At 46.6% G+C, this 281,690-nt stretch overlaps 1 protein-coding gene across 1 annotated transcript; it reads left to right on the top strand.

Moving 5' to 3' along the window:
* Positions 1 to 42,203: 42,203 nt before the first annotated feature.
* GYPC (glycophorin C (Gerbich blood group)) lies at positions 42,204 to 186,647 on the top strand. Its single transcript, XM_063933979.1, has 4 exons — positions 42,204 to 42,261; positions 43,340 to 43,461; positions 180,914 to 180,958; positions 184,318 to 186,647. The coding sequence occupies exons 2-4, from the start codon at positions 43,425 to 43,427 to the stop codon at positions 184,512 to 184,514; spliced, it is 279 nt and encodes a 92-aa protein (XP_063790049.1). The 5' UTR covers positions 42,204 to 42,261; positions 43,340 to 43,424; the 3' UTR covers positions 184,515 to 186,647.
* Positions 186,648 to 281,690: the final 95,043 nt, after the last annotated feature.

The raw sequence follows: 281,690 nt of genomic DNA, 5'->3' as shown, positions 1-281,690 counted from the left end.
TTGGGTGACTGCTGCGTATGGGTGACAGTGGGTGACTGCTGCGTATGGGTGACAGTGGGTGACTGCTGTGTATGGGTGACTGCAGTGCATGCGTGACAGTGGGTGAGTGTTTGTGACAGCTGTGTATGGGTGACATTGGGTGACTGCTGTGTATGGGTGACATTGGGTGACTGCAGTGTACGGGTGACAGTTGGTGACTGCAGTGTATGGGTGACTGCAGTGTATGGGTGACAGTGGGTGACTGCTGTGTATGGGTGACTGCAGTGTATGGGTGACTGCAGTGTATGGGTGACAATGGGTGACTGCAGTGTATGGGTGACAGTGGGTGACTGCAGTGTATGGGTGACTGCAGTGTATGGGTGACAGTGGGTGACTGCTGTGTATGGGTGACAGTGGGTGACTGCAGTGATGGGTGACAGTGGGTGACTGCTGTGTATGGGTGACTGCAGTGTATGGGTGACAATGGGTGACTGCAGTGTATGGGTGACAGTGGGTGACTGCCAGTGTATGGGTGACAGTGGGTGACTGCTGTGTATGGGTGACAGTGGGTGACTGCAGTGTATGGGTGACAGTGGGTGACTGCAGTGTAATGGGTGACTGCAGTGTAATGGGTGACTGCAGTGTATGGGTGACAGTGGGTGACTGCTGTGTATGGGTGACAGTGGGTGACTGTTGTGTATGGGTGACAGTGGGTGACTGTTGTGTATGGGTGACAGTGGGTGACTGCAGTGTATGCGTGACAGTGGGTGAGTGTTTGTGACAGTGGGTGACTGCTGTGTATGGGTGATAGTGGTTGACTGCTGTGTGCGAGTGTGTGTGACAGTGGGTGACAGCTGTGTATGGGTGACAGTCGGTGACTGCTGTGTATGGGTGACTGCAGTATATGGGTGACATTGGGTGACTGCAGTGTATGGGTGACAGTGGGTGACTGCAGTGTATGGGTGACAGTGGGTGACTGCTGTGTATGGGTGACTGCAGTGTATGGGTGACATTGGGTGACTGCAGTGTATGGGTGACAGTGGGTGACTGCTGTGTATGGGGTGACTGCAGTGTATGGGTGACAGTGGGTGACTGCAGTGTATGGGTGACAGTGGGTGACTTCTGTGTATGGGTGACTGCAGTGTATGAGTGGACAGTGGGTGACTGCTGTGTGTGGGTGACATTGGGTGACTTCAGTGTATGGGTGACAGTGGGGTGACATTGGTTGACATGGGCAGCAGATGTCATCTGCAGGGGTTATGTGCCCAGCTCTAGATCACTTGTGGTACAGTAGCTGCGGCTGGTGTGACGGCTGCTCAGTGGCTAGGAGAAGCTCTGCTCCACCCGTCAAGATCAGCCACTGCAGCAACAGCCGGAGGAGGGACAGGGAACTGCCGGCAGGGAGTGCGCAGGGAGGATGTACCGTGTCCCAATGTTAATGTGTTCTAAGAAGCAGGAAGTGTCTGACTCTCCTCAGAAGGCAATGGGGGCGGGCGCCCACACAGGAACAATTCATTGAAGCGCACGGCATGTCAGCACTGGGGGCGGGACTCGAAGAGACCAATAGACTGCAAGTGGTGAGGTTAGTGATGGACGGACCCTCGCCGCGGCCGCCCCCAGGCTAGCAACAATTATTCTTTACAAAAAATGGATTTAACTGGAGCATGCCGCCCTCTAGTGGCCGGCGCCCATAGGCAGCTGTCTAAAGCTGCCTAATGGTGGCGCCGGCCCCTGCACAGCCGGGGGTCACTTTTATATAGTGCCCTGCGGCCCGTGGCATCAAAAATCCAACTAGTCACTCCTGGCCGGGGTACCCTGGGGGAGTGGGGACCCCTTCAATCAAGGGGTCCCCCCCCCCAGCCACCCAAGGCCAGGGGTGACTGCTGTGTATGGGTGACATTGGGTGACTGCAGTGCATGCGTGACAGTGGGTGAGTGTTTGTGACAGCTGTGTATGGGTGACAGTGGGTGACTGCTGTGTATGGGTGACATTGGGTGACTGCAGTGTATGGGTGACAGTGGGTGACTGCTGTGTATGGGTGACAGTAGGTGACTGCAGTGTATGGGTGACAGTGGGTGACTGCTGTGTATGGGGTGACTGCAGTGTATGGGTGACATTGGGTGATTGCAGTGTATGGGTGACAGTGGGTGACTGCTGTGTATGGGCAACAGTGGGTGACATGCTGTGTATGGGCAACAGTGGGTGACTGCTGTGTATGGGCAACAGTGGGTGACTGCAGTGTATGAGTGACAGTGGGTGACTGCAGTGTATGAGTGACATTGGGTGACTTCAGTGTATGGGTGACAGTGGGTGACTGCTGCGTATGGGTGACAGTGGGTGACTGCTGCGTATGGGTGACAGTGGGTGACTGCTGTGTATGGGTGACTGCAGTGCATGCGTGACAGTGGGTGAGTGTTTGTGACAGCTGTGTATGGGTGACATTGGGTGACTGCTGTGTATGGGTGACATTGGGTGACTGCAGTGTACGGGTGACAGTTGGTGACTGCAGTGTATGGGTGACTGCAGTGTATGGGTGACAGTGGGTGACTGCTGTGTATGGGTGACTGCAGTGTATGGGTGACTGCAGTGTATGGTGACAATGGGTGACTGCAGTGTATGGGTGACAGTGGGTGACTGCAGTGTATGGGTGACTGCAGTGTATGGGTGACAGTGGGTGACTGCTGTGTATGGGTGACAGTGGGTGACTGCAGTGTAATGGGTGACAGTGGGTGACTGCTGTGTATGGGTGACTGCAGTGTATGGGTGACAATGGGTGACTGCAGTGTATGGGTGACAGTGGGTGACTGCAGTGTATGGGTGACAGTGGGTGACTGCTGTGTATGGGTGACAGTGGGTGACTGCAGTGTATGGGTGACAGTGGGTGACTGCAGTGTAATGGGTGACTGCAGTGTATGGGTGACTGCAGTGTATGGGTGACAGTGGTGACTGCTGTGTATGGGTGACAGTGGGTGACTGTTGTGTATGGGTGACAGTGGGTGACTGTTGTGTATGGGTGACAGTGGGTGACTGCAGTGTATGCGTGACAGTGGGTGAGTGTTTGTGACAGTGGGTGACTGCTGTGTATGGGTGATAGTGGTTGACTGCTGTGTGCGAGTGTGTGTGACAGTGGGTGACAGCTGTGTATGGGTGACAGCGGGAAGCAGTAACCTAACCAATGGACGGGATACCGACGGTCGCTATACCGACGCCAGCATCCCGAACAAGGACACCATCCCGGCGTGAACATACCGATGCCGAATGGGTTGCCAGTGTCACAATACTGACAACTGACAGCCAGCATCCTGGAACGTCCTGATAGCGGGAGGCACTGGCGTTAGGTTTAGGAGGTTAGGTTTAGGGTGAAGAATGGGTTTTAGGGTTAGGGGAAAGCACGGGAAGGTTAGGGTTATGGACCGGTGGGGGAGGGTTAGGGTTAGACAGTGGGGAAAGGAGGGTTAGGGTTAGGCAGCGGGGAAGGGAGGGGTAGGGTTAGGCAGTGGGGAAGGGAGGGTTAGGGTTAGGCACCACCAGTGTGTAGATATTTTTATACATTTGCACAACAGAGGGATCTGCTGATGTATGCTTCAATGCCGAACAGAAAATAATAAATAAAAGAGGAGAAAAGAAGGGTAGGGGGGGGGGGGGGGGGAGTAGTCTGAAGTCTTGCCTAGGGTGCCAATAAACCTTGCACCGGCCCTGCGGCTGTGGCATTATCTGTCCAGCTAGTGGAGCCCGGTGCTGGTTTTAAAATACGGGGGACCCCTACTCTTTTTGTCCCCCGTATTTTTGGGACCAGGACCAGGCGCAGAGCCCGATGCTGGTTGCTTAAATATGGGGGAACCCCTGTCATTTTTTTCCCCATATTTTTGCAACCAGGATCGGCTCAAAGAGCCGAGGCTGGTTATGCTTAGGAGGGGGGACCCCACGCATTTTTTTTTATTATTTTACAGTGTTTAATTAAAAAAAAAAAAAAAAAAATAAACCCCAGCACGGATCACACAGATCCGGCCGAGATTGATTGTAAAAAAAGTCGGCAGTGTTTTGCTAATCACTGACGTAAAAATATAAAAAAAAACACGAATGACATCGACATCGGAAGAAAAGAAAAACCCGAATACGACAGCTTAGTAAATTAGTCGTAATCAATTCAAAAAGTTGCAGTTTTACACTTTCGATGTCATTCGTGATTGAACTTTGACCTGAAACGGGAAAATATGAATCTTAGTAAATTTACCCCACAGTGATGATTGACACTTGGCTTTTACTGGACCATGCCTCCAATGGCCCTGCGACCATTTTCACTGTGATTTCTTGCAGCACTGCTGCTTTCAGTTCAGGACTTCGGAGGAATAAGTATTCAAATAATGTGTGTAGTGTGTGCAATGTTGGTCCCCCTGGACTAAGGAGCCTCGAGCACGGCACACACTGCACCCATTAAAGAGACGGCAGTGCCCCCCCCCCCCCCATATTGGTGCAGAGATTATCAGCCGCTAGGAAAAGGTAAAAAAGCAGCACTGAACTTCCCTTGGGACACCCAACAGCAGCTGGTAAAATGTAGAGTTGTGATGGTCCGATCATCAATGGCCCAATATATCGGCCATTGATGTTTGTGCCGAGGTTTATTTAAAAAATATTATTTTTTTAAATAAAATAAAATCGCATTGTATATGTTTTAATAAATGTTCTTAACCTAATTCAATCATTTAAAATGTCAATTTCTGAGTGTTTTTTTTATTTTAAATAAAAATAAAAATGAGCCATTTAAGTGATTAAATAGATCCCTAAAGGGGGGTACTCACGGAGCGATATTCTAAGCAATCTGACTCGATTGCTTAGAATATAAACCTGATCGCCCTTACAGCGATGCGAAGCCCCGCGCATCGCTATCGCTGCTGTTAGATTGGCCTGCCGTGCAGGCCAATCTAGCGGGTCGCTCATTTCACCCGCTGGGTGAAGTGAGCGCCCCATCTCCTCCCGCGCGCTCAGCACAGATTTGCGCTGTGCTGAGCGGGAGGAGAGATGTGTGCTGAGCGGTTCGCTCAGCACACATCTCTCCCACATCGGCCCGTCTATATGGGCCTTAAGACAGAGTATTGAAATTTCCATAGGCCTACCCACAGTTTCAAAGGAGTCTATTTTCTAAGCCTTGGATGGAGATAAAGTCCACGGAGATAAAGTACCAGCCAGTGGGCTCCTAACTGTCATTTTTCAAACCCAGCCTGTGACATGGCAGTTAGGAGGTGATTGGCTGGTACTCTATCTCCATTGACTTTATCTCCATCCAAGGCTTAGTAAATAGACCCTAGTAAATAGAAAGTGCAGTACTTTCCCAAGACGTAAATTGTTTTGTGATAAGAGTCGTTGTTACTGTATGTGATTTTATGCAACACATACAGACATTTTATTTTTTATTGACATTTTGTACAAGGCAGCTTATACTGCATAATAAATAAAGCGTGGATCAGGCTCGAACTGGCCCACAGGGGTACAGGGGAAACCACCGGTGGGCCCCACTGCCTGGGTCCCACCTCCTGCTTTAAGGATCAGGTTCTAGACTGTGCACTTGAATTATACATTATACATATGTTACCTTATACTGGACTATGGTGTATTTTGTACAGTGCATTGCTGTTATTAATCTGGTACATTATCATGCATGCAGCAGATTAATTTACTGTACATATTTATGAGGGGCCCAAAAGTTGCACTCTCTAATGGTTAGTCAAACCAATGAGGTGGCAGGCCACACACCCTCTGCAGACTGGCCACACCCCTAACATGAGCCCCTACCACTGCATTTCACCAGTGGGCCCTACATGCCCCAGTCCGACACTGGCGTGGATCCTAGTAGACAACAGCAGGGCTGGGTAACAAGGGGTGAGTGACTCGTGCCACCATAGAGGGTGTAAAGCTGAATGAGCCAAGCTGTCACTGTCCCGGTACCTGTCTCTTTCTCGGGCAGTGTCTGGAAGGGCATCCTGTTGCCTGGAGAGCCACGAGGGGTGTCCTTAGTACGTCCTTAGGACACATCTTATGACCAGCTTCCTGTTCATAGTCTCCTTTTCTGTGATCTCATTACATCACATGTTCTAGCGGCTGGGAGCAGCAGGTGTCGACTGAAGCTGGTACAGTTTCTTGCTCTTAAACTCATTGCTGTTTTCATCCAGGGGACTTTGTGAAACCCTATAGTAAATATTCCCCATGTCTATATTCCCTCCATTATTAATTTTGCTAAATATTGTTGAATTATATATAATATATTCACTCTTTCACGGCTATACCCAGATATTTTAGTGTTCTCATGGTTCTGTCCGCACCAATAACATCCCCTTTCTCTTATTGGTACTCTACACCGTCTCTACCACCACCCAGCCTACAATTCTGTTTGACCTCTGCAGTTGTTTACAGCTAACTGTGCTTCTCTTTTTTTTACTTTGTCTTCAGTTGGCTTCTGCCAAGTCATCTTCACTGTTAATGATGCACTGAACAAGGAGCAGGAAGCTGGGTAGCATGGTCTTCAGCTATCCCGCAGCCTTGTTAACTGCGGGTTCTGCATACTGAGGGGGTCATTCAGATCTGATCGCTGGGCTGCGTTTTTTGCTGCCCTGTGATCAGATAGTCGCTGCCTACAGGGGGAGTGTATTTTAGCTGTGCAGGTGTGTGTTTGCATGTGTAGCAGAGCTGCACAAGCTAATTTTGTGCAGTCTCTGAGCAGCCCAGGACTTACTCTTCCACTGCGATCACATCAGGCTGTTCGGGACTGGATTTGACGTCAGACACCCTCCGTGAAAGCGCTTGAGCCTGCCTGCGTTTTTCCGGACACTACCTGAAAACGGTCAGTTGCCACCCACAAACGGTCTCTTCCTGTCAATCTCCTTGCGAACGCCTGTGCGAATGGATCCTTCGCAGGGCGCTGATCCCCCGTTGCAGCAGTCTGTCATGCCTGCGCATTGCGGTGCATATGCAAGCGCAGTTCGGATCTGATCGCCTGCTAATGACCCCCTGAGCATGACACAGATTCCATTAACTATCCAGTTATATACTTTAAACATTGATTTTGTTTTCTAAATTACCTTATGGAAACTGCCATGCCTTATGTGAGCAGCTATTAAATACTGTAATGTTAGGGGAGGAGTTCAATATAATCACACAGGATATAACAATATATTGCTACTGATGACTCCTGAGACAATCTGCAGGTGGGGGAGCAGATGGCACATGTCCCAGGAATTTATAGATCTAATAACCAGTCGTATTCTGACAGCTGTGATTGAGGTTACAGTTAGCCTTAATATTCTGGGACTTCCAAAGCAAAGCGTATTTGCTGTGAAATTGACTCCGAGGGAAGGATAAGCAGTGGTCAATACTAAAAGATATTATTCCCAAACGCTTCCTTTTTTCTGCAGTTGAACTGAATTTTTGGTGTATTCAGAAGAGAGGTCAGGAAATTCCAGAGTAACTTGCGTCATATAAGAATGTTAAGTGTTTTTGTTCCAGGTTTCCTTTTACTTCACCAAGTTCATGTTTATATAAACAAGCTCCTTGGATGCAATGTTTAGTGATTATTTACAGACAAATCAGTGGCGTGCGGTGAGGTCAGTGGCTGGTGAGGCACTACAGCCATAATGTCCGCCGGATCCTGCCGATGACCCCTACCGCCGCCGAGCCAATGCCCACTACTGCCTCTGAGCCAATGTCTGCTGCCACCGCCAATGGCTTACAAACTTGCCTACCATCAACTGACCCAGCCCTCCGCCACTAATTTGCATCTCACTCCGATGCCGCCAATGCCCGCTGCCTGCCTGCTCATCATACTTGTGATATATTGTACATTTTTATAGAAAAATAAATAAAAATTAGTGTTTGGGAAGGGAGTGGGAGGAGGACATGAATGCAATTTTGTTGTCCAGGGCTTCCATTAACTTAATGGAGAAGGGTCTGAATGGGTTAAAAAATGTAAAAAAAAAATGTGTGAGGTCCCCCTTCCTAAGTATAACCAGCCTCGGGCTCTTTGAGCCGGTCCTGGTTGTTTAAATACTGGGGGAAAATTGGACAGGGGTTCCCCGTATTTAGACAACCAGCACCGGGCTCTTAGACCGGTCCTGGTTCCAAAAATACGGGGGACAAAAGATGTAGGGGTCCCCCGTATTTTTAAAACCACCACCGGGCTTCACTAGCCAGGGACATAATGCCACAGCCGTGGGACACATTTATGTAGGTCCCTGCGGCCGTGGCATTACCCCCCCAACTAGTCACCCCTGGCCGGGGTTCCCTGGAGGAGTGGGGACCCCTTAAATCAAGGGGTCTCCCCCCCTCCAGGCACCCAAGGGCTAGGGGTGAAGCCCGAGGCTGTCCCCAGCACCCCTGGGCGGTGGGTGCCCGGCTGATAGCCATAAGTGTGTAAAAAAAAGAATATTGTTTTTTGTTGTGGAGCTACAAGGCCCAGCAAGCCTCCCCCGCTTGCTGGTACTTGGAGAACCTCAAGTACCAGCATGTGGGGAAATAACGGGCCCGCTGGTACCTGTAGTTCTACAACAACAAAAATACCCAAATAAAAACACAACACACACACCGTGAAAGTAAAAATTTATTAAAACACACTTACACACTCACACATACTTACCTACATCCCACGCCGGTCACGTCCACTTGTCCAGTAGAATCCAATAGGTGGTTCCTGTAAAAATGAGAGAGAGATTACTTACCTACATCCCATGCCGGTCACGTCCACTTGTCCAGTAGAATCCAGTAGGGGTACCTGTAAAAATGAAAATTATACTTACAAACGAAGTAATCCACAGGAGGAGAGAGAGAGAGAGAGAGAGAGAAATGAATATTATGTACTCGCTGACGCGGGAAGACGTTAGCACAGACGGGGGAGATTGCTGCTGCCGGCTGGCCTGTAGCTTTACCCCCAGTAGCTGTGCCCCTTGTGGCTGTGCCCCCAGTTGCTGTGCCCCCTGTAGCTGTGCCCCTTGTAGTTGTGCCCCCAGTTGCTGTGCCCCTTGTAGTTGTGCCCCCAGTTGCTGCTGCCGGCTGGCAGGATGGAGCAGGCGCCCCCAATAGTTATGAGCCCAGTAGCTGTGCCCCCCAGTAGTTGTGATCCCTCTAGCTGTGCCCCCAGTAGCTTTCCCCACTGTTGCAGCGCCCCCTGTAGCAGTGCCCCGAGTAGTTGTGACTCCTGTAGTTGTGCCCCCAGTCGCTGTGCCCCTTGTAGCTGTGCCCCTTGTAGCTTTGCCCCCAGTAGCTGTGCCCCCAGTAGTTGTGCCCCTAGTAGTTGTGCCCCTAGCTGTGCCCCCTGTAGCTGTGCCCCTTGTAGCAGTGCCCTGAGTAGTTGTGCCCCCTGTAGCTGTGCCCCCTGTAGTTGTGCCCCCAGTAGCTGTGCCCACAGTCGCTGTGCCCCCTGTAGCATTGCCCCCAGTAGTTGTGCCCCTTGTGGCTGTGCCCCTTGTGGCTGTGCCCCCTGTAATTGTGCCCCTTGTAGCTGTGCCCCCAGTTGCTGTGCCCCCTGTAGCTGTGCCCCTTGTAGTTGTGCCCCCAGTTGCTGTGCCCCTTGTAGTTGTGTCCCCAGTTGCTGTGCCCCTGTAGCTGCGCCTCTTGTAATTGTGCCCCTGTAGCTGCGCCCCTTCTAGTTGTGCCCCCGTAGCTGCGCCCCTTGTAGTTGTGCCCCCGTAGCTGCGCCCCTTGTAGTTGTGCCCCCATAGCTGCGCCCCTTGTAGTTGTGCCCCCGTAGCTGCGCCCCTTGTAGTTGTGCCCCCGTAGCTGCGCCTCTGGTAGTTGTGCCCCCGTAGCTGCGCCTCTGGTAGTTGTGCCCCCGTAGCTGCACCCCTTGTAGTTGTGCCCCCGTAGCTGCGCCCCTGGTAGTTGTGCCCCCATAGCTGCGCCCCTTGTAGTTGTGCCCCCGTAGATGTGCCCCTTGTAGTTGTGCCCCCGTAGCTGCGCCCCTGGTAGTTGTTCCCCCGTATATGTGCCCCTTGTAGTTGTGCCCCCGTAGATGCGCCCCTTGTAGTTGTGCCCCTGTAGCTGCGCCTCTTGTAATTGTGCCCCTGTAGGCCCCTCTAGTTGTGCCCACGTAGCTGCGCCCCTTGTAGTTGTGCCCCCGTAGCTGCGCCCCTTGTAGTTGTGCCCCCGTATGACATCTACGGGGGCACAACTACAAGGGGCACATCTACGGGGGCACAACTACCAGGGGCGCAGCTACGGGGGCACAACTACAAGGGGCACATCTACTAGATATGCCCCTTGTAGTTGTGCCCCCGTAGCTGCGCCACTAGTAGTTGTGCCCCCGTAGCTGCGCCCCTTGTAGTTGTGCCCCCGTAGCTGCGCCCCTTGTAGTTGTGCCCCCGTAGCTGCGCCCCTGGTAGTTGTGCCCCCGTAGCTGCGCCCCTGGTAGTTGTGCCCCCGTTGCTGCGCCTCAAACACACACATATATAAAAAAAAACACAAAAAAAACAACATACTTACCGCTCTTGCAGTGCCGTCCTCCGTCTCCGGCCGCCGGCTCGTCTCTGCTGTACTATGGGAGAGAAGTCATGACTCATGACGTCTCTCCCACTGTAGCGCCGCTCAGACACTAGGGGTCAATTATGACCCCTGTTGTCAGTCAGCAGCGCCGGCTGCAGCGGGCGCCCACACAGCCCTCGGCGCCTGCTGCAGCCGGGAAGGGGGCTCGCTAGTAATTGAACAGCGGATCCAGCACTGGATCCGCTGGGCCAATCACATCTGGGGCAGTGACAGGGGCGTGCATTCGTCGGGGCTGAATGCACGCCCCTGTCATTGCGGCACCAGTATAGGTGCCGCTTCCCTGTACTTTCTCAATGGGCTTTCACAGCATATTGCAGCGCCCCGCCCCCTGCCCGCCCCCCGCTGCCCGGACTTTAATGTTAGGTGCGGGAGGCACCTCTCCCGCTGCCTCCCAGCCCAACATTTTCACGGGGGGGAGAGATTATTAAAATAATAAAAGAAGATATTTATCACAGACTCTGTTATAAATATCTTCTTTTTATTATTTTAATTATTATGACAGGGGAGGCACTGCCTCCCTGGCCTCCCCTGACTGCTCGTCCCTGAGACAAATAGTGATTATAAGAGGGTCTTATCTCTAGTAATCACACCTCCTGGAGTAACAGCATTTTAAAGTTAGACCACATCTCCAGGACGTCTGTAGCACCTGACATAGGGCCTAATTCAGACCTGATCGCTTCTCTGCGATCGGATAGTTGCCGCCCAAACAGAGTGAAAATCTGCCCTGTGCAAGTCTGCGTACACCATGCGAAAAGCTTTGCAAATGCCGGTCAGCTGCAAATCTGTTCGAAACTCACTCACCATCAAATGTTTTTTTCCAGTCTGTGCAGTCTGTGCGTAGCCCAGGACCTACTCATACAGTGCGATAGAAACAGACCGATTAGGGTCGGAGCTGATATCACACACCCTCCCTGAAAACGCTTGGGAACACCTGCGTTTTTCCGGACACTCCCTGAAACGGGCAGTTACCTCTCCCAATCGTCCGCTTCCTGTCAATCAACCTGCGTATGCATAGCGATCAAAAAAGACGCTGATTTCTTTTGCACTTTGGCCTCGTGCGTGCGCATTATGATCCGTACGCATGTGCAGTCGATCGATAATCAGCTGCCTTGCGAAATCTCACAACAGCGACCAGGTCTGAATTAGGCTCATAGGACCTAATTCAAGGTTGATTGCAAAAGGAAAATCTTCCTCTAATGGGCAAAACAGAGGTGGTCATTCCGAGTTGTTCGCTCGTTGCCGTTTTTCGCAACGGAGCAATTAGTTAGAAAATGCTCATGCGCATGGTACACAGCGCGCATGCGCTTAGTTATTTAACACAAAACTTAGTAGATTTACACAAGCTTGAGCGACGTTTTTCAACGCTCGAGTGATCGTAGTGTGATTGACAGGAAGTGGGTGTTTCTGTGTGGCAACATGGCGTTTTCAGGGAGTGTGCTAAAAAACGCAGGCGTGCTAGGTAAAAATGCAGGAGTGGCTGGGGAAACGGGGGAGTGGCTGGTCGAACGCAGGGCATGTTTGTGACGTCAAACCAGGAACTAAATAGACCGAGGTGATCACAATCTAGGAGTAGGTCTGGAGCTACTCAGAAACTGCAAGGGATTATTTAGTAACAATTCTACTACTCTTTCGTTCGCTATTCTGCTATGCTAAGATACACTCCCAGAGGGCGGCGGCCTAGCGTTTGCACTGCTGCTAAAAGCAGCTAACGAGCGAACAACTCGGAATGAGGGCCAATGTGCACTGCAGGTGGGGCAGATATATCATGTGCAGAGAGACTAAAGGACCCCATACACTAGGACGATAATGCCCAATTTCATCCGATTTCTGGCATTCGGCCCGATATATCGGATGAAATCGGGAATTTTGGAGGTGTTTCCGATCTGATACGCATTCCCGTGAGCATCGGATCGGATCCTCTAGATTGAATGTGCTGCACATTCAATCTGGTCCAACCCCGCAGGCATGGCTGGGATCGGCCAGGATCGCCCAAGATACATTGTATGCAAAAGGACAGCATACGATGTACCTTGGGCGATCCTGCCCCCCCCGGAGTCTGCCAGGGGTGATCGGCTGTGACATGTCAGACGGACATGTCGCGGTAGTGTATGGGGCCCTTAAGATTTGGGTGGGGCGTGTTCAAACTGAAATCTAAATTGCAGTGTAAAAATAGAGCAGTATTTACCCTGCACAGAAAAAAAATTACACACTCAAATCTAACTCTGAACATTTTATATCTGTCCCCCCCCACACACACACACACACACACACACACCTCCCCACAGCAGGGTCGGATTAAACCTTGGGGGCGTGCCCGGGGCACTTAAAACAGGGGGGTAGAAGAGAGGGGGTATATTAGATTGTACATCCCAACATGACCTATTCCAGGATGGACAAAATGCTCTCTACCTGAACTTCCCTCTTAATATATCATTGGCGTAACCTGTGTTGAACTATTTAAATTTATAAGAAAGGTGATTGCAATCAGGCCCGGTGCTCACCGCTCAGCAAAGGGATTCAGTGCGGGGAGGCGCCAGGAGGGAGAGGCGTTCTCCCTGCTCAGTATCCCTGTGCTGAGCAAACGTCCCCGCTGCCGCCTGCTGCACCTGTCCAGAGGCGTCGGAACACTGTGCTGCAGGCCGTAATGAGAAGAGGAGCAGAGACGCTACAATGATACGAGGAGGAGGAAGGGGGACTCGGGGAGCTCCAACTGCTTAATGTAGGATCACCTGGCCCTTTACATCTCTGTCCCCACCTGCATTGCAGCTGTCTCTCTCTCTTGTTGGCCGCACTGACTGATGGGAGGAGGGATGGACCGGAGCTCCGGGGCTGGCTGCAGCTGCAGTGAGTACTCTGAGCCTAGCAGCTTAACAGCAGAGCCAGTGAGTAGAAAGCCAGGTAGCTGCCAGGCTTAGCAAAGTATGTTTTTAAATTACATTTCTTTAAATACTATGGTACTGAAGTCTCTCTCTCTCTCTCATGTCTATTTATTTACCTCTACTGTATATCTATATCTATCTATCTATCTCTACAGTATATCTATGTCTGTTTATCTATGCCAATTCCCACCCCCTGCCGAGCGATTTGCAGTAGTTGCTATCTCTTCTGACTGTGACTAGCAAGCACTTTTTTTAAAGGGTTCTTTTATATAACTATTACTGCTATATTTATTTATTTTGTATTGTATTCATTGTTTATGTCTGCAGAATCCCATGTGTGGTTTCTATTAGAATAGACATTTTGGGAGGAGTAGATATGGAAGCAACAAGGTGGGAGGAAGCGATACACAGGCCCCAGTGTGTATGTCACCATGCCCCCCAGGCCCCAGTATGTGTCACTATGGGGGTCATTCCGACCCGTTCGCACGCAGCGCAGGGGTGTTGCGTATGTAAGCGTAATTGGTACAGGGGGCGTTACGTGTGTAAGCGTCACTGCTACATGGGGCGTTACGTGTGTAAGTATCACTACTACAGGGTGCGTTACGTGTGTAAGCGTCCTTGGTACAGGGGGCATTGTGTGTGTAAGAGTCACTGATACAGGGGGTGTTGCGTGTGTAAGCGTCACCACTATAGGGGGCGTTACGTGTGTAAGCGTCACTGGTACAGGGGGCGTTACATGTGTAAGCAGCACTACTACAGGAAGCATTACGTGTATAAGCGTCACTGCTACAGGGTGGCGTTATATGTGCTGTCCCATTGTAAAGTATAGGAGGGCGCAAATTTATAGTTTGCAGGGGGGGCGCCGAACACCCTAGCACCGGCCCTGACTGCAATCATAACTTAAGAAGAAAGTCCAGGTAGAGAGCATTTTGTCCCTCCTGGAATGGGTCATGTTGGGAGGTATGGATTGTGTATATTAAATTTAAACCAATGGTGTATACTAGATTACACTAATAGTTTAACCACTTAACTGACAAAATTGTTTTCCAAACACAACTCAGAAATTGTTGGGGTATTTTTATGAGTGAATAAGGTGAAGAACATGTATTTAAATTTATCACACATTAATTGATTTAAAAAAAATAAGTTTTTTGATATTTGCAGAAGTTTTTTTCAAACATCAGGACATCGGCGGTCACCATCAGAACATCGTGTCCATCTGAAACATTACGACCATCCTGGCTATCATTTATAAAGCCGGGTCAACCGACAGGTACACAGTGGGGGCTTTGGGGGTTAATTAATTCACACTTCCTCAGTAGCTGCTATTGTCTGCAGCCACTGGGTGGGGTGGTCCTGCCGTGCTGCCCGATCAGCAGTGATCGACAGCAGGGTAAACACTTGGGGAGGGTGTGGGAATGCAGAGGGACCTTCCAGTTCCTCTAAAAACAGCAGCAGCGGGAAGTTTCTCTTCCTACGCTGTCTACATGACTGGTCGCATCCTGTGCGACCAGGTCAGATAAAGCAATTCCTGATGTGGTGTCATCTGATGCGACCATGCCAGGCAAGTGGTTAATAATGCCTGGGAACTGTTTATAGCTCCACATAATTGAAAGGCAAATATTTTATACATTTTTCTTGTAGTGGTACAAAGACAACTTAAACAACCTTAAAATACACATAGAAAAATAAAATCTATAATTTATTTTGTCACATGCAAGAATAGCAGCAGCCTCTGTACTACTTACACACTGGGACAGGACTCAGGAGGTCTTGCTCTTGACTCTCATTAAATAACAGGTTACACAGGACCCAGACACCCAGCCGGGGAGGAGGAGAAGCTTGGATCCCTGTGTCACTTACAGCTCTCTCCAACCTTCTATCTCTCCTCTGGCTGGAAAGCTCCATAGGTAGGTAATGAAACCTGATACTCCTGTGTCTCTGCCTGCACTGCATACTGTCCTGCTCACATTCTGGCTACCTGGTTCGGCTGCTGCATAAGTGGGAAAGCTATTGACGTCAGTGTCCTCCAGCAGGGGGGCCCCTGACAAAGTGGAGCCCAGGGTACAGTATGCCCTGTGCCCTCCCCTTAATCTGGCTATGGGCTGCATTGCACATGATTTTGCCCATTAGAGGAAGAGTTTGCTTTTGCAATCAACCTTGAATTAGGCTCATAGTCATACAGCTAAGACATACATGAAAACAGTACACATAATAACAGGAATGTGGCTTTTGAACAAAGCCTATAACAAACAGAAAAAAAAAATCAGCATTTAGACATGACAGGCACAAAACAGAATTCCAGAGAGTGGATAAAGAGGCTACGTGAAGACGTTGCCCATAGCAACCAATTTGCTTCTAGCTGACAGTTATCTAGTACATTCTATAGAATGATACCTAGAATCTGATTGGTTGCTATGGGCAACTTTTCCACTTGTACTCTATAGAATGTTTGCTACATCTCCCCCATAGGATAGCGGCCCCTAAACATGTGAGCTTATTGTACACTCTAAAAGGTACTGCGTCCCAGTCCAAACTAAAATCCCTTTATCACATCTGGGATTCCTCAGGAGCTCCAGACACTTCTATCCAGCGTTCAGAGGTGGTAAACAATTGTAAGGCAACTTTGGAGTCTGTGCAGTGGTGCGGAGTTGGCCTGCACAAGCAAATGGAGGGGTGGGGGAGGGTCCAGTTGTCCTGAAATTCCCCTCCCCCACTTATCCACAGTCTGGCCAGTGGCCAATACATGCAGTATAAAGGGCAAAATGGAGCTGCTGCACATGGGCTGGTGTGTGTGTGTGTGTGTGTGTGTGTGTGTGTGTGTGTGTGTGTGTGTGTGTGTGTGTGTGTGTGTGTCTGAGGAAGTGCTCAATTGTCACACCAGAGAGAGAACCTTGAAAGTGCCTTACCATGGTCATTGTGCCTGCATATGTCTGAAGTACTGTATTACATACCGACACCCATCAAAATGCCGACACCAGAATTCTGACAAAGTCAGAAGACCAACGCCGAAATCCCGACAGTTGACATCCTGACCGTACGCATAGTGGGCAGGTTAGTGTTAGGGTGGTGGTGGTAGTAGGTTTTAGGTGCCACACGGGTGAGACAGGGGTTAGAGATTGGCTGCAGGGGGGTACGGGGTGTTAGGTGTTTTGTTCATATGTTTGTAAATTCAGTCATAAGGATACAGAGAAATGTGAGTTCACTGCTGTGCTGTTTATTCCATCACCAACTCCAGACACACTGCACACTGGACCACCCACTTCCCAGCATCACCCTGGTCCTAGGGACCATCACTGAAGATACAGGCTTACACATGTTAGTAAGGGAGTGTCTACAAATATTAAGCATTCTGATACACTAACATCACATCCTCTTTTCTTTAAAGATAAGCCCTATACGCTTCAATGCAACAATTAACAACGTCATATTAAGAACATCATCTAACACGTTTCAATGAGTCTCTCAGGTCTGCGCATTTCCCTTATGGGTCTTTCATACACAGTCTGTGTTTCATCGACCATGTTGGACCTTTCTAGAATCGTGGTTAGTTCACCATTATCAGGATATCATACATGTCAGATGAAGGGTATTCTTCAGTCGTGTTGTCTTCATTATGGTTAGGTTGAGATCTTAAATCCACCCGATTTCTTCTTACTTCCGTTCCATGCTCTGTACGTATAGTATAAGATGTTGGTGCTACTTGTGCTTGCACAATACCTTTCTGCACCCAAATATTTTTCTCGTGATCTCTTAGACGGACTTGGTCACCCGATTTTAGATCAGATAAGCTTTTTGCTCGTCTGTCATGGAACAGTTTCTGTTTCACCTGTTGACGTTCCTTACGCTGAGTTATGTGTATTAAGCAGTTCATCATGTATCGGGAGATTTGCTCTAATCCTCCTTCCCATCAGCATTTGTGCAGGAGAAAGTCCATTCTGTAAAGGTGTACTGCGGTAGATTAAAAGACTTTTGTGGAAATCTTCTTTACCTTCTTGAGCTTTTTTCATGAGACTCTTTACAGTTTTTACTGAACTTTCCACCAACCCATTTGAGCGTGGATAGTGGGGACTTGACGTAGTATGGACAAATTCCCACTCATCAGCAAATTGTCTAAATCCAGCACTGGAAAATTGAGGACCATTGTCAGTGAACACTTCCATAGGAACACCATGTCTTGCAAAGATTGACTTCATGCAATTGATTACGGCTATACTAGTAGTTGTATGTAGTGTCTTAACCTCAGGGTAGTTAGAGTAATAATCAGTCATGACAATGTACATTTTCCCATTACAATCAAACAATTCTGCGCCAAATTTCTGGTACGGTCTCTCTGGCACTGCGTGAGGACTCAGTGGCGCGACTTGTTGTTTTTTCGGTCTATACGTAAGACATAATTCACATGTAGCTGTAGTCTGTGCTATGTCTTGGTTCATTCTTGGCCAACACATAACTTCACGCGCTCTCCGCTTACATTTTTCTTCTCCTAAGTGGCCTTCATGTATCTTGCACAGCATAGTTTTTCTTAGTCGTGCAGGTATGACAAACCTATTGCCTTTGTAAATAATACCATCGACAACTGTAAGGTCACTGCGGTACATCCAATAATCATGGATAGACAGCGGGCACGCATGTTTTTCTGCTGGCCAACCTTTCAGAATGATATCTTTCAACACTTTCATTGTGTCATCTGTCTCAGTTTCTTTCCTAATCTGTTCTTGTCTTGCAAGAGACACTGGTAGAGAAGCTCCAATCAAATTAACATAGGCTTCTATCTCTTCATCCATCAGACTTTTGGAACCTTCACTTTTGTCCACAGCACGAGAAAGTGTATCAGCAATGTACATGTATTTGCCGGGACAGTACAGCAAGTGTACATCATATTTCTGTAGTCTGATAAGCATTCATTGAATTATCATGGGACAGTCATGTAATGATTTAGTCATGATAGCTACCAATGGCTTTTGGTCAGTTTCCACTGTAAATGTTTGACCATACACAAACTGATGAAATCGCTCACATGCATATGTGATCGCTAGAAGTTCTTTTTCTATCTGAGCATACCTTGTTTCAGCACTTGTCAGTGCTCTTGATGCATAGATTACTGGTTGCCATGTATCCTCATGTTCTTGTAACAGCACTGAGCCTAGGCCAAATTGCGAAGCATCTGCTGAAATTCTTATTCTTTTCGCAGGATCAAAGAATTTTAGCACTGGTTGCTCTGTAATGATCTGTTTCAAGTTTTGCCAACTTTCTTCTTGTTCATGTGACCACATCCGCTCATTATCTTTGTCCAACAACCATCTAAGAGAGGCTGTTCGTTCAGAGAGTTGAGAAATAAACTTCTCTAAGTAAGTAATCATTCCTAGGAATCTTCTGACGGCGTCTTTGTTGTTAGGACGCTCCATGTTCACTCTGGCTGATATTTTCCTTGGGTCTAGTTATACACCTTGATCCGAGATCATGTCGCCCATAAAGGTAAGTGTATTCACGCCAAATTCACATTTGTCCTTGTTTAGCTTTAGATTCACTTTCTTGACAAGTTCAATTACTTGTCTCAATCTAGAATCATGTACTTCCTTTGTAGATCCCCAGACAATAATGTCATCCATCATTGTTTCAACACCTGGAATATGTTCAAAAATCATGTGTATCTTTTTGTGATATACTTCTGGAGCAGACAATATTCCATATGGTAGTCGAAGAAATCTGTATCGACCTTCTGGTGTATTAAATGTACAAAGCTTTGAGCTGGCCTCATCTAGCTTCATTTGCCAGAATCCTGAAGATGCATCCAATTTACTGAACCATTTTGCTCCCGCAAATTGTGACATGATTTCATCTCTGGTTGGTAGTTTGAAATGTTCTCGTTTAATAGCTTTTGTTTAAATCTCTGGGGTCTAGACATATTCTGAGTTCTCCATTTTTCTTTTCAACAATTACTAAGGAGCTTACCCATTCAGTAGGCTCATCAACTTTCTGTATCACACCCAAGGCTTTCATGCGATTTAACTCTTGTTTCAGTTTTTCTCTCAGTGCAAATGGCACTTTTCTACAGGGGTGTATCACTGAAGAAACTTGCGTGTCTATATTTATTTTATGCTCTCCAGACAAACAACCTAGACCTTCAAACAAGTCTCTGTATTCTGTAAACATTGATTTGCAGTCATCTTCTACTTGTGGTGACACCATAAAAACTTTCTTTAGCAAGCTTAGTTTCTCACAGGAACTTAATCCTAGAATCGGTTGCACATTTTTATCCACAATCAGTAGAAATGTTTTAAACTGTTGTCCCTTATATTTCAGTGTCACTAAGCATGTACCTTTCACAGGAATGTCCTCCCCAGTGTACCTTGTAACTTTCACTTTGGCTGGATGAATTTTAGGTTTTCCTCTAAAAGTCTTATAGTCTTGAAACGATATTAAATTCACCAGTATCAAGCTTAAAGGGAATGACAATCTCATTCACAGTTAAAGGGACAATCCATTCTTTCTTATCTGCACTGCAAAGTTCAATGCAATCCACAAAGAATTCCTCTGTTTGTTTAACAGCATCCACATTGGTTGTTTCCCTTTTCAGTTTACAGCATTTGGCAAAGTGATTAAGTCTATCACATTTCATGCATGTTTTATCATAAGCAGGGCACATTTTAGGATTGTGAGCATTTCCACATCTACTACACATTTCCTTATTAGACTGTGGCTTAGACTGCTTCATTCTTGAGAATGGAGGTTTGCTTGGCTCTGTTGTCTGCACTACATGTACATCAGCATCAGCTTCCTTGTGTAACGTTTTGGCTTGAAATCTAGTTATTTCTGCAGATCTGCACATAGTCACTGCCTTTTCTAGTGTTAGGTCTTGCTCACTCAGCAATCTCTCTCTCTGAGTCCATTATCAGGTATTCCACAGACAATACAATCTCTAATCAGTGAATCCTTTAAATCACCAAACTCACAGGTTTTACTGAGTGATTGCAGCTCTGTAACATACTGATCAAATCCATCTACAGACTTCTGATCACATGTGAAAAACTTATATCTTTCATATGTCACATTTTTCCTTGGCACAAAGTAATCTTCAAACTTTTGCATTAAAGAAGATAGCACCATATTCTGCCCCTCATCAAACTGAAAGCTATTATAAATGTCCAGCACATCCTCTCCTATCACATGGAGGAAAATGGATGCCTTCGTTTTGTCAGCCTCTGTATCAGCTCCACATGCAGCAAGATATATATTAAACCTTTGCTTAAATCTTTTCCAGTTTTCAGACAAGTTACCAGACATCAGCATGCCGGTTGGAGGAGCCAGTTTATCCATGGTTACTCACTGTTTGAAGAGAGGAGCACACGGCAGGCTTTGCAGACACAGAGTATCACAGCCTCCCTGTGCGCTCTGCAGCAAACACCATCTAGCGCCCGTAGCCTCGACTCTGAGAGTGACAACTGGTTGTGCCAATCACAAACTCTCCCTTTCTCTAGACCAGTGGTTCTCAAACTGTGTGCCGTGGCACCCTGGAATGCCGCGGGTACTTTCAGGGGTGCCCTGGGTTCGTGATACAGGACCAATTCAAATTATTTATGGTCAATGTAATAAACAAAACCAGTGCTGGTGACTACTAATCATAAAGTATGTGGACAAACAGAAGCAAATCTTGTCTCCTACCACATAACTGAACCTAAGGATGATATATAAACACAATTTACTTCAGTTGATATTTCTTTCTAAAATTCTCAATAAGAAACTTTTGACCTAGGGATGCATTGAAAAAAACTCTGATACCCTAGGACGCCATGATTCAAAAAAGTTGGAGAACCACTGCTCTAGGCCATCAGGGACATGGCTGTTGGCTGCTACTCCTACTGGCCGTGTTACTCTACTACAGGATTTCTCTCCCCCATAGCTCCACACCCTACATCTCCTGCAGTGTCTAATGAGGGACTGGAGCACAGGAACCATTCCTCAGCAGCAAGAAATGTAAGAAGCAGCATAGCTGCTTTGGGGAGGGGTTAGGGCGTGTGTGTGTGTGGGGGGGGTGCTCTCTCTCACACACACTGCTCACACATACACACACACACACACACACACACCTGACACACACACTCTGCTCACTGACACCACACCCTGCTCACACACACACACACACACACACACACACACACACACACATACACTGCTCGCTGACAATACACCCTGGGGAAGGGGGATGAAGAAGAGGAGGAATGAGGTATATGGGCTCTACCTGGCATAACGTGTATAAGAAGCTCTACGGTGGTGTAACATGTATAAGGGGTTCTACTGTGTGGTGCACTGTGAGTAATGGACGCTAACATTGGGTGTAATGATAGTAATGGATGCTACAGTGTGGTGTAATTAGCATAACGGATGCTACAGTGGGGTGTAATGTGAGTCGTGGGTGCTATTGTGCGGTGTAATGTGAATTGGTACTACTATGTGATCACACCCTTACCCCATGAAGCCACGGACTCTATATGTTTTTGGGCGTGCACTGTCCCTAGTTTAAATATTGGGTGGGAGAGGGCACCAATTCTCTTTCTCGCACAGGGCATCAAAATGACTACTTACAGCACTGGAAATTGGTCATTGCTACTGTAGAAGTTTTGCATGATTAATTATTATTCTGAATTTATAAAGTAATACAATATTACAGTGTGCTGTACATTGAGGGGATCATGACATAAACAAATAACATACAATGATATAACAAAACATAAAGCTGGTCCAGCCCAATTGAGCTTACAATAAAGATATTTAAGGAACACTCAATACATAAGGTGGTGGAATTAGAATTGTAGCTGCTAGTGGGTAATGGGCGGCATCTATTTAGCCCCTATGCAGTTTTAATGTCCAAAATTGGACCGGCGATCACACGAAAACACATAGGGGGTCATTCCGAGTTGTTCGCTCGGTAAATTTCTTCGCATCGCAGCGATTTTCCGCTTAGTGCGCATGCGCAATGTTCGCACTGCGACTGCGCCAAGTAAATTTCCTATGCAGTTAGGAATTTTACTCACGGTTTTTTCTTCGTTCTGGTGATCGTAATGTGATTGACAGGAAGTGGGTGTTTCTGGGCGGAAACTGGCCGTTTTATGGGTGTGTGTGAAAAAACGCTACCGTTTCTGGGAAAAACGCGGGAGTGGCTGGAGAAACGGAGGAGTGTCTGGGCGAACTCTGGGTGTGTTTGTGACGTCAAACCAGGAACGACAAGCACTGAACTGATCGCAGATGCCGAGTAAGTCTCGAGTTACTCAGAAACTGCACAGAGATGTCTTATCGCAATATTGCGAATCTTTCGTTCGCAATTTTGATAAGCTAAGATTCACTCCCAGTAGGCGGCGGCTTAGCGTGTGCAAAGCTGCTAAAAGCAGCTTGCGAGCGAACAACTCGGAATGACCACCATGGGCTCCAGTGGCACATTATCTGGGATTATGCTTTGTGTGTCTGAGGCACTCGAAGCATAATCCAGTATTGGGGGTTAAGGACGCCGGCATAGGTGCAGCTAATAGGATAGCCAGCGGTGATCCTATTAGCAGCAGTAAAGTACCGCTGCTAATAGGATATGCCCCAATGTGTGCTGTTATTGTTAGACAGAAGCATTATCATCCACCAATAAGCAGTCATCGTTTACTGGCATCTCAGCTACTGACTGTGGTCATTTATAAAGTAGTTGGAATGAGAAGAGACATGATAGATGATCCGGTCACTGTGGAAATCTTAAGTTACCTCATGGCAGCAATGACTGTCAGGTACCATTTATATTAATGGACACTTTCTTTTTGTTAATGGAGTAGTCTTTAATTATTGTACTGCATCTGCACTTTTGTTTTTTTCTGCCAAACTGTTGTCAGATTTTGTGGCTGATTTAAGTCGCATCGCAAGCGCGATGCAAACGTAATTTGTGAGATGGCCCCGCTGTGCGCACATGCAGGTCCCGTCCTGCGCGTGCACAGTTAATGCGAGTGGGTTGTGGAGCGATCGCAATTACAGTGTGATCGCAGTGGGTGGGCGGTGGGTAGCATGCTGGGTGGCCTTGCCCTGTGATGGGCGGCCGCCAGCCTGCAATTGCAAAGATTGGGGCAGGGAGGGGGTGACTGTCTGCAGCCATAGGGCCCGATTCAGCATGAGATGCATCTACAATGTGTTTGCATGCTGAAAGCCTTCTGCACTGTGCAGAATCCACACTACGCGTGCGCACACAGTGAGATGTGACAGCATCTCACATATTCGAATGCTTCTGCCTGATTGACAGGCAGAGGCATTACTGGGGCAGGAGGAGGCGTCGATGCTGCATTTAGGGATGACGTTGTGGCATTGGAGGGGGGTGAGGTCCAAATAATGTAGGGGTGTCTGGACTGCTTGCGTTGCAGGCCGTGGCAGCTGTGTGATGTCCTGCGACCCAAAAGGTGGTGGCCCTTCCCCCTTGAAAATGTCATGTTTCAAGACTTTTTGTGAGACCACAATCTCCCAAAGGCTGATTTTAGCTGGTTTACATACAGTTACTGTTTGGCCATAAAAAATTAAACTCAATTTAAAATTACAAACTTATTCTTTTAAAAGTAATTAATTAATTTGATTTCAAAATGGAATCTGCAGCAAGAAATAAATGCATAAATGCAGCAGTAAGCTAATTTTTAGTAACATTATTTCCATATATTAAAGAAACTAATAGTTTCACTGTAAAGCTGTGCCATGGATCAGCAGTCGAGTTCCCACTAAATATTAAAACACCCCCCACCCAAAAAAGTTTAAACACACCCCACCCAAATCTAACTCTCTCTGCACATGTTATATTTGCCCCACCAGGGGGGTAATTCAGATCTGATCACTGCTGTACGTTTTTGCACAGCAGGCGATCAGATCAAACTGCGCATGCGTATGCACCGCAATGCGCAGGTGCGTCGGACCACTACAATGGGCATGGCCGGTCAGATATGGGATGGTGCGTACGCAAGCTGATTGACAGGAAAAGGCCGTTTGTGGGTTGCAACTGATCGTTTTCAGGGAGTGTCCGGAAAAACGCAGGCGGGCTCAAGCGTTTTCAGGGAGGATGTCTGACGTCAGCTCCGACCTCGATCAGTAGGAATCAATCGCACTGGAAGAGTAAGTTCTGGACTGTGCAGAGACTGCACAAACTGATTTTTAGCAGCTCTGCTACACATGCGATCGCACACTTGCACGGCGAAAATACACTCCCCATGTATGTGGCGACTATCTGAACGCAGGACAGATAAAAACGCAGTCCAGTGATCAGATCTGAATGACCTCCATGGTTTTGCCCATTAAAGAACAGTTTTGCTGCTGCAATCAGGTCTGAATTAGGCCATCGAAACACAAACTAAGATCAAGGCAAATCGCTGATCTGATTAATGTTGTGTTATTCATACCTCACAAGCAGGCCGTTCCTGCTTAGCCCCTATCATTCTCTGCAGAGCCAGATTAAGGTCCACTTGGGCTTGGAGCTGAAATTTATGAAGGGCCTATTGTGTGCTGCTGCAGGGGGTGTGACCAGCACAACAAGAGTGTAACTAGTGATGTGGGGGGTGTAACTAGTGTTGTGGAGGTGTGGTCTGCACAGGGTGTGTGACCTGTACATATGGTGTGACTAGCGCCTACCTTCAAAAATCTCCAATTCCCCTGCTCTTCACTTACATGAACATTGCAATGTGAGAGTCTATGAATGAACAAACCACTTGTTAATGTGACTGTAATACAGATGTAACCAGCTAGCCCAGAACTTGACATTACAAGGTCCTTCCAACGTGGCATACTCCGCTTGTTCATACCGAGCTTACACCTGCCCCCTTCTTTGCAGCTCTTTGTGTGACAGCGACTCCTCCTGACTATTATTTATTTATTACCAGTAATTTATATAGCACACACATATTCCGCAGCACTTCAGAATCAGAATGGGGCAAGTAAAGAAAGTTACACAGATAGGTATACCGTAGGGACACAAGTTAGTTACACGTACGTCTAGTCACTCAATATTCAGGAGTTCAGCTGGCGGACAGCTTGGGGAAAGAAACTTTTGAGGCTTCTGGTGGATCTGGCGGGGACAGCCCTGTAACGCCTGCCTGAAGGAAGCAAGTTAAACATGCTGTGGCTGGGGTGTAGCTGGTCTTTTACTATCTTCATTGCCCGCTTTTTAGCTCTGGACAAGTACAGGTCTGGACTGAGGGAAGGTCGGCCCCGATGATCTTCTCTGCGGTTCTGACCACCTTTTGGAGCCTGCATCTGTCCCTCGCGCTGGCGGAACTGTACCATACGAGTATCGAGGAGCACAGTACCGACTCCACAATCGCGGAGTAGAAGAGGAGCAGGAGCTTCTGTGGGATGTTGAACTTCCTTAGTTGCCTGAGGAAGAACAACCTCTGCTGCGCTTTCCCAACAGTGGCATCAGCGTTGGACCCCCATTTAAGGTCCCTGGAGATTGTGGTCCCTAGAAACTTGAAGGAGTCCACTAGCGATACTACACTGTCAGCAATCGTTAGCGGAGGTGCACTAGATGACTTCTTCCTGAAGTCCACTATCATCTCGACAGTTTTGAGGGGGTTGAGGTCAAGGTTGTTGTGGATGCACCACTGGGCCAGCCGGTCTACTTCCCATCTATAGGCCGATTCGTCCCCATCCTTGATGAGGCCAATGACGGTGGTGTCATCGGCGAATTTGATGATCCTTACTGATTGCAGCTCTGAGGTACAGTCATTTGTGTACAGGGAGAAGAGCAGGGGTGAGAGGACACAGCCCTGAGGACTGGAGCCCCTGTACTAATGGACCGCGCTTGAGAGGTGAATTCCCCCGCTTTCACCACCTGTGTCCTATCTGTCAGGAAGTCTATTATCCAGGAACAGGTAGCTTCTGGGACCCCTAGGCGAAGTAATTTGGGGTGGAGGATGCTGGGGATGATTGTATTGATGGCCGAGCTGAAATCAACAAACAGGACCCTCGCGTAGGTACCGGGAATGTCTAAGTGCTGTAGAATGTAGTGCAGGCCCAGGTTGACTGCATCCTCGACACACCGATTCGAGCGATAGGCGAACTGCAGGGGGTCCAGTTGGGGGCCAGTCACAGTTTTCAGGTGATTCAAAACCAGACGCTCGAACGTTTTCATGACCACAGACGTCAGTGCTATCGGCCTGTAGTCATTCAGGTTCGTCATAGTGGGTTTCTTGGGGACCGGGACTATAGTAGACCTTTTGAGGCAGGAAGGGACTTTCTGTAGCTCCAGCGATTTATTGAAGATCTTGGTGAATATGGGGGCGAGCTGACCTGCACATGCTCTTAGGGCAGATGGTGACACTCAGTCAGGACCCGGAGCTTTCCTGGTTTTGGTCCTTTTGAACAATGCCTCCACCTCTTCTTGGGTGACTTGCAGTGCCTGGGGTTGGCCGTCGGTGTTCGGGGCATCATAGAGGTGATTGTTTGGGTTGCAGGGGACTTCTTTTGCGAACCTGCAATAAAAGTGGTTCAGTTCATCTGCAAGGTCTTGGTGCATGGCGGTGGACTTTGATGTTTTCCTATAGTTGGTTATGGATTGCATTCCTTTCCATACAGATACGGGGTCATTGGTGGAGAGATCGTTTGTCAGCTTGTCCGAGAACCGCTTTTTTGCTAGCCTGATTCCTTTAGTTAGAGAGTTCCTAGTACGGTTGTATAGTGCTCTGTCACCGCTGCTATAGGCCTCCTCTTTGGCAGAGAATATTCAGCTATTCACATCAGTCCCTGCCCCAGTGGAGCTTACAATCACTGGAGCAGATTTATTAACCTGGAGAAGGCATAAGGAAGTGATAAACCAGTGATATGTGCAAGGTGATAAACACACCAGCCAATCAGCTCCAATATGTAAATTAACAGTTAGGATCTGACTGGCTGGTGTTTTTATCACCTTGCACATATCACTGGTTTATCACTTCCTTATGCCTTCTCCAGGTTAATACATCTGCCCCCAGAGCCGGCCCTAACCAATATGATGCCCTAGGCAAGATTTTGGCTGGTGCCCCCTAGCACCACCGCTGGTTCCGCCTCTGACCTTGTACCTCTTTCCCAGCACCTTCACCCCTCACCCATAGCAGTCCTTATTTTGGTGTTTGTACCCCATATAACAGTTTGCACATTTGGCGCACAGCCCAAAAAGGGGTGTGTTTTTGCTGGCAAGGGGAATGGCCACACAATAGTAACCCCAATTCCAATTACGCCACACAACACTGCAACTTCATTCACATTTGATCATCCGATAGTGTTCATAATTCATATTACATCCCACAGTAGTATTACTTTACCTTATAAACGTTACTACTCACAGTAGAGCCCCTTATTCACATTACATCACACTCTATTGCTCTTTATTCACATTAAACGACACAGTATTGCCCTTTCTACATGCAACACCACATAGTAGAGCACCTTATACACATAATGCCACACGTTAGTAATTCATTTATACACATAATTCCACACAGTAATGCCCCTTACCCATATGAGACACATTAGTAATGTCCTTATAAACATAATGCGCCTTACACATTATGACAACCTTTATTAATGCCCTTTTACACATAATGTCCCTTACACATAAGCCGCACATTATTAATACCCTTATAGACATAATGTCCCTTACACATATGCCGCACATTATTAATGCCCTTATACACATAATGACACGCATAATGCCTCTTACACATATGTTGCACATTATTAATGCATTTTTACATGACACACATAATGCTCCTTACACATATTTCGAACACTACTGCACAACCAACCCACTCACATGCACACAGCAATCACACTGCCACTAACGCTGTGACCTCTGCGTCTGCTTGGATACAGATGTGTCCTCATAAATATTGCCTCAATGCTAACATCTGGCACCTTTTTTTATGAAAATGCAACTTATTTGCATTGCTATGTGGCTAGGATGCACAAGCAGCTTTTACTGATTAAAATGGTATGCGGCATGCCTATATACTGTGTGAGACTGTGGCTGCATCTGCATTATGAAATGCTACACACAGAATATAGGCATGCTGCATATCATTGTAATCAGCAGAAGCCCCTAGGCATATCAAATGCCCTAGGCAATTGCCTAGTTTGCCTATGCCCGGCTCTGTCTGCCCCTATATTTCCTACCACATGTACACATTCACGCAAGGGTTACTTTTTGTTGGGAGCCAATTAACCTATGAGTATATTTTTGGATTGTGGTAGGAAACCAGAGTACCTAGAGGAAACACAGGCAAGTATGGGTAGAATATACAAACTCCACACAGTTAGTGCCATGGTGGGAATTGAACCCATGACCTCAGTGCTGTGAGGTAGTAATGCTAACCATTACACCATCCGTGCTGACTACAGCAGTGTGGCTCTCTGTGTCATTTACAATGAGCGGGGTATATATTGGAGGCACACAGGCAACAGAATAACCCCTATAAAACCCGGTGTCCTGTGTCTGCAATAGCGGTGAAACATCAGCGGGGCTATGTATGGCAATAATAGAAACAAAGACCTTGAAACATAGTAACTACCGACAGAAACAAAATAACAACATATAGAAAGAAAATAGCAAGATGGTGGTGTGCAGTCTTACAAAGGAAGATAATGGGGGTCATTCCGAGTTGATCAATCGCTAGCAGTTTTTAGCAGCCGTGCAAACGCTATGCCGCCACCCAGTGGCGTAAGTTCATCCCAGTTGCCCGGAGGCAAGATAAATATTGGTGCCCCCCCTATTTCCCCTATTAAGATAAATAAATGTATGTATGTGTGCGTATATGTGTGTGCACGCGTGTGTGGAGTGTTTTGAAAAAAAATGTATATACTGTATTTATACATTTAATTGTCTTATTTTAAATCACACAATTCTTAACAGTCATACCCAGGATTAGAACCCATGACCTGTTACACTGACAGCAGACACTTTACTGTCGGAGCTATTTGCTCCTGTACGGGAAGCCAGAGAATTCTAACTATATGAAGTTACGTGTAATTGTCAGAGAAGTATCTTTATATAGTTAAAATTCTCATATTTCTTATACAGGAGTAAACAGCTTCATCAGTAAGGTGTCTGCTTCCAGTGTAATAGGTTGTGGTTTCTAATCCTGGGTGTGACACTTGTAAAATGTGTATATTCAGTATAATAAAGAGGGTGTGATGTGTAAGGTGCAAGGACCAGTGAGGAAGTCGGCCACTGAAAAGATAGCGGCAGCTATTAATTAATTTAATTCAATGGTGTCACAGAATGGGAGGAGAGGTGCCCCCTTCAGAGCAGGAGCCTGGCGGCAGATGACTCCATTGCCTCCCAGAGTTCTGCCTCTGCCGCCACCACTGGGGAGTGTATTTTAGCTTAGCCGAAGTGTGAAATGCATGTGCAGCCGAGCTCTGCAAAAACAGTTTGTGCAGTTTCTGAGTAGCTCTGAACTTTCTCAGTGCTTGCGATTACTTCAGCCTATTTGTGTCCGGATTTGACGTCATACACCCACCCAGCGAACGCCCAGCCATGCCTGCGTTTTTTCAGACACGCCTGCGTTTTTGCAAACACTCCCTGAAAACGGTCAGTTGACACCCAGAAACGCCCCCTTCCTGTCAATCTTCTTGCGTCCGTCAGTGCGACTGAAAACTTCGCTAGAACCTGTGCACAACCACATCTCCCCATCACCCTTTGCCTATCATCCTCTTTCCATCACCCTCTGCCTCTCCCTGCCATCCTCTGCCAACAAACCCATCTGTATGAATTGGGTATGAAATCCTGGCAGTCGGAATTCTGACAATCAGAAGACTGACAGCAGAATCCCAACAGATACTGTTTTTCACCTTACCCCTAATCCTAACCCACCCCTCCGGCAGCCTAACCATAACATCTGTTTGCACCTGGGTCCACCACGTGCAAGTTCCGCCACTGTGCCAGTTTATAAAGACTACGGTAGGGATATGCTAACCTCTCCCGCTGCGGTATTAGGGTTATCTCTGCGCTCCCGGTGTTTACTCCTCGTTAGTTGTTTTCCTCCTACTGCCCGGCGCTCCCCAACGACCCCTGTAGTTTCCGCGTCACGCTGGTCGTCACTGCGGTCTGCCATAATCACCGCCGTGGCCACTGATCCCTCCGCAGCGGTTGTTCAGCGCTGCGCTCCCCGTCAGTGAGTCGCGCATGTGCAGTAGTCGCAGTAGTAGGAAGCACTGGGGAGTGCCGGGCAGCAGGAGGAAAACAACTAACGAGGAGTAAACACCGGGAGTGCAGAGATAACCCTAATACCGCAGCGGAGAGGTTAGTACATCCCGACCTAATATACGGATAAAGAACATTTGTAATAAGCAATTTGTTTATTTATTTATTTACTTATTTTTCTGCAGCGTGGTACATTGGTTTCCACAGGGAAACATCAGGGTGTAGCAATGGATCTTGATCCAGGCAAAAACAGACTAAAGCTTTAGACTGTCCCAGGATGCATTGGAGCCTCCTCTATAACCCCGCCTCCAGGCCCTGTGAGCTCAGTTTCGAGTTGGTGCCCTGCAGAGCAGGTCACTTAACAGGGGTGCTGCACTAAGCAGTCCTGAAAAAGCTTTTAATTAGAAGACTTCAAGGGCCGCAGCACTTATATGTCAGAGTGACATTCTGTGCTGCAGCTCAGTCACCTCCCCAGCGGCGTTGCATACTCCCGCTGGCTAAGTTCCAGGGCACTTGCGGCGGGGACGCTCCGGCATTGGGCACACGGTCGCAGCGCTCTCCTGGTTCGCGTGGCTGCTACGAAGGGAGGAGGTAAGAGGTTCCCCTAGGTGGGACCCATCATTACATCGCGTTCCGATCGCAGTCTAGGGAGATGGACTGCGACGCTTGCGTGGACACTGTCACCGAGCAGGGACCCCACTATATCCACCAGGGCATAGGAGTACAGGTCGGGTGTACTAATGCCCACTTTAATAAGACTCCATAGTACCAGGTGGTGAGGACCAGCATAGGGGAGGCGGCGCTTGACCTGTAGCCCCTCCCCCGGCCCAGGGCGCCATCTACTGCTGGTGTTCCTGCCCTGGAGCTGCCTCACGCTCTCCCTCACTCCCTGACTGAGACGCTGGGTGCCATCTTCTAAGCATGGCTGCGACTGGTCTCCGGGACTATAGGGCAAGGTCTCCCCTGTAAATCCGCCTGTAAATCAGCGCTGTGATTTTACAGACACTTAAGTATTCTACATGTCGATATAAAGACAGCGTTAGTTAAGAACAAGTGTACCTGTGCCAGAATACATTTTTCAAGTATTCTGATATATACATCCGGTCTCAGACCGCGCTTTGTTTTATATATATATATATATATATATATCTCCTATATAATAGCCGAAATCTGTGACTCTGTGCCTGTGTGTATAACGCTGGGCGTGACTAGCAGCTCTCATTGGGTTAGCAGCAGGTCTATCACACCCAGTCCACAGCTGATTGGGCGAGAAATGCCCTCCCACACAGGTTACAATCAATGGGAGGCTCTGCCCTTTGGCTGCTGTGTGTTCCCAGAGCAGGATTAACAATGGGGCTGATAGATCTGCAGCTCCAGCTCCACACCCCAAAATAGGCCCACTGCATCTGCAGCAACATACCCTCCAACAATTTACACATAAAAATCGGGACAAATTCAAAAAGGTGGCATGGCCACGCCCCTTTTCCTATTCTTTCAAAGGAAGTTTGGAGAGCCTAAAATCGGTACAGACCATAATGGTACAGATGGAGGGTATGCTACTGCATCTGCAGCAACTCTCTGCGCTGATGATTGGGAAAAAAATCCTTTTACTGCAGCGTCCTATGTCCTGCTGCCAGTCCGCCTGCCCCCTCCGGCATCAACAATCCCCACTCCCTAGCCGTGGCGCAGGTGGAAAAAAAGCTGCTGCGGCCACCGGCATAGATTTGTATGAAAGCGGTGCAGCGGAAGCATACATGCCTACATTGTAGCTGCTCCCTCCGGGAGGGAGCAGCCTGATCATATAGGAGGGGGCATGGAGGAGTCTGTATGGAGGCGTGGAGAAGGCGGTACAGGGTGTGGTGATGCGATTGCGTCATCGTAGCCACGCCCCCCACTTTACAATGCCCAAATTACCAGCACAAATTTTTTGTGATGGGATGCCGCTGTGACCGTGTCCTGCGGCGAGCAGTGGAGTGTTGCGGGGGTGTGCACCACGCGGGAGACTTGACCACTTTTCCCAGTGGTCCAGGAGTGCCACCCGATTTTCGGGAGCCTCCCGGATTTTCCGGAAGAGTGGGCAATTATGAGCAGTAGGCTTTCATAGCCTTCCCTGCGCCGCATACTCTCTGAGCCCCGGAGCCTCCTCTGAGCTTGATGTCACAGAAGTGCCTCCCCGCCACAGCCGCTCCCAGATCCCCAGAGGCCCTGACTCTGCAACACAGCACCTGTAATGGATAGAGTGGGTGATATCGCAGAGAGTAATATCTGGACGCTGAATCAATGTAAAAGGTAACAGTGCTGTGCAGTGCAGTGGGTGTGCAGTGTCATTGATACTGCACAGCACTCACACCTTTTACATTAATTCAGTGAGTCAGTCAGTTCTGCCAGCCAGTCACTATTGTTAGCGCCGGTGTCCCAACGCGCCGCATTACAGGGAAGTAGACGCACTCAATAAACTACAGCTCCCAGCAGCCCTTAGCACCAAAGCATTTCGGCACTAAGGGCTGCTGGGAGCTGTAGTTTATTGAGTGCATCTTCTTCCCTGTAATGAGGTGTGTTGGGACACCGGCCCTAACAATAGTGACTGGCTGCTTGGCTGCTGTTCGAGTCTCCAAGAGAGCCATTGCCAAAAGGAGGACAGCAGCTTAGCTGCTTCCAGGAGGAGAAGCAGGAGGAGCATTACACGCCCTTCCCCCACTCGCACTACCTTCGGGTCCCATCCGCAGCACCCCCATGCCCCCCTCCACCACCTGCGGTGGCTCTGGACCCCCTCCCCCACCTGCAGCACCCCTACACCCGCATCTCCCACACCCGCGGCACCACCGCACCCGCCCCTCCCCCACCCGCGGCACCCCTGCAACCGCTCCTCCCCCAAGCGTGGTGGCTTCAGACCCCCACCTGTGGCACCCAAGCACCCGCCTCTCCCCCACCTGCGGCAGCACCCCAGCTACCACCCCTCCCCCGCCCATGGTATCCCTGGACCCCTTCCCCCATCTGCGTCTCCCCGCACCCACCACTCCCCCAACCACAGCACCTACGAGGGGATTCATCAGGGCCTGCGTGTGCTGTTCACGCCGTTGCAAGGGGCTATAACCCCTTAACCATCGCATGCCCTTTGTCCGTGCAATATTTAACCACTCACAGAATTATGATTGGAGGTAATACTCCATATAATAAAAATACTGCATGCCCCAAGGGCGTGTAAGGGTTAAGGGGGCATAGCCCCTTACGACGGTGTGAACAGCACCCGTAGGGCGCGATGAATCACCTAGTATATATATATATATATATATATATACCTATATACTAGTCGAGTGCAGTTTTATTGACTTGCTAAAATAACTATGGCCCTCATTCCGAGTTGTTCGCTTGCTAGATGCTTTTAGCAGCATTGCACACGCTAAGCCGCCGCCTACTGGGAGTGTATCTTAGCTTACCAGAATTGCGAACGAAAGATTTGCATAATTGCGAATAGAAATTTCTTTGCAGTTTCTGAGTAGCTCGGGACTTACTCTGCCACTGCGATCAGTTCAGTCAGTTTCGTTCCTGGTTTGACGTCACAAACACACCCAGCGTTCGCCCAGACACTCCCCCATTTCTTCAGACTCTCCCGCGTTTTTCCCAGAAACGGCAGCATTTTTCCGCACACACCCATAAAATGGCCAGTTTCCGCCCAGAAACACCCACTTCCTGTCAATCCCACTCCGATCACCAGAAAGATGAAAAATCCTCATTATGCCGTGAGTAAAATACCTAACTTTTGTGTAAAATAACTAAGCGCATGCGCTCTGCGAACCTTGCGCATGCGCAGTAAGCGACTAATCGCAATCTAGCGAAACTCGGCAACGAGCGAACAACTCGGAATGACCCCCTATCTGCATTGTCACTGTGACTGTGTGTGCCTGTATCTGATGTGTGGATTTCACTTTCAGCGTATCCCAGCATTCACTGTATTCTGTACCCTAAGGGACTAGGTGCGTCTGGTTCACATATATAATGCGTATATATATACGTTAAGTGTATTCTACTGTGTACTCAGTCACATAATACCGGATTTAATCGCTGGTGTTGTGTACTGTGTACGCAGTCACATAGAACCGGATTTATTCGCTGGTGTTGTGTAGTGTGTGCGTTGTCACATACTAGGGGATTGATTTACAGGCCTTTAGTATGTGTCTGGCTGTATCGTACTAATATGCGCTGCTGTTACATATCTGAAAATGTCTAACAAAAAGGGCAGGAAATATGAGAACGCTCCTGCATCATGCAGCGCATGCACCAAGGATTTGCCTGAAAGGAAGTTTTTGTATGAGGGTCTGTGTACTACGTACCATACGCAGGCTTGGACTGGCCCACAGGGGTGCAGGGGAAACCACCGGTGGGCCCTACTGCCTGGTGGCCCACCTCCTGCTCTAAGGATCAGGTTCCAGACTGTGCACTTGAATTATACATTATACATATGTTACCTTATACTGGACTGTGGTGTATTTTCTACAGTGCATTGCTGTTATTAATCTGTTATTAATCTGGTACATTATAATGCATGCAGCAGCTGAATTTACTGTATATATTTATGAAGAGCCCCAGACGTTGCACTCTCTAATGGTTAGTCAAACCAATGAGGTGGTAGGCCACACCCCCTCTGCAGATTGGCCACACCCCTAAACATGGGTCCCTACCACTGCATTCCCCCGGAGGGCCCTACATGCCCCAGTCTGACACTGACCATACGTACCCAGTTAGGAGCCACCTTGGGCGGCGTTCTCATCTACAGTATGTTAATTATGCTTGTGACCTCCTGTGCCATTACAGTCACATATTGTCCCTATGGTAAATACGCCTTGGGTGGATAATTTGTCTACCCAGTTGTAGCAATTGAATCAATTCTTGGTTAGACATAAGACTGCCCCAAGTCACTCTCATGTCATGGGGTCATCTAATCAGGCTACTTCCTCCTCACAATCCACTAATCTCTCAGAAGATTCTTCTGATTATGACAGGGAGCATACTGTCCCGTCAAAAACTGACACAGCTGCTTCTGACGAGAAACTACAACACAGGTTGATGTCACTGACCTAGTGGTTGTTATTAAGCAGATCCTGCAAATATCAGATGATGATGAGGATTCCACTACGGTGTCTAAGAAACCTGATAAGTTTAAAGGTCAGAGGGTAACTAAAACATTATTGCCGCATTCTGACCATTTAGTGGACATACAACAAGAACTCTGGATTGCTCCAGGGAAGAAATTCTCACTGTCTAAAAGGATGGTAGCTCGCTATCCTCTCCCTGCAGAGTTGTTTAAAAAGTGGGAAAATTCACAGACGGTGGATTCCCATGTCACCCGTTTGGTGGTGTCATCTATTCTGCCTGTCACCACTGTCACCACACTGAAGGAACCGACAGATAAGCGTGTGGAGGGATGCCTGAAGTCTATTTTCTCCCTTACAGGTGCTGTACATAGACTCACTATAGCAGCCTCCTGGGCTGCAAAAGGTATTGAAGCATGGGTTCAGGCATTAGAGGATGAGTTGCCCCCGGATATATCTGACAATGCCAGTCTATTCCTGTCTCATATTACCATCACCGCCTATTACTACATACAGGAGGAGTCCTCTGAGGCAGGTGTATTGGATGCCAAGGCAGCAACTACGTCCATCCTGGCTCGTCGTATTCTGTGGTTGAGGTCATGGAAGGTGGACCTGGACTCCAAAAAGGGAGACATCTTATTTGGGGAGGACCTCAATAAAATTGTGGATTACTTAGCGGCTGCTAAGACTGCTTTTCTCCCTAATACTACTCCTTCGACACAGAAGGCAAAAGGTACCACTTTTCGCTCCTTTCGACCTCAAGGGAAAGCAAAAGGTCAGGCATACCCGAAACAATCTCATGCTTCCAAAACCACAAAGCCCAAGGCAAAACAATCTTTGGCAGCCCATCAGCCTGCTTCTAAACACAACAAGCCTGCCGCATGACGGGCGGGCCTCCCCCTGGGGACCCCAGGGTGGGAGGCAAACTTCTGAGATTGACCCAGGTCTAGTAAAAGACCACTTCAGATGCTTGGGTCAGAGAAGTTGTCTCTCAAGGGTACACAGTCTCTTTCAAGAGGCGTCCCCCTCACCAGTTTTGCACCACGGTTATCCCTTCGGATCCGTTAAAGGCGCTAGCTCTACAATTTGTTATGCGTTCCCTCCTGGAGACAGGAGTGGTGGTGCCGGTACCTCTATCCCAGAGAGGCAGAGGATATTACTCGACCCTGTTTCTAGTACCGAAACCCAATGGGTCTTTCCGGCCCATATACAACCCTCAAATCACTGAACAAGTTTGTGAGAGTGTCCAAGTTCCGTATGGAAACAATGCGCTCAATTGTACTGGCCATGGAACCCGGAGACTATATGGTATCCCTGGATATACAAGATGCTTACCTGCATATACCTATTGCCATATCGCATCAGCAATATCTGCGGTTTGTTATTGGCAACATCCACTATCAGTTCCAGGCTCTGCCATTTGGACTGGCCACGGCTCCTCGAATCTTCACCAAGGCTATGGCTGTGATGATGGCTCATCTCCGTCACCAGGGAGTCAGGATTCTGCCGTATCTGGATGACTTGCTGATTCTGGCAAACTTCCACGATGTACTCCTCAGTCATCTGCAACTGACGGTAAACTTCCTACAAGCCCACGGGTGGCTCATCAACTGGAAGAAGTCCTCGCTGGTCCCAGCTCAAAGCATGGTGCACCTGGGGGCACTGCTGGACACACACAGTCAACGGCTGTTTCTGTCTCCAGAGAAGGTCCTAAAGCTTCAGGACAGGATCAGATACTTCCTCTCTCGCCCAAGAATGTCGATAATCTCGGCGATGCAAGTACTAGGCCTAATGGTGTCGGCTTTTGACATGGTAGAGTACGCTCAATTTCATTCCTGCCCTCTGCAGAGGTTAATCCTTTTCAAGTGGTATGCCTACATCATCGTATCAGGTCTCACATGATCTCCTTGACTCCAGAGGTTCGCCTGTCGCTGACCTGGTGGCTACAGGACCAGCAGTTGAGCAGTAGCTGTCGCTTCTGGATCCCCAACTGGGTCCTACTGACTACGGATGCCAGTCTGAATGATTGGGACGCAGTGTTGGAGCAACACTCTTTCCAGGGTCGGTGGACCAAGGAGGAATCACTCTTTCCGATAAACATTCTGGAATTACGGGCAGTGTTCAATGATTTGTTTCTCGCCCTGCCTCTGTTACAGAACAGGCCTGTTCAAGTACAGTCAGACAACGCCACCACGGTGGCATACATAAACCAACAAGGTGGCACTCAAATCCGCATGGCAATGATGGAAGTGTCCGGTCTTCGGATCAAGGACCAGGAATCCTCAAGCAGCGCTCGTGGATACACTGGCAATTCCATGGAACTTTCGGCTGCCCTAAGTGTTCCCTCCAGTGTCTCTCCTGCACAGGGTGTTACGGAAGTTAAAACAAAAAGGAGAAATACTACTTCTAGTCGCTCCAGTGTGGCCCAGATGGCATTGGTTCTCAGACCTGCAGGGTCTTTCGATAGAGCATCCTATTCTTCTTCCTCAATGCCCAGACCTCCTCGTTCAGGGCCCTTGTGTCTACCCCAGGCATTCCCAACCACGGTCCTCAAGGCACAACAACAGTGCAGGTTTTAGTGATATCCAGGCTCCAGCACAGGTGACTTAATTAGTAGCTCAGTTATTTTGATTTAACCATCTGTGCTGCAGCCTGGATATCATTAAAACCTGCATTGTTGGTGTGCCTTGAGGACCGTGGTTGAAAATGCCTGGTCTACTGGACCTGGCCAGACTGGCTTTGACGGCATGGCTCTTAAAGCATCACTCTTGAAGGCCAAAGGATTCTCCGAGGTGGTTATCCAAACTATGCTGAAGGCCCGCAAACCGGCATCTGCGCGGATTTATTACAGTGTCTGGAATTCTTACTTCACCTGGTGTGCTGCTAAGAATTGCGACGCATACAAATTCAGATCTTCAAGACTTCTGGCTTTTCTGCAACAAGGCCTGGACTTAGGCCTTCGTCTGGCCTCCCTCAAGGTTCATATCTCTGCCTTGTCGGTGTGGTTGCAGAGAAATTTTTTGTCTATTCCTGACGTTCATAATTTCACTCAGGGTGTTTTACGGATTCAGCCTCCCTATGTCCCTCCTGTGGCTCCATGTGATCTGTCTATTGTCCTGCATACCCTGCAAGAGTCTCCATTTGAACCTCTTGAATCAGTGGACCTTAAATGGCTCACGGTCAAGGTCTTGTTCCTACTGGCTATTGCCTCTGCTAGGAGGGTGTCAGACCTAAGCTCTCTGTCCTGTCATCCACCCTTTCTGATATTTCACCGTGACCTAGCGGTTCTTAGTACTCGCCCTGGTTATTTGCCTAAGGTGGTGTCATCTTTCCACCTTAACCAAGAGATTGTAGTTTTGGCCTTTTTCTCTTCTGATTTGTCCTCCAAAGAGCGGTCTTTGGATGTGGTAAGGGCTCTCCGTATTTATATGGAGAGGACTGCCTCTCTCAGGTGGTCAGATACCCTTTTTGTACTGTATGGTTTTCACAAACGTGGCTGGCCTGCGAATAAGCAAACCTTGGCCAGATGGATTAGAATGGTGATTGCAAAAGCCTATGCGCAGGCTTGACTTCCAGCTCCTGCTGCTATCAAAGCCCATTCTACTCGGTCTGTTGGACCTTCTTAGGCGGCCCGCCAAGAGGCGCGTCCGCTGAACAATTGTGCAAGGCGGCTACGTGGTCCTCAGTGAACACGTTCATTGGGTTCTATGCCTTCCATACTTCCACCTCCCAGGATGCTTTCTTTGGACACCGGGTTCTCATACCCGCTACGGCGCGTCCCCTCCCATGAGGAACTGCTTCAGGACATCCCAAATGTTTCCCTATGGAAACCAATGTACCCCGCTGCAGAAAAGGAGATTTATGGTAGACTTACCATGGTTAAATCTCTTTCTGCGTGGTACATTGGTTCCACAGGGCGCCCACCCTGACGCATCTAGCTTCTATGGGTTTGTATGGCATTAGCCGCTAGTCCCTTCTCCTGTCGTGAGAACGTGGATCTAGTGACTAACATATGCCTTCTCTTTTACCTGGTCCTGCATTGGACTGGTTAACAAAACTGAGCTCACAGTGCCTGGAGGCAGGGTTATAGAGGAGGCCGCAATGCATCCTGGGACAGTCTAAAGCTTTAGTCTGTTGGTGCCTGGCTCAAGATCCATCTCTACACCCCAATGTTTCCCTGTGGAATGAATGTACTTCGCAGAAAGAGATTAAACCATGGTAAGTCTACCATAAATCTCCTTATTTCCAGGGCAAATAGAGAGAATCCTTGAAAAACAAGCTGCCCACGACAACCAATAAGCTTCTAGTTAACATTTACCATGTTAACTCTATAAAACCATAGCTAGAAGCTTATTGGATGCCATGTGCAACTTCTCCACCTGTCCTCTTCAGAAGGTGTATTACATATCCGATGTAGGGCCTAATTCAGATCTGATCGCAGCAACAAATTTGTTACTATGTGCACTGCAGGGGTGGGGTGTGGGGGGGTGAGGGGGCAGATGTAACATGTGCAGAGAGAGTTAGATTTGGGTGGGGTGTGTTCAAACTGAAATCTAAATTGCAGTGTAAAAATAAAGCAGCCAGTATTTACCCTGTAGAGAAACAATATAACCCACCCAAATCTAACTCTCTCTGCACATGTTATATCTGCCCCACCCGCAGTGCTCATGGTTTTGCCCATTAGCTAACAAATTTGCTGCTGCGATCAGATCTGAATTAGGCCCGTAAACACTGAGAAAGGGCTATTCTTAGCTACTTCACATAAATAGACTCCTAGGCTGTTGAGGGGGGAGCACATGTCAATGGGCACAATAAAAATAGCATCTCTTGATGAGTGAAATGCTGGGTGGTATTTAGTAATGAGAAATAAAGTCAACAAACTGAGCCTCTGACCCTTTGTAATTTATTACTGTGAAACATGGGGGAGTATACAATTAGCGCTGAAATCGCTGCAATTTACCGCAGTTGCCGTTTTTGCCATTTATGCGGTGAAAAGTCCATTTTCGCAGTATGTGTGCTCCCACGATTCGCTCTATTCATATGCACATTAGCGAAAACGGGACTGTCGCGAAAATTGGTGCCGAAAGTGAAAAATTGGTAAAAAAGTATAAAAGTTTATTATTAGTTATAATAAAAGTATTTCTGGAACTTAAATTGGGTCAAATGGCTGTTATATGCATTTTTTGTAAAAAAAAAAAACAACCAAAAAACAAAGAAAGCTATTTTTTTACAGCAAAATAAGTGCTAAAATTAAACTTGGGGTACATAAAAATGGGTACAGTATAAGTATATATTTGGGTAATTTTAGGGGACTTTTTTTTTTAAAAAAGTGGAAACAGACTGATTACTCCCATCTGCAAGTCTAAAAACACTTGTTCCACTCATTAAGCACCCCAATATTCCTGTCCCATACCTTGTACCCCAATTTCCATCATTTTGCACTTTTTCACCCAAAAAATGACGTCATTATTGACCAATTCAAAATAATTAAAAACTTCTAAGTGCCTAATTAGTCATTCAGGGGGTTGTCCCTGGTGGTTCAGAACCAAATCACAACATTTTTTTTACTGAAAATAGGGATTTTCCCCAAGTTTATCACCTGTTCAGAGTTGGTGAACTGAAATTCGCTGTAAAATTAGCGCGAAAACATTTTTTGTGGACAATTGAATAGGCGTTTGGCGAAATTACCACGAATCATGGTAATTTTGCCTCTTTTTTCCAGCGAGAACGCATTTTCGACAGTAATTGAATACACCATATAGACTACTATATCTATGTACACAGGCTAATTTTTTCTGCATTAAGCTGTAATATCCTGTACATTTAATAAAGTGAAATTATAGATAGGTGCCCCATGTGTCCCTGTTTTCATAGAACACATTCTCTTACAGTAACTGTGAATGCAATTGTTCCCAGTAATGTTCCTTGTATTCGTTATACGATCGCATACCTGGTTTATTGCATTTGGCACCTGCAAGCAAGAATATTGTGACCAAGCAAACTGAGCTGGCTTTCTAGTCTTAAAAAACAGTTGCTCTAAACATGCCCAATACATACCCCTCTCTGTAGAAGTAAGATTCTACCGTGCATTGCAGTATTTGTCATGGGCAATGAAATAGTTAAAAAGATTTGCAGCTGCCGGTAGAAGTCTGTGCAACTCTAAATGCAATCGCTCAAGTACTGTAAGTTTCCCACAATGTTAAGCTCACTCAGTGCACAACCACAGGACTCTGCAGTCTCTATCTTAATGTCACAGATTACAGTGGCCTAATTCTCAAGCTATGAAACAGCATGTGCCAGCAGGTTTTCTCTGCAGTGTAACTGGTACTTATCAGTCTATCATATAAGATACTCCATGTGATTTCAGTGGTTACATGTTTAAAAAGCATCCTCACATCCTGACAGCGAAAGCAGGACAGTAGAGACTAAAGAGCCTTGTCGGGAGCAGGTACTTTTCAGGGGGCGTGGCCTACTCTTAAGAGGCGTGGTCCCGCACACTTAGAAAAACATACAGAAAAAATAGTACTTTAAGTACCTCCCTGGCCACAGTGCAGCCGAGTGCACAGCATCATGCTGGGTTGAGGAGAAGAGCTGTAAGTGCTGCTGCCAGGTAAGGGGGGATGGAGACTTAGGTCCCCTCTGCGCTCCTCCATCATGCCTGGGCCTGGGTAAACAGTACTTGCCCCCACCCTCTCGGCACCACTGGCTGAAAAACAAAACTTCTCATTATGGGATCTATGTACTAAACTACCCCTTAGCGCAGAGAAGCAGTCGCTCCTTCATTGCCTGTTACCTGTGCAAAACAGGAATCGACTATATCGTTTTTTTTATTAAAAATAGTTCTGCTGACAAGGATGAACATAAAGTCACTCCCTCGTCGGTGACAGTACTCACACTTTAGCGCTTCCTGACGGGTTTCGAGCATGCGCAAAACCCATCCAACAACTAATACAAATGTGTCCTCACACATCTTTGCCTATAACTGCTGCATGGTGTTGTACCTGTGCATACGCATCCCGGCAAAGCATACTGTACCAGCAGCAGGCTTTTGTTACGCTATTGTTCGTGGGCGTGGGCGTGCAAATATTGTTTACAAAGACATTTTATGATTAATGTGCACAATATAAAATATACATCACAATATTAGATGGCACTACTGTTTATAAAATCAGTTCTGCCGAGCAATAACAGATATCCATGTGAGCAAAGCCGCAGGCAAACGCTACTTTATTATATTTTTGGATACTGATTATTGTTCAGCTACTAATTCCACTGGCCACCAGACTGTGTCATTTTATGCAGCATTTATGATAGCTGTGTAGCCACAGTGATGAGATATCGCCCCTAAGATTTCCAAATGCTTTAATAGACTGTAAGCTCATCGGGTACCACATTAAGTTAGTCCTTTAAGTTCTGTATAACTGCCTATTGTATCTTGTATAATTAGTATGTATTATGTTCATCTTTGTATATAATGTATTCCATCATCTCTGAGAGGTGAAATACAGTTTTGTTTTGTTGTACTCTGGAAACTCTGCAAAAGTTGTTGAGTACTTTCTTCTGCCAGAAGTGCAACCCTAAAGGCAGAGTCAGTTTAAAAACAGTTCCTGTTATCTGTACTCCCCTGCCCCTCCCCTCCCCTCCTGGTATGATCTGCAGCTCTGACACATGTGTTGTTTCTATTGCAGTTTACAGAGTGTCAGGAACCAGAGTCAGGAACCAGAGCTCTTCCTTCAAGCCCCTGTGCGACCACCCCAGAAGACTCCTGTAACAATGTCTTCAATTAACCAGAGTAGCATCAATCCTCCATGTGAGTATGGGCCAACACTGTGCTGTACATACCTCCCACTTCTTGTAACCTCTTCACTGCCAGAGACCTAGTTACAGGTTCCCTGGGGCACACAAAAGACTAACAGTCACCAATAGTGTTTCGCTTTTATATGTTATTTCTGTTGTACTGTCTTACTTAGCACTGTTTCAGGTACCTCGTGAGTTAAACCCGTTTTTTAGCCAGTATTAATGTCTACAAAATGAATACATAGAAAATTTCACTTTTTCAGTCGTGTGATAAGTTTATGTACAGGATCTGATCTTATGCGTTGTCTGGTATTCCTTTATCATGTGCCTTCAGTCCCGTATGAATCTAACTGTGCAGGCGTATCCCAAAAGACTGTAGTCCTAGTTTGCAGCTAAGTGTGGAGAACAGAATTGCAGAGGAAGTGTCACAATTTTCTAAAAATATTCTGTAATTTCACTGGGGATTAAAAGAATGACACATTGGGAATGCTGGATGGCACGATACTTAGGATTTATATCTCTGTGGAGTTACCAGGCTCGATGTGAAACACTGGACAGATGCCAGGAGAGTCACACTTCAGTGGGATTTAAGTTTTGACCTGGGGTAACTGTGTGCCATTTCTGGAGTTTGCCAGGCTGTAATCCCAGCAAGATCTTGTCTGTCATTCTTGAGGCTGAATTCATGTCTGATACTAAATGCTTAGCCAAAAAGTCTGTTATTTAGACATACTGTAGTACCCCTGGCATTGAGTTGTTTCATTTTTGACAGTAGTTTGATAACATTTGGAGCTTACTTGGAGTTTCCGTAGGCCATCAGATTGCATCCATATAGTAAACCCATATGGATAAAACTATATGTGCTGTAAAACACAAACAGAATGCCTTGGTAGTGTGTATAAGTAGTGGGTATAACTTAAGGCCTTAATCATCTTCTTGTCAAATATTGGGTGCCTGCATGGAAATGACACATTGCTATTGTATCAGTTAAATTTTCTACTTAAAGTGGATCATATTTACAGATGCCTTTTTGCCATTTTGCACTTGTGTGCCTACTGTAGGTGGTCTGTCCGCAGCATGTCTAAGTGCACTCTATGGGGTGAATCCAATTAGCTGCAATGATATCGCGGGTGCAAATCATTGCGGCAGCCCAAACTCGCTGAAAAGTGGTCGCTGACCCTTAGGATAGCGAGCAATTTTGAATGAATTCACGCAGAATCCAGGCTGCGAAGGTGCGAGAACGGGTGCCATTGCCTGCGTTTAAACGCCGCAGCACTTTGCACCCTTTGCAGCTAATTGGATTGACCTCTATATGTGTGATGGCATATCCAACCTACATTTCCAGAATGGTCAGCCAGTCATCTGAGAATGGGTCATACTGGTAATTGTAGTTCAACAACAGCATAAGATTCAGAAGAATTAGAGGAGGAAAAAGACTTTATTTGAAAATATTCAGCTGACACAGAAATCTAGACAAAATATCGACATAGTAATAAATCAGTTTAAAAGAAAATTCAATTTAGTGTGATGATTTTTATCACAGGGCAGAAAATGTTCAGCTTGGTAATAATGTCAGCGGAATATAAAAACCTGAAAAGCTAAAATGCAATCATATCACTTGGGAAAAGGAGTAACGGTGGTGAGGCATGCTACAATATTACAGGCCATGCCAGACAATATGCACTTTTAGCATGTGTGGCCCTAAAATGTCTGTGGCCTTAATTAAACTTTAAACTGCAATATTACAGTAGGTTCTATTTACACCAGGGTCAGTTTTAAGGTCACATGGGCCTTGGGATCAAAATGATCAAGGGCCTATTGTAAGAACTGGATGTGATGTGACAGAATACATACTACTGTAAATGCCGGCGGTCGGGATGCCGGCTGTCACATGACCATGGCACTTTTAGCATGTGTGGCCCTAAAATGTCTGTGGCCTTGATTAAGCCTCAAACTGCAATATTACAGTAGGTTCTATTGACAATAAATATTTTTATCACACCCTAAAGCTAACTTTAGGGGGGGTGGCGACTAGGACTAACCTCCCCATCCCCTTCCCCCGGCCCCCCAGTGCCTAACCTTCCCTCCGGGCCCTAACCCTAACCCAGGACCCTGATACTCCCCATCAGGATGTCAGCTGCCGGTGACCCTGAGTGGTGTCGGGATTCTGGCATTGGTCACATGAGGTCTGTTTTTATCTAGAGGTCTGGAGCTGCTGTTCCATCCACCCCATTGTTAATCTGGCCCTGGGATGCTCTATTTACACAGAAAATTAAACAATCGATTGCTTAGTAGGCCTGATTCGGAATTGTATGCAAACCCGATGTTTGCGTATCAATACGATGTTTGCGGTCTGTGCGTGTGTGGGACACATACTGCGCATGTGCAGAATGGGTCCTGCGTTATCGCTTAAAGTCCTCCCTTAGCAGAAGCATGATTGATATGATGCGGCAATTGGGGGTGGAGTGGGTGCAGCTATCAGGACCGCACTAGGGAACCGATTCAGACCTAATAGCTGTTGTGTGAAATTGCACAGCGGCCGATCATCGAATGACTGCACATGCATATGCACCAAAATGCGCATGCGCGTTGACAAACAGCGACAGGATGGTGCAAAAATTTCAATAGCACGGGCGTTTGCAAGATGATTGACAGGAAGAGGATGTTTTGGGGAGGTAACTGGCTGTTTTCAGGGAGTGTCAGGAAAAACGCAGGCATTCCCACTCGTTTTCAGGTCGAGTGTGTGATGTCAGCTACGGCCCCGAACAGCCTGTTTGTATCGCACTGGAGGAGTAAGTATTGAGCTACGCACAGACTGCACACACTGCACAGAATGGGAAAAACATTCGATGGAGAGTCTGATGCTAATGGTTTTGCAGCTGTCCGCTTGCAGGTGTTCAATTGCATACTTGCACATGGCGCATTTTCACTCCCCCTGGGCGGTGACTATCTGATCGCAGGACAGTGTAATTTGCAGCACAGCGATCAGGTCTGAATTAGGCCCTAGGGACGCAGACTTCCTGGACCCAGCAGCTTATGTAGACTGGCCGAGGGCAGTAACCACAATGGTCGCAATGGTAATCTGATGCTGCATCTTCGGATGCAGTACTCGGATAGCAGATGCATTCAGGAGGCATCTATTTCTAACAGATGCCTCCTGCGCATTTGAATTTTAATTGTACAGCTTCCTTGCGGCTGTACAATACCAAACACATCGGAATGAGGCCCAGTATGTTCAGTGGATCAGCTTCATTCTACTTGGTCACATATTTGTGGATGAAATTAGACAGTGATCCTATCACTGGGCTTTGCAGTATGCGGCAGGGGCACAGTGTGTGTGTCCATCTTAAATGTCAGAGCTGAGTAAAATTTTCAGAACTAATTTGCTAAATATTTCCTCTGTTTAACACTTGGATGCAATATTTTGCATATTTTGCTGGTGGAATTTGGCTATAAGTGTTCCCAGTATCGCTCCAACCACCCCACATGGCATAATGAGCTTAATGTTGTTGTACCCAGCACTAATCCTAGACTACAGTATACATTCTGCAAAATGCAGATTTACAACTACGTATAGGGCCTTATTCAGGATTGAACGCTATGGCTGCGATCGCTCACACGGCTATTTTTTGCCACCTGCGCACACGCAGCGACTGCAGTGCGCGACTATCATGATGCTATCACATCCCTGAAGGATGCGTTCGCATCATGATTGACAGACAACGGGCATCTGGGGGTGGCTACGCGGCATTGGGGGGGATGAGGTGTTGCAGGAAACGTAGGCGTGTCATGGCCATTTTTGGTGCTGGCCAATGACATCTCCTGCGATTGGAAACATGGTGCCGGACTGCCTGCATATGCAGCCATGCTGCGTAGGGAGGGGTCAACCTCTATTTGAGGTTTACTCGATGCAATCGCAATTGACTTGCGACCGCATCACTGGGCGACCCTCAGCATGTGATTTCAGTGGTTGCTTATTTTTTTAGTGGGCGCAGATTTTGCTACAATAGGAAAATCTGCAACCAACTCTGAATAACCCCCACAGTGCTTAATGGTGAAGCAAGGCAAAGGCTGAACACTATACTGCTGTAGCTTTGCACCTGTGTGAGAAAAGTTGTTCTGCATCTAACCTCGATTGCAAAAAGGTTTTCTGTTACTTTGCTTATTATCAGTGAGAAGTCCACTTTACTGTATGTCAAAGCAGTTACCGAAGGAGACTTGTCTCAGGCACTAAAATCAGATTGTAAGCTTTGTTCTTCGTAGAGGCCGCTTTGCAGGAGTGTAAAGAATAAACACATAAATATAGTATTTTTAAATTTAGGCTTTTCATTTTTAAATGATTTAATGCATATCTTGACAGAACTTATTGTAAATTGCATTATATTTGATTTCCGTTACCTACTGTACAGTGCCAGGCTTTTGCAGTGTCTTTCAACAGATGGGAATGGTAGTTTATCTGGTATGCATAGGGAAAAGAATCTCCCTCCTCTATCACAACTATAGCTCAAATGTTTTCCTAAAACATTTGTCAATTTACTTGTCTCTATTACTGCATACCCTCCAACTGTACCTTTTTAGCAGGTACAGAACCTTTTTTTTATGGTCTGTACACACCCCCTTTCTTAATTTGTACTGATTTTTATGTGTAAAATGTTGGAGGGTATGTTACTGATAGCCCTGTTATATAAGGCAATTGGCTGTTTACTGGGTTTACTGCTCCTTTGGATAAGCAGGAGAGAGAGCAATACGTTTAGCACACCCATGATATAGCGTGATTGATGCTACTGTATCCCACCAGCCTTATGTTCAGCTTCCCCCATACTCTCATGTACAGAGTCCTCGGGCTATCCTTACACACATTCTAGTATGTTATGGAGCAGCTACCATCACACTCAATTAGCTTCCCATCTGTCCTTTAATGGCCCAACAGTCAATCTTTTTGCTAATCCAAACAGGATATTCCTGCATCCTGTCTCAATCCTGTTGGGATCCTGGGCGTAGGTTTACTTACACTTAAAAAAAACCAACCACGATGCTGTGTTTAAAAACGCAAAACATTTCTGTGAGACAATCATCTGCAGAGCAGGAGGTCACCTCTTCCGTCTCTCGGTGATATTAATGCCAGTATTACCATTTCCGAGCGAGAACATGCTGTAAGCTCTTAGGTCAAGTGGGAACTGAACACAGACAGAATGATCATTTCTGTTCAGTTTATAGGCTAGGTGCGTCATCGCTTGGAGAGTGATAAAATGGAGAGAGGAAAAGCACCAGCCGGTCAGCTCCTGTCATTTTGCAAACACAGCCTGTGGCATTGCAGTTATGAGCTGATTGGTACTTTATCTCTCCATTTTATCACTCTCCAATCAATGACGCATCTATGTCTTCTCTGAGCCATGTTGTGGATTAATATTGAGTCACAGTATGAAAGGTGATGTGTATGCCACAAAGAATACACTTACAGGAACAGTGGTAGTTAATCAGTGGCATACCATCTGTTTAGGAACTAGAAGTATCAGCATGCCCTCTGCTGCAATCCATAGTGCAACAGGCATTTTGAAGTCCTACACCTGTTTGCATGTTATACTTTTTAACCCTATAGTATTTGTAAAAGGGAATGTCCATCCCTTTATTTTGTGCCTCTGCTATTAAGATAGGGATTTCTTTTAGCGTTATTTAGTATAAATAATGGCATATTACATGTTATTAATAGCATAATGAGAAACTTTTAAAAACAAAACAGTGTCCATGAGTTCATTCAGAGGGCCTGGGCCAGAGGTGGACACAGTGTTGATGCAGATGCAGTGGAGCGTTTTTTGACCACTGTGCATGTGTCACACCCATACTGCACATGCCGATTAATTAGGGATGGCAGATGCAGTGAGGATTTATTTGTAAAGTGATTGACTAGTGACATTTGGTGGAGGTAACGAGTGTGGCTACAGAAATTCAGACGTGTTTCCACCATTTTCTGGGAATGGCCTAGTCAGCCACTGCGAATTTACAAAATATTTAGGGATGTATTTACCGTAATTAGTGCACTTTTTGACCATTTTTAGGTCGAATATACATTCAACCTATTCAATGCCCGTACCGTTTATTCGACTGGTCGAAAATCTGGCACTGATGAAAACAATGTGTATGGGCAAATTTGCCGTCGATACACGTGTTTTGGGAAATTTGTGGGTGTTTTCGCCCATTTTTGGCGCAATTTTCACCCATGCCGTTTCACTTTTTTTTTAGCTGAATCGGCATGGGCGAAAATGGATTAAAAAATGGGCGAAAATGCCTCCAATTGAATACCCTGTGTCGAATTAGTGCCAGTTTTTTCGACCATTTGAAAATGGCACTTAATTGAATACCCCCCATAGAGTTCTCAAGATGGAGCAGCAAAGGAAAGTCACCAGGAGTTGTCCTTCCCAGAAGGTAAATGGTACACAGAAATAAAAATCATTGAAATACCGCACTCCACTGTTGGAATAGATGATTATTTTTTATGTGAATACTTGTTTATTGGTGGTCATTCCGAGTTGTTCGCGCGGTAATTTTATTCGCATCGCAGCGATTTTCCGCTAACTGCGCATGCGCAATGTTCGCACTGCGACTGCGCCAAGTAAATTTGCTATGCAGTTAGGTATTTTACTCACGGCATTACAAGGTTTTTTCTTCGTTCTGGTGATCGTAATGTGATTGACAGGAAGTGGGTGTTTCTGGGCGGAAACAGGCCGTTTTATGGGAGTGTTTGGAAAAACGCGGGAGTGGCTGGAGAAACGGAGGAGTGTCTGGGCGAACGCTGGGTGTGTTTGTGACGTCAAACCAGGAACGACAAGCACTGAACTGATCGCACTGGAAGAGTAAGTCTCGAGCTACTCAGAAACTGCACAGAGAAATCTTTTCGCAATATTGCGAATCTTTCGTTCGCAATTTTGATAAGCTAAGATTCACTCCCAGTAGGCGGCGGCTTAGCGTGTGCAAAGCTGCTAAAAGCAGCTTGCGAGCGAACAACTCGGAATGAGGGCCATTGTCAGTTACTACAGTTAAGGAGAAACAGGGGCAGATTTATTAAGCCTGGTGAAGTGATAAAGTGCAAGGTGATAACGCACCAGCCAGTCAGCTTCTGTCATTTTTCAAACCCAGCCTGTAACATGGAAGTTAGGAGCTGATTGTCTGGTGCTTTATCATCTTCCACTTTTATCACTTCACAAGGCTTAATAAATCTGCCCCACAGGGCCTAATTCATCATGGATCACTAATCTGAGATATTGCAGTTGTCTGTGAGTAGAAAGGCGCCACCTTGACAGAAAGAAGAAACGGCCTGTGCAAATTTGTGAATGCATCGCAGATCGATATCCATTCACAGATGCATACGCAATTTCTGGAACATCGAAGAGTCTTTGCATTCTGAGCAAATGTGAGTAGGTCTGAGGCTGCCACTAATCTGCGACTGAGATGGTCTGGAAGTGGTCTGCGCTGACGTCAGAGACCCTCCCCAAAAACGCCTGGGCAAACCTGCGTGTTTTCTGACATACCCAGAAAATGGCAGGTTTCCTCCCAGAAACGCCAGCATCCTGTCAGTCAAACAGCGGCAACATTGCGTTTAGGATCTATACTTATTTACCCGCGCATGTGCGCAATGTGAACGTACGCATGTGCAGTCGTTCGATAATCGCTCCATTTTGTGAATTCTCTAAATACAGTAGCAATCCATGCTGACTTAGGCCCACATTGCTCATAAACAATACCAATAAGCTTGTATGTGGATGAACTGCTGCCAGGTGGTGTAGTCCAGGAGGTAAGCTGGCTCCTAGAGTGCCTCTTTCCATCAAACTAGACAGGTACTAAGGTTATCCCAGAAATGGATTTATGCTCATTTTATTTTATTATTTTTCTTTGTGTTTTATATTCTTTTGTTGATACTTTTGTCTTCAGTCACCAACATTTTTAATCTATACATATACTATAACTAGCAATTTTTCTTTTGAGAAATATACTTCTAGGGACTGTTTATGAACTATGGAAAATGTTCAGAATTTTTGTCTGTTTGTTGTCTGTTCGTTCCGGCATCACACAAACTACTGGATGAATTTGGATGACATTTTCATTGTTGTATAGCTTAGTGACCTAGAAAGAAACTAAGGTATATATGACTTTGATGTGACATCAGGGAGAGGAGCAATGAAGGAAATACTAGACACTTGACACCCAGGACCAGCTGCTTCTCCCATGGGCAGCTTTAAGTGGCTTACTCACAAGTTAGTAGCCCCAAGCATCCTTTTGTTTTAAGCCCCAAAGGAAAACCTGCAAATATTGGGCCCGATAAAGACCTGAATGCTGTTGTGCAAATTCACACGGCGGGTGATTATTAATTGACTGCGCATACACATGGATTGTAGTGCGCACGCTCAAGGCCAAAATGCAAAAAAATCCTGCAACTTTTTTGATCTATAGGTGCACGCAAGTTGATTGACAGAAAGCGGACGTTTGGTGGTGGTGACTGGACGTTTTCTGGTAGTGTCTGAAAAAACGCAGGCATGCCCAAGCGTTCTCAGGGAGGGTGTGTGACGTCATCTCCAACCCCGATCAATTTGTGAAAATATTGAATCGGAGTGACATGCTGGACAATCTGTAATGCCCGACCGATCGATAATTTTGGATCAGTCGTCCACATACACGCTGCAGTTATCTGCCCGATCTGCTGTTATCGGGCGGATCGGAGAGGTAATTGTAGCGCGTATGCCCAGCATTTAATGGCACTACTGTCTTTGTAAAATTCATTCCACTAAGCAATAACAGATGTGAGCAAAGACGTGGGCAAATGCTAGTATGAAAATAAGAGCAAAGGGAGTACCAAATGAATGCAATAGGCCCAGTGGTGGCTGCAATCTTTTTATGGCAGGAGGGCCCTTGCAGCTGTCCTGTCCATGGTCCGGCCATGCGCATGCTCAATGCATCTGAAAGGGCCCATGACTAGTGCCTGCGTATGGAGCTGGATTGTGACTACTATCCACACTTATTGGCGGGGGGGGAGGAGTTGTCAATTTTATTGAAAGGGTTGGGGAGGAGGGAGATCAGCTGTCAATTCTTTTGATCAGGCCCACACAACTCAGTTGCCCTGGGGCTTCCACAAGCCTTAATTCTGCCCTGCATGCGCACAAACACCAGCTTCTACGGACTGTATTGGTTGGAGCCCTAGAAGCCAGGTAGGGATAATGAAGTCCCACTTGAATGAGAGCTGAATTTACCTAGTTGCCAGGATGAGAGAAGGAGAGCATACCGTACTTCCCACTTGTCCCGATTTTAGCAGATAGTTTCATTTTTCAGCATTGTCCCATTCGCGGGCCGCAGTGTCCTGTGTTGGGGAGGGAGTTGGGAGACCCCCTCTCACTTGCTGCTTTGCTTAGAGCATCAGTGAATAGATGCTGTGCGAACACGTCTATTCAACGTGGGAGGGGAAATGGGCAACAGGTCACAGAGCACTTGATTTACCCACAGTGACAAAAACGGGTTGTGGCTGGCGATCGTGGCATTCAGTGAGGCCACGCCCTGAGGCCACATCCGATGCACACATTAGTCCTTCTTTCCATCGGCACAATGTTGGGAGGTATGGGAGAGTGTGCAGGGCAGGGACACACGAGTATCAGGTTGCATGAGCTGTCGATGGAGCTTTATGACCAGAAGAGAGAGAGGGTGAAAGGGCTGTAAGTGACCCAAGGATCCCAGCTTCCCCCCCCCCTCTTCCCGCCCCCCTCCATACACAGCATACTAGATTGACATGTCACAGGTCCCCCTGTGTAAGTAGTACAGAGGCTGCTGCTATTCTTGCATGTAGGAGATTATGGGATCATATTCATCATAAATTCTACAAAAGTAGGTGAAAATATTCATTCATTCATCATGAAGGTAATGCAGGAGATATCATAGATATATTCTGCTAACCTTTCTCTCCCGAGCTGGCCCAGCATTCCCATACACTAGTATGAGGACCTCATTCATCAAGCTCCGATAATACAATATTTTCGGGCCTTGAGTGCGGGAATATTCGCCATCTTCAGATGGAGAATGCTCCCTCACCCCTGCTGCTTACCTATGGGAAGCAGGTCCAGCTTCCTTCATCATTGTCATTCATCTTCTGTTGGTCGTTGGGTGATTTTGCGTTGCGTGACCCCTGGTTCGCTAGTGCTAGCTGTTATGAACCACAGGTAGTGGTTCATTCCTATTTTATGTTTATAGTTCTCTTGCAGGCCAGGATTTCCCTTTGCTCTGGTTTAGAAGATTATTGTTTGTTGTCAGTGGTGAGTCTGTGTAATTGCAGCCTGTTTCCATGTGGTTGGCCTCACCTGTCTACTAATTGCATCTTGTCAGTTTGGAGTCATGCAGCAGGGCAGCTGCACGACATAATTAATTAGTCCTCTCTGTTATATGTTGGCTCAGTGCAATTCACAGACGCTGGTGATATTTCTAGGTTTCCAGTCTTCCAGAGTGCTTGAGTTCTGAGCTTGTTCCTGCCAGTTCCTGAGCTCCTGTCTAGCAGTGTCTGTCTAGCTGCTTCCTGTGTCGATTCCTGTGTCAGTCCCTGTGTCGATTCCTGTGTCTGATCCCGTGTCCTGCCGTGAAGCGTTCCTGTCCAGAAGTCCTGTGGCTTTGCCTATGCCTGGTCGAGTTTCTGGCTTCTTGGTGTCCACCGGTCTGTCGTTTGGGATTCTGCCTGTCCTCCAGTTCTGAGAGTCTGTGTCGGCAGCATTGGGGGTTCCTGTCCGTTTGCCAGTATTTGTACCGGTTCCGTGAGTAGCGGCTTTTCCGCGTCCGTCGGCCTAGGCCGCTGTATTCCTTGGTTGTATCTGTCACTGGTGTTTTGCAGAGGGTTCTGCTTATGCTGTCACCGCCGGTACACAAAAGTATTGTGTCGGCGTGTGGTCAGCATTTCCTTTGTTGTTCTTTTCCTTTGGCGGCAAGCCGCACATACATTTAGTTTTAGCCTAGTTAGTAGCCCCTGGCTTTGGTTGTTTCAGTTAGAGGGCCCCTTGTTATTACCCTGTCTCAGTTCACGCTTTGTCTCTCTTTAAGACCTGAGGGGGCATCGGAGTTGGGCAGACCTAATCCGCCCTTCAAACGCGGCTGCCATGGGCCCAAGAAACCATAGTCCTGCAAGCGTGAATTGACAACACGGGTAAAACAACGGAGGTAGGGTGCCAGGGGCTATTCCCGTTCCATTTCACCAAATCCAGTATTACGTCCTGGTGCTCTGGACTCACTTCATAACATCTCCCTTGTTCTGAGCACCAGGAACCTAACACTAGCATTGACAGGTAGTGCTGAAAAATTTGTGGAGACAGCTGATTTTCCCATCAGCTGTTTCCGCGCTGGAGCAATAATGTATTGCTCCGGCACTCGCAGCAAGTCAGAATGTTAATTGTTGGGCGCGACCCGGCACCCGATAGTTAACATGATGAATATTCCCCTATGATAGATTATTTTTCTATGTGTATTGTAAGGTTGTTTACTTTCCACTGCAAGAAAACTTTATACAATAGTTGCCTTTGAAATATGTGGCACCATAAACAGTACAGAGACATTAGTAAACCATCAGTTTAAATCTAACATACATTAAAATACACAATCTAATATACATGCTTTGTGCAGTGCAGTCCCATAGTAGGGGTGGGCAGAATAATGAGTGTAGGCAGAGCTGACAAGAGGGGCGGCCACCTGTCGTAAGTGCCCTGAGCCCCACCAAGGCTTAATCTCCCTGACTGGAGGGCACTGCTGAACATGGTACAGACTAGAAAACACCTACTCCTGGGACTACCTGTGTGGCTGTAATCAGGGCTGCCGACAGCTCTGCTGGTCAACTTCTTACTAGCAGGTTGAGCGCCGCTCAAGAGGCTCAGGGCAGGCAGGTCAGAAGAGTAGATCCGGGGTGATCCCCCTTCCACACCCGCACATCACGCAGGGAGAGAGAACTAAGTGGACAACCCAAAAGGCCCGGACCAGGTAAACAGTACCAGCTCCCCCCTCTCGGAGGCAAGTGCTATGATTAGCAGAGGATCCGGTCAGGTTACCAACGGTTGGGATCCCGAATGTCATAATTCCGACGCCAGAATCCCGTCACTTCTTGGAATGCCGGTGCCAGCATTTGAGCCCCAACCCATTAGCAGACAGTGCTTCTTCTAATTGGAAGCCAATGTCAGTGCCAGGGAACTGGGGGTGACGCATTTTACAGGGGGGACTGCACTAAAAGGGCCTGTGGGTGGCACAGGTACTGGGGAAGTAGTAACAGTCCTAGGCTAAAGTTCTAATATACAGTATATAACAGCCTAAAGTTACTAATATATCTCCTAGAGATGTGAGGTCCGGTTCTCAAGAAATCCGAAACCACCTGAATTTTGTGGATCTAAAATGAGCCAAAACCTGGTCCAGATCTCCGGAGAAGATGCGGACCGAATTGAGTCCTGGTTCAGATCTTTACACAGAAATAACATACTTTTTGCTGTTGTTATCAATTAAAAAATAAATAAATCTGGAACCAATCCAATACCAGTGAGGTGTTTTTAGCAAAACCAAACCCTCTATCAAATTAGAACCAAAGCCATAAAAAATGGGCTAGCGCACATCTCTAATATCACCAATATAGCCTGTTTTTCTAGTAAAAGGTGCTATCAGTACACAACAAACTGTTATAAATGATTTGACATCATGATGTATGGATGTGTCCTCATACAACTAGCCTCAGTATGCCATATACCACAAGATGCCTGGCATGAGGGAGCTGGCAGTTCCTGGGCAGCTCTGCTAATCTCTGTCATCTTTTTTTTGCCTGAAATGCACAAGCAGTTTATGCTGATTAAAATGATGTGCAGGATGCCTATATTCTGTATGTGACTGAGGCAGTATCTGCATACGAAATGCTACGTTACAGTGATTTCCAGAAAAACACTAACGTAGCATTATGTATGCAGATACTGTACATCCGCAGTCACATACAGAATATAAGCATGCCACATATCATTTTAATCAGGATAAGCTGCTTGTGTGTCCTATTCACATAGGATAATAATAATTATTATTATTTTATTTATATAGCGCTCTTTCTCCAACAGGACTCAAGGCGCTTTACAGACGTCAAAACAATGCACATAGGCCCTCATTCCGAGTTGTTCGCTCGCTAGCCACTTTTCGCAGCAGTGCACACGCTAAGCCGCCGCCCTCTGGGAGTGAATCTTAGCTTAGCAGAATTGCGAACAAAGCAGTTTCTGAGTAGCTCCAGACTTACTCTTCCAGTGCGATCAGTTCAGTGCTTGTCGTTCCTGGTTTGACGTCACAAACACACCCAGCGTTCGCCCAGACACTCCCCCGTTTCTCCAGCCACTCCCGCGTTTTTCCCAGAAACGGCAGCGTTTTTACACACACTCCCATAAAACGGCCAGTTTCCGCCCAGAAACACCCACTTCCTGTCAATCACATTACGATCACCAGAACGAAGAAAAAACCTCGTAATGCCGTGAGTAAAATACCAAACTTCATAGCAAATTTACTTGGCGCAGTCGCAGTACGAACATTGCGCATGCGCAATTAGCGGAAAATCGCTGCGATGCGAAGAAAATTACAGAGCGAACAACTCGGAATGACCACCAGATTGCGATCAGCTCAGTCCGTTTAGTTCCTGGTTTGATGTCACAAACACGCCCTGCATTCGGCCAGCCACTCCCCCGTTTCTCCAGACACTCCCGCGTTTTTCACTGACACGCCTGCGTTTTTTAGCACACTCCTGGAAAACGCTCAGTTACCACCCAGAAACCCAGAAGTTTTTAGTTAAATAACTAAGCGCATTCGCGCTGCGTACCATGCGCATGCGCATTTTGCAACAAATCACAGCATAGCGAAAATCATCAACGAGCGAACAACTCGGAATGACCCCCTATGTGCCTAATTCAGACTTGATCGTAGCCGCGCAAAATTTTGCACGGCTATGATCAGTTACTCAGACATGTGGGGGGACGCCCAGCACAGGGCTAGTCCGCCCCGCATTTCTGGCTCTGCCCCGCCGCACAAGTACAAAAGCATCGTACAGCAGCGAGGCTTTTGTACTTGACGAGTAGCTCCCTACCAGCGCAGCTCCTGCGCACTGGCAGGGAGCTACTCGTTGCTGTCCAGATTGCAGCGGCTGTGTGTGACATCACGCAGCCACCGCAGCCCACCCCCGCACAGTCCGGCCACGCCTGCGTTGCCCGGACTGCACCCCTAAAATGGTGGCCAAACGCCGCCAGCCAGTCCCCTCCCGCCCTGCGACCGCTTCTGCCTGTCAATCAAGCAGAGGCGATCGCAGGGCTGAGATGGCCGTCAGCTGTCTGGCACAGCAGCAATCAGGTCTGAATTAGGAATTGGAAAAAGTCACACAGAAAGACGCTCAGCGATACCAAGTCCTGCCACAGTATGGTGTGACTAGAAAGGCTGTGTAACGTTACAGCAGCAAGGATGTAGGAGGACACATCTGTATTTTGTACTTTATGCATTCTATTAACAGAGGAAGAAATAACAGGCTCAGTTTTGCTGCCAGAAACTGTGTTGAGCTGGGACCTTGTGCAGCAGCTGTTGGTGCAGTCAGATTACTCAATTCATAATTAACTTGTTTTTACAATGTTTTGTATTCCTGGAGATGCCTGCATACACTAGTCCTGTTCCCACTATTCAAATTGCCATTTGATGAAATAAAGGGACGGCCACCATTTTATGGCCGGAGCCAGCTTAGAACCTCCTTAGAATACGGGGAGGGGCTCTGTGAAATTGTGGGTGATTTATTTGTGAACTCGCCTGATAACTATACCTCTCGATTTGGCGGGACAGTCACCATTTGAGAAGAATGTCTTTCGTACTGATCCAATTTGTGGATGCCACACGCAATGGAGGGAGGTTATTCAGGTCCAGCATCTTTATTTTGCTTTAGGCAAGCAGAGGATGGGGTGGGGGGCTGTTGAGGTTGAATAGCACAAGAGTTCTCAACTTCAGTCTTCAAATACCATCAATAGCAGAGGCATTACTGGGATCAGCGACACCTGTTACGCAAAAGAGCCCCCCCCTTCTGTGTGCCAAAGGCTTGCGCAGTCAAAAAGGGGGTGTGGGCTTGTGGGAAGGGACATGGCCTAGCAGAAAGTGGCATGGTCTTGTGTACCGACCCTATTTTCACTAATCCAAGCGCGTGCCTAGCAGTAGCGGCTCTAGCCACGGGCAAGCAGGCTTTTTTCCCAGGGTGCCGCTGTCCCGAGGGCGCCGTCACCGCCGTGGCAAGAGCCGCTACTGACCCCTTCTCCCCGGCTGCAGCAGGCGCTGTGGGCTGTGTTGGCGCCCGCTGCAGCCGGCTCCAGTGACAGACACTAGAGGTCATAACTGACCTCTAGTGTCTGTGCGGCGCTGCTATGGAAGAGACGTCATGACGTCTATCCCACAGAGAGGAGCGGGCGGGCAGAGACGGAGGGCAGCGCAGCAGCGATCGGGAATCAGGAGCGGGGCTGGTAAGTATTGTGTTTTTTTTTTTTTTTGTGTTTGTAAGCGGCACTACTGGGGAACAGCTACAGGGGTCACAACTGCTAGGGGCACAACTGCTGGGAGCACAGCTACTGGGGGCACAACTACTGGGGGCAAATCTACTGGGGGCACAATTACTGGGGTCACAGCTACTAGGGACACAGCTACTGGGGTCACAACTACTGGGGGCACTACTACAGGGGGCACAGCTACTAGGGGCAAATCTACTGGGGGCACAACTACCGGGGGCACTGCTACAGGGACACAGCTAAAGGGGGCAAATCAACTGGGGGCACAGCTACTAGGGGCACAGCTACAGGGGGCACAGCTACAGGGGTCACAACTACTGGGGGCACAGCTACTGAGGTCCCAACTACTGGGGGCACTGCTACAGGGGGCACAGCTACAGGGGGGCACAGCTACAAGGGTCACAGCTACAGGGGTCACAGCTACTGGGGGCACTACTACAGGGGGCACTGCTACAAGGGGCACAGCTACTGGGGGCACAACTACTGGGGGCAAATCTACTGGGGGCACAGCTACAGGGGGGCACAAGTACAGGGGAATAACTGTGGCCAAGCCCCTTCCCTATGAAGAAGCCACGCCCCAACTCTATTTTACCTGGGGGTGTGCCACAGGAAACATTTGCCCTGGGCGCCACAAGGTCTAGAACCGGCCCTGGTGCCCAACATTCTGAACTGCCCCCAGAGCCTCATGTGCCTGCACTGCTGGCTCTTACTTTATGGCAGCAGCCAACTGCTGCATGATAATGTTACTGAGCAGCACCCTGCTCTCAGGCACTGAGGAGCAGCTGGTAATTTGGTGTCACGCTTGGAGGGTGACACCCCGGAGTGCTCTCAACCTCCATAGTGACGCCTCTGACCAACAGGTCATGTTGTGTTGATTTCCATGCCTCCTAACCATCCCAATTTCATCAGAACAGTCCCACTTTTCGGTCGCAGTTTCCCGCAGGCGGGAGAAAGATTGGGGAATATTAGATCATTGCTGCTCTGAATAGATGCTGTGTGTTGGGATCAGGGACGGACAGTGGGTCTGAAACGGCCCCAGCTATATAGCGTGCACGCACGACAAGGGGGGCACAGTCATGACTCACTTTCTGTATGTTGGACAGCCGAGTAGAAAGCCAGGAGGTGGAGCTGTTCGTCCAACCACTGTCTCTGAGAGTCGGGTAGCTGAGCAGAGTGCAGGGAGGCAGAGCTGCTAGGCCAGCCACTGGCTCTCTGCATGTGGCTGAGCAGAGCTGCTCGGGTTGGGTATGCGTGACCAACGGCCAGGAGACCGCCAGTCTCCATACCAACGCCGGAATCACGGCTTGCAGATGCACAGCGTGGGGGAGGCGAGTGGAACGAAGCCCCTTGTGGGCTCGCTGCGCTTGCCACAGGTTATATTCCCACTCTATGGGTGACGTAGACACCCAAAAGTGGGAATAGTCCCTTTTGGTCAACTGTCGGGACTGTAAGGGGAACGGGATTCCGGCATCGGTATTGTCATGTAACTTCCTCCTGAGCTGCATGGCTGGGGTGTTATGCCAGAATGGCTCATTAGGCCATCGGCCCTTCTGGCATCTGCCAGAAATGCCGGAAGGCCAGTTTGGCCCTGGTTAGGAGGTATGGATTTCTTTAATCACACAGGTGAGTTGTCTATTTTGCTAGTAATTACCTACTTCCACAATAAGAAATCTTCAAAACATGACCTGTTAAGACTTGAGGGTTGAGAACCACTGGAATAGCACCTAAGATTTTCTAAGCACACATTCTAGGGGAGTGTGCCTACTATTTTGCAGGCACACAGGTAGTGTGCTGCTGCTATGATGGGAGGGATTGATGAATGTCTTTTTTTTCCACCATAAAATCATATTCCTATTTTATTGCAACTGCACATGTGTCAATTTATTGTATATAGGGGACGATGTTAAGATTCCAACTGTCGGGATCCCGGCATGGTCAGGAGACCGCCATCGGAATCCTGACAGATGGAATTTTGTTATCTTGTGGAATGTTAGATGGACCCAATGCAGGCACAAGGGGCACATGTAAATCCCAAACAGATAAGCACCCTAGCCATAATAGAAGCCATTATACAGGGGCAAATTTAGGGGTGGGGGCACTCCTAGGCACGACAGTAATGCCCACGCGCCAAAATTTTATTTTTTCGTTGATTGGCTATAAGTTCTCATTTGATGATAGCTAATTTAATTGAATCATAAAAAAGCAACTATGACTTTATTTTTATTTTTGATTACTGTATTTATACATATTTACTAAGTAGGACAGCTTATAGGAGTAGTATGTACATTTCCTACTAATTTACACTCCATTCAAGATGGCATATGGAAACAGTGGAAATATTTAGCAGTAACTGGTAAGTTTTGGGCTGACAGTACCAACACAAGCATCCAAGTGCTGCCCCCAAACAAGTGCTGCCCCATGGCACGTGCCTCATGTGCCTAATGTGCCTGATGTGAAATTCGCCCCCTGCCCTTACGTCACCTATCCATAGTCCTGGAAACACCCGCAGTGCTTTATATAGTCCATAACGGATTGTAGGATTATTGAGAGCAGCATATTAGAATATACAGTAGATGGCATGTTATAGTGCTCCATGGTCTCCAGGAATCCAGCCGGCATCTGATGAAATCCTTTCTGTGCAGCTGTCTGTCTGGGTGATTTCTGCTGGCCTGGTTTAGCCCATCACATTGCTGTGTGCAGTTGTGGGGCCATGTGGTATCCTTGATTTACTTGGAAAGTGCTCTCTTTCTATTCTTTGAACACATTGTGCTAAATGCATAAAACATCCCAGGGGTCTTTTTTTCCATTAGTTCATAAAATTAATAGTCTAAATTCAATTAAAGCTGGCTGAGACCTGGAGGGCAACGTGCCCAGAGGTTTGAGAGAAAAGAGCAAGGAACAGACAAGACAATATAATATCTTACCCTCTGCCTGCGTATAAAAGCATTTTCCCCGCTGATTTTCAGGGTCCATTTTTCTAACCTTTTCTGTATTAACTCAGATTGCAGTGAAATGGTGTGAGACCAGGAAAAGGCGATTTACTGAATTTACAGGGAAAGCTGTATGGCATTTGCAGTTGCTCATTATTTTACGTGATATTAAGGACATTTTAGTGGAGTTATATTATTTTAAACTTCCTGAAAAAGAATAAAGACCGCTAGGCACACTGCATTGTTTATTGTTATTACTTGGGGAACTCAGCAGCTGCTTATATCCAACAAAAGGCACCCCAGCATATGAGATAATCAGCTAACACCCACAACCAGGCCTGGGATGCCCCATTTATTGCTTCTAGTCTTTCCTCATAGCTAAGATTTCTCTTACGTCCTAGAGGATGCTGGGGACTCCAAAAGGACCATGGGGTATAGACGGGATCCACAGGAGACATGGGCACACTATAAGACTTTGAATGGGTGTGAACTGGCTCCTCTCTCTATGCTCCTCCTCCAGACCTCAGTTAGATTCTGTGCCCAGAGAGACTGGACACACACTAGGGGAGCTCTCCTGAGTTTCTCTGAAAAGACTTTATGTTAGGTTTTTTATTTTCAGTGAGACCTGCTGGCTACAGGCTCCCTGCATCGTGGGACTGAGGGGAGAGAAGTCAGACCTACTTCTTCTGAGTTAAAGGCTCTGCTTCTTAGGCTACTGGACACCATTAGCTCCAGAGGGTTCGATCACTTGGTGCGCTTAGCTGCTTGTTCCCGGAGCCGCGCCGTCAACCCCCTCACAGAAGCCAGAAAAAAGAAGCCGGGTGAGTATATAGAAGAAAGAAGACTTCAGTGACGGCAGAAGACTTCAGTAACGAGGTACAGTGCAGCGGTCGCGCTGCGCGCCATGCTCCCACACACACTTCCAACAGCACTTACAGGGTGCAGGGCGCAGGGGGGGCGCCCTGGGCAGCATTTTACTGAGGCAGAATAACTGGCAAAGAGACATATTCTAAGTGCCTAGGCACTAAATATAAGCCCCCGCCAGTATAAATATTTAAAATTGAGCGGGACTACAGCGCGCCGAGGTGGGGGCGTGGCTTAGCCCTCACAGCTTACCAGCGACATTTTCTCTCTTCACAGACTTGCAGAGACGCTGGCCCGGACCTCCACTCTCCTGATCAAGTACAGGGAGCAAAACGCGGGGGGGGGGGCACAGTAATTTGGTGCTATATAACAGCGCACTCATCTGGTATACTCCCTCTGTGTTTTCTCTAACAGGCATCCCTGTGGGTCTGTCCCCTATAGCCAGTGTGAGTGTGTGTGTCGGTACGGTGTGTCGACATGTCTGAGGCTGAGTGCTCCTTCCCGGAGGAAGTTACTGGGTGCACAGAGAAGGATTTGGGAGTGACTTTGTCGGCACCGCCGACTGCTGATTGGGTGAATATGTTGAGTACATTGAATGCAAATGTGGCGTTATTGTCTAAAAGGCTGGATAAATCTGATTCTCAGACACAAACGTGGAGAAAATCCATGGAGGACGCCTTATCCCAGGTACAGGCCCCCTCAGGGTCACAAAAGCTTTCATTTACCCAAATAGCTGATACGGATACCGACACGGACTCTGACTCCAGTGTCGACTATAGTGAGGCCAGTTTACATCCAAAATTGGTTAAGAGTATTCAGTACATGATTGTGGCTATTAAAGATGTTTTACATATTTCTGAAGTGCCTGCTGTTCCTGATACAAGGGTTTGTTTGTATAAGGGAAAGAAGCCTGAGGCGACGTTTTCCCCCTCTCATGAACTGAACGCTCTTTGTGAAAAGGCTTGGGAATCGCCTGATAAAAGGTGTCAGATTCCCAAGAGAATTTTTATGGCATATCCTTTCCCCACTGACGACAGGGAAAAGTGGGAGTCATCTCCCAATGTGGACAAAGCTCTGTCACAACTGTCCAAGAAGGTGGCGCTTCCGTCTCCCGACACTGCTGCCCTCAAGGAATTGTAAGCAGGAAACGACTTTAAAGGCCATTTATGTCACTACGGGTGCACTCCTCAGATCGGCCGTGGCGTCGGCATGGGTGAGTAGTGCTATTGCTAAGTGGGCTGATAATTTGGCATCTGACCCTGGATAGGGATAACATTCTGTTGACTCTTGGTTATATCAGGGTGCAGCTGCAGCTTACCTAAAGGATGCGGCGAGGGATATTGGCCTCTTGGGATCAAGGGCCAATGCCATGGCAGTTTCGGCCAGGAGAGCGCTGTGGATTCATCAATGGAATGCTAATGCCGACTCCAAGAAAGCTATGGAAGCTCTCCCATATAAAGGTAGTGTCTTGTTTGGTGACGGCCTCGCTGACCTGGTGTCTACCGCTACACCGGGTAAGTCATCTTTTCTTCCTTATGTTCCGGCACAACAGAAAAAGGCACCCCATTATCAGATGCAGTCCTTTCGGCCTCATAAATACAAAAAAGGAAGAGTCTCATCCTTCATTGCTTCAAAAGGTAGAGGAAGGGGAAAAAGGTCGCCTGCTGTTTCAGGCTCCCAGGACCAAAAGTCCTCCCCGGCCTCTGCCAAGTCCACCGCATGACGCTGGGGCTCCCTTATGGGAGTCCATGCCGGTGGGGGCGCATCTCAGACTCTTCAGTCAGGTCTGGTTTCACTCGGGTCTAGATCCTTGGGTGTTAGACATAGTGTCCCAAGGGTACAAACTGGAGTTTCAGGAGGTGCCTCCCCCACCGATTTTTCAAATCAACCTTGCCAGTTTCTATCCCAGAAAGGGAAGTAGTGAGTGCTGAAATACAAAAGCTGTGTCAACAGAGTGTCATTGTCCCAGTACCCCCGTCCCATTGGGGAGAAGGGTTTTATTCGAGCCTCTTTGTCGTACAAAAGCCGGACGGCTCGGTTAGACCGATCCTGAACCTAAAGTCCCTCAATCTGTATTTGAAAACTTTCAAGTTCAGGATGGAATCTCTTCGAGCAATGATCTTCATTCTAGAAGGGGGTGATTTTATGGCGTCAGTCGACATAAAAGATGCCTACTTACACATCCCGATATATCCTCCACATCAAGCTTTTCTGAGATTTGCGGTGCAGGATTGTCATTACCAATTTCAGACGTTGCCGTTTGGGCTTTCCACGGCCCCGATTGTCTTCACCAAAGTGATGGCGGAAATAATGGTACTCCTTTGCAAGCAAGGTGTCACAATTATCCCGTACTTGGACGATCTCCTGATAAAGGCGAGATCGAAGGAGCAGTTGCTAAGAAACGTGGAACTCTCCCTGACGGTTCTGTGACATCATGGTTGGATTCTAAATTTGCCAAAGTCTCAGTTGATTCCGACAACTCGGCTGCCTTTCTTGGGCATGATCCTGGACACGGAACTGCAAAGAGTGTTTCTTCCAGCGGAAAAGGCTCTGGAAATCCAATGCATGGTCAAGGAGATTCTGAAACCGGCAAGAGTGTCGATTCATCAATGCACTCGAGTGCTAGGGAAGATGGTTGCGACTTACGAAGCCATTCCATTTGGCAGGTTTTATGCCGGGTTTTTCAGTGGGACCTACTGGACAAATGGGAACAAATACCAGGCCAGCGCTCAATTCCAATGATACTTCCAATTGTATAAAAAACAATTTATTGTGATAACATAAAAAACAATGAACATATACACTTAATAAAAATAGACCACACTAATTTATATCACATAAAACGGAGGTGTATTACACCTCTAGTATCTATATAAATCCATACATAAATATGAAATAGTAGAAAACCATATAAGAGAAGGTCGCTGAAATTTATATGAAGAGAATCTCAGTTTAATTGGGTTAGTCTCTTAGAGTTGTTCCATAGCTCACAGTTCAAATAGGAATAAATCCTCCAACTGATGTATTTAACATCTAAGACCATATATAAGTGTCCTGATTTAATATAAATATTTCCATGGAGTGGGTAAATATAATGATATATAACCGCACGGTTGCTGCTACTCACTGAGGCACTGTGATTGTCCTTACTGCGCAGAGTTACTTGTTGAAAGCCGCTCTATATCACCCTGTGTGAGACATCCGTCAGCGGCACGCTCAAATGGTGACCGTTTCCTTCCAATGCGGCACAGTGTTAATGCACCGGGCTGCCGTGCATAAACCCCGACTCGGATAAAACAGTGCTGAGCAAGGCGGGGTATTTGGAGGTTCCCGATGCAAGGGAAGAGTAAATGGTGCAGTCTCGTCACAAATGAGCAGATTACCGGCAACTGGTAGCAGACAGCCAATTATGGTATATATTGGTATATTTCTCCTGTGGGCACTTAATGGTCTGTGCGACCCTTTCTCTCTGTATCCTCAACGCGTTTTTCCGCACCCCAGGCGGCTTCTTTAAGAGGCAGAGTGTTCTGCTGGACAAATGATCCGGGTCTCACCTGCACATGCACCGGAAAATAAGTCTATCTTCCAGGACCAGAATTTCTCTCCTGTGGTGGCTGCAAAGTCTCACCTTCTAGAGGGACGCAGGTTCAGAATCCAGGATTGGGTCCTGCTGACCACGGATGCAAGTCTCCGAGGCTGGGGAGCAGTCACACTAGAAAGAAGTTTCCAGGGAAAATGGTCAAGCCAGGAAACTTGTCTCCACATAAACGTTCTGGAGTTAAGAGCCATTTACAACGGCGTTCTGCAACAAAACACCTTCTTCGAGGTCTACCTGTCCTGATTCAGTCGGACAACTTAACAGCGGTAGCGTACGTAACAAAGAGCAGAGCGGCGATGGCGGAGGCTACAAGAGTTCTCCGCTGGGCGGAAAAGCACGTGAGCGCTCTGTCAGCAGTCTTCCTTCCGGGCATGGACAACTGGGAAGCAGACTTCCTCAGCAGACACGATCTCCATCCAGGAGAGTGGGCTTTTCATCAAGAGGTATTTGCAGAAGTGATCAGGCGTTGGGGAATTCCTCAAATAGACATGATGGCGTCTCGCCTCAACAAGAAGCTTCCGAGGTATTGTTCCAGGTCAAGGGACCCCCAAGCCAGTGCAGTGGACGCCCTGGTAACTCCATGGATATTTCAGTCGGTATATGTGTTCCCTCCGCTTCCTCTCATTTCAAAAGTGTTGAGGATCATAAGACGAACAAGGGTTCCGGCAGTACTCGTCGTTCCAGATTGGCCACGGAGGGCCTAGTATCCGGATCTTCAGGAATTGCTCATAGAAGATCCTTGGCCGCTTCCTCTCAGGGAGGACCTGTTACGGCAGGGGCCATGCGTATTTCAAGACTTACCGCGGCTGCGTTCGACGGCGTGGAGGTTGAACGCCAAATCCTAGCTCGAAAGGGTATTCCTGGGGAAGTCATCCCCACTCTCCTTAAGGGTAGAAAGGAGGTCACGGCGATGCATTATCACCGTATTTGGAGAAAATATGTGTCGTGGTGTGAAGCCAAGAAAGCTCCTGCGGAGGATTTTCAGCTGGGTCATTTCCTCCATTTTTTGCAGGCAGGCGTGGATGCAGGCCTGAAATTGGGTTCCATCAAAGTGCAGATTTCGGCTTTATCTATTTTCTTTCAAAAAGAATTTGCCGCCCTTCCTGAAGTTCAGACTTTCGTGAAGGGAGTGCTGCATATCCATCCTCCATTTGTGCCACCCGTGGCACCGTGGGATCTTGACGTGGTGTTACAATTTCTTATGTCTCACTGGTTTGAACCTTTGCAGAAGGTTGAGTTGAAATTTCTCACTTGGAAAGTGGTCATGCTTTTAGCCTTGGCGTCCGCCAGACGGGTGTTGGAATTGGCGGCTTTGTCTCACAAGAGCCCATATTTGATTTTCCATGTGGATAGAGTGGAATTGAGGACTCGTCAACATTTTCTGCCGAAGGTGGTTTCTTTGTTTCACATAAATCAACCTATTGTGGTGCCTGTGGCTACGGATGCCGTGGTGGTGCCAAAATCTCTCGATGTCGTAAGAGCTTTAAAAATTTATGTCGCCAGAACGGCTCTGGTTAGGAAAACGGAGGCTCTCTTTGTCCTGTATGCTTCCAACAAGATTTGAAATCCTGCTTCCAAGCAGACTATTGCACGCTGGATTTGTAATACGATTCAGCACGCTCATTCTACGGCGGGATTGCCGTTGCCGAAGTCAGTTAAGGCCCATTCCACCAGGAAGGTGGGCTCATCTTGGGCGGCTGCCGAGCAGCTACGTGGTCGGGTTCAAACACTTTTGCTAAGTTCTACAAGTTTGATACCCTGGCTGATGAGGACCTCATGTTTGCTCAATCGGTGCAGCAGAGTCGTCCGCACTCTCCCGCCCGGTCTGGAGCTTTGGTATAGACCCCATGGTCCTTTTGGAGTCCCCAGCATCCTCTAGGATGTAAGAGTAAGACAAAATTGGATTTTAATACCTATCGGTAAATCCTTTTCTCCTAGTCCGTAGAGGATGCTGGGTGCCCATCCCAGTGCGGACTACTACTTGCAGTTGTATTGTTAGTTGTTGTTTTCGGTTACACGAAGGTTGTGTATCGGTTATGTTCAGCTTGTTGCTGTTTTTCGTTCAAACTGTTATCTGGTATTCCTGGTAATCCAGTTGTACGGTGTGTTTGTGGTGTAAGCCTGTATGTATCTCACCCTTAGTGTAACAAAAATCCCTTTCCTCGAAATGTCCGTCTCCCTGGGCGCAGTTCCTATAACTGAGGTCTGGAGGAGGGGCATAGAGGGAGGAGCCAGTTCACACCCATTCAAAGTCTTATAGTGTGCCCATGTGTCCTGCGGATCCCGTCTATACCCTATGGTCCTTTTGGAGTCCCCAGCATCCTCTACAGACTAGGAGAAAAGGATTTACCGGTAGGTATTAAAATCCTATTTTTCCATACTCAATAATATTTTGTTTACCCTTTTTCACAAGTTGCACTGAAAATATACTTTATCTAAATTGAGGTCTTAGCCAGCAGGAAATTATGCAATTTTTCTCGCTTTTGACAGGACAGTCATACTTTTTGGGCACTATTCCTCTATCCTACACATATGCAACTGTGCCCCTCGGGGGTAGAAAGTTTGGGGGTAGCACTCTCTCACCGGTGCAGAACAGAGCAGTAGGAGAATAGATGCAGTGAGAAGGAGAGCCTCGGGGTAGCTCAGCAGCCTGGGGAGCGCTGGGCATGCCCCAGAGTGACAGAAACGGCTATATGATGCGAGGCCGCGTTCCTTTTTTGAGCACAAACCAGTGGTTCCTCTTCCCACTTCCTGTGTGTTGGGAGGTATGATTTAAGGGTTTTGTAACAAACTCGCTGTGATTGAGAGGACTTTACCTAACCCAGTGGGCCAATTTACTATTGCTTTCATGCCGGGACATTTTCTCCAATAAGCAGATGTTCCGAACAGTGACACTTTTGCTGCTAGTAGTAGCTGTGAAAGTTTGCCCTGCCTTGTTCTATCCTGGCAGTGTTATTGCGCATGTGCAACCATAGATAAGGCATGTGCACTCTGAGGACAGCGGGGGAGAAAGATCCAAATGATCCCTCTTTGCACTACAACTCCTTTTCCTAGGGATAACCATTGATTCCAGCCGCTGATGGTTGCACTCCTTGCCTGCGCATAGGAACTTTTGCCGCTGGTTGTTTCTCCAGCACAGCCTCTTCTGCTCATGCACAGGTACTCAATAGAGGGATCCATCAATGTTAGATGATAACTTAGTTTCTAACCAACGATGGTTTCAGCTATAAAATCCTATGATGATAACAATTGATGGGAAAGGTACTAGTTTACCATTCAATGGCGGCAAACATCGGAATGCCACCATCAAATGGTAAAAACGCTAACAATAAAAAACATTGATGGTTTCAAACCATCGCGTTCCGATGTCCACTCTGAAAAGGTACCAATGGCCAGCCCTGCAAATCAGGACTTTCACGATAGAAAAGGGGGCGTAACTATTGCAGTCCCTTACTATACTACGTTGCTTCCTACTATACTATACTACACTGCCCCTACTACACCACATTATTCACATCCATTTCATCTTGGATGTCATCTCGCCATCTCAAACTCAACATTTCCAAAACAGAATTAATTATTTTCCCACCAGCTAAGGGTAGTTACCAACCTGATATTGCCATAACTGTTGACAATGCAACTATCCACCCTACCCCACAAGCTCGCTGCCTAGGTGTCATCCTTGACTCTGAACTGTCGTTTGTTCCACACATTCAATCTGTCTCTAAATCATGTTACATGCACCTTAAAAACATATCCAAAATACGCCCTTATCTTACACAAGACACTGCAAAAACTCTGATCCATGCACTCATTATCTCCCGCATTGATTATTGCAATAGTCTCCTTACTGGTCTTCCCAAACATAGGCTCTCACCACTTCAATCCATTTTAAATGCAGCTGCGAGGCTAATCTTCTTCGCCAGACGTTCTTCGTCTGCTGATCCGCTCTGTCAGTCCCTCCATTGGTTACCGGTATTCTACCGTGTCAAATATAAAATACTTTTACTTACATACAAGGCTATTACCCAAACTGCACCATCATACATCTCCTCACTCATCTCAAAATATCTCCCTACCAGACCCCTCCGCTCTGCACATGGCGGAACAATTGCATCATTGTGGCTCCGCCCCTTGCTATACAGTGCCAACAACAAACAGGCATTGTATAGTGGGGTGGCTGGGCTACGATGACGCGATTCAGCACAAATCATGTCATTGAGCCCCCTTGAACTGCCTACTTGTACTATATAAGTAGGTGGCCGCAGAGAGTGCGAGCAGCTGGATAGGGGTGTGAGCAGGTGGCTGGGAGTCCGGTAGACTTGCCACCTTTCTGGGGTGCTGGGAGCTCCAGCTGGTTTTTTTTGCCACCCCCCCCCCCCCCCCCTTCAGCCGTTACAGGAGAGCAGGCAAGAATGCTTGCCAGTAATTAAGACAATGCAGTCATGGAAGCAGAACAATGCCCTCAAATCTGAAATGTCCCACTTTTGGGGGATCTGATGAAATATTCTGACTGCCCTAAGCTAATGCACTCCTAGTGCCTTCCCACCAATGTTTACATTCAGAGTCACAACAACGGCAGCCATTTTAGGAACCTATAAACAATTCAAGGAGCAGGCAGGCATTTTAGGGACCTATATACGATACAGGGAGCATCTGAAAGACCAATATGCAATAAAGAGAGCATTACAAATGTTGATATAAATTATAAAGGACATTCCAGAGATCAATTTATAATAAATACAGCACTCCAGAGGCCACCATACAATACAGAGAGCATTCCACAGACCGCCATACAATAGAAGGAACATCTTACTGATGATCATAAAAGACACAGGGCAACCTAGTCACAAACATAAAATACAGAGACCATGGTAGTGAACAACATAGCATACCCTAATGACCCCAACATGACATTATTAGAAAACTAGTAAATCAATGAATATTCTTCCCCATACACATTACAGCAACCCCCTCCCACACATCATAGTAATACCAACCCAGCACTACTCCCCAGCCTCTTAACATTACAGCACTATTCCCACTTCACATTCAGCACTAACACTTGGTCCCTCCGCATTACAGCACTATCCTCCGCGTTGCAGTTTTACTATCCAGTCATTCTATATTACAGACTCCCTTCCCCCACTCCACATTACAGCAATATTCCCAACCATCCACATTACAGCATTAAACTATACCCCCTTCTTCATATTAAAGCCATATCATCAACCCTCTACATTCTAGTAATTAACAAATTTACAACATAACACCAATACCCTGCCAGTTCTCCACATTACAACATCCTGTATACCAAACTCACATTATAGCATTGCCATCCTCTACATTATAGCAATGCCCCCAACCCTACAGTACAACTTCATAGCCATACCGCCATCCCCTCCCCACCCTATAACACGATTCTAAACAACGCTGCACTATGCCAGTACCGCAACACTCATAAACCGTATACTACAGAAATGCCACAGCCAACACCTCCATGAACCCTGCATTACAGCAATGCCACCACTCCCAAAGCACACCAAGACTTCTACCACCAAACCAACACTACAGCAACATCAATATCACCAGGCCGTGGTGTAGCAAACTGTAAAAAACAGCGTCACGGTGCTGAATGCAGGGGGTACTGCAGCCATGCCAGCCCACACACTACAGGCTGGTGTAAAGTGCCTGCTGTGCACTGCCCAGCATAATGGATCATGTGGATGGTACTGCCATGGCCTCCTCAGACCCAGCTCTTTGGATGGGATGCATCCAAGCTCATTATATGGTCAAACCTATGAAAATGCTGTTTTCTGAGGTTTGGCCGCATTTTGCATATGCACAAGCTCCAGAATGTGATACATTCCAGAGGCTGGACCCGGTGGGTAATGCCATCTTTATATGTTGTTACCCAATAGAAGCCTACAGGCTTTTTTTTTTGTTTTGCAAAAGCTGATCCCTCCCAGTGTACCCTGCGGTGTGACACAAGCGCAGAAGGATTCCCAGGTCACAAACCACAAAGAACAGCTCTTATCCGGAAAGTTGTTATTTGTTTAAATCATCATGCATACAGCGTTATTAAAGCAAATGTAACCCCCACTCACCACCCAGGGGTAATTAATACATACGTGTCTCCACCCAAGCTATATTAGGCTTGCTTGGGTAAGCCTGATAGGTAGGCATTGTAACAGCGTCCTAAGTGTAGGCGTGTGAGATTACAATTGTACTATTTTAAACAATGGCCCTCATTCCGAGTGGATCGCTCGCTAGCTGCTTTTAGCAGCATTGCAAACGCTAGGCCGCCGCCCTCTGGGAGTGTATCTTAGCTTAGCAGAATTGCTAACGAAAGGTTAGCAGTTCTGCTATTAAATATTTCCCGTGCAGTTTCTGAGTAGCTCCAGACCTATTCCTAGATTGCGTTCACTGCAGACTGTTTGGTTCCTGGTTTGACGTCACAAACACGCCCTGCGTTCGGCCAGCCACTCCCCCGTTTCCCCAGCCACTCCTGCGTTTTCGTCTGGCACGCCTGCGTTTTTTAGCACACTCCCGGAAAACGGTCAGTTACCACCCAGAAACACCCACTTCCTGTCAATCACTCACCGATCAGCAGAGCGACTGAAAAGCATCGCTCGGCCCTGTGTAAAATTGCATAGTTTTGTGTGAAAGTACTTAGCGCGTGCGCCCTGCGGCCCATACGCATGTTCAGAACTGACGGTTTTTAGCCTGATCGCAATTCTGCTAAAAACGGCAACAAGCGAACAATACCATGACATTTACACCTGAAATCGTTAAGTATACCTGTCTTCTTTCTCTCCTTCCACAAAGAAGATTACACTGGAACGTTATTCATCAGGCAAGTACATATGTTTTAATGTAAGCTCATAGGTATAATAACATTGGCAACATTAACATTTACCTAATAGTTGCACCATATGTAGTTGTAGAACACACAGTGCAATACACAAGAGTGGTGGGGAAAAAAAATCATTAATGTAAACCCGGGTTTAAATTTGGCTCACTGTGTACTGCAGTAATGTTGGTGCACTTATGTTGGGGCCCTTTAAGAGAGATCCTAAGTTTAGTTAGCTGTGACACATTTTTAACTATTGCATTAGTTCTACAGTGAAGGATTAGTCAGCACTATATATTGTTGTTTGTGCTTGTAAGCCTAAACTGAGTTTGAAGTTATATTTCTGTTTAACAAACTGTTTAGTTGAATGTAGAAATGTTACTGTTTCACGGAGAAAATTACAATTCAGCTACTCGATATACAGTAGCTGAGTTTAATCCCCTTCAGGAAAGAGTTCAGCCCCTTTATATTTAATTCACTCCTCTGTAAAACTCAACTGTAACCACCAAATATATAATTCCTTTCCAGTTCCTGAATTTGCTTTAAATATTAGTAGCTACAGTACATTTTTTTCAAATCCAGAAAGGCAGCATATTTCTCTTCATCAGCCTCAGTTAGATCTTAGTTACGAATCTCTCATTTACTGTATGTAGTCATACATGCAGCCACTCCAATGCTCTCTACACAGTAGGTGACCCGCCGCCGAGCTGCCCGATGGCGGATACGGGCGACCTGGCGGCTGGGGGGGGGGGGGGGGGTGACGGGTGGAGTGAAGTTCCTTCACTCCCCCCGTCACCCGGCTCCATAGCCCTGCATGCTAATATGGACGAGATTGTCCATATTGGCCTGCATGCATAAGTGACCCGTCACCAACGATGAACGAGCGCGGGGCCGCACATCATTCATCGTTGGTGCCTACACACTTAAAGATATGAATGGTATCTCGTTCATTAATATCTTTCACTTATATCTTATAGTGTGTAGGACCCTTAAGTTCCTGCCACTCTTCTACTAAGTTTTGACAGGAAAGTTATTTGTTTAGTTCTGCCCGCTGCTCTTCACTCTACAATTGGTATGGAGTTAAAGCAATAAGTAGCAAGTTAGTCACAGATGGTGCATCTTATACAGAGGGATCCTATCGCCTATAGCGTCCCACGGTGGTCCCAGGCGTGCACGCCCGCAATGGAGACGCGCCCCATTCACTTTAATGGAGAGCGTCTCTGCGCGCCCTGACAGAGTTGCTCTGAATGGGAATGTCTCTGTGCACTCCTGGTGTGACTAGTTGGAGGGATCGCCTAGTCACACCGGGAGTGCTCGTTTACGATGGAGCCGCCTCAGATGAGCGTGGCTCCATCTGTATGTGAGCCGTGTAGTGTAGCTACCTCTACAATGTTTATGAACTGCCAGAGATGAAGTAAATCATATTTTGTGCAGCTACAGTATACTGTACTTTATCTTCTTGGATGAACTGTCACTTTGCTGCTATAATAGCTATAATGTATTAGTCTAAGATTTTTACTCCTTTGAAGTTACAGTGCTTGTAATATTAGCTGCAGGGTAGGGGCTGTCACTTTGCCTTGGTGATACTAAAAATGCTGCAGCGTAGGTGGGGTGAGTGTAGGATTCCACTTAATCTAGGCCAGATGGGTGTAGTATGAGTGGCCAGTGGCCGGGATCCCGGAGCCAGCATACCGGCGTCGGGATCCCGACCGCTGGCTTACCGACAGCTGGGCGAGCGCTAATGAGCCCCTTGCAGACTCGCTGTGCTCGCCACGCTGCAGGCACGGTGGTGCACCACGCTATTTATTCACCCTCCAGGGGGGTCATTGACCCCAAAGAGGGAGAATATGTGTCGGTATGCCGGTGGTTGGGATCCCGGTGCCGGTGTGCTGGTTGCCGGGATCCGGGCCGGCGGCATACTGAAGACCACCCAGGCCATACACTCGGTCAATATTGTGTACGAATACATGACTTCGACGCCTCATACACTGCATTGTGTGCAAATAGTGCATGTTTTGGGTAAGATTACGTTGCAATGCTCGGCCCCGGGTGTCGCACGGCACAACCTCAGATCATACATACAGCCCATATTATCTGTCGTAATCGTATGCACATCATACCATGTTTTATGAACATACGATGCATCATACAATTTTAAGTGGCATTTCCCTGGACTTTTTTTGGGGGGAAGGCACACAATCCATCGTTTAACGACGGGTCGTTAGCACATTGTGTGTCACTCGTGTGTCCAGGACTGCCCAGGGAGCTGCCAGGAGGTTGAAGGGAAATCGTAATACGACTCGCAACGGATGCGGAACGTCCTGATGTATGGCCAGAATTACAAACACCTCGTTGCTGCTCAGTCTACTCCTCCTGCATACACTCCTCCAACTTCTCCCTTAAACGTATAGCCACACAGAATGGAGCCTCTGCTGCTGTGGCTTCTGTGTTGTGGCTGTCAGAGTCTGTGCTTGTAATAGATAGTGCTGCCATAACTTGGGGCACAGGAAGGAACCCTCTCCACCTCCCTGTCACAGATGCGCCCTTCCATAGCTGCTGAGTGAGTTGATCAGTGCTACTACCGGCTTCTGTGAACAGCACTGAGACTCAGTGTCGCTGTCACCACCTTTACAGCCAGGAAGCCCTGCTCTGGCTTCACCTACTAAGCTAGTTCCGGCCGCCGCAATGTATACAGCTCAGCTCCAATGTTGACATAACTGAAAAATAATGCATATTTCTGCGTTATAAAAAATATCCTTTTTCAGGTAACAATGTGTGAAGAACTTATGGACCTCAAACTTCTGAGATTTATTGTTACAATGCTAAAATCCCCCGACGGCCTGGTCAGGAATATTAAACATGCTTAAAAATCCTGATTCCCTGATCCCAACCAGATCTGAAAAATTGCATTTTTAACAAACTGTCTATGATGGATGAGATGGTGTCAGAAACTTACACGTGACATAGAACCAAAAGAACCAAAAAGGGAAAAGATTTTGCAGTGCCTTATAATACCCTGTGGCAGACTGTTGGACTTAGCGATTTACTCTAAAAGTTGAAAATCTTTTGTGATCAACCAGTTAGGCACATTTGCGTGCACCTGAAAAAAGTGTTGTGCTGGGTCAAACAGTGGGCATGGCCTCACTCAAGGAGCATGGAGTACTGGCCCACCAAAATCACACATTGGCCTCCACCGGAAAACAAAGCAAAAAAACAACCCAAGCACGTTGTCCACCACGGGAACAAAAAAACAAAACGCACCCTTATTGGGCTGACAGGAACAAAATAAAATAAATTACTCCAGCCCCCCACAGAAGACTGACCCAACCTGCAGGGGGGTGGGGGGGTGGGGGGGGGGGTGCAAGCTTTACAGGGTGGTATAGAGAGTGTTATAAGGCTATAAAAATGAAATCACCACTGGGTCCACAAGTGCTAGAAATGACCAGTATACCGTATTTTGAAGTTCTCATTGGATTCTAAGGATCTAGTGCTCTTGTTCTTCTGGGAATTGTGGTTTTGCAGATATGTTAAAAAAACCTGAACACATTCCATAGTGTCATATCCAGATGATATAGGAGAACCCGTAACATACAGTAGAGATTGATCTACTAAATGAAGTGGACTAATTTTCATAAAAGGAGAGGGCCTTGCCCTGTAACGTCCAAGTCTCGCTGCTCCTGCTATCCATCTCCTATTTTCATTAGGATCTCCAGCATATAGTTTTAAAGATAGGAAAGTAATTCCAGATAGTGTAACACTGTATATATTTCAAACAAACAATAAAACTCCAATGAATAAAATAGGTTAGAGTGGACTCTCACCATAAAAGTCAAGAAAAGTAGACAAACAAGGCAACGGTACAATAAAAAAAAACAGGCATCCCAAGAGATTAGAGCATCAGGTCCAATCGTCTCCCAAAGTCTCCGCCTCACGAAGGTGAGAAAAACCTGCTACTGAAAAGAAACCTGCTACTGAAAAAAAAACTGCTGCTGAAAACATGTGAGTTATGCTTGGTAAAACATCTTGTGTTTTGTAGTTAGTTAGGAATGACTTGTGTTTAGTTTAATGCCAGACAGCAAGGTTTTTATTTTGTTGTTTTATTTTGATTTGCTGCTTTATAAAACTTGTGGCCAACTGCCTTGGACTTGTGATCTCCTGGCTCTCCGAGCCTTACGGGGGGCAGGTTGTATGACACACGAGTGCCAGAAAAGATTTAGCGATGGTTGTGAGGATGTTAAAGATGATGATGTCCCGGAAGGCCTCGCACATCAAAAATGAAAATGTGGAAAAATTGAGAAAATTGTTTGAATTGACCGTCGACTAAACATCGGCAAAGAAACTGTTAGGCAACTTTTGCATCAATATCTTTACATGACAAAAGTTGTGTTAAGATATTGTGCTAAGGTGATACCAAGGCTTCCTACTGCCAGGCAGAAAGAAAATTAAAAGGAAATTCGTAGAGACATTTTGAAAAAAAATTTAAGCGGATTTGCATTTTTTTAGAAGCAATTATTACCTATGATGAAAGATGGATCTTCCAGTACGATCCTTAGGCAAAACGCAAGTACATGAACTGGAAAATACCATTATCATCAAGAATGAAGAAAGCATGTCAAAGCAAATCTAAATTCAAAGCCATGTTAATTATTTTCTTTGATCTCAAGGGTGTTATGTTGGAAGACTCTCTACCAGAAGGCGCAACAGTGAATCAACAATACTATAAATATGTTTAAGAAATGTTGTGGAAAAGAATCAGAAGAATGAGGCCTAAGTTGTGGAAAATGGTTTCATCCTCCATCAGGATAATGCACCAGTCCACACAGCTCTTTCTGTAAAGCAGTTATTGGCCAGGAAACAGATTGCAGTGCTAAAAACATACTTCATACTTTCCAGAGCTAGTACTGTGTGACTTCTTTCTTTCACTAAAGTCAGATCTGTACTCAAGGGAACACATTTTGCATTAGTTACTGAGGTAAAGAAGAAAATGACGGACAGCTGACAGATAATGAGCTACAGCACGACTCTGACCAATGGGAAATAAGAATGCAACAGTGTGTGTATGCAGAAGGGGATTACATAGAATGGGAACCAAGTTAAAATGTACATTATATAATGAAACGTAAATTATAGCATTAGTCTCGCCATTTAATAGCCATACCTTGTGTGTTTGTGTGTGTATATATTTGTCGACAAATAGAAACTGCAGTACACTACACTGTCATGGCAAGTTATCATGTGAACACTCTCAGGGGGAAATGTACTGAAAAGAGCATAGAAGTGAGCCAGTGGAGAAGTTGCCCATGGCAACCAATCAGCTGCTCTGTATAATTTGATAGTATGCAAATTATAAATGTTAATTCAGTGCTGATTGGTTGCCATGGGCAACGTCTCCACTGGCTCACTTCTCCACTCTTTTCACTGCTTAGTACATATTCCTTACAGTTCTTGGCACAAAACCATGAACAGTAAAAACCGTTAATCCCTTCATGTGAGATAGCCAGCACACGGGTCTCATCTGATCTCAGATATCAGTGGTAACCACCCCATGGTTAGGCTTACCATCCTTATCATCCCTTTAAACTGGAACGCTCATGGATTACACAGGTTCTGTGGCTGATTAAATCCATGTTAAATACAGGCTTAAAGTTAGCCAGCCATAGAACATGTGTAATTAATTAGTGTCCCGGTTTAAAGGGATAGTATGGTAAGCCTACCCATAGTGCTGACTTGGCGTAGTGCACACATGGGGTGCAGTGACATGCGGTGGGGTGAGGCAGAGCCTTTCCTGTCATACGTACATTTGTTGCAGAGGTTTGACTGTATAAAGTATATGGAAAATACAAAGAATATGTTTGAAATATGTTCTTTGCATTATTCTAATAATTTTTATAGCCAAAACTCTGGAGTAAAAAGTCTATGGCAGGTGAGGCAGTGCTTCCCCAGGCTAACTTTTCTGTTCATCTCTGATCAAAACTCACCAAATTTCAAGGAGTTTCTACTGCTTCACCTGTGCATAATGCCCAGGTGTACGTTTTGGCTCATATATTGCATGTAAATCTGGCTCTGGTGCTAGCCAGTGCCTCTTGAGCTATTTAGCTCACCGCACGTCCCTGAAATTGGGGTGGCAGAATGACGGTCAACACACAAAATAAGGTAACTGGTCACTGAAATGCCAAGACCAGTCCTACATGGCTTCTGCCACCATTAAGTAGAATAAGAGAAACTATAGCAGCACCTCCCAAATCCCAGTGCCCTGCGCTGTAGCCTGACCACCTTATTGATTGATCAGATGCTCCTAATATAATTTATACTGAAGCTAATTATTGTGTCCTTTTTTGTATAAAGCCTAGAGAATAAGACTGTATTATACAAAATACATTTAACATGCAGAAAAGAGGAATGTCGCTGTACATTTGGTTAATACTGAAATATTAGGATAATTTAACCAGCATCAAATCATTAAAAGTTGAAAAACAGGAAAAATAAGAGACTCTGCTTTGGCTGTGAGAGGGTTAAGCTTAAAGTCTCAGCTCCTTTCTCACCTATAAAGAGCTTTTTGTCCTAATGACATGGGCCTCCTGCCATGACTTCACAGTACAGCAGATGTATTAAGGATTCACCCACATCCCTGTTATCTTCCCAGTTAGACTTTTCTTCAAGCAGCTCTGATAACTCCTGAGGAGGAGCTGAGCTGTTTATCAGCCGTGTGCAGAAGGCGTCAGGGAGGGAAGCTTAGAGAGGCTGGCCTTTGAAGTGAGCCCTGGGAATATGTTGAGTCTGGTACCAGCAACAGATAAGGGGCATGTCCGTGTTTGCAACCTTGTTACGCCCATCCTCAACACAGCCTACAGAGGAATATATTTTATCATTTACGGTGGTAGTAAATTCATTTCATTTCACTTACACAGTTAATAATCACATTATTACACAGAAATGCAGCTCAGGATGCTCATTTTTTTGTTGGTTATCCTCTTTATAAAAATTCTTGCAGGCTTTTGGCAGTGTGAATGCTTTAACACACTAGGCCACTATTTATTATTATGTTGTGCCCTTTCTCAGAATGCCTACTCCTTAATGAAAGAACCTGAGGCTGTTGGAAACTAAACACCCCAGATTGTTTCCTGGTGGCAAGAGTTGAGGATGCATGCAGGGAGGAGATGCTGGGACTGAGCAAGCAGCGGAGTTTGGGCCGAAATGGGCAAGGAGGAGCGCAGAGAACATGTGGAGGAAAGAGCAGAGGAAAGGAACAAGAAAGTTATTGACTGGTAGAGGAGGAGAAGTGGAAAGTGGCAATGAAGGCCATCGTTTGCGATGTGCAGAGATGTCATACAATCAAAATGATATATAACCCAGTGCTCAGGCTCAGCAGCCTGCTAACAAGCTAGCTGCATATCAGGATGAGGTCAATGAGGCTTGGCTGAAATCACCTTTGTGGACATTAGCTGCACGGGTACCATAGCGCTTTCTACTATGTATTTGCATACCTCCCAACATGACCCTCTCCAGGAGGGACAGAATGCTCTGCTTCTGGACTTTTCTCTTAATTTATGATTGCTGGCACCTGTGTTGAACAGGTTAATGTATAAGATAGGTGTTTCAGCACAGGTGATGGCAATCATTGAGTAAGAAGGAAGTCCAAGAGCAGAGCATTCTGTCCCTCCTGGGGAGGGTCATGTTGGGAGGTATGTATTTGCTGCAGTGTTAGGCTTCTGGCTAGACAAGGAGGCCTGAGCTGGGATGTAACAAATAATTTGCAGTAAACCTCAGACATTTTTTTCTGGGATCTTAACTGCATCTATATATACTCTCCATACCGTATGTACATCAGAAAAGGGTTTCCGATATTACAGAGTTGCTGTGGCACAGCAGTCCATAGGTTTCAGTGGGGTGCATAACTTTCTGGAGCTTGTGCCCACTGGCCATTGCCATCAATAGAGGGTGCTGGCTATAAAAGCCTATGGACTTCTTTTCCTTTCAATATACACTTGCGCATTTCCAGCTCAGGGTCAGGAACCTGGAAGACAATGCATCACCGAGACAGCTGTGTATCATGAAGCTGTCCCAGCATAAACAAGATGCTGCATACCAGTGGTAGATCCTGCTGGTAAGTATGGGAAGATGTTCGTTAATGACTGCATTACAAATGTAATTACAGTATTAATACATCTCGCCCCATATAACATCAGTAATTCAGTTTGTACTTCAGAAATATGAAGGGATACAGGGGTAATTTGGACAGAGATGAAGAGAGAGATAAAGTTCTCCACAACACACTTCAGTGATTGTTATGAAATTAAAATACTGTATTCCTTTAAAAATATTCTTTTACTGGTTTCAATACATAGGGCCCAATTCAGCATGGAACACAAAAGCAAAATCTTTCTCTAATGGGCAAAACTATGGGCCTAATTCAGACCTGATCGTAGCAGCAACTTTGTTAGCAGAAGGGAAAAACCAGGGCCCTCATTCCGAGTTGTTCGCTCGCTAGCTGCTTTTAGCAGCTTTGCACACGCTAAGCCGCCGCCTACTGGGAGTGAATCTTAGCTTTGCAGAATTGCGAACGAAAGATTTGCATAATTGCGAATAGAAATTTCTTTACAGTTTCTGAGTAGCTCGGGACTTACTCTGCAACTGCGATCAGTTCAGTCAGTTTCGTTCCTGGTTTGACGTCACAAACACACCCAGCGTTCGCCCAGACACTCCCCCGTTTCTCCAGCCACTCCCGCGTTTTTCCCAGAAACGGCAGTGTTTTTCCGCACACACCCATAAAACGGCCAGTTTCCGCCCAGAAACACCCACTTCCTGTCAATCACACTCCGATCACCAGAACGAAGAAATTTCTTCGTTAAGCCGTGAGTAAAATACCTAACTTTTTGGAAAATGTACTTGGCGCAGACGCACTGCGAACATTGCGCATGTGCAGTTTGCGACAAATCGCTCCGTTGCAAAGACCACTAACGAGCGAACAACTCGGAATGAGGGCCCATGTGCACTGCAGGTGGGGCAGATATAACGTGTAGAGAGAGTTAGATTTGGGTGGAGTGTGTTCAAACTGAAATCTAAATTGCAGTGTAATAATGAAGCAGCCAGTATTTACCCTGCACAGAAACAATATAACCCACCCAAATCTAACTCTCTCTGCACATGTTATAGCTCCCCCCCCATGTTATATCTGCCCCGCCTGCACTGCACATGGGGCCTAATTCAGACTTGGTCACAAGCAGGCGTTTTTTGCACTGTTTGTGCAGTCTCTGCACAGCCCAGGACTTACTCTTGCCGTGCGATGATCAGGCCCGGAGCTGACGTCAGAATCCCTCCCTCCAAATGGCTGGACACTCAAGCGTTTTTCTGGACACTCCCTGGAAACGGTCAGTGGCCACCCACATAAGGCCTCTTCCTGTCAATCTTCGTGCGATCGCCGGTGCGATCACTTTCTTCGTACATCCAGTCACTGTCCAGCGCTCCCTGTCGTTGGGTGGGGCGATGCGCCTGCACATTGCGGGGCATGCGCAGTTCAGACCCGATCGCTGCTGAACGAAAATGCACAGCAGCGATCGGGTCTGAATTACCCCCATGGTTTTGCTCATTAGAGAAAAATTTTGCTTTTGCGATCCATGCTGAATTAGGCACAGAGAGTCCTCTAGGAAATTGAAAGAGAAAATACACAAAATTATTTTCATAAATACTCTGTAAAATATGAGATATAAAAAAGTAACATGATTTTTTTTTTCTTCTATTTTTTCTATTTAATTTCATACAGTTGTTGCTACTGGATTTATTAACCTCATCTTTAAACATATAAATCATGTTGTTTTATTTTTTCAGTATACAGTAAGGTCTTTTAAAAAGAAGTAATTGCATAGTGAAGCATTAAATTGCAGACCGCATAAAGTGACAGCAATGGAAGTATTTAGCTGCAGATGACTATAATGATAGTTGTCGTGGTAAACGTACCTCTCCTGCACTAAGAAGACATCACTAAGGACATCACTAAGGATGTGACGCTGACCACTACTTATAGCTCTATATACAGCATCTGTGGCACAGTGGATAATAATTTGTAATTCTAACCATCGCTGGCTGAGTCATTAATTACACCACCAACAGCTTATTACCAGACTAAGGTGTCCATTCTTATATAATAATGCTGACTTTAATGTGCAGTTACTGACGTTGCTGTGCTGATCCTTACTGGAATTTTCTGGTGTAACTGGGAGCTACGTGTATTCTGTGTGAGATGCAATGTGTCCTCTATCCTCTGGCAATACAAGAAACCATAGTTTACTTTTTATCACTCAACGATATATTCAGGTATTTTGGGTTGATACAAAAATACTTTTTGTCAGATGTTTCTGGACAGTGGAAAAGGGAATGCTCAGCCCAATGTCAACTTTTGGAGTATAATCTTTCCACACGCATGTTGGGGATCATCTTCTGTATCAGTTACATCTCCTGTACATTACAGCTGTATATTTTCTACAGGAGGCACTCGATATTCCAGCTGTCGGGATCCCAGTGCTCAGCATACCGGCGCCGGAATCCAGACAGCCGGTATACAACAACTATTCTCCCTCTTGTGTCCATGACACCTCTGGAGGGAGAATAAATAGCGTGGTGCGTGTAGCATGCCACCGTGCCCGCAAGGGGCTCTTTTGCGCTAGCCCAGCTGCCGGCGTTCTGGCGGTCGAGATCCCGGCGCCGGTATGTTGGGCGCCGGGATCCCTCCGGCTGGCCAAACGTAGTACACCCATTTTCTACTATAGTCACCTTTTGCATTCTGGGGTACATTTGCTATCCTTCTTTAAGAGGTAATGTGCTATCTGCACACGTTATGTGCCTCAAATAGCGTATCCTCTGATGTATTATCCCCTCGAAGCGCTATTGTAAGCAGGGGCGGTATGTGCCCGCTGCCTTATCGGCGCCTCTGTCTGTAAGACAGAGCACCGATAAGCTTGCTTACTTATGAACGTTCGGTATGTTCGAACGCTAGTCTCTCCTACCCTGTTCCTCTTCGTCTCCCAGATCCAGCACTGCGGGTCTCCAATCAGTTATTCTTTATTTTTTTGTTGATGTTCTTTTAATAAACTTTATTGTTTTGATACAGTGGGTTCCAGCTGATAAGACAGCTCTTCACCTAACAGACCCCTGCACCGCAGCACACTAGAATCTCCAGTGTCCACTCTATCAAACCGCGCATGCGCCTGCATAACTCCTGAAAGGCAGGCTGGGAGTTATGGGACAGCGCAGGCGCGGATGTACTGTAGATGATGCAGCTGAGGATGACAGTCGTTATGGGAAGATGCATATCACCAGAGGGATGAGATACCGCACTCCCATAACGAACAAAGTGGCCTTAATAAATGCACCGGAAAAGAGGCCCCGCTTCACCACAATAATCCAGTGATGCGGGACCCTGCATATAAAGAACCTTATCAGCATTTTAATAAATCTACCCCTCTGTACCTGCATGACGTTATCCAGCCATGTGAGTACAGTCCAGGTACTGGTAGAAATGCTCACTGTGTTCCTAAGATATACCCTGTAGCAACATCATACAGCAAGAAATTCAACAAAATTCAAAAATGGGAGGGGTGCTGCTTTACTAAGGAAAGGTACTGATGTGTCTTCATACATCTAGCCTTAATACGCCATGCAGTGGGAGATGCCTGTTGTGAACTGACAGGTGCCATGCAGCATATAGTTCTGTCAGCCCTACATTGTCCATAATTCAGAATCGTCTAGTGTGTACACAGCTTTAGTCTCAACGCAAAGCAGCTAGGATACACCAGGAGACTGTACTGATTAATTTGATAAGCAGCGTATATTTGTGTGCGACTCTGTATAATGGAAGCACAATGGAACTTAGCGTGGAGAAAATCCATGGCCACTGCATGGTAGCAATATGTATGCAGATTCAGAGACTAATGGGCCCATTTATCAACAAGTTTTAGCTATTTAAAACTTGTTGCAGATGATGAATGGTGCTCCAGTCAGCTCCTGTCATGTGTTTGAAAAATGACAGGCGCCGAGGCGGATTTAGGCCTCATGGGGCCCTAAGCAAAACAATGATTTGGGCCCTCCTTCCTCAAACAATCCCCCCCGCCAGTCAGTCAGTGTATGCCAAGTCCCTTATTCATGTTACGACAAACAGTAGTGCCCCTTATTCAGGTTACAGCACACAGTAGTATCCCCTTATATACTGTACATTACACCACACAGTAGTTCCCCTTATACATAATGCTCTTAGTAGTAGTGCCCCTTACACACATAATGCCCAAGGAGTGCCCCTTACACACATAAATCCCATGGTAGTGCCCCTTATGCACATTATGCCCAGGGTAGTTGTACCGCTCACACATATAATGCCCAGGGTAATTGTGACGCTTACAGATATAATATCCATGGTAATTTTGCCTCTTGCACACATAATGAACACAGTAGTTGTGCCCCTTAGACAAACAATGCACACAGTAGTAATGCACCTTATACACCTAATACACATGGTAGTAGTGCCCCTTATGCATATACTAATGCCCACGGTAGTTGTGCCGCTTGCACACATAGGGCGGAATTCAAATGTTTCCCCGCCTGTGACCGTGCCAGCTGGCAGCTATTCAAATGTTTCTGCTGTCAGGCGCAAAATCATAATTTCAGCTTGCCAACCCCGGGGGCCTCGCCCAATCGGGACAATTGAATATCGCCCCGCAATCTTCTATCACTTTAGACGGAAGATCGGGCACGATATAACAATTGAACATCGCCTGTAGTGCCCGTGGTAGTTGTGTCGCTTACACACGTATTACCCACTGTAGTTGTGCCGCTTACATACATAATGCTCACAGTAGTTTTCCCATTACACACATAATGCCCACGGTAGTTGTGCCGCTTACATACATAATGCCCACAGTAGTTTGCCCCTTACATACAAAGCTGTAAAGCAGCATGGGTGTAGCATAGCTTAGGCAGCTTGAAGCCAGCGGTGGAAGCTTGCCTCACAGAAATGGACCATGGAGGAGAGAAAAATTGCTTAGGCCATTGCCGCCATTGGGACAGGAGGCGGGATGGAGGCTGACATCACTGGACAGTCTGGCACTGCACCGCACTACACAAACCTAGAATAAACTATAGCTCCCAACAGCCCTTGCTGCCGGAAGCTCCCAGTTGCAGGGGCTGCTGGGAGCTGTAGTTTATTTGGAGGTTGTGTAGTGCGGTAGGTGCTGGACACCTGTGCACCTTCAGATATTAAGCCCTGTTGGCAGGCCCCTGGCTGGGCCCTAAACGACCACTTTGGTCACATAACAGTAATTCCGCTACTGGTTAGGACCTGATTGGCTGTAGCACCATTTAGCATATGCAACAAGCTTTAAATAGAGGCCTATTTATCAAAAAGTTTTATGTCGCACACAGATATTCAAGTGTCATATATCAAATTAATCAGCAAAGGCTCTTGGTGCGTCCTACGATGCATTTTTGTAAAAAAAAAATGCCCGGTGCTCATGGTACCTGGTCTGCCATGAGGGACTTTTTGGCACGACTGCAGCAAAGCGGTATGAGGAAACATCCATACAGATGGAGCCACGCTAATCGTGGTTCTGTCTGTGCCTGGGTGCGGCCACCAAGGCGTGCCTATCGGCGAGAGCATCTCCATCCGGGTTGTACGCGGATGGAGAGAGGCTCCATTCACTAGAATGGGAGAGTGTCTCTGTGCACTCCGGCGGGGCTAGGTGGACGGATCACCTAGTCATGCCAGGCGTGCACGTATGCGATGGAGCCGCACTAGATAAGTGCGGCTCCATCTATATGTTAATAAATGCAGTTGCGTCTTATCTCAGACTATGGGGTCTATTTAGTAAACAAAATAAAGACTTCTCCAGCATTTTGCTTGAAAAAGCCTTTTTTTTTTTTTTTCACTAGTTAGAATAAAGAAAAGTGCAGAGAAATCACTGATTTCTCTAATAACAGTGCTGAAGCCCCCATAGCTTTTAATGGTGACTGCCCACAAACTCTTTCTAAAAGATTAGAGATAGAGGGACAGATCTCGAGCACTAGTCTGACCCAACACAAAGGATAATGAAAAAGCAGCTATGTTTTATGGCACATTTCGCTTCCCTTTTTGAATAGAGCCCTATACCATTTATGTTACACACTTCAAAAGTGAATGACAGCTGCATTTAGGAATCAGTGACATATAAATTGTATCATTACAGTATTTCAAAGGAATATTATATAACTTTTTATGCAAACTTTGTTAGAACTGGATGTTTCCATATTAGATGGGCAAAATCAGAATTAATAGCCGCTTTCAAAGACAAAAAAAAAAATCAAACTGTATGCTATGTGAAAACATTATTAAAAGTAGTACACTTGCTTTTCATAGGCAAGCACAATATTGTTCTAAAAGAATCTGTAGCACAGAAGTTCACATTGCCCGCTCCTCCACCTGCTGCCAATCACTTGTCACCCACAGCTTAGTCAGAGCCAAGAGACAAGTTATTTATCCCATAGCTATTTTTGGAGCTTTGAAAAACACCAATTTGGCATTGCTTCTCCTGGCACTTCTCTTCTAGCTTCTGTCTTCCAGCATTTTGTCACACTCTAAGTTTTTGTAATACTAATCTTCAGGACGATAACTGCTTATATATATATATATATATATATATATATATATACCCACAGTCACAGTATAATATATATATGTGTGTGTATATATATATATACCTATTATTGCTATTCTAGTGAGTCTTGAAAAAGGAGCGGACGATCCGAACCACATTGACCTGCAGACTTGCAAATATACCAGATTTTTATTGCATTATACCTTATGCCTTGTGAGTTACGTTTGTATTCCGCCATTGGAGATATATATGTATAGACCCGTCAAAGACGGCGGCATATCAATCATGTAATTCATCGGCCTTCCTCTTTATTAGGGGCCAGACGGGGGGATTCTACCTGCCGTAATGTGACAAAAGGAGCTCTACCTGTCGTATTGTGTCAGAGGGGATTCTACCTGCTGTAATGTGCGACAGAGGTTCTACCTGGTGTAATGTGTGTAAGTGGCACTACTGTTTGGCGTAATTTGAATAATGGAGACTACTGTTTAACGTAATATGAATTGGCATAATTTTGTGGTCACGTCCCTTCCCCATGAAGCCACCCCTATATTTTTGGCGCACACCTACGACGCGCACTGGCCCTATTTTTAATATTGGGGGGGGGGCGCCAATGCTGTTTCTTGCACACAGCGCTAAAATGTCTAGTTACGGCACTGCCAAATACACATGGGAGAGCTGGCTGGAGTGACACATGGGGGAACTGAAGTGTATTATGTGAATCTGGCTTTTCAATATATTTTATGTTGGATCTGGCTTTATCAATGTATTTTATACCAGGTGTGTGGCCTAGCAGGCACAAGGTCACCCCATTTTTGCAAGTGCGCCTTCGGCTCGAAGTCAGCTCTTTGATGTACCTAACAAGATTTCTTGCCTCTTTGTCTCTGACTGGTTGGCCACCCCTGTCCTATATATATATGATTTCTCCTATTCTTTAATTTATTAATTGTTCTGGGTGGAAACTATATGGACTTAGCTCAGTAACAATTACGAACACAGTTAATTGATATCAAATAGGAGACAACTGTAGGAGAGACATTTTTACATTTGAATTACATCATAATTTGTCTAACCAGTCTGAGGACATAATTGCAACAATTGTTGCTTCTAAGTTTCAATATCAGTCTGAGGACATAATCGCAACAATTGTTGCTTCTACGTTTTCAATACCACATGAATAAGCTGCTATATTCTTCTAACGGTTACAAATGAGAACAGCAACAAATATTACCACGATTAGACTGTGACCATACATAACTTGATACCTCTAAATTAAGACTATATTGTGTATAGGAGACTAGGAGATTTAACACTCTACAGTGGCTTCAATATACACTGCTCAAAAAAATAAATGGAACACTTAAACAACACAATGTAACTCCAAGTCAATCACTCTTCTGTGAAATCAAACTGTCCACTTAGGAAGCAACACTGATTGACAATCAATTTCACATGCTGTTGTGCAAATGGAATAGACAACAGGTGGAAAATATAGGCAATTAGCAAGACACCCCCAATAAAGGAGTTGTTCTGCAGGTGGTGACCACAGACCACTTCTCAGCTCCTATGCTTTCTGGCTGATGTTTTGGTCACTTTTGAAAGCTGGCAGTGCTTTCACTCTAGTGGTAGCATGAGACGGAGTCTACAACCCACACAAGTAGCTCAGGTAGTGCAGCTCATCCAGGATGGCACATCAATGCGAGCTGTGGCGAGAAGGTTTGCTGTGTCTGTCAGCGTAGTGTCCAGAGCATGGAGGCGCTACCAGGAGACAGGCCAGTACAGCAGGAGACGTGGGGGAGGCCGTAGGAGGGCAACAACCCAGCAGCAGGACCGCTACCTCCGCCTTTGTGCAAGGAGGAACAGGAGGAGCACTGCCAGAGCCCTGCAAAATGACCTCCAGCAAGCCACAAATGTGCATGTGTCTACTCAAATGATCAGAAACAGACTTCATGAGGGTGGTATGAGGGCCCGATGTCCACAGGTGGGGGTTGTGCTTACAGCCCAACACCGTGCAGGATATTTGGCATTTGCCAGAGAACACCAAGATTGGCAAATTCGCCACTGGCGCCCTGTGCTCTTCACAGATGAAAGCAGGTTCTCACTGAGCACATGTGACAGACGTGACAGAGTCTGGAGACGCCAAGGAGAACGTTCTGCTGCCTGCAACATCCTCCAGCATGACCGGTTTGGCAGTGGGTCAGTAATGGTGTGGGGTAGCATTTCTTTGGGGGCCGCACAGCCCTCCATGTGCTTGCCAGAGGTAGCCTGACTGCCATTAGGTACCAAGATGAGATCCTCAGAACCCTTGTGAGACCATATGCTGGTGTGGTTGGCCCTGGGTTCCTCCTAATGCAAGACAATGCTAGACCTCATGTGGCTGGAGTGTGTCAGCAGTTCCTGCAAGACGAAAGCATTGATGCTATGGACTGGCCCGTCCATTCCCCAGACCTGAATCCAATTGAGCACAACTGGGACATCATGTCTCGCTCCATCCACCAACGCCACGTTGCACCACAGACTGTCCAGGAGTTGGCGAATGCTTTAGTCCAGGTCTCAGGAGACCATCCACCACCTCATCAGGAGCATGCCCAGGTGTTGTAGGGAGGTCATACAGGCACGTGGAGGCCACACACACTACTGAGCCTCATTTTGACTTGTTTTAAGGTCATTACATCAAAGTTGGATCAGCCTGTAGTGTGTTTTTCCACTTTAATTTTGAGTGTGACTCCAAATCCAGACCTCCATGGATTAATAAATTCGATTTCCATTGATAATTTTTGTGTGATTTTGTTGTCAGCACATTCAACTATGTAAAGAACAAAGTATTTAATAAGAATATTTAATTCATTCAGATCTAGGATGTGTTGTTTAAGTGTTTCCTTTATTTTTTTGAGCAGTGTATTATTCTAAATTATACACCTTTGCAGGAGTTATTGTGGGGGTTATACACCTTTGCAGGAGTTATTGTGGGGGTACCGCTTTTGAATCCTATACTATCCTAATACTCCCATATTTCAGTCTTTTTCACCTGTATGCTTGTATGTGTAACATTTTAACCTCTATTTTTTGCTGTACGTTCCCTGAAAAATGGGGCTCTTTTAGAATGAATAAGCAATAAAAGCTAAGTTTTATTATAGGAATCAATTTAATCCAATTATTTTCTCTGACGTCCTAGTGGATGCTGGGACTCCGTCAGGACCATGGGGAATAGCGGCTCCGCAGTAGACAGAGCACAAAATTTAAAAGTTTGACCACTAGGTGGTGTGTACTGGCTCCTCCCCCTATGACCCTCCTCCAAGCCTCAGTTAGGTTTTTGTGCCCGTCCGAGCAGGGTGCAATCTAGGTGGCTCTCCTAAAGAGCTGCTTAGAAAAAGTGTGTTAGGTTTTTTTATTTTCAGTGAGTCCTGCTGGCAACAGGCTCACTGCAACGAGGGACTTAGGGGAGAAGAAGTGAACTCACCTGCGTGCAGGATGGATTTGCTTCTTAGGCTACTGGACACTAGCTCCAGAGGGACGATCACAGGTACAGCCTGGATGGGTCACCGGAGCCGCGCCGCCGACCCCCTTGCAGATGCCGAATAGAGAAGAGGTCCAGAAACCGGCGGCAGAAGACGTCTCGGTCTTCATGAGGTAGCGCACAGCACTGCAGCTGTGCGCCATTGCTCTCCGCACACTTCACACCAGCGGTCACTGAGGGTGCAGGGCGCTGGGGGGGGCGCCCTGGGCAGCAATGTAATATACCTATTCTGGCTAAAATATATCACATATAGCCCCTGGGGCTATATGGATGTATTTAACCCCTGCCAGGTTCCAAAAAAAACGGGAGAAGAAGCCCGCCGAAAAGGGGGCGGGGCCTATTCTCCTCAGCACACAGCGCCATTTTCCTGCCCAGCTCCGCTGCGAGGAAGGCTCCCAGGACTCTCCCCTGCACTGCACTACAGAAACAGGGTAAAAACAGAGAGGGGGGGCACTTATTGGCGATATTTATAATATTTGAGCTGCTATAAAGGGAACACACTTATTAAGGTTGTCCCTATATATATTTATAGCGCTTGGGTGTGTGCTGGCAAACTCTCCCTCTGTCTCCCCAAAGGGCTAGTGGGGTCCTGTCTTCTATCAGAGCATTCCCTGTGTGTCGGTACGTGTGTGTCGACATGTATGAGGACGATGTTGGCGTGGAGGCGGAGCAATTGCCTGTAATGGTGATGTCACCCCCTAGGGAGTCGACACCAGAATGGATGGCTTTGTTTATGGAATTACGGGATAGTGTCAGCACGCTACAAAAGTCGGTTGACGACATGAGACAGCCGGCAAACCAGTTAGTACCTGTCCAGGCGTCTCAGACACCGTCAGGGGCTGTAAAATGCCCTTTACCTCAGTCGGTCGACACAGACCCAGACACTGACACTGAATCCAGTGTCGACGGTGAAGAAACAAACGTATTTTCCAGTAGGGCCACACGTTATATGATCACGGCAATGAAGGAGGCTTTGCATATCTCTGATACTGCAAGTACCACAAAAAGGGGTATTATGTGGGGTGTGAAAAAACTACCGATAGTTTTTCCTGAATCAGAGGAACTGAATGAAGTGTGTGATGAAGCGTGGGTTACCCCAGATAGAAAACTGCTAATTTCAAAGAAGTTATTGGCATTATACCCTTTCCCGCCAGAGGTTAGGGCGCGCTGGGAAACACCTCCTAGGGTGGATAAGGCGCTCACACGCTTATCAAAGCAAGTGGCGTTACCGTCTCCTGATACGGCCGCCCTCAAGGATCCAGCTGATAGGAGGCTGGAGAATACATTAAAAAGTATATCACACATACGGGTGTTATACTGAGACCAGCAATCGCCTCAGCCTGGATGTGCAGTGCTGGCGTGGCTTGGTCGGAGTCACTGTCTGAAAATATTGATACCCTAGATAGGGACAGTATTTTACTGACTATAGAGCAGTTAAAGGATGCATTTCTTTATATGCGAGATGCACAGAGAGATATTTGCACTCTGGCATCAAGAGTAAGTGCGATGTCCATATCTGCCAGAAGAAGTTTATGGGCGCGCCAGTGGTCAGGTGATGCGGATTCCAAACGACATATGGAAGTATTGCCGTATAAGGGGGAGGAATTATTTGGGGTCGGTCTATCGGATCTGGTGGCCACGGCAACGGCCGGAAAATCCACCTTTTTACCCCAGGTCACCTCCCAGCAGAAAAAGCCGCATGCTTTTCAGCCGCAGTCCTTTCGTTCCTATAAGAACAAACGAGCAAAAGGACATTCCTATTTGCCCCGAGGCAAAGGAAAGGGTAAGAGACTGCAACAAGCAGCTCCTTCCCAGGAGCAGAAGCCCTCCCCGGCTTCTACAAAGGCGTCAGCATGACGCTGGGACCTTACAAGCAGACTCAGGGGCGGTGGGGGGTCGCCTCAAACATTTCAGCGCACAGTGGACTCACTCGCAGGTGGACCCCTGGATCCTGCAGGTAGTATCTCAGGGTTACAGGTTGGAATTCGAGAAGTCCCCTCCTCGCCGTTTCCTAAAGTCTGCTTTGCCAACGTCTCCCTCCGACAGGGCGACGGTATTGGAGGCCATTCACAAGCTGTATTCTCAGCAGGTGATAGTCAAGGTACCCCTCCTACAACAGGGACAGGGGTATTACTCCACGCTATTTGTGGTACCGAAGCCGGACGGCTCGGTAAGACCGATTCTAAATCTAAAATCTCTGAACCTGTACATACAAAAATTCAAGTTCAAGATGGAGTCACTCAGAGCAGTGATAGCGAATCTGGAAGAAGGGGATTTTATGGTGTCCTTGGACATCAAGGATGCTTACCTTCATGTTCCAATTTGTCCTTCACACCAAGGGTACCTCAGGTTCGTGGTCCAAAACTGTCATTATCAGTTTCAGACGCTGCCGTTTGGATTGTCCACGGCACCCCGGGTCTTTACCAAGGTAATGGCCGAAATGATGATCCTTCTTCGAAGAGAAGGCGTCTTAATTATCCCTTACTTGGACGATCTCCTGATAAGGGCAAGATCCAGAGAACAGCTGGAGGTCGGAGTAGCACTAACCCAAGTAGTGCTCCAACAACACGGGTGGATTCTGAATTTTCCAAAATCCCAACTGATCCCGACGACACGTCTGTTGTTCCTAGGGATGATTCTGGACACTGTTCAGAAAAAGGTATCTCTTCCGGAGGAGAAAGCCAGGGAGTTATCCGATCTAGTCAGGAACCTCCTAAAACCAGGAAAAGTATCTGTGCATCAATGCACAAGAGTCCTGGGAAAAATGGTAGCTTCTTACGAAGCGATTCCATTCGGCAGATTCCATGCACGAACTTTTCAGTGGGATCTGCTGGACAAATCGTCCGGATCGCATCTGCAGATGCATCAGCGGATAAAATTGTCCACAAGGACAAGAGTGTCTCTGCTATGGTGGTTGCAGAGTTCTCATCTGTTAGAGGGCCGCAGATTCGGCATACAGAACTGGGTCCTAGTGACCACGGATGCCAGCCTGAGAGGCTGGGGAGCGGTCACACAGGGATGAAACTTCCAGGGCGTGTGGTCAAGCCTGGAGACGTCTCTTCACATAAATATACTGGAGCTAAGAGCAATCTACAATGCTCTAAGCCTGGCAAAACCTCTGCTTCAGGGTCAGCCGGTGTTGATTCAGTCGGACAACATCACGGCAGTCGCCCACGTAAACAGACAGGGCGGCACAAGAAGCAGGAGGGCAATGGCAGAAGCTGCAAGGATTCTCCGCTGGGCAGAAAATCATGTGTTAGCACTGTCAGCTGTGTTCATCCCGGGAGTGGACAACTGGGAAGCAGACTTCCTCAGCAGACACGATCTGCACCCGGGAGAGTGGGGACTTCATCCAGAAGTCTTCCACATGATTGTGGTCCATTGGGAAAGACCAATGGTGGACATGATGGCGTCCCGCCTCAACAAAAAACTGGACAGGTATTGCGCCCGGTCAAGAGACCCTCAGGCAATAGCTGTAGACGCTCTGGTAACACCATGGGTGTACCAGTCAGTGTATGTGTTTCCTCCTCTGCCTCTCATACCAAAAGTACTGAGAATTATACGGCAAAGGGGAGTAAGAACGATACTCGTGGCTCCGGATTGGCCAAGAAGAACTTGGTACCCGGAACTTCAGGAGATGCTCACGGAAGATCCGTGGCCTCTACCTCTAAGACGGGACCTGCTTCAGCAGGGACCGTGTCTATTCCAAGACTTACCGCGGCTGCGTTTGACGGCATGGCGGTTGAACGCCGAATCCTAAGGGAAAAAGGCATTCCGGAAGAGGTCATCCCTACCCTGGTAAAAGCCAGGAAGGAGGTGACTGCACAACATTATCACCGCATTTGGAGCCCCCGGTTGTGCCCCCAGTGGCACCGTGGGATCTTAATGTAGTTTTGAATTTTATCAAATCCCATTGGTTTGAGCCACTCAAATCGGTGGATTTGAAATATCTTACATGGAAAGTAACCATGCTACTGGCCCTGGCTTCAGCCAGGAGAGTGTCCGAATTGGCGGCTTTATCGTATAAAAGCCCATATCTGATTTTCCATTCGGACAGGGCAGAACTGCGGACGCGTCCTCACTTTCTGCCTAAGGTGGTTTCAGCGTTTCACCTGAACCAGCCTATTGTGGTGCCTGCGGCTACTAGCGATTTGGAGGATTCCAAGTTGCTGGACGTTGTCAGAGCATTGAAAATATATATTTCAAGGACGGCTGGAGTCAGAAAATCTGACTCGCTGTTTATACTGTATGCACCCAACAAGCTGGGTGCTCCTGCTTCTAAGCAGACGATTGCTCGTTGGATTTGTAGCACAATTCAACTTGCACATTCTGTGGCAGGCCTGCCACAGCCTAAATCTGTCAAGGCCCATTCCACAAGGAAGGTGGGCTCATCTTGGGCGGCTGCCCGAGGGGTCTCGGCATTACAACTCTGCCGAGCAGCTACGTGGTCAGGGGAGAACACGTTTGTAAAATTCTACAAATTTGATACCCTGGCTAAGGAGGACCTGGAGTTCTCTCATTCGGTGCTGCAGAGTCATCCGCACTCTCCCGCCCGTTTGGGAGCTTTGGTATAATCCCCATGGTCCTGACGGAGTCCCAGCATCCACTAGGACGTCAGAGAAAATAAGATTTTACTTACCGATAAATCTATTTCTCGTAGTCCGTAGTGGATGCTGGGCGCCCATCCCAAGTGCGGATTGTCTGCAATACTTGTACATAGTTATTGTTACAAAAAAATCGGGTTGTTATTGTTGTGAGCCGTCTGTTCAGAGGCTCTTACGTTTGTCATACTGTTAACTGGGTTCAGATCACAAGTTGTACGGTGTGATTGGTGTGGCTGGTATGAGTCTTACCCGGGATTCAAAATCCTTCCTTATTGTGTACGCTCGTCCGGGCACAGTATCCTAACTGAGGCTTGGAGGAGGGTCATAGGGGGAGGAGCCAGTACACACCACCTAGTGGTCAAACTTTTAAATTTTGTGCCCTGTCTCCTGCGGAGCCGCTATTCCCCATGGTCCTGACGGAGTCCCAGCATCCACTACGGACTACGAGAAATAGATTTATCGGTAAGTAAAATCTTATTTTTGTGCACCCAACTAAGCAACCACTTTTCAGTTCTCCTTGTTTTTGTTTTGAATTTCAGTTGTAATAGGGCTGCACCCCCCAGACAATAAGATCTATAGAAGATATATTAATATTGGGGTCTTCTAATAAGTTGTTGTACACAACAAAAGTCATCCATCATTTTCTAAGTGTGCAGCTATATCTCTTTTCCTCTATTTAAATTATTTATGTACGCCACTGTGGTGGCGTTGTCTGACTGTACTTGAACAGGTCTGTTCTGTATTAAATGCTGGGCCAGGTTCAGAGCATTGAGAGATTTCTCCCTGGTCCACTGACCCTGAAGGAAGTGTTGCTCCAACACCGCGCCCCAACATCTCAGACTGGCATCCGTCATCAGAAGGACCCAGTTGGAGATCCAGAAGGGACGACCCCTGCTCAATCGTTGGTCCTGAAGCCACCAGCTCAGTGACAGATGGACCTCCGGAGACAAAGAGATCATTTGAGACCTGATCCGGTGAGGCAGGCCATACCATTTGGCAAGAATCAGCTTCTGCAGAGGGCGGGAATGGAATTGAGCGTACTCCACCATGTTGAAAGCCGACACCATTAGACCTAGCACTTGCATCGCCGAGTGTATCGACACTAGCGGACGAGATAGGAAATATTGAATCCTGTCCTGAAGTTTCAGGACCTTCTCCTGAGACAAGAACCGCTGGCTGTGAGTGTTAAACAACGCCCCCAGGTGCACCATGCTCTGAGCAGGGACCAGGGAAGACTTTTTCCAGTTGATGAGCCACCCGTGGGTTTGCAGAAACTGGGTAGTCAGATCCAGATGGCGTAGAAGAATTTCTGGGGAATTCGCCAGGATCAACAAGTCGTCCAGATACGGCAGGATCCTGGCCCCTCGACGGCGGAGTATAGCCGTCATTACCGCCATGACCTTGGTGAAGACTCACGGAGCTGTGGTCAAATCAAAAGGTAACACCCAAAATTGGTAATGGAGGTTGCCAACCACAAACCTCAGGTACTGCTGATGCGTCATTGTAATAGGAATGTGCAGGTAAGCATCCTGTATGTCCAGGGAGACCATATAGTCCCCAGGTTCCAAGGCCAGAACAATAGGGCGAAGAGTTTCCTTACGAAACTTGGAGACCCTCACAAATTTGTTCAAGGACTTGAGGTTGAGAATGGGCCGGGAAGACCCATTCGGTTTCGGGACTAGGAACAGCGGTGAATAGTACCCCTTGCCTCTCTGAGCCAGAGGCACCTGTACTACCACTCCTGTGTCTAGGAGGGACTGTACCACCGAATAAAGAGTTTTTGCCTTCACCTGATCCGAAGGGACGTCTGTCAGGCAAAATCGATGAGGGGGACGATTTTTGAAGGATATGGCGTAACCTCGAATGACGACTTCCCATACCCAGGAATCGGAAGTGGTCTTCAACCATTCCTGGGTATACCCTAGAAGTCGGCCCCCCACCCTGGGATCCTCCAGAGGGAGGCCCGCCCCGTCATGCGACAGACTTGTCAGTTTTGGAAGCAGGCTGATGGGCAGCCCAGGCCCGTTTGGGTTTGGGCTTGGAAGTGCGATCCTGTTTCGGGTACGCCTGACCTTTTACTTTCCCTGAAGGACAAAAGAAGCGAAAGGAAGTACTCTTAGCCTTCGGCACCGAAGGAGCAGTACTAGGCAGACATGCTGTTTTAGCCGAAGCTAAGTCAGCCACTATCTTGTTGAGGTCTTCTCCAAAAAGAATGTCTCCCTTAAAAGGGAGTACCTCCAGGGTTTTCTTAGAGTCCAGATCCACAGACCAGGACCGCAACCAGATAATCCGGTTAGCCAATATGAAGTAGTAGAAGCCTTGGCCACCAGAATAACGGAATCAGAAGCCGCCTCCTTAATGTAATGAGAAGCTGTGACAATATACGACAGACATTGTCTGGCATGATCAGAAGCGTTGACAGGCAGCTCCGCCTCCAGCTCCTGAGCCCACGCTTCAACAGCCTCTGCAGCCCATGTTGCTGCAATGGTGGGCCTATGCGCTGCACCAGTTAGGGTATAAATCACCTTTAAACAACCCTCCACATGCTTATACGTCGGTTCCTTCAGCGAGATGATGGTAGAGCTGAGGATACCACCAGCCGCGCCACTTGCGAATCCACTATTGGGGGTGTCTCCCAATTTTTACTTATCTCCGCTGCAAGGGGGTAGCGAGCCAGCAACTTCTTATGAGGCGTAAATTTCTTTCCTGGATTTTCCCAGGATTCCTGACGTATGTCAACTAGATGGTCAGAATGAGGTAAAACCTGTTTAAGCACATTTTGATGTTTAAAACTGTCCGGTTTCTTAGGGGCAACATCAGGCTCAGGTTCATCAGTAATTTGGAGAATTAGCCTGATAGCCTCCAGCAAGTCAGGGACATCCACCTTTGAGACAGACTCCCCATCAGAAGCATCAGGGTCAGAATCTGTGGGGTCAGTATATACTCCGTCCTCATCAGATGAGGTGTCTGGGACGTTGGTGGATTGTGAGGAAGTAATGGCCCACTTAGAGGACCTCTTGGTCTTAGGCGGGTGAGGGTTAGACTTCTGTGTAGTTAGTGATTGGTTCAATTGCTGTAACTGAGTGGACAGGTGATCTGCCCATGGTGGGTTAACCGCAGGGACCATAAGCGGTTGTACCGGTACAGGAGGTCCCATAGGGGGCGCAAGTCTAGTTACTACATGGAGAAAGTTGCCCAAGGTGGGTCATTATGAACCCCCGTTGCAACTGTCCCACTGGGGGGGTAGGGAACCCCCGGAACCAGAACCCTCAGCTGCTATGTTTTCCTCAAATGTGTCTGCAGCGTCACCACCACGCAATGTGGGATCAGCCCCAGCCCCGTCGCCCCTTGTATCTGACATATCTGAAAGCTCAATACAAGGCGACCTAGTACAATGTCAGCAGCACTGTACCTGACAAGAATCCTCTGTGCAGTGTATTAGCACAAACAGGGAATTCAAGAGGTACAGTATATGTGACTGAAATTCACAGAGAAAAAAACCCAAAAAGTATATCTTGTGAAACACCTACAGTATATCATAGAATAAACCTGATGCACTTAGGCCCCTCAGGTTATAGAATATAGGGATAGCAATCTGAGTGAGAGACACGAAATGGAGGTCACACAGCAGCTATATGCACACACACTTAGTCACAGTTTACAGTGCAGAAATTATGACATGCACTAAAACTGCACTGGACTAGCAATACAGAGAAATACTAAGTATAGCTATACAGTCAATAGATATAACAATGCACAGTAAAGACTGGATGTATATCACAGGGTGCTTGTACTATATTACCCTGACTAAATGCACTCTTTCTTAACTAACACCGTCAGCAGACATGTAGAATACTTAAGTGTCCTGTAAAATGCACAACGCTGACATGCAGGCGGCTTTACAGAGGAGGATTTGCCCAAACATTCCCAGAATCAGCTTAGCTTGTCCTAATGGCGCCCAAACGCTGACAGGGAGTGAGGGAGAGAGAGATATGCAGCTTCAGGGCAGGAACATTTACTCTAAATGGTGCCCTGGGGCTGGGGGATGGGCTACAGGTCAAAGCCTTATCCCCCTGCTGGACTTCACCACCTGGTACTATGGGCTTAGAATCAGGCCCGGCGCTACCCGCTCAGCGAAGGGATGCAGTGCAGGGAGGCGCTGGGACGGAGAGGCGCTCCCCCTGCTCTGCATTCCTTCCCTGCTGCGCCGTCCTGTCCCCCCTGCTGCTGCTGCTGCTCACTGTATGACAGGCACTGGCTGCGGCACCTACAGCATGAAAATCTCCCTCCCCTCCCCTCCCCTCACCTGTGTGACAGGACAGCGCTGTGCACGGGACAGAAGGGGGCGGAGCTAAGCGGCCGGAAGGGGCGGGGCTAAACGAGCCATAAGGGGCGGAGCTACACGGACCAGGCTGCTGTAGTGTAGGGAGACTTGCTTAGGTAAGTGAAGTGTGAGAGGGAAATGTGTGTGTGTGTGTTTATGTGTGCTTTAAGGATGCTACTACTACAGGGGGGGGGGGGGGCATTACGTGTAACGACGCTACTAATGGGGGCCATTGCGTGTAATGTGTAATGACGCTACTACTGGGGGGTCATTACGTATAAGGACGATACTACTACTTGGGGGCATTATGTATAGGACGCTAATATTACTGGGGGGCATTACGTATAACAAGGGGGAGGGCATTACGTATAAGGATGCTACTACTGGGGGGGGCATTATGTATAAGGACGGTACTACTACTGGGGGCGCATTACATATAAGGACGCTACTACTACTAGGGGGAATTACGTATAAGGACGCTTCTACTACTGGGGGGGCATTACGTATAAGGACGCTACTACTACTAGGAGGAATTACGTATAAGGACGCTTCTACTACTGGGGGTGCACTACGTATAAGGACGCTACTACATCTGGGGGGGGCATTACGTATATGGACACTACTACTACTAGGGCGGAATTATGCATATGGACGCTTTTACTACTGGGGGTGCACTACGTATGAGGACGCTACTACAACTCGAGGGGGCATTACGTATAAGGACGCTACTACTACTAGTGGGAATTACGTGTAAGGACGCTTCTACTGGGGGTGCACTACGTATAAGGGCGCTACTACAACTGGGGGGGGCATTACGTATAAGGACGCTACTACTACTAGGGCGGAATTATGCATATGGACGCTTCTACTACTGGGGGTGCACTACGTATAAGGACGCTACTACAACTGGAGGGGGCATTACGTATAAGGACGCTATTACTACTAGGGGGAATTACGTATAAGGACGCTTCTACTACTGGGGGTGCACTACGTATAAGGACGCTACTACAACTGTGGGGGCATTACGTATAAGGACGCTACTACTACTAGGGGGAATTACGTATAAGGACGCTTCTACTACTGGGGGTGCACTACGTATAAGGACGCTACTACAACTGGGGGGGCATTACGTATAAGGACGCTACTACTACTAGGGCGGAATTATGCATATGGACGCTTCTACTACTGGGGGTGCACTACGTATAAGGACGCTACTACAACTCGAGGGGGCATTACGTATAAGGAAGCTACTACTACTAGGAGGAATTACGTATAAGGACGCTTCTACTACTGGGGGTGCACTACGTACAAGGACGCTACTACAACTGGGGGGGCATTACGTATAAGGACGCTACTACTAGGGCGGAATTATGCATATGGACGCTTCAACTACTGGGGGTGCACTACGTATAAGGACGCTACTACAACTCGAGGGGGCATTACGTATAAGGAAGCTACTACTACTAGGAGGAATTACGTATAAGGACGCTTCTACTACTGGGGGTGCACTACGTACAAGGACGCTACTACAACTGGGGGGGCATTACGTATAAGGACGCTACTACTAGGGCGGAATTATGCATATGGACGCTTCTACTACTGGGGGTGCACTACGTATAAGGACGCTACTACAACTCGAGGGGGCATTACGTATAAGGAAGCTACTACTACTAGGAGGAATTACGTATAAGGACGCTTCTACTACTGGGGGTGCACTACGTATAAGGACGCTACTACAACTGGGGGGGCATTACGTATAAGGACGCTACTACTACTAGGGCGGAATTATGCATATGGACGCTTCTACTACTGGGGGTGCACTACGTATAAGGACGCTACTACAACTCGAGGGGGCATTACGTATAAGGAAGCTACTACTACTAGGAGGAATTACGTATAAGGACGCTTCTACTACTGGGGGTGCACTACGTACAAGGACGCTACTACAACTGGGGGGGCATTACGTATAAGGACGCTACTACTAGGGCGGAATTATGCATATGGACGCTTCTACTACTGGGGGTGCACTACGTATAAGGACGCTACTACAACTGGAGGGAGCATTATGTATAAGGACGCTACTACTACTAGGGGGAATTACGTATAAGGACGCTACTACAACTGGAGGGGGCATTACGTATAAGGACGCTACTACTACTGGGGGGAATTACGTGTAAGGACGCTTCTACTACTGGGAGTGCACTACGTATATGGACGCTACTACTACTGGGGGGGGCATTATGTATAAGGATGCTACTACTACTGGGGGGGCATTACGCATAAGGATGCTACTACTACTGGGGGTGCATTACGTATAAGGACGCTACTACAACTGGAGGGGGCATTACGTATAAGTACGCTACTACTACTAGGGGGAATTACGTATAAGGACACTTCTACTACTGGGGGTGCACTACGTATAAGGATGCTACTACTACTGGGGGGCATTATGTATAAGGATGCTACTACTACTGGGGGGGCATTATGTATAAGGATGCTACTACTACTGGGGGGGCATTATGCATAAGGATACTACTCCTACTGGGGGGGCATTATGCATAAGGATGCTACTTTTACTGGGGGGCATTATGTATAAGGATGCGACTACTACTGGGGGGCATTATGTATAAGGATGCTACTACTACTGGGGGGGCATTATGTATAAGGATGCTACTACTACTGGGGGGGCATTATGCATAAGGATACTACTCCTACTGGGGGGGCATTATGCATAAGGATGCTACTTTTACTGGGGGGCATTATGCATAAGGATGCTACTACTACTGGGGGGCATTATGCATAAGGATGCTACTACTATTGGGGGGGCATTATGCATAAGGAGGCTGCTACTACTACTGGGGGTGCACTATGTATAAGGACGCTACTACTACTGGAGGGCATTACATATAAGGATGCTAATGCTACGGGTGGGGCATTACGTATAAGATGAATAAGATTGTGCTACATTGTGGCGTAATTTTGAATGGGGGTACTATTGTGTGGCTATGCCCCTTACTTGTGAGACCACACCCCTTTTCCCGGCGCGCGCCAAAGGAATATGGGAGGGCGCAAGTTTATAGTTTGCAGGGGGGCGCCGAACACCCTAGCACCGGCCCTGCTTAGAATAAACGTTTTTTAGGAGAAGCCGACCTGTGCCCTTGCCCTGGTGGTCTAGTGGGGTCCCTGTTCTGCCAGTGTCCACGCCAGTGCGTGCGGCCCACCTCCCTCCCGCCGCACGGGATCCCGTGGAGGGGACCCACTTACCCCCTCCCTGAAGTGCGGGCATGCGATCCTGGAGAACAGCGGCGGTGTGTGTGTGACTAACAGTAAGAAACCGAAGCCTCCGCTGTGAGTACCTGGCAACCAGGGCGCGGGAGTATACAGCACCGCTGAGGGAGGTGGTGGAGCTGCAGCAGGAGATGTCTGACTGACATCTAACACAGACAGTGCCTCTGCTGCAGCCCTTGAAGTCTTCATTTTTCTTAAAAAGCTTCTTTTCAGGGCTGCAGGAGCAGCCCCCCTGTTGTATGCCTGCTTACTGCATGGCACCAACTACAAAACTGAGCTCCTGTGCACAGAGGTGGGGTTATAGAGGAGGCGGCGCTGTGCATTCTAAGAAGAAGGTCAAAGCTTTGAGCCTGTTGGTGCCTCGGATCAAGATCCTACTCTACACCCCAATGTCATTCCCTGTGGAGCCCAGTGTACCCCGCAGCAGAAATATATTATTTGCTATTGTCCTTTTATTTTTTTATTTAAACTTTTTACCAGGAGATTAGGTTGGAATTTCAAGTTAAGGGAAGAGATATGTATATATATATATATATATATATATATATATATATGTGGGTATATATATATATACATATATATATATATATGTATTTATATATATATATATATATATATATATATATATATACATGCGTATATATATATATACACACACACACACATACATGCCTAACATTCTAAATTAATTTATTGCAGATAGAGGGTAATACAGCCAGCCTTACTTTATTCTGTTTGTTTGGCTGGCTGGCAGGGAGCTGTGACCACGGACACAGACAGCAGATGAGCTCCAAGCAACAGACATCCTCCGTGCGCTTGGCGGCTCCACGCGCTGCCTGATGCTGCTGCCAGTGATCCCTCCTCCCTCCCCACAGGCTGCTGATGCTGCTGCCACAAATGTTATTGGACAGCTGAGCCGTCGCTCAGCTGTCAACTTTGGCGCCGTGCTGCCAGTGTACTATGCGGTGAGGACTGGAGCAGCACACTCGAGCGCAGCAGTGCACCGCAGATCGGATCTATAAGAGATCCGATCTGTGCAACTGTGGCGGGGGGGGGCCGGGGTTGCTGCACTATAAGCGTCGACTTGGTGTGGGAGAGGAGGGCTGATTGCGCCCCAAGTCATCCTGCGCTGTGTGCAAGGCACACAGCGCACATACCTAGTTACGGCACTGGTATTTGGCTCCCTCAGTTCTCAGTCTACGTAGTGCTGCTGCATGTCTGGCTGGAGTGCAGCGGTTTACAGATCTCTTGTGGTCACGTGACTTTGAGTGTTGGGAGCCACATTTGAATGAAGAAAGAGCCGCATGTGGCTCAAGAGCCACGCGTTGGCCACCACTGATACAGGATATATGTTATTTAGACACTGGAGAGTGGATATCCGGTTGAAATTATCAGATTGGAATTAAGTGTGTAATAGTTAGAGAATCAAAAGGACAATGGGGGGTGATTCCGAGTTGTTCGCTCGCTAGCTGCTTTTAGCAGTGTTGCACACGCTAAGCCGCCGCCCTCTGGGAGTGTATCTTAGCTTAGCAGAAGTGCGAACGAAAGATTAGCAGAATTGCGAATAGAAATTTCTTAGCAGTTTCTGAGTAGCTCCAGACTTACTCAGCCATTGCGACCAGCTCAGTCCTTTTCGTTCCTGGTTTGACGTCACAAACACACCCAGCGTTTGCCCAACCACTCCCCCGTTTCTCCAGCCACTCCTACGTTTTGCAACTCGAACGCCTGCGTTTTTCCGCACACTCCCAGAAAACGGCCAGTTTCCGCCCAGAAACACCCACTTCCTGTCAATCACACTACGATCAGCACAGCGATGAAAAAGCTTTGTTATGCCGTGAGTAAAATACCTAACTTTTGTGTAAAATAACTAAGCGCATGCGCTCTGCGAACCTTGCGCATGCGCAGTAAGCGACTAATCGCAGTATAGTGAAAATTGGCAACGAGCGAACAACTCGGAATGACCCCCAATATCTCTACCTAACACAATTCTTTATAGTATTCATAACCACACTGTAACAAACATGTGGGTAAATCCACTTGTTCATGTGGGAAATAGTGTGTGTGATTGCTGTTGGCCGGCAAGCCACAGTAATAGTATGGTGTGCTGTAACAATATTAAATCCCAAACATACTGTGATTGTAACAATCAGTGCCTTGTTACAAAAGTCCCATGTATATACACCAATACTGATACGATCACGGTCTTGTAGTGGCCACAGGATGTAGTTATTCGGGACAATACTACACACTATAACTGTTCACATTAACCATTAGTGGAATTCCACCTTGAGATGACACACTTTGAGTCCTGTAGGTCACCTTATCTGATTTTTCACTGTGACCGGGGCGGTTCTTAGAACACGTCCCAGGTATCTACCTAAGATGCAGTTTCTTATATAGCGCAGCAAATTCCATTGCGCTTTACCACCTTAATCAGGAGATCGTGGTTCCGGCCTTTGCTTCTCCTTAATTGTCTTCCAAAGAGCGGTCTTTGGATGTGGTACGGGCTCTCCGTATCTATGTGAAGAGGACAGATCCTATCTGGAAGCCTGATTCTATCTTTGTACTGTTTGGTTTTCGCAAAAGTGGCTGGCCTGCCCACAAGCAGACACTGGACAGATGGATTAGATTGGTGACTGCACATGCTTATGTACAGGCTGGTCGTCCAGCTCCTGCTACTATAAAGGCCCATTCTACTCGGTCTTTTGGACCTTCTTGGGCGGCCTGCCGTGGTGCGACCCTTGAACAATTGTGCAAGGCGGCTATGTCGTCCTCAGTGAACACATTCATAAGGTTCTATGCCTTCGATACATCCGCCTCCCAGGATGCTTCCTTTAGATATCGGGTTCTTGTGCCCGCTACACTGCATCCCCTCCCATAAGGAACTGCTTTAGGACATCCCCAATGTCATTCCCTGTGGAGCCCAGTGTACCCCGCGGCAGAAAACGAGATTTATGGTAAGAACTTACAGTTGTTAAAACTCTTTCTGCAAGGTACACTGGGCTCCACAGGGCGCCCACCCTGATGCACTTAGCTTCTTTGGGTTGGTAAGGCATTAGCCGCTGACACTTTCTCCTGTCGTGAGAATGTGGTGTATGTGGCTACTAACAGTTGTCGTCTCTTTTGCCTGCTACTGCATTGGACTGTTTAACAAAAACTGAGCTCCTGTGCACGGAGGCAGGGTTATAGAGGAGGCGGGGTTATAGAGGAGGCGGCGCTAGGCATTCTGGGAAGAAGGTCAAAGCTTTGAGCCTGTTGGTGCCTCAGATCAAGATCCTACTCTACACCCCAATATCATTCCCTGTGGAGCCCAGTGTACATGGCAGAAAGAGTTTTAACAACGGTAATTTCTTACCATAAATCTTTTTTTTTTTTTCCTAATCATGAACGTTTGTAAATTGTATAAATGACTAGTGTATACATGTTCTAGATGGTACTAGGTGAATGTAAGACAACACAATCCTTCCCCCCAATATGACCTCCATCCACCCTTCTTTATGTTCCTGGTTTTTTTTGTCTTTGCTCCACTTGACTGTTTTCATAGCATCTGCATGCTACTCTGTGTGTGCCAGGGAAATGTCAATCTGTATGAGCTTTTGTACATATGCAGTAGTGAATAAATAAACATTGCTCTACTGGAACAAGATAAGAGGAAGAGGCAGGAGATGCAGCAATCTGTTTGGTTCATGATATAACCTAGAGTAGATGAAGGCTACATATTGCTTTATGTTATGTTGCTTGTTGTTCTGCTTATACCTAGTCTAGAATATGGCTATCCAACTGACGAGTTGGTCAGGTATATATTTGCACCCCTAAGCCCTCTATGTACTCTTACACCATACCATAAATATATAATACAAGTTGTTAACTTTTTATGGTTTTACCAAGTCTAAACTTCTTGATGGTCATATGCAGAGATCTGAGTAGTATTTTTTCAGGTACCTCTTGGAAATGACAGTTATAAACCGCGGACCAGATTTGTTTCAATACGTCTGAAATTGCAGATTGCTCAATGCTCAATCGAGAGTTTCATTAGTCCATTAAAAATTGCAGGGTACTCTGTGCAGTGATATGCATACATTGATATTCATACATAAGAGAATAAGACACCGGACACAAAAACTGCATTTTCATCAGGGTTACACAGAATAAACTCACCTAATATCCCGGCGCCAGGATGCCAGCAGAAAGGCGAGCGCAACAAAGCCCCTTGTGGTCTTGCTGTGCTCGCCACACTGCGGTCTTGGAGGCTTGCTGCGCTCACCATGCTGCGGTCTCGGAGGCTTGCTGCGCTCACCACGCTGCGGTCTCGGAGGCTTGCTGCGCTCACCACGCTGCGGTCTTGGAGGCTTGCTGCGCTCACCACGCTGCGGTCTCGGAGGCTTGCTGCGCTCGCCACATGTTCTGTTCCCACTCTATGCATGTCATGGACACCCTCAAGTGGGAATAGCCACCACACATAGTAGATATTATGTGAGTTTATTTTGTGTAACCCTCATAAAAACGCAGTTTTTATGTCGGGTGTTTTATTCTTATATAGATACAGTTTCAGACTCAGTCACACACAGACGTACAAGTCTTACATATCAAATTAATCAGTGCAGTGTTGTGAAGCAGTTTTAAGTAGTGCAAGACTAATTAGTTTTAATTAGTGCAAGACACACATTCGAGCGAGAAAGATGCTTGGTGCAAGCAGAGTCATATGGGACCTGGCACGTTGGTAAGGGCTGTTTGGCGCATTTGAGTAACAGTGTACGAAGGACACATCTATCTATCTATCTATCTATCTATCTATCTATCTATCTATCTATCTATCTATCTATCTATCTATGTGTCGAGAGAAGAAAACAAGGGAAAGCCAAGAGAGGCATGGCACCATAATGTTGGCTCCTCCGCAGTGACATGAGCCGGGTGCGCATTGTGACATTCTCTTGCAGTGCCTAGTTCCTGTCACTGAAGAGGAGCCAGCAGTGCAGCCAGATTCTCTGGGGATAACTCAGCATCTCCAGGAATCCTGGCCGTGCCCTCAGATTGAAGTAAATGTGAGCTTCCTGCAGGACCATGCCCCCTTTTCAGACATGCTCATTAAAGGAGCACCCAGGGACTATTTACCCCACCGAGTGTCACCGACCCCACTGCCACCTGTGGCACATAATGGTGAAGTACGTTCCACAACGTACTCAGGGATTAAAGAGTCACAATAAAGAAATCGAAATCGGCAATATCAGAAAACCAGCCTGCTGCAATTTGCACTGCAGTACTGCTGTTATTGACTGACAAACTCCATTTCTGCAGAGAGGTACACTGTGTTCCACAGGGAATACATCGGGGTGTAGAGATAGATCTTGATCCAGAGGCACCAATAGGCTAAAGCTTTAGACTGTCCCAGATTGCATTGTGGGGCCTCCTCTATAACCCCGCCTCCTGGCACAGTGTCAGTTTTAGAGTCGGTGCCTGCATGAAGCAGGTCACTTAACAGGGGGTTGCGCTAGGCAGCCCTGAAAAAGTTTTTTAGAAGACTTCAAGGGCTGCAGCACTTCATATGTCAGTGTTACATACTGTGCTGCGGCTCCATCACCTCCCCAGCAGCGTTTCATAGTCCCGCTGGCTCTGTTCCCAGGTACTTGCTGTGGAGGCGCTACGGTTCCTAGGCACACCACCGCAGATGCTCTCCTGGTTCGCATGGCTGCTACTAAGGGAGGAAGTAAGAGGGTCCCCAAGGCGGGACCCGCCATTAAATCGCGTTCCTATTGCGGTTTAAGGAGACGAACCGCGATGGTGGCGTGGACACTGTGACAGAGCAGGGACCCCACTATATCCACCAGGGCATGGAAGTACAGGTCGGATAGTAAAATATCCACTTTAATAAGGCTCCACAGTACCCAGTGGTGAGGACCAGCATAGGGGAAAAACGCTTGACCTGTAGCCCTTCCCCCAACTCCAGGCGCCATCTACTGCTGGTGTTCCCGCACTGGAGCTGCCTCACACCCTCACTCCCTGACTGAGACACTGGGCGTCATTTTCTAAAATTGATGCGACTGGTCTCCGGGACTGCAGGGCAAGGTCTCCATTGTAAACCCGCCTGTACATCAGCGCCGTGGTTTTACAAACACTTAAGTATTCTACATGTCGATAATAAGACAGCGTTAGTTAAGAACAAGTGTACCTGTGCCTGAATATATTGTACGAGTATTCTGATATATACGTCCGGTCTCAGACCGCGCATTGTTTTTTATATATATATATATATATATATATATATATATATAACAACCAATGTACTCCGGCACTCCAGAAATCCCGCAGGACCGACTTGCTCAGGTGCCTTCCCTTGGGGGGTCACGACAGGACACGAACAGAGACATAAAAGGCGGCACTCAGAGTCTTGAAAACAATATCAAACGTGTATTAAGTGCGATCTACGTTTCGGGGACCACCTCCCCTTCGTCAGGATATATATATGTATTTTTTTATATGTGTTCATATAATAATCCAAATCAATTTTATTGCCATGAAAATAATTATTTGAATTGCAAATGTGACTGTGTATGCCTGTATCCAGTGGCGTCACAAGCTGGGTGCAGGGGGTGCGGCCCGCACCTGGGTGTGACGCCTAGAAGGGGTGACACCACACTGTGGGCTCCTCCGCAGTGACAGGAGACGAGCGCTGCAGTGTAAAAGTCTGCTACAGCACCCGGCTCCTGTCATAGAAGAGGAGCCGACAGTGCTGGTAGACAGTCTTCGGGGGCAGCTTAGTACAGCCCAACATCTCCGGAGATGCTGGGCATGCCCCCGGAGTGACGACCCCGCAAGGCCACGCCCCTTTGTTGTCGGCCATGCCCCTTTTTTGCTGTGAGCGCGCACCGGGTGTCACCACACCCAGTGACGCCACTGCCTGTATCTGCTATGTGATTTCACTACGGTGTATTCCAGATGGAATGCAGTCAGTTTACCTCCAATCAAAATCCCGACGTTCAAAATCCCGACACCAATTGGCCGATGGTCAAAATCCCGACAAGGTCAAAATCCCCACATGGACAAAATACCGACATTTAAAATACCGACAAGGTCAAAATACCGACATGTATAATGCCGACAGGTCAAAATACCGACATGAGTTTTTCATGATTTTTTTCATTGAAACCGACTTGTTCATACTTTACCATCCCAGTGGACCTGGAGGGGGAATATAATAGTGCCCGAAGCATTGCGAGCGCAGCGAGCCATGCAAGGGGATGCGGTACACTTTAAATGGTGTCCATGTTGACTTATGTCGACATACACACAAACAACAACAAAAAACCGCATGTCAGTGTGGCCGGAGAGCCCCAGCCACGAGGCAAATGGCCGCCTTGGCACTGAAGGGGTTAATCCCTAGTGCCCGGCGCCATTTTTAAGGACAAAGGGCGCTTGGCGCCAGATTTGAAAAATGTATGGCACTGTGTAAAATATTTGTATTTTAAACTGTGCCGTGGTCCCGGACCCCTCCGGAGACCACGGCAGGGAGGACAGCTCCCCGGCGCGCTCAGCAGAGTGTGCGCGCCGGGGGAGAGGAGGCAGCCGCTGACCGCCGGAGTCCGGGAGCTCCGCTCCCGGCAGCGGTCAGTGTAGCCCCGGGCGCACTGGAGTGTGCGCGCCGGGGAGAAGGGTGAGCGCTGCGGCTGGGAGCTCGGCTCCCGCTGCAGTGCTCTATGTGAGAGCCGCCGCTGGGGGCCGGGAGCTCTGCTCCCAGCGCCTCAGCCCAGCACGGGTGGCCAGCCGCAGCAGCCGGGACGGACGTCCCGGGCTGCTAGCCGGCGAGGGGGGTGCGCTGCAGCTCGGCTCCCCGCCGGACGCTGCAGCGAGGCTACCAGACAGGCGCCGCTCATGGGGGACCGGGCTAGCCGGCTCCCTAGCGGCGTGGGTGAAAGTAGGCTGCCCAGCAGGATGGTGAGCGCTGGGGTCCGGGAGCTACGCTCCCGGCGCCTCAGCGCTGAAACAAGCCAGGGTCACGGCGGCCAGGACAAGTGTCCCGGGCCGCCGGACTTCGGTACAGGGGGGTGCGCCGCTGCGTGCGGCGGGGCCACAAAAGTAGTGCCACACTGGGGGGACAGGGAGAGCCAGCTCCCTGGAACCCCAGAGGCAGGAAGGCAGGCTGGAGGATGGGGGAAGCCAGCCCCATACCTCCAGCACTGAGAGGGAGAGCCCTAGCAGCCAGGCTGCAGGGCTAGGGAAGGCACTGCAGTGCCTGAGTATGTAGAGTCTGTGCAAGGCACAGGCTCAGCAATGTACAGTGTGATTTTAAATGTAATATATTTAAAGAGAAAGTGCACTTACTTGATTGTGTGTCCCAGGAGGGGGGAATCCATAGCTGTGCAGGCTGATGGATTCTCCCAGACCTTTTCCCTAAAAACGGAATGCTTTCCCATCCAGCCTCACAGTTCCAATGGGCACAGGGAGAAAGAGAAGCAGCTTAGCTATAAAACAAGCTGAGTGGTTTCTTGGAGCTCCATGGAGATCAGCCGTAGTGGACCAGAGACCTGGACCGGGGAGCCAGGCTGCCCAGCTCTGGAGCCCAAATCCAGGCTGCAGGCAGTGAGAGGGGTCCCGGGCAGGTTTCTGGAAGTCAGTTTAGGAGGGAAAACCTCCCCCCAGCCAGACTGAACGGCACCGTGGGAGTACCCTGCTCTCCCAGATGGGAGAGACAAAGGAGACCGACCACTCCCCACTGTCCATAGGGAACAATGTTAGGTGTGCATGAGACCAGAGCATGCACAGCTCATGGGTAAACATTGATTGGTTGTACACCACAGGGCGGGCTTACTCCCTGTGGTAAGGGGTCTTGGAGAGGGATAAAAGAAGGGCAGTTGGCCCATAGGATTGTGTATTGTAACATCTTCTTCTGCTGAAAAGATCTTGATTGTATGCTGTTGCCCCTAGCAATAGGGAGGAGCCTTTTTAAAGGTTATTTGAGCAATAAACACCTTTGCCTCAAGAAGACTGCTTCATCTTGTGACCAACAGGGTTAGGCCAAACCTAGCCCCGTTCTCCGGCTGTCCAGGGAAGCACCTGACGTCTCCAAGCTCCGCCTTCCGCCAGCTACCGGTAGAGGCCTAGCAAGTGGCTAGTGGGGATTCGTCGACACCACACAGGTGTGGTAAAGCAGTGCGTCGGCACATACAGAGCAGAACCGTGGTTCCAAACGCCACGGCAGGTTAGGAGTTTGGTGGTGGCAGCGAGAACCCGCCCACAGCGCAGTGGGTGGAGTCAGTAACAGGCGGTTACTGACGGGAAGCGGGAATCCCCTATGTGGTCAGGCCTCGTGCGGCTTGACCTTCCATTCTGTGCGCAGTCAACGGGACGCGGAAGCTGCGAGTGCTTTCGTACGGTATCGTCCTGTCACAGAAATTGGTGGCATAGTGGTGGGATAATCCCAGGCGGCTTTTCATCACCTGATTGGAGAAGCCGAGTTACTCAGGAGAGGAGTAACTGCAGCGCAGGAGGACGCACAAGATGGCGGAATTCAGTGGAATGTCCAAGGAGGATCTGGAGATCGTATGCCAGGGGAAGGGTGTGGATATCCCTTCCAACGCGTCCAGGAGCGTCATGCAGGCGGCGCTCAGAAGCGTGGAGGAGTCTCATCGGGCGGAGGTGGAAAGCACTGACGGCGTCAGCATCGCAGAGGACGGCCCAACAGTGGACCTTCGTAAGGAACCGGTGAGAACCACAAGCCCCGCCCTCTCTCACAGCAGCAATGTTTCCCAGCAATCCCTAGCAGGGCCAGGATCCCAACGTCCCAGGGGGGGCTGCCCGGATACCCTAGCAGATCGGCTAGCGGAATTGGGGGAAAGGGCAACGGAGCAAGAGCGCTTGATCATCATCCAGATGTGGCGTGATGAGCGGGCACCACAGGCCGTGGTACCCCGGGAGCCGTTGTCAGCTGTTGTACACAGATCAGGACGTATTCAGTTTGCCAAGTTTGCAGACAGTGATGGGGACATTGATGGACATTTACAAGTTTTTGAAAGGACTTGCAAACTACACGATCTACCCAAGTCAGAGTGGGTGAGACACCTTGTGCCCACTCTGCATGGAGAGGCCTTGGAGGCCTATCGAGGAGTGGCGACGGAGGACTGTGGGAACTACGACGAAGTCGAGAAGGCCCTCCTCCAGCGATTCTTCATCACTCCCGAGTCTTACAGGAAGAAGTTCAGAGACTTGCCCAAGAATCCTAGCAGCACCCATTAGCAGTTCGCCACCCAGCTGCGGCAGTACGTGGTGAAGTGGGTGAAGGATTCGGAAGCCACTACATAGGACGCACTGATCGACCTGATCTGCAGGGAGCAGTTCTACCGCAGGTGCGCCCAAGAAGTGAAGGAGTGGGTGCTAGATCGGGAGCCACCCAGCTTAAAAATGGCTGCCCAATTAGCTGACAAATATGTGGCAATTCGGCCACGGGGGCAGAAGCGCCCCGCCAGCAGCCAGCTCCAACAGACTGTACCACCAAGGGGACCACCCTCTTCAGCTCATCACCCCCAAAGACAAGCATCTTCCAACCCGGGTGCTCTTGGCCAGCAACCGCACCGCAGCGTCCCTGCAACTGATCAGAGATCATCGGTGCCACGACTGGAGAAGAAGTGCTATGGCTGTGGGAAAATCGGACATCTGAGGATGAACTGTCCTGCATCCCAAGCACCCCAGACTCGTGCCCCAAATCCGAGTGCTGGAGCCCGGATCGCTTGTTTGACGAGAGGAGATGAGCCTACAGAGACTGTTCCCCCTCCAGTCAGTCCGATGGAGTGTGGCGAGAGACAGGTGCACTCTGCGGAGAGAGTCACCTGCATGGCCAAACAGCCCCTACACAACATGTGGAGGCACCTGCAGCCAGTCCACGTGGGACCCCTGCAGGGAGAAGGCCTAAGAGACTCTGGGGCCTCAATCACTGTGGTGAGCCCCCACCTTATAGATCCTGCTGCAGTATTGCAGGGTCGCACTGCCACGGTCACCCTGGCAGAAGGAACAGAAAAAGCGGTTCCCATGGCAAGAGTCTACCTGGACTGGGGAGCTGGACCAGAGTTGCGAGAAGTTGCCGTCATGGATGGTCTCCCAACTGATGTGGTCCTAGGAAATGATCTGGGTGGTGGGATCGTCACTACGTTTGTTGGCGCCATTCCCCGGAGTCAAGTTCCAAAACCACCGTTGACATCAGCTACTCCAGCACAGCCCAGCCCAGAGGAAAAGACTACAGCTGCTAGACAACTGCCAGCACAGCCAACCACAGCATCAACCAGCCCAGAGGAAAAGATTACAGCGGCTAGATCAGTACATCGACCCCGCATGCCTTTTACCTCTGGTATGCCTACGTCCCCTAGCAACGCAGAGGATGTCGGTTCCAGCTCGTTTGATCCTGTGGGGGTGCCCAATGATGCTCCTGACCCAAGTGGTTTGCCAACTCCGGCGGTGAGTATGAGAAACCACACTGACTTTTCCATGACTGACCCCTACCAGACTGACCCTAGTAGTCCCCACCTAGATCCCCCTGTAGTGTGTCCCAATTTAGGAGAGATTGAGGGCCGCAGGCAGGAGTTTAGGGAGGCTCAACTCTCTGACCCATCCCTGAAAGGCATGAGGCGCCACTCTGGCAGCGGCCTTGACAGGGTTGGGGTGGGAAGTTTGACCTGGCGGGAAGGGTTAAGGTACAGGGTAGCCAGGAAAGTGGGAGGGGATAGACCAGATAGGGAATGTGTCCAACTGGTCCCCTCAGGGAACTTTCCTGCGCAACCGGTGTCGGTTGCCAGCGAAACCCCTTTGGACAGTAACCCGGAGACAGACCGTACCCTGAAGTGCCTGACACAGAGCTTACCCTGGTCTGGAATGTCGGATGACGCCCAGACCAACTGTAAGGCTGGTGCCATGCGTTGGCAGCCGGGGCACTCCCGCGGTTGTGTTGTCTCTGGGCCTCTGCCCATAGGAGAACCCTTGCAGCAAGTTGCTGTGGACATAGCAGGTCCCCTGCCTGTGCGCAGTAGATCGGGGAAGACACGCAGCCTCACTGTAGTGGTTGCCACACAGGATCCAGAGGCTGGTGGTCTGGCCGCCATCACTGCGGCACAGGTAGCGGACGAGGAGGAAAGAGTAGGCCTAGGTGACAGGGTAGGTTTCCCGAGTCATAGGTCGACAGAAGAGGATTGGAGGGCAGGTCTGACAGTTAGGGCAGACAGTTGCCAGATAGGTATGACGGAGGTGCAGTGCCTGGGGCACCATGTGGGAGGAGACAGGGGTAGGCCCAACCCAGAGGGGGTGGAGGCAACCAGAGGCTGTCCCCGACCCACATCACCCAGACCGGTACTGACCTTAGAACCTGTAAGGCCCTACGGACATGTTGTCATTGACTTTAGTCCTGTAGTGAACCCCTTGACAGAGATGGCTAGGAAGGGCATTCCCAAGTCAGTGGACTTTGCACCCGCTTGCGAGTTGGCATTCCAGTCATTGAAGGAGGCTCGGGTACCCGCTCCAGTGCTGATGGCGCACATTCTTGACCAGGACTGTGTGTTACGAACTATTGCGCCACTGCACGGACTGGGAGCTGTACCGAGCCAGAAAGAGCCATATGGGCAGGAGCACCCTGTGGCCTGTTTGAGCAGTATACTGCTATTGTGGGAGGTGGGGTATGCCACAGTTGGGACACCGTGGGTGGCACTTGTTTGTAACCGGCCCCCCACCGTGGTGACTTACCACCTACCGGTTAGGTGGCTGCAACCTACCTTGGGGAAATTGGACAGACTTTTGTGGTGGAGCCTTGAACTTGGACTTCAGGCGGACTATTTGAACATTGTGCACCCACGAAGAGAGGCCCACTACACTATGGATGAACTGTCTAGGCCAGAGCCTACACCCCCCAGGTAGCGTCCCCTTCACCCCAACGGACTGCGGGACCAGGACCCAAATCGTTGGGACATGGGTCCCTGGTTGACCCGCTTGAATGGGGGGGGAGGAGTGTGGCCGGAGAGCCCCAGCCACGAGGCAAATGGCCGCCTTGGCACTGAAGGGGTTAATCCCTAGTGCCCGGCGCCATTTTTAAGGACAAAGGGCGCTTGGCGCCAGATTTGAAAAATGTATGGCACTGTGTAAAATATTTGTATTTTAAACTGTGCCGTGGTCCCGGACCCCTCCGGAGACCACGGCAGGGAGGACAGCTCCCCGGCGCGCTCAGCAGAGTGTGCGCGCCGGGGGAGAGGAGGCAGCCGCTGACCGCCGGAGTCCGGGAGCTCCGCTCCCGGCAGCGGTCAGTGTAGCCCCGGGCGCACTGGAGTGTGCGCGCCGGGGAGAAGGGTGAGCGCTGCGGCTGGGAGCTCGGCTCCCGCTGCAGTGCTCTATGTGAGAGCCGCCGCTGGGGGCCGGGAGCTCTGCTCCCAGCGCCTCAGCCCAGCACGGGTGGCCAGCCGCAGCAGCCGGGACGGACGTCCCGGGCTGCTAGCCGGCGAGGGGGGTGCGCTGCAGCTCGGCTCCCCGCCGGACGCTGCAGCGAGGCTACCAGACAGGCGCCGCTCATGGGGGATCGGGCTAGCCGGCTCCCTAGCGGCGTGGGTGAAAGTAGGCTGCCCAGCAGGATGGTGAGCGCTGGGGTCCGGGAGCTACGCTCCCGGCGCCTCAGCGCTGAAACAAGCCAGGGTCACGGCGGCCAGGACAAGTGTCCCGGGCCGCCGGACTTCGGTACAGGGGGGTGCGCCGCTGCGTGCGGCGGGGCCACAAAAGTAGTGCCACACTGGGGGGACAGGGAGAGCCAGCTCCCTGGAACCCCAGAGGCAGGAAGGCAGGCTGGAGGATGGGGGAAGCCAGCCCCATACCTCCAGCACTGAGAGGGAGAGCCCTAGCAGCCAGGCTGCAGGGCTAGGGAAGGCACTGCAGTGCCTGAGTATGTAGAGTCTGTGCAAGGCACAGGCTCAGCAATGTACAGTGTGATTTTAAATGTAATATATTTAAAGAGAAAGTGCACTTACTTGATTGTGTGTCCCAGGAGGGGGGAATCCATAGCTGTGCAGGCTGATGGATTCTCCCAGACCTTTTCCCTAAAAACGGAATGCTTTCCCATCCAGCCTCACAGTTCCAATGGGCACAGGGAGAAAGAGAAGCAGCTTAGCTATAAAACAAGCTGAGTGGTTTCTTGGAGCTCCATGGAGATCAGCCGTAGTGGACCAGAGACCTGGACCGGGGAGCCAGGCTGCCCAGCTCTGGAGCCCAAATCCAGGCTGCAGGCAGTGAGAGGGGTCCCGGGCAGGTTTCTGGAAGTCAGTTTAGGAGGGAAAACCTCCCCCCAGCCAGACTGAACGGCACCGTGGGAGTACCCTGCTCTCCCAGATGGGAGAGACAAAGGAGACCGACCACTCCCCACTGTCCATAGGGAACAATGTTAGGTGTGCATGAGACCAGAGCATGCACAGCTCATGGGTAAACATTGATTGGTTGTACACCACAGGGCGGGCTTACCCCCTGTGGTAAGGGGTCTTGGAGAGGGATAAAAGAAGGGCAGTTGGCCCATAGGATTGTGTATTGTAACATCTTCTTCTGCTGAAAAGATCTTGATTGTATGCTGTTGCCCCTAGCAATAGGGAGGAGCCTTTTTAAAGGTTATTTGAGCAATAAACACCTTTGCCTCAAGAAGACTGCTTCATCTTGTGACCAACAGGGTTAGGCCAAACCTAGCCCCGTTCTCCGGCTGTCCAGGGAAGCACCTGACGTCTCCAAGCTCCGCCTTCCGCCAGCTACCGGTAGAGGCCTAGCAAGTGGCTAGTGGGGATTCGTCGACACCACACAAGTGTGGTAAAGCAGTGCGTCGGCACATACAGAGCAGAACCGTGGTTCCAAACGCCACGGCAGGTTAGGAGTTTGGTGGTGGCAGCGAGAACCCGCCCACAGCGCAGTGGGTGGAGTCAGTAACAGGCGGTTACTGACGGGAAGCGGGAATCCCCTATGTGGTCAGGCCTCGTGCGGCTTGACCTTCCATTCTGTGCGCAGTCAACGGGACGCGGAAGCTGCGAGTGCTTTCGTACGGTATCGTCCTGTCACAGTCGGTATTTTGACCTTTCGGCATTTTACATGTCGGTATTTTGACCTTGTCGGTATTTTAAATGTCGGTATTTTGTCCATGTCAGGATTTTGACCTTGTCGGGATTTTGACCATCGGTCAATTGGTGTCGGGATTTTGAACGTCGGGATTTTGATTGGAGGTATTTCATACCGATCCCTTCCAGATATATCTATCACTATATACTGTACCCTTGAAACTGTGTGCGTCTGGGTCCATATATAGCGCGTCACAGTATTTACCTATTACGTGTATTCTACTGTGTACTCAGTCACATAATACTGGATTTATTCGCAGGTGTTGTGTACTGGCTACTCAGTCACATGCTAATGGATTTATTCGCAGGTATTGTACTCTGTCCGGCTTCATCATACTAAACCGCTCTCTGTTGCATTTGTGTATAATGTTTAACATGTAGGTTAGTAAATCTGGGGACGCTCCTGCATCCTGCAGAGCATGCGCAACAGATTTATCTGAGGGGAAAGTTTTGTGTGATGGTCTGTGTGCTATGTCTCATACATCTCCCAGTCAGTCCGCAGCTCCTGTAATCAATCAGGAGCCAACCTGAACTGTGTTCTCAAACGTACTGGGTTCTCTAGTTGAACGCTTTATACCCCCTATGGGACCACCTGTAACATTACAGTCTCTGATGTACCCATGGTTACTCTGTTTTGGGCGGGAAAATTTTACCTCATGGATTGTAGCGTATGACTCATTCCCTGGTCAGGCAAAACCCTATTCCAGGTCACTCTCGTGTCTCTGGGTCATCTGCGCTTCTTCCTCCCTATCCAATAATCTCTCTAATATTTTATCTGAAGAGAGGGGGATCATGCTGTCCTGTCAGTCCCTATATTAGGTGTTCCTAACAAGGATTTTCCATTGCTAAATGATACCACTGCCCTTGTGGTTACTGGGTAACAAATCCTGCAAATCACTGATGATAAGAGGATTCCGCTACTGTGGTTAAGCAAACTGATATGTTCACATGTCAGAGGGTAATTAAAACTCTGTTACCACAATCTGACCATTAAGTGCACATCAGACAAGACTCCTGGTCTAATCCAGGGAAGACATTCCCCCTGTCTATAATGGGCATTAGCTCAATATCCTCCACCTGCAGAGTTATATAATAAGTAGGTGATTCACTGCTAGTGAACTCATGTGTCACCCATCGGGTATCGTCCACTCTGCCTCTTACCACTGTCCCCTCACTGTAGGAACCGACAGGTAAGTGTGTAGTGGGATGCCTTACGGGTGTTGTACATAGACCACAATTGCGTCCTCTTGGGGCTGCAAAATAGATTGATGACTGGATCAGGCATTAGAGGAAGAGCTGCCCGAGGATATATTTGACAATGCCAAACATTCCCTGTCTCACATTACCACTGCCACCTTTTTCTTCACCAGGAGGCGTCCCCTGAGGCGGGTGTGTTGACTGCCAAGGCGTCGAATACGTCTGTCCTGGTTCGCTGTATTCTGTGGTTGAGATCGTGGATGGTGGACCTGGACTCCAAAAGTCCTTGGAGGTATTCCCCTTTTACTGGGGACATCTTATTTGGGGAAGACCTAATTAAAAATGGGGTCTGAATCAGCGGCTACTATGACTGCCTTTTCTTCCAAATGCTACTCTTTCTGCACAGAAGGCAAAAAGTACCACTTTCTCTGCTTTCAGCCTTAAGGTAAAGCGAAGGTCAGGTATACCCTAGATTGTCTCATGCTCCCAACAACCACTAAGCCCAAGGCCTAACTTTCCTGGGCTGCTCGTCAGCCTGCTTCTCATGACAAGCCTGCTGCATGACGGGACCGGCCTCCCCCTGGGGGATCCCAGGGTGGAGGGCCAACTTCTACGAATCATCCAGGTCTGGTTAATGACCACTGCAGATGCATGGGTGTGAGAAGTTGTTTCTCATGGGTACGCAGTCTCTTCCCAGAGACATCCCCCTTGCCAGTTCTGCACATCAGTTATCCCTTCGGATCCGTTAAAGGTGCAAGCTCTACTGTTGGTTGTGCGTTCCCTCCCTGATACAGGAGTGGTAGTGCCGGTACCTCTGTCCCAGAGAGGCAGACCCTGTTTCTAGGCTCTGGTGAGGATATTCTTAATTCGGCAAAGATTCCCCACTCCAATTCGCATGGTTTTACCCAAAAGATGAAAGAGAGAGCAATATAGTGAAGTATAGTCAGATTCAATTTTGCTCACATAAATTGGATTATTCAAACAAATGGAATCCCACTGAATAGGTGGACCCACGTACCAGATTCTGTGGGGTGTCAGTAGTGCCCACCCAAATACGCCTGTGGTATTGCTTCCACTGCTTTCTAGTAGATCTCCTCCGAGATTCTTCACCAATTCACCTCTCCATTTTGAGTTATATCCCCAAAAATAGGAAGAGAACAGCAGTATATAGTGAAGTACTATTTGTTCTGATATGCAAATGATAAAAAGTGCAATAGAAGGTCTTTTTCTAAAAACATATAACGTCCAAGTGCAAATTTAGCAAGAATAAATAAATAGTTAAAATGTGCAATCCACCACAGATTAGTGGACCCACGTACCAGAGTTGTTGGGGTGTATCAAGTGTCCACCCAAAAACGCCTTAAATATTGCTCCCCGGGGTTTGCAGCAACAGTCAGCGAATTTCCTCTGGATGCCGTAGGTACCTCCAACCAGTCACCAACGCGTTTCTGCCCTATAAGGGCCTTTGTCAAGGTGTGTGGTGTATATGGGGTAGGGTCCATTTAAACCCCCCTCTGTGATCTGACTGGAGGACCCATCAATGCTCTATAAATATGAATACAGACTTCATAACATATATATAAACTCCCTATCCATCAAGATATTCTTCCCACTGAACATAAACATCCTCGATTGTACAATTTTTTGTGTTATATTTGTGTTTAACAACGAGTGCGTGCGTTCCAAAGTCCGTGGAACGCACGCTACTTCCTGTTGTCCGACACACACGTAACCGGATATGCCGCAAGTGAAGTTCATACGTGCGTTCCTTAGTCAATGGAACGCATGTTGTTTCCTGTTATCTTCTGGTCACGTGACCGGACGCGCCGCGTGTAGCTCTCTGTGTCCTCGTGACCAAAAAAGCTCCCCTTATCTATATCAACACCATGGAGCGCACTGACAGCTTGCGCTCCACTGGTGTTTACACATGGTTGTTTCCGCTTCCTGTTCCGGGTACCTAATAGACTTGTGGAAAGTACTGACAGATTACGTTCCCACATTATACTTAAAAATTCATTTCAAATGACTGATCTCCTTCTACCTATGACATACTAAACTCACAACCTCCGCAGCATATGTTAACAATTATGACACCCTAAGGGTAAACAGAAAAATGAACGTATGGTGCAGTATTATAGAAACTATTCCAATTCAAATTCCATGTTTAACCCTTTAGGGTTCAATGTACCCATTTCATATATGAGTTTCATTTCAGTTTGTGCTAACAATTCTTCTCCATTGTTCCTTCTCCATTGATTTTGGACCGCTCTTATCCCTATCACCTTCGTTAGACCTTTACATTTACTCTGATGGACTTCTTTAAAATGATTGGAGACTGAATGGGTAATGAGCCCTTTCTCTATGTTCCTAACATGCTCCGCCCATCTTATTTTAAGAGATCTGGATGTGCGTCCAATATAATGCATACCACACTTACATTCCATTAAATATATGCAATTTTTGGTATTGCATGTGATGAACTCATTAATGGCATATGTTACTCCCGTAGATGTGGACTGATAATTCTCAATTTTTGATGTCTGTGTTGTATGGGTTTGACACATTTTACACAGACCACACCTATGAAATCCCTTCGTCTTTATTCTAATAGATTTCTTGGGGGCCATAGCACTCTTCACAATCATCTGCCTCAAATTTGGGGCCCTCCGGTAAATGAATTTAGGTTGTGGCGGTAATACTGGTTTTAAAACTGGATCACGTGCCAACAAATGCCAGTGTCTTCTCACAATCTTCCTTTATTTTAGGTTTCAAACAAATTTCGAGCCAAAGGTTATCAGGAGGAGCCTATGAACACGCTAATTGAGGAATTAGCAGCAGTAGATAGGGATGACACTCTGAAACCTAAAATAAAGGAAGACACAGAAGAATTCACATTGCCTTTTATTACAACTTTTAATTGCCAATATAAGGACATGGAAAAGATTGTGAGAAGACACTGGCATTTGTTGGCACGTGATCCAGTTTTAAAACCAGTATTACCGCCACAACCTAAATTCATTTACCCGAGGGCCCCAAATTTGAGGCAGATGATTGTGAAGAGTGCTATGGCCCCCAAGAAATCTATTAGAATAAAGACGAAGGGATTTCATAGGTGTGGTCTGTGTAAAATGTGTCAAACCCATACAACACAGACATCAAAAATTGAGAATTATCAGTCCACATCTACGGGAGTAACATATGCCATTAATGAGTTCATCACATGCAATACCAAAAATTGCATATATTTAATGGAATGTAAGTGTGGTATGCAATATATTGGACGCACATCCAGATCTCTTAAAATAAGATGGGCGGAGCATGTTAGGAACATAGAGAAAGGGCTCATTACCCATTCAGTCTCCAATCATTTTAAAGAAGTCCATCAGAGTAAATGTAAAGGTCTAACGAAGGTGATAGGGATAAGAGCGGTCCAAAATCAATGGAGAAGGAACAATGGAGAAGAATTGTTAGCACAAACTGAAATGAAACTCATATATGAAATGGGTACATTGAACCCTAAAGGGTTAAACATGGAATTTGAATTGAAATGGTTTCTATAATACTGCACCATACATTCATTTTTCTGTTTACCCTTAGGGTGTCATAATTGTTAACATATGCTGCGGAGGTTGTGAGTTTAGTATGTCATAGGTAGAAGGAGATCAGTCATTTGAAATGAATTTTTAAGTATAATGTGGGAACGTAATCTGTCAGTACTTTCCACAAGTCTATTAGGTACCCGGAACCGGAAGCAACCATGTGTAAACACCAGTGGAGCGCAAGCTGTCAGTGCGCTCCATGGTGTTGATATAGATAAGGGGAGCTTTTTTGGCACGAGGACACGGAGCGCTACACGCGGCGCGTCCGGTCACGTGACCAGAAGATAACAGGAAACAACGTGCGTTCCATTGACTAAGGAACGCACGTATGAACTTCACTTGCGGCATATCCGGTCACGTGTGTGTCGGACAACAGGAAGTAGCGTGCGTTCCACGGACTTTGGAACGCACGCACTCGTTGTTAAACACAAATATAACACAAAAAATTGTACAATCGAGGATGTTTATGTTCAGTGGGAAGAATATCTTGATGGATAGCGAGTTTATATATATGTTATGAAGTCTGTATACATATTTATAGAGCATTGATGGGTCCTCCAATCAGATCACAGAGGGGGGTTTAAATGGACCCTACCCCATATACACCACACACCTTGACAAAGGCCCTTATAGGGCAGAAACGCGTTGGTGACTGGTTGGAGGTACCTACGGCATCCAGAGGAAATTCGCTGACTGTTGCTGCAAACCCCGGGGAGCAATATTTAAGGCGTTTTTGGGTGGACACTTGATACACCCAAACAACTCTGGTACGTGGGTCCACTAATCTGTGGTGGATTGCACATTTTAACTATTTATTTATTCTTGCTAAATTTGCACTTGGACGTTATATGTTTTTAGAAAAAGACCTTCTATTGCACTTTAATAAAAATTATCATTTGCATATCAGAACAAATAGTACTTCACTATATACTGCTGTTCTCTTCCTATTTTTGGGGATATAACTCAAAATGGAGAGGTGAATTGGTGAAGAATCTCGGAGGAGATCTACTAGAAAGCAGTGGAAGCAATACCACAGGCGTATTTGGGTGGGCACTACTGACACCCCACAGAATCTGGTACGTGGGTCCACCTATTCAGTGGGATTCCATTTGTTTGAATAATCCAATTTATGTGAGCAAAATTGAATCTGACTATACTTCACTATATTGCTCTCTCTTTCATCTTTTGGGTAAAACCATGCGAATTGGAGTGGGGAATCTTTGCCGAATTAAGAATATCCTCACCAGAGCCTAACACTTCTGAAGATCGAATATTGCCCTAGTAACTCAGGGAGCGCACCACAGCAAAATTTGACTGTATAAACTGTGACTTTTTTGGGATTCAGTTGACCATCCCGGCTGGTGGACTGCAGCACCTTTGAACTAAAGCGCCATCTTTACATTTTGTTGTTTGCGAGACCCTGTTTCTAGTCCCGAAACTTGATGGGTCTTTCCGGCTTATTCTCAACCACAAATCACTGAACAAGTTTGTGAGAGTGTCCAAGTTCCGTATGGAAACACTGCGCTCAATTGTACTGGCCATGGATCCAGAGACTATATGGTATCCCTGTTTATACAAGATGTTTACCTGCATATGCCTATTGCCATATCGCACCAGCAATGTCTGCGGTGTGCTATTGGCAACCTTCACTATCAATTTCAGGCTCTGCCGTTTGGACTGGCCACAGCCCCTTGGGTCTTCACCAATTATGACCGTGATGGTGGCTCATCTCTGTCGCCAGGGAGTCATGTTCCTGCCGTATCTGGACGATTTGCTGATTCTGGCAAACTCCCACAATGTCCTCCTCAGTCATCTACAACTGACGGTACACTTCCTACAAGCCCACGGGTGGCTCATCAACTGGAAGAAGTCCTCGCTGGCCCCTGCTCGGAGCATGGTGCACCTGGGGGCACTACCGGACATGCACATTCAACGGCTGTTTCTGTCTCCAGAGAAGGTCTTGAAACTTCAGGGCAGGATTAGATACTTTCTTTCTCGCCCAAGAGTATCGGTACATTTAGTGGTGCAAGTACTAGGCCTCATGGTGTCGGCTTTCGACATCATAGAGTACGCTCAGTTCCATTCCCGCCCTCTACAGAGGTTAATCCTTTCCAAGTGGGATGGCCTGCCTCATTGGATCAGGTCTCACATGATCTCCTTGACTCCGGAGATTCGCCTGTCACTGACCTGGTGGCTACAGGACCAGCAGTTGAGCAGGGGACATCTGTTCTGGACCCCCAACTGGGTCCTACTGACTGCAGACGCCAGTCTGAAGGGTTGTGGGCGTGGTGTTGGAGCAACACTCTTTCCAGGGTCGATGTTCCATGGAGAAATAACTCCTCCCGATAAACATTCTGGAATTGCGGGCAGTGTTTGTCTCTCGCCCTGCCTCTAATACAGACCCTGCCTGTTCAAGTACGGTCAGACCACGCCATCACGGTGGCATGCATAAACTATCAGGGCGACACTCGAAGCCGCATGGCAATGATGCCTTCTGCTGGCAATATCGGTAGTGTTCATTCCGGCAGTCCTCAACTGGGAAGGTGATTTCCTCAGTCTTCAGGACGTGCACGCCAGAGAGTGGAGTCTTCATCAGGAAGTCTTTCAACTCCTAGTGAACAAGTGGGGCCTAACAGATGTAGACCTGATGGCGTCTTGACACTATAACAAAATTCCGGTCTTCAGATCAAAAACCAGGGATCCTCAAACAGAGTATGTGGATGCTGCCCTACAGGTTCCCTCCAGTGTCACTCCTGCCCGGGGTACTATGGAAGTTCAAACAAGAAGGAGAAATACTACTTCTAGTCACTCCAGCATGGCCCAGACGGCATTGGTTCTCAGGCCTGCAGGGTCTATCGATAGAGCGTCCTCTTCTACTTCCTCAATGCCCAGACCTCCTCATTCAGGGCCCTTGTGTCTATCCAGACTTGGCCAGACTGGTTTTGATGGCATGGCTCTTGATGCTTTACTCCTGAGGGCCAAAGGATTCTCTGAGGCGGTCAACCAAACTATGCTGAAGGCCCGCAAACCAGCATCTGCGTAGATTTATTATAGGATCTAGAATTCTTACTTCACCTGGTGTGCTGCTAAGAATTACGATGCTTACAAATTCAGTACTTCCAGACTTCTGGCTTTTTTGCAACAAGGCCTGGATTTAGGACTTCGCCTGGCCTCCCTCAAGGTTCAGATATCTGCCTTGTCGATGTGATTTCAGAGAAAAATTGCGTCTATACCTGACGTTCATACATTCACTCAGGGCGTACAGCGGATTCACCCTCCCTATGTCCCTCTTGTGGCTCCATGGGATTTGTCTGTTATTCCTGAATGCCCTGCTAGAGTCTCCATTTGAACCTCTTGAGTCAGCCATGGTTCTGTTTCTGCTGGCTATTGCCTCTGCTAGATGGGTGTCAGACTTCGGCGCTTTGTCCTGTCGTCCACCCTTTTTGATATTTCATCGTGACCGGGCAGTTCTTAGAGCTCACCCTGGTTATTTACCTAACCTGGTGTCATCTTTTTACCTTAATCAAGAGATTGTGGTTCCAGCCTTCATCTCTCCCGAATTTGTTCTCCAAAGAACAGTCTTTGGATGTGGTACGGGCTCTCCATATATATGTGGAGAGGACTGCCTCTATCAGGAGGTCAGATACCCTCTTTGTACTGTTTGCTTTCCACAAACGTGGTTGGCCTGCGAATAAGCAAACATTGGCCAGATGGATTAGAATGGTGATTGTACAAGCTTATGCGCAGGCTGGAATCCCAGCTCCTGCTGCTATTAAAGCCCATTCTACTCGGTCTGTTGGACCCTCTTGGCGGACGGTCGTTGCGCGTCGGCAGAAGAATTGTGCAAGGCGGCCACGTGGTCCTCAGTGAACACGTTTATTAGGTTCTATGCCTTTAATACTTCCACCTCCCAGGATGCTTCCTTTGGACGGCAGGTTCTCATACCCACTAAGGTTCATCCCCTCCCTTGAGGAACTGTTTTAGAACATCCCCGATGTATTCCCTGTGGACCCCAGTGTACCTCGCAGAAAGAGATTTAACCATGGTAAGTCTACCATAAATCACCTTTTTGGTGACAAATCGTGTTTGGGCAGGATTGCAGAGACACAGGCATAGTCAGCTTGGAAACGAGGCTTAGAGCACACTGACGTCTATGGTTACAGGCAAGTGCTGCGGGACCGCAGCACAAATTACAGCAAGTTGGTTTTCTGATATGCCCAATTTACATTTCTCTATTGTGAGTAGCTATTTTGTTGAATGTACTTCACCATTGTGCACCCTTTAATTTCATCTTTCCACATATATGTGTATATATACAATATATATATAGATATATATATATACATATATCTATCAGTGATACGCGGTGGGGTGAGGCGGGTAAGGCAGAGCCTTTCCTGTCATACTAACGTTTGTGCCAGAGTTTTGACTGTATAAAGTAAATGTTTGAAATATCTTCTTTGCATTATTCTAATAATTTTTATAGCCAAAACTGAAGTAAAACGTCTATGGCTGGCGAGGCAGTGCCTCACCTGGCTATCTTTTCCGCACATCTCTGAGCAAAAAATTTCCAGGAGTTTATACTGTTGCACCCGTGTATAATGCCCAGATGTACTTTTGGCTCATATATTGCATGTAAATCTGTCTCTGGTGCTAGCCAGCACCTACTGAGCCATATACTGTAGCTCACCACACGTCCCTGATATAGATAGATAGATAGATAGATAGATAGATAGATAGATAGATAGATAGATAGATAGATAGATAGATAGATAGATAGATAGATAGATACAGGTTGAGTATCCCATATCCAAATATCCGAAATACGGAATATTCCGAAATACGGACTTTTTTGAGCGAGACTGAGATAGTGAAACTTTTGTTTTCTGATGGCTCAATGTACACAAACTTTGTTTAATACACACAGATATTAAAAATATTGTATTAAATGACCTTCAGACTGTGTATATAAGGTGTATATGAAACATAAATGAATTGTGTGAATGTACACACACTTTGTTTAATGCACAAAGTTATAAAAAATATTGGCTAAAATTACCTTCAGGCTGTGTGTATAAGGTGTATATGAAACATAAATGAATTGTGTGAGTGTACACACACTTTGTTTAATGCACAAAGTTATAAAAAATATTGGCTAAAATTACCTTCAGTCTGTGTGTATAAGGTGTATATGAAATACAAATGCATTCTGTGCTTAAATTTAGGTCCCATCGCCATGATATCTCATTATGGTATGCAATTATTCCAAAATACAGAAAAATCCGATATCCAAAATACCTCTGGTCCCAAGCATTTTGGATAAGGGATACTCAACCTGTATATATATATATATATATATATATGCACACACATTTTTAAAGCAGTGTCAGACATATAACAACTTCTAGAGATGCTCTAGGAATAGCTTGACAGCATGTATGAATTCACGCCAAGCAGGAGGCAGGATGTACAGCAGCCCATGGATGTCTGGAAATGGAAAATGATTGCGAAAGGCACAGAGCAGATTGACAACAGAAGCAACATGGGGGAAGGAAAACTTCCCATGATCCCAAAGAGAAACTGCTCAGGAAAAGCCATAATTTCCTGTATATTGACCAGATCAGTTGTTCTGCATAGTGACTGCATTCTGTTACTCTGCAGGAGTTGCTGGCACCGGGCAGTCTGACATACTGTACAACATAAAATTGCTGCAACCTACAGACATCTGGACTTTGCAAAGAGTTAGCACACTAATGCAGTGCAGTAATAACAATTAAGAGGCTGGTGTCCTCTGGAAATTGTATTATTAACAGTGTAAGCTGGGTACCAGTGGCACATTTCCCATGAGACACGTGTCTAGAGGTAGCACTTGTTTGGGGGCAGCACTTGAATGCTTGTGTTGGTACTGTCAGCCCAGAATGTACAGTAACTGTAAAATATTTCCACTGTACTGTACCATATTCCTTCTTGAATTGAGTGTAAATGGGTAGGACATGCACATACTGCCCCTTTAAGCTGCCCTACGTTGTTATTATTATTATTATTATTATTATCCTTTATTTATATGGCGCCACAAGGGTTCCGCAGCGCCCAATTACAGAGTACATAAATAATCAAACAGGAAAACAGAAACTTACAGTTGATGACAGTATAGGACAAGTACAGGGTAAATAAACAAAGTTACATCAGCAGATGACACTGGAATAAGTATCAGGTGGCAGAAGACTGCTGGATGTGGTACAGTTGAAGATTATTAAAGTAAGACAAAGGATAAGCACATGAGGGAAGAGGGCCCTGCTCGTGAGAGTTTACAATCTAAAGGGGAGCGGTAGACAGACAGGGGTGACACAGATGGGGTACATAGAGAATGTGGAACAGAGGCTTAGGATGAGATTTGGCTGGGTTTGGTGAAGAAGTGGGTCTTGAGAGCCCGTTGGAAATTTTGTAGAGAGGTGGAGAGTCTGAGGGGGAGAGGTAGGGAATTCCAGAGAAGTGGTGTAGCACGTGAAAAATCTTGGAGGTAGGAGTGGGAGGAAGTAATCCGTAGGCAGGAGAGTCGTCGTGCATTAGCAGAGCGAAGAGGACAGGTGGGCGTGTAAAGGGAGATAAGGTCAGAGATGTAGGTGGGAGAGGAGTGGGTGAGGGCTTTGTAAGCGAGTGTGAGAAGCTTGAAATGGATTCTAAAAGGGAAGGGGAGCCAGTGAAGGTCTAGTAGGAGAGGAGAGGTAGTGCGTTTGGTGAGGAAAATGAGCCGGGCAGCAGCATTGAAGATAGATTGGAGTGGAGAGAGGTGTTTGTCAGGAATGCCAGTCAGGAGGAGATTACAGTAGTCCAGTCTGGAGATGACCAGTGAGTGGATAAGAGTCTTAGTAGCATCCTGGGTCAGAAAGGGTCTGATCCTGGAAATATTTTTTAGATGAAAACGGCAGGTTTGTGAAAGGTGCTGAATGTGTGGTTTGAAGGAGAGGGAGGAGTCAAGAATTACTCCAAGACAGCGCACTTGGGGGCTAGAGCAGATAGTAGTGCCATCAATAGATAATGAGATTGTAGGAGGTGAGGTTATGCGGGAGGGAGGGAAGATGATCAGCTTGGTCTTAGACATGTTAAGTTTCAGAAAGCGCTGGGACATCCAGGAGGGTGTGGTTCATCAAATCGACAGTGTCTAGGTCGACAATGTTTAGGTCGACCACTATAGGTCGACAGTCACTAGGTCGACATGGATGGAAGGTCGACAGGGTTTCTAGGTCGACATGTGCTAGGTCGACAGGTCTAAAGGTCGACATGAGGATTTTTTTTTTTGTCGTTTTCTTCGTAGAGTGACCGGGATCCCAAATTAGTGCACCGCGTCCCCTCGCATGGCTCGCTTCGCTCGCCATGCTTCGGGCATGGTGCCTTCGCTTCGCTCGGCACACTTTACCGTTCCAATCGTAGTCCACGTGGATCGTTAAGTATGAAAAAATTCAAATAAAGAAAAAAAATGTGAAAAACTCATGTCGACCTTTAGACCTGTCGACCTAGCACATGTCGACCTAGAAACCCTGTCGACCTTCCATCCATGTCGACCTAGTGACTGTCGACCTATAGTGGTCGACCTAAACATTGTCGACCTAGACACTGTCGATCTTCAGACCGGATCCCCATCCAGGAAGAGGTAGCAGAGAGACAGTTGGAGATACGAGTGAGTAGAGCAGGGGAGAGATCTGGAGAGCAAAGATAGATTTGGGTGTCATCAGCATAGAGATTATATTGGAAGCCAAAAGAACTAATGAGCTTACCTAGTGAGGATGTATAGAGAGAGAAGAGAAGAGGACCAAGGACAGAACCTTGGGGTACACCTACAGTTAGTGGAAGTGAGGCGGAGGTGGAGTCATGAGAGGAGACAGAGAATGAACGGTCAGAGAGGTAGGAAGACAGCCAAGAGAGGGCAGTGTCACGCAGACCAATGGAGTGAAGGATTTGCAGTAGGAGAGGATGGTCCACAGTGTCAAAAGCAGCAGAGAGATCAAGTAGAAGTATAGAGTAGTGTCCCTTAGATTTAGCAGCATGGAGGTCATTGCATACTTTTGTAAGGGCAGTTTCAGTGGAGTGGAGAGGACGGAAGCCAGACTGGAATGGGTCAAGTAGTGAGTATGAGGAAAGAAAGGAAATAAGGCGGTTGTAGACAATACGCTCAAGGAGTTTGGAGGCAAAAGGGAGGAGAGAGATGGGTCGGTAGTTGGAGAGAGTGTTTTGATCAAGAGTAGGTTTTTTAAGAATACTTAGTATTTACTTAGTAAATATGTATATATACAGGGGGTAATTCTGAGTTGATCGCAGCAGGAACTTAGGCCCTCATTCCGAGTTGATCGGTCGCAAGGCGAATTTAGCAGAGTTACACACGCTAAGCCGCCGCCTACTGGGAGTGAATCTTAGCTTCTTAAAATTGCGACCGATGTATTCGCAATATTGCGATTACTAACTACTTAGCAGTTTCAGAGTAGCTTCAGACTTACTCTGCCTGTGCGATCATTTCAGTGCTTGTCGTTCCTGGTTGACGTCACAAACACACCCAGCGTTCGCCCAGGCACTCCCACCGTTTCCCCGGCCACTCCTGCGTTTTTTCCGGAAACGGTAGCGTTTTCAGCCACACGCCCCTGAAACGCCGTGTTTCCGCCCAGTAACACCCATTTCCTGTCAATCACATTACGATCGCCGGAGCGATGAAAAAGCCGTGAGTAAAATTACTTTCTTCATAGTAAAGTTACTTGGCGCAGTCGCAGTGCGAACATTGCGCATGCGTACTAAGCGGATTTTCACTGCGATGCGATGAAAAATACCGAGCGAACAACTCGGAATGAGGGCCTTAGTTAGCAGTTGGGCAAAACCATGTGCACTGCAGGGGAGGCAGATATAACATTTGGGTGTGGTGTGTTCAATCTGCAATCTAAATTGCAGTGTCAAAATAAAGCAGCCAGTATTTACCCTGCACAGAAACAAAATAACTCACCCAAATCTAACTCTCTCTGCACATGTTATATCTGCCTCCCCTGCAGTGCACATGGGCCCTCATTCCGAGTTGATCGCTCGCAAGGCGAATTTAGCAGAGTTGCTCAGGCTAAGCCTACGCCTACTGGGAGTGTATCTTAGCTTCTTAAAATTGCGACCGATGTATTCGCAATATTGCGATTACAAACTACTTAGCAGTTTCAGAGTAGCTTCAGACTTACTCGGCATCTGCGATCAGTTCAGTGCTTGTCGTTCCTGGTTTGACGTCATAAACACAGCCAGCGTTCGCCCAGACACTCCCCCGTTTCTCCGGCCACTCCTGCGTTTTTTCCGGAAACGGTAGCGTTTTTATCCACACGCCCCGAAAACGCTGTGTTTCCGCCCAGTAACACCCATTTCCTGTCAATCACACTACGATCGCCGGAGCGAAGAAAAAGCCGTGAGTAAAAATACTATCTTCATTGTAAAATTACTAGGCGCAGTCGCAGTGCGATTATTGCGCATGCGTACTAAGCGGAATTTCACTGCGATGCGATGAAAATTACCGAGTGAACGACTCGGAATGAGGGCCATGGTTTTTCCCAACTGCTAACCAAATTCCTGCTGCGATCAACTCAGAATTACCCCCACAGTACAGTAATTAAAAATACAAAAATGACGTAGTTTTTTTTATAATTTTAATAAATTGGCTATCATCAAATGAGAGCTTATAACCAATCAATGAAAATAGTAAACTTAAGGGGGGTACTCACGGAGAGATCCATGCTTAAAATCTAAGCACATCGCTATCGCCGGTGGTAGATTGGCCTGCATGCAGGCCAATCTAGCACGTTGCTCATTTCACCTGCTGGGGGAAATGAGCGGCCCCCCATCCTCCCCCGCATTGCTCAGCACACATCGCGCTGTGCTGAGGGGCGGGAGAGATGTGTGCTGAACGGTTCGCTCAGCACACATCTCTCCCGTCTATATGGGCCTTTAGGCAAGGGGGGCAGCCGTTACTGTTGTGCCTAGGGGCGCCTTCACCGATACATCTGCTCTTGCTGGGTACACACTAGACAAAACAGTATATTGGCTAATCTTGCGATTCGTGATGGTTCACAACATGATTCGTATAGTCTGCACATCAGATGGAATGATGCAACTTGAACTTATGATGCAGTAACATTAACCCTGTAGCAGTATATTGTGTCATTGTGTTGCAGATCATGTAGTGTGTATGCAGACATGATATACTGTATTGCTTTATCGTATTGGATAATTGCAAGATTGTCGGGTTGTGCAAGTGCTTAACTTGTTGGGAAAGTCTCTTGTGCAGGTTTTCACTGAGCAGCAGATATTCTGTGCAGACTTTCATTCAGGGCCGGCGCTAGGGTGTTCGGCGCCCCCCTGCAAACTGTAAATTTGCGCCCTCCCATATTCCTTTGGCGCGCGCCGGGAAAAGGTGTGTGGTCTCACAAGTAAGGGGCATGGCAACACAATAGTACCCCCATTTAAAATTACGCCACAATGTAGCACAATCTTATTCATCTTATACATAATGCCCCACCCGTAGTACTAGCGTCCTTATATGTAATGCACCCCAGTAGTTGTAGCATCTTTATACATAATGCCCCCCCAGTAGTAGTAGCGTCCTTATACATAATGCCCCCCCAGTAGTAGTAGCATCCTTATACATAATGCCCCCCCAGTAGTAGTAGCGTCCTTATACGTAGTGCACCCCCAGTAGTAGATGCGTCCTTATACGTAATGCCCCCCCAATAGTAGTAGCATCCTTATATAGTAGCATCCTTACACATAATGGCCCCCCCAGTAGTAGTAGCATCCTTACACGTAATGGCCCCCCAGTAGTAGTAGCGTCCTTATACGTAATGCCCCCCCCAGTAGTAGTAGCGTCCTTATACATAATGCCCCCCCAGTAGTAGTAGCGTCCTTACACGTAATGCCCCCCCCCCCAGTAGTAGTAGCATCCATACACATAATGGCCCCCCAGTAGTAGTAGCGTCCTTACACGTAATGGCTCCCCCAGTAGTAGTAGCGTCTTTACACGTAATGGCCCCCCAGTAGTAGTAACGTCCTTACATGTAATGCCCCCCCAGTAGTAGCATTGTAATAAGTAATGCCCCACCCCAGTAGTAGTAGCGTCCTTATACGTAATGCCCTCCCCAGTAGTAGTAGCGTCCTTACACATAATGGCCCCCCCCAGTAGTAGTGGCGTCCTTACACGTAATGGCCCCCCAGTAGTAGTAGCGTCCTTAAACGTAATGGCCCCCCCAGTAGTAGTAGCGTCCTTACACGTAATGGCTCCCCCAGTAGTAGTAGCGTCCTTACACGTAATGCCCTCCCCAGTAGTAGTGGCGTCCTTATACGTAATGGCCCCCCCAGTAGTAGCGGCGTCCTTACACGTAATGGCCCCCCCAGTAGTAGCAGAGACCTTGGGGGAGATTCAATTCTTTTCAACCCTTTTCACACCCATTCTGTTTCTGCCCTCAGGGGCATGGTATCATTATCTCAGCTTGCTACCTCCGGAGTATGGAGGCACCCAACCCTTTACACAGCTAAACCTAATCACTATGGGCGCAATATGCGCAATAACGGAGATCATTTTAGAAGGAAATTGGGCGTGATATGTCATTTGAATCTCACCACTTATAAGTAATGCCCCCCCAGTAGTAGCATCCATAAGAACACACACACACACACACACACACACACACAATTCACACATATAGACACACACATACACACCCACCATATATATATACACACACACACACACACACACACACACACACACACACACACACACACACACATACATTTCTCTCTTACCCTCCACTTACCTAAGCCACTGTCTCCCTCAATACAGCAGCCTGGTCAGTGTAGCTCCGGCCCCTTCTGTCCCGTTTAGCTCCGCCCATTCTGGTCCGTGTAGCTCAGCCCCCTCCTCTGATATGTACCCAGCCGCTGTCACACAGGTGAGGGGAGGGGGGAAGGAGGCTTTTCATGCTGCCAGCGCTGCACAGCAGCTGGCAACAGCAGCAGGGGGACAGGACGGTGCAGCAGGGAAGGGATGCAGAGCAGGGGGAGCGCCTCTCCCTCCCAGCGCCTCCCTGCACTGCATCCCTTCGCTGAGCAGGTAGCGCCGGGCCTGCTTTCATTGTTAATTCTTAGGGGTCTATTCATGAAGTAGTGAAAAGAGTGGAGATGTGAGCCAGTAGATAAGTTGTCCATGGCAACCAATCAGCTGCTCTGTATAATTTTATAGTATGCAAATTATAAATGTTACTTAAATGCTGGTTGGTCGCCATGGGCAACTTCTACACTGGCTCACTTCTCCACTCCTTTCACTGCTTCTTGAATAGACCTCTTATTCTTCTATTACGACCTGGTTCAGTGATACAGAATTTCTTATCTTTGCCAGGTAAGAGTCTTCTGTGGATGTACCAGGGCCGTAACTAGGTATGGGCAAGAGGGGCACTGCACACAGCGCATTCGCTGTGAGGCGGAAAAATCTCTGCAGGCACCCGCCGGGCCACTCAACACTACCGCCCACCAGCCAGCGCCGCCATTTACTGTAGCTGGATGGAGAAGGGGAAAGGTTCTCGCCTCTGGCGGACCGGAAGGCCACCTCACCTCCTCCCAAATTGGGATGGCCAGTACCTGCCGTCTGCCAGCTCTGGCCGAGGAGAGAAACACCGACTCCCTCCCTCTCTCGCTGAAGTTGTAGCCGAGCCGAACGGACAGATGGTTGGTTTGTGTGCAGCTGACGGGAGGACGGCAGCTCCGCTCTGGCTGCCAGCTGTGATCAGAGCTCTCAGCTCAGCTACGATCGCGCTGCAGCACAGACAGCAGGGGCAGAGCAAGCTGCAATTAAGTGCCCGCTGCATTATACAAGGCAGCCAAGTACTAATGAGTCAGCCTGACTCATTTAGTACACTCACGCTGGCAGGAACTTAATTAGTGAGGAGGTGAGGTGGCCGTCCAGTCCACCAGAGGAGAGGACCTTTCTCCTTCCCAATCCTGCCCCGGGTATGATTGGTCTCTGTGGGCTGACCTGTCCCTCCCATCTCTATACACGCAAGCCGGGGAGAGGGGGTGGGGGTCCGACTTCTATACTTCTATCCTGGAAACAATCCCCCCCCTAGTGCCGCGATTCGCGGGTATTTAGGGGGCGGAGCTTAATGCCGTGAAGAGCCCGCCCGCATCAGAGACTTGTGGCTGTGTGCTGTTGTTGGCAATGGTAACTGTTTAATGCTGGCTCCTATCTCCCCCCAGTGGCGGATCTAGACTTAACTTTTAGGGGGGGGCGGTTTAAGAATTATGACTCCTCCCCCTAATCATAGCCCCTCCCACTTAGTAATGCCCTTCCCGTTCGCTTCTAAAATTTCCTATTGTTGCCATTACTAATAAAATGTTGCCAGTTAGTGGAGAGAACCCTGCGCACTGGTGATACAGACTGCCAAATCGCCATTCCTTCCATCAGAGGTGGTAGAGGCTAAGACAGTCGGGCAATTTAAACATGCATGGGATAGACATAAGGATTGATAGAGTCAAATATCTACCTTTTAACATTAGCTATATACGAATACCGTGTAGCCGTAGTGGCCGCTAAACCTCGTGCACGTGCTACGCACTTCATACGCTATTTGCGTATGAAGGCCTCACACGTGGTACGCAAGTAACGTACACACACTGCGCTGGGTGTATGGAATACACACTGCGAGCGCACACACAGACAGTACTTTTATAAACTTTAAACACAGAATATGCTTACACTGTAAACCTTAGAATTGTAACACTGTAATGATATACAACTGGTTAACCTGGATATATAAGCAAGCTGTTTGAGTGATTTGAAATACACAGAAACCCTTTGTACTAGCTAGAAACACACAGACACCCTGCTGAGGTTCCAACACCTTTACTAACAATGTCTAGCTGATGTAAAAGTTAAAAACAGTTAACAGTTCATACACTACAGTCTAACATCAATATCTAAGCAGAATAACTACACATAAATATACAATAGCGTCACAATCTTATACAATAACAGAGAGAGAGAGTATGGCAAATACAAACAGGGAATAAGTTGGTCACAGAGAGTACTTACACACACTGGGGAATGATCGCTGCGCAGCTCTGGTACCAGCTCCGAGTTAGTCAAGGTGAAAACCGTTTGTGGAGAGAGAGACTGAGCTGGCCAGGCTGGCTGTCCTTATATACACTGCATACAGTACACTACAAATGGACCTATAATCTCATTGTTCATTGGACACAGGAATCTGTCTTCATATTTGTTATGATTCCAGCACTCTGGTCAGAGGAGATCTTATGGCAAGGACCGGAGCACTGGAACGGAATGCTGGGGAAGGGAGCAGGACAGGAAAATAGCCCCTGGCGCCCTAACTCTGTTGTCTCACCCGTGTTGTCAGAAATCCCCTGCGAGACTATGGTTTCTTGAGCCCTTGGCAGCCGCGTTTGAAGGGCGGATTATGTCTGCCCAACTTCGATACCCCCCGGTCTTAATGAGAGACAAAGGGAAACCCGAGACAGGGTGATAACAAGAGGCCCTCTAACTAAACAACCAGGCCAGGGGCTAAGCAAACTCAAAACTATAATATGTGCGGAGAAACCGCCAGGGAAAAGGACAACCAAAATATTCACTTGACCAATTCTCCTACCCGGCACCGCCGAGCACCAGAGAGGACTTGTGGAAGCGGACCCCTCCGCAAATGCTCCAAACACCAAATATAAAAGGTTAAGCGGCTGAGCCGCAACACACGGCAGAGCCGTAACTCACGATCACCACTGGATATAAAACGGTGATCAGTCAGGACTCCAGGGAACCAAACGACCTCTTGGGATGAGATGACAACTCCCGAATACCGGACTTCTGAGGACTGGAATGACCGGATACAGCAGGACTGGAAACAGACTCTCAGCAAACAAAGGCAGCATGCAGGAAGCTATTACCGGCGTCTGTGAGAAGCCCTGGGAGTGTATTTAACAAGGAGTCCTCCAATCAGCTGCTAAAGGCTGATTAGAATAAATGCCGTGCAGCTGCCTTGCTGCACGGCCAGAGAGCAGGTGAATATCTTAATTTCCTAAAGCCTAGCAACAGGGAACGCGGTTCGCCAGTGGCGTCCCCGTTGCTAGGGTCCGTGCGGCTCAGCGCGCCCGGCGTCTAGCGTTGCTAGGGAGCCGGCGGCTGTACGCGCACGGCGTCTCTAGTTGCTAGGCGCCGGGCCGCGCAGACAAGCGGACCCCGGCGCCTAACAATATTACAACAAAAGGTCATAGGTTTGTTTGAACAGGTGGGCTGTGATTATTTCAGACTGCTCAGGTGGGAGGGAAACTCAGGATTTCCAACACATGGACAATGAATAAATGTCCAGAATCTACTAATAGACATAACTATACGCAGGAGCGATTAATCTTTACCTAACCAGCACCGGATTGTTTCTAATAAAATGTTCTTTAGTTAGGTACCAAACACCACTGCTCAAATCCTATCTGACCCTTCGTATCATGCAAAGAGGAATTCCTCTGTCCAGGGACCAGTCACAATAAACAAACTTTCAGTTATTATTAAGGGGAACAATATCTATAAAACATACTATTTGGATTTACTATGTAACGATTGAGTCGCCCGCTAGACGCACACAAACTCTACCGTAAATGCACATACCATGCGCTCGAGCGCATGGGCGAGGAGGCGCCGTCACGCAACTGCGAATATGCGCACGCACGGGAGAGAATGTGTACGTGCAGTGGCACGCGCATGGGGTGGATATATGGCAACGTGTAGCATGATATTTTTTCGACTTTGACAGTCCACCCTTTGGCAGTCATCAATAACTGCCACTTCCTAAAACAGTTCAAACAAAAGAAAAATATATGTCATCATGTAAATACCATTTTATGATTGGGAAAAGGGAGGAGAGGAGAAGGTGGGAAAAAGGTATGACCTAGTGAGATAGTAGAAGAATGTGTGTATGAATCCATGTTTGAGGGGTCATGTATCATCGTGCCGTACATGTTTTAAATCAAGCTTCGAGGTATTGCGAAGTATACATTTGAATTCCTTCTTATCCCGTATCAAGGGTCTGTGGATGGGCTGTCAAACTTTACCGAGCTCTTTTCGGCTTTTGGTTGCAACAAATGGGGAGCACATTTAGTTGATGATACATGAATGGGGGGGTATGTGAATGCTGATATCTGTGTCTATATTCCCTATCGACTATGTGTGTTATTACCTGAAGGTTGTAGAGGTGAAGATAAGAAGCAATCGTTATAAATGCAGTCGTAAACTATGTGAGTTTAAATAAACAGTCGCCGATTGAGGTCTTGTCTGATGTCTTGTCTTGATGTACATGTTGTCTGATGTCTCTTGATGCTTTTGCTATAAATGGCGACAAAAGCTTTTCCATTGTCCAGAAAGTTACAGTCTCTAAAGTATTGGGCTATCGTAAAAGTTAAAGTCACTAGGGATATTGGGGGTCTGTGGCATAGTCCATCAATGGTCTGTATAAAAGAGGTTGTCAAATTCTTCTTCCAAGCGGATGTCTTTGTACCTTGGAGGAAAACAAAGGAGAAACGGGTGAAAGAAACGGACCGTGGAATCACATTTTCATCACAACATTGTCTCTATCGTTGGGTCATAAATCAAATTAGTTGTTGTTAGTACAGTGTCCTCGCTCCTTAGACTCATCACCCTGGTATTACTTTTACACTTCGCTAAAACCTGAACGCATCTAAATATCAGTCCAACCAATATGACGACTCCCAAAATACACAAAAGAAATTTCCCTACATCCATAATAATACCTTGGACCCATTATCCTAAGCCCGAGAACCAATTTCGTGGGTTCAACCATGACACCCAACTGGTCAGCTCATTACCCACAGCAGCGAGTGTGAGATTGTGTTTCCTTCGAAACTCCCACTTTAATTGTAAAATGTCATCCATCTTTTGGTCTATGACCTCGGCTGGGTCCTCCGTGCTGTTTGTAATGTACGTGCAGCACTTTATTCCATATTGAGTTGCTAGGGTAACACAATACCCGACATAGGGGTAAATTTACTAAGATTCGTATTTTCCCGTTTCAGGTCAAAGTTCAATCACGAATGACATCGACAGTGTAAAATTGCAACTTTTTGAATTGATTACGTCTAATTTACTAAGCTGCCGTATTTAGCCTTTTCGGGTTTTCCGATGTCGATGTCATTCGTTTTTTTTTTCTGTTTTTTACGGCAGTGATTAGCAAAACACTGCCGACTTTTTTACAATGAATCTCGGCCGGATCTGTGTGATCCGTGCTGGGGTTCATTTTTTTTTTTTTTTTTTTTAATTAAACACTGTAAAATCCCCCCAAAAAAATTGCGTGGGGTCCCCCCTCCTAAGCATAACCAGCCTCGGGCTCTTTGAGCCGATCCTGGTTGCAGAAATATGGGGGGAAAAATGACAGGGGTTCCCCCATATTTAAGCAACCAGCATCGGGCTCTGCGCCTGGTCCTGGTTCCAAAAATACGGGGGACAAAAAGAGTAGGGGTCCCCCGTATTTTTAAAACCAGCACCGGGCTCCACTAGCTGGACAGATAATGCCACAGCCGGGGGTCACTTTTATATAGTGCCCTGCGGCCGTGGCATCAAAAATCCAACTAGTCACCCCTGACCGGGGTACCCTGGGGGAGTGGGGACCCCTTCAATCAAGGGGTCCCCCCCCCAGCCACCCAAGGGCCAGGGGTGAAGCCCGAGGCTGTCCCCCCCCATCCAATGGGCTGCGGATGGGGGGGCTGATAGCCTTTGTTGTAAATGAAAAGATATTGTTTTTAGTAGCAGTACTACAAGTCCCAGCAAGCCTCCCCCGCATGCTGGTACTTGGAGAACCACAAGTACCAGCATGCGGCGGAAAAACGGGCCCGCTGGTACCTGTAGTACTATTACTAAAAAAATACCCAAATAAACACAAGACACACACACCGTGAAAGTAAAGATTTATTACATACATCCACACAAACATACATACATACTTACCTTATGTTCACACGAGGGTCTGTCCTCTTCTCCAGTAGAATCCAAGGGGTACCTGTTGAATAAATTCTACTCACCAGATCCCGGGTCCCAGGGTCCTCGGGGCAACCATTTGTAATCCAGGTACTTGAATAAAATAACAAAACGGAAAGCCGAGCCACGAACTGAAAGGGGCCCCATGTTTTCACATGGGACTCCTTTCCCCGAATGCCAGAAACCCACTCTGACTGATGTCTAAGTGGCTTTCTTCAGCCAATCAGGGAGCGCTACGTTGTAGCACCCTCCTGATCGGCTGTGTGCTCCTGTACTGTCTGACAGGCGGCACACGGCAGTGTTACAATGTAGCGCCTATGCGCTCCATTGTAACCAATGGTGGGAACTTTCTGCCCTGCGGTTGACCAAAAGTGACGTCACCGCTGAGCAGAAAGTTCCCACCATTGGTTACAATGGAGCGCATAGGCGCTACATTGTAACACTGCCGTGTGCCGCCTGTCAGACAGTACAGGAGCACACAGCCGATCAGGAGGGTGCTACAACGTAGCGCTCCCTGATTGGCTGAAGAAACCCACTTTGACATCAGTCAGAGTGGGTTTCTGGCATTCGGGGAAAGGAGTCCCATGTGAAAACATGGGGCCCCTTTCAGTTCGTGGCTCGGCTTTCCGTTTTGTTATTTTATTCAAGTACCTGGATTACAAATGGTTGCCCCGAGGACCCTGGGACCCGGGATCTGGTGAGTAGAATTTATTCAACAGGTACCCCTTGGATTCTACTGGAGAAGAGGACAGACCCTCGTGTGAACATAAGGTAAGTATGTATGTATGTTTGTGTGGATGTATGTAATAAATCTTTACTTTCACGGTGTGTGTGTCTTGTGTTTATTTGGGTATTTTTTTAGTAATAGTACTACAGGTACCAGCGGGCCTGTTTTTCCGCCGCATGCTGGTACTTGTGGTTCTCCAAGTACCAGCATGCGGGGGAGGCTTGCTGGGACTTGTAGTACTGCTACTAAAAACAATATCTTTTCATTTACAACAAAGGCTATCAGCCCCCCCATCCGCAGCCCATTGGATGGGGGGGGGCAGCCTCGGGCTTCACCCCTGGCCCTTGGGTGGCTGGGGGGGGGACCCCTTGATTGAAGGGGTCCCCACTCCCCCAGGGTACCCCGGCCAGGGGTGACTAGTTGGATTTTTGATGCCACGGCCGCAGGGCACTATATAAAAGTGATCCCCGGCTGTGGCATTATCTGTCCAGCTAGTGGAGCCCGGTGCTGGTTTTAAAAATACGGGGGACCCCTACTCTTTTTGTCCCCCGTATTTTTGGAACCAGGACCAGGCGCAGAGCCCGATGCTGGTTGCTTAAATATGGGGGAACCCCTGTCATTTTCCCCCCCATATTTCTTCAACCAGGATCGGCTCAAAGAGCCCGAGGCTGGTTATGCTTAGGAGGGGGGACCCCACGCAATTTTTTTTTAGAAAATAATCACTTTCCCACCCCTTCCCACTGATATACATGCACGGATCTCATGGATCCGTGCATGCCTATACAATCACGGTAAAAAAAAGGAGGTCTGTTTTTTTTAAGCACTTTTTTACGAGTTGTAATTTTTCACGGCAGTGTTTGTTTTTTTTTTGCTTTGCACTTCTTAGTAAATTACCGAGATTCATAGTTAAACAGCCGCGTTTTGACCGATGGTGTATTCATTCGTAATTTTTTTGTTGGACTTCCAAAAAATTACGAATGCCCTCATCACTGCCGTGATTATTGCTTAGTAAATTACCGAGATGACACTTTGATGAAAAAACGGCATCTCGGTCAAAATCGGGACCTTAGTAAATTTACCCCATAGAAGTAAGAATATAACCAAGCGCTCAGTCACTCCAAACCCATGTGCTGCCAGCAAATTAAGGCTACTCAACCTTAAAGATCATAAGAAAAAGTAAAAAATATTGCAGCGCACATAAGTTGGGCAAAAGATTTTTATTCGTATTTTCTCTGACGTCCTAAGTGGATGCTGGGGACTCCGTCAGGACCATGGGGATTAGCGGCTCCGCAGGAGACAGGGCACAAAAGTAAAAGCTTTAGGATCAGGTGGTGTGCACTGGCTCCTCCCCCTATGACCCTCCTCCAAGCCTCAGTTAGATTTTTGTGCCCGGCCGAGAAGGGTGCAATCTAGGTGGCTCTCCTAAAGAGCTGCTTAGAGTAAAAGTTTTGTTAGGTTTTTTATTTTCAGTGAGTCCTGCTGGCAACAGGCTCACTGCTACGAGGGACTTAGGGGAGAAGAAGTGAACTCACCTGCGTGCAGGATGGATTGGCTTCTTAGGCTACTGGACACCATTAGCTCCAGAGGGATCGAACACAGGCCCAGCCATGGAGTCCGGTCCCAGAGCCGCGCCGCCGACCCCCTTGCAGATGCCGAAGAGTGAAGAGGTCCAGAAACCGGCGGCAGAAGACTTTTCAGTCTTCATGAGGTAGCGCACAGCACTGCAGCTGTGCGCCATTGTTGTCAGCACACTTCACACCAGCGGTCACTGAGGGTGCAGGGCGCTGGGGGGGGCGCCCTGGGCAGCAATGAAATACCTATACTGGCTAAAAGATACATCACATATAGCCCCTGGGGCTATATGGATGTATTTAACCCCTGCCAGGTCTCAGAAAAACGGGAGAAGAAGCCCGCCGAAAAGGGGGCGGAGCCTATTCTCCTCAGCACACAGCGCCATTTTCCCTCACAGAAATGCTGGTGGGAAGGCTCCCAGGCTCTCCCCTGCACTGCACTACAGAAACAGGGTTAAAACAGAGAGGGGGGGCACTTATTTGGCGATATGATTATATTTATTAAGATGCTATAAGGGAAAAACACTTATATAAAGGTTGTCCCTGTATAATTATAGCGTTTTGGTGTGTGCTGGCAAACTCTCCCTCTGTCTCCCCAAAGGGCTAGTGGGGTCCTGTCCTCTATCAGAGCATTCCCTGTGTGTGTGCTGTGTGTCGGTACGTGTGTGTCGACATGTATGAGGACGATGTTGGTGAGGAGGCGGAGCAATTGCCTGTAATGGTGATGTCACTCTCTAGGGAGTCGACACCGGAATGGATGGCTTATTTAGGGAATTACGTGATAATGTCAACACGCTGCAAGGTCGGTTGACGACATGAGACGGCCGGCAAACCAATTAGTACCTGTCCAGGCGTCTCAAACACCGTCAGGGGCTTTAAAACGCCCATTTACCTCAGTCGGTCGACACAGACACGGACACTGACTCCAGTGTCGACGGTGAAGAAACAAACGTATTTTCCATTTGGGCCACACGTTACATGTTAAGGGCAATGAAGGAGGTTTTACATATTTCTGATACTACAAGTACCACAAAAGAGGGTATTATGTGGGGTGTGAAAAAACTACCTGTAGTTTTTCCTGAATCAGATAAATTAAATGAAGTGTGTGATGATGCGTGGGTTTTCCCCGATAGAAAATTATTGGCGTTATACCCTTTCCCGCCAGAAGTTAGGGCGCGTTGGGAAACACCCCTTAGGGTGGATAAGGCGCTCACACGCTTATCAAAACAAGTGGCGTTACCGTCTCCAGATACGGCCGCCCTCAAGGAGCCAGCTGATAGGAGGCTGGAAAATATCCCAAAAAGTATATACACACATACTGGTGTTATACTGCGACCAGCGATCGCCTCAGCCTGGATGTGCAGCGCTGGGGTGGCTTGGTCGGATTCCCTGACTGAAAATATTGATACCCTTGACAGGGACAGTATTTTATTGACTATAGAGCATTTAAAGGATGCATTTCTATATATGCGAGATGCACAGAAGGATATTTGCACTCTGGCATCAAGAGTAAGTGCGATGTCCATATCTGCCAGAAGATGTTTATGGACACGACAGTGGTCAGGTGATGCAGATTCCAAACGGCACATGGAAGTATTGCCGTATAAAGGGGAGGAGTTATTTGGGGTCGGTCCATCGGACCTGGTGGCCACGGCAACAGCTGGAAAATCCACCTTTTTTTACCCCAAGTCACATCTCAGCAGAAAAAGACACCGTCTTTTCAGCCTCAGTCCTTTCGTCCCCATAAGGGCAAGCAGGCAAATGGCCAGTCATATCTGCCCAGGGATAGAGGAAAGGGAAGAAGACTGCAGCAGGTAGCCCATTCCCAGGAACAGAAGCCCTCCACCGCTTTTGCCAAGTCCTCAGCATGACGCTGGGGCCGTACAAGGGGACTCAGCTGCGGTGGGGGGTCGTCTCAAGAGTTTCAGCGCGCAGTGGGCTCACTCGCAAGTGGACCCCTGGATCCTACAAGTAGTATCCCAGGGGTACAGATTGGAAGTTCGAGACGTCTCCCCCTCGCAGGTTCCTGAAGTCTGCTTTACCAACGTCTCCCTCCGACAGGGAGGCAGTATTGGAAACAATTCACAAGCTGTATTCCCAGCAGGTGATAATCAAAGTACCCCTCCTACAACAAGGAAAGGGGTATTATTCCACACTATATTGTGGTACTGAAGCCAGACGGCTCGGTGAGACCTATTCTAAATCTGAAATATTTGAACGCTTACATACAAAGGTTCAAATCAAGATGGAGTCACTCAGAGCAGTGATAGCGAACCAGGAAGAAGGGGACTATATGGTGTCCCTGGACATCAAGGATGCTTACCTCCATGTCCCAATTTGCCCTTCTCACCAAGGGTACCTCAGGTTCGTGGTACAAAACTGTCACTATCAGTTTCAGACGCTGCCGTTTGGATTGTCCACGGCACCCCGGGTCTTTACCAAGGTAATGGCCGAAATGATGATTCTTCTTCAAAGAAAAGGCGTCTTAATTATCCCTTACTTGGACGATCTCCTGATAAGGGCAAGGTCCAGAGAACAGTTGGAGGTCGGAGTAGCACTATCTCAAGTAGTTCTACGACAGGACGGGTGGATTCTAAATATTCCAAAATCGCAGCTGTCTCCGACGACACGTCTGCTGTGCCTAGGGATGATTCTGGACACAGTCCAGAAAAAGGTGTTTCTCCCGGAGGAGAAAGCCAGGGAGTTATCCGAGCTAGTCAGGAACCTCCTAAAACCAGGAAAAGTGTCAGTGCATCATTGCACAAGGGTCCTGGGAAAAATGGTGGCTTCTTACGAAGCGATTCCATTCGGCAGATTTCACGCAAGAACTTTTCAGTGGGATCTGCTGGAAAAATGGTCCGGATCGCATCTTCAGATGCATCAGCGGATAACCCTGTCTCCAAGGACAAGGGTGTCTCTTCTGTGGTGGCTGCAGAGTGCTCATCTACTAAAGGGCCACAGATTCGGCATTCAGGACTGGGTCCTGGTGACCACGGATGCCAGCCTGAACGGCTGGGGAGCAGTCACACAAGGAAAAAATTTCCAGGGAGTGTGATCAAGTCTGGAGACTTCTCTCCACATAAATATACTGGAGCTGAGAGCAATTTACAATGCTCTAAGCTTAGCAAGACCTCTGCTTCAAGGTCAGCCGGTATTGATCCAGTGGGACAATATCACGGCAGTCGCCCACGTAAACAGACTGGGCGGCACAAGAAGCAGGAGGGCAATGGCAGAAACTGCAAGGATTCTTCGCTGGGCGGAAAATCATGTGTTAGCACTGTCAGCAGTGTTCATTCCGGGAGTGGACAACTGGGAAGCAGACTTCCTCAGCACGACCTCCACCCGGGAGAGTGGGGACTTCATCGGGAAGTCTTCCACATGATTGTGAACCGTTGGGAAAGACCAAAGGTGGACATGATGGCGTCCCGCCTGAACAAAAAACTGGACAGGTATTGCGCCAGGTCAAGAGACCCTCAGGCAATAGCTGTGGACGTTCTGGTAACACCGTGGGTGTACCAGTCGGTGTATGTGTTCCCTCCTCTGCTTCTCATACCTAAGGTACTGAGAATTATAAGCCGTAGAGGAGTAAGAACTATACTCGTGGCTCCGGATTGGCCAAGAAGGACTTGGTACCTGGAACTTCAAGAGATGCTCACAGAGGACTCATGGCCTCTGCCGCTAAGAAGGGACTTGCTTCAGCAAGTACCATGTCTGTTCCAAGACTTACCGCGGCTGCGTTTGACGGCATGGCGGTTGAACGCCGGATCCTAAGGGAAAAAGGCATTCCGGAAGAGGTCATTCCTACCCTGGTCAAAGCCAGGAAGGAGGTGACCGCACAACATTATCACCACATGTGGCAAAAATATGTTGCGTGGTGTGAGGCCAGGAAGGCCCCACGAAGAAATTTCAACTCGGTCGATTCCTGCATTTCCTGCAAACAGGAGTGTCTATGGGCCTCAAATTGGGGTCCATTAAGGTTCAAATTTCGGCCCTGTCGATTTTCTTCCAGAAAGAATTGGCTTCAGTTCCTGAAGTCCAGAAGTTTGTCAAGGGAGTACTGCATATACAACCCCCTTTTGTGCCTCCAGTGGCACTGTGGGATCTCAACGTAGTTCTGGGATTCCTCAAATCACATTGGTTTAAACCGCTCAAATCTGTGGATTTGAAATATTTCACATGGAAAGTGACCATGATGTTGGCCCTGGCCTCGGCCAGGCGAGTGTCAGAATTGGCGGCTTTGTCTCACAAAAACCCATATCTGATTGTCCATTCGGACAGGGCAGAGCTGCGGACTCGTCCCCAGTTTCTCCATAAGGTGGTGTCAGCGTTTCACCTGAACCAGCTTATTGTGGTACCTGCGGCTACTAGGGACTTGGAGGACTCCAAGTTGCTAGATGTTGTCAGGGCCCTGAAAATATAGGTTTCCAGGACGGCTGGAGTCAGAAAAACTGACTTGCTGTTATCCTGTATGCACCCAACAAACTGGGTGCTCTTGTTTCTAAGCAGACGATTGCTAGTTGGATGTGTAGTACAATTCAGCTTGCACATTCTGTGGCAGGCCTGCCACAGCCAAAATATGTAAATGCCCATTCCACAAGGAAGGTGGGCTCATCTTGGGCGGCTGCCCGAGGGGTCTCGGCTTTACAACTTTGCCGAGCTGCTACTTGATCAGGGGCACACCCTGGCTGAGGAGGACCTGGAGTTCTCTCACTCGGTGCTGCAGAGTCATCCGCACTCTCCCGCCCGTTTGGGAGCTTTGGTATAATCCCCATGGTCCTGACGGAGTCCCCAGCATCCACTTAGGACGTCAGAGAAAATAAGAATTTACTTACCGATAATTCTATTTCTCGTAGTCCGTAGTGGATGCTGGGCGCCCATCCCAAGTGCGGATTGTCTGCAATACTTGTACATAGTTATTGTTACAAAAATCGGGTTATTATTGTTGTGAGCCATCTTTTCAGAGGCTCCGCTGTTATCATGCTGTTAACTGGGTTCAGATCACAGGTTGTACAGTGTGATTGGTGTGGCTGGTATGAGTCTTACCCGGGATTCAAAATCCTTCCTTATTGTGTACGCTCGTCCGGGCACAGTATCCTAACTGAGGCTTGGAGGAGGGTCATAGGGGGAGGAGCCAGTGCACACCACCTGATCCTAAAGCTTTTACTTTTGTGCCCTGTCTCCTGCGGAGCCGCTAATCCCCATGGTCCTGACGGAGTCCCCAGCATCCACTACGGACTACGAGAAATAGAATTATCGGTAAGTAAATTCTTATTTATTATTATTTGCCAGTATTATTATTATATTCTAAAATTTACATTCAAAAAATCCAAAACCACCGGCCGGTGTACTTAAATTCCTTTTATATATATTAAAAAAGAAACAAAACACATAACACAGCCTATAAAAATATCTCATGTAAATAAACACACTGAAATTTGATTAATACAACCACAGAGAATCACTCTCACCTAAAATAACTGTCTAAATAGACACAAGAATGTATAGAGGCTCAGTCAAAAATTGATATCACTAAATCGCTACAAAATGTATCAATGTGGCACTCTGAATACTTTCTTTTGTAGCTAGTAAATAGCAATCACACTTCTCGTGAATAGCTTCACACTATGCTTAGACACATTAAATTAATCAGTCCATTATATCACTGGAAATCCATTCAGTGCTTAATAATATTATGTCACTATATCAACGTGACATGGAACACACTGATTCTGCGGCTGGTTGGTGTCCCTGATATCCGTAATTGAATGTTTCTTGAAAAACACAGAGTATTATAACGATCCGTTTAGCATTCAAATGACCGTAATAATAAGTCTGACAGGATAGAATTATTTAAATCGTATGGCCAGACAAAGTGATTATTCTCACCGCACTCTCCCGTTTATTATGTCCACAGGACTCCTCCCGGCTGCTGGTGCTTGTAACCTTAGAGAGCAGTCATCTCTGGAGAATAAAGTCCATATATAGATGTGGAACGGCTTGGGGCTGCAGTTGGCGGTGAGCGTATCCACTAGCGATGGTATGGATGAAGGTATCGTGAGTCTTTTTACGCGTTTCTCCGCCTCCCTCCGGGTTCTGATGAAGCCGCTGAACCCGGAGGGAGGCGGAGAAACGCGTAAAAAGACTCACGATACCTTCATCCATACCATCGCTAGTGGATACGCTCACCGCCAACTGCAGCCCCAAGCCGTTCCACATCTATATATGGACTTTATTCTCCAGAGATGACTGCTCTCTAAGGTTACACGCACCAGCAGCCGGGAGGAGTCCTGTGGACATAATAAACGGGAGAGTGCGGTGAGAATAATCACTTTGTCTGGCCAGACGATTTAAATAAGTCTATCCTGTCAGACTTATTATTACGGTCATTTGAATGCTAAACGGATCGTTATAATACTCTGTGTTTTTCAAGAAACATCCAATTTCGGATATCAGGGACACCAACCAGCCGCAGAATCAGTGTGTTCCATGTCACGTTGATATAGTGACATAATATTATTAAGCACTGAATGGATTTCCAGTGATATAATGGACTGATTAATTTAATGTGTCTAAGCATAGTGTGAAGCTATTCACGAGAAGTGTGATTGCTATTTACTAGCTACAAAAGAAAGTATTCAGAGTGCCACATTGATACATTTTGTAGCGATTTAGTGATATCAATTTTTGACTGAGCCTCTATACATTCTTGTGTCTATTTAGACAGTTATTTTAGGTGAGAGTGATTCTCTGTGGTTGTATTAATCAAATTTCAGTGTGTTTATTTACATGAGATATTTTTATAGGCTGTGTTATGTGTTTTGTTTCTTTTTTAATATATATAATAGGAATTTAAGTACACCGGCCGGTGGTTTTGGATTTTTTGAATGTAAATTTTAGAATATAATAATAATACTGGCAAATAATAATAAATAAGAATAAAAATCTTTTGCCCAACTTATGTGCGCTGCAATTTTTTACTTTAACACAATACCCGCCTGTCACAGCTGTGAGGTAATTGAGAATCATCCTATGCTGAACCAGTTCTGTTTTGTAGGCTTGTAACTCTTTCCCAGTGTACCTGAATGTGTCGTCATACATTTCGGTGATATTGTCTAATAAATTTGCAAGCGCAGATATATATTTATAATTTCTCTGACGTCCTAGTGGATGCTGGGACTCCGTAAGGACCATGGGGAATAGCGGCTCCGCAGGAGACAGGGCACAAGAATAAAAGCTTTAGGATCAGGTGGTGTGCACTGGCTCCTCCCCCCATGACCCTCCTCCAAGCCTCAGTTAGATTTTTGTGCCCGAACGAGAAGGGTGCAGGCTAGGTGGCTCTCCTGAGCTGCTTAGAATAAAAGTGTATTTTAGGTTTTTTATTTTCAGTGAGTCCTGCTGGCAACAGGCTCACTGCATCGTGGGACTAAGGGGAGAAGAAACGGACTCACCTGCGTGCAGAGTGGATTGGGTTTCTTAGGCTACTGGACATTAGCTCCAGAGGGACGATCACAGGTTCAGCCTGGATGGGTCCCGGAGCCGCGCCGCCGGCCCCCTTACAGAGCCAGAAGAGCGAAGAGGTCCGGTGAAATCGGCGGCAGAAGACGATCCTGTCTTCAGACTAAGGTAGCGCACAGCACCGCAGCTGTGCGCCATTGCTCTCAGCACACTTCACACTCCGGTCACTGAGGGTGCAGGGCGCTGGGGGGGAGCGCCCTGAGACGCAATATAACAGATAATACCTTAGGTTGGCAAAAGAATACATCACATATAGCTCTTGGGCTATATGGATGTATTTTAACCCCTGCCATTTTTACAGAAAAGAGCGGGAGATAAGGACGTCGTGAAGGGGCGGAGCCTATCTCCTCAGCACACAAGCGCCATTTTCCCTCACAGCTCCGCTGGAAGGACGGCTCCCTGACTCTCCCCTGCAGACTTGCTACAGAATCAGGGTAAAAAAGAGAAGGGGGGGGCACTATTGGCAGCTAAAAATTATATAAACAGCAGCTATAAGGGAATAACACTTATATAAGGTTATCCCTGTATATATATATAGCGCTTGGTGTGTGCTGGCAGACTCTCCCTCTGTCTCTCCAAAGGGCTTGTGGGGTCCTGTCCTCTATCAGAGCATTCCCGGTGTGTGTGCTGTGTGTCGGTACGTGTGTGTCGACATGTATGAGGAGGAAAATGATGTGGAGGCGAAGCAATTGCCTGGCTTAGTGATGTCACCCCCTAGGGTGTCGACACCTGACTGGATGATCGTATTTAAAGAATTAAGTGATAATGTCAGCACTTTGCATTGAACGGTTGATGACATGAGACAGCCGGCAAATCAATTAGTGCCTGTCCAGGCGTCTCAGACACCGTCAGGGGCCCTAAAACGCCCGTTACCTCAGTGGGTCGACACAGACCCAGACACAGATACTGAGTCTAGTGTCGACGGTGAGGAGACAAGCGTAATGTCCAGTAGGGCCACACGTTACATGATCACGGCAATGAAGGAGGCATTGAACATTTCTGACACTACAAGTACCACAAAGAAGGGTATTATATGGGGTGTGAAAAAACTACCAATAGTTTTCCCTGAGTCAGATGAGTTAAATGAGGTGTGTGATAAAGCGTGGGTTTCCCCCGACAAAAAACTGCTAATTTCTAAAAAATTATTGGCACTATATCCTTTCCCGTCAGAGGTTAGGACGCGTTGGGAAACACCCCCTAGGGTAGATAAGGCGCTCACACGTTTATCTAAACAAGTAGCGTTACCGTCTCCTGATACGGCCACCCTCAAGGAACCAGCAGATAGAAGGCTGGAAAATATTCTTAAAAGTATATACACACATACTGGTGTTATACTGCGACCAGCAATCGCTTCAGCCTGGATGTGCAGTGCTGGAGTCGCGTGGTCGGATTCCCTGACTGAAAATATTGATACCCTGGATAGGGACAATATACTGTTAACTATAGAGCATTTGAAGGATGCATTACTATATATGCGTGATGCACAGAGGGATATTTGCACCCTGGCATCAAGAGTAAGTGCTATGTCCATTTCTGCCAGAAGAGCGTTATGGACGCGACAGTGGTCAGGCGATGCGGATTCCAAACGACATATGGAAGTATTGCCGTATAAAGGGGAGGAGTTATTTGGGGCTGGTCTATCGGACCTGGTGGCCACGGCAACGGCTGGAAAATCCACCTTTTTACCCCAGGTCACTTCACATCAGCAGAAAAAGACACCGTCTTTTCAAACTCAGTCCTTTCGTTCCCATAAGTACAAGCGAGCTAAAGGCCATTCCTTCCTGCCCCGGGGCAGAGGAAGGGGAAAAAGACTGCACCATGCAGCCGCTTCCCAGGAGCAGAAGCCCTCCCCTGCTTCTGCCAAGTCTTCAGCATGACGCTGGGGCTTTACAAGCAGACTCAGACATGGTGGGGGCCCGTCTCAAGAATTTCAACGCGCAGTGGGCTCACTCGCAAGTGGACCCCTGGATTCTACAGGTAGTATCGCAGGGGTACAAACTGGAATTCGAGGCGTTTCCCCCTCGCCGGTTCCTGAAGTCTGCTCTACCAAAGTCTCCCTCCGACAGGGAGGCAGTTTTGGAAGCCAATCACAAGCTGTATTCCCAGCAGGTGATAATCAAGGTACCCCTCCTACAACAGGGAAAGGGGTATTATTCCACGCTGTTTGTGGTACCGAAGCCGTACGGCTCGGTGAGACCAATTTTAAATCTGAAATCCTTGAACACTTACATAAAGAGGTTCAAATTCAAGATGGAATCACTCAGAGCGGTGATAGCAAACCTGGAAGAAGGGGACTATATGGTGTCTCTGGACATCAAGGATGCTTATCTCCACGTCCCAATCTACCCGTCTCACCAAGGGTACCTCAGGTTTGTAGTACAAAACTGTCATTATCAGTTTCAGACGCTGCCGTTTGGGTTGTCCACGGCACCTCGGGTCTTTACCAAGGTAATGGCCGAAATGATGATTCTTCTTCGAAGAAAAGGCATCTTAATTATCCCTTACTTGGACGATCTCCTGATAAGGGCAAGGTCCAGGGAACAGTTAGAAGTCGGAGTAGCACTATCTCAGGTAGTGTTACGTCAGCACGGGTGGATCCTAAATATTCCAAAATCGCAGCTGATTCCTACGACACGTCTACTGTTCCTAGGAATGATTCTGGACACAGTCCAGAAAAAGGTGTTTCTCCCGGAGGAGAAGGCCAGGGAGTTATCCGAGCTAGTCAGGAACCTCCTAAAACCAGGCCAGGTGTCAGTGCATCAGTGCACGAGGGTCCTGGGAAAAATGGTGGCTTCTTACGAAGCGATTCCATTCGGAAGATTCCATGCAAGAACTTTTCAGTGGGATCTACTGGACAAATGGTCCGGATCGCATCTTCAGATGCATCAGCGGATAACCCTGTCGCCAAGGACAAGGGTGTCTCTTCTGTGGTGGCTGCAGAGTGCTCATCTACTAGAGGGCTGCAGATTTGGCATTCAGGATTGGATCCTGGTGACCACGGATGCAAGCCTGAGAGGCTGGGGAGCAGTCACAAAGGGAAGAAATTTCCAGGGCTTGTGGTCAAGCATGGAAGCATCTCTTCATATAAACATTCTGGAACTAAGGGCCATTTACAATGCCCTAAGTCAAGCGAAACCCCTGCTTCAGGGTCAGGCGGTATTGATCCAATCGGACAACATCACGTCAGTCGCCCACGTAAACAGACAGGGCGGCACGAGAAGCAGGAGGGCAATGGCAGAAGCTGCAAGGATTCTTCGCTGGGCGGAAAATCATGTGATAGCACTGTCAGCAGTCTTCATTCCGGGAGTGGACAACTGAGAAGCAGACTTCCTCAGCAGACACGACCTCCACCCGGGAGAGTGGGGACTTCACCCAGAAGTCTTCCACCTGATAGTAAACCGTTGGGAAGAACCAAAGGTGGACATGATGGCGTCCCGTCTAAACAAAAAACTAGACAGATATTGCGCCAGGTCAAGGGACCCTCAGGCAATAGCGGTGGACGCCCTGGTAACGCCGTGGGTGTACCAGTCAGTGTATGTGTTCCCTCCTCTGCCTCTCATACCAAAGGTACTGAGAATCATAAGAAGGAGAGGAGTAAGAACTATACTCGTGGCTCCGGATTGGCCAAGAAGGACTTGGTACCCGGAACTTCAAGAGATGCTCACGGACGAACCGTGGCCTCTCCCTCTGAGAAAGGACCTGCTCCAGCAGGGGCCTTGTCTGTTCCAAGACTTACCGCTGCTGCGTTTGACGGCATGGCGGTTGAACGCCGGATCCTGAGGGAAAAAGGCATTCCAGATGAAGTCATCCCTACCCTGGTCAAGGCCAGGAAGGACGTAACCGCAAAACATTATCACCGCATTTGGCGAAAATATGTTGCGTGGTGTGAGGCCAAGAAGGCCCCTACAGAGGAATTTCAACTGGGTCGTTTCCTCCATTTCCTGCAAACAGGACTATCTATGGGCCTAAAATTAGGGTCCATTAAGGTTCAAATTTCGGCCCTGTCGATTTTCTTCCAGAAAGAACTGGCTTCAATGCCTGAAGTTCAGACATTTGTAAAAGGGGTACTGCATATACAGCCTCCTTTTGTGCCTCCAGTGGCACCTTGGGATCTCAATGTTGTGTTGAGTTTTGAGTCACATTGGTTTGAACCACTCACCACTGTGGACTTCAAATATCTCACATGGAAGGTGACGATGCTGTTAGCCCTGGCTTCAGCCAGGCGTGTGTCAGAATTGGCGGCTTTATCATATAAAAGTCCTTACTTAATTTTTCATTCTGACAGGGCAGAATTGAGGACTCGTCCTCAATTTCTACCTAAGGTGGTTTCTGCATTTCACATGAACCAACCTATTGTGGTACCTGCGGCTACTAGGGACTTGGAGGACTCCAAGTTGCTTGACGTTGTCAGGGCCCTGAAAATATATGTTTCCAGGACGGCTGGAGTTAGAAAATCTGACTCGCTGTTTATCCTGTATGCACCCAACAAGCTGGGTGCTCCTGCTTCTAAGCAGACGATTGCTCGTTGGATTTGTAGTACAATTCAGCTTGCACATTCTGTGGCAGGCCTGCCACAGCCAAAATCGGTAAAAGCCCATTCCACAAGGAAAGTGGGCTCATCTTGGGCGGCTGCCCGAGGGGTCTCGGCTTTACAACTTTGCCGAGCAGCTACTTGGTCAGGGGCAAACACGTTTGCAAAATTCTACAAATTTGATACCCTGGCTGAGGAGGACCTGGAGTTCTCTCATTCGGTGCTGCAGAGTCATCCGCACTCTCCCGCCCGTTTGGGAGCTTTGGTATAATCCCCATGGTCCTTACGGAGTCCCAGCATCCACTAGGACGTCAGAGAAAATAAGATTTTACTTACCGATAAATCTATTTCTCGTAGTCCGTAGTGGATGCTGGGCGCCCATCCCAAGTGCGGATTGTCTGCAATACTTGTATATAGTTATTGTTACAAAAATTCGGGTTATTATTGTTGTGAGCCATCTTTTCAGAGGCTCCTTTTCGTTTTATCATACTGTTAACTGGGTTCAGATCACAAGTTGTACGGTGTGATTGGTGTGGCTGGTATGAGTCTTACCCGGGATTCAATATCCTTCCTTATTATGTACGCTCGTCCGGGCACAGTATCCTAACTGAGGCTTGGAGGAGGGTCATGGGGGGAGGAGCCAGTGCACACCACCTGATCCTAAAGCTTTTATTCTTGTGCCCTGTCTCCTGCGGAGCCGCTATTCCCCATGGTCCTTACGGAGTCCCAGCATCCACTACGGACTACGAGAAATAGATTTATCGGTAAGTAAAATCTTATTTTATCACTCCTCTGGCGGTACGAGTGATATCTAACGCGAGTAGGAATTGAATCCCGGTGGATTCATGGATCAGATCAGAGGCTGAATGCTCTGTCCTCTTTATCAGGTGCCGTTTAACGACGTGCTCGTAATGAGTGTGAGTATAAGGAGCTTGGGCACTGCAGTGAATATCTTTAATTTTACTATGGGATACAGTCATTACTTCAGGCAGTACTTTTACAATATAATACAATCCTTCTGAGTTAGGGGCAAGCCACTTATACGCCTTCCTCCCGCATATGAAATATGCATCATCGGGGAGAACATATGGGACGGAGTATGACATTACCATGTTACAAATTTTCCATGTGAAATCTCCTAACCCTAATTCTCCCATCTGTTTTGTACACGTATCTGTTTGTACGATATGTGCACAGTATCCTGGTGATACTTCTCCAACTCGCATAGTCCTACTTCCTAGAGTGTACCTATACCGGAAATATTTTCCATGGTCGGCTATCTGGCGTATAAGTTCTGTGTCTATGGGCATTCTATCGGCTCTATATGAAAATGTCATGGTTTGATTACTCCATGACACTTCCCAATTTCCTGGCTTTCGGGGATTGGAAATGTTAAAGCATACTAGGGACCTATCCACATGATATTGGTGGAGCTTCAAACTAGGAGGACTAGAGATATTAAACCTCTTGTCCACTGGCCTCCCACCACTTAGCTCAAGTACCTCTCCTATAGTTAAAGGGAATGGTACTAGTCCTGATTTGCTATGACCTTGAGGTACTTGGGAGCATACCCAACAGTCTGTCTGATCTAACACTTTACCCACTAATGAGTGATAGTCACTCAATGGATGCCGGTCCACGTGGATATTAAAACTGGACTGACATCTCTTGATGCACCCATCCTCAACTATGTTGTCGCAATGCCTACAGATGCAGTTCTCTTCAGCTAACAATCCTTCACAATATCTATAAATAACATGGCTGCTAGATTGTTTTCTGGTACTCGCCTTTGCTTGGTGATTGTGTTGCTATTGGAAATTTACGCCTCCGTCTCAGTCATCAGAAACCCATTCCGGATCCTTTCTCGACCTCACTGGTACTCTCACCGAAACAGACTGCTCTGGTCAACAGCATGGTCAACAGGAAAACACGGACTGCAGTCTCTTGGGGCGAGTCCATCTTACAGGAGGAGAAAGAGAAATTTGTAATGGGGGTACAAAAAATACTTTGAGGGGAAAGAAAAATGTTACGATGTCTTATGTCCTCTAGTCTTGTTGTTCCTCTTGCTCTGCTGTCATCTCAAAGGTGCTGTCTCTCAGTCTTCCAAACGAACATTCCGGTGATACAATATTCCTTCCAAATCTGCGATCTTTCTGTAAGGAGCAAAAATCTTGCATTACCATTTGTCTAACTGATGTGTGACATACCATCTTTAAAACATAAGAACATGAGAGAGAAGAGAGAAAAAAAAACAAACGAGAGAGAGAACAATTCATCACATTTTACATTAAACAACAAACAAAAAACCATTGTCAGATCTTCCGTTCACCATCAGGCTGTCACACCAACACATCCACTGGTATCCTTGCGAAGTCTCCCCCACCAGTATTTCCACACTCCACCCTTTTGTGCCTGGCCAGGACACACCGATGTCGGTAGGTCACACTGGGGTTAGATAGACTTCTGCAAAGACCAAGTAGCTATGTGATGTTTGAGTTCTGCCGATGAACGTCAGAGATGGGGAAAAAGAAACATTTACAGATAAATTACAACGTTTACCCGGCCGTTCCTGTGTCTACAAGGAACTGACCTCCCAATATCATTAACTGTAACCTCAGGTTTACTACCAGTCCTAATGATCAACTTTCCTGACTGCATATTACAGGTGCGGCCCAAACTTCTTCCTAGGTGATTCCTGATTACAATTTCGTGTGTTATAACTCTGCTCGTGTTCTTGTCTAGGGGGTTGATATATCTTCTGTAGATCTTTAAACCTACAACTTTGTGCAAAATGACCTTCCTTCAGGCAATTATAACACCTTATCACCTTTGACTTACCCACAGGGATCTGAGGCTTCTTACCTCCCTGTGCTTCCCTGTGCTTGCTGATGTTTTGCTCATGTCCAACAGTGGACTTTCTTAATGCAGTCACTGATGCTTAATACATTCCTGATTGTGTTCCTCCGTTTGAGGTACTTCTGTATCTAATTTACAATCAGTAATAAATTTTGCAGGGTCAACACTGGAGGGCAAACATGCCCTCAGCACTGTCCGCCAATCTTTGTTGGTGGGTTCTGCGGAGTTTCCTAGTTCTTTAATAAACCTCTGACATGCAACTAGATCTTTCCTAGGATCAGGGAATTCAGACATAATTGCTCTCAATTCCATCCGGGACCAGGGACGGCGCATTGCACTGTCCTTGACGGGAATGATTCCCACCCTGACAGGATCAAATTCAACTACATCATCTTGTGTTGGTTCTACAATATGAGATACATTTGTTTGTGCGTGATATATAACACTGTACGTACCTGTGGACACGACCTCACCTGACCCTCCGTAAGGGGGTTTGATTACTGCCTTTACCGATTTGGTCGCGTCCACCTGGATGTCTTGTGTGATGGCTGCTGGAAAAGGTGCCGACATCGTGCTGGGCTCACTTTCTTGCTGGTAATCCTGAGGGAAGTTTAACATGGAGTGCAACTTGCACGGGTTAACAGTTGTACATTTAACAGTTTTACTTTTATCATTGTTACATTTGTTACACTTATCCTTATCATCTATAATACAGTTGCTAAGTGCATTTTTATCATACACCAGTGTGCCACTCTCTGTAACCACCTTCTCTCTTGTTGCCATATTTTTCTTACCACAGTGAGAGTCATCTGTGTAAGCTAATTCTCCTTGTATTTCACCTTCCTGTTGCCATAACTGTAAATAATCATAATGTTTGATCCGTCTCTTTGCAGATTTAATGAGACATATCCTTCTCCTTAGATTTTGTAACACCTCGGGACCAAAACTGCCTACTTGTGGGAACTTTTCCCCATCATGCACAGTCATTCTTTCCCATTCATTGACCTTTGCGTGTGATCCATTTCGGACTTCCCGGTCTGTATCACACGTTATCCTTGCCGACTCTATTGGCCGGTTTACTAAGTCAACCCGAACCGAGGTTGATCGCCCCCTACCTGAACAACTGGCCCCCATCTTTGCAGGTGTTGCTCTCACTACCTTTGACCTTCAAATCAGGGTCTTCAGTGAACCCTTACAAAAACCAAGATGTCCGGGGTAGGCCGGCGGCGGAAGTTTACCGAGTACCTCCACTCACTCGCCCACATCGACCAATACGCACACACACTGCCTTAGCGCTGGCGTACTCAACCTAGGGCCCCTGCGACCTGAACCTCTATTTACTGGAACATGTGGGTGTGATCCGAAGAGCACTTAACCCTTTCCAGTAACTATTGGTTGTTAGAGAATTCCCGAGTGACCAGCGAACCTCCCTTAAAATAAAAAAAATTACACAAATCACGTTAGAATGTACAAATAGCGTTTATGACCCCTCTAGCGTACGCAAATGGTACTGGGTCAAGTTACTAACTAATGCACACAATTACGTGCGGTACAATCGTTCTGCACATAAGCAACTAATCTTATGTGCGGAGCGACCAGTGGAATCGAAAATTGTGGCTGCGAATTCCTTCAGCCAGAGCTTATATGGGTACCGCACCAACACTTCCTGGTGTTGTGCTCCTTTACTCTTTATCTATAGCGGACTTCCTAGTCTGCTATACCTAGACCTCCTGGTCTGTCTGGACCTCCTGGTCTGTGCTACAGTAGACCTCCTGGTCTGCTATACTCTAATGCTCTTATTTTAAATGTTTAACAAGGGATGCCTCCCAAGCCACCGTGCCATCACTTACACGTATGTACCTCACGAGAACTCAATGATTTCCTGTGGTTCCACCCCAAAATTTAAAAACGTATATATATGTATACACACTCTTTCACCTCATATACTCTTTACTTTCATTTCTGCGCAGAAATCCCTTTCATTCAGTATCGCAGGCTAATCCCGAGGAGTTGCAACTAGAGAAGGATCTATTAGCTTAAAATTTAGGACACTGAGATTTGACTTGCGCTATTATCGCGTTGCCTCCTTATCGCCTAACTAAAACAATACTATCGTGTGATTTGTATTATGTGGGCGTACCCAGACGCTCCGTTGCGTAATATACGCTCCGTGCGTCGGCCCTTGCGTCACGTACGCTAGTCCCGCCCTTTGTTAGAGACACATGTACGCAAGCCAGGTATATCCACAGAAATACAACTAACACGTTTATATCAATGTAAATGATCTTTAACTGTAATCATCTACCAAGCACCACACAGATCTTTCCTTGTATCTTTAGGCAAAGCCGTGTGCGTGTTTTACAATTTAGTCCTTAACGTATTATTTTTACTTTTAACTACCAATAGCAACAAATCTTTCTCAGCACGTTATCAATTATAAATGGCAAACAGGAAAGTGAGATATGTGAAAATACACAAATGAAAATGCAATTCTAAATTAATCTAATAACATACATTGATGTAAGCACGCACATATAGATATTACATATATGTACTAATCACTATTACATATATGAGACCCTATTCAGTGCTTCTATCTTGCATATGAATGTGCGATTTCTTTCACTGCTGGGAGAGGGAAAAAAACCAAAACCCAGTTATACAGGTTAATTTGCACTTCAACGGCTATCCTACACCAAGCAGAGAATCCTAGAATAGGGAGGTAAAGAAACCAAAAAAAAAAAAACCCAAAACTTTGTTTTATCTGTGTATCGTTCTTAAATCAAATACTCATTCCACTATTAACTTATATCAAACTCTATCTGAACCACTCATGATTGACCATGACATGGACTAAACAAATGCATTAAAAACTCATTAAATGATGATTTCTTTTTGACAATGGATGGCTGATTATTTCCTGAGTCAACTGAAAATCAGCCGCTTAGAAAAAAAAAATTTGACCTTCCCAAAATGGCCGCTGCTCCTCCCCCTTCCACATCCATGAGGGTTACACAAAATGGAGGACAGACCATGCTGCTCCTTTTGTCACAAAGAAAATCATCATGCCAGCCCCTGAAGTTATTTTTAAGCCTGGGTAAAAACTATCACGCTATGCAGAGCGATTAAAAATACTTTTAAACCTACTTAAACAGACAAGACATCCAATCTGCGTGTGCAGTTGGCACCAAATAGAAATAAAACCAGATTTACAAAGACAATAGCTTAATGTTCTTACCTTCTTCGGTTCCCGGATTCCACCAGCACTCCTACAAGCCAAAAGAATCAGACGCAGACTCTCATCTGATCAGCACTACAAGATACTACCTTTCCTCCTTTTGCTGATCGATAAAGTCTGCGCATTTTCGCCTGACTGCGGATATGAGATGGACCGGACTTGCCCCCAATTGATAGAGTCAAATATCTACCTTTTAATATTAGCTATATACGAATACCGTGTAGCCGTAGTGGCCGCTAAACCTCGTGCACGTGCTACGCACTTCATACGCTATTTGCGTATGAAGGCCTCACACGTGGTACGCAAGTAACGTACACACACTGCGCTGGGTGTATGGAATACACACTGCGAGCGCACACACAGACAGTACTTTTATAAACTTTAAACACAGAATATGCTTACACTGTAAACCTTAGAATTGTAACACTGTAATGATATACAACTGGTTAACCTGGATATATAAGCAAGCTGTTTGAGTGATTTGAAATACACAGAAACCCTTTGTACTAGCTAGAAACACACAGACACCCTGCTGAGGTTCCAACACCTTTACTAACAATGTCTAGCTGATGTAAAAGTTAAAAACAGTTAACAGTTCATACACTACAGTCTAACATCAATATCTAAGCAGAATAACTACACATAAATATACAATAGCGTCACAATCTTATACAATAACAGAGAGAGAGAGTATGGCAAATACAAACAGGGAATAAGTTGGTCACAGAGAGTACTTACACACACTGGGGAATGATCGCTGCGCAGCTCTGGTACCAGCTCCGAGTTAGTCAAGATGAAAACCGTTTGTGGAGAGAGAGACTGAGCTGGCCAGGCTGGCTGTCCTTATATACACTGCATACAGTACACTACAAAGGGACCTATAATCTCATTGTTCATTGGACACAGGAATCTGTCTTCATATTACAACAAAAGGTCATAGGTTTGTTTGAACAGGTGGGCTGTGATTATTTCAGACTGCTCAGGTGGGAGGGAAACTCAGGATTTCCAACACATGGACAATGAATAAATGTCCAGAATCTACTAATAGACATAACTATACGCAGGAGCGATTAATCTTTACCTAACCAGCACCGGATTGTTTCTAATAAAATGTTCTTTAGTTAGGTACCAAACACCACTGCTCAAATCCTATCTGACCCTTCGTATCATGCAAAGAGGAATTCCTCTGTCCAGGGACCAGTCACAATAAACAAACTTTCAGTTATTATTAAGGGGAACATTATCTATAAAACATACTATTTGGATTTACTATGTAACGATTGAGTCGCCCGCTAGACGCACACAAACTCTACCGTAAATGCACATACCATGCGCTCGAGCGCATGGCCGAGGAGGCGCCGTCACGCAACTGCGAATATGTGCACGCATGGGAGAGAATGTGTACGTGCAGCGGCACGCGCATGGGGTGGATATATGGCAACGTGTAGCATGATATTTTTCCAACTTTGACAGGATATTCTTACAAAGAAAAAAGGATCAGATAAGGTTAGAGAGAAAAATAGTGTAAAAAAAAAAAAAAAAAGGGGGCAGACTAGATGGGCCAAGTGGTTCTTATCTGCCGACAAATTCTGTTTCTACAGCACACAGAATGAGCCGAAATTCACATTGTAGCACACTGAATGAGCCGACATTCACATTATAGCACACTGAATGAGCCGAAATTCACATTGTAGCACACTGAATGAGCCGAAATTCACATTGTAGCACACTGAATGAGCCGAAATTCACATTGTAGCACACTGAATGAGCCGAAATTCACATTGTAGCACAGTGAATGATCCGAAATTCACATTATAGGACACTGAATGAGCCGAAATTCACATTATAGCACACTGTATGAGCCGAAATTCACATTATAGCACGCTGAATGAGCCGGAATTCACATTATAGCACACAGAATGAGCCAAAATTCACATTATAGCACGCAGAATGAGCCGAAATTCACATTATAGCACGCAGAATGAGGCAAAATTCACATTATAGCACACTGTATGAGCCAAAATTCACGTTATAGCACACTGAGCCGAATGATGCGAAATTCACATTATAGCACACTGTATGAGCCAAAATTCACGTTATAGCACACTGAGGGGTAGATTTATTAAAATGCAGTTTTCGTTCCTTATATGCTGGGACCCGCTTCACCACATTATCGTGGTGAAGTGGGTCCTCTTTTCCAATGCATTTACTAAGGCTGCTGTCTTCGTTATGGGAGTGCGTTATCTCACCCTGCTAGTGATACGCGTCCTCCCATAACGTCCGTCTCCCTTGGCCGCAGTTGTCACTTATGCGCCTGCGCCGTACATTTACTCCCAGCATAAATTGCGGGAGTAATGCTGGCGCATGCGCGGTTTGCTTTGCTGGACACTGGAGCCTTTGTATTTTTAACAATAAAGTTTATTGAAAGACACGGAAAAAAAAAAAAGAGGAACTGCTTGGAGACCTGCAGCGCTGATTCTGTGAGGCGAAGAGGAACAGGGTAGGAGAGACCAACGTTCGGGCACACCGAACGTTTATAAGTAAGCAATCTTATCGGTGCTCTGCCTAACAGATAAAGGCGCCGATAAGGCAGAGGGCGCATACCGCCCCTGCTTACAATATCACTTCGACAGGATAATACATCAGGGGATGCGCTATTTGCGGCACATAACGTGTGCATATAGCGCATTATCCCTTAAAGAAGGATAGTAAATTTACCCCTCAATGAGCCAAAATTCACGTTATAGCACACTGAGCCGAATGATGCGAAATTCACATTATAGCACGCAGAATGAGGCAAAATTCACATTATAGCACACTGTATGAGCCAAAATTCACGTTATAGCACACTGAGGGGTAGATTTATTAAACTTCTTTAGGGGTTAAAGCGATATCTGCATACGTTATGTGCCGCAAATAGCGCGTCCCCTGATGTAGTATCCCGGGGATGCGGTATAGAAGGTTGGGGCGCTATGCGCCCGCTGCCTTATCGGCGCCTCTATCTGTTAGATAGAACACCGATAAGCTTGCTAACTTCGGTGTGCCCGACCGTCAGTCACTCCTACCCTGTTCCTCTTCGCCTCCCAGATCCAGCGCTGCGGGTGTACAAGCAGTTCCTCCGCCTACACACACGACAAGCTCCGGCATCCACAGAATGAAAGTGAAACTCCCGAAAGGCACGCTGGGAGTTACTGAACGACGCAGGCGTGGAAGTAGATACTGCAGCCGAAGTGGACGCACGTTATGGGAGGACACGTATCACCAGAAGGGTGAGATAACGTGCTCCCATAACAAACAAGGCAGGGTTAGTAAATTCACTGGAAAAGAGGTCCCGCTTCACCACGATAATGCAGTGAAGCGGGACCCTGCTTATAAAGAACCTTATGTGCATTTTAATAAATCTACCCCTGAATGAGCCAAAATTCACGTTATAGAACACTGAGCCGAATGAGGCGAAGTGCACATTATAGCACACTGAATGAGGCAAAATAATGCAGGGACATAATGCAGGGAGAAGAGAGGGAGTGGGGGGGGAGAAATGGGACACACACAGGGACACACACACACACCTACTCATAGATGGAGGCCGGGTCCCGCCGCGATATTGGGAACGGGTGGAGAGCGGTGCAACATGGCGGGGGACGAAGACAGAGAGAGAGCGTCCTGACGCGCGTACGGGAGGAGGGGGCGTGCTCAGAACAGAGGCTGCTGTACGCGCGTCAGGACGCTCCTCTCTCTCCTTGTCTCCCGCCGCGCTGCACCGCTCTCCAACCCGTTCCCAATACCGCGGCGGGACCCGGCCTCCATCCCGCTGCCGGTATATGTAGGGGGGGCGTTCGCCCTAATCGCCCCCCGCTAAATCCGCCACTGTCTCCCCCCCCTCTTCTCTCTCTGACTGACCTAGCCTTTCTCTCTTTCTCTCCATAATACTCTATCTTGCTCCTCTCTCTCTATTCTGACACTCTCTCTTGCTTCTCTCTCCCCTCTCATCCATTTCTCCCTGACACCCTCTCTCTCTTTCTCTAATTCCCTCTTTTTCAATGAAACCCTCACTTTCTATCCCTGATTCCCCCCCCCCCTCTCTTTCTTGCTACTCTCCCTCCTCTCTCTCTTCCCCTGTTAACCTCTGTTTCTCATTTTCGCTCTCCCCTAAGAAGAATTGTAGTGACAACAGAGAGAGGGGGGTCGGGGAGCCCTTTCAAGATCACACATTCCTGAATCAGCCGCCTCCTTCCCAGAGCCGTAACTAGGTGTGTGCCGATGGTGCCTTGCCCATAGCGCAAATGCACTGAGGGCGCACCATCGAGCATCACACCCACACGGCGGCAGATTCACTGTTTTAGGTGGCGGCGCCGCCTGCGTCCCGCTGACGGCGGCACCGCCTGCATCCAGCTGAAGCCGCTGCCGCCCACACGACTGTGTCCTGCTGCTGAAGACGCCACCCACCCGTGTCCCGGTGAAGCCGCCCGCCTGTGTACAGCTTTAGCCGCCGCTGCTGCTGAGGTCCCGACAGCGCTGCGGCTGAGTTCTGTGAAGTGGACAGGAGGAGTCAGGAGCCGGTAACAGCACGTAAGTGCCTACACAGACACTACACTACACTATACTACAGTACACTACACTATATTACACTACACTTCACTACACTATATTACAGTACACTTCACTACAGTACACTACACTACAGTATATTACACTACAGTACACTACACTACAGTATATTACACTACACTTCACTACAATACACTACACCACAGTACACTTCACTACACTCTAAGGGTGGGGGGGGGGGTTGTAAGGGAGGACCTGCCTGCCGTACTGTGTTAAAGGGGGACTCTGCCTGCCATAATGTGTAAAAGGGGACCTATCCTGCCGTAACGTGTAAAAGGTGGAGCCTGCCGTAACGTGTAAAAGGTGGACTCTTTCTGCCGTAATGTGTAAAAAGGGGACTCTGTCTGCCGTAATGTGTAAGAACAGGACTCTGTCTTCCGTAATGTGTAAGAAGGGGACTCTGCCGTAATGTGTTAAAAGGGGACGCTGTCTGCCATAATGTGTAAAAAAGGGGACGCTCTCTGCCGTAATGTGTAAAAAGAGGACTCTGTCTGCCGTAATGTGTGAAAAAGAGGATGCTTTCTGCCGTAATGTGGAAAAAGGGAACGCTGTCTGCCGTAATGTGTAAAAAACGGGACGCTTTCTGCCGTAATGGGTAAAAAAGGGGACGCTGTCTGCTGTAATGTGTAAAAAAGGGACTCTGTCTGCCGTAATGTGTAAAAAGGGGACGCTGTCTGCCGTAATGTGTAAAAAAGGGGACTCTGTCTGCCGTAATGTGTAAAAAAGAGGACTCTGTCTACCGTAATGTGTAAAAAAGGGGACGCTGTCTGCCATAATGTGTAAAAAAGGGCACGCTGTTTGCCGTAATGTGTAAGAAGGGGACTGTACCTGGTGTAGCGGCGATACTGTGTGGCGTAATTTGAATAATGGAGACTACTGTGCACCATTATATGAATTGGTATTATTTTGTGGCCACACACCTTTCCCGTGAAGCCACGCCCCTATATATTTTGCACGCGCCTACGGCGCGCAATGACATCGGTTTACGTTGAGGAGGGGCGCCGATGCCGTTTCTTGCACACAGCGCTAAAATGTCTAGTTACGGCACTGAGATGTACAGTAGGTAAAACATTGCACAGCATTACCAACATTCCTGTTAAAAAAAGTATGATCCATTTCTCCTCCAAACTATTAACCCAGCTCCCCAACATCACATCTACCATTCTGCTTCACACACAGTCACACATGCATTTTGCCTCAGAATCACCCACTAATGTAGCAAATAGTAAATGTCATGCAAAGTGGATGTGACCTGATGCCAAGTAAGTTGAAGGGAGTCAACAATTATGGTAGTTTCACTGTACCCACAGTCACTGAGCACATGGTGCCAGCTGCAGATGTAGGCAGTGCACTTTCTCTCTGACACTTTCCAGTGCCCCTTTGTAAGTGGCCAAAGGGGTTTTGCACATGTACACTGTTTTTACAGTTATGGATATGGGTTGGGTATGTGTGACCGGCAGTCAGGAGACCGAAGTCGGGATCCCGGCAGCAGAACACATTGAGTTACAAAGATGATAATAACGCCTCCTTCAAATGCTTGGTTCCGACAATCTCTGCGGTGTAACAGAAGTGACTTAACAATGCCTCAATACAGCTAGAGTTTTTCGCCTCTACTCTGTAAGAGTTATTGTTAGATGCCATCAGCTTGGTAGATACATAACAGATATGAGCAAGGAGGTTAGGCCATATGTTGATTCCAAAGCAGCATACATTAGGTTTTATTGCAAACAACAAGATAATAATGTTGGAAGATAACCTAAAGTGAATATGATAACGTATTACTGTGGCGCACGCAGGGGGGGTTTCTGAGTACCCAGAAACCCCCCCTGACCAGCCAAATTCTTTTTTGTCTGAGACGGAGATAGCTGTGTCTCCGTCTCAATACAAATCGCGACCGATACCGCGATTGCGATCACAAAAGCTGCTGCTTCTGCATGCAGCTCTCTTTGGCAGAGCTCAGTCTCTTCACAGAAGCGCTGGAAATTGCTGCTTCTTCTCCTGCTCCTCATATGCTGCTGTGACACGGCCCCTGGTATGTGTGTTTGTGTGTGTGTGTATGTTTGTCTGTATGTGTCATATGTAAATATGTATTTTAATTGACATCATACAGTATATAGTATAGAATTGAATGTGTATATAAATATATACAGTATATATATATATATATATATATATACACATACAGATAGAGGTATTCGGCGGCACTCAGACAGGCTATTAACGTAGTTTAAAGTTCCATTCTTTATTAGGTCCATATATATGTAGTGCATATAAATATATATATATATATATATATATATATATATATGATACGGAAACCCCCCTCAGCGAATCCTGCGTTTGCCCCTGTATTAGCCACTCCTGGGCTAAGTACTTCACATCCGTACAGCACTGTGACACTCCAATAACAGTGACAGGCTTGAGCATATGCGGACCCTTTTATAGAAACAAGTAAACAACATGCACCGACAGTCTAATCATCATGACCTTTAAGTCTGTTTAGTCAAACGTGATGTTGTGGCTGATGAGTCAAGCAAAATAACACAGATCAGTGATGTGTGATAAGTTTTGACTATATAAATTATATAAAAAATACAATACAAATAATATATTATAAATATCTTATTTGCATTACTCTAATCATTTTTACAGTCAAAACTCTGAAGTAAAAAGTCTATGACAGGTGAGGCAGTGAGTCACCTCTGTATCTTTCCCGCACAACTCTGATCAAAACTCATCAAATTTCCAGCAGTATAAAATGCTGCACATTTGTATAATGCCAACATGTACCCTTGGGCTCATATATTGTGTGTAAATCTGGCTCTGGCACTAACCAGTGCCTCCTCAGCCATTTGCATCACCGCACATCCGTGAAACAAACGTGATATTATTGTGGCTGATGAGTCACGCACAATAACACCCAGTTAAGAAACAATTTGTAGTGTTTAATAGAGATAAGCAGGTTCGGATCTCAGAAAACCGAACCGTACCGGACTTCACCATTCGAGCCCGGATCCGAGTCAGGCTTGGGTTTTCCCGCCTGACTCGGAAACCAGAACGAGGCAAAACGTCATCATCCCGCTCTCGGATTCTTGCGGGGTTTGGATTCCATATAAGGAGCCGCGCGTAGCCGCCATATTCACTCCAGTACTGGAGAGTGTACAGAGAGAACGTGTCTCCGTTCTCTTAGTGTCCGTGTCTTGTGTTGTATTTGTCCAGTCACAGTGGTTGTGTCCTCTTGCTGCCATATGTCCATTGCTGTGTTGTGCTGCATCAGTTCAGTGGTGGTGTATTGTGCTGCATCAGTCCAGTGGTAGTGTCCTGTGCATCAGCCATCAGTCATTCCACTGACCAGGCAGTCACAGTGGTTGTGTCCTCTTGCTGCCATATGTCCATTGCTGCTGTGTTGTGCTGCATCAGTTCAGTGGTGATGTATTGTGCTGCATCAGTCCAGGGGTAGTGTTCTGTGCATCAGCCATCAGTCATTCCACTGACCAGGCAGTCACAGTGGTTGTGTCCTCTTGCTGCCATATGTCCATTGCTGTTGTGTTGTGCTTAATCAGTTCAGTTGTGGTGTATTGTGCTGCATCATACCAGTGGTAGTGTCCTGTGCATCATCCATCAGTCATTCCAGTGACCAAGCAGTCACAGTGGTATACTCTGCAGCCATATGTCCACTGCTGACGTATAATAATAATAATAATAATAACAACAAGTCCCTTACAGTGTTGCTGTGTTGTCCTGCATCAGACCAGTGGTAGTGTCCTGTGCATCAGTCAGCCCAGTGACCTTTCACAGTGGTGGTGTCCTCTGCTGCCATATGTCCAGTGCTGCTGTATAATTAGCTGTGTTGTCCTGCATCAGGCCAGTGGTAGTGTCCTGTGCATCAGTCAGTCCAATGACCATTCACATTGGTGGTGTCCTCTGCTGCCATATGTCCAGTGCTGCTGTATAAATCTGGTCCATTGCAGTGGTACTGTGTTGCCCTGCATCAGTCCAGTGGTGCTGCCATATAAGTTCAGTGGTGCTGTCCTGTGCTATATATTATTTACTCCAAATAAAGGGGTTATTAATATTTAATCCAAATATTTTTTACAGGGTTTGCCCTGTGAGGTGTAGGGGTACACTCTCCTGTTACGCATATTGTGTTATATAACTCCAGAAAAATAATGGAGAACAAAAATTTGGAGGATTAAATAGGGAAACATCAAGAACTACTTCCTCCTAGTGCTGAAGCTGCTGCCACTAGTCATGACATAGACAATGAAATGCCATCAACATCGACTGCCAAGGCTGATGCCCAATGTGATAGTAGAAGGCATGTAAAATCCAAAAAGCCAAAGTTCAGTAAAAAGACCCAAAAAAAGAAATTGAAATGGTCTGAGGAGAAACATAAACTTGCCAAAATGCCATTTACGACACAGAGTGGCAAGGAACGGCTAAGGCCCTGGCCTATGTTCATGACTAGTTGTTCAGCTTCACATGACGATGGAAGCCCTCAACCTCCATTTTACCATTTAATTCCAGTGATTCTGACGTATAATTCCAGTGATTTGGACGTATAATTCCAGTGATTTTGCCATTTAATTCCAGTGATTTGGACATATAATTCCAGTGATTTTGCCATTTAAGTCCAGTGATTTGGACGTATAATTCCAGTGGTAATTGTTTGTGTCGCTTGGCTGATACCCCTTTTCCACTAGCTTTAAAAACACGGGTAAATGCTAGAGATGAGCGGGTTCGGTTTCTCTGAATCCGAACCCGCCAGAACTTCATGTTTTTTTTCACGGGTCCGAGCGACTCGGATCTTCCCGCCTTGCTCGGTTAACCCGAGCGCGCCCGAACGTCATCATGACGCTGTCGGATTCTCGCGAGGCTCGGATTCTATCGCGAGACTCGGATTCTATATAAGGAGCCGCGCGTCGCCGCCATTTTCACACGTGCATTGAGATTGATAGGGAGAGGACGTGGCTGGCGTCCTCTCCATTTAGATTATAAGAGACTGAGAGAGATTTACTGGAGCTGACTAGGAGGAGTACTGTTACTGTAGAAGTGTAGAGACTGAGTGGAGAGAGTTTACTAGTGAGGACAGTGCAGTTTACTTTATAATCCGTTCTCTGCCTGAAAAAAGCGATACACAGCACACAGTGACTCAGTCACATACCATATCTGTGTGCACTGCTCAGGCTCAGGCCAGTGTGCTGCATCATCTATTATCTATATATAATATTATATATATATCTGTCTGACTGCTCAGCTCACACAGCTTATAATTGTGGGGGAGACTGGGGAGCACTACTGCAGTGCCAGTTATAGGTTATAGCAGGAGCCAGGAGTACATAATATATTATATAGTGAGTGACCACCAGACACACAGTGCAGTTTATTTAATATATCCGTTCTCTGCCTGAAAAAAGCGATACACACAGTGACTCAGTCAGTCACATACCATATCTGTGTGCACTGCTCAGGCTCAGGCCAGTGTGCTGCATCATCTATTATCTATATATAATATTATATATATCTGTCTGACTGCTCAGCTCACACAGCTTATAATTGTGGGGGAGACTGGGGAGCACTACTGCAGTGCCAGTTATAGGTTATAGCAGGAGCCAGGAGTACATAATATATTATATAGTGAGTGACCACCAGACACACAGTGCAGTTTATTTAATATATCCGTTCTCTGCCTGAAAAAAGCGATACACACAGTGACTCAGTCAGTCACATACCATATCTGTGTGCACTGCTCAGGCTCAGGCCAGTGTGCTGCATCATCTATTATCTATATATAATATTATATATATCTGTCTGACTGCTCAGCTCACACAGCTTATAATTGTGGGGGAGACTGGGGAGCACTACTGCAGTGCCAGTTATAGGTTATAGCAGGAGCCAGGAGTACATAATATATTATATAGTGAGTGACCACCAGACACACAGTGCAGTTTATTTAATATATCCGTTCTCTGCCTGAAAAAAGCGATACACACAGTGACTCAGTCAGTCACATACCATATCTGTGTGCACTGCTCAGGCTCAGGCCAGTGTGCTGCATCATCTATTATCTATATATAATATTATATATATCTGTCTGACTGCTCAGCTCACACAGCTTATAATTGTGGGGGAGACTGGGGAGCACTACTGCAGTGCCAGTTATAGGTTATAGCAGGAGCCAGGAGTACATAATATATTATATAGTGAGTGACCACCAGACACACAGTGCAGTTTATTTAATATATCCGTTCTCTGCCTGAAAAAAGCGATACACACAGTGACTCAGTCAGTCACATACCATATCTGTGTGCACTGCTCAGGCTCAGGCCAGTGTGCTGCATCATCTATTATCTAAATATAATATTATATATATCTGTCTGACTGCTCAGCTCACACAGCTTATAATTGTGGGGGAGACTGGGGAGCACTACTGCAGTGCCAGTTATAGGTTATAGCAGGAGCCAGGAGTACATAATATATTATATAGTGAGTGACCACCAGACACACAGTGCAGTTTATTTAATATATCCGTTCTCTGCCTGAAAAAAGCGATACACACAGTGACTCAGTCAGTCACATACCATATCTGTGTGCACTGCTCAGGCTCTGGCCAGTGTGCTGCATCATCTATTATCTATATATAATATTATATATATATCTGTCTGACTGCTCAGCTCACACAGCTTATAATTGTGGGGGAGACTGGGGAGCACTACTGCAGTGCCAGTTATAGGTTATAGCAGGAGCCAGGAGTACATATTATATTAAAATTAAACAGTGCACACTTTTGCTGCAGGAGTGCCACTGCCAGTGTGACTGACCAGTGACCTGACCACACTGACCACCAGTATAGTTAGTAGTATACTTATATTGTGATTGCCTGAAAAAGTTAAACACTCGTCGTGTGACTTCACTTGTGTGTTTTTGTTTTTTTTAATTCTATAAAAATAAAACTCATTCTGCTGACAGACAGTGTCCAGCAGGTCCGTCATTATATAATATATAATATATACCTGTCCGGCTGCAGTAGTGATATATATATATTTTTTATATCATTTATCATCCAGTCGCAGCAGACACAGTACGGTAGTTCACGGCTGTGGCTACCTCTGTGTCTCTGCACTCGGCAGGCAGTCCGTCCATAATTGTAATACCACCTAACCGTGGATTTTTTTCATTCTTCTTTATACATACATAGTTACATAGACATCTTCTCTTTATCAACCAGTCTATATTAGCTGCAGACACAGTACAGTACGGTAGTTCACGGCTGTGGCTACCTCTGTGTCTGCACTCGGCAGGCAGTCCGTCCATAATTGTATACCACCTAACCGTGGTTTTTTTTCATTCTTCTTTATACATACATAGTTACATAGACATCTTCTCTTTATCAACCAGTCTATATTAGCTGCAGACACAGTACAGTACGGTAGTTCACGGCTGTGGCTACCTCTGTGTCTGCACTCGGCAGGCAGTCCGTCCATAATTGTATACCACCTAACCGTGGATTTTTTTCAGTCTTCTTTATACATACATAGTTACATAGACATCTTCTCTTTATCAACCAGTCTATATTAGCTGCAGACACAGTACAGTACGGTAGTTCACGGCTGTGGCTACCTCTGTGTCTGCAGTCGGCAGGCAGTCCATAATTGTATACTAGTATCCATCTCCATTGTTTACCTGAGGTGCCTTTTAGTTGTGCCTATTAAAATATGGAGAACAAAAATGTTGAGGTTCCAAAATTAGGGAAAGATCAAGATCCACTTCCACCTCGTGCTGAAGCTGCTGCCACTAGTCATGGCCGAGACGATGAAATGCCAGCAACGTCGTCTGCCAAGGCCGATGCCCAATGTCATAGTACAGAGCATGTCAAATCCAAAACACCAAATATCAGAAAAAAAAGGACTCCAAAACCTAAAATAAAATTGTCGGAGGAGAAGCGTAAACTTGCCAATATGCCATTTACCACACGGAGTGGCAAGGAACGGCTGAGGCCCTGGCCTATGTTCATGGCTAGTGGTTCAGCTTCACATGAGGATGGAAGCACTCAGCCTCTCGCTAGAAAAATGAAAAGACTCAAGCTGGCAAAAGCAGCACAGCAAAGAACTGTGCATTCTTCGAAATCCCAAATCCACAAGGAGAGTCCAATTGTGTCGGTTGCGATGCCTGACCTTCCCAACACTGGACGTGAAGAGCATGCGCCTTCCACCATTTGCACGCCCCCTGCAAGTGCTGGAAGGAGCACCCGCAGTCCAGTTCCTGATAGTCAGATTGAAGATGTCAGTGTTGAAGTACACCAGGATGAGGAGGATATGGGTGTTGCTGGCGCTGGGGAGGAAATTGACCAGGAGGATTCTGATGGTGAGGTGGTTTGTTTAAGTCAGGCACCCGGGGAGACACCTGTTGTCCGTGGGAGGAATATGGCCGTTGACATGCCAGGTGAAAATACCAAAAAAATCAGCTCTTCGGTGTGGAGGTATTTCACCAGAAATGCGGACAACAGGTGTCAAGCCGTGTGTTCCCTTTGTCAAGCTGTAATAAGTAGGGGTAAGGACGTTAACCACCTCGGAACATCCTCCCTTATACGTCACCTGCAGCGCATTCATAATAAGTCAGTGACAAGTTCAAAAACTTTGGGTGACAGCGGAAGCAGTCCACTGACCAGTAAATCCCTTCCTCTTGTAACCAAGCTCACGCAAACCACCCCACCAACTCCCTCAGTGTCAATTTCCTCCTTCCCCAGGAATGCCAATAGTCCTGCAGGCCATGTCACTGGCAATTCTGACGAGTCCTCCCCTGCCTGGGATTCCTCCGATGCATCCTTGCGTGTAACGCCTACTGCTGCTGGCGCTGCTGTTGTTGCCGCTGGGAGTCGATGGTCATCCCAGAGGGGAAGTCGTAAGCCCACTTGTACTACTTCCAGTAAGCAATTGACTGTTCAACAGTCCTTTGCGAGGAAGATGAAATATCACAGCAGTCATCCTACTGTAAAGCGGATAACTGAGGCCTTGGCATCCTGGGTGGTGAGAAACGTGGTTCCGGTATCCATCATTACTGCAGAGCCAACTAGAGACTTGTTGGAGGTACTGTGTCCCCGGTACCAAATACCATCTAGGTTCCATTTCTCTAGGCAGGCGATACCGAAAATGTACACAGACCTCAGAAAAAGAGTCACCAGTGTCCTAAAAAATGCAGCTGTACCCAATGTCCACTTAACCACGGACATGTGGACAAGTGGAGCAGGGCAGGGTCAGGACTATATGACTGTGACAGCCCACTGGGTAGATGTATGGACTCCCGCCGCAAGAACAGCAGCGGCGGCACCAGTAGCAGCATCTCGCAAACGCCAACTCTTTCCTAGGCAGGCTACGCTTTGTATCACCGGTTTCCAGAATACGCACACAGCTGAAAACCTCTTACGGCAACTGAGGAAGATCATCGCGGAATGGCTTACCCCAATTGGACTCTCCTGTGGATTTGTGGCATCGGACAACGCCAGCAATATTGTGTGTGCATTAAATATGGGCAAATTCCAGCACGTCCCATGTTTTGCACATACCTTGAATTTGGTGGTGCAGAATTTTTTTAAAAACGACAGGGGCGTGCAAGAGATGCTGTCGGTGGCCAGAAAAATTGCGGGACACTTTCGGCGTACAGGCACCACGTACAGAAGACTGGAGCACCACCAAAAACTACTGAACCTGCCCTGCCATCATCTGAAGCAAGAAGTGGTAACGAGGTGGAATTCAACCCTCTATATGCTTCAGAGGTTGGAGGAGCAGCAAAAGGCCATTCAAGCCTATACAATTGAGCACGATATAGGAGGTGGAATGCACCTGTCTCAAGTGCAGTGGAGAATGATTTCAACGTTGTGCAAGGTTCTGATGCCCTTTGAACTTGCCACACGTGAAGTCAGTTCAGACACTGCCAGCCTGAGTCAGGTCATTCCCCTCATCAGGCTTTTGCAGAAGAAGCTGGAGGCATTGAAGAAGGAGCTAAAAGGGAGCGATTCCGCTAGGCATGTGGGACTTGTGGATGCAGCCCTTAATTCGCTTAACAAGGATTCACGGGTGGTCAATCTGTTGAAATCAGAGCACTACATTTTGGCCACCGTGCTCGATCCTAGATTTAAAGCCTACCTTGGATCTCTCTTTCCGGCAGACACAAGTCTGCTGGGGTGCAAAGACCTGCTGGTGACAAAATTGTCAAGTCAAGCGGAACGCGACCTGTCAACATCTCCTCCTTCACATTCTCCCGCAACTGGGGGTGCGAGGAAAAGGCTCAGAATTCCGAGCCCACCCGCTGGCGGTGATGCAGGGCAGTCTGGAGCGACTGCTGATGCTGACATCTGGTCCGGACTGAAGGACCTGACAACGATTACGGACATGTCGTCTACTGTCACTGCATATGATTCTCTCAACATTGATAGAATGGTGGAGGATTATATGAGTGACCGCATCCAAGTAGGCACGTCACACAGTCCGTACTTATACTGGCAGGAAAAAGAGGCAATTTGGAGGCCCTTGCACAAACTGGCTTTATTCTACCTAAGTTGCCCTCCCACAAGTGTGTACTCCGAAAGAGTGTTTAGTGCCGCCGCTCACCTTGTCAGCAATCGGCGTACGAGGTTACATCCAGAAAATGTGGAGAAGATGATGTTCATTAAAATGAATTATAATCAATTCCTCCGCGGAGACATTGACCAGCAGCAATTGCCTCCACAAAGTACACAGGGAGCTGAGATGGTGGATTCCAGTGGGGACGAATTGATAATCTGTGAGGAGGGGGATGTACACGGTGATATATCGGAGGGTGAAGATGAGGTGGACATCTTGCCTCTGTAGAGCCAGTTTGTGCAAGGAGAGATTAATTGCTTCTTTTTTGGGGGGGGTCCAAACCAACCCGTCATATCAGTCACAGTCGTGTGGCAGACCCTGTCACTGAAATGATGGGTTGGTTAAAGTGTGCATGTCCTGTTTTGTTTATACAACATAAGGGTGGGTGGGAGGGCCCAAGGACAATTCCATCTTGCACCTCTTTTTTCTTTTCTTTTTCTTTGCATCATGTGCTGATTGGGGAGGGTTCAACCCGGTAAGCTGTGTAGTGTGAATGGGAGCCGTGTCAATGCGACACGGCTCCCCTTCACAGTGAATGGAAGGGCGGCGCTGGGAGATCATGTGATCTCCCTGTGCTGCCCCTCCCGCGTCAGCAGCAGCGTCACCAACCCAGCAATATGCCGGGTTGGTGAGCGCTGTTGGGAAAGGGGCTGTAGCACGGGTCGCAGCCGTGTCAGGCTCCCGGCTGCGACCCGTGCTACAGATGGAAAAGGGGTATGAGTCATACAGCTACCTCTTTGCACCTCTTCTACATCTTTGCATGAGGTGCTGTTTGGGGCATAGTTTTTGAAAAGTGCCATCCTGTCTGACACTGCAGTGCCACTCCTAGATGGGCCAGGTGTTTGTGCCGCACACTTGTGTCGCTTAGCTTAGTCATACCTCAGCCTCGGTGCTCCTTTTTTTCTTCTTTGCATCGTGCTGTTTGGAGCCCTTTTTTTATATCTGCCCTCCTGTCTGACACTGCAGTTGCTCTCCTAGATGGGCCAGGTGTTTGTGCCGCACACTTGTGTCGTTTAGCTTAGTCATACAGCCACCTCGGTGCAACCCTGTGGCCTAAAAACAATATTGTGAGGTGTTCAGAATAGACTGGAAATGAGTGGAAATGAATGTTATTGAGGTTAATAATACCGTAGGATCAAAATTACCCCCAAATTCTGTGATTTTAGTCGTTTTTTTTTTTTTAAATCATCCAGATCCAAAACCAAAACACGAAAGGGTGGTTTTGGCAAAACCAAAAACCAATCCCAAACCAAAACACGAAAGTGGTATTAGAACCAAAACCAAAACACAAAACACGAAAAGTGCCAGCCGCACATCTCTAGACTGTTTAACCATTTAACTACATGTCAACAAGAATGGCTCCTCATAGATTCTCATGCCCATGGCCGTAACTATAGTGGGTACTATGGGGCCCAGAGGCTTAATGGCCTGATTCAAGTACCTGGCTTTGCCTGCTAAGCACTGTGTGGTATAATGTGACCTGGGGGCACTATCTGACATAATGTGCACTAGTGGCACTACAATATGGCGTATTGCTAACTGGGGTGGTTTAATAACGGGCACAATGTGTGGTATAATTGAACTAGGGCACTACCATAGGGCATAAAATGAACTAGGGTCCTAATATGGGGCCTAACATTAACTAGGGCACAACTGTGGGGCATACAATTAATAAATGCAAACAGATTTGCAGATGTCAGCTGTCTGGTGAAGTTTTTGCACGGCATACGCATGCATTCGCACACTTCCACGGGGCGGGTTTTCACTCTCTATGAGCGGCGGCTATCTGATTGCAGATCTCTGCAAAGGAGCGATCAGGTCTGAATTAGGCCCTGTGCCCACTGCTGTTCAATTTCCCTTCGGTTAAAGGGCCAGCACTATACAGACTCTTTCAATGTAGCTCTGCCTCTCTAATTGTATAATCGGTGACTATAGGATTACTCATTTAAAAAAAAAAAAAAACTTACCTTACTTAAAACGATTTACAGATAATATGTATATCAGTCATTAGTCAGTATTCCAGTTAGGAAAATTACTCCCTTCGCCAAGCGCACACCTTGCTAAGGTGAGGGAGTGTTTACATCTACCTACTGGATTCTGCTGTCAGAGTTATCAAAATCCATGAATAACCTGTTGTAAAAAAATAAAAATTCTCATGTCAAAGACTTTTATGAATTCTTTTTGTATTAAATATTTTATTCTAATTGGCCTTGGGCCATTTGTTTGGGTGACTTTCTGGTGAGGGGTTATCCACTGCAGGAACCCAAGAAGTCCAATTATCCATAGTATAAGATATACCTACTTGGAAGGACTTCCACTATATCTATACATCAAACAGAGCGCGCTCAGGATTTGTGTTTTATATATATATATATATATATATATATATATACATATAAAGAATAATCAGGTGCGCTCAGTGTAACACACTTAAAAAAGTGCAAACAACAGTCTTTACACTTTAAGACTTTACAGCCACTACTCCTGTGTAAAATAGGGAGTGGATGCACTAGTGTTCCTCTCTTTATAGGACCGCTGCTCCCCACCGTCATATGTAGCCCGGAATTCCACGGAAGAAAGACATCTAGAGAAAAAGACAAGGGGGGCGCTTCATAGTGCAGTAACAATTTAATTCATAAAAGCACAACACTCTTGTTAAAATTCACAATGCTGTTGCTCGTACCAGAACACACTCCGCTGTGGGCTTAGTACCACATGGTTTAAAACATACACATCCCCGGCAATACTGCAAACCTCCGGTAATCATCCAGGACAGGACCTCAAACACGTGCCGCTAGACCGCTACTCACAGCCGCCACGCGTCGGGACACCGTCACTCGCCGATACCAGGGAAGGCAGGAGGGGGCTCGATCACACACGTCAGCAGGCCCGGGGCGTGGCCTGCTGACGTGTGTGATCGAGCTCCCTCCTGCCTTCCCTGGTATCGGCGAGTGACAGTGTCCCGACGTGCAGCAGTATATATATTTGTGTAAAGGTTCTTGGACAGGACTTAAGTGTTTGCATTGCCATGTGCTGTGTAGCTGAGTGAGAGCTATTGTTCTCTGTTATCAGCTATTTTATGCGACCTACGTTTAATGATATCCGGGTAGCTATTTACTGGCAATATGTGTATACCAATATTTTGTTCTAATTAGTCGTTTATTTAAAAATATTTTTGTGCCAGTGTTGCATTTTAGAAGAAGCAATTTTATAATGACATGTCCATTTATGTATAATATATATATATATATATATACGTGCAAAAAACGGCGTCACTCCAGGTCTTGTATGCAAAGTCAAAGTGTATTGAGAAATAAACACATCACATGTGCAGTCCAACGTTTCGGGGCCTGTAGCCCCTTTGTCAAGGCGTGATATATATCACGCCTTGACAAAGGGGCTACGGGCCCCGAAACGTTGGACTGCACATGTGATGTGTTTATTTCTCAATACACTGTGACTTTGCATACAAGACCTGGAGTGATGCCATTTTTTGCACGTATGTTTAATTCGATGCGGAGGGCACCCAGGCTATTAACACAGGAAGGACCAGGAGTGCCGGGCAACACAGCAGTATCTATATATATATATATATATATATATATATTTGGTCATTTTTCCCTTGCTTAGCAGCACTGTTTTTTTTGCAGTGCAGAGATGATTTCAGAGCATATGGTAGATAGGATCTTATAATAATGTTCTGTTCTTGGTGTCCACAGCTCCAGAAGACTCCAGCAATGGGACAGATGCCGCTATGATTGGGGGTAAGACACCCAGTTATAATGAAAAACCTAAAGTATAGGCAAATGTAATACGTAAAGTACTATATAATCAGATGCAATGAAAACTGGATGCTTCTTTCCCCCACATCTAATATTAGATCCCAGCTTCGCTTGCTGTGGGAACATGTCAGTGCAAGTGTAGAAGGGCAGCAGGAATTTCTCAGTTCATACGTACAATATTTATATCTCTCAAGAACTGAGATTACAGACTTCTTCCATCAGTTTTGTGAACGGGTCACACAGTGTCAGATTACGGCTGGTGGGGGCCAAGGGCAGCAGAGGTTGTATTAATATTGCTGGCAAAGCCTACCCTCCATGCGCAAAACAGACATGCACAGACACACACACACCTTGGACGTCACATATCAGGGACAGCTCCTACTATTGAAAATGTAGTATGTGGGGGCCCCCAGATGGCCGCCCCTGTTGCCACCCCACCCTTAATCCAGCCTTGCGGTCACATAATCCAGGTTGCAAATTGCGCCATTCAAAAATGTGTTTACAAAAGGCCCAGAAACTTGGAAGCCCATATACACTGCAATAACTTTTGATATACTGAATGTATAACATACACACATTGGGCCTGATTCAGATTTGTAAGTAAAGCAAAAAAACAAGTAAGTTTGTGTTTGGAACAAACCATGTTGCCATGCAAGGGGAGCAAATACATTTATATTATTTCTGTGCAGGGTAAATACTAGCTGCTTTGCATGTAACCCACAAATGTTAGACAGCTTTATTTTTACACTGCAATTTAGATTTCAGTTTGAACGCACCCCTCCCAAATATAACTCTCTCTGCACATGTTACATCTGCCCCACCTGCAGGGCAACATGGTTTTGCCTGTTGCTTGCTTTTTTGCTTTGTTTGCAAATCAGAATCAGGTCCATTGAGCGTATTCTGTCAAAACCCAGTGTGCATGGGGCTAGGAGGGCATGGGGACAGTCAGGGTATTTCTCATGTCCCATGCGACTGTCCAGAAATGTGAGTCAGGTAATCATATACTTGCACTAGCTTCTTAAAACGCATCTTTAGGTCCCAACTTTGTGTCATGGATGCTGGGAGATAATTCTTTAAAGTTATTTTTGTAACCAATATGTGTGCAAGCGGAGATAGGAACTGTATATCTGAGCCTATAAATTGTAAAGCACAATGGAACATACTTGCACTATTGTATATAAGTAAATGTTAATAAATAAATAGTGGGCCTGTGTGCAAGCCCGCTAGCTTCCCATCATGCAGATGGTTGCTGCTGGGGGTCAGCATGGGACACCCCTGGCTTGGGGGGCAATGTGCACTGCACACCCTGTACCCATTTTAATATGTCACTGGCAGCACTATACATCTATGTCATACTTACCTACTTTGTTTAGGTGGCCTTAATAAAGGCAGAGCCTGATGATTTGCATGACGGCAGCAATGCTCTAAATCAAACATTTATGAAGCAGGGGCTGGGCCAAATGATACAATGATACCCCTTCCCCCATAGATAGCGATTCCCGGATCTATTCTCCCCATTCTGACCACTTCACTAGGAAGTGGGTAGAATGTGGGAGAAAAACTCACTATTCCAGGAGCCAGGGGGACTCCTTGAAAATTTAGGAGTCTCCCAACAGGTTCCAGAAAAGTAGGTAAGCATGATCTACTGTATATCTAGAGGAATTACTCACAGTTGCCCAATAAACTTTTCATATTGCACAGCCCATACACCTAATTGCATAGCTGGCGACTTTCTTTCAGCCCAATCAGCACAGCAGCGGCATAGGTGGGCGGCACAAGGGATTTTGCCATGAATCAGCTCATCGTTCACCAGGACCACCTACTTTACACAGGAAGTTGGTGGGTGGCGGGCAGCTGTGGGATACTTGAATGCCCTCTTAGATGGCCGGGAGCATCACGCGAGATTCGTGAACCACCCAGCCATATTAGGAGAGTAGGCAAGTATGCCTAACTGATTTCTTTACTTCATACACATATCTTAAATGTACAGGAAAGCTCATATATATTAACATTAGAGAATGAGGAGGGTGTCGGGTGGGATGAGGTAACTCAGAGTTCTGTTTGTACAGTGTAAAATCTGTGCATTGTGCCAATACACACGTACATAGAAAAAAAAGCTGACAGGTCATCATTCACAATGAATGGCGCACACATAAAAAGAGGGCGTGGTCAAACACCATGTCTTGATTTCATGTCACACGTGGGTCGGGTACATCGTTTCCCCAGCTGCAGCATCACACGCACAGCAGATTCCCTCCCTTTTTCTTCCACGAGACACTGCAGTCCATGGGTGGGAAAGTACCCGAAGGGCAGGGACTGTCCCACCAAAATCCGCATGTATACTGTCACACACATATACACATACATTCATAAATACAGTCAACACCTATACAGGTACAATCACACTCATGTACACATACTTATATGCAGTTACACACACTGTCTCAAAGGTTAAACACCAATGGTAGGTGGCTTTAAACCATCTATGGTACAGAGCCCTCCGATGGTATTTTTTTTCTTTTCTTCTTGGTGCCGAGACAATAGAGCAGGGATGACCATCGGTGGGTGAAACCATTGGGTTCCGGTATGAATAGTCGACCATGTTATGGTCGACAGTCATTATTAGTCGACATTGGCATGGTTGATGTGGATAAATGGGCGACACGTGAAGGGTCGACACATGAAAAGGTCGACATGCTGTTTTTTACTTTTTTGGTGTCGTTTTCTGCGTAAAGTGACGGGGAACCCCAATTAGTGCACCGCGTCCCCTCGCATGGCTTGCTTTGCTCGCCTTGCTTCGGGCAAGATGCCTCGCTGCACTCGCCAAAGATTACTGTTCCCAATCATAGTCCACGTGGATCATAAAGTATGGAAAAGTTCCCCAAAAGATTTTTTTTTTAAAAACTCACGTCGACCTTTTCATGTGTCGACCATGCGTCCCTGTCGACCAATAGTGGTCGATCTAATGACTGTCAACCATAACATGGTCGACCATCCAAACGGATACCAAACCATTGATGGTTCCCTTCTGGATGGTTTTATACCATCCAGGTTAACCACCAATGGTACCATCGATGGTACCCTCTAGTGCCAAACCCTGACTCTCCCCTCCTGCAGCCTAATCCACTGGTCCCTGCAGAATGTCAACATTTCACATATGGTGTCGACATTATGAGTAGAGACATTTTGAGTGTTGGTATGGGGACGCCATCCCATATTATTTAGCTCAGAAATAAAATATATCTGTGGCTTCAAATGTTCTAGAATTATAATTCTTGAATTGTATAGCTGGATGTTGGGTTAAGTAATGATCTCTAACATTGCTTATCTCCTCCTCTCAGGTGTTATAGCCGCCTTGGTCGTGGTTATTGTGGTTCTTGTCATAGTAGTACTCCGTTACCTGTACCGACACAAGGGGACATATCACACCAATGAGGCCAAAGGCACAGAATTTTCGGAAAACGCAGATGCAGCTCTGAAGAATGACCCATCTCTGCAGGAAGCTGTAGATGAATCAAAGAAAGAGTATTTTATCTAAGTGGAAGCCCTATATGGAAATCGCTGTAAAGCTCCTCTCTGTTCTAACTGGATGGTCTACAAAGGGTTTACATTTGGAAACACTACTATTTGACGAGTGTACTAAATCTGAGATCTCTATTTAACAGGGGGGAATATTATACAGTATCTCAGGGGATCATGACTAACATGCTGGATTAAGTACTGGAAAAGTTGTTCATGACATCTGACTTTCCAACCAGAAGGCTGGGTGTCTGATGTATGATATAACACTCAGGTGTTCATGACGGATCCTCGAGGCACAGCAGTAAAGGAAGTAATGGAGCCTTTCCACTGAGGACCTGTTTTTAATGGATGCAAACCTATAACAACTGCACTCGCTAATGGAAACATTCATTTTTACAAAAGCATAAAAATGTCCTCATTAAACCTTACACCCAATACTAACACTTTACTATGAACTCTCTGGCTTCATGTTGTTACAGTTTTTATCCATTGTGAAACTCAAAGGTCCATTGATGTGTACGTGAAGCCATAAATTGCAATGGAAGCTATAATCCATATACAGTACCTTACGTATGCACATTGTGTGACTTTGTATGAACTGTTGCGAGTTTATATATCATCTCTTAACTCTTAATGGCTGCTGACAATAGGGGATAGAGAGGCATCTGCCTATAGGGCTACACTAAGTAATTTAATCCATTCCAATGATGCACTGACAATAATAGTCATTTTGTTTTTACCATGTAATATTATATTGTGATTTTGGTCAGAATCACTATAAAGACATATTTCATAAAATGTTACAAGTGGCACATTATCTACCATGAAATTGTTTTTCCCTTACTACTTTAATTTACTTGCTGATATGTGCCCTTCTGTCACATGTACATTTTCTTTCTGGCACATATTTGTGTAATAAAGCCATGGTCCTAATTCTGAGTTGATCGCAGCATCAAATTTGTCAGCAGTTGGGCAAATCCATGTGCACTGCAGGGGGGGCAGATATAACATGTGCAGAGAGAGTTAGATTTGGGTGTGGTGTGTTCAATCTGCAATCTAAATTGCTGTGTAAAAATAAAGCAGCCAGTATTTACCCTGCACAGAAACAATATAAACCACCCAAGTCTAACTCTCTCTGCAAATGTTATATCTGCCATACCTGCAGTGCACATGGGCCCTCATTCCGAGTTGTTCGCTCGGTAATTTTCTTCGCATCGCTGCGATTTTCCGCTAACTGCGCATGCGCAATGTTCGCACTGCGACTGCGCCAAGTAAATTTGCTAAGAAGTTTGGTATTTTACTCACGGCATTACGAGGTTTTTTCTTCGTACTGGTGATCGGAGTGTGATTGACAGGAAGTGGGTGTTTCTGGGCGGAAACTGGCCGTTTTATGGGTGTCTGTGAAAAAACGCTGCCGTTTCTGGGAAAAACGCGGGAGTGGCTGAAGAAACGGGGGAGTGCCTGGGCGAACGCTGGGTGTGTTTGTGACGTCAAACCAGGAACGACAAGCACTGAACTGATCGCACTGGAAGAGTAAGTCTCGAGCTACTCAGAAACTGCACAGAGAAATCTTTTCGCAATATTGCGAATCTTTCGTTCGCAATTCTGCTAAGCTAAGATTCACTCCCAGTAGGCGGCGGCTTAGCGTGTGCAATGCTGCTAAAAGCAGCTTGCGAGCGAACAACTCGGAATGAGGGCCATGGTTTTGCCCAATTGCTAACAAACTTACTCCTGCGATCAACTCAGAATTACCCCCCATATTTATTAGGATCACCCTTGAATATGACACATATCTTCTGTGCACTCTTGTCCTGGATGTAATTGTAACAAGAGAGCAGCTTTGTGTCATATCTTTGGTCAGTGCCTGAAGGTGTAATGCCAGAAATATGTATTTAGTAAAAGTTGCATGAAGCCCCAGCCAAAAAACCAGATGAAATGGAATAACCCTTTACTATAATTGCATGAACTTTGCTGATTAGCTGCTTTGTGTTGCTGCAGTTTCTGCCACAGTACCCCCCCTGTTATTATTTAAGGCTTTAATTAAGGTTTAGTGTTTTCTACTTATAGGAGCAAACACGGCTGTACAGTATTATCCTAAAGTGCCTTGTTATTTTAAAAAGAGTGTATTATTAAAAATATTATATGATGACTTTAAGTGTCTTTATGTCTGGTAATTGTATTGATAAATGCAGAATATATCTAACTTGCAAAATCATCTGCAAAATCCTACATGTGAAAAATCCCCGAATTTCCAATTCCGATGATTCAATGAATCGAGGATTTCTAACATGTTGAATAGCTCTGAATGTCCTCCTGACCCAGGTATTTGCAGAATGGGAAATAGCCCTGACAGATTCCTGATTCATGTTAAACCTGGAAATCAAATACCACAACTGACAGGGGCATATTGGCCATAGGTCTCTCCGGGAAGATTCCTGGTAGGCCGACCTGTCTGCTGGGCCTGTTTTGTGTGATGTCATCTGGCCCCACCCCCCTTATGACAGGCAGCCCACCGCACTCAGTACATTTTATTGTCCAGGGGCGGATCCAGAACAAAATGACAGGGGGGGGGCACCATGACAGAGGAAATGAGGGGGAGGTACTTTACAGCGCACATAAGACGCACGTGCTCCAGAAAAGTGGGTGTGGCCTTGCAACAATAGGTGTGGCTTCAAAGAGAATGCCGTATCCATGAGGCAGTGGGTGACGCCACAGAATGTGACATGGCGATGTTGTTCATGACACAGTGGATAACGGGGAGAGATAGTGGGTGACAGGGAGAGGCAGACAGGAGGGAGAAGTGATGGGGAGAAATAGTGGGAGACATAAAGGCAGTGGGTGACCGGGAGAATGTGACGGGGAGAGGCAGTGGGTGATGTCAAGTAGAGAGTAAAAGGCAATGGGTGACAGGAGAGAAAAGTGATGGGGAGAGATAGTTGGAGACAGAAAGGCAGTAGGTGACAGGCAGTGGGATCTATATAAGGGACACCGGTCTAGATGGGAATGGGGCAAAGAGATGGTGGTGGGAGGGGAAAACACTAGGCTGTAGAAGGGGGTATACTAATCTGAATGAGGGGATGTTCTTGCTGAGGAGCAGTGAGATGGGGGCAGGGGGCTGTGAGAGGGGAGACACTGGGCAGGCAGGGTGGTAGATACTGGGATAAGGGAGTTAGTGAGATGGTGGGGGACACTGGGCTGGATTGGGGGGCCCAGGGCACTATGAATGGGGAGGCACTTGGCAGGATGGGAAGGGGGCAGTGAAAGGGGTAACACTGGCCTGGTGAGGAGGGATCAGTATGTCTAGAGTCACTGGGGGGTTCTAGATGGGAGAGCAGTGAGATGGGAACAGTGGGCTGGTTCGGGATGGAAGGAGAAACATTGGGCTGGCAGGATGGGAGATACTGGGGCTGGGGTCAATAATGGTGGTGGCACCAGGCTGGAGAAGGGGGCAGACACTGAGAGAGCAGGTAGGGTACAGGGACACTGGGGAAGGGCTACTGAGTGAGTGTGCGGTGCTGCACTTGCGTGTGCAGGGCCAGACAGAAACAGCAGCAGGCCATGCTGCTGTTTCTGTCTGGCCCTGCACATGCAAATGCAGCACCGCACACTCACTCAGTAGCCCTTCCCCAGTGTCCCTGTACCCTACCTGCTTCCTCGGTACCCAGCTTAATCACCCCTGCACAGCGTGGCAGTGCAGGGATCTGTCTCCTGTGGCGGGTCCGGCTTGCTCCATCAGGCGGCGGCATTGGCGGCTCTCACTCCCCCACTCCCCCGCAATCATCGTTCCGCGGAGCCCCGCCTCCCCCGTGTACTAGTGCAGCCAGGGAGAGGGTGACACTAAAGCCCAGCCCACGAATCAGAATGCAGGAGGCGGAGCTGGCCTGATCATGTAGCAACAGGAGGGAGGGACTGACAGCCGGCAGCCTCATTGTGCAGTACAGCATTGAAAAAAAGCTCCTAAATGACAGGGGGGGGCACGTGCCTTGGTGCCCCCCCCCACCCCCCTGAATCCGCGTATGGCATTGTCCCCATTCATTCTGTTATTCCATCCCTACAGTACAGCAACTCTGCCATCCAGTGATGCTGCCATGGCTACACTGTATGTTATACCTCTTGTGCTGCCCAAATTGGGCCACTTCTACAACATTTTACAGGGCTACTTTTAGTTACCTGATCTCAGACATAACTGTTCCTGATAACATAACAGACATAACATCCCTGATCTCAGACATAAATGCAGCAAAAGACACAAGGAAGGACACAAGTGCATACAATCAGGCACTATGGGGAGGCATCCTCAACAGACCCCACCCCCTTATCAGATCGCACCCACATTAGGGCTGCTTCCATAAATTTCCTGGGCTGGTTTTCCATCCCAATCCGCCCCTGCCAACTGTTTATGTTTTCAGGATTATTCTGCACAGGTGAATTCATCTAATTGTATGTCACCTTTTCTCATAGTGCTTGATAAACTAAGACACAGTGGGGCTCATTCACAGCTTCATGCAAGTGCATTTTCCAGATAAATCTTGTTTTTAGTACTGCACATGCCTAGCGGAAGCATCTATGGGGGACTCAGAGTTAAACACAACTCAATTACATTTCTCATACGTCCTAGAGGATGCTGGGGACGACATCAAGACCATGGGGTATAGACGGGATCCGCAGGAGACATGGGCACCTTTCAGTCTCTCCACGGCGCCAAGGGTATTCACCAAGGTGATGGCGGAGATGATGGTTCTCCTTCGTCAGAAAGGAGTCAATATAATTCCTTATCTGGACGACCTCGAGATCCAGGGAGCAGTTGTTACAAAACATATCACTCTCTCTGTCAATACTCCAACAATACGGGTGGATCATAAATTACCCAAAGTCACAGTTGGAACTGACGACAAGGTTGTCTTTCCTTGGGATGATTCTGGACACAGAAGTTCAGAGAGTATTTCTTCCGCTGGAAAAGGCTCTGGAAATCCAGAAAATGGTAAAACAGATATTGAAACTATCAAGTGTGTCGATCCATAAGTGCATTCAGTTGTTGGGGAAGATGGTGGCGGCCTACGAGGCCATACAGTTTGGCAGGTTCCATGCCAGAATATTCCAGTGGGACCTGTTGGACAAGTGGTCGGGGTCACACCTACACATGCACAGAAAGATAATCCTGTCGTCAAAAACCAGGATTTCGCTCCTGTGGTGGTTACACAGCTCTCACCTACTAGAGGGATGCAGGTTCGGGATTCAGGACTGGGTCCTGGTATCCACAGATGCAAGTCTCCGAGGCTGGGGAGCAGTCTCTCAGGAAGAAAACTTCCAGGGACGTTGGTCACAACAGGAAGCCTGCCTTCACATAAACGTTCTGGAGGTAAGAGCCATTTACAACGGCCTTCAACAAGCAGTACATCTTCAAGACCGTCCCGTGCAGATCCAGGCGGACAATGTAACAGCAGTCGCATACATAAATAGGCAGCGCGGAATGAAAAGCAGAGCGGCAATGGCAGAGGCGACAAAAATCCTCTGCTGGGCAGAAAAAAATCTACAAGCTCTGTCGGCAATATTCATTCCAGAAGTAGACAACTGGGAAGCAGACTTCCTCAGCAGACGCAATCTCCATCCAGGAGAGTGGAGCCTCCACCAAGAAGTCTTTGCAGAGGTGAGAAGTCTTTGGGGAGTTCCTCAAATAGACATAATGGCATCTCGTCTCAACAAGAAGCTTCAGAGATACTGTTCCAGGTCGAGAGACCCTCAAGCAGTAGCAGTGGATGCACTGGTGACCCAGTGGGTGTTTCCGATAGTGTATGTCTTCCCTCCACTTCCGCTGATCCCAAAAGTACTCAGGATCATAAGAAAAACAAGGGTTCGAGCAATCTTCATTGCCCCAGTCTTGCCAAGGAGGGCTTGGTACCCAGATCTTCAGCAGTTACTCATAGGAGATCCTCGGCCTCTTCCTCCTCGGGAGGACCTGCTGCAGCAGGGGCCGTGTGTGTACCAAGACTTACCGCGGCTACGTTTGACGGCATAGCTGTTGAGCGCCGTATCCTAGCCAGTAAGGGTATTCCCGAGGAGGTCATCCCCACCCTTATTCAGGCCAGAAAGGGAGTAACGTCGAAACATTACCACCGTATTTGGAGAAAATATGTATCTTTGTGTGAATCCAAGAAAGCTCCTACGGAAGAGTTTCATTTAGGACGTTTTCTCCATTTTTTGCAGGATGGTGTGGAGGTGGGCCTCCGATTGACATCAATCAAGGTCCAGATTTCGGCCTTGTCAGTGTACTTCCAGAGGTTCAGACCTTTGTGAAAGGGGTTCTGCACATCCAGCCTCCATCCGTGCCTCCAGTGGCACCATGGGACCTTAATGTGGTATTGCAGTTCCTTCGATCGGATTGGTTTGAGCCTCTACAAAAGATAGAGCTGAAATTTCTCACTTGGAAAGTGGTGATGCTTTTGGCTTTGGCATCCGCAAGGCGGGTGTCTGAATTGGGGTCCTTGTCTCACAAGAGCCCTTACCTGATCTTCCATGAAGATAGGGCAGAATTGAGGACTCGTCAACATTTTCTTCCGAAGGTGGTTTCATCTTTCCACATAAACCAACCTATTGTTCTGCCAGTAATTACTGACACATTCACTGAGTCAAAATCTCTAGATGTGGTTAGAGCTTTGAAAATCTATGTTGCTAGAACAGCTCGTATACGGAAAACAGAGACTCTATTTGTCCTGTATGATCACAACAAGATTGGCTGTCCTGCTTCCAAGCAGACTATTGCACGTTGGATTAGAAATACGATTCAGCAAGCTCATACTACGGCTGGATTGCCGTTACCGACGTCGGTAAAGGCCCACTCCACTAGGAAGGTGGGCTCATCCTGGGCGGCTGCCCGGGGGGTCTCAGCATTACAACTTTGCTGAGCAGCTACTTGGTCAGGGTCAAACACATTTGCTAAGTTCTACAAGTTTGACACCTTGGCCGATGAGGACCTCAAGTTTGGTCAATTGGTGCTGCAGGGTCATCCGCACTCTCCCGCCCATACTGGAGCTTTGGTATAGTCCCCATGGTCTTGATGTCGTCCCCAGCATCCTCTTGGACGTATGAGAAAATAGGATTTTGATATCCTTTTCTCCTAGTCCATAGACGGTTGCTGGGTGCCCGTCCCAGTGCGTACTTTACCTGCAGTTTAGTTATTACAGTTACACAAGTTGTGTTATCTTGGTTTCAGCATGTTGCTGCAATTGGTTCATGCCTGTTGGCATGTGTTATGTTGAATGCCATGTGTGCGGCATGGTTGAGGGCGTGAGTTTGTAGATATCTCACCACTAGTTAAGTAATTCCTTTCCTTGAAATGTCAGTCTCCCTGGGCACAGTTCCTACAACTGAGGTCTGGAGGAGGGGCATAGAGGGAAGAGCCAGTTCACACCCAATGAAAAGTCTTTAGAGTGCCCATGTCTCCTGCGGATCCCTTCTATACCCCATGATCTTGATGTCGTCCCCAGCATAGTTATCAAAATCCTATTTTCCACTAGATGGCAACAGGGCATTTGCGCAATTGGAAATGTTATCTATGCAAAGTTGTGCATAGGCAGAGATCTGTCTGATGCATCTCTTGCACCATGAATAGGACTGGTGCATGTGCGTGCTGATAATGATGACAGCTGAGGAAGCATAAAGGTGGTACAGTTACATAGATGAGCACGGGTATGGGTCGTTGGGTCGACCCAACTTAGGTCGAAACTCATTAGGTCGACCACAGAAGGTCGACATTGCCCTTAGGTTGTACTGTTTTTGGTGTCATTTTCTCTGTAAAGTGGTGGGGGAACCCAATATAGTGCACCGTGTCCCCTTGCGTTGCTCACTTCGCTCCTCAAGCTTCGGACAAGATGCCTCACTCCGTTACCGCTTCGTTTGCACAGGTTACCATTACAATTGTAGTCCACGTGGATCGTTAAGTATGAAAAAATCCCAAAAATGTATTTAAAAAATGTGAAAAACTCATGTCGCCCTTTTGACCTATCGGCCTAGTACATGTCGACCTAATGTACGTCAACCTAAGGGCAATGTCGAACCTCAGTGGTTGACCTAATGAGTGTCGACCTAAGTTGGGTGGACCTAACGACCGTATCCCATGAGTGCAAATCAGTGAATATACACATTTACTGTAGTTCTGTGTAAGCAATTTGAGTGCAATTGAGTCCGAAAAGAAGTTGAATCAGTCCTTTAGAATGTAAGCTCTCATGAGCAGGGCCCTCAACCCTCATGTGCTTATCCTTCTCTTACTTTAACATCCTGGACTGCACCTAATCCCACGGTTTCTGCCACCCAGATACTTATGTCAGTGTCATCTGCTGATGTAGCTATGTTTATTTACTCTGTTCTTGTCCTATATTGTCTTCATGTGTAAGTAACTATTGTCCTGTTTTGATTTTTCATATATGTTCTCTGTAACTGGGCGCTGCGGAATCCTTGTGGCGCAATATAAATAAAGGATAATAATAATAATCAAGGCGAGATAGAAATATTTACGGAAATTTACGCTCGTGAATCAGCAGGAGAATAGGAAGCTGCAATAGACATATTTTAGTACAGTTTCATATGCTTGGTGGAGTAAGGGATAAAACATTGCTAGTTGGCCCCATTAATGTTGAAATTGTTAGTGGGCTGTTAAGGTTTATAACCTTAAATCAATGTTTGCTGTGCAGGGAAAGGTCAGCCAGCTTAACTGGCCAAATTATATCACAATTCTGTCTTTTATAGGCCTGCAATAACCAGCCGCTTTTAACTATTTGACACAGTTTTTGGTGAAGGAATGTCCAACCTAAATGAGTATTAAGGATTATTAAAGTTTACTTCCCATTTATACATAAAATGCTGTGTAGTCACAATAACTAGTTTACGTTCTGTGTGAAAATGCTGAAATCCAGAATTTCATTGTGACTCGATGGTATAAATAGCAGTAAAATGTTGTAACTCTTAGTAAGCAATCTGAGTACACACACTTTAAGGGGCCCTATACACTAGCCGATCCGCCGCCGAGCTGCCCGACGGCGGATACGGCCGACGAGCGACCCGGCGGCGGGGGGGCAGTGACGGGGGGAGTGAAGTTTCTTCACTCCCCCCGTCACGCGGCTGCATTGAAGTGCAGGCAAATATGGACGAGATCGTCCATATTGGCCTGCATGCACAGCCGACGGGAGACCAGCGATGAACGAGCGCGGGGACGCGCATCGTTCATCGCTGGAGCCTCCACACTGAAAGATATGAACGAGTTCTCGTTCATTTATGAACGAGATCGTTCATATCTTTCCAAAAATCGGCCAGTGTGTAGGGCCTATTATGGATTACAATGGGGGTCATTCCGAGTTGTTCGCTTGTTATTTTTTTTTCCGCAACGGAGCGATTAGTCGCTAATGCGCATGCGCAATGTCCGCAGTGCGACTGCGCCAAGTAAATTTGCTATGCAGTTAGGTTTTTTACTCACGGCATTACGAGGTTTTTTCTTCGTTCTGGTGATCGTAATGTGATTGACAGGAAGTGGGTGTTTCTGGGCGGAAACTGGCCATTTTATGGGTATGTGCGAAAAAACGCTACCGTTTCTGGGAAAAACGCGGGAGTGGCTGGAGAAACGGAGGAGTGTCTGGGCGAACGCTGGGTGTGTTTGTGACGTCAAACCAGGAACGAAACTGACTGAACTGATCGCAGATGCCGAGTAAGTCTGGAGCTACTCAGAAACTGCTAAGAAGTGTCTATTCGCAATTCTGCTAATCTTTCGTTCGCAATTTTGATAAGCTAAGATTCACTCCCAGTAGGCGGCGGCTTAGCGTGTGCAAAGCTGCTAAAAGCAGCTTGCGAGCGAACAACTCGGAATGACCCCCAATGAACGTATTTCTGTGGGATTGTAAACAGATGGAGTAGACTGTAGTTTACTTCTCACCTAACACGGCAGATTGGCATAACTGCAAGTCATGTCATCATATTCTTTATTACATTTATTAAACTAGTGCTAACTAATGAGTCAGAAAGTACACCCCAAAATTAAATATGTTCACATATAATCTATGACAGTAAATTACACTGTTCAGTGTTACCCTGACATTCTACAGCAGCTCTGTTGTATTGGCGTCCCTCCCCCCCTTCTCCCTTCCCCACTGCATAGTTGCCAATTGTTGCTGACTTCCAGGAATTGTGCAGGGCAGTAAAGATTTGTGGTAACTTTCGACCCAGGATGTATCATGTGCCTATTTTTCAATTCTGCTCTATTGACATTTAATGCCTGGTCACTACCTACCTATTCCATACTTGCCAACTCTCTTGCAATGTCACGAGTTCACAGCTCTCCTATAGCTAAGGTGAATTTGGCGGGTTAAGGATTGAGATAACAAAGTTCGCTAGGATATCATTGCAGTCCTACCCCTAGCCGCCTTATACCAGAAATTGTGTCAAAACAACACAGTGGTGGGGCCATGATGACACTGTCCATGGCACCATGCCCCCACCGAGCCCAGCTAGAACTCCCTCTCCATGGACTTCCTGGAAAGGCTGTTGTCAACGTTCTCTCTGTTCTTCAGCTCTACACAATGCAGTAGTTGAGTTACTGACCCTGCCCAGTGGTGGAATAAAGTGCCTGATTAGTGGCCATGATTATCTTCTACCAAAACCTTATTAGCACTGCAGACTGAAGTTCCCATTATTCTCGGTGGGGACTGTAGTCATGCCCCTATAAACCCAGCTTGGCCCCAATGACTACAGTCATCATCAGATGGTGCTAGCTGGTTTGTCCCTATGGAGGCATTCACACAGGAGAAGAATCTTGCTATCCCTCTCCTGCAGCCTCCACTATCTTTTTGCGGAAAAAAACAAAAACAGTTCCTTGCATGCACAATGTCAGAAAGGGTAGTGAATTGATAATGATTGTGATAGATCTTCCCTGGGACCACCTCTTACCGGACTTTCTTATATTGGTTTCACTGCAGATCTTTAATCAGGAAAGTGCATAGTTACAAATTACATTCCAGTATTTAGATGGATCACTATTATTACAGACCAGGAGTCCTGAACTGCAGATGGAAATCCTCAAAACTTGAACTGTTAGGAAACTTGAGAGTTAAAGTTGAAAACCACTGTTCTCGATGTGTGACCAAGTAGCTGTCCATGGGCATTAAAAGGGGTGGTCTTCTGTATGTCGGCGGTCGGGCTCCCGGCGCTCAGTATACCGGCGCCGGGAGCCCGACAGCCGGCATACCGACAGCCGGCATACCGACAGCCGGCATACCGACAGCCGGCATACCGACACTTATTTTCCCTCGTGGGGGTCCACGACCCCCATAGAGGGAGAATAAAATAGTGTGGCGCGCGTAGCGCGCCACCGTGCCCGTACCGTGGCGAGCGCAGCGAGCCCGCAAGGGGCTCATTTGCGCTCCCGCGAGCCCGCAAGGGGCTCATTTGCGCTCGCCACGCTGTCGGTAAGCCGGCGGTCGGGCTCCCGGCGCCGGGACTCTGGTCGCCGGGAGCCCGACCGCCGGCCAGCCGTAGTGAACCCCATTAAAAGACTGAACATTCCTGTATATTAAGTAGTTTATACAACTTAACTGGTTATCTACAGTAAGTTTTGTATATATATATATATATATATATATATATAAATACACACACGCACACTCACACAAGAAAGACATACCCCACATGGAGTCAAAATTCATGTATATATTATTTATATATAATTTGTTACACTCTGGTATATATATATATATATATATATATAAAATGTGTATTTTTAAGTACATTCATAATAAATAATATTTCTGTGGCATTTTCATGTGAGCCCTATACAGACTCATTTTCTTTCCTTCGTCTCAGTATAAAGCTGTCACATAGAGCCATTACTAGTTACCTATAACATGTTTAAAATTCCTTGTACTGTACTTTGTTCAAAGTGGTTATGATCTAACGCAGGCCTGAACAATCTTTGACTCTGTAGGTGTTGTGAAACTACAAGTCTCAGCATACACTGCAAGCTATCAGCTAAATGTAAGAACATTTTAGGGCTTGTAGTTTTATGACACCTACAGCCAAAGGCTGTCCATGTATGTTTTAGTGAGTATTGCTCTGATTTATGTTATCTTTGTATTTATTTGATGTTTCGCCAATACATATTTATTTGTAGAGCTGACATGGTAACATGTATGTCATAGGGGGTCATTCTGACCCGATCGCGCACTGCAGTTTATCGCAGCGGTGCGATCGGTTCAGAACTGCGCACGCCGGCGCATGCCAGACGGCCTAAGGCCGTTGGGTCGCTGTGATCGCTTCTGCCTGATTGACAGGCAGAGGTGGTCGCTGTGGGGGGGGGGGGGGGAAGAACGGCAGCATTTGGCCGCCGTTTCGTGGGCACGGTCCGGCCAACGCAGGCGTGGCCGGACGGAATGAGTAGCTCCCGGGCAGCATGCTAAAGCTGTGCTGGTCGGGAGCTACTCTTGAAGTGCAAAGGCATCGCCGCTGTGTGATGCCTTTGCACTTCTGTGAAGGGGGGGGGGGGGGGCACTGACATGTGGGGCGGGATAGCCCTGTGCTGGGAGTCCCCCCGCATGTCAGTGTGGATGATCGTAGCTGTGCTAAATTTAGCACAGCTACGATCATCTCGGAATGACCCCCATAGTGTATTGATCTCTATTTACCCTTTCTAATAAGCTGTCTTGCCTCAGGTGCACTCACATGTCCTCACGATACACAGCTTGCAGTTAGCATCCAGTCTGTTTTCTTTACTTGTTAAGTTTGTGCAGCTTGTGATAAGCAGACAAATGTGACATTGTTTAATAAATCACACCTGGTGACATATATCACAAAGGATAAGTACTGTATCACAGTGCACCTTGTGTTCTTAAATATGCAGATCTCAGTTAATAGAATAATCTTTCAGAGTGCCAGTCGCTGTAGTGCTGATCAGGATATTGGTAAAGTTTTCATGTTACAGTATTTTGGGGGATTTCCTTTTTAATTATTGTTTATATTACTCTATGTGTTTATTAGTTTCAGAAATTATGTAATATACACCTGCAAATATATTAAATAAATATAAATAAATTCTAACATAGACACATTAGTGGCCTGCTGGCCTTACATTGTAATTAATAAATTCTGAGCTCTTTAGTCCCATATCCTATGTGATGGGGTTTTTAAATATTTTTCGAATAAACGTTATGTTTTAAAAATTTGAATAGTAGGGTGAGTGCCCCCAAAATAGAGAGTACTTTTGGATTATACCAAATCAACACCGGTTTCAAACTGATGGTTTTAGATTGTAATGACATTTGGTATAAGAAATACTGCCTTGGGTATAAAGAAACCCCCCAAATCTTAGAATTATACGCACACTGGTTTGAAGTTACAGTATACGCATTTAAAGCTGTAATGTTTTCTTGAAAAATTAGCTATTAACATTTTTTTTAAATTGCACTTGCAGCCTAGAGAGTTAGACACGGCCTTGTTTCCTCTTTTTTATGGTCTTTCTTATGATATATAACAGCAGTGTGTTTCCATACAAATTAGAAAAAATTAAAACCAGTTATATGGGTTCTGGTGGGGCTGTATATTTAAATGTAATCTTATGGGTTTTTTTATTATTATATGTGGGATTGGTAGAACTATCAACATTAGGACAACGTGTCCTCTCTATTATAAAGAAATATGGTGGTTTGTACTAAGAGTACGAATACACAAGCTGTATGTATATTTAAATGTAATTTAATATGATGTTTTGGATTAAATACTAATATACAGTATGTTATTAAAAAACACAGTACTGTATAGCCTCTTTTATTATAATTATAATAGACCAGTCTAAACATATGTATATATACCTACAGCTGCAGTAGGGCCAGATTAACAATGGGGCACATGTTGCTACAGCTCCATTCCTCCACATAAAAATAGTCCCATCATCATAAATATTTAATTTGTATTCCTAGTTTTCTCGCAAAATTCTGCATTTTTTCTATATTTATGTATTTAGGAGACATTGAAGTGGATAATGTGAGGGTGTACACACCCACGTGGCTCTGGTCAAACCACAAGTTACTGGTCACAGCTCCTCCCATTCTCAGTATAGCCCTTGAAAATTTTCAGTCCGAGGCCCATGTTGCCCTTAATCCGGCAAATGCCTACAGCCATGAACCCTACTGTATGTACATCGTGGATTTGACTTCTGTGACCCATAGAACCAGTTTTATTGAAGGAGATTGCTGTACCTTATTCTAAAGCGAGTATCTGTATGCGTATAGTCATACTGGCAAATGGTTTTCCAGACGTCATAATTAAGTTTTGGCATTTACACCAGCCCCATGATGGTCTGTGAGAAACAGGTGATGCAACTGAATATACACTTATGCTTATATACTCATAGGACCACACAGTCCTGGTGCCCCCCACCCTCCCACCCCTATAGAGGGTTGTAGAGCAGTACAGAGGGAAGTAGAGGAGCATAGACGGGTGACTAGGAGCATACAGTGGTATCATCATCGTGCTCCCTGCAGCCTTGACAAAGTGGGAGGCGCTATCATGATGCCGAACACCATGGTCTTGTTGCTCGACAGCGCATTATAATTGCGGTAATAATAGTCACGGTTACAAAGTGTGCAGTGGGTGGTACTGCATACCTGCTGCCAAATTCTGGTGCATACTTGCACCACTGATATGGTCCCTTGTGCTTCTGGGATTGTATTGAAAATAAGAGCGCCATGTGTGTGTTAACGGTAGCATTAACATATTAGCTTATGTCAACAATCAAAAAATCAAAGTAATAAAAATAATATTAAAAGCTGATAAAATCACTAAAATCAGATGCTGTTTAGCGATAACTTTATAGCTCTTTTGTGATACTTACTGCAGCTTGAAGAAGCCAGGTGAGTGCAGGAATAGATTATTTATGACTGGAAAGCCTCCTTACAATAAACTTGCCCTATCACTTCCTTCTGAAATGCCAGTGGTCTCTTTTCCCTGTTGATGACTTGCGTTCGGGAAAGGCCGGATGGTTCTGTATTGGGGTATTCAGTCTATGTCTGGTTAGTTCCAACACATTTTGTACTTGGTGTACTTTATCAAGGATGCCAGGAGTTTCTGGAATTGCTTGGCCCACCCTTACTACTCTAAATTTTATTTTACATTACCATGAGCTAAATATGTCTACCCATATGTTCTTATCCATGCGTAGATTCAGCAGAGTAAGGACATGTTCATGACATTTTCTTTGGAATGACAAGACTCCTAGTAAAGCAATAAATATTCTTAGCCTAGATCCGGAGAAGGTAGAGGATACCCAGATATCTAAATTCTTGTCACTTAAGCCAGGTAGCGGCTACCTTTGCTCCTCCCGACACCTATGCTTGGGTAGATTTTGAAGCTAACTACCTAGGTATACGTTTTTTAGCTTCTATATGGGTATTGACTAGGCTCATAGACCCATTATGATAAATACATTTCCTTCCCTTAAATTCTGTATGCCTATATAGGACTTCTGTATTCGATTCAAGTTGTACTAACCTTCATCTCCCCTTGTCCTACTATGAAATAACCCCAATTTACCACTTGGACTCTTCTCCCCCATTTTATACTCTGGCAGCAAGCATTAATCTGCCTAGTGATCTCGCTGTCTGTAATTCCTGGGCTGCTATAGATGATATTAAGTGGAAATTCCTTTCCCTCTGTACTTACTTTTTTTTTTTAATTTCAGGTCCGTCACTTTCTCATGTCCCTTCCTCAGTCAAACATCCTGCTTCTCCCTTCCCTTTTGAAAAGCTTTGCCGCTGCTACCCACTTTGTGTATCCTCTATTTTGTTGTCGCTGATCAAAATGACCTCTGCTCCTCAGAGCCACCACGAGCAGTAGTGGGAGAGGGACTTGGGACCACCTCCGGATAACTCCTGCTGGGAGGAGGTGAGAGAGGGGATTGGTAGGAGATCCATCTCTACTCAAATTAAGGAAACTTCCTACAAACTTAACTGTACATGGTATTATACGCCTGACAAATTGTCTAAAATGTTCCCTTCCTCCTCTCCTGGCTATTGGCGGAACTGTGGGCACATTTGGTGGACATGTCCCCACATTGTCCCATTTTGAGCTGAGGTCCTCTCCATTCTTAACTCTCTATCTGGTTGCTCGCTCTCCTTGGACCCATGGGTGTTCCTGCTCTTGAAGTCCTTACCAGACTTAGATCCCCTACTGAACAAATTGTTCTCTCATATTTTAGCTGTGTCTAGATCCCTTATAGCTAGAAAATAATTCAACTAATACTCCCTCAACTTCTGATCTTATCAATTATGTTTTATTTATTGCTAGCATGGAAAATATTACTTACTGTCTACATGATTGCCCTCACAAATTTGACCTTTTCGGTGACTCCTGGCTCCTTAAAGAGGGCCACCGCCCTTCTCACTCCTCTTGTATGTAGTTGACTTTGAACCTCCAGGGATCCTACACTGTCTGTCTGTCAGTCCTCGAGCCCTCCTCACTGGATCCTGTCCATATGATAAAGTAAGTCATGTTCCACTAATCCTTTTTACCATTTACATGCTGTGTATTGTTTATTTTGCACCGGTTTTTCTTTTCCACTTCCCCTGCCGCCCCCACACCTCTCTTTCCACCCTATGTTTTGTTTTATTTAGGTCTTTTATACTGCATACTTAATATTGTGAAAGGAAAATGAGAAAATGTGATGAAACACTTTTGCTACACATTTTGTATTTAATTGTGGCTTTTTGCAGAATAATAAGTTAAAAAAAAATAGATAAATATCTCTTCTCTAGTGGCAGTTGCAGCACCGTCCAAAATTCAAATAGGGGAACCACACCAATTGCCACCCCAAACGCTGCAAACATCGCTGAACGGGAGTCACTAGCTCCACTATTAAAATTTTGGACTGTGCTGCAACTGATACTGGAAAAGAGATATTCTCTTGTCTTAAGCAAACTTATCTCCAACTTCAGAAAACATAAATATCATTTTTTTCTGTTTTTTTAGATGATGATGATGATGATGATGATGATGATTATTATTATAATGTCTCACCACTTTACCACTTCCAGAGCTTAGTATATCTGCCTCTGGGACTCTATTATATATGTATATAATGAGGGCTGATGAGGGCTGAAGGTATATGCATACATACATACATAATGTGAATATTGAATAGCACTTCATGTATAATTTAACAATGCAACAAGTATCATTTGTGAATGTGAGGCAAACCAAGACAAACCTTGGCAACTGACACAGAAACCTTGTGTTGAAACATAATTTCAGCATTAATCATCAAGCAGTGGTGTGTTTTGTTAAACTGTGAGCCGTGACCCACAGAATAGGTTCCCATGCCGTGTAGGCTAATTCATCATTGTTCTCTTTCTGTTGTGTATAACTAACATTAAATAATTAATTATTAATTATATTTTCTTAGTGCTTTGTCAACTAATAATCTAATATTTATTGATTGATCAGTAAGGTGAAAAAGAACTGTGGGTCTGATTCATGCTTGTAAACCCCCCCCCAAAAAGCAAGTAACTTGGGGGGGGGGGGGGGGGGGGGGAATCAAATGTTTGAAAAGTCAGTTGGGTGTCTGTTATTTCCTATCTTTAAGACAGGAAAAAACAGACACCCGACCGACTTTTCAAACATTTGAATTCCCCCCTTTGTGTCTGGGGGCGAACCATGTTGCCATGCAAGGGGAGTAAATACATTCACATTTTTTTCTGTGCAGACTAAATACTGGCTGATTTTACATGTAGCCCACAAATGTGGGACAGCTTTATTTTTACACTATGATATACTGTAGATTTCTCTCTGCACTTGTTACATCTGCCCCGCCTGCAGGGCAACATGGTTTTACCCAGTACTTGCTTTTTTGCTCTGCTTCCAAATCAGAATTAGGCGCATTGAGCCCACAAATGTGAGACAGTTTCATTTTTAAATACAATTTGAACGCACCCCAACCAAATCTATATCTCTTTCCACATGTTACATCTGCACCACCTGCAGTTGCTTCCTTTTTTGCTTTACTTACTGTACAAACATGAATCTGGCCCAATGGGTTCTGAAACTGTTTTTATAGTTTAATATTATGTGAATATGTCAATTAAACAAATTTTTTGGGGTGGACTGATATTTATATAAATGATTTTGCCAGTGCTGTAACAAGGGTGGTGCTGATGGTGCTTGGCACACAGCGTTTCTGCAGCGCATATGCTCTATGGGCAGAGAACTGGCCAGTAGCACCCGCAACTGCATTGCGCCTCTCATGTCTTGCCGCTACTAGCCTCAGTGCTGCCTGCTTCTCTGCCAGGCGCACACTGCTATATACATTACAGTGGGCTGCGCTGCAGCTGCCGCCCGTATACTCCGCCCCCTCCCGGCTCCCCCATCCCTGGCCATAGCGTCTCCTGGCCCAAGCAGCGCAGGGGTCAGTCAAGTAATCGAGAAGTAGCCCGGAAGTGACCATTCAGAGGACGACCCTATGGCGCGATGTCATAGGTCAGTTCGCCACACATCAACCCCTCCTGCACAGTCAGTGAGAAACACTACTCCATTGATTCAGTCTGTAGAGAATAGAGATGTGTTAAGGGGCCTGGCTGAGGACCGTGATGAGGGACTGTGAAAGGTGACCAGGAGCTGAGGGCTATGATGATGGGCTGTAGAAGGTAATCTGGAGTGAGGACTGAGGACATTGATGAGTTTTATGGAAGGTGATTAGGGGCTGGGGCTGTGGAAGGTTAACTGGGGCTGTGGAAGGTGATCAGGGGCTGAGGTATGAAGACGGTAATGAGTGATTGAGGGTGATGAGGTACTGAGGATGGTGTTGAGGGCTGAAGATGGTGATGAGCTTATGAGGAGCTGAGGACAGTGATGATGGGCAGCAGATGGTGATGATGGGCTAAGGATGGTGATTAGAGCTGAGGAAGGTGCTGAAGGCCAGAAGATGGGGATGAGGGGCTGAGGATGGGGATGAGGGACTGAGAAATTTGATGAGGGCCTGAGGGCCCGGGTAAGGGAGGGAGAGGGTCCAAGTTCCAACCCACTGATCTGGTCTGGACTTTCTGGAGTGACTCAAGGCACTCACTGGTCTGGAGACTGGTCTCCTGCAATTAGCTTGTCAGTTTTCAGAGTCAACCCAGGAGGTGAGGTCACTTCTGCAGGGGGCTGGGGGGAAGCAATGTTTTGCTTTTTCTGGCTGTGGGGGCAATGTGTTTTATTTTTCCCTGTCGGGGGCCAATGCATTTTATTTTATTCCGTGTGGGGTCTATGTATTTTATTTATCTCTGTATGAACCAATATTTGTTTGTTTGTTTTGCTGTGGGGGCCAACTTGTGCTTTTTCCTGTACGGGTCAAATATTTGTTTGTCAGAGCGGGGGCTGCCTATTTTGCCAGTCCTGGCAATTTCTGATGGCAGCCCTGCCCTTAGTCACAGAGATTGGGAAGGGGGGGGGGGGGGGGGGGATAGTTGAGTGCTATTCAATTAATGCTATTTAATATAAAATATATTATCATTGTAGTGATTTGCATCATGCGCGCCTGGAGGGTGGGGGGCGCTGGGGGTCCGATGCTCTTTCTTGATCGCAGCACTAAAATGTCTAGTTACAGCACTGGGTTTTGCTAGTCCCAAATGTATAAATTGGTAACAATCTCAAATAACTATAACTATGCTGAGTAGACAACAGCTACTGTATAAGGAATACAGATGATTTCTTTTTCAATGTTATTAGAGTGGTTCCTTTAAACACGGCAAATAATCTTAGACTGAATTCTCTTAGGTCTGATACTAGTCCTTAAAATTTGTCCCTATGCCCAATTCTAAAGTGGAACGTTTGCATGGCTTACCCTGACACTTGTATGGAACCTGTAAATTCCTTCTCTTTTGAAGAAGGGTCTGTGTAAAACAGATGGTAAAAATGACAGTTGCAGTATATAACTGTAAAAGCCGCACACATCGAGTACTGTAGGTCAGAATTACTGAAAACTCGGTGGAGGTCTGTGGGTGGAATAATGTCTATAACTCCAGTCTTGCAGCATGGAAGAAAAGAGGAATTTATCTATTCATCATGTCTCTCTGCTGGAAATAGTATTTTCTTCTTTCTAAAATGATCCTAGCAAAGTGGTCAGTTATGACTCATATGGACCATTTGTTTTCTATGTTGCAGATATATTTGTAACATACGTTGAAGGTTATTACTTTATCCCCGGCAGCTGTCCTAACACTTTCTGTGTGTCAGTTTCATAGCCTTAAAGAACCTTCTACATGACTGGTCAGCAATGCAACAGCTGCTAGGTACACTCCTTTCAATGGGCAGCTGGCTGATCCAAACTTTCTTAAGTTACTTTTCTACAAATACAGAATTGTAAATGTCAATATCAATATTCTCATACAATTCATATGTAAATAATTATAAAATGTTGACATTTTTATTATATATTATGAGGGTCCATAAACTGATGTATCTCAGAGATGGCTATAAGGTCATAATAGTGCAATGTGTATAAGGGGCTCTACCTGGCACAATGTGTATAAGGGGCTCTACCTGGCACAACATGTACAAGGGGCTATACCTTGCAGAACGTGTATAAGAGGCTCTTCCTGGCGTATCGTGTATAAGGGGCTCTACCTGGCACAATGTGTATAAGCAGCTCTACCTGTCATAACGTGTGTAAGGGGCTCTACTTGGCATAACCTGTGTAAGGGGCTCTGCCTGGCACAATGTGTATAAGGGGCTCTGCCTGGCACAATGTGTATAAGGGGCTCTACCTGGTGTAATGTGTATAAAAGGGCCTGTACCTGGTGTAACATGAATAAAAGGGGCTCTAACTGGTACATTATTTATAAGGAGCTCTTCCTGGTGTGTATAAGGGGTACTACTGGGTGGTGTAGTGTGATTGATGGACACTACTGTGTGATGTAATGTGAATTGGTACTATTCTATGGCCACATCCCTTCCTTCCAGCCTCTACATTTTTACCACACGGGGAAAGAGGGGGGCACCAAAGGAAACATTTGCCCTGGGCACCACATGGTCTTGAACTGGCCCTGAGTTAGTATACAGTAAATTTATACTCATTCTAGTGCGTATTAAATAATGAAACAAGTAACATTATATAAGTCAATAAGCCTTTCATAGGTGGGGAGATAGAAAAGCGATTAAGCTGCAACAGTGAAATGTGTTGATAAAATTTAAGATGCAGTGTTTTTTTAAGAGACTTTGGGGGAGAATTATCAACGAGAGATATTCTTTTTTTCACTCATTACAAATGATAAATGGTGCTCCAGTCAATTAGCCCATAACTGCCATTTTTCAAACACATGACAGTTAAGAGCTGAAGAGCTGGCTGGTTCACCATTTATCATTCGAAACGAGTGATAACAAGTACTGTATATATCTTTTTGATAAATCTGCCCCTTTGTAATTGACTTTCCTGTAAATAAATATATAATATTTTTTTTCACTATTAAAGATGACCTGGTGTGAAATACGAGACCATTCCAGATTGGCTGCTTGTCTTTTAAATGGGTCTACTACGGTATGCCAGCGTTCGGGATCCCGATGCCCAGCATACTGGCAGCGGGGCGAGCACAAAAGTGCCCCTTGCGGGCTCACTGAGCTCACCACGCTGCAGGCACAGTGGCACGCTACGCCACCGTGTTGTCGGTATGCCGGCTGTCTTGTTTCCGGCGCCGGTATGCTGAGTGCTGGGATCGCGCCAGCCGGCATATCAAGTGCCACCCCTTTTAAATGATGGGCTTTTCAGAATTAACACATTCTGAGGCAGGAATTCTTCCAGAACAGTCCGTTTTGTCTCCAGATCATAAAAAATATTATAAGTTAAAAATTATTAAATATTACAAATAAATAATTACTAAAACCTACTGCACTACATAATGTGCAGAGATTCCTAATTTATTATTAATGGGGAAAGGTTCATAAATTATTATTAATTATTGACATTTACATACTGTATATAGCACTAGCATATTCTGTTGCACTCTACAATTGGTAACACATTTGTAATGAAACAGTAATAAAACAAGACTGGGTAATAAAAGACAATGAGGTAAAAGTAAATAAATTATTCTTCAGTGGCGGTATATATTTATTTATTTATTTATTTAGTAATTAATCAAAGGAGGCACACTAATTTAGTATTTGTTTAAAGGAGGCACATATATTATGATTTTTTTTTAAAGGATTCACGTATATTATAATTTATTCATAGTGGGACAATATACAGGGCCACCATTGGGGGGTACAGAGTATACTGTACATTTGTAAGGGGCCTGGAAGTTACACGTGGCTACCATGACTTACACCAAACCACTATACCCCACCATACTTGTAAGGCCGCTTGCCCTTCTCAAAGGCAAGTAATACTAGGTTCTCCATATCTCCTACTAATATATGTAAATGCCCTACCAGAGAGCCAGTGCTGCTGATCTCAAAAGGGAGAAATCAGTCTATCCAGTGCATTGAAGAACAGCACACCCCAGATGTTAATGCAGCAAAACAGGCACTGTCCTGGCGCCCTTTTCCACTACCTAAAAAATAAAAAAAACAGGGAGTGAAGGCAAGAAAACAGGACGAAGAGCCAGAGCCCTGCCTGGCACTCGACAAAAGTTATTTAATTCCACCTCTAAAAGGGGTTTGTGTGATATATTATAGGATTATGTTATAAGACTATGAAGCCAACTGAAAGTTTGCCTACAAGATGACAGAAATTGCAGTCATACATGCATGGGACTAAATGCAGATATTCGTCAATATGCCGTGATGCACATAAACGCAGGATATCTAGAGGGGGGTTTAATCTCTTTCTCTGCGGAAAACTGGAGCAAGTGGAAAAGTCAGGGGGAGCTGTAAAAGAACCTAGTGTAATGCAATATTCATAAGTAATGGATGCATTTGTCATCCCGGCGGTTGGAAAGCTGGCGGTCTTGTGACTGATGACGGAATTCTGACTACCCTCAGGAACTGGGGCGTTTTATGAGAGGAGGGGGCCCGTGTGCAGACTCCGGGTGGGCCCCCTCCTCTGCATGGTGCAGTAGGCTCTGGCAATGTGCCGGAATCTACTGCGCATGCACAAGTCTCCGGAAACATGGCGCCCGCCATGTTCCGGTGACTAATTTGCTACTGCGCATGCGCTGTGGCCATTTTGGGTTGGATTTTTTGCTGCAATGGCTGCGGCTTCAGCGCCCATCTCGAGACTCCGGAAGGTAAGTTTTAACACAGCATGGGTGCAGTGTGTGCGGTGTGGGGCCCCCTTGACCCAGGGGCCGTGTGCACCGCACACATTGCACCCATGGTAGAAACGTCAATGCTCAGGAGACACCTGCAGTGGGGTTAGCAGAGGAGTCCACGCCCCCTTACTCGCGGCACATCCCCGTGTGCCATGTCGCGCGCTCCCGCCCTAACCGTGCGTTTCTATGGAAATGATTCAGAGCCCCAGCCCGTCCCTGGCAGCATCTCTGCGTTGTCCCTTAAACTGCATGTTGTGGCAGCAGCTGAAGTAATTGTATTATATACTATTGCTATCGTGGTTATAATTCAAGCCACTGGATAAGAGGAGGGGGTTTTCCGGTTAATCAGACCCTCCCCCCTCCCCGCATTTGCCTAGGTATCCTTCAAAATTAGTAACTCCTATTTGTATCAACCCTATATATTATGTACAAGTGATCTCTCTGGAATAAGAAGGACAATTCAGCATAGTCTACAACTTTGTCTACTTCCCCTCTCAACTGCCTACCTGCAAACGGGTGGCACTTGATATACCGGCTGTTGGGATCCCGGCACCCACCATACCGATGCCAGAATCCTGACCGCCAGTATACTGACAAGTATTCTCCCTCTTGGGGTGTCCACGACACCCCTGGAGGAAGAAGAAATAGCGCAGCGTGCTTATCGCGCCACCATGTCCGCAGCGTGGCAAGTGCAGCGTGGCGAGCACAGCGAGCCCATAAGGGGCTATTTTGCATTCACCCTGCTGCCGGCATTCCGGCGGTTGGGATCCCGGTGCCGGTATGCTGGGTGCCGGGAACCCATGCTGCTGCAACTGGAAATGCACCTGAGATACATAGAATGAGAAATCATCTGTATACATTATGTGTGCGCTTTTGCTAAAAATCACAAGATCCTTCAGCAAAATGGACTTGCTCTAACCTCTGATTTTAAAAGACGATAATACATCTGTATGTGTCTCCCAGTACAGGTCAGCGGCAGATTGCAGTAAGTACATTTGTGGTGGTAAAGTCTGTTGCCGAGTGCTGAGAATGTCTCAATATTATTAAGAGACCAGAAAGCAGGTTGAAGAAAGGTCCTAATTCAGGTTGGATCGCAGTAAGTTAAGCTGCACTGGCAGGTGGCATCCTTAATTTCTGCTAACAAGCAGAAAATGCAATGTGATCACAATTTCTGCTTGCTGAAAGGTGGGAGGCGGTGGTCAGCATGCTGGGTGGTCTTGCCCTGCGTTGGGTGGCCCCCAGCATGCAAACAGAAGGATTGCAAATTCTGCTAATAAGCAGAATTTGCAATCCTTACTAAATTAGGCCCAAAGACCTTAATCTTTCCCAGTATGTATCGACAGTGAGACAAAAATGGACATGTCCAACTTTGCCATAATTTACGAAGTTGAATCTGTGCAAACGGTATTGTATGTATAGCCAAACCTGTGCCTTAGTTGATTATTTGGTGGTTAATCTTGGTTGTTCTATGTTCTATATATGGAAAAGGAAATTTTTACACATGACATTAGCGCTCACCAAGTGACATGCAAAAGTGTATAATCAACTGGTATAGAATGCATTCACCCTTAATTGAAAGATATTCCTCATAAGCTGATGAATAGAGGATGAAGATTCACTCTAGGAGGTCCTCATAACAAACATCAATATTCAAATTGAACGGATGATATCCAGGAGAAACCTAAAAAATAAGTGCCTCTTTCCCCAATATGAATGGGCATGCAATAAGAGGCACCATTAAACACAGACCATGGTGTAGTATTTTTGATAAAAACACGCACTGGTTTTAATGCACAGATAAAACTTACAAGAAGTTAAAAGAACAAAAGCATGTCATATAAGACTCCACGGGATAACACAGATGGTATATCACCCAAAGATTCCTCGCAGCCACAGCCAGTGGTGTTGGAAGATTTGCAAAATCTCTCCAAGTGTCCAATAGCATGCAGGGTAACAGAGGGTGCTTGTGTCCTGCTGTGGCTGTGCAGACACCATGGTCTGTGTTTAATGGTGCCTCTTATTGCATGCCCATTCATATTGGGGAAAGAGGCACTTATTTTTTAGGTTTCTCCTGGATATCATCCGTTCAATTTGAATATTGATGTTTGTTATGAGGACCTCCTAGAGTGAATCTTCATCCTCTATTCATCAGCTTATGAGGAATATCTTTCAATTAAGGGTGAATGCATTCTATACCAGTTGATTATACACTTTTGCATGTCACTTGGTGAGCGCTATTGCCATGTGTAAAAATTTCCTTTTCCATTGTTAGATTTTTGAAGTGTGGGGTACACCTCTCTTTGCACTTGATTAGCTGCACTCCGTGTTTATTGCGCATATCATTGAAAACACCCTTTTTCATTTATGTTCTATATATGAGCAGTGGTCTGATACTGTAGGTTTATTTTTATCCAGCCATAGACCAAACTGCAACAGTCAACACTTCCATTATATTGTAATCGAGTTTTGAGGTTATTGGGTTCTCTGTCGATTTATTGATTCCATAGGTGTGATGTATGTTGGCTGTATAAAGATGTAATGTATTATTCACTGCTTACAATGAATCCCGACACTGGCTTAAAATGTGAAATATAATAGCATACAAAAGTGATTTTTGTGATCGATGCCGCTTTATATATTGAAACAATTGTATTTTTGCACACCCCGGCTTCCACATCTGAACGAGGAATACAATATAAAGCCAGAGCTAGGACGCTGTTGCATTGTATGTCAGTGCTGTAATTTCCACATTACGCACTAGAAAACCCTCCATTTCATCCATTATAAGCAAAGTGCAATTCATATATCATGAGACTTCTACGTTACTGCAGCTCCACAGCACAGACAGGATTGCGATCCATTTATCATGTGCAAGCAGCTTAAGTCCAGCTCAGCAGCAGTTTCACCATGAAAATACCTCCTAAATTTAAATAATGGAGATAAGCAGAATGAAGCTGCAGTAACTTATTACTTAGGACAGTCTCCTTCTCCCCTTCCCATTCTTCTTCTATAGAACTCAGCATTGTATTGTGTTTGAAACAATTTAAGCATTATAACCCATTATCTCCCCAAAAGTATGTGTATATGCTGCCGATAAAGCTTCTGCTGTAATGTAACCTCATTCTGTCATTAAAAAGGAATTGGTTCCCATTTTATTCACTATTTCACAAACTGTTCTCGAGTTTTAGACAATGATGGACAAAATTTATCCTGGCAGGAATTATTGTTGCTTTTTGGTTATTTTTCTTTGTTAACTAAATAATGGAATGGCAAAAGCACCAAAAGAGTAGGTATTAGGTCCTTATGTTGGGCATATGCATATTTTCTGCAGGATGTCGTAGCCAGATGTTAAAGTGTGTGTGTGTGTGTGTGTGTGTGTGTGTGTGTGTGTGTGTGTGTGTGTGTGTGTGTGTGTAATGGTAGGGGGAACTAGTTTCACCACCTACATTCCCCTGCTTAGTAATTCCAACAGAAAAACCTGCCCCGTCACCTACATCAATAGATGATGCAGGTGGCGCTAGTGTTACTGATGAGCTGTAGGCACCTCCCCCTTTCCCTGGTCCTGGTAGCTCCATGATCCGCCTTCATTTACAGCCTATCCCTCCTGGTACTCACACACTCTGTGTCTGTTGGACGTCATTCATCCCATCTCCAGGGCCCAGTGGCTTCGTTTTCCATCATGGCGCATGTGATGTCATGTTGTTACCACTGCTGAGGGGAAGAGGAGCAGGCTCTATGCATCTTGAATACAAGCTGAGAGGGGTCTAGAGGGACAAGAGAGGTGCAGAAGCTGCTGGAGGGATACAGGGCATAAAGCTGTGGGAGGGACACAGGCGGTGAGCTGCTAGAGTGACAAAGGCAGAGATGTGTATAAGGGGCACACTGTGGGCATTATGTGTATAAGCTGCTCTACTGTGGTCATTATGTGTAAGGGGCACTACTATTGTGTGTAAGGGGCACTACTATTGTGGGAATTGTGCATAAGTGGCACTTTTATGGGCATTATGTGTATAAGTGGCACTACTGTGGGCATTATGTGTAATAAGGGGCACAACAACTGTGGTCATTGTGTAAGGGGCACTACTACTGTTGGAATTGTGAATAAGGAGCACTACTGTGTGGCATAACATGTATAGAGGGTACCATTGTGTAGTGCAATGTGCATAAAGGGCACTACTGAGTAATGTAACCTGAATAAGGGGCATTACATACTGCGGTATAATGTAAATAAGATTGTGCTAATATGCTGTGCAATTTGAATTGAGGGTACTATTACAGTATGTGACCATGTTGCTTCTTTGTGAGATCAGTGTCCCTTTATAAATGGGAAGTAGGGCCCTCATTTATTGTCTGATGGGGGGGGGGGGGGGTGCTGAAAACACTAGCACTTGCCCTGGTTCCACTTAATGTGAGGAGGGGAGGTGGTTGGGTAAATGAGTTCCATCACCTCTCCAGAACCACTATAAGCCCTGGTCATAGCTATAAACACTACTGTATGTATAAGCTATTTTAGGTGCAAGTGACATGCTTATTGTATTTATTATTCACAACTGGATGGATTTCGATGGTAGGAGATAAAGGGGTTGGGCCAGATCTTCTTGCCTATTAGACAATTAGACTAGTAACAGCATCACTAAGTATTTTAGCACAGCCAACATCTGCCTGTCCATGTGCAGACAATGTAGAATAATCTAATAACAACAGTAGATGTGGGGATCCCATCACTATGGTACAATACATCATTTTATATTATTTTATTTATCTTTGATGTTTGCTACTTTATTAATAACAATTCCTGTTTAATTGTTACTGCTAGAGCATAATAAACAATTTCAGGTGGAAACAGACATGTTAGTAAACAATTAACAAAACATATTTCTACAATATGGGTCTAATTCTGAGTTGTCGACATCTGGGACCGTTTGTCTGTATGGCTGTGGCTTCTTCCTTATGCTTATGTCAGAACCCGCCCATTGACTGTATGCCAAAGATCCGTGTGTCAACCGCCATCAATTGTACTGTATCTGGACTTGCACCCAACCCATACTGGGACCAAAAGATCAACCTGTAGTAGGTATCCATTTTCCATACGCACGCTATGAACAAGCTTGGGCTTACAGAACCAAAGGGGACTATGTACTAAGCTTTGGAGAGAGATAGTGTGGATGGACATAGGTGGTCATTCCGAGTTGTTCGCTCGCTAGCAGTTTTTAGCAGCCATGCAAACGCTATGCTGCTGGCCACTGGGAGTGTATTTTAGCTTAGCAGAAGCGCGAACGAAAGAATCGCAGAACGGCTACAAAGTTTTTTTGTGCAGTTTCTGAGTAGCTCTAAACCTACTCAGTGCTTGCAATCACTTCAGACTGTTTAGTTCCTATTTTGATGTCACGAACACGCCCTGCGTTCGCCCAGCCACGCCTGCGTTTTTTCTGGCACGCCTGTGTTTTTTCGAACACTCCCTGAAAACGATCAGTTTACACCCAGAAACGCCCACTTCATGTCAATCACTCTGCGGTCAGCAGTGCGACTGAAAAGCTTCGCTAGACCCTGTGTGAAACTACTTCGAACGTTGTAATAGTACATCGCCTGTGCGCATTGCGCCGCATATGCAGGCTCAGAAGTGCCGTTTTTTTGCCTCATCGCTGCACAGCGAACGAACGCAGCTAGCGATCAACTCGGAATGACCACCATAGGGTATATGTAATAAGCTTTGGAGAGAGATAAAGTACCAGCCAATCAGTTTCTAACTGCCATGTTACAAGCTGTGTAGGAAGAATGACAGTTAGGAGCTGATTGGCTGGTACTTTATATCTGTCCACTTTTCTCTCTCCAAGGCTTAGCACGTAGACCCTATGTCACTCCCATGACATTCCCGCAAGATGATGTGGTCCTGCGCAATCGCATGTTGGTCGCCCAGTTACTGTCCAGAAACGTGCATTTCACAGAAAGTGTGGTCCGTCACAGCGATCTCCGTCCGTGCGCATATGCCTGAACCGGCACATGTGCGGTCACCAATATGTTGAGATCCATCCGCATTTACACATGTCGGGTTCAGAAATAAGCCTTATGCTTTTCTAGAAGATAAATAAACCAGAATATAAGACACACATAGAATGGCCAGACAATATAAAAGACACAGGGTAGGATGCATTGTAGCAAACAGTACATAGCTGCATTTCCTAACGCCGTATGCATGTATACTTAGGAATAATTATACTCTGGACTTCACTTCATATAAGAGCTGTATCTCACATTGGTGGTCATTCCGAGTTGTTCGCTAGCAGATTTCGGTCGCAGCGCAGCGTTCAGGCAAAAAAGGCACTTCTGCGCATGCGTCGCAATGCGCACGCGCGTTGTACTTTTACAACGAACTATGTAGTTCCACACAAGGTCTAGCAAAGCTTTTCAGTCGCACTGCTGGCCGCAGAGTGATTGACAGGAAGTGGGCATTTCTGGGTGTCAACTGACCGTTTTCAGGGAGTGTGTGGAAAAACGCAGGCGTACCAGATAAAAACGCAGGCGTGGTTGGGGAAACGCAGGCGTGCCTGGCCGAACGCAGGGCGTGTTCTTGACGTCAAAACAGGAACTAAACAGTCTGAAGTGATCCCAAGCTAGGAGTAGGTCTGGAGCTGCTCAGAAACTGCACAATCTTTTTTTGTAGCAGAGCTGCAATCCTTCTGCTAAGCTAAGACACACTCCCAGAGGGCGGCGGCTTAACGTTTGCACGGCTGCTAAAAACTGCTAGCGAGCAAACAACTCGGAATGAGGGCCAATGTGAGGACTTCTGGGCTTATGACCCGGGAGTCCTACTGTGCATGTGTGGCTGCCAGCCCTGCTCATGCTGCATGGGGGACAGAGAGGGTTCTTTCAGATCACTCTCTGAGGTTGTCAGAAGCTCGAGTTTCACTTTCCAAGGCTTTATACATATAGGGTTTGCGTCCAACCTCTGAGAAAGGCAGGTATGACCACATTTTAGTGCCCACAGGAACACATCACAAACAAGTAACATCTAGCAATAAACTAGAAAAAGAAACTGATGTACAGTACTTAGAAAAGTCAGCAGTGTAATAAATACAAAGGTTAACAATTCCAATTCAAAGAAATGTCACTACATATACACTGCTCAAAAAAATAAAGGGAACACTTAAACAACACAATGTAACTCCAAGTCAATCACACTTCTGTGAAATCAAACTGTCCACTTAGGAAGCAACACTGATTGACAATCAATTTCACATGCTGTTGTGCAAATGGAATAGACAACAGGTGGGAATTATAGCCAATTAGCAAGACACCCCCAATAAAGGAGTTGTTCTGCAGGTAGTGACCACAGACCACTTCTCAGCTCCTATGCTTTCTGGCTGATGTTTTGGTCACTTTTGAAAGCTGGCAGTGCTTTCACTCTAGTGGTAGCATGAGATGGAGTCTACAACCCACACAAGTGGCTCAGGTAGTGCAGCTCATCCAGGATGGCACATCAATGCGAGCTGTGGCAAGAATGTTTGCTGTGTCTGTCAGCGTAGTGTCCAGAGCATGGAGGCACTACCAGGAGACCGGCCAGTACATCAGGAGACGTGGAGGAGGCTGTAGGAGGGCAACAACCCAGCAGCAGGACCGCTACCTCCGCCTTTGTGCAAGGAGGAACAGGAGGAGCACTGCCAGAGCCCTGCAAAATGACCTCCAGCAAGCCACAAATGTGCATGTGTCTACTCAAACGATCAGAAACAGACTCCATGAGGGTGGTATGAGGGCCCGACATCCACAGGTGGGGGTTGTGCTTACAGCCCAACACCGTGCAGGACATTTGGCATTTGCCAGAGAACACCAAGATTAGCAAATTCGCCACTGGCGCCCTGTGCTCTTCACAGATGAAAGCAGGTTCTCACTGAGCGCATGTGACAGACGTGACAGAGTCTGGAGACGCCAAGGAGAACATTCTGCTGCCTGCAACATCCTCCAGCATGACCGGTTTGGCAGTGGGTCAGTAATGGTGTGGGGTGGCATTTCTTTGGGGGGCCGCACAGCCTCCATGTGCTCGCCAGAGGTAGCCTGACTGCCATTAGGTACCGAGATGAGTTCCTCAGACCCCTTGTGAGACCATATGCTGGTGCGGTTGGCCCTGGGTTCCTCCTAATGCAAGACAATGCTAGACCTCATGTGGCTGGAGTGTGTCAGCAGTTCCTGCAAGATGAAGGCATTGATGCTATGGACTGGCCCGCCCGTTCCCCAGACCTGTATCCAATTGAGCACATCTGGGACATCATGTCTCGCTCCATCCACCAACGCCACGTTGCACCACAGACTGTCCAGGAGTTGGCGGATGCTTTAGTCCAGGTCTGGGAGGAGATCCCTCAGGAGACCATCCGCCACCTCATCAGGAGCATGCCCAGGCATTGTAGGGAGGCCATACAGGCACGTGGAGGCCACACACACTACTGAGCCTCATTTTGACTTGTTTTAAGGACATTACATCAAAGTTGGATCAGCCTGTAGTGTGTTTTTCCACTTTAGTTTTGAGTGTGACTCCAAATCCAGACCTCCATGGGTTAATAAATTTGATTTCTATTGATAATTTTTGTGTGATTTTGTTGTCAGCACATTCATCTGTGTAAAGAACAAAGTATTTAATAAGAATATTTCATTCATTCAGATCTAGGATGTGTTATTTTAGTGTTCCCTTTATTTTTTTGAGCATTGTATAATACTATTGGAAGAAATGCTTTATTATAAAGTGCTGTGCTATGCAGAAGTGTGTATACAATGCAAAAGTAGTGTTTACAGTATAATAAAACCACTAATTTAGTTCATGTTTCCTACAAGAAACTCAATATCCTTTGCTGGTAAATTCTCATTTCTGTTCTAATTCCTACAGCATTGCTACCTATTGCTCAGGTAGTCTCGTGTTCATCAGAATGCCATTCTGGATACTGAAAACTGTAAATCCTGGAAGATTGTTGATTAGAATATTTTACAAAGAAATTTGTTACATAGAGTAAGTGCTAAGTTGCTGCCAAACTTAATTTAAAAAATACAGATATACTTAAGAGACATTCTCATTTGTACTGTTTAGCTGAAAGAATTGAAAAACAATGCAATCTCCATTTCACTTAATAAGTTAAATTAAATAAGCAACATCTTCATGTCTTATAAAATGACAAATATATTAAGTCATATTCCAGGGTATACAGTAAATATGTAAAACTAATTTAACTTCTGCTTCAAAGTTTGCTTGCATTAAAGGAGAAATCAGGCATCCTATATAATAAAAGGCTAACACTGCTTCTCACTGCTCCATCAACAGTACCGTAAGTAGACATTTTAGCGCTGTGTGCAAGAAACAGCATCGATGCCCCCTCATACATTTAAAATAGGGCCAGTGCACGCCGTAGACGCGCGTCAAAAATATAGGGGTGTGGCCACAAAATAATACCATTTCATATTACGCTGTACAGAAATCTCCATTATTCAAACACAGTACGGCAGGTACTGTAGAGTCCCCTTTTACACAGTACAGCAGGCAGAGCTCCCATTACACATTACAGCAGGTAGAGCCCCTGTCACACATTACGCCAGCTAGAGTCCTCTTTTGCACAGTACGGCAGGTAGAGTCCCCTTCTACACAGTATGGAAGGCAGAGCCCCCTTTTACACAGTACGACAGGCAGAGTCAGCTTATACACAGTACAGCAGGCAGAGTACCTGTTTTTTACACATTACGGCAGAAGAGTACCCCTTTTTACACATTACGGCAGGCAGGGTCCCCCTTTTACACATTACTACAGACAGAGTCCCCCTTTTACACATTACAGTGGCAGAGTCCCCTTTTTACACATAACGGCAGGCAGAGTCCCCCTTTTTACACATAAGGCCAGACAGAGTCCCCATTTTTTACACATTACGGCAGGCAGAGTCCTCTCTTTGCACATAACGGATGGCAGAGTCCCACTTTTTTACACATTAGGTAGCAGAGTCCCTTTTTTATACACATTACGAGGAGGGAGGGGGTGAGAGAGAGAGAGAATGGATTAATTATACTTACCCGTGACCAGCCGGCACGCCTCTCCTTCCCATCCTATGCTGCGCTCTTAGCAGTGTAGGGCATTGTGGGTGGGCTGGGGGCGAGCTGGGAGAGACATCATCTCTCCCAGCATACAGGAGGAGCAGATGAGGAGCTGCATCGCTGCCCGGCTACCTCTGTGAGAACAGGTAGCAGGCAATGCAACTGAGGTTGAGCTGTGACGGCGGCGGGGCCACTGGCACACACCTAGTTACAGCCATGTCCATCAATGTTATATATTTTCAGCAAACACAGCCATGACTAATATGTGATTAACGGTAAAATCATTTATCCAAATATTGGAAATCATAAATATCGCTGGCTGATACATGTTGTGAATTTTTGAATATTAGAATAGGTTTGCTCATGCATTGTAATAAGTAACCTACTCACCTTGCTTTTTCGATAGTATTACTGTGAGTATTCTCCCAGTTACTATAAGTTTATGCACACATTGATTGTACTGATATGTGATATTTATTACCTGTGAACTAAAGGGTGGTATACATGGAGAGATTTTTGCTTTATTTCTAAGCAATCTGACTAGATTGCTCAGAAATTAAGCACACATCGCTCCGTTTGTAGGGGTGACAGTGACAGCGATGCTTGTCAGATCTAGTCAGATCGCTTACTTCACCACTGGGTGAAGTGAGCATTCTCCCCCTCGACCCCCTCTCTCAGCACACATCACGCTGTGTGATGAGTGTCCGGAGATGTGTGCTGAGCGATCTGTGCTAGATCGCTCAGCACACATCTCTGGAAGAAATCTCTACTTGTGTACCCCATAAGAGATTGTACATTTTAATTTTAATATACAGTATATCAAACAAAAAATAAACTGAGTTTTGACATAGAGTGACCCAACAAATAGAGTCTTCTTCTCTGTCCTAATTTCCTATGTACTACATTGACTCTTGGGAGCAACACCACCTAGGCTATTCTTTACCCAAATCTACTGAAAATGTACTACAGTTATGTTGGTAAGCTTTATCATACTGTGTAATATATGATATGAGATAAATCTGAAGAACATATCTCTGCGGTATCCCCAGTTAACTTGTTAAACATCTACAACAAACCTGGCCAAAAGGTAGATCACTATGTACTAGTTGGTCGCATGGTCATCCACTACTAGATAATGGCCAAAACAAAATCAAACCTGTGATAGGGATGGCCATCAGTGGGCTGTCTATTGGTGGTTGTCATCGATGGCACCATCAGTGATAACCATCGATGGCTCTCAAACCATCTATGGGAAGCCGTGGTTTACACCACTCAATGCCTCCTGCTGAAAGGTTCTGGCTGGGCTGTTGGCCAATAAAAATACGGGGGCATGGCTTAGTGGGTGTCGGGGGACGGAGCTATGCCCCGTGTCCCTTCACATTGCAAAAAATGTTTTAAACAATATTCGTTTAGGCTTTACCATCGATGGAGGGAAACCACCTGGTTCTCTCCCATCGATGGCAAAAGCATTTGACATCGACCATAAACCATCAATGATTTGGAATCATCGATGGTCGATGGCTATCCCTAACCTATGATGGCTTTTGGGGCTTCATAAGCCCAGTTCCCAGGAGTGCAGCGAGTGGACGACATTATGGTGTTACCCGCATGCCGTGGGGACTTCAGAAATCGTATTGCAGATCCAGTAGCAGCAGAAAGACGGGGAGCAGGTCATGATCTCACTACTGGCAGCTCTGATACATGCTAGTACATACCCGGGCAATCACGCTGCTGGCTCCCTGCTCTCCACCTCTCCGCTGCTACTGGAGAGTGCTCTGCCAGGAGTTGGAATCAAGAGGTACCCTATAAAGAAATACATCCAGGGCATAGATTGTCATGCTGTCTGTGAAACATCATGGTTCGGAGGATCACTGAGGGGTCCATCTCACCAACCAACCATACCCCAGCAGGTACAGATGCATCTATTGTGGGTGCCCAGACTGCCATCGCCCTGCGCCCCACCTCAGTACAGTCATTGGGGAGTGCTCTCCCTGACTCCTGCTATTAACTACCAGAGGCTGAGATATTAGCGCTATAGAACACCTACAGATACAAGCGGAGGATTAAATATGTGAACTGTGATGGCAAGGTAAGGACTGGGGATGTGGTCAAAATACTAACAGTCAGGATCCCAACAGTCAGAAGTTCAACAGAGTGATCCCGACTGTCAGAATCCTGATGGATCCCAGAGATAAGTATGGGTATAGGGTTAGGCACTGGGGGGAGGGTTAGATTCAGGCTGCTTGTGTTTGGGAGGGTGAAAATAATTACCGGGATCTAATGGGATTCTGGCCATCTTCTGACTGTCAGGATTTCGGCTGCTGGGATTTCATCCCCAATACAGTGACAGTATTAATATACACATCTTTTTACAGGTGAGAGGTCATCATATATATTCATAAAAAGAGCTATTCAGATTACACCGATCTGGACCAGGTATAGTAAATACATTGTAGAATTATTATTTTTTTTGGGGGGAGATGCATTTTGTGTTTGCAATTAGTTGCAACTTGTGTCCATACTCACAGCTGCATGGATCCCTCTGATCTATGCAGTAGTACTCTTTATAAAACAAAAATGAGTGTCCTCCACCCTTCTAAAAGTACAACCCATGGTATGTACTCACCATCTCTAATGCCAGCAATCCTGTATGTAATTGTGACCCCCACCATACAGGGGATCAGTATGAAATACCTACAAACAAAATCCAGATGGTCAAAATACCAACAACAGTTGACCGATGGTCAAAATCCCGACAAGGTCAAAATACTGACAAGGTCAAAATACTGACATTTAACATACTGATAAGGTCAAAATACCGACATTTAAAATGTCGACAGGTCAAAAAGTCGACAAAAGTGTTTCATTTTTTTTGGTATATATGTCGACATAGGTTGACATGCTTCGGGCACAGTGCTTCACTGCACTTGGCACACTATTTTATTCCCCCTTCAGGTCCAATGGGATGGTAAAGTATGAACAAGTCAGTTTCAATAAAAAAATTATTAAAAACTCATATCGACTTTTTGACCTGTCAACATTTTAAATGTCGGTATTTTGACCATGTCGGGATTTTGACCTTTTAAACAAAAAAAGGAAATGGGGTTGTACTGTAAGGTGCACACAGAAATATATTAAAATTTAACTTTTATTATTATATTAAGAGACCCAAATTTGGGCCATATGCGAAATATAGGGTTAAAATTGAAAGATAAGTCAAAGAAATGTGCACTCAGATAGAAAAGTGAAGAAAATTGATTAAAAGATTTGTCCGCTCCAATGATTGCACTGACACTAATTGTATTGCTTCAATTATTATATTTATGCTTTATATGAATAGTATGCTTATTGTTAAGAAATTACCGACTAATTCCTGGGATGATTACTGGAGTCCTTAGCTATTTCAGAGTCATCTTTTTTCTGCTGTCAGCTTAACAGCAGAATTTGTTAGGAAATAAATATGAATTCCTTATATTTATTGTGATGACTGTCTGTGCCTCTGCGTAAGTATGTTAAATTGATTACATTTTATTAAATAGGGTACATTTATGTATTGAATACAATTTCCTGATGATTCTCTGTACCTTTATATTAGTGTGTTAATTAAATTACACTTAATAGCATTGAGTACCTGTGTGTGTGGGACTACCCTGTGTCCAGTTACACGCCGGTATTAATTGCCACACTCAGCAAAAAAGCTCTCCTCTAACTTATGAGAGCCATCAGCCACTGCTGTCCACCCGACAGACGGGAGGTGCTGGAATTTATAATTTATTTTTCTCAATCAATGTTATATGTGTGTGCACGATGTACTAGTGTCAAACTTCCCGGACTGAATATAGGATGAGCCAGAGACATCTATATATGAGCTATATAGCTCTATGACCACTCAAATGTGCTGATTGTGCTCTTAAGTTCACTGAAACAAATATTTTTTTCTCTACATACTGAGTGCACCAATTGATTGCTGATTGCTTATACGGTGTTCCCCCTTACTATAAGGGTATACAGCGTGTGCTACATTCTCACATGTATCTGAGTATTTTAAATTTCATATCCAGATAACCCTGTAGTACACTTCTAAATTTAATTGTTGCTTTTGAAATAAAGAGACCACACAGATAACTATTGATAATTATTAATTAAGGACAGATGTTAACTCTTATATACTTTACAGGGAGTGGTTGTCTTATATTAAGCCTCGGGTGCCTGGGATTATATTGGCTGAAATGTCAATTTACTTTTTAGGGTATTCCCCAGTTAGCCATATAATATTTAAGACACCCTAGCTAAAATGTTATGCCGTAACCACTACCACAATATTGCGTCAGTGTTCGGACTTGTCAATGTTGATATAGCGGGCTGGTGTTCCCGTGCTCACTGCATAGTGCTTGTCAGCTAACCAGCTGTCTCCGTCCACCAAGCAACTAGCAGAGGTACTGATAGTGAAGGACACTACAGGATATCACCACCGCAACGGTTTGAGGTCGGCATTTGTCCGACCCACGGATGTGCCCGTGTTACCGTGCGGTAGTTAGATATTCCTTGTAGCACACTATAGTGTGCTACAAGGAATATCTAACTACCGCACGGTAACACGGGCACATCCGTGGGTCGGACAAATGCCGACCTCAAACCGTTGCGGTGGTGATATCCTGTAGTGTCCTTCACTATCAGTACCTCTGCTAGTTGCTTGGTGGACGGAGACAGCTGGTTAGCTGACAAGCACTATGCAGTGAGCACGGGAACACCAGCCCGCTATATCAACATTGACAAGTCCGAACACTGACGCAATATTGTGGTAGTGGTTACGGCATAACATTTTAGCTAGGGTGTCTTAAATATTATATGGCTAACTGGGGAATACCCTAAAAAGTAAATTGACATTTCAGCCAATATAATCCCAGGCACCCGAGGCTTAATATAAGACAACCACTCCCTGTAAAGTATATAAGAGTTAACATCTGTCCTTAATTAATAATTATCAATAGTTATCTGTGTGGTCTCTTTATTTCAAAAGCAACAATTAAATTTTCGAAGTGTACTACAGGGTTATCTGGACATGAAATTTAAAATACTCAGATACATGTGAGAATGTAGCACACGCTGTATACCCTTATAGTAAGGGGGAACACCGTATAAGCAATCAGCAATCAATTGGTGCACTCAGTATGTAGAGAAAAAAATATTTGTTTCAGTGAACTTAAGAGCACAATCAGCACATTTGAGTGGTCATAGAGCTATATAGCTCATATATAGATGTCTCTGGCTCATCCTATATTCAGTCCGGGAAGTTTGGCACTAGTACATCGTGCACACACATATAACATTGATTGAGAAAAATAAATTATAAATTCCAGCACCTCCCGTCTGTCGGGTGGACAGCAGTGGCTGATGGCTCTCATAAGTTAGAGGAGAGCTTTTTTGCTGAGTGTGGCAATTAATACCGGCGTGTAACTGGACACAGGGTAGTCCCACACACACAGGTACTCAATGCTATTAAGTGTAATTTAATTAACACACTAATATAAAGGTACAGAGAATCATCAGGAAATTGTATTCAATACATAAATGTACCCTATTTAATAAAATGTAATCAATTTAACATACTTACGCAGAGGCACAGACAGTCATCACAATAAATATAAGGAATTCATATTTATTTCCTAACAAATTCTGCTGTTAAGCTGACAGCAGAAAAAAGATGACTCTGAAATAGCTAAGGACTCCAGTAATCATCCCAGGAATTAGTCGGTAATTTCTTAACAATAAGCATACTATTCATATAAAGCATAAATATAATAATTGAAGCAATACAATTAGTGTCAGTGCAATCATTGGAGCGGACAAATCTTTTAATCAATTTTCTTCACTTTTCTATCTGAGTGCACATTTCTTTGACTTCTCTTTCAATTTTAACCCTATATTTCGCATATGGCCCAAATTTGGGTCTCTTAATATAATAATAAAAGTTAAATTTTAATATATTTCTGTGTGCACCTTACAGTACAACCCCATTTCCTTTTTTTGTTTAATAGGTGTTGTTTATGGTTGTCAAGGTAGCACCCCCGAAAAAAACCATTGGATTCTCCCAAATAACTTAATCGGGGTATCCTCAATTTATTGCTTAAAAAATTTTCTGAGAGTGCAGATTTCCCTTCTATTGTCTGTTGCGGGATTTTGACCTTGTTGGGATTTTGACCGTGAGTCAATGTCTGTTGGGATTTTGGCCTTCGGGATTTTGATTGTAGGTAAAATGACCGCATCCCCCATACAGTTAGGTTCACACATCTGCAGTAAGGGTTTTCTGGAGGATTTGCATAAGCACAGTAGCAAAACATTTCTCAACTGCGCAAACATCAGTACAGTGTCCACCTCTGAATTAGACCTGTGATTGATTACATTTTGTGGAGCCTGGCTTACAGAACTTCACTGTCCATGCAAAAAACTTGTTTGATGTGTGCAGCTGTTCCCAGTTGCGCATGGTTCTTTGGATACACAGGTATTAATGAGACACACAAGGAGGCACAAGTCCCAACAAATACAGTTTATTGAGAAAATTATTCACATATGCTTAGCTTGGTCTGAGTGGCAGAGTAATATTCAGTCTGTTATCCTCATTTGCTGATCCCTTGCTTCATTGTCTGGAATCAGGTTGGTCTTTTTCATGTGGGCATGCTACAGTCTTTATCCCAACAAAGAAGCTAAGTCTTACACATGAAAATTGCAGCTTATATACCCGGATGTCCGAACAAAAAACCCAAAAAAACCTCCTGAATAAACATTTTATAAGGTACAACGGTCACCTAGATAGTATACATGAATAGTAATAGATAGGAGGCACTGTTGCCTCAATTCTAAGTATAAGCAATAACATCTCTTTGCAATGTGGACATGGTTAAAACGACAAGGTCGGTCAACATTGATCTATCTGCCCTCAAACACCTGTCTGTATGGTCATTTAACCAGTCAGTGATCTCTGTCTTTTGTGAAACACATTTCTCTGTAAAAAACAACACAAAAATACAAAACAAAAAAACATATTTCAATTAGCTAGTAGTATACAGGTTGAGTATCCCATATCCAAATATTCCGAAATACGGACTTTTTTGAGTGAGACTGAGATAGTAAAACCTTTGTTTTTTGATGGCTCAGTGTACACAAACTTTTTTCATACACAAGGTTATTAAAAATATTGGCTAAAATTGACTTCAGGCTGTGTGTATAAGGTGTATATGTAACATAAATGCATTCTGTGCTTAGACTTAGGTCCCATCGCCATGATAACTCATTATGGTATGCAATTATTCCAAAATACGGAAAAATCCGATATCCAAAATACTACTGGTCCCAAGCATTTTGGATAAGGGATACTCAACCTGTATAAGCATTCACCCTAACTGTCCCATTGACCAGCACAAAGAACTTGACACCAATTTTCTGTACTGAAAGGTTAACGGTGGCGGCAGTCACTCTCTCACCATCATGTGACTATACTGTACATTGCAGGTGGCTGCTGCAATCTAATCCTGAAAATGATGCTGCAGAGGAGTCACATAAGAAGAAGGATAAATGCTTTGGAAGCGGGGCATGTAAGGCAAAAGCATGTTGGTAGGTTAACATATGAGATAGACTTAAAGGTTGGTCAGGGCATGTTAGATGAAAACTGGTGGGCAGAAGGGGCAAGTTTGGGAAAAAATGTGGCAGCTTGAGACATGTGTTGAATGCTGTTGGGCAGCAGTGGGCATGTGAGAGACAAACTCATGGGCAGATGAATATGTGTGAGCAACATTGGTATGCAGAGGGTGCATCTGTATGAAACACCGGTGGGCAACAGGGGTCATGTGTGTGAAACGCTGGTAGGCAGTGAGCTCGTGATAGAATAGCTGGCAGACAGGAGGGCATATGAGAGAAAAACCTTGCACCGGCAGTTACCTCAGTCATACATCACTTGAGCAATTTAGACCATTCTATTAACCTAAATTAATATTTTTATATATGTTTTCTTCACGTTTAAAAATAAAGAGAACACAAAGGAAAGTTTAGGAAGACAGCTGCTGTATATACTGTAAATAGGTGGAAAACGTTATGCTTTCTGCCTAATTGTGCAATATGTTGTATGATAGTTTGCTGCTAATACTGCAATGTACAGAACCAGTCTAATGAATACAGAAGATAATTGCCAGTATTGTGTGATTGGTAAAACAAATCCTGATAGACAGGGATATATAATTCATCTTGTTAGCATAGCAAAATGATGCGGCAATGTGGTCACCCATAGCTAGTGTTTGTGAGACTGAATAGTTTCTGACAAATGGGTTTATTAAATATAAATGCATAATGTGGGAGGGTTTTCCCAGCAGTGCAGTTACAAGGCCTTTCATGCATCTACCTGTGTCAAGTTTGCATCGTTAGTGAGGATAACTGGCTGCCTGGCTATCGCCTGCCAGACCATCTCTCACCCAGAACAGCTTCAATTAGTAGCCCTAGGAAGACAAACGTTATGGCTTATTAGACCTTTAGCCCTTATGATATCACCCTGAATTATGCACGAAGATATTAACTAAAAAAAGAAAGAGTGCTGGAAGATTTCTGTATAATGACAGAAGTGCTGGGTCATCTTGGTCCTTCTTTCACTTCTAGAATAAGAATAGCCAATTACATATAGTATCATCATGTATAGTATAGTCCATGTGTCAGATAGATATTTTTCTATATATGTCCCAAGCTATGTTATTTTTAAGAAGCGTAAATGGTTTTACAACATTCCATTATACAGTATTTGACAATGTCTAATAGCTCTGTAGTCTATGAATTTAAGATAAGCTGAAGGCTGCATAAGCCTGAGGCCATATAAGAGCTCAACTTTTTGTGATTGGTTGTTTAATGACTAAGCAGTTGCTAGGCAGATCAGTTTTCCCTGTTGGTTTTTTCCTATTGGATTAGAAGGTTGTACATCAAGCTTAATAGGCGGGTCTTAGGATAGTATATAGGTCAGGGCCATTTTCCTAGACTTCCTCTTGCCATTCATTGTATGAAGGATAAGTATAGCAGGACTTGTATACTTTTGCTGTTTTAGAATATTGCTGTGTTCCTTATACACCCTTTCCCCCCCCCCCCCCCCTTATTAGTGATCATATTGTGCACAGTGGTTTTTGCTTTCACATAAGTTGCTGTTTTCATCTTCTCCTGGCATGCCGCGACCACGACGTTCTGCCCCCCCCCCCCCCCGCCGCCTCGTGGAGGCTGGGAGCACCCCCCGCTCCCGCTCCCCTAGTGCTGCGCCCCGGAGGCTGCCTACGACGGCGGCGGCCATGCGGCGGGGTCGGGCCGCGACGGCCCGCTACCCTGCCAGCCGGAGACAGGCGGCCAGCGGCCGCGCTGCGAGTGGCGCCGGGTCACGCGGCCCGGCCGGGCCGCGGTCGTCGGCGTCCACGGCAACGCGGGCTCCAACGTCGGCTCCCTCTTTGAGTGCGCGGGTCAGCACCGGGCCTCCCCCGCCTTCCCCGCAAGCGGCTCCCAGCGGAGGCTCGGGCGCCCACGTGGTGCCGGGCGGCCGTGACGGGGCTGCGGAGGGCGGGGTGGGGACGGTTCCTTTAGGGGGGAACATGGATAGGGGACTGCTGGGCGAGTTGCCCGCTGTCCCCAGTGCTGTCCCCACTGCGCATTTAATCCTCCCTGCGGAGGGGCCTGCAGCGCCCATATATAGAATTGGGGATGGGGGGATGGGAGCGAGGCTCAGTGTTCACGGGGCTGGGGGCGTGGTTGGGGCTGCCGCAACGCCCGCCCCTTCATTAGTCTCATGGCAGGGGTTCCCGGATGGGAATTCCGCATCAGGGGCCTTTGGGTTAGGCCCACGGTCACCCGTGGCTAGGCTGCCCGTGGCGGCGTCCCCGTACGTCGGGCTGCAGGCCGTGTCCCCCGACCCGCCGGGGGCATTTCAGCTGGTGGCGACGCAGTCATCCATAGCGGCGGCTTACCATCTGCCCGGCCCTGCTCACTCGTTTGCTGCACCGCAGGGCTTCGCTGGGGGCCAATTTTTCCCCGGTGGCCTTTCGGGGTCTCTCGCGCCGGCGTTCCCTGCAGCTTCGGGAGCGCCCTCCACGGGCATGCCGCTGGCGTCCGCTCCACAATTTTACCCGTACTTTGCCGGCTCGGGCGCCGGCGTCCAGACCACATGGTCGGTCGGCGGCCCCCGGGTCACGGTGCCCCTCCCTGCCTTTGCGGGCTCGCAACCGGGGCAGTCCCTGGTCGGTGGGAATCATTTAGCCCAAATTTGGCCACCCCTCCCGGCACCCCCTCCGTTCCTCCCGGTGTCATCCGGATTTTCGGGGGCAAGCGGCTACACGCCGCATACTGCATGGCGGCCTTCTTACCCCGTGGGGTTCGATGCGGGGGGCGGGGCTGCCTTCACACACTCCGTCGGGTACACCTCAGTTGGGGGTCCTTCCCTGCAGCTTCCCGCTGGCCCTCCGCCGCGGAGCGACTGGGCGGGGCCTCCTCCCCCGCAGGTTCACCCCATTGCTAATGATGCGCTGGTCTCCCCCGCGCCTGTTGTCCCCTCGCCCGGTAGGGGGCGACGGTCGCGGACGGCCGCGACATCGACAGGGGAAGTGCGGCCACCAACGGAGGCGGGTGGAACGGACGACGCGGTTCCGGGTCCTTCTAACACCGGTGAGTTAACCTTTCCTTTGCACATTTCAACCAGTAGTTCCTCATCATCTAGCAGTGTTTCGTCAGGTTCTCCGCGGCGCCCGCGTAAATTAGCTAGACTCATCGCGCGGCGTATGGCGAAGGAGGCGCAGAAAGTGGCCACACCTGCTCCGGCGGTCCCTCTTGACCCCCCCGTTATGGGGAGATGGTGCATTGCGCCAACACTGCAGTTACACGGGGGATTCGTAAGCGCATGCGAGAAAAAATCCGGAAGGGGAAGTACGTAGACATATTCACCCTTACGGATGAAATGCGGCAGGGTTTGGACGCAGCCAAGAAGCCGGGTGGCATTGGGGAAAATGCGTTTCGCAATTTTCACCAGTGGTTGCGTGGTTTTTTGGTTTTTACTGCTTGCTACACGGAATCGCGGCCCTCGGAGTATGCCAACTTAGTTAAGTATTTGTTTTTGGTACACGACATGTACTTAAAATCCAAGGGTTCCGCTTGGCGGGATTACGATGAGAAATTCCGTCGCAATCAGGATGGCAACCCCATCCTGCCCGCGGGTTTTAAGGATGTCGATGTGTGGTTGGAGGTCACGCAGCAGGTTAAGCCCACCCCGGACGTCACGGTCAAGAAGCCCGGGGCGGCCGGGGCTCCGGGTTCCCGCTTGATAGGGAAAGGGAAGTGCTTTGCCTACAACGACGGCAAATGCGTCAAAGGGGCGAGTTGTCGTTTTCGCCACTCGTGTAAGTTGTGTGGGGCAAGTCACCCGGCCAAGGATTGCACCTCGGCGGCAAGCGGTAAACCCTCCGCTTCTGCCGAGGCCGGGGGAGTTGGCAAGTAAGGCCTTCTCCCCGATTCGAGTTCCCGAGTTGCGGCGCTGGCTTAGCTTATACCCCGACGAGTCGGCTGCGTCGTTCCTCTTGGAGGGTTTTCGGCGCGGTTTTCGTTTGCCCATTTCGGATTCGGTGCACGTGGTTGCGCGACAGAATTTGAGATCGGCTCGCAAATTCCCGCAGGAGGTCCGGCGGAAAGTGGACGGGGAGATCGGCCTGTGGCGCATGGCGGGGCTCTACGCCTTTCCCCCGCTGCCCTCCTTGTGCATTTCCCCAAGTAGGGGTGGTGCCCAAGAAGGCCGCGGGCAAGTTTCGCTTGATACAGCACTTGTCGCACCCTCCGGGTTTGTCGGTCAACGACGCTATTCCGGAAGCAGAGTGCAGGGTACGTTATCAGTCTTTTGATGACGCGCTGCGCTTGGTGCGAGATTGTGGTCTGGGGGGTCTGTTGGCAAAATTGGACGTGGAGTCGGCCTTTCGGCTACTCCCGCTGCACCCGGATTCCCTGCGGTTTCTGGGCTTCAAACTAGGGGGCGAATTTTACGTGGATCGGTGTCTCCCCATGGGTTGTTCGGTCTCCTGCGCCTACTTGAGAGTTTTAGCACATTTTTGCACTGGTGCGTCCAAACCGCCTCCGGCCAAAGGGGGGTGGCTCACTACCTGGACGACTTTCTCTGTGTGGGGCCGGGGGACAGTTCGATCTGTGGGGATATTCTGTCGGTGGCTAGATCATTATTCGACAATTTAGGGGTGCCTGTCGCGCAGGACAAGTGTGAGGGCCCTTGCACTTGTCTTAGCTATCTAGGTATAGAAATTGACACAGTGGGGGGTTGCTGTCGCCTACCCGAGGATAAAGTGCGTAAGCTTTTGGGTTTAATTACTGACTGTTTAGGCAAACGCAGGGTTCGGCTTAAGCAGGTGCAGTCTTTGCTGGGTTCTTTCAATTTTGCGTGCCGGATTATCCCCATGGGTAGGATTTTCTGTCGCAAACTTGAACGGGCCACGGCGGGGACGGTCCGGCAGAATCACACCGTTTACCTTTCCCGCGAGATCAGAGATGATTTGCGGATTTGGGTCTCTTTTCTGGTGTCTTTTAACAGGGAGGTTTTGTGGCCGGCGCCTTGTTGTTCCAGTAAGCAGCTGCAATTGTTCACGGATGCTTCAGGCAGTCAAGGTTTTGGCGCGTTTTTTTGCTGGGGAGTGGTGCGCTGCTGCTTGGCCGGCCTCTTGGGTAACGCGTGGGTTTACCAAGATCCTCCTTTTGCTGGAATTGTTCCCGATCATAGTGGCGCTTGAATTATGGGCCTGCCAGTTCGCAAATAGGCACATCTCGTTTCGCTGCGACAACTTGGGGGTAGTACATGCGATTAATAATCAGCGTTCCTCCTCGCCACAGGCTCTGAGGCTGCTACGGCATCTAGTGTTAGTTTGCTTGCGGCGCAATATTAATTTCGGGGCCCGCCACGTTCCCGGAATTGACAATGGAATTGCGGATGCATTGTCTCGGTTCCAATTTGACAAATTCAGGGCGTTGGTTCCGGGAGCGGCGGCGGAGGGGTTACAGTGCCCGCCTTCTGTCTGGCAGATTGTCGAGTCGGGTTAGCTGCTTTAGCCAGGTGTGCTCTGGCTCCCTCCACTCTCAGAGCGTATGATGCAGCCTGGCGGGATTGGTCGGTCTTTCAGCGTAGGTACGGGGTAGCAGGTGAGTCCTCGGCCGACGCCCTGATGACCTTTGTTTGGGAGCATTACCAAAACGGTAGGTCAAAAGCGGCCATGGCATCTGCCCTTGCGGGCATTTCTTTTCACTCACGGCTCCACGGGATGACGGACCCCACGGGGTCTTTTGTCCTTTCCAGAGCGCTGAAAGGTTGGGCTAGGTTGCGCCCGGCGCCTGCGGACGCACGTAGACCCATGACGTTGCAGCTTCTAGCAGAGTTACTGCGTGTGTTGCCCCAAATTGCGTCCTCGGATTTCGAGGTGGCGTTGTTTAGTTGTGCGTATGCCCTGGCCTTTTTTGGGGCTTTCCGAGTGAGCGAGTTGGTGGCAGGCAGCAAGGCGTCTCGGGAGTCGGGTTTGCTTTACGAAAATGTGCGCATTTTCTACCTGTTTCTACCTGTTGCTCTGTAGGATTGTGCGATCCAAGACAGATCAAACAGGTCGGGGTCGCTGGTTGTCTTTGGAGGCCCAGGAGGAAACGGGTGTTTGCCCGCTGCGGTTGACGCAGGAGTATGTACGGTTGAGGCCTCCGGGGGGCGACCAGTTGCTGGTGCACGCGCAGGTTGACCCGCTGACAAAATTTCAATTTGCTGCTGTGTTCAAAAAATGTTTGGCGGCATTGGGCTTGCAGGGGGCGGACTTTTGTACCCATTCCTTTCGGATTGGGGCGGCTACCCATGCAGCGGCTACAGGTTCATCCCCTGCGGCTATTCGGGAGCTGGGCCATTGGAAGTCGGCCTCCTATAGGTCCTATGTCCGTTTGGATAAGTTATAGGTGCGCCTGTTGCGCTAACCCAAAAACGTGTTTACTCGTCGGTTTTTGAACGCTTACCGTTCAGGAATCGAGGGTGTGAAGTGAATTTTTTAAATTTTTCCTCCGAGGGGGCCTAATTTCAATTGGCTGTTCTATCAAGGTCCACGGGAGGTTTTTTGATTTTTCTCCTTCACTGGGATGTTTTTTGTTACGTTGTATTATGTTCACAATTCTGATGTTAGGATGTTTTCTTTTGCAGCTATCATCAATTTTGGGGACCATGTATGGCTGGTTGGCCATTCCTATATTTTTTGGGCGGCAAAGCATCCCATGGCGCTTAGGGCAGCTGATGTTTTTGGGTCTAGGCAATTGCGATGGTTAGGTGTTAGAGGTATGTTGTGGGGTGATTTGTTGCGGCTCCTTTTTTCTCGGGAGCGCCGCTGGGGTCGCCCTAGTTGTATCGTCATTCATTTAGGTGGTAATGATCTAGGTCGAGTTAAGGGCATAGATTTGATTTTGTCCGTGAAGGCGGATTTGGTGGCGATTCGTTGTCACTGGCCAGGAGTCTGCATTGTTTGGTCGGAAATGGTGCCACGTTTCCATTGGCGGGGTGCGGTGCGTTTCTCGACGCTCGAGAAGGCACGCAAGAAGGTGAATTCGGCGGTGTCTCTTTTTGTCAGGGCCATAGGTGGAGTGGCGATCAGGCATCCTCTACTTGTGCTAAGGAATAGGCAGTTCTACAAGGAGGATGGGGTTCATCTTTCTCCGGAAGGAGTGCAGTTTTTCCTGGAGGATATTTTTGGTCTTTTTCGGTAGGGTTATTTAGTTGTTCTTAGTTGGTTATTGTTGCTGGTTGCGGATGGCGGTGGCGGTTTGGGAAACCTTGGTGGCAGGAAGTCGCTACCAACCAGCTGTCACACAGGCATAAGTGGTCATTGTGGGGCTCCCTCTTTAGAAGGACGGCAGGTGTGTCCTTCTCTTGCGGTTGGACATTTAGACGTTCCCCTGCGGGAACCGAACGTTTGCCAGAGAAAAGAGGGGTGAGGCCAGCACAATGCGGGTTATGCGGGAAGGAGGCGGGGTCTGGGTACTCCCCTCCTTGGTTTTGGTGGTTTTCATCTAGGTGACTGGTGCTGGTGTTTGGTAGCGATTTTCTGTTTGCCATCCTCCAAGCTAAATTTAAATCTATATTCAAAATCAATTCTAATTCGATCACAATTATAGTTTAAAGAGTTGGTCAGCGATCAATAAACATCGTCTGACCTTTAACTCCAGCTACCGTGTCCGTGTCTTTATTTCAGTTTGTGGTGTGGTTTATTTTAGTGATAAGCTAGCTTAAAGAAAAGGTTTATGTAATCACAATAAAGTTATGAGCGCCTTAGATAAGCTGAAGGCTGCATAAGCCTGAGGCCATATAAGAGCTCAACTTTTTGTGATTGGTTGTTTAATGACTAAGCAGTTGCTAGGCAGATCAGTTTTCCCTGTTGGTTTTTTCCTATTGGATTAGAAGGTTGTACATCAAGCTTAATAGGTGGGTCTTAGGATAGTAAATAGGTCAGGGCCATTTTCCTAAACTTCCTCTTGCCATTCATTGTATACCCGCCCGCTCTCCCGGATTTCAGCTATGGGTTTTTGTTCTTGCAGTTGGCTATTGAAAGCCAGATTGGCGGGAAGTCGCTACCAACCAGCTGTCACACAGGCATAAGTGGTCATTGTGGGGCTCCCTCTTTAGAAGGACGGCAGGTGTGTCCTTCTCTTGCGGTTGGACATTTAGACGTTCCCCTGCGGGAACCGAACGTTTGCCAGAGAAAAGAGGGGTGAGGCCAGCACAATGCGGGTTATGCGGGAAGGAGGCGGGGTCTGGGTACTCCCCTCCTTGGTTTTGGTGGTTTTCATCTAGGTGACTGGTGCTGGTGTTTGGTAGCGATTTTCTGTTTGCCATCCTCCAAGCTAAATTTAAATCTATATTCAAAATCAATTCTAATTCTATCACAATTATAGTTTAAAGAGTTGGTCAGCGATCAATAAACATCGTCTGACCTTTAACTCCAGCTACCGTGTCCGTGTCTTTATTTCAGTTTGTGGTGTGGTTTATTTTAGTGATAAGCTAGCTTAAAGAAAAGGTTTATGTAATCACAATAAAGTTATGAGCGCCTTATTGAAAGTAATTCTACAGTGTGATGCTCACTAAATGAGTTAAAGAGGAATACTGTATATCTATTGCCAAATTCCTGTTGAAAAATATTATTTTATTCCAGATGTCATCAGTTATTTTTTTTAATGTATTTATTAAGATTTGTGAAGAGAGATGTCAGGGGAGGTGATTACGAGACCACCTGTCGAGATCACAATGCTGATGCCGGAATCCAGACAGGTGGTGAAATCACGCCGCTGGGATACTGGCGCCACAGACTTTTCTCCTTCTGTGGGTGTCCATGACATCCATAAAGGGAGAAAAGTTCCTGTGGTGAGTGCAGCAGGCCACCATGCCCGCGGCGTGACGAGCGCAGTGAGCCTGTAAGGGGTTTCCTAGTGTTCGTCCAACTGCCTGCATATTGGTGGCCGGGATCCCGCTGTTTAAAAATGTTTTAGAAATTAGTAATGTATCAGCAATAACCAATCAAACCAACTCGCAAGTACTATCAATAGAAAACACAGAAATTTACTGAGAATCGTGTGTAGAATATCATTGCTCTAAAGTAGTTAACAAACAGCAAAGAAGAAAAAAAAACCCATGTGTAAAATAGCAGCAACAGACATTGATGCCCCGTACACAAGTATCCCCAGGACATGCCTATTTTCAGTGCCCAGTCTGTGCCTCCCTTAGGGGGCCCTGGGTTACTGATGACTGGCACTCTGTGCCCATGTAAAACCCCGATCAATCAGCCTTTTTGTCGAGCTTCTCCCCAAAATCCCCCCAATCACAAAAAACAGCATTCCTTACCTGCGTAGTACAGTGCGGAATACTTTGGGACACATACAGTTAGATATCGACCAGATTACAGTGCTGGTCGTTTAAAGCGCTGGTCGTATACAGTTTGGGGCGGACACAGTATGGGTTACAGTGCAGGTTGGATACAAGGCAGGTTACAGTGTGGCTCAGATACAGGTCATATGGATACAGTGCTGGTTGGATACAGTGCGGGTTGGATACAGTGTGGGTTGGATACAGTGTGGGTCCGATACAGTGCAGATTACAGTGAGGGCTGGATACTGTGCAGGTCAGAGTGTGAATTGGATATAGTGCAGGGTACAGTGTAGGCCGATACAGTGCACATTGACTACAGTGCAAGGTCGGATACAGTGCAGGTCGGATACAGTGTGGGATACATTTCGTTTCGGACACAGTGCAGGTAGGAGTGCGTGTTGGATACAGTATAGGTTACAGTGCAGGTTGGATACAGTGCGCATCGAATAGTGTGGAATACAATGTGGTTTGGATACAGTGTAATTTACAGTGTAGGTCGATAGCGTGCAGTTTGGATACAGTGTGGGTTGGCTATAGTGCAAGGTCAGATACAGTACGTGTTGGATACAGTGCGGAATACAGTGTAGGTCGGACACAACAATAGTGCACTTACTGTGGAAGGGGATGACGGCGTTGTCCTCAATGCAGGTTTGCCAGCGGTGTTGGCAGTGTGAGGGTACCGGTGGTGTCCTCAATGAGGGTATGCCTCTGGTGTCAACAGTGGGGGGTGATGACAGTGTACTCAGTGCAAGGGTGTTGGTGGTGTCAGCAATGCAGGGTGTCGGCCGTGTCCTCAATGCGTGGGTGCCGGTTTTGTCGGCAGTGTGAGGGTGCTGGCGTTGTACTCAATGTGGGTATGCTGGTGCTGTTGGCAGTGGAGGGGTTCAGGTACTGTGGCAAAGGATGACGGCGTTATCCTCAATGCGGGTGTCCCAGTGGTGACCTCATTGCAGGGGTGCCCACAGTGAACTCATTGCAGGGGTGCCGGCAATATCAGCAGTGTGGGTGCTCCAGTGGTGTCCTCAGTGCAGTGGTGCCGATGGTGTCCTCACTGCAGAGGAGTCGGCAGTGCGGGTGTCCCAGTGGCATCCTCTGTGTAGGGGTGCTGGTGGGGTCGGCAGTGCAGGGGTGCCAGTTGCGTCCTCTGTGCGAGGGTGCCAGCTGTGTGGGTAGAGCGGGGATGCCGCTGGTGTCCTATGTGTGGGGGAACCAGTTGTGTTGACAGTGCAGGCTGTGTGGAGGTGTCAGCAGTGTGGGGATGCTGGTTATGTCATCTGTGCGGGAGTGCTGGCAGTGTCAGCAGTGCAGGCGGTGTCCTCAGTGCAGGGGTGCTGACAGTGTCGGCACTGCAGGAGTGCCAGCGGTGTCCTCATTGCGAGGGTGCCAGCTGTGTCACAAGTTCACGGGTGCCAGCTGTGTTGGCAGAACAGGGGTGCTGGCAGTGTCCTCAATGAAGGGGCATTGGCAGTGTCCTCAGTGTGGGGGTGCCGCCAGCTTGGGGAGGGTTGCCAGCACCATGGGGAGCAGGGGTGGGAGCGGGGAGACTCTGCAGGAGTATGTACGGCACTTTCCAAAGTCCCATTGAATTGGGTTTACCTTGATTGCCTGAGAGCTGTGACAGACATCTCTCTCAGCCAATAAGCGGTAAGCCCATTGTATTCAATGGGACTTTGCAAACTGGCGCCCAAGGCAAAACCACGATATTCATCAGTGAAATCTTGCGGTTTTGCCTCGGGTAGGGATGTATGGCAGGCAGAGAGATCCGAGCTTTGTCTCGGATATCCCTGGATCCCGGAAGTTCGGATGGGCTCAGTTCTCTGAGAACTGATCACGCTCATCTCTAGCTATTACTGTCTACAGCGACTGCCATCATGGATCTTCAGAGTATACTTATAAGGGTGCAGAGTGTGCAGTGTGGGCCCCGCTCTACCCGCACACCCTGTACTCATTATAGATATGCCAATGCTTGTGAAGCTCCCACAGATTGGTGAAGTAAGAAATGCACCAGAACAGGTACACACTAGAAGAGGTATAGAAACAAAAGTCAAATCTCAGAAAGAGTATTCAGAGTTCCAAGACACGTTAGTATCCCAAAACGGGGCAGTGGTCCAGCAATGGACAGAATCTAGTAAATAGAGTCAATGTATGCAGTGGCCCAGGAGTGGTTGCAATCAAACTGGGTCAGGCAGGGTTGGTGGCGGTCCAGCCAGGAAAGGTTCATTGTACGCAGAATCCAAACAGTCAAAGTCCAAGATAACGGTCAATATATTCAAGCAGAGTAAACGGCTATGAAACACCATGGCAGCATCTGTCATCTGTATTGAAACACAGGTCTCCCTGTGCTACAAAGAGTATGCAGCAAATCGGTTGGCTACTGATGGATTGGTTTGGTAATGTATGACCTTTTGACATTCATCATATCTACTCAGAAGATATGTCGACATGACAAACTGTCGACAAACCTTACCTGGTGGTCTAGTAGGTCCTTGCAATGTCGGCTCCAGTGTCTTCTCCCAGGTCCTATGGCCATGTAACAGTCACGTCCAGGTTAGACCTCTGATGCTGCAGTGATCCAGTGAGTATTTCTCCTACTAACCCTAATCCCTAAGCCTACCCCTAAATCCTAACCCTAACCTCCCCCCACAGCCTAACCCTAACCCTCACTGTGGCACCTAAGCAACAGCATCCTGAAACTTTTGACATTTCACATGGCAACATGTTGTGTATGTCAACAGTTTGAACCATGTTGATGTTCTGATATTATCGTTGTGGTGTCAGCCTTATGAACATAGACATGGTTACGGTTTACCTTAAGTTCAGATACCTGTTGGGCTGAGCCTCCTTTACAGAATTTGCTGCAGTGCGTTCATGGGATTGTACAATGCTTTCCATGCAGATACTCAAAGGTTGCCTTTTCCAGCACACTGAGTTCCGGTGTAGTGTGTCTGTATCTGTACCAACCGTAACATGGTTGAAGAATTAGAGGCATATTTATGAAAGGGTGAAAAGCTAGTGATATAGGCCCTCATTTATCCAGCCTTGGAAACTAGAGTGATAAATAGCACAGTGATAAACTATAAACCAACCAGCTCCTAACTTTCATGCTGCAGGTTGTGTTTGAAAATGACAGGAGCTGATTGGATGGCACTTTATCACCATGATAATTATCACTCTACAAGGCTTTTTTTTTTTTGCCAAACATTGACCAAAAAAGCTAAAATCACATGATGGCCTTTTTTTGCTCCTAGAGCAGTGGTTCCCAACCGTGGTCCTCACGTACCCCCAACAGTTTATATTCTCCAGGTTTCCTAAAATTTGTCCGTGAGTAATGAATTCACCTGTTCAACTGCTAGGTGACCTGGAAAACACGAACTGTTAGGGGTACTTGAGGACCGAGGTTGGGAACCACTGTCTTAGAGTATTATTAAACTTAATAAGATTAATTTCCACTCATTTCCAGTCAATTTTGACCACCTCACAGCTCCCAATATTGTTTTCACCAAAATTGGCCAAAGGCAGCAGCGAGGTGGCTGGCTACTAAGCGACAGAGCAGCAGCACATAAAAACATAGCACATCTATGAAACAAGATAGAGTAGTATTGGAATCCCGGCACCTGGGATGCCGGTGGTCAGAATACTATTGCTTCAAACGTTTGGAGAATATTTTTTGTAAAAGAAAAAAAAACAGGTTTATTTTAACATATCCAAGTGACAAACAGTAGGCATCAAACATACAGGATAAATAACAATATAGGCCCTCATTCCGAGTTGTTCGCTCGCAAGCTGCTTTTAGCAGCATTGCACACGCTAAGCCGCCGCCTACTGGGAGTGTATCTTAGCTTAGCAAAATTGCGAACGAAAGATTCTCTAAATTGCGAATAGAAATTTCTTTGCAGTTTCTGAGTAGCTCGAGACTTACTCTGCCACTGCGATCAGTTCAGTCAGTTTCGTTCCTGGTTTGACGTCACAAACACACCCAGCGTTCGCCCAGACACTCCCCCGTTTCTCCAGCCACTCCCGCGTTTTTCCCAGAAACGGCAGCGTTTTTTCACACACACCCATAAAACGGCCAGTTTCCGCCCAGAAACACCCACTTCCTGTCAATCACACTCCGATCACCAGAACGAAGAAAAAACCTCGTAATGCCGTGAGTAAAATACCAAACTTCTTAGCAAATTTACTTGGCGCAGTCGCAGTGCGAACATTGCGCATGCGCAATTAGCGGAAAATCGCTGCGATGCGAAGAAAATTACCGAGCGAACAACTCGGAATGAGGGCCATAAGCTTATCTGTCCATTGCAGGGGTCCAAAGGCAAATGTACCAACGCGTTTCATCCAATATTGTGGACTTCATGGGGGGGGGGGGGGTCACTTCGATATGTTAAAATAAACCTGAGGTTTTTTTTTTTAGAAAACATTTTCTCCAAGCGTTTGAAAAAATAATATCTATGTTGGGACTGCGCATGAGTTCCTAATGCTCAAACACAGTTTTCTATTAACATCCAAAGGTTGTTCAAAAACTGTACACACTATGGGGTAAATTTACTAAGTGTTAGGCGCGGCGGCCCTCGCCGGCGCCCGATCGTTGCCTAGGCAACGGCCCCAGTGCGTCACAGCCGCCGCGCCTCCTCCTGCCCCCGCACAGCGCCTAGCAACGCTAGGACGCCGTGCGCTCTGAGATGCACGGCACTTAGCAATGCTGGGACGCCGTGCGCGCTGGCCGCCGGACCCTTAGCAACGGGGACACCACAGGCTACCGCGCTCCCCGTTGCTACCCATCAACCATCCACCTGTCAGCTCTGGGTCGTGCAGCAGGGCAGCTGCACGACATTACCAATTGAGCTTCACTGCAGCTATTGGAGGGCTCCCTGTTATATTCTCCCTTAGTGCCTGACACAGACGCCGGTGATAGCTTCCTGTATGCTGTTCCTGCCCTGCAGTATTCCCTGTCCAAGCGTGCTGTTGTCTGGTCGATTCTGTTCCCTGTGGTCCTGAGTCCTGGTGTTTGGAAGGGGTGTGGTTCGTTTTATCGTCAGTATCTAGGTCGACAATATTTAGGTCGACCACTATAGGTCGACAGTCACTAGGTCGACCTTCCATCCATGGGTTTCTAGGTCGACATGTGCTAGGTCGACAGGTCTAAAGGTCGACATGAGGAATTTTTTTTTTGTGTCGTTTTCTTCGTAGAGTGACCGGGATTTCAAATTAGTGCACCGCGTCCCCTCGCATGGCTCGCTTCGCTCGCCATGCTTCGGGCATGGTGCCTTCGCTCCGCTACCGCTTCGCTCGGCACACTTTACCGTTCCAATCGTAGTCCACGTGGATCGTTAAGTATGAAAAAATCCAAAAAAAAAAAAAGGTGAAAAACTCATGTCGACCTTTAGACCTGTCGACCTAGCACATGTCGACCTAGAAACCCTGTCGACCTTCCATCCATGTCGACCTAGTGAATGTCGACCTATAGTGGTCGACCTAAACATTGTCGACCTAGACACTGTCGATCTTCAGACCGGATCCCGTTTGGAAGCCGGTTGTGGGAGTCTTTCCAGTTCTCCAGTCGATTGTTACCTGTGCCTGCCATCTCGGGGTTCTCGTTCATTTGGGTTACTCTCTCGGTGTTGTCAGTAGCGGTTTCTGCCGCGTCTTGCGTCCTAGGCCGCTGTATTCTTTTGTTATACTAGTTACTGGTGTTTTGCGGAGGATTCCGCCCTAACTGTCCTCCCCGGTACACAACGGTGCCATGTAGGTTGTGGACAGTAGTACCTTTGTTGTCCTTGAACTTTGGTGGCGTGCCGCACAAACGTTTAGTTTTTTTAGTAGCCCCTAGCTCTGAGTTTGCTTTCGTTAGAGGTCCCCTTGTTATCCCGTCTCGGTTTATGCCTTGTCTCATATCAAGACCTGGGGGCATCGGAGTTGGGCAGACCTAATCCGCCCTTCAAACGCGGCTGCTGTAGGCCCAAGAACACATAGTCTCGCAGGCGTAAACTGACCAGGTGGGTGAAACAACGGAGGTAGGGTTCTAGGGGTTACTGTCATTCCTTGTCATACCTATAGCATCACGTTCCTGTGCTTGGGACATATCAACTCAATAACTCACGTTCTAAGCACAGAGAACATAACACTAAGATGGGAGTTCTATTTAAGATGGGATGTTGCCCATAGCAACCAATCAGATTCTACTTCTCATTTATCTAGTACCTTCTAGAAGATAATACCTGGAATGTGATTGGTTGCTATGGGCAACATCCCATCTTAAATAGAACTCCCATCTTAGTAAATTTACCCCTATTTTTCTCATTGCTCTCTTTTTCATGTATACTGAACACCATAAGGGTCAGCAGACAGAAGACCCCAAGATCATAAGTTAAGTGAACCTGACAAGGCGCAGCAAACATAAGGTGACTAGTTTTTCGCACCACACACACCATACGGAGGACAGATGAGCGTGGCTACATATGTATGTATGTATATATATATATATATATATATATATACACACTGCTCAAAATAATAAAAGGAACACTTAAACAACACAATGTAACTCCAAGTCAATCACACTTCTGTGAAATCAAACTGTCCACTTAGGAAGCAACACTGATTGACAATCAATTTCACATGCTGTTGTGCAAATGGAATAGACAACAGGTGGGAATTATAGGCAATTAGCAAGACACCCCCAGTAAAGGAGTTGTTCTGCAGGTGGTGACCACAGACCACTTCTCAGCTCCTATGCTTTCTGGCTGATGTTTTGGTCACTTTTGAAAGATGGCGGTGCTTTCACTCTAGTGGTAGCATGAGACGGAGTCTACAACCCACACAAGTGGCTCAGGTAGTGCAGCTCATCCAGGATGGCACATCAATGCGAGCTGTGGCAAGAATGTTTGCTGTGTCTGTCAGCGTAGTGTCCAGAGCATGGAGGCGCTACCAGGAGACAGGCCCGTACATCAGGAGACGTGGAGGAGGCCGTTGGAGGGCAACAACCCAGCAGCAGGACCGCTACCTCCGCCTTTGTGCAAGGAGGAACAGGAGGAGCACTGCCAGAGCCAAGCAAAATGACCTCCAGCAAGCAACAAATGTGCATGTGTCTACTCAAACGATCAGAAACAGACTATATGAGGGTGGTATGAGTTCCCGATGTCCACAGGTGGGGGTTATGCTTACAGCCCAACACTGTGCAGGACGTTTGGCATTTGCAAGAGACACCAAGATTGGCCCGTACATCAGGAGACGTGGAGAAGGCCGTTGGAAGGCAACAACCCAGCAGCAGGACCGCTACCTCCGCCTTTGTGCAAGGAGGAACAGGAGGAGCACTGCCAGAGCCCTGCAAAATGACCTCCAGCAAGCAACAAATGTGCATGTGTCTACTCAAACGATCAGAAACAGACTATATGAGGGTGGTATGAGGTCCCGATGTCCACAGGTGGGGGTTATGCTTACAGCCCAACACTGTGCAGGACGTTTGGCATTTGCCAGAGAGCACCAAGATTGGCAAATTCGCCACTGGCGCCCTGTGCTGTTCACAGATGAAAGCAGGTTCTCAGTGAGCACATGTGACAGATGTGACAGAGTCTGGAGACACCAAGGAGAACGTTCTGCTGCCTGCAACATCCTCCAGTATGACCGGTTTGGCAGTGGGTCAGTAATGGTGTGGGGTTAATAAATTTGATTTCCATTGATAATTTTTGTGTGATTTTGTTGTCAGCACATTCAACTATGTAAAGAACAAAGTATTTAATAGGAATATTTAATTCATTCAGATCTAGGATGTGTTGTTTAAGTGTTCCCTTTATTTTTTTGAGCAGTGTATGTAATGACAGATTCTCCCCTATTTCATCGGGCTCCATATCCTGTGAGCAGTGTAGTCAGTTATCACAAAATGCTGATAACAACATGGGGGAGAGTCCAGAGCCTTCTTGGCTGGGGGCTATAAACACCATGATGTCGGATATGTCATCTCAGCTTACTGCCAATGCCAAAAAAACACAAGAACTGCAACAAGCAGTGGCTAGCCTAACTGCCAAGGCTGATGCTTCCCATCCCCCGCTGTTACAGGTGCACAAAAACGTGCTTTGCCTGCAATCCTTTCAGATTCTTATGATGATGTACAGGTGGATGGGGATGATGTGGATCCCATTCATGGGGATTCCACCCCTGCACAGGGTATCGAACCCCTCATATTGGCTATATGGGATGTGTTAAAGCTCCCCCTGGAGGACACTACTAATCAGCAGTCATTTTTCCTCCCACAAGACAAACTGACAGTCACCTTTCCTAATTCCAAAAAATTGGATGATTTATTTAAACTAGCCTGGAAAAATCCAGATAAAAAGTATCAGGTGTCCAAAAGGTTTTTAAATACCTCCCCATTTGCCCTGGAAGGCAGGAAATTCTGGAAAGAATCTCCAGCAGTAGAGGTCTCAGTCTCTCGCCTTTCTAAAAAGGTGGTGCTCCCTGCTCCGGGCTCTTTTACGGTAAAGGACCTGGGGAATAGGAAAATAGTGAGCAATCTAAAATCTATCTACACTGCTGCAGGTGTAGTTCAAAGACCGGTCATTGCTGGTTGCTGGATGACACATGCCATTCTTAAGGGGGGTACTCACGGGAGAGATGTGTGCTGAGCGATCTTAACACAGACCGCTCAGCACACATCTCTCACCCCGCTCAGCACAGCGCGATGTGCTGAGCGAGGGGGAAAGCCGACGGGGGGCCGCTCACTTCACACAACGGTGAAGTGAGCGACTCGCTAGATTGAGCCTGCATGCAGGCTCAATCTAGCATCGGCGATAGCGATGCGCGGGGCCGCGCATCGCTATCGCTGGAGGGCATACACACGGCAGATCCGTGCTTAAAATCTAAGCAATCTAGCAAGATTGCTTAGATTTTAAGCACGGATCTCTCCGTGTGTACCCCCCTTTACATGGGCTATTCAGATTCAAGAGGGTCTTTCAGGTGATATGACCTTGGTTCAGTGGCGACATGAGGGGGGTGCGGTGGGTGCGGGCCGCACCCGGGTGTCACCCTTCAATGGGGTGACACCAAATAGAGCCGCGCACCCGCATCCCGTTAAATTGAGCCGCGCACCCGCATCCCATTAAATTAACGAGACAGCGGCGGAACTAGCAGTGGTGCATTGCACCGAAGCCCGCCGCTGTCAAGGGGCCCACAGCCGCCGGCATTACATTGAGTCACACTGACTCACTGTATTGCCGCCGTCCGCTGCGCCCGCCGCCAGTCAGTGTCCCAGCCAGGGGGAGAAGGGAGGAGGGGCCACCCTCCCCTCTCCGCAGCAGCTGCCTCTCTCCTTGCTGGTGCGCGCTGAATGCTGCCTGGGAGGAGGGACAGGAGCTCTCGAGACAGACTGGAGCAGACGAGCAGCCTGGGAAGAACCTTATATAATTTACAGCAGGAGCCAGCCATTCCAGTCGCCATGAAAAGTATGATGAGGGGTAAAGGGGGGGAGGGGCGCCATGGTGTGTGTGTGTGTGTGTGTGTGTGTGTGCAGATCTATATATATATATGTGTATGCATTGTGCATGTACATGTGTGTATGTATAGAGAGATATATATGTGTGTCATGAGCAGCTGGTTCGGCACTCTGGTATTAGTAGTCCGTGTGCTCTTGCCTCAAATAAGGCAACTTTCTTGTGTAACCAAACATTTTCTATTACTCCTATCCAATCTGCTGCGGACCAGCAGCCAGTCATTGGCTGCCGGTCCGCGGCAGATTGGAAATAGTAGCGCCGGGTCATAGGAGCCAGTGCCGCACCACCAAAGGCCGCCGACCACAGCCTCCTCCATTGCACCGCTGCTGCCCTCTGCCTCCTCCGCTGCGCAGCCGCCACCCTCAGCCTCCTCAGCCACCCTCAGTCCCTCTCTGCCCATAACCTCCTCCGCCCCATGCCGACCACAACATCCTCATGCACCGCAGACCACATCATCCTCCGCTCCGGCTGCTAAATAGGTAATCTTACCCTGCTGCCCTTCTCTCTCCCTAATCCCTACTGTATGCCCTTGCTGTCCCTCTCTCTGACACTCTCCCTGTCCCTATGTCTTTGCTGTCACTCTCCCTGTCCCTATGTCCCTGCTGTCACTTTCCCTGTCCCTTTGTCACTCTCCCTGTCCCTGCTGTCACTCTCCCTGAATTTTGTCTCATTCCGTGTGGCATAATGGGAATTTTAGGCTCATATTGTGTGGTTTAATGTGAATTCCGGCTCATTCTGTGTGCTAAAATGTGAATTTTGGCTCATACTGTATTCTATAATGTGAATTTCGGCTCATACCGTGTGCTATAATGTGAATTTCGGTTCATACCGTGTGCTATAATGTGAATTTTGGCTCATACCGTATGCTATAATGTGAATTTCGGCTCATACCGTATGCTATAATGTGAATTTCGGCTCATACTGTGTGCTATAATGTGAATTTCGCCTCATACTGTGTGCTATAATGTGAATTTCGGCTCCTTCTGTGTGCTATAATGTGAATTTCGGCTCATACCATGTGCTATAATGTTAATATCGGCTCATTCCGTGTGCTATAATGTGAATTTTGGCTCATACTTTGTGGTATAAGGTGAAAGGGGCACCAGTATAAGGGGTCCTACTATTGTGGTGCATAATGTGTATAAGGGGTATGTAGTGTGGTAAACTACACTAGAGGACATGCCCGCTTTTGAGTGGCTATGCCCCCTTTCCCGAAGAGATATATATGTATATATGTATATCTAATATCTATCTATATATATATATATATATATATATCTATATCTCTCTCTCTCTCTCTCTCTATATATATATATATATATATATATATATATACATGAAACTTGTGTGGCCGACACTCCTTGTTTAAATTCTTTTTAAGAAGGGCACTAGCATTCATACTGTTTTAAAGTGCTTGGAGTGCCAGATTATATATAGACACACACACACACACACACACACACACACACACACACACACACACACACACACACACACGTGGTGTGATACGGAAGGAGGTCCATGGGGGTGACACCATAAGTTGCCATACCGGGTGACACCAACCCTAGTGACGCCTCTGCCTTGGTTACTACTGTAACTTTCCTAAAACACATTCAGGACACGGCAAAAGTCCTCTGTGATACCCTTAAAGATATTGTCAATATAAATGCTAGAACCACTGCTATGGCTGTGTCTGCACGCAGAGCCATATGGTTGCGTCAGTGGATTGCAGACGCTGACTCCAAACGTAATGTGGAATATCTTCCCTTCACAGGTGAATGGTTCTTCGGAGGTGAATTGGATGCATGGATCTCCAAAGCTACTGCTGGGAAATCCACGTTTCTCTCTTCAGGCGCTCCACCTGCTAGGCGTGCCTACCCGGGACCGTCTACTCAGTCCTTTCGGTTCTCCATATTTTGATCTAGGGCCCGGGGTGCCTCCAATGCAGATAGAGGCTTCAGAGGTAAGCCTAAGAAACCAGCCATTGCTGGCTCTCAGGAACAGAGCACCAGTTCAGCTTCCGCAAAGACTTCGGCATGACATTGCCCACCCACCCCGAGGGGATGTTGTGGTGGGAGCTTTGTTACGTCACTACAGCTACATCTGGGACGGTTCCTGCCAAGATGCCTGGGTAAGGGACCTTATCTCTCAGGGTTACAAGCTGGAGTTCGACTGTGCTCCTCCCCAATGATTTTTCAAATTAGGCTTGCCAGTTTTGGAAAATATGCGTATTATGCTACTAATGGCCATCGACAAGTTGGTCTAGTCCTGGGTCATTGTTCCAGTACCCCAGCTACAGCAAGGACAAGGTTATTGGTCCAGTCTGTTTGTAGTGCCAAAACCAGACGGGTCTGTGAGACTCATTTTGAATCTGAAGTCCTTGAATCCTTACCTGAAGGTTTTCAAATTCAAGATGGAATCTTTGAGAGCGTTGATCGCGGGCCTGGAACAACAGGAATTCCTTGTGTCCCTGGATATCAAGGACGCCTACCTACATATACCAAGTTGGCCTCCTCATCAGGCCTATCTGCGGTTCGCCCTACTGAAGATCACTACCAGTTTCAGGCATTGCCCTTTGGCCTGTCTACAGCTTCGAGGGTGTTCACGATGGTGATGGCGTAAATTATGTTCCAGTTAAGAGTCCAAGGGGTCAACATTGTCCCTTACCTGGATGATTTCCTGATAAAAGCGAGTTCCAGGGAGCATCTACTGCTCCATATAGCTTGCACTATCCAATGTCTGTCTCACCATGGGTGGATCCTCAATCTACAGAAGTCTTAACTGGAACCGTCTCAAAGGCTCCTGTTTCTTGGTATGATACTGGATATGGTAGCTCAGAGAGTGTTCGCAGAGGACAAGGTGAGAACACTTCAAGAGATGGTTCGGGTGGTTCTCCAACCTGCTCGAGTTTCCATTCATCTTTGCATAAAATTGTTGTGAAAAATTGTGGCCTCGTGCGAGGCGATACAGTTCGGAAGGTTCCATGCCATATGCTTCCAATTGGACATCCTGAACAAGTGGTCCGGTTCACATCTTCAGATGCACCGGATGATTCAGCTGTCACCCCTGGGCCAGGATTTCACTCCTGTGGTGGTTACAGTCTTCCAACCTGCTGAAAGGTCGACGTTTCGGGATTCAGGATTGGATCCTCCTCACGACGGATGCGAGCCTGAGAGGATGGGGAGCTGTCACCCAGGGGGCGCAGTTCCAGGGCAGGTGGTCTGCCCAAAAGGCCCTACTTCCGATCAACATTCTGGAACTTCAGGTTATCTACAATGCTCTGATTTAGGCCTCCCCTCTACTCAGGGATCAGGTGATCCAGGTTCAGTCGGATGACGCCACGGCAGTGGCATACATCAATTGACAGGGATGGAAAAAAAGCAGGGCCTGCATGGGAGAAGTGTCAAAAATAATTCCCTGGGCAGAAAGAAATGCAAGAGTGCAGTCCGCAATTTTCAGTCCAGGAGTGGACAACTGGGAAGCGGACTTCCTGAGTCACCACGACCTCCACCTGTGGGAGTGGGGATTACATCCTCAGGTGTTTTAACAGATTGTCAACAGGTGGGAATACCCGCAGATCAACATGATGGCGTTTCGCCTCAACAAGAAGCTTCGCTGCTACTGCTCGCAAACCAGAGACCCTCAGGCGAGTGCAGTGGATGTGCTGACGTCGCCTTGGCCTTACCGGCTGGTCTACTTATTTCCTCCGATTCCGTTGATCCCAAGGGTTTTCCAGCGGCAGAACAAATATCACAGAGTACAAGCAATCCTGATTTCGCCAGACTGGCATCCAAAGGGCGTGGTACGCAGCTCTTCTGGACATGTCCATAGAAGACCCTTGGCCTCTGCCGCTAAGAAAGGATCTTCTTCAGCAATGACCGTTCGTCTACCCGGACTTATGGCGGCTTCGTTTGACGGCATGGATGTTGAGCGGAACATCCTAGCTCACAAAGGGCTTTCCAAAAAAGTCAGTGCCACTATGGTGCAAGCCAGAAAACCTGTGACGTCAAAACACTATCATCATATCTGGAGGATATATGTCTCTTGGTGTGAGGAACGCATGTATCCACCTGCAGAGTTTCACTTGGGTCATTTCCTACAGTCTGGTGTGGATAAGGGCTTACGTCGGGGCTCTGTTAAGGTCCAGATTTCAGCTCTCTCAATTTTCTTTCAGAAGAAATTGGCTGTATTGCCAGAAGTTCAAACCTTCTTACAAGGGGTACTCCACATACAACCTCCCTTTGTGCTGCCTGTGGCACCCTGGGTTTTGGATGTAGTGTTGAAATGTCTACAGTCCTCCTGGTTTGAGCCTCTGATGACATTAGAAGACAAGTACCCCACATGGAAGACAGTGATGTTATTGGCCCTGGCTTCTGCTAGACGCGTCTCAGAAATGGGAGCCTTATCATGTAAAAATCCCTACTTGGTCTTTTACGAGGACAGAGTGGAGCTCCGGACTAGACAGCAGTTCCTGCCGAAGGTTGTCTCTGTATTCCACCTGAATCAACCTATTTTGATCCGTCCTGTTCTGACGCTTCGGCTTCTCCGGAGTCTTTGGATGTTGTGTGTGCTTTGAAGATCTATGTCAGGCGCACAGTTCGGGTCAGAAAGACAGATTCCTTATTCGTGCTTTATGATGCACAGAAAAAGGGTTGTCCTGCTTCAAAGCAGACCATTGCTCGTTAGATTAGGCTTACTATCCAACAGGCCTATGTGTCGGCAGCCTTACCTGTTCCTCAGTCTCTGAAGGCCCACTCTACATGGTCAGTGGGCTGTTCCTGGGTGGCTGCCCGTGGAGTCTCAGCCATGCAACTATGCTGAGCTGCTACTTGGTCGGGAAAGAACACTTTTGTGAAATTCTACAAATTTGATACCCTGGCCAAAGAGGATACCCAGTTTGGGCAGGTGGTGCTGCAGCAGTCTCAGCACATTCCTGTCCGTTCTGGAAGCTTTGGGACATCCCCATCATACTAAATCTGTCCCCAATATCCCTTATGGATGCTAGAGAAAATAGGATTTTAAATACCTACCGGTAAATCCTTTTCTCTTAGTCCTCAAGGGACATTGTGCGCCTGCCTCTGTGCGGTGACTTTCTGCTGGTTATCTGTTATGTGTTACATTTCAATTGTTGCTGTTTTCTGTTACCAGTCTTTGCTGGCCAGGTTATGTCATGGTGTGCTGGTGTGTAAATCTCACCCCACTTATTAATGTTACAGTTCCTTCTCTCAAGTATGTCCTTTCTCCTTCGGGCACTGTTTTACCAATAACTGCCTGTGGGAGGGCGCATAGAGGAGAGGAGCCAGCACACCAAGTTGAAGAAATTTAAAGTGCGCTAGCTCCTTTGGACCCGTCTATACCCCATTGTACTAAATCTGTCCCCAATATCCCTTATGGACTACGAGAAAATAATTTACTGGTAGGTATTTAAAATCTTATTTTTACACAGTACAGCAGGTATAATACACTTTTACACATTACAGCAGGTAAAGCTCCCTTTTACACATTAAGGCTGTAGAGTCCCCTTTTTACACATTACGACAGCAGAGTCCCCTTTTTACACATTACAGCAGCAGAGTCCCTCTTTTTACACATTACAGCAGGCATAGTCCCCCTTTTACACATTACAGCAGACAGAGTCCCTCTTTTTACACATTATAGCAGCAGAGTCCCTCTTTTTACACAATACAGCAGGCATAGTCCCCCTTTTACACATTACAGCAGACAGAGTCCCTCTTTTTACACAATATAGCAGCAGAGTCCCTCTTTTTACACAATACAGCAGGCAAAGGCACTCTTTTTACACATAACGGCAGGCAGAGACCCTCTTTTTACACATTACGACAGCAGAGTCCCCTTTTACATATTACAGCAGCACAGTCCCTCTTTTCTACACATTACAACAGCAGAGTCCCTCTTTTTACAAATTACAGCGGTGTGCAAGTATGTTTAATTAAAGTTTTACTGTCATGGTGTTTGTGTGTTTATTGTAATATTTCTTTTGTTGTGGAACTACAGGTACCAGAGTGCCCTTTAATGCGGTTCACCAAGTACCAGCATGTGGGGGAGGCTTGCTGGGACCTGTAATTCCACAGCAAAAGGCAATTTTATTTTTTAACACTTTCACGGCTATCAGTCCGGCACCCACCACCCATCCCTGGCCCTTGGGTGTCTGGAGGGGGGGGTGGGGGTGGGGCTTTTATTTTAGTGGTCCCCACTCCCTCAGGGAACCCTGGCCAGGGGCAACTAGTTGGGGGGAGTTATGCTTTGGCCACAGGGACCTATATAACAGTGTCCCCCGGCTGCGACATCAGCTCCCTGGCTAGTGAAGCCTGGTGCCGGTTTAAAAAATACAGGGCACCCCTACTTCTTTTGTCCCCCCTATTTTTGGAACCAGGACCGGTCCAAGAGTCCGGTGCTGATTGTTTAAACACGGGGAACCTCCAATCAAAATATTCCCTGTATTTTTGCAACCAGGACCAGCTCAAAGAGCCCGCTGGTTATGCTTTTGGGGGGGAACTGTACATAATTTTTTTTTTAAATGTTTAAAACTTTATTTACTTTTACAGACAGAAGCATGCACGGATCTTACTGATCTGTGCATACTTCTGGCTAAGTAATAAAAACATGACCTAAAATCTGCATGTTTTTATTACTAAAAAAAAATGGCATGTTTCCTTTACTAGAAACCGCAAATAATTGCATGTGAATTCCGTTTTAACCTTAAAATTCGCACCCTATTATATTTGCGTTTTTTTTGTAAAAAATTGCAAATTACAAATGTGCGATTTGCTGCAATTTTTTACACACCTAGGGGTAAATTTACTAAGATTCGTATTTTCCCGTTTCAGGTCAAAGTTCAATCACGAATGACATCGAAAGTGTAAAACTGCAACTTTTTGAATTTGTTACGATGGATTTACTAAGCTGTCGTATTCGGGTTTTTCTTTTCTTCCGATGTCGATGTCATTCGTGTTTTTTTTGTGTTTTTTACGGCAGTGATTAGCAAAACACTGCCGACTTTTTTACAATTAATCTCGGCCGGATCTGTGTGATCCGTGCTGGGGTTCTATTTTTTTTTTTTTTTTTCATTAAACACTGTAAAATTTAAAAAAAAAAATTGCGTGGGGTCCCCCCTCCTAAGCATAACCAGCCTCGGGCTCTTTGAGCCGATCCTGGTTGCCGAAATATGGGAAAAAAAATGACAGGGGTTCCCCCATATTTAAGCAACCAGCATCGGGCTCTGCGCCTGGTCCTGGTTCCAAAAATACGGGGGACAAAAAGAGTAGGGGTCCCCCGTATTTTTAAAACCAGCACCGGGCTCCACTAGCTGGACAGATAATGCCACAGCCGGGGGTCACTTTTATATAGTGCCCTGCGGCCGTGGCATCAAAAATCCATCTAGTCACCCCTGGCCGGGGTACCCTGGGGGAGTGGGGACCCCTTCAATCAAGGGGTCCCCCCCCCCAGCCACCCAAGGGCCAGGGGTGAAGCCCGAGGCTGTCCCCCCCCATCCAATGGGCTGCGGATGGGGAGGCTGATAGCCTTTGTTGTAAAAGAAAATATATTGTTTTTAGTAGCAGTACTACAAGGCCCAGCAAGCCTCCCCCGCATGCTGGTACTTGGAGAACCACAAGTACCAGCATGCGACGGAAAAACGGGCCCGCTGGTACCTGTAGTACTACTACTAAAAAAATACCCAAAAAAAGACAAGACACACACACCGTGAAAGTATAATTTTATTACATACATACACACATACATACATACTTACCTTATGTTCCCACGCAGGTCGGTCCTCTTCTCCAGTAGAATCCAAGGGGTACCTGTTGAAGAAATTATACTCACGAGATCCAGGGGTCCAGGCTCCTCGGGAAATCCAGGGGTAATCCACGTACTTGAAAAAAATAACAAAACGGTGTCCCGACCACGAACTGAAAGGGGACCCATGTTTGCACATGGGTCACCTTTCCACGAATGCCAGAAACCCACTTTGACTTCTGTCTAAGTGGGTTTCTTCAGCCAATCAGGGAGCGCCACGTTGTAGCACTCTCCTGATCAGCTGTGTGCTCCTGTCCTCACTGACAGGCAGCACACGGCAGTGTTACAATGTAGCGCCTATGCGCTACATTGTAACCAATGATGGGAACTTTCTGCCCTGCGGTTGACCTAAAGTGACGTCACCGCTGAGCAGAAAGTTCCCAGCATTGGTTACAATGTAGCGCATAGGCGCTACATTGTAACACTGCCGTGTGCTGCCTGTCAGTGAGGACAGGAGCACACAGCTGATCAGGAGAGTGCTACAACGTGGCGCTCCCTGATTGGCTGAAGAAACCCACTTAGACAGAAGTCAAAGTGGGTTTCTGGCATTCGTGGAAAGGTGACCCATGTGCAAACATGGGTCCCCTTTCAGTTCGTGGTCGGGACACCGTTTTGTTATTTTTTTCAAGTACGTGGATTACCCCTGGATTTCCCGAGGAGCCTGGACCCCTGGATCTCGTGAGTATAATTTCTTCAACAGGTACCCCTTGGATTCTACTGGAGAAGAGGACCGACCTGCGTGGGAACTTAAGGTAAGTATGTATGTGTGTATGTATGTAATAAAATTATACTTTCACGGTGTGTGTGTCTTGTCTTTTTTTGGGTATTTTTTTAGTAGTAGTACTACAGGTACCAGCGGGCCCGTTTTTCCGTCGCATGCTGGTACTTGTGGTTCTCCAAGTACCAGCATGCGGGGGAGGCTTGCTGGGCCTTGTAGTACTGCTACTAAAAACAATATCTTTTCTTTTACAACAAAGGCTATCAGCCTCCCCATCCGCAGCCCATTGGATGGGGGGGGACAGCCTCGGGCTTCACCCCTGGCCCTTGGGTGGCTGGGGGGGGGACCCCTTGATTGAAGGGGTCCCCACTCCCCCAGGGTACCCCGGCCAGGAGTGACTAGTTGGATTTTTGATGCCACGGCCGCAGGGCACTATATAAAAGTGACCCCCGGCTGTGGCATTATCTGTCCAGCTAGTGGAGCCCGGTGCTGGTTTTAAAAATACGGGGGACCCCTACTCTTTTTGTCCCCCGTATTTTTGGGACCAGGACCAGGCGCAGAGCCCGATGCTGGTTGCTTAAATATGGGGGAACCCCTGTCATTTTTTTTCCCATATTTCTGCAACCAGGATCGGCTGAAAGAGCCCGAGGCTGGTTATGCTTAGGAGGGGGGACCCCACGCAATTTTTTTTTAAAAAATAAGCACTTTCCCACCCCTTCCCACTGATATACATGCACGGATCTCATGGATCCGTGCATGCCTATCCAATCACGAATAAAAAAAAAGGGGTAAATTTACTAAGCTCCCGATTTTGACCGAGATGCCGTTTTTTCATCAAAGTGTCATCTCGGTAATTTACTAAGCAATAATCACGGCAGTGATGAGGGCATTCGTAATATTTTGAAGTCCAAGAAAAAAATCACGAATGAATACACCATCGGTCAAAACGCGGCTGTTTAAGTATGAATCTCGGTCATTTACTAAGAAGTGCAAACCAAAAAAAAAACAAACACTGCCGTGAAAAATTACAACTCGTAAAAAAGTGCTAAAAAAAAACAGACCTACTTTTTTTTCCCGTGATTGGATAGGCATGCAGGGATCCATGAGATCCGTGCATGTATATCAGTGGGAAGGGGTGGGAAAGTTGTTATTTTATTAAAAAAAATTGCGTGGGGTCCCCCCTCCTAAGCATAACCAGCCTCGGGCTCTTTGAGCCGATCCTGGTTGCAGAAATATGGGGAAAAAATTGACAGGGGTTCCCCCATATTTAAGCAACCAGCATCGGGCTCTGCGCCTGGTCCTGGTTCCAAAAATACGGGGGACAAAAAGAGTAGGGGTCCCCCGTATTTTTAAAACCAGCACCGGGCTCCACTAGCTGGACAGATAATGCCACAGCCGGGGGTCACTTTGATATAGTGCTGCGGATGGGGAGGCTGATAGCCTTTTGTGATAATGAAAAGATCATGTTTTTAGTAGCAGTACTACAAGTCCCAGCAAGCCTCCCCCGCATGCTGGTACTTGGAGAACCACAAGTACCAGCATGCAGCGGAAAAACGGGCCCGCTGGTACCTGTAGTACTACTACTAAAAAAATACCCAAAAAAACACAAGACACACACACCGTGAAAGTATAATTTTATTACATACATACACACATACATACATACTTACCTTATGTTCCCACGCAGGTCGGTCCTCTTCTCCAGTAGAATCCAAGGGGTACCTGTTGTAGAAATTATGGCCCTCATTCCGAGTTGTTCGCTCGTTCTTTTTCATCGCATCGCAGTGAAAATCCGCTTAGTACGCATGCGCAAAGTTCGCACTGCGACTGCGCCAAGTAACTTTACTATGAAGAAAGTATTTTTACTCACGGCTTTTTCTTCGCTCCGGCGATCGTAATGTGATTGACAGGAAATGGGTGTTACTGGGCAGAAACACGGCGTTTCAGGGGCGTGTGGCTGAAAACGCTACCGTTTCCAGAAAAAACGCAGGAGTGGCCGGGGAAACGGTGGGAGTGCCTGGGCGAACGCTGGGTGTGTTTGTGACGTCAACCAGGAACGACAAGCACTGAACTGATCGCACAGGCAGAGTAAGTCTGGAGCTACTCTGAAACTGCTAAGTAGTTAGTAATCGCAATATTGCGAATACATCGGTCGCAATTTTAAGAAACTAAGATTCACTCCCAGTAGGCGGCGGCTTAGCGTGTGTAACTCTGCTAAATTCGCCTTGCGACCGATCAACTCGGAATGAGGGCCTATACTCACGAGATCCAGGGGCCCAGGGTCCTCGGAGAAATCCTTTGTAATCCACGTACTTGAAAAAAAAAACAAAACGCTTACCCGAGCCACGCACTAAAAGGGGACCCATGTTTGCACATGGATCCCCTTTTCCCGACTGCCAGAAAACCCACTCTGACTGATGTCTAAGTGGGTTTCCTCAGCCAATCAGGGAGCGCCACGTTGTAGCACTCTCCTGATCGGCTGTGTGCTCCTGTCCTGACTGACAGGCAGCACACGGCAGTGTTACAATGTAGCGCCTATGCGCTACATTGTAACCAATGATGGGAACTTTCTGCCCTGCGGTTGACCTAAAGTGACGTCACCGCTGAGCAAGAAAGTTCCCAGCATTGGTTACAATGTAGCGCATAGGCGCTACATTGTAACACTGCCGTGTGCTGCCTGTCAGTTAGGACAGGAGCACACAGCCGATCAGGAGAGTGCTACAACGTGGCACTCCCTGATTGGCTGAAGAAACCCACTTAGACATCAGTCAGAGTGGGTTTCTGGCAGTCGGGAAAAGGGGATCCATGTGCAAACATGGGTCCCCTTTTAGTGCGTGGCTCGAGTGTCCGTTTTGTTATTTTTTTCAAGTACGTGGATTACACCTGGATTCCCCGAGGACCCTGGACCCCTGGATCTCGTGAGTATAATTTCTTCAACAGGTACCCCTTGGATTCTACTGGAGAAGAGGACCGACCTGCGTGGGAACTTAAGGTAAGTATGTATGTATGTGTGTATGTATGTAATAAAATTATACTTTCACGGTGTGTGTGTCTTGTCTTTTTTTGGGTATTTTTTTAGTAGTAGTACTACAGGTACCAGCGGGCCCGTTTTTCCGTCGCATGCTGGTACTTATGGTTCTCCAAGTACCAGCATGCGGGGGAGGCTTGCTGGGCCTTGTAGTACTGCTACTAAAAACAATATCTTTTCTTTTACAACAAAGGCTATCAGCCTCCCCATCCGCAGCCCATTGGATGGGGGGGGACAGCCTCGGGCTTCACCCCTGGCCCTTGGGTGGCTGGGGGGGGGACCCCTTGATTGAAGGGGTCCCCACTCCCCCAGGGTACCCCGGCCAGGAGTGACTAGTTGGATTTTTGATGCCACGGCCGCAGGGCACTATATAAAAGTGACCCCCGGCTGTGGCATTATCTGTCCAGCTAGTGGAGCCCGGTGCTGGTTTTAAAAATACGGGGGACCCCTACTCTTTTTGTCCCCCGTATTTTTGGGACCAGGACCAGGCGCAGAGCCCGATGCTGGTTGCTTAAATATGGGGGAACCCCTGTCATTTTTTTTCCCATATTTCGGCAACCAGGATCGGCTCAAAGAGCCCGAGGCTGGTTATGCTTAGGAGGGGGGACCCCACGCAATTTTTATTTTAAATTTTACAGTGTTTAATTAAAAAAAAAAAAAAAATAGAACCCCAGCACGGATCACACAGATCCGGCCGAGATTAATTGTAAAAAAGTCGGCAGTGTTTTGCTAATCACTGCCGTAAAAAACACAAAAAAAACACGAATGACATCGACATCGGAAGAAAAGAAAAACCCGAATACGACAGCTTAGTAAATCCATCGTAACAAATTCAAAAAGTTGCAGTTTTACACTTTCGATGTCATTCGTGATTGAACTTTGACCTGAAACGGGAAAATACGAATCTTAGTAAATTTACCCCAAAAGGTCTGTTTTTTTTTAGCACTTTTTTACGAGTTGTAATTTTTCACGGCAGTGTTTTTTTTTTTTTTGCTTTGCACTTCTTAGTAAATGACCGAGATTCATACTTAAACAGCCGCGTTTTGACCGATGGTGTATTCATTCGTAATTTTTTACTTGGACTTGCAAAAAATTACGAATGCCCTCATCTCTGCCGTGATTAGTGTTTAGTAAATTACCGAGATGACACTTTGATGAAAAAACGGCATCTCGGTCAAATTCGGGAGCTTAGTAAATTTCCCCCCTAGTCTAGTCACCCTATTACATCTAGCCTATGGTTTGGTTTGTTTCTTTAGTTCATTTGGTTTTTTATATACTGTATGTATATATTTTTAGTTATTTTATATATGTATATATTTTTAATATCATGTCTTTAATAAAATATCTTTGTTAAACTTTTAAATTGAGTATACCTTTTAATTTTTAATATAACTTATTGTTACTGTATATTAGAGATGAGCGGGTTCGGTACTCAGAGAACCGAACCCTAACGAAATTCACAACCCTAGCGCGGATCTGAGTCCGGCTCGGGTTTTCTCGCCTGACTCGGAAACCAGAACGAGGCAAACCGTCATCATCCCGCTGTCGGATTCTCGCGGGGTTTGGATTCCATATAAGGAGCCGCACGTCGCTGCAATTTTCAATCCAGTCCTGGACAGAGTAGTGAGAGGTGTCTCCATCCTCAGTGTCTGTGCAGATGGGAAAGTGGGGTGGCGATTATAGTGCTGTCTTGTGCTGCTCAGTCCAGTGTAGTGTCTTAGCTGCATCAGTCAGTCCAGTGACCAGTCACAGTGGTGGTGTCCTCTGCTTCCATATGTCCAGTGCTGCTGTATAATAAGTCCCTTACAGTGTTGCTGTGTTATCCTGCATCAGACCAGTGGTAGTGTCCTGTGCATCAGTCAGTCCAGTGACCAGTCACAGTGGTGGTGTCCTCTGCTGCCATATGTCCAGTGCTGCTGTATAAGTCCCTTACAGTGTCGCTGTGTGGTCCTGTATCAGACCAGTGGTAGCGTCCTGTGCATCAGTTAGTCCAGTGACCAGTCACAGTGGTGGTGTCCTCTGCTGCCATATGTCCAGTGCTTCTGTATAATAAGTCCCTTACAGTGTTGCTGTGTTATCCTGCATCAGACCAGTGGTAGTGTCCTGTGCATCAGTCAGTCCAGTGACCAGTCACAGTGGTGGTGTCCTCTGCTGCCATATGTCCAGTGCTGCTGTATAAGTCCCTTACAGTGTCGCTGTGTTGTCCTGCATAAGGCCAGTGGTAGTGGCCTGTGCATCAGTCAGTCCAGTGACCAGTCACAGTGGTGGTGTCTTCTGCTGCCATATGTCCAGTGCTGCTGTATAAGTCCCTTACAGTGTCGCGGTGTTGTCCTGTATCAGACCAGTGGTAGTATCCTGTGCATCAGTCAGTCCAGTGACCAGTCACAGTGGTGGTGTCCTCTGCTGCCATATGTCCAGTGCTGCTGTATAATAATTCCCTTACAGTGTCGCTGTGTTGTCCTGCATCAGACCAGTGGTAGTGTCCTGTGCATCAGTCAGTCCAGTGACCAGTCACAGTGGTGGTGTCTTCTGCTGCCATATGTCCAGTGCTGCTGTATAATAAGTCCCTTACTGTGTCACTGTGTTGTCCTGCATCAGACCAGTGATAGTGTCCTGTGCTGTATATTATTTACTCCAAATAAAGGGGTTATTAACATTTAATCCAAATATAATGTTTACAGGGTTCGCCCTGTGTGGTGTAGGGGTACGTTCACCTGTGCTACATTTTATTATAATAGCTCCAAATAAAAGGGTTATTATTATTAAAATTAATTTTGCAGGCTTTGCTGTGTGTGTGTTGTTTAGGGGTACGCTCTTCTGTGCCACCAATATTATGCCTGTATTACAGTACATCTGGGCAAATTCCAGCACGTCCCATGTTTGTACCGCACACTGTGATGTTAGTATATTAGAATGCTTAATATTTGTAGACACTCCCTTAGTAATATGTGTAAGCCTGAATCTTCAGTGATGGTCCCTGGGACCAGGGGGATGCTGGGAAGTGGGTGGTCCAGTGTGCAGTGTGTCTACAGCTGGTGAGGGAATAAAACAGCACAGGAGTGAACTCACATGTCTCTGTATCCTTATGACTGGATTTACAAACATATGAACAAAACATGGTGTCAGAAGAAGTTTAACTTGGACTGCTAGTGCTCTCAGAGTGTGAAAGAATCTTGCAGAAGTCTGTAAGGCTGTGATACTCAGCGTCTGCAAAGCCTGCCGTGTGCTCCTCTCTTCAAACAGTGAGTAACCATGGATAAACTAGCTCCTCCAAATGGCATGTTGATGTCTGGTAACTTTTCTGAAAACTGGAAAAGATTTATGCAAAGGTTTAATATATATCTTGCTGCATGTGGAGCTGATACAGAGGCTGACAAAACGAAGGCATCCATTTTCCTCCATGTGATAGGAGAGGATGTGCTGGACATTTATAATAGTTTTCAGTTTGCTGAGGGGCAGAATATGGTGCTATCTTCTATAATGCAAAAGTTTGAAGATTACTTTGTGCCAAGGAAAAATGTGACATATGAAAGATATAAGTTTTTCACATGTGATCAGAAGTCTGTAGATGGATTTGATCAGTATGTTGCAGAGCTGCAATCACTCAGTAAAACCTGCGAGTTTGGCGATTTAAAGGATTTACTGATTAGAGATCGTATTGTCTGTGGAATACCTGATAATGGACTCAGAGAGTGACTGCTGAGAGAGCAAGACCTAATACTAGACAAGGCAGGGACTATGTGTAGATCTGCAGAAATAACTAGATTTCAAGCCAAAACATTACACAAGGAAGTTGATGCTGCTGTCCATGTAGTGCAGAAAACAGAGCCAAGCAAACCTCCATTCTCAAGAATGAAGCAGTCTAAGCCACAGTCTAATAAGGAAATGTGTAGTAGATGTGGAAATGCTCACAATCCTAAAATGTGCCCGGCTTATGGTAAAACCTGCATGAAATGTGGTAGACTTAATCACTTTGCCAAATGCTGTAAAATGAAAAGTGAAACAACCAATGTGCATGCTGTTAAACAAACAGGAATTCTTTGTGGATTGCATTGAACTTTGCAGTGCAGATAAGAAAGAATGGATTGTCCCTTTAACTGTGAACGAGATTGTCACTCCCTTTAAGCTTGATACTGGCGCGCAGGTGAATTTAATATCGTTTCAAGACTATAAGACTTTTAAAGTAAAACCTAAAATTCATCCAGCCAAAGTGAAAGTTACAGGGTACACTGGGGAGGAAATTCCTGTGAAAGGTACATGCTTAGTGACACTGAAATATAAGGGACAACAGTTTAAAACATCTCTACTGATTGTGGATAAAAATGTGCAACCGTTTCTAGGATTAAGTTCCTGTGAGAAACTAAGCTTGCTAAAGAAAGTTTTTATGGTGACATCACAAGTATAAGATGACTGCAAATCGATGTTTACAGAATACAGAGACTTGTTTGAAGGTCTAGGTTGTTTGCCTGGAGAGCATGAAATAAATATAGACACGCAAGTTTCGTCAGTGATATACCCCTGTAGAAAAGTGCCATTTGTGCTGAGAGAAAAACTGAAACAAGAGTTAAATCTCATGGAAGCCTTGGGTGTGATACAGAAAGTTGATGAGCCTACTGAATGGGTAAGCTCCTTAGTAATTGTTGAAAAGAAAAATGGACAACTCAGAATATGTCTAGACCCCAGAGATTTAAACAAAGCTATTAAACGAGAACATTTCAAACTACCAACCAGAGATGAAATCATGTCGCAATTAACAGGAGCAAAATGGTTCAGTAAATTGGATGCATATTCAGGATTCTGGCAAATGAAGCTAGATGAGGCCAGCTCAAAACTTTGTACATTTAATACATCAGAAGGTCGATAAAGATTTCTTCGACTACCATATGGAATATTGTCTGCTCCAGAAGTATATCACAAAAAGATACACATGATTTTTGAACATATTTCAGGTGTTGAAACAATGATAGATGACATTATTGTCTGGGGATCTTCAAAGGAAGAACATGATTCTAGATTGAGACAAGTAATGGAACTTGTCAAGAAAGTGAATCTAAAGCTAAACAAGGACAAATGTGAATTTGGCGTGAATACACTTACTTTTATGGGCGACGTGGTCTCGGATCAAGGTGTAAAACCAGACCCAAGGAAAATATCAGCCATAGGGGGTCATTCCGAGTTGTTCGCTCGCAAGCGGATTTTAGCAGATTTGTTCATGCTAAGCCGCCGCCTACTGGGAGTGAATCTTAGCATCTTAAAATTGCGAACGATGTATTCGCAATATTGCGATTACACACCTCGTAGCAGTTTCTGAGTAGCTTCAGACTTACTCGGCATCTGCGATCATTTCAGTGCTTGTCGTTCCTGGTTTGACGTCACAAACACACCCAGCGTTCGCCCAGACACTCCCCCGTTTCTCCGGCCACTCCTGCGTTTTTTCCGGAAACGGTAGCGTTTTTTCCCACACGCCCATAAAACGGCCTGTTTCCACCCAGTAACACCCATTTCCTGTCAATCACATTACGATCGCCAGAACGATGAAAAAGCCGTGAGTAAAAATCCTAACTGCATAGCAAATTTACTTGGCGCAGTCGCAGTGCGGACATTGCGCATGCGCATTAAGCGGAAAATCGCTGCGATGCGAAGATTTTTACCGAGCGAACAACTCGGAATGACCCCCATAGTGAACATGGAACAACAAAGATGACATCAGAAGATTCCTAGGAACGATTACTTACTTAGAGAAGTTTATTTCTCAACTCTCTGAACAAACAGCCTCTCTTAGATGGTTGTTGGACAAAGATAACGAGTGGATGTGGTCACATGAACAAGAAGAAAGTTGGCAAAACTTGAAACAGATCATTACAGAGCAACCAGTGCTAAAATTCTTTGATCCTGCGAAAAGAATAAGAATTTCAGCAGATGCTTTACAATTTGGCCTAGGCTCAGTGCTGTTACAAGAACATGAGGATACATGGCAACCAGTAATCTATGCATCAAGAGCACTGACAAGTGCTGAAACAAGGTATGGTCAGATAGAAAAAGAACTTCTTGTGATCACATATGCATGTGAGTGATTTCATCAGTTTGTGTACGGTCAAACATTTACAGTGGAAACTGACCACAAGCCATTGGTAGCTATTATGACTAAATCATTACATGACTGTCCCATGAGAATTATACGAATGCTTATCAGACTACAGAAATATGATGTACACTTGCTGTACTGTCCCGGCAAATACATGTACATTGCTGATACACTTTTTCGTGCTGTGGACAAAAGTGAAGGTTCCGAAAGTCTGATGGATGAAGAGATAGAAGCCTATGTTCATTTGATCGTAGCTTCTCTGCCAGTGGTGGTCATTCCGAGTTGTTCGCTCGTTGCCGATTTTCGCTATATTGCAATTAGTCGCTTACTGCGCATGCGCAAGGTTTGTAGAGCGCATGCGCTTAGTTATTTTACACAAAAGTTAGGTATTTTACTCACGGCATAACGAGGATTTTTCATCGTTCTGGTGATCGGACTGTGATTGACAGGAAGTGGATGTTTCTGGGCGGAAACTTGCAGTTTTCTGGGCGTGTGCGAAAAAACGCTGGCGTTTCTGGGAAAAACGCGGGAGTGTCTGAAGAAACGGGGGAGTGTCTGGTCGAACGCTGGGTGTGTTTGTGACGTCAAACCAGGAACGAAACTGACTGAACTGATTGCAATGGCTGAGTAAGTCTGGAGCTACTCAGAAACTGCTAAGAATTTTCTATTCGCAATTCTGCTAATCTTTCGTTTGCAATTCTGCTAAGCTAAGATACACTCCCAGAGGGCGGCGGCTTAGCGTGTGCAATGCTGCTAAAAGCAGCTAGCGAGCGAACAACTCGGAATGAGGGCCAGTGTCTCTTGCAAGACAAGAACAGATTAGGAAAGAAACTGAGACAGATGACACAATGAAAGTGTTGAAAGATATCATTCTGAAAGGTTGGCCAGCAGAAAAACATGCATGCCCGCTGTCTATCCATGCTTATTGGATGTACCGCAGTGACCTTACAGTTGTCGATGGTATTATTTACAAAGGCAATAGGTTTGTCATACCTGCACGACTAAGAAAAACTATGCTGTGCAAGATACATGAAGGCCACTATGGAGAAGAAAAATGTAAGCGGAGAGCGCGTGAAGTTATGTATTGGCCAAGAATGAACCAAGACATAGCACAGACTACAGCTACATGTGAATTATGTCTTACGTATAGACCGAAACAACAAGTCGAGCCACTGAGTCCTCACGCAGTGCCAGAGAGACCGTACCAGAAAGTTGGTGCAGATTTGTTTGATTGTAATGGGAAAACGTACATTGTTGTGACTGATTATTACTCTAACTACCCTGAGGTGAAGACACTATATACAACTACTAGTAAAGCCGTAATCAATTGCATGAAGTCAATCTTTGCAAGCCATGGTGTTCCTATGGAAGTGTTCACTGACAATGGTCCTCAGTTTTCCAGTGCTGAATTTAGACAATTTGCTGATGAGTGGGAATTTGTCCATACTACGTCAAGTCCCCTCTATCCACGCTCAAATGGGTTGGTGGAAAGTTCAGTAAAAACTGTAGAGTCTCATAAAAAAAGCGCAAGAAGGTAAAGAAGATTTCTACAAAAGTCTTTTAATTTACCGCAGTACACCTTTACAGAATGGATTTTCTCCTGCACAAATGCTGATGGGAAGGAGGATTAGAGCAAATCTCCCAATACATGATGAACTGCTTAATACACATAACTCAGCGTTGGTCAGACTAAAGAACGTCAACAGGCGAAACAGAAACTGTTCCATGACAGGCGAGCAAAAAGCTTATCTGATCTAAAATCAGGTGACCAAGTCCGTCTCAGAGATCATGAGAAAGGTATTTGGGTGCAGAAAGGTATTGTGCAAGCACAAGTAGCACCAAGATCTTATACTATACGTACAGAGCGTGGAACGGAAGTAAGAAGAAATCGGGTGGATTTAAGATCTCAACCTAACCATAATGAAGACAACATGACTGAAGAATACCCTTCATCTGACATGTATGATGATCCTCATAATCGTGAACAAACCACGATTCTAGAAAGGTCCAACATGGTAGATGAAACACAGACTGTGTATGAAAGACCCAAAAGGGAAATACGCAGACCTGAGAGACTCATTGAAACGTGTTAGATGATGTTCTTAATATGACGTTGTTAATTGTTGCATTGAAGTGCACAGGGCTTATCTTTAAAGAAAAGAGGATGTGATGTTAGTGTATTAGAATGCTTAATATTTGTAGACACTCCCTTAGTAATATGTGTAAGCCTGAATCTTCAGTGATGGTCCCTGGGACCAAGGGGATGCTGGGAAGTGGGTGGTCCAGTGTGCAGTGTGTCTACAGCTGGTGAGGGAATAAAACAGCGCAGGAGTGAACTCACATGTCTCTGTATCCTTATGACTGGATTTACAAACATATGAACAAAACACACACTTGTGTCGCTTAGCTTAGTCATACAGCTACCTCATTGCACCTCTTTTTCTTCTTTGCATGATGTGCTGTTTGGGGCCTAGTTTTTTGAAGTGCCATCCTGTCTACAACTGCAGTGCCACTCCTTGATGGGCCAGGTGTTTGTGCCGCACACTTGTGTCGCTTAGCTTAGTCATACAGCTACCTCATTGCACCTCTTTTACTTCTTTGCTTGATGTGCTGTTTGGGGCCTACTTTTTTAAGTGCCATCCTGTCTGCAACTGCAGTGCCACTCCTGACGAAGCTGTCAGAGTAATGGCGGAACACGCGTGTGGGCAGCGTGTCTCCGCGTGTCTCTATGTCCATGTTTGATATTAAGAGAAATGTCTAGCCAGCTATAATTATTTACTATATGCAGTGAAAGTTTCAAATATGAGTGTGAGACAGTGGATAGTAAACTGACGAACTAATGAGAATTATACCTCTGCTCAACAGATAGTAATACATTGTGATAATAATTGATACTGCACTAGCCAGATTCCCTGAAAACATATGTGAAATTGAAGGCAGTTATATGAAGCCAAGAGACATACTGTATTTGTATTTTCATGTGATGAACTCTGGAATGTTATGAGTCACCTCTGATACAATTCAGCAGATGCAATCGTTAAAAATGTTTCAAAATGAACTCTCTGAGTCATTCAATGAACACACAGAGGTATCTGTGATATAATGTGGTAGATACAAACATAACACTTGTATCAACATTTATATTTAAAGCTATTTGGACAATTTACCATTACATGGCATACGTGAGCATTAATAAATTAATTTTTGTCTAAACAGTTGCTATTTACGAATATAAAATAAAGGATTTCCCCGTCCAATTATTATAACAACTGAGGGAGACAGGTATGCCTTCAGATTGTATTATACAGTACGTGGCATATCTAATTAATAACAACAACGTTTTCACCTAAATTGTTGCCACCTATGAACACAATTGTTGCCATTTAGTAATAACTGTTTTAGATGTTTGATGGTGATGCACAATTTATTGGTCCAATCATATATTGACACTCATAAAGGTGCTACTAATCCTCACTAATGAAGGTCTTCTCCTTCTAGGGATAAAAATATTGTAGACACCTAGGTACTATAATTGAATGCCATATATTTAACTGTTACTGACACTTAAAATATGATCAGGAATATTAATAAATCATATTTCACTCAATTTAAAATATGATAAGGGAGTGAATTAAATTATTTGGGAAGGTGTCACCAGTCCCTAATAATGAAGGTGTTTTCCTTCTAGGGATTATAATAGAGTGGATACCCGAACATTATAATCAAGTGTCACATATTTGACCAGATACCAATAATTGAGGAAGATATTTATCCCCTTAGAGTGTATTGTACATTGGAATTGGACCTAGTGTATCACCTAGATTCAACTCAACAAGATATTGCGACAAGTGTTTAGGGATATTTAAATCAAGTCCAAATAGCCTATATTGAATTTATATTCAAGATATTATCAACATTAATATCTATACCTCTTAATGCCTCTTTCAGGAATCTGTTAATGACTAGACAAATAAATGATTATTGATTCAACTAAGAAATAATACACTATACATATTTGGACAATAGAATAGACTCGTGGACACACATTTTTTTATCTCAAAATCACCTTTATTATATCTCATTGCACCTTGTATGTTTTGTATATGTCAGAATTTTAACCTCTATGTTCCGCTTACACTCGTAGTTTGTGTGTAATTAATGGTACACCAATTTTAAGCAGATAATAATAAAAGTTAAATTTTAATTAAAGTATAGGTAGATGTGACAACCGGGTCCAATCTTCCTTGTGTGCACTGACAATACAGCCCTTTCCTTCTTTCTTCTTTTGAACCACTCCTAGATGGGCCAGGTGTTTGTGCCGCACACTTGTGTCGCTTAGCCATACAGCTACCTCATTGCACCTTTCTTTCTTCTTTGTATGATGTGCTGTTTGGGGCCTAGTTTTTAAAAGTGCCATCCTGTTTGCCACTGAAGTGCCACTCCTAGATGGGCCAGGTGTTTGTGCCGCACACTTCTGTCACTTAGCTTAGTCATACAGCTATCTCATTGCACCTCTTTTACTTCTTTGCATGATGTGCTGTTTGGGGCCTATTTTTTAAATCTGCCATCTTGTCTTCCACTGCAGTGCCACTCCTAGATGGGCCAGGTGTTTGTGCTGTACACTTGTGTCGCTTAGCTTAGTCATACAGCCACCTCGGTGCAACCTTTTGGCCTAAAAACAATATTGTGAGGTGTGAGGTGTTCAGGATAGACTGGAAATGAGTGGAAATGAATGTTATTGAGGTTAATAATACCGTAGGATCAAATTACCCCCAAATTTTGTGATTTTAGCTGTTTTTATGTTTTTTTTTTTAAAAATCATCCAGATCCAAAAACCAAAACCAAAACACAAAAGGGTGGTTTTGGCAACACCAATCCAGATCCAAAACAAAAGGATGGAACCAGAACCAAAACACGAAAAGTGCCCGCTGCACATCTCTACTGTACATCAACACCAGTGGTCGGTAAAAACTCCCATCCTATTTTTTCATAACGTTCATTCAGCAGCTTACCACTGCTATTTATTTGGCGTCTGCTGACGCCCCATACTGCAGGGAGTGTGTGACTTTTGTACTAATTAATTTTGTTTATACTAAGGGGTGCATTACATGTGGCGCTGAACTTCACTACTTTCCATAACTTCATAGAAATGTAAAACATAATGTCAAATTGAACAAGTGCATTTTAAAACAACATTTTAAAACCTTTCTTAAAGATTTTTTTCTGTGTTAACTATTCATGAATCAAATCAGTGAACATAAAACCAATCACCGGAAATCATGAATCGTCTAACATAATGAGCACAGGAGTTTTGGTAATCATGTCCAGTGGTCATGTTGGGCAGAAGTACTATTTTCTCTCTGCATAGAGTGTTGTCTAGTGCACAGAATTGTCTACAAAACAGACGTCTGTCCTTGTAATTTGTTTTCACATGTTGGCAAGTATTCCTGGTGTAGATATCTGGCCGTTTAAATGCAAAAGGAGTTTCCTCCAAGAGATAGCTTAAATTTCAAATAGCAGTAACTTCCAAACACTATTTTGCAATCAGTTACCACAATGACAAAATACAATCATGTCTTATGTCATTGGATGGGTATGTGAAAATTATGCAGGAAGAAGGGGCCAGATGGAACATCTGGAATATTTCCACTGTGACAGTTACATCACCATTTAAATATATTATGTTGAACTCTGGCAAATTAGTGGACACCTATCTTTAACTTAAGCAGGAAACAATTGAGGTTTTACATCTTAGAATACTTAGTATAATTCCATGATGAAATCAAACATTTTCAATATAGAGTATCTGTTTTATCAAATATGTGGTAGTTAAATGACTGGTAACATTAGAAATTTGGGCTAGTAGCTCAGGATCTGCACAATAAAGGAACACAGATTTGCCACGTTTTTAAACTGTGAATATACGTACCCTTAAACACTGCCGAGCTAAAAATCATTACAAATAAGGGGATGGGACGTGGTCACGGGTAAAGGGGGCATGACTAAGCAGCGCTCTTATAGGATTCAAGAGGAATAGGAATGGAGATGCTGAAAACCGGTACATAGTCCATTTTGGCGGGTACAGACCTTTTAAAAATGGCAATGTATCGGCCAAAAATTTACAGTTGGAGGGTATGCAGACATACTGTATATATATGTGTGTGTGTGTGTGTGTATGACAAAACAAAAATCACAGTGCAAGAATGTGTCTATAGTGAGTGAATATAATCATACAATGTTCAATAATAATGTCAACCGTAGCTCCCTACTTCATCCTTCCTCAAGGGCAGCATCTATAATATCAAATGCAAAAAGAAATAACGGGCACAGATGCTGTAGTGTGGTATGTTAAAAGAATAACGGTTTGTGGGCAAATACATCCGCCTGGCCCAATCAGCACAGCAATAGCTTTATGGTAGCCTGATCTCACACAAAAGTGTTTGCAGTCCCACAGGGTAGCGAGCACTATTGAGCAAATTTGGCATTCGGCTGGTCAACCCCCAGCCTCCCTCCCACATACCACTCCTAAGTACACACAGCACGCCATACTGTATTACACTCCAGTCAGGGGCGTCTCTAGAGAGGAGGGGACCCGTGTGCAGACTCCGTGTGTGGACCCCCTCCTCTCAAGCAGCCGTCACCGCTGCTGCTAGCGCTCTGAGTGCTGTAGACTCTGGCTTGCGCAGGACTCCGACTCCGCCGCACCATTTTTCCGGAGTCCTGCGCATGCGCTGTAGACTCTGGCACTGTGCCAGAGTCTCTAGGGCTCAGTGCGTTAGCAGTGGCGGTGACGGCAACAGGAGAGGAGGGGGCCCACACACAGTCAGCGATGGACTCCGGAAAGGTAAGTATAGGAGAAATGGGTGCAGTGTGTGCGGTGTGGGCCCCCCTGGACTCAGGGGCCCGTATGCACCGCACACACTGCACCCATTATAGATATGCCACTGACTCGTCAACACAGGCCCCGTCCTTCATATTTTCCCCCAGTACACACTCCAGCATATTACCTCTCAGTACACACAGCCTCCCTCCCTCATATTACCCCTCAGTACACACAGCCCCCCTCTCTCATATTACTCATCAGAACACACAGCCCTCCTCCCTCATATTACCCCCCAATATATATAGACCGTTTCATAGGAAAACACGGGGGGGGGGGGTCTGGTTGCCTGGAAACCCCCTTTCTCTTGGCAAGTAGCTCATGCTATGATAACCGAAGCAATGGTATATAATTCGATCATGCAGTTTAAGGGACAGAGCAGAGCTGCTGCACATGCCCAGTGATAGCAGCTTCTTCTATCAAGTTTGCTGTGTATGTGTGAGTCCTCAGTCAGTGCCCTGGACCAGAGAGTAGCTACCGGAAAGAAGAGACAGGGGCCTTACCATGAGGTAGGAGAATGTCTGCTTAGAAAGTGCTGTACTGGTTCTATTATGCTTGTGTATCTATATTATGGTATTTTTAACCTTTTCCTGACCAACTAAATGTTTGCTGCAGCCTATACTAGATACAATCTATAGTGTTAGATATTAATACTGTATTCCATAAAGTATCTAGCGTATAAAAAGACTAATGTGTAGGGTCTGTACTAAGTTCTTCTACAGCTTCCACAGACTCCTGCACTTGCTCTAATGTTCTGCAGATTTTGAGATTGTGGACTTTATATGTAAACTCCCATCTAGAAATCCTGCGCTTGCCACTGCGTCTCCCCCATATTTCCCTCCCAGTAACACATGTAAAAGCTTCCATGGTACCTGGCTTTCTTGCTTCAGTTCTTCCTATTTAAAAGAGCAGGAAGCTGGGGCAGTCACCGTGTGGTGAGAGGAAGCGGCTGTAGCACAGGCAGTGAGCGAGGAGCAGGAAGATGAGGGCTGATGTGAGGTGGTTGATAGTCAAAAGTTTGACAGTCAAAAGGTCGACACCATAATGTCGCCAGGGTCAGAAGGTCCACAGGGTCAAAATGTCAACATAGACAAAATGTTGACAATGTCAAAAGGTCAACATATAGTTGACACGGTTTTTATGTTTTTATCACGTTTTTTGCAATGTTTGCTGCATCTACTATCCATGTAACAAACTATTACCTTTAATAACTGAGCCGGAAGCATGGCGAGTGTAGTGAGCCCACGAGGGGACGCATTTCAACATATTTACTGTCCATGTCACAAACTGTTACCATTAGTAACCTTGTGGAGAGCGAAGCGAAGCGGAGTGGGGGGACGCATTTCAACAAATTTGGGTAAAAAATGTTTAAAAACACAAAATAACACCCACATTTTTTGTGTGTATTGACCTTTTGACTCTGTCGACCCTTTATCTGTCGATCTTGTGACTCTGATGACCTTTTTCGTGTCGATCTTTTGACACCGTCAACCTTTTGACTGTTGACCATATGGTGTAGACCTAGTGACTGTTTATCTTTTTAATGTCTATCTTCTGCATTACACCTAGGCTAATACATGCAGCCCACTTTGTGCCCGGTGATAGGTTGGCTGGTCCCTTAGGAGGGACCAACCACTGTGATGCATATGAAGCACTTGTGGTGTCCTGGTTGCTGAGACTTTTGCTTAAGTGTATGGTAGAACAGCTGTCAGCTGACCAGCTACACCACTGATTAGTCTTCTGCAATGAGCTTCTGCGAATGCATTGAAGCTCTGAACTAGGGATGAGCGGGTTCAGTTCCCTGAAAATCGAACCCTACCGAACAATCACGTCCCGAGCCCGGATCCGAGCCTGGCTCGGGACTTCCCGCCAGACTCGGAAACCAGAACAAGGCAAAATGTCATCATCCTGCTGTCGGATTCTCACGGGTTTTGGATTCCATATAAGGACCGTGCATCACGCCATTTTCACTCCAGTCCTGGAGAGTGTAGCGAGATGACGTGTCTCCTCAGTGTCTGTGCGGGAAAGTGGGGTGGCGACCTGCGCTTATGTGTCATTCCAGTGCTGTCTTGTGCTGCATCAGTCCAGTGGTGGTGTCCTGTGCTGCCATAAGTCCAGTGGTGGTGTCCTGTGCTGCCATAAGTCCAGTGCTGCTGCTGTATAAGTCCAGTGCAGTGGTGGTGTCCTGTGCTGCCATAAGTCCAGTGGTGGTGTCCTGTGCTGCCATAAGTCCAGTGCTGCTGCTATATAAGTCTAGTGCAGTGGTGCTGTGTTGTGCTGCATCTGTCCAGTGGTGGTTTCCTGTGCTGCATTAAGTCCAGTGGTGGTGTCCTGTGCTGCCATAACTCCAGTGCTGCTGCCATATAAGTCCTGGGGTAATGCTGTATAAGTCCAGTCCAGTGGTGCAGCCATATAAGTTCAGGGGTACTGCAGTATAAGTCCAGTGGTACTGCCGTAAAAGTTTAGGTGTACTGAAGTATAAGTTCAGGGGTACTGCGTATAAGTCCAGTGGTACTGCCGTATAAGTTCAGGGGTACTAATGTATAAGTTCAGGGGTACTGCCGTATAAGTCCAGTGGTACTGCCGTATAAGTCCAGTGGTACTGCCGTTTAAGTTCAGGGATACTGCCGTATAAGTTCAGGGGTACTGCCGTATAAGTTCAGTCCAGTGGTGCAGCCGTATAAGTTCAGGGGTACTGCCCTATAAGTCCAGTGATGCAGCCGCATAAGTTCATGGGTGCTGCTGTATAAGTTCAGGGGTACTGCCGTATAAGTCATGGGGTACTGCCGTATAAGTCCAATGGTACTGCCGTATAAGTCCAAGGGTACTGCCGTATAAGTCAAGTGGTGCAGCCACATAAGTTCATGGGTGCTGCTGTATAAGTTCAGGGGTACTGCTGTATAAGTCATGGGGTACTGCCGTATAAGTCCAATGGTACTGACGTATAAGTTCAGGGGTATTGCCTCATAAGTCCAGTGGTACTGCCGTATAAGTCCAGTGGCACTGCCGTATAAGTTCAGGGGTACTGCCATATAAGAAAAAAGAAGAACTACCAGTGCTGGCTGATCATGTGTAAACAAAGAATTCTATAATCCGAAAGGCTTAATGAATAAAATACCACATTTATTGCACATGTACAAACACATAAAAATTAATATGTAATAAATGATTAAAATGTTCAATAATAAATGCCACAAAGTGCCTGAATTATTTATAAGTCCACATTAGCAGTTAGTGACACTCAAGGGGACTAAAGTCACCGGAGATGTCCATCACTAATCGGTTATTTTGCATAAAGCCGATAATTTGCAGGTATGAGGTATTTACCAGTGATCCTGAAAGCAGATAATGTCCACCTGTTGTATAGCTGAGTCAGATTTCCTCTTTGGCATGGAGGAATGAATCCAAAAAAGGTGGATATTGCAATGCAAATGTCCCAAGTGGTATACGCCAGAGTGTCAGAAAAGCCAGTGGTGATGATGAATATCAGGACAAGTAGGATAGCTCAACGCGTTTCGCTGATCCAGCTTCCTCAAGAGCAAGTAAAGTAGTGGCAGGGATAGAGCCCTTTTATACCTGATTTAAGTGGCAGTGATTGATTGCACATGGGTAAATTACATAAGATTAAAACATATAAGCCTTTCGGAATTTCATCTAATATTGAATGTCCTAAGATACCTATTGGTCCCACACACTTAATATAAAAGTAAATAACCAAAACGATTTTACAATAAATAGATACATATTTTTAAAACACACATAAATCCATAGAGTCCCGGTCACGTGACTGTTGTGGTCACGTATAAGTTCAGGGGTATTGCCTTATAAGTCCAGTGGTACTGCCGTATAAGTCCAGTGGTACTGCCGTATAAGTCCAGTGTTACTGCCGTATAAGTTCAGGGGTACTGCCATATAAGTCCAGTGGTGCAGCCGCATAAGTTCATGGGTGCTGCCATATAAGTTCAGGGGTACTGCCCTATAAGTCCAGTGGTACTGATGTAAAAGTCCAGTGGTACTGCCGTATAAGTCCAGTCCAGTGGTGCAGCCATATAAATTCAGGGGTACTGCCATATAAGTTTAGGCGTACTGCCATATAAGTCCAGTGGTACTGCCGGATAAGTCCAGTCCAGTGGTGCAGCCATATAAGTTCAGAAGTACTGCCGTACAAGTTCAGGGGTACTGCCGTATAAGTCCAGTGGTACTGCCGTATAAGTTCAGTCAATGGGTACTGCCGTATAAGTTCAGGGGTACTGCAGTATAAGTTATGGGGTACTGCCGTATAAGTCCAGTCCAGGGGTACTGCCGTATAAGTTCAGGGGTACTGCCGTATAAGTTCAGGGGTACTGCCATATAAGTTGAGTCCAGTGGTACAGCTGTATAAGTTCAGGGGTAATACCATATAAGTCCACCAATATTGTGCGTGTATTACATCTGGGCAAATTCCAGCACATCCTATGTTTTGTACATACAATTAATTTGGTGGTGCACAATTTTTTGAAATATGAAAGGGGCGTGCAGGAGATGCTGTCGGTGGCCCGAAAAATTGCGGGCCACTTTCGACATTCAGCCAGTGCGTGCCACTCCTAGATGGGCCAGGTGTTTGTGCAGCACACTTGTGTTGCTTAGCTTAGCCATCCAGCTACCTCACTGCACCTCTTTTACTTCTTTGCATTATGTGATCTTTGGGGCCTAGTTTTTAAAAGTGACATCCTGTCTGACACTGCAGTGTCACTCCTAGATGAGCCAGGTGTTTGTGCAGCCCACTTTTGTCGCTTAGCAAAGTTATCTAGCTACTTCGGTGCAACCTTTTGGCCTAAAAACAATATTGTGAGGTGGGAGGTGTTCAGAATAGACTGGAAAGGAGTGGAAATTAATGTGACTGAGGTTAACAATACAGTAGTATCAAAATTCCCCACAAATTCTGTGATTTTAGCAGTATTTGTGTTTTTTTTTTTAAATCATCCAGATCCAAAACCAAAACCCGAAAGGGTATTTTTTGGCAAAACCAATCCAGATCCAAAACACAAGCGAGGATCCAGATCCAAAACCAAAACACGAAAAGTGCCTGCCGCACATCTCTACTCTGAACGCTTCCCAAATTTAGTTGAACTCTGATCTCTGGCAGCTATATATCTCCTGCATTACTGTACTAGAGCCTTCACTATCTTCTGTGCATGCCTCACCTTCCAAAAATATCACACAGAAAATGCGACAGCATGCAGAAGGTAGGGTAGGGGTGCTGCCTCATGCCCAGGACTAGGACACCTCTGGTTGGCCTGCTGAGCATTGAAACCTTGAAGCGCATAAGGGGGTATATTTACTAAAATTCGTATTTTCCCGACTGAGGTTAAAGTTCAATCATGAATGACATCGAAAGTGTAAAGTTGCAACTTTTTGAATTTATTACGACTAATTTACTAAGCTGTCGTATTCTGCATTTTCGTATTTACCGATGTCGATGTCATTCGGTTTTTTTTTTTGCAGTGTTTTACGTGAGTGACTTGTAAAACACTGCCGACTTTAACACAATGAATCTCGGCCGGATCTGAGAGATCCGTGCTGGGCTTAATTGTGCACCTTTTTTAAAATAGAAATCATTGTTAAAATCTAAAAAAAAAATGCGTGGGGTCCCCCCTCCTAAGCCAAACCAGCCTCGGGCTCTTTGAGCTGGTCCTGGTTGAAAAAATATTGGAAAAAAAATGGCAGGGGTTCCCCCATATTTAAACAACCAGCACCGGGCTCTGCGCCTGGTCCTGGTTCCAAAAATACGGGGGACAAAAAGCGTAGGGGTCCCCCGTATTTCTGAAACCAGCACCGGGCTCCACTAGCCAGATACATAATGCCACAGCCGGGGGGCACTTTTCTATAGGTCCCTGCAGCCCTGGCATTACATACCCAACTAGTCACCCCTGGCTGGGGTACCCTGGAGGAGTGGGGACCCCTTCAATCAAGGGGTCCCCCCCCTCCAGCCACCCAAGGGCCAGGGGTGAAGCCCGAGGCTGTCCCTCCATCCAAGGGCTGCGGATGGGGGGCTGATAGCCTTTTTATCAAAAAATGAATATTGTTTTTAGTAGCAGTACTACAAGTCCCAGCAAGCCTCCCCCGCAAGCTGGTACTCGGAGAACCACAAGTACCAGCATGCGGTGGAAAACCGAGCCCGCTGGTACCTGTAGTACTACTACTAAAAAAATACCCCAATAAAAACAGGCAGTGATACAATGTAGCGCCTATGCGCTCCATTGTAACCAATGGTGGGAACTTTGTGGTCAGCGGTTGACCGAAAGTAACCTCACCGCTGACCACAAAGTTCCCACCATTGGTTACAATGGAGCGCATAGGCGCTACATTGTATCACTGCCGTGTGCTGCCTGTCATACACTACAGGAGCACACAGCCAATCAGGAGGGTGCCACAACGTGGCGCTCCCTGATTGGCTGATGGAACCCTCTTAGACACAAGTCAGGGGGGGTTCCTGGCATTCATGGAAAGGGGTCCCATGTGAAAACATGGGGCCCCTTTCAGTGCGAGGTCGGGTGTCCGTTTTGTTATTTTGCAAAGTACCAGGATTACAAATAGAAAAGAAGAGGAGCCATCTACACTGGATTATGTGAGTATAATTTTTCCAACAGGTACCCCATGGATTCTACATGGAGAAGAGGACCGACCCTCGTGTGAACATAGGTAAGTATGTATGTTTGGAGGTGTGGATGTATGTATTAAACTTTTACTTTCAAGGTGTGTGTCTTCTGTTTTTATTGTGGTATTTTTTTAGTAGTAGTACTACAGGTACCAGCGGGCCCGGTTTTCCACCGCATGCTGGTACTTGTGGTTCTCCAAGTACCAGCTTGCGGGGAGGCTTGCTGGGACTTGTAGTACTGCTACTAAAAACAATATTCATTTTTTGACAAAAAGGCTATCAGCCCCCCATCCGCAGCCCTTGGATGGGGGGGGGACAGCCTCGGGCTTCACCCCTGGCCCTTGGGTGGCTGGAGGGGGGGACCCCTTGATTGAAGGGGTCCCCACTCCTCCAGGCTACCCCGGCCAGGGGTGACTAGTTGGGTATGTAATGCCAGGGCCGCAGGGACCTATATAAAAGTGTCCCCCGGCTGTGGCATTATGTATCTGGCTAGTGGAGCCCGGTGCTGGTTTCAGAAATACGGGGGACCCCTACGCTTTTTGTCCCCCGTATTTTTGGAACCAGGACCAGGCGCAGAGCCCGGTGCTTGTTGTTTAAATATAGGGGAACCCCTGTCATTTTTTCCCCCATATTTTTTCAACCAGGGCCGGCTCAAAGAGCCCGAGGCTGGTTTGGCTTAGGAGGGGGGACCCCACGCATTTAAAAAAAAAAAAAAAATAACACTTTCCCACCCCTTCCCACTGAAAAACATGCACGGATCTCATGGATCCGTGCATGCCTATCCGAACACGGTAAAAAAAAGCAGGTCTGGTTTTTTTTAGCACTTTTTCACGATTTGAATTTTATCACGGCAGTGTTTGGCTATTGTCGGCAGTGTTTGTGATTTGCACTTTTTAGTAAATGACCGATTTCTACCAAATTCCAGGCGTATTTGACCGATGGTGTATTGATTCGTATTTTTTTCCTAGGACTTCCAAAATAATACGAATGCCCTCATCACTGCCGTGATTTGAGTTTAGTAAATTCCCGAGATGACACTTTGAAGAAAAAACATAATCTCGGTCAAAATCGGGACCTTAGTAAATATACCTCAAGGTATCACAAAATGCTGACCACAACAACACAAGACAACCTTTGATAGAGGTCATCCCTGAGTGTCACATCACAGAGCTCCTCAAAGCGCCTGAAGGAGAGGACAGTCATGAAATCAGCATTAGGAATACTTGAGTCCAGAAGGAGAGCACATGATAAGGTCTACATTCCTGAAAAATATTACCATTTGTATACAAACAGACTGGCTGCATGGTTGCAGCCATATTGGATTCTGTCAGGTGATCACACCAACCCAAAAGGATCCCAGGAGCTGCACTCAATGATCAATTTAGCCAATAGGATCTGGGAACATCCTATTTTACAAGCTGCTGATTCCAGATCATTGCCAGAACAACTCACTTCTTAGGAAGAGGATTACTCCCTGGCTTCAGGTTCCAGTTGCTCCTGCTCTGCGCCTGTATCTCCCATTCTGCTTTGTTTATACTAAGTGCCTGGCTGTTACACTTGGTGCCTGTATTACAACAAGGATCAACAAATTTCTGATTTTCTGCATATGCTCTACTGTATCAGCATCTGGTTTTCAGCAAGAAGTCTACATTACAATCCGCACCTGTTCTCAGCCACTGCTCAGTGCTTGCCAAACATCTGCCTCTCTACCTAGTACCACAAGTATACGTGAACTCCTCCTAGCAAATCATTGTTTGCAGGTATTTTGTCTCTGTTAGGGGTATCTTGTAGCAGGGGCTATCACTGAGTTTCAAGTTCCAATTCCAGCACTGCAAATCAGTGTGCAGGTTTCAGGTCTGTGCTCCTGTTATCAGTGTAGTCCTGAGTTCCTCATTTCTGGTTATGGTCCTGAGTTTTAAGTTCTTGCTTCCAGTTATAGCTACATCCTGTTCTGAGTCTCCATTGGCCATACACTCCTGAGTTCCTAGTAGTAGGTTCCAGCTCCAAGTTCCTGGGATCAGGTTTGGGGTTGAGCTATCCACAATCGGTTCCACGTTGTATCACTTTGGATTCCAGTGCTGTACTCTGGTCCAGTTCCTGGTCTAAGTGACCATCCATGTAAGGGATGCCCAGTTTTATATCGGAATTGGCATGGTTAAAATTTGTATTATTTACATTACCTGATATATCGATGTATTAATTCAAGTTAAATGGTTGGAAGTTAATGGCCGTGCTGGTATTTCTTTATAGCCACAGAACTTCAGAGACAAGCTGTTAATAGCTCTAGGATCCTGTATGGGACAGTAATTAGAGGTTGAAGTTTGTACATAACACAGCTGCGGTCAAACCAACAAACCCTCAGAGACACTATGGCCAGAAGAGTGTGACTTGTTCTTCCTGGCCTATTGTAAAAGAATCCAATTTGTGTACACAATCCTAGTTCAGCCAGCTTCAACAATTAAAGATAAGGTAATACAGCCCTACTAGAATGGTTGAAAAACCACCAAAGTGTAAACTGAGAGTCACTCCTCTCTGGTACTGGGAGGGTTAAAAGAAATCCCAAATAGGTGGGGGGTGGGGGGCTATAACATGAAGTAGCTTTGAGTGTGGAAATCTGACTCTGAAAATTTGTCATTATCATGAGGTGGTTCCAGTGAGAGATTGGAACCTATAATGTTCCAGCATTTGCCGAGAGGCCTCACTCAACCAGTGTTCTGTACTATAGGTGACTAGGATGCTGTTTTTCTCCATATTTTATTTCTTGAAATTATAATTACTTGTGTGACTATGTAAACTATTATATTCTTGTAGCCTTTCTTTTTTTGTAACTGTAAGCATTGAAGTTTTGACTTGGATTAAAAATCTTAATCTTAGTGTTCTGGATTCTGTGTTTTTACACCCAAACCCCTAGAGGCTCTTGTTACTAATCTTTACATATTAATAATTGTGTCAGGGGGTGAGAGCAGGAGCTCACCCTGGGCTTGACCCAAAAGTTACTTCTGCTGGTGGCAGTTACCGCATTGATTAACCACATGAGCCAAGGTAAGCAGTAAGGTGTCATGGGTAGTTGTTCTCAGTTTGATGTATCTGGAAAATCACTGTGCTAGAATCCTGACAGACTGGTTGGTAGCCATGGGACAATTTTGTTTTTCATTATTTAGACCCTGTTGATGAAATGATAGGTTTGTTAATGTGTGCATGTCCTGTTTAGACAACATAAGGGTGGGTGGAAGGGCCCAAGGACAATTCCATCTTGCATGTCTTTTCTTTGTCTGCAACATCATTCCAGAGGTGCTGCCCAATATGGGGTGCTGCCGCTCTGCCCTATCAGTCATGGGGTGCTGCCCTACTTCAGTTTCAGTCCAGGGGTGCTGTTGCCTGTCTGCTGTGCTGTGTTATTCTCCAGGGGTGCTACCTATACGGTATAAGTCCAGGGTTGTTGCCTATCTGCTACAAAAGGCCAGGGGTGCTGCCTATCTGCTGTATAAGTCCAGATGCACTGCGTATAATTCAAGGGGTGCTGCTGTACTTGATCCTAGGTTTAAATTAAAGCCGAAAGCAGAATATGAAACAAGCTTCAACATCACAACCAGATTTCTGAAAACATATAGCCACAAAGGTGGAAATGGAAATTGCAATGTTGACAAAGTATTTTTTAATAAAGTGGAGAGAGACCACATTTGTGGCACAATCATAATCCAGCGGAACGTGACATGGCAACATCTCCTACTTCATTTTCTCTGGCAACTGCAGGAGAAAAATAGATTTTCCAAACACCGCTACTGTATGTCTATATGTCTGCCATATAATTCCAGCGGTGCCCTGTCTGAACCCACTCATCTCTAGTAGATATATCTTCTAGTGTGCACTGTGTACCCAGCATTAGAAAGAGATTCTTCTCAATGGGTGGTCTTCTGGTTGCCGAATGTCAGGATCCCGGCGCACAGTATACCGACACATATTCTCCCTCGTAGGGGGTCCACGACCTACCTGGAGGGAGAATAAATAGAGTGGCATACGTAAGCCCGCAAGGGGCTCATTTGCGCTGTCGGTATGCCGGTGGTCGGGCTCCCAGCGCCGGTATGCTGGTCGCCGGGAGCCCGGCCGCCGGCATACCATACTACACCCCTTCTCAATTATTTCATGTTAGGGACTCAAATGAATGGTTCCAATTAGTCAACCTTAATTATGATTTATTATTAATGTTCCACATTTTGGTAATATTTACAAACTGTGCATTTGTTGTACAGGGTTCTTTTTCTTTGTTTTGTAAATGTTTTCTCCTTAATAATTGTACAATGTAAGGGCAGCATAGGGTTATCACAAGACCTTGCAGTGTTAGAAGAACAAAGTTTCAGTGATCTTGCATTGCATCAGCTTTCTATTGCACTGCAGCACTAGATGGGCCAAGAGCTCCTGTGAGACACAAACAGTTACTGAATAGGGGCCCAGTATGCAGGGCCGTCTTAACAGCAGTGTAGGCCTCTGGGCACAGCCATGCACTGGGCCCCCTACCCATCCTCTAGCGGTAGGGGTTGGGGATGCTATCAGCAGTAACTTTGATGTCCTGCGGGCGGTAGGGGGTGTTCTATCTTCTGCTCAGCATGTAGGACCTGGAGCATAATTTATGCTAATTACTCCTTTTCTGCACAGATGGGGCTAAACTGTAGAAAGGGGCATTGGGCTGAATGAAGAAGCCCTGGTACATGACTTCCAGGGTGGTAGGGGGTGTTTAATACGTAGGGGAGGGGTGGATAGTGAAGTGGGCTTAATATTTATGATTTTCCGGTGGGAGGGCAGCTTGCTTGACTGAAGATATCTCAAGTTCCTGAAAATATATATCATAGCTTTGACTGGGATTAAAAAACTAGAGAGTCCCACCTTTCACAAGATTCTGGGGACTTGGGGATCAGAGATCAGGAGCCAGAGCAAACCACCAATGAAAATCTTAAACTGCATATTACGCGTGGGGAGCTGGCACAGGGACCAGCTGCTTGAAGGCTGATATCTCTGGTTCTGGGCATAGTAGTGACAAGATGCCAGTGTCCACCAAAAGGGGAGAGTCACAGCTTTTGGATTATATCCTCAGAAAAAATCTTAGTCAGACAGAACTTGAGATATCTGACTGGGAAGCTCAACTAACGAGCTTGGTTGGGGACCACTGCTTTCAAGTCGGATATCTCAGGTTCCCCAGGGCAGATTTTCAAAAATATGGTATTCCTGGAAAGAGGGGACCCTCAGCTATCATCCTGGGGCCCTTATACTCCTGGGGCCCTTGGGCAAGAGCCCATTGAACTCATACGAAAAGACGGCCTTGCCAGTATGGAGTGTCATAGTGTCTTACAGCCAGGCAGATGTCTGAGGCATGCTGGTAGCACAGAGGTTAGCATTGCTTCCTCCCACAGTCCTACTTGTAGTATGAAATGAGTTTCAACTGTAGAGTGGAAAGTAGACAATATATTGTACACGTCGGCAAGTGTGTATTCCCTATATCATTAACGATACGCGCTCCCACGGGTTTTTTATCGATGTACAATATCCTTAGTTTTCAACTTGAAATCTAAAGATATTGTACAAGATGGCATGCACCTGGATGTGGGTGCATGCCGTCACTGAGACTTAAGCAATATCATTCAGTGTGTATAAATGATATCGTTTGCGGGGGGATCTTGCGCGATGTCACATCTAATGTGTCAATGGCAAGTGTGCACCGAGCCTAAGGCCCAGATTTATCAAGCCTTGGAGAGTAATAATTTGTACGGTGATAAAGTACCAACCAATCAGCTCCTAACTTCTATGTTTCAAGCTGTGTTTGAAAAATGACAGGAGCTGATTGGTTGGTACTTTATCCCCGTGCAATTTATCACTCTCCAAGGCTTGATAAATCTGGGCCTAAATCACATTAAATGTTGATGTTTCTTACTTGGCTATCCCTATGTTTTTTTCAGGTAGATACAAAGTTGATTTAAGTGTTTGTGTAACAGGGCGATGCTTGTAGCAAGGATGGGTGTTGAAGATGGAGAGCGCTACTGCAGATACTCTATGTTTGATCCTCCAGGGAGCTTCATTCCCCTACCAAGATTGTTGATGAACCTTGTACTGAGAACTGTGGGCCCAATTCAGACCTGATCGTAGCCGTACAAAATTTTGCATGGCTACGATCAGCAACCCTGACATGCGGGGGGACGCCCAGCATAGGGGTAGTCCGCCCTGCGTGTCTGCCCCCCCCCGCTGCACAGATACAAAGCATTGCACGCCGGCGATGCTTTTGTACCTGAAGAGTAGCTCCCTACCAGTGCAGCTCCTGCG

Source organism: Pseudophryne corroboree, chromosome 7 (assembly GCF_028390025.1).
Source record: "Pseudophryne corroboree isolate aPseCor3 chromosome 7, aPseCor3.hap2, whole genome shotgun sequence".
NCBI lineage: Eukaryota > Metazoa > Chordata > Amphibia > Anura > Myobatrachidae > Pseudophryne > Pseudophryne corroboree.
This window is presented reverse-complemented; position numbering and strand designations above follow the sequence as displayed.

Bases quoted from the DNA above. Each gene is read 5' to 3' on its own strand.
- GYPC (XM_063933979.1), top strand. From the start codon at position 43,425: ATGTCTTCAATTAACCAGAGTAGCATCAATCCTCCAT. The intron at 43,462-180,913 runs GTGAGTATGGGC...TGGTGTCCACAG, and splicing joins GAGTAGCATCAATCCTCCAT to CTCCAGAAGACTCCAGCAAT. The intron at 180,959-184,317 runs GTAAGACACCCA...TCCTCCTCTCAG, and splicing joins AGATGCCGCTATGATTGGGG to GTGTTATAGCCGCCTTGGTC.